Here is a 274,778-nt window from a genome sequence, read left to right as displayed (position 1 = left end):
TAATTTTATTTATCCCTATTAAACACTGAAAGACCTTAATGCTTTAGTGCATTAGAGAACAAAATAAATTATAGAACAAAATTCTAAAAAATGAATATAAAACAGTCATTCTTTTCATGAGCTATTATATAAACTTTTCCAAATATCTATGATTTGAAAAGAAAACGTTCCTTAGGTAAGTTTGAGATTTTGTATGCAGTTCAGGTGACAAAGACTTGGGGGTCATCTGGTAGAAGTGACAGCTGAAGTGACAAGACAATGGAGTATAGGAATAAAAGCAGCAAGCAGAAGACGGAGTCTTATAAAACATCTGTAGCGAGAAGGAAGAGGAGGAGACAGGTGATTGAGAGCTATGGGAAAATTAAGAGGCAAACTTGGATAATACTGTATCCAAAATACAAAATTTAAAGGATATGTACAGAGTAATTAATGATGCCAGATGCTGCAAAGAAAAGCTGCAGAATTTGGCTAGGTTGTTGTTGATCTCTGAGAAGGCAATTTTAATTAAACAGTAAAAACAAACTGGATACATTTAAGAGAATGAGAACATAGTGATCGTAGACAAGGTATTTTTAGAAATTTGATAACGGATCAAGAGAATGGAATGGTAGTTTGTACAAGGTAGTAAAATCCAACAGAACCCTTCTAGGGTTTTTATTTTTTGCATACGTAAGATATACAACTTGATGATTTGACATATGCATACACTGTGAAATAATCACTATAATTAAGCTAATTAACATACCCATCACCTCACAGTTAGCTTGTGTGTGTGTGTGTGGTGAGAACACTTAGGAATTACCCTCTTCACAAATTTCAAGTACGTGGTAAAGTATTGTTACCTATAGTCACCCTACTATACATTAGATCTCCAGAACTTGTTCATCTTGCAGAACTGCAACGTTGTACCTTTTGACCAACAACTTATAACCACCATTCTACGCTCTGCTTCTATGAGTTTGACTATTTTAGATTATGCATATAAGTGAGATCATACAGCACTTGTCTTTCTGTATCTGGCTTATTACACTTAGCATAATGTTCTCTAGGTCCATTCATGTTGTCAGAAATGCCAGATTTCTGTTTTTTTGGGGGGTTTTTTGCTGAGGAAGATGTGCCCTGAGCTAACACCTGCTGCCAATCTTCCTCTATTTTGTATGTGGGTTGCTGCCACAGCATGAGTGCCAAGTGGTGTAGGTCTGCGTCTGGGATCCGAACCCACGAACCTGGGCCAACAAAGTGAACTGCACTGAACTCAATCACTATGCCACAGAGGCCCAGCCCCTCTTTTTTCTTTTTTTAAGGATGAATAATATTCCATTGTATGTATATACCACATTTTCTTTATCCATTAATCCATTGATGGATATTTAGGTTGTTTTCATATCTGGGCTATTGGGAATAATGCTGCTGTGAAAACAGGAGTGCAGGTATCTCTTTGAGATCCTAATTTCAATCCCTTTGGATAAACACTCAGGAGTGGGTTTGCTGGTTCACATGGTAGTTCCATTTTAACTTTCTGAGGACCTTCTATACTGTTTTCCATAGTGGCTGTACCAATTTACATTCCCACCAACAGTGTACCAGGGTTCCCTTTTCTCCACATCCTCAGTTATCTTTTGCTTTTTTAATAATAGCCATCCCAACCGGTGTGAAGTGATATCTTACTGTGGTTTTGGTTTGCATTTCCCTGATGATCAGTGATGTTGAGCATCTTTTCATTTGCCTGTTGGCTCATTTGTATGTCTTCTTTGGAGAAATGTCTACTCAGGTCCTCTGCCCATTTTTTATTTTTTGCTATTGAGTTGTATGAGTGCCTTATATCTTTTGGATATTAACCCCTTACCACATAAGTGGTTTGCAAATATTTTCTCCCATTCTGTAGGGTGCCTTTTCAATTTGTTGATCGTTTCCTTTGCTGTGCAGAAGGTTTTTACTTTGATGTAGTCTCACTTGTTTATTTTTGCTTTTGTTGCCTGTGCTTTTGGTGTCTTATCAAAGAAATTATTGACAAGGCCAGTGTCAAGGAGCTTTTTCCCTATGTTTTCTTCTAGGACTTTTATAGTTTGGGGACTTATACTTGTCTTTAACCCATTTTGAGTTCGTTTTTGTGAGTGGTGTGAGACAGGGGTCCACTTTCATTCTTTTGCATGTGGATGTCCAGTGTTCCCAGCACTGTTTATTAGAGACTGTCCTTTCCCCACTGTGCGCTCTTCGTGCCCTCGTCAAAAGCTAGTTGACTGCATATGTGTGGGTTTACTTCTGGGGTGTCTATTTTGTTCTATTGGTCTATATGCCTATCTTCATGCCAGTAACATACTGCTTTGATTACTGCAGCTTTGTAATAAAATTTGAAATCAGGAAGTGTGAGACCTCTGGCTTTGTTCTTTTTTCTCCAGATTGCTTTAACTATTTGAGGTCTTTTGTGTTTCCATATAAATTTTTAGGGCTTTTTTTCTATTTCTATGAAAAATGCCATTGAAATTTGATAGGGATTGCATTGAATATAGGTATGTTTTAAAGCAAGATAAAAGTGGCAATGGAAATTTAAGATATGAGAAGGGAAAATGATAGTGACAATGAGATCCTAGAGTTAAAAAGTAATCATATTCTATAGAGATAGAAGGTAAAAGAAATAAAAGGGAAAATTTTTCTAAGAATGAAGCAGAGACTACTAAAAAGAGAAGAGGGGTAGTAATATATGAGAATGACAATTAGACTTTATTGCCAATAATCAGAAACTCTACTGTAAAGAAGCAATCTGAATGAGGTAATAAGCAGAAAGCCATTCTTAATTTAGGAACACAAAATGTATTTTGTATACTAATCATCAGGAAAATGTAAATTAAAACCATGATAAGATACCATTTCACACCCACTAAAACAATAAATAAAAAGGATAGACAATAAGTACTGGCAAGAATGTAAAGTAACGGGAAACCTTACTTTGGAAAACAGATGAGCAGTTTCTTAAAAAGTTAAGTATGGAGGCTGGCTCCATGGCCAAGTGGTTAAGTTTGCGTGCTGTGCTTCTGTGGCCCAGGGTTTTGCTGGTTCAGATCCTGGGCGTGGACCTAGCACCACTCATCAAGCCATGCTGAGGGGATGTTCCACATAGCACAACTAGAATATACAACTATGTAGTGGGGGGGTGCCTTTTGGGAGGAGAAGAAAAAAAAAGAAAAGAAGAAGATTGACAACAGATGTTATCGCAGGTGCCAATCTTTAAAAAAAAAAAGTTAAGCAGGATTCTGCCATTTGTGACAACATGGATGGATATTGAGGGCATTATGCTAAGTGAAATAAGTCAGAAAGAGAAAAACAAATACTATTTGATCTCTTTTATATATAGGATCTAAAAATGCCAAACTCATAGAAACAGAGCGGAATGGTGGTTGCCAGGGGCTGGGTGGTGGGGAAAACGGGCGATGAGGGCCTAAGGGTACAAACTTCCAGTGATAAGATGAAGACACTCTGGAGATCTAACGTACAGCAAGGGGACTGTAGTTAACAACACTATATTATATACTTGAAAGTTGCTAAGACAATAGATCTTAAAATGTTCTTACCATACACCAAAAAAAGGTAATTATGTGAGGTGACAAAGATGTTAACTAACCTTATTGTGGTAATTATTGAACAATATATACGTGCATCAAATCATCACGTTGTACATTTTAATCTTATACAATGTTATACGTCAATTATATGTCAATAAAGCTGGGGGAAAAAAGTTAAGCATAAGTTTACCATACGACCCAGCAACCCCACTCCTAGATATTTATCCATGAAAAATGAAAACATATATCCACATAAAGACTTCCACGAGAATGTTCTTAGTGGCATTGTTGACAATATCCAAAAATTGGCAACAACCTAAATGTCCATCAATTCATCAATCAACCGATGAGGAGATAGAAAAAATGTGGTGTATCCATATAATGGAATATTATCCAGCAATAAAAAGGAACCAGTGACTGATATATGCTATGGCACAGATGAACTTCAAAAACATTATGCTAGGGGCCAGCCCTGTGGCTGAGTGGTTAAGTTCGCGCTCTCTCCTTCAGCAGCCCAGGGTTTCGCTGGTTCAGATCCTGGGTGCGGCCATGGGCACCATTCATCAAGCCATGCTGAGGCGGCGTCCCACATGCCACAACTAGAAGGACCACAACTAAAAATACACAACTATGTACCAGGGGGCTTTGGGGAGAAAAGGAAAAATAAAATCTTTAAAAAAAAACAAAAACAAAAAAAACATTATGCCAAATGAAAGAAGCCAAACACAAGAGACTATATATTCTATGATTCCATTTATATGACATGTCCAGAAAAGGCAAATATATAAAGACAAAAAGGAGATTAGTGGTTGCCTGGGGTTGGGGCATGGGGATTAACAGTTAATGAATGTGAGGGATCTTATTAGGGTGATGCAAGTATTTTACAGCTGATTTACAGTGATAGATACACAATCTGGTATATTTATTAAAAATCACTGAATTCTGCCCTTGAAATGAGTGAACTGTATTGTATGTAAAATATGTTACGATCAAAAAGTTGTTAAAATATATTATGTGTAACTTAGTTTGTCCATTAAATAACCAATTTAAATTATCTCAATTAAAAAGAAATTTACAAATTGAATCTAAATGACTTAAATTTTTCTGACAAAGAAAATTAGAAAATCCCTCATGCCTGAAAACACAGACAATAGTAAAACTAAGTAAAATCAAGCAATGTTTTCCGCATTTTAGTGTTCCTGATTCCTTTTAACAAATATAGAAGGCCTGAAGACAACAGAAATTTCCAGTTTCAGGGAGCTTCAGAGTTTGTTTGATTTAAATCCCTCAGTTTACTCCTGAGGTAACTGTGACAGGAAAAAGACTTGACCAAGGTCACCCAGCAAGGCACTAGCAGAACTAGACAAAGAACTCAGCTCTCCTGACTTCCAATCTAACGTTGTGGAACCTCCCATGTTTTCAGAACAGAAACTGAGAAAAATAACCCAAATTGATGGTGCTGTGTATTTTGGTACTGCTATAAATATTCTTGAGCTTCATTCTAGGAGGCAGTTAAGTTACTTGAAACAGCTTGATTCTTTCAAGTCTTGCTTGATTTATTAGTAAGCTCAGCACAGTGCTCAGTTTAGGGCTAATTATTCCCCAACACTGAGACAAGAAGCTACCGAGTAATCTGGAAATTTTGAGGTTTTCCAACTTGGCTGGTGGGAAGAGGCACTATTCCTGGCTCTGTGTGAGCACTGTTCCCTCTAATCTTCTAGTCGTTCTTTCCCCTGCCTCGGGAGTTTCCTCACATGCAGGGAGCCTGTCTGCAGATCTGCAGAGTTCTCTTCATGCAGCTAGCTCCTCTCCAGCACTTGCTGCATTGTCTCTCTGGAGTCAGTTCTGTCTCCTTAATTTAGGGTATCCATCTAGCTCTGCCATGATTCCCCCTTTCCTGTGCCATGACCTGGAAACTCTCTCAACGCAGTAAACTGGGGCAATTGTAGTCATCTCATCTGTCTCTCATTTCTCAGAGATCACTGTCCTTCATTGTCTGATAGCCAATTTCTTGAAAATTGTTGTTTCATAGATATTTCTCTGCGTTTTTGGGTGTTTAGTTGTTTGTTAGGTGGGACAGTAAATCTGGTTCCTGTTACTTATCATGGCTGGAAGCAGAAGTCCTAGTGTTATCACATTTTCTGTTCTGAAATCTTGGGTCTAAGAATTCTCCTACTTTATTGGCTAATAATAAAAATTCCTCTCCTTTCAATAGCCTTTTGTTTTACTTTTATCTGTTCTCATAATTAGAAACACAATTAAACTCATAAATAACTCAGTGAGAAATATTTGGCAAAAATAAATGCTTGATTTAAGTATTGTAACTACTATGTCCATTTTTACATAAAAATCCTTTTATCACACACAGCACACAAAGAAATTGTAGCATTATGAACATCTAAGCTGACAACAGTCTTTCATCTCCTAAAATTAATATTGTATAGAGGTGTGGTGTCAGGAAGTTGGAGGGTGAGGAGGTCCTAATGCTTGTCTCTCCCACAAAAACAACAAAAGCAATAAATAACTCCCAACTGACAAAAATAGCTCTGAGAAAGCTCTGGACTACAACGAAGAAGCAGCAGAAATCCTGTGGATTTCAAAAACTGAAGATGGCCACATAGAAAAGAAAACGAGGATGCTCACATAGAAAGGCGTAGAAAGCATTTTACCTGCGTCACCCCATCCCCCAGTCCAGAGCAGCTTGATGCCAAGGGGGGATCCTGTTGGAGGGATTTCACTCCACAGGGAAAAGGAGAGCAGAAGAACCCCAGCAAACCTTACCACTGTAGACTTTTGCGCACTGTTGGTGGGAATGTAAATTGGTATAGCCATTATGGAAAACAGTATGGCGGTTTCTCAAACAATTAAAAATAGAACTAACATACGATTCAGCAATCCCACCTCTGGAATTTCCAAAGGAAACGAAATCATCATCTTAAAGAGATATCTGCACTCCTATGTTCACTGCAGCATTATTTCCAAGAGCCAAAATATGAAAATAAGCTAAAAGTCATTCAGTGTATGAATATCACAAAGAAAAAGTGGTATACATACACACACACACACACGCATATGTATACACACACAATAGGATATTATTTAGCCATAAAAAAGGAGATCCTGCCATTTGCAACAAAGTGGATGAATCTGGAGGGCATTATGCTAACTGAAATAAGCCAAAGAGAGAAAGACAAATACTTTCTGGTATCAGTTATATGAAGAATCTTAAAAAAAAAAAAAGCTGATTTCAGAGAATAGAATTGTGGTTGCTGAAGGCTGGGGGAGGGGGAAATGGGGAGATGTAGTTCAGAAGTTATAAGAAGACTAAATTCTGAGGATTTAATGTATAGCATGATGACTATAGTTAATAATATGGCATTGTATACTTGAAAATTGCTGAGAGTAGATCTTAAGCAGTCTTACCACACACAAAAAGAGTTAACGATGAGGTAATGGATGTATTAATTATCTTAATCTTGGTAATCATTCCACAACGTACATCAAATCATCACATTGTACACTTCAAATATTCACAATTATACCTGTCAACTATTCCTCAATAAAGTTGGAAAAATATTGTATAAATATTAAATTAAAAATGCTTTTAAGTCTTTTGCCATTAGCTCTAATTTTAGCTTCTGGAGCTACATATATACTTGTATACTTCAAATAGAAATACCAGAAGTGTTTATGTCCCATTTAACCCTTTCTGCATTCTCTTTCTGCATACTTGGAATTCATTTCTATAAAAGCAATAACCAATGAAAATTTTGTTCATTGCATTTTTGAGCCAAGGGGCACCTAAAAAATCTACTTCCAATTGTTCTCTTTGCAAAGGTCAAAAACCAAAGTGCTGAGAGAATGTATCTGCCCCACTGCTCTATGACAGGAGAGAAGAGACTAGGTTATTACCCAACTCGGGTTTTCAGTGATTTAAAATGTGATATATGGAATTGAACTCAATACTTGAAATGTGGCGGAACCACCTACATGTATAGTAAAACTACGATTTTCTGTGACCTCAATTTGAAACTTTGAATGTCAACCTTTAAAAGTACATTAGCTTTTTCATCAGCTGCATCATACTGTATCAAGTAAAATTCCCTGCTTTTCTTCATACGAACTACTAAGACAGGCCTCCATGTCTTACCAGTACAGTTTAAAAAGAAATCAACAATTGTAGGATGATACTTCTATCTCTATAAACTTCATTATATTGGTTTCAGCTCAGCATTTTGTCCTATCAATTTCAATTTGGAAACCTAAGTTTATTATATTGATTCCCAAATGTGGCCTATTGGCAACAGAATCACTTTGTGTGCATAAAAAACTTAAAAATTCCGGGGCCCACTTCAGAGATTCTGATTCACCAGGTGTAAGGTAAGCCAAAGAAGGCTACATTTAACAAGCCTCGAGTAATCCCCAGACAGCATACTTGGGAATCACTGTTCTTTCATGTCCATTAATCGAAAAAACCGAAAACAGGTGTTCAAACAAATACACATAGATGAATGTTCACAGCAGCGCTATTCACAACTGCAAAAAGGTGGAAACAGCCTGAATGTCCACTGACAGACAAATAAGCAAATTGTTGCATATACATACAATGGAACATTACTCAGCCATAAAAAGAAATGAAGTACTGATACATGCTATACATGGATGAACCTTGAAAACATTACGTTAAGTGAAGAAGCCAGGCACAAAATGTCATATATCGTAGGATTCCATTTATATGAATTATCAAGGGTAGGTAAATCCACAGAGACAGAACACAGATTGGTAGCTGCTAGGGTTTGGGGAAAGAGATAATGGGGAGCAGATGCTTAATGGATATGGAGTTTCTTTGGGGGAGATAAAGAGGTTTTTCTCAGTGGATAAAGATGGTAGTTACACAACATTGTGAGTATACTAAATGCCACTCAATTGTTCTATCTATCTATCTATCTATCTATCTATCTATCTATTTTTGCTGAGGAAGATTCACCCTGAGCTAACATCCGTTGCCAACCTTCCTCTTTTTTTTTTTTTAAAGATTTTATTCTTTTCCTTTTTCTCCCCAAAGCTCCCCAGTACATAGTTGTATATTCTTCGTTGTGGGTCCTTCTAGTTGTGGCATATGGGACGCTGCCTCAACGTGGTCTGATGAGCAGTGCCATGTCCGCGCCCAGGATTCGAACCAACGAAACACTGGGCCGCCTGCAGCAGAGTGCGTGAACTTAATCACTCGGCCATGGGGCCAGCCCCAACCTTCCTCTTTTTTTAAATATTAATTAATTTATTTATTTTTGGTGAGGAAGATTGTCCCTGAGCTAACACCCGTGCCAATCTTCCTCTACTTTATATGTAAGGTGCTGCCTTACACACCTTACACATCACACACAGCATGGCGTGATGAGTGGTGTGTAGGTCCACTCCTGGGATGAAAACCCACTAAACCCAGGCTGCCAAAGTGGAGGGTGTGAATTTAACCACTATGCCACCGGACCGACCCCTAAGTGATCTATTTCTGTAAATGAAGTTTTATTGGAATACAGCCTTGCCCATTTGTTTATGTTGTCTATGGCTGCTTTCAGGCTACAATGGCAGATTTGAGAGGTTGTGACAGAGAACATATGGCCTGCAAGCCTAAAATATTTACTATCTGGTCTTTTAAGAAACAGTTTACTGACCCTGTATAGAATACACTATCTTCAGGGCCAAACGAGGTTCACACTGAAGCAAAGACTCAAATGGAAAAGGCAAGAAAAAACAGCAAGCCCATAGTCACAGTGCCCCATGTGAAGAGTTTCTGGAATATTCGAATCTTAAACTGAAGAACTGAGTGGACAATGGTTAGGTGTTTGCAAATTTAGTGAGAAGAACATCAGTGAACACTGAGATCTGTAACAGGGAGGTATTTAGCCGAAATCTGGCTGGCTATAAAAATATTTACTAAAACTTTGGGAGAAAGCTTTTACTTTCTCCAAGTCTAAAATTCTCATTAAACACACTGCTTTGGAAGAGTAGGTAGGATTTTCTGTGCACCAGCTGAACTCTAGGAGAGTTAAAATGTAGAAGTTGAACTAGAAATACCTTCCTTTTATGAGTGATGAATCATAACATCTTTTTAAAAAAGAATTAGCAATTAGCTCAAAGGGCGGCAAGGCAGAAAACTTTCAGACTTCGCTTTCATCTTCACTGCTAAACTTCAAAGAATAGCTTAAAATAATCAGAAATCTACACTTTCCCCTTTAAAAATGTTTTCATAAGAAATTGTATCTTCAGACTAAATTTAAAGTCTTTGAAAGCAAGGATCTAAGTGTGTATGAATTTGGTGTAAGAATTTCAAGAGTTTTTCAAAGTATGATCAGATTAAAGAATTTTCAGGAAAACGGTAAAGAGGGCCACAATTTCTCTCCAATAAAATTCTCTCTACTCCACACTGCCTTTCCCCTTATACAGATATCAACAGTTACAGTGCCAAGTTAAGTAGAGGTATGGAACTAGTAGGAAGGGACTTAGGTCTTTATTTCAATTTTGGAGCTCATAAAGTCTTTCCAAAAGTAACTTTCTCTTAAATTGGTTCAGTCTGGGCATTGCTTTACATCTGTGATGTGGAGGATGCTCCAAGGACAAGAAAATCTCCTATGTTTTTTGCCAATCAATAGTCTCTGGCTAAATTTACATTGTCCTAGGCTCTTAAGAGCCCAGACTCTGGGGAAGTGGGTCACAGTTACGTGGTGATTTGTATAAGACGACAATATGTTGCTCGGTCTCACTATTTGCAGGTATTCTGCAAAGGCCTTTAAAGCATGGAATAGCACAGATAGTGTATTACTGCTTAAATTCTGGAAGGGTTGTCTTATACTCATAGTGATGAGCAAACAGACCCTATAGTTCCCTGTAGGTGTGATCACATTTATCCTCTTTCTACTTATTGCCAGATTTCTCTAACAAGTGGTCTACAACTGCTCATTTTATTACCTCTGCATTTTCTCTCCATTCACTTTTCTTTTATCTATTTAATGAACAACAGCACTAGAGGAGTCTTAAATAGTTTGAATTTACAGCCAAACTAACATAGTTTGGTTACAATACTCATCAGTTCAGGAGGGGAAGCTGTTGAAAACTGTCCAAGTTGGGAATTATCATAATCGCAGAATGGAGAGTCAAGGGAATGACCGAATCTGGGGCCCGGTGAGGACACTGAAGACAGCTGACAACAGGGTCCACAGTGGGCAGGGTCACAAGTGAAATCTAATATCCACATGGCTTGCTCCCTTTCTTCCTTCAGGTTTTTAGCCACATGTCACTTTCTCAGTGAGGCTTTCCCTGATGATCCCTTTAAATCTGAACCTTACCCTACCACCCTGACATTTTCTACTCCCCTTCCTTGATTTACTTTCTTCCATGGCACTTATCACCCTTTCACAAGCTATATGTTTTACTTACTTAAGTTGTTTATTGTTTCTCTCCCACTAAAATGTAAGCTCTGTAAAGGAAGGGGTTTTTAGTCCATTCTGTTCACTGCTATATCAGCAACACCCAGAATGGTGCCTAGAATATACCAGACATTCAATAAACATTTGCTGAATTACTGAATTTCAATTTCAAAGTGAATAAACAAGCAAATTGTAGCTTAGCCAATCTTTTTAAGTTTATGTCCAACTAACTTGTTTGATGCAGTTTTTAAATAAAGTAGGCACAGGCTTTCCTGCCAAAGAAAAATATGCTTTTCTATGATAATATATAATCTTAGTATCATGAAACAGTACAGACCTCAAGAAGCAACTGCATCTTTTATCTATTTACTTTTAAAATAAATGGCTTAATATCCAGTATGCTGCTATTTCTAAAGAGCAACCTCAAAATATTACAATAGATTATCATCAATAGCTCCATCAAGGAAGTCAAATCATTTACTTACTTAGAGGTACATTTTTCAGTTTACTCAGCTTGGCAGTCCAGGAATTAGAGCTAGTCAATTTATATGGACTAGCACATTGGTTCCCAATCTTGGGAAGCTTTTAAAAATCAAATTCCTGGGCCGGCCCTGTGGTGTAGTGATTAAGTTCACACACTCCAATTTGGCGGCTCAGGGTCCACAGGTTCAGATCCCAGGTGTGGACCTACACACTGCTCATCAAGCCATACTGTGGTAGTGTCCTACATACAAAATAGAGGAAGATTGCCACTGATGTTAGCTCAGGGACAATCTTCCTCAAGGAAAAAGAGGAAGATTGGCAACAGATGTTAGCTCAGGGTCAATCTTCCTTATCAAAAAAAAAAAAGGCAGTCATCCCAAATCCTCCTCCTCCCGCCTAAAAAAAAAAATCAAATTCCTGACACCCCTCCTCCCCATACTAAACCTGTTAAATTAGTAGCTCATATGGTGGGGCCCAGGAATCTGTCTATTTAAAACATTCTCCAGCTGATTCTGCTATATTGCCAAGTTCAGAACCTACCATTTAGAAGAGGCATCCCAAGGATCCTCTTATATGGTCAAGGTGACTGAATGATAATACCTGTATACTTAAAGCTTTTCCAGTTCAAAATAATTTCTTTCATGCCCTACAATGCCAAATTTCAGAGATACAAAGTCTGAACTTTTTGACAGACCACAATGGTAGATTTGTAACTATGATTAACATTCTTTCTCTAAAGATAATTTTCTAAACATAAAAATTAGTTATGGCCATAACTCAGTGTCCTAATGATAAAATTAGTTATCTTTTGTTTTTTATACTTAACAATGAAAATTGTGATAAAGTTATAATTCAAGAAATCTGGAAAGGATAAAAGAGAAACTTTTCTGGGGCTGGCCCCGTGGCCGAATGGTTAAGTTCGCGCGCTCCGCTGCAGGCAGCCCACTGTTTCGTTGGTTCAAATCCTGGGTGCGGACATGGTACTGCTCATCAAACCACGCTGAGGCAGCGTCCCACGTGCCACAACTAGAAGGACCCACAACGAAGAATACACAACTATGTACTGGGGGGCTTTGGGGAGAAAAAGGAAAAAAAAAAAATCTTTAAAAAAAAAAAAAGAGAAACTTTTCTAAAGGAATAAGTTTCTTGGATAAGATACTACTCACAAATGAGGTTTACAATTTACCTTCTCATGGGCCGAGTTTTGAGATTCTTCAAGCATGCACATCCATCTATTTGATGATCCTGGGCCTTATCAAAAGCTGAAAATAATCAGTGAAGGAGTAATGTTGATCAAACAAAATTAATGAGATAAATTATGTGAAAAGATCCTTGGATTTCTCTAACCAACTAACAGATTACGTAATAAAATGATGTATTACGGTAGCAGTGATGAGAATCTAAAAATCTAGAGAGAAATATTTAATATAAAAACATTACTACCTTAATTTTTAAGGTTCCTATTTTTTCTTTTCTTTTTTTTTAAGTAAATGGCTATACTAAAAATCCAATTAAAATGTATTAAGTTGAAAAGGTGCTAACAGAAAAGCAAAATAATGTAGAATAAAGAAGAAAAAAAGCATTATTACCTATATTATGATCCGTATTCTTTTATATGGAACTAGACATTTTTATAACACTAGTTTTTGCTTTTAGCTGAACTTTATAAAAATACCTTGAATTGCTATATCTGGATCCCAGCCTTCAACATCAATAAGGTACCTAAATAAAAATACCATTTCAATTTTACAGGATAAATAAGGCCAAATTTTGAAATTTTCTTCTCAAGAATACAAACTTGAAAACATAGCACCTATATCATTCTTACCTACATATAAGACATCCTGTTCTGTTAATTTCATTAGTACAATGAACTCCAATAAGTTTATCTATAAAATGCAAGGAAACATTAAAAAGCATGAAAAGATAATTAAGATAAGAATAGTACAAGAAAAGAACATTTTACACACAATTTATAATATAATAATTTTCAATTAAAATATCTACCACTGGCAGAATTCTTAAATTTCAATCTAATATGTTAAAGGGACACTATCAAAGATTCAGGAAAAAAATCGGCTTTCTGTATTGACCCTATAGTATTAAAGGTGAATTTTTTAAGTTAATCAAATAAAAGACAAAGTTTATATCATATTCATGAATAACATGCTTCAAACATTATTCAGAAAGAAATAATTTTAAGCTTATTTCTTTGATCTTAATTGCCCTTGCATTCAGTGAAATGTACTAACACTTTCTGGTTACTGGAAATGTCTCTGACACCATTTCTCCTCTGAGGCACCTTATCTGATATACAGTTGAAGAACTAAAAGTAAGATGAGTCTACCCACCTGTGTGGATGGGCCAGGAACGTTTTTATTCATGGCCAAGGTGGCCTATCTTAGAGAGTTCCCCTACCCATGAGGTAAAGTTTGAACACTTCCCTAGAGAAGACGGGTTTTGAGAGGCACATTCATCTCCTGGTTATCATTTCTGGGGAAATTTTTCATTAAGATTCATGCTCTAGTTTTTTCTTCACTGGTGTTTACCTTACATTCATCTGTCCTATCCTCCTAGTCCCCAGAGCTCCTCTCAAGAGTTCATTTGCACCTCTCTACAGGACCATGTGTGAAGATTTAGGAAGCATTTGTTTAGTGTCTGCTAGGATACTGTTTTCAAGTGACAAAAAGTTAATACCCACATTTCCAGATCTTTCAATTACTTTCAAATACCATAAATTTCTGTGTGAACATATCTCTTATATTATATGTTTATTAGAGATTTTAGACACCTGTTTTCATTACCTATTTTGTAGCTTGGTTGGGATCTCCCCAGCTTTGCAGTTGCCGAAAGCAGGACAGAATCTTAAGAAACAGTAGTTGTCAAGGATTTGAAGAGAAAAAACAAAGAAATAAAAAAAACAAGACAGCTAGAATGCTGAAAAACATTTAGACAGGTAAAAGAAAAGTGAGGAAAACATTATCATAGAAGCCAAGAGAAAAGCTTTAAAGAAGGAATGAACAACAGAGGTTAAACTTAGAGATTCAAGCAAGATAGAAATGGAAAACTATTCTTTGAATTTCTACAGCCCTCTAATTGAACAACAGTTGGAATAAGAATCTTTTTAGTGAATGAGAATGGAAGAAATAGGAACAAGTGGAGACAACTCTTCTGAAAGTGTAATCAGGAAAGGAAGGAAACAGAGAGAGAAAGAATTAAGGTTGCAAGATGGAGAAGAGCGTATTATTTTAAGAGACAGGAGAGGCCTGTGCCTGTTTATATGTTGATATTATAGAAGTGAGAATACCTGAAAAACTTCTTAGAGAAGACAGGATTGGAGATAATATCCAGCAGAGAGAGAGAATTGGTCTGTATTTCTTAGGAAAGCAGAGGAAAGGAAGAATACGCAAATATGGATACAAATAAGTGAGACACGGACATCATACCTGATGTCCTCTATTTTCACTGAGAAGTGGGAAGCAATGTTACTGCTGACAGTGAGGAAGATGAATGTGGCGTAGGGGCAAGATTTGGAAGCAGAAGAGCGAGCTGACCAGGAACAAGGAGAAGACTGCTAATCAGCATTGAGAACCTAGTTGAAACCCTTACCATCAGTCTGTTGTGGCAGCCATCCATACTGTGGAGGTATTTTTTCTAAAATGCAAGAGAAGAGAAGGAGGACTGTTGGATTAAGCCAGGGTTGAGTATTTGCACTGAAGTTTAGAGAATAATTCTTAAAGATCTATTGGTGACTAACTTTTGGGATGGGATTAAAAAGGGATGTGGATCTTTTCAGCCCAAATATGAATTTTTTCTTTTTACAGATTTTTTTTTTCTCCACTTGGTTTTTCAAATTAAGAAGCTAAGATCACATCAATGTTCTAGTCCCCAGTGCATCACAAGCTTTTTGTATCATAGACTAAAATGTAACTTTATATTGCTCAACAGAAGACAGTAGGAACAATGTTCGGATTCATTAAATCTGTCTTCCTAAGATAAATAGTTGAACTAACAGCAATTAGTACCCCCTCCCCTCTGCCTAATCTTTGGAGGAAATAAGCTTATAAAGCTTTTTTGACTTTCTGGAACAGATACTGTAAAAACTAGAATCCCTGGGTCCAGAATAAGAGTGCTGCCGTTGGCATAATAACCAGCCTGAAACCCTGAAACCAGTTCTACTACTCAGGCTCTTTCTGAACAGCTGGTTAAAGAGGAGTCATTAGCAATAAATCTGAAATAAGCCACTTCCCCAAGAAGTAAGCTTGGTCTCCTGAAATTCTTCTTCCCTAAGGCCAGGAGACTAGGTAGGTGATACCAATTTCATCTTTTTCTTTCTGTTCATTCATCCAAAAAATGGGTTTCTTGTCCTTTTACATTTCTGGGTGTAAAAAAATTGCTTAATTCAGGAGACTCATGCAGGTACATAAGGGAGAATTGGTATCTGTTGTAATTATTGAGCCCATGTAATTCGTTCTGTAGCAAGCAGGTATAGGGAAAGGAGAAGGAGAGAGACGTTAAGACAGCTAAAGGAGTTGGGAAAGAAGAGCTGATTTTATCAGCCAGTGGGCCAGGCAGGGTATAGGACATGAAAGAAACCCAGAGGGACTGACAGACTGGGAGAGAAAGGAAGGGGTCCAAAGAGATTTAGATCTAGCAGGAGTAAGAGAATGAGAAATTATAAGAGTGCAGGTGGCAGTCAGAGAAATCTACACTAGAGATAGTCTGTCCATAAGCAGCATTTGTTAGCCACTGAGATTAATTCTGGGTACACTCTAGTTTACTAGGTTTGAAGTTTAGTAGCTCTAATGACCCAGATAAAAGAGGAAATCAGTAGAGTGAAGACATAGATGTGGCCGGATTACCTCTGAAGTATTCTGATCTATTGTGAAGCCTCTACCAGAGATGAAGGTAAGTCATTGACCATTAAGCAATAAAAACATTTGAATAACACTGTTTTTTTAAAAAAAGCTTTTAAAATTATGACAGTAATACTTATTCATTGAAAAAAACCCTTAAACCATAGAAAGTATAAATAAGAAAACAAAAATCACAGGTAATCAGATACCAATATTAATATTCTGATGTTTATCCTTTCGGATGTGCTTGTACATGTTATTTATAAATAAAATTATGCAATGATATTGTCATTTAAAAATGTCTCACAAGCAGGCTGGCCCCATGGCCCAGTGGTTAAGTTCACACATTCCACTTTGGTGGCCCAGAATTCGCCGGTTTGGATCCTGGGCACGGACATGGCCCCATCAGGCCATCATCATCAGACCATGCTGAGGCGGTGTCCCACACAGCATAACCAGAGACACCCACAACCAGAATAAACAACTATGTACTGGGGGGCTTTGGGGAGAAGAAAAAAAAAAGAAAGAAGAAGATCGGCAACAGATATTAGCTCAGGTACCAATCTTTAAAAAAAAACAAACTACTACCAGATCTTGAAAGCCCAAGCAATGTTTCTTTCGACTCCTTGGTTCGCTGAGCCTGCAGCACACTACATCATGTTTAAGTGGTCTACAATAATTTCTACTGAAATAATCTTTATCACTTAAGCAAAAACATTTTTATTATATTAAAGACTGTTAATTACCATTTTCTGCATTTTCCCAATGGAACTTTCTGACCCACTTTTTGAACTGCAGAATAGTAGCATTATTAGGGACTTCAAGTCCAACAGTGTAAAGTTTTTTTTATAATGAATACTCTTAGGCAAATCCTAGAAACAAAGGAAAATAGAATGTAACAATCATACATTATTGAAAACAAATTCCTCAACCCAATAAAACTCACAATTAGGTGTTTCTTTTGCTGAGGAAGATCTGCCCTGAGCTAACATCTGTGCCAATCTTCCTCTACTTTGTATGTGGGTCACCACAGCATGGCGGCCCATGAGTGGTGTAGGTCTGCACCCAGGAACCAAACCCGGGCCACCAAAGTGGAGGGTGCTGAACTTAACCACTAGGCCATGGGGCCAGCCCCCACAATTCAGTATTTTTTAAATTAGGTACAATGATTATATCAAAGCCACACTTTAGATCAATTTGTGTAGAACTCTTTTGCAGTCTACATGAAAGCAGCTATAAAATAAGCCCAATTCCTAGCAGCCAATGATAGTCATGAGTTAAGGAATCAAGTGATTAAGCAGACACAGGATCAACCTAATATACAAGCTTAAAGTGTTAACTCCACAGTTGGTGTTGAGGATTCTAGGTGTCAATTAGGGCTATGTTTAGTAAGCCTGTTTTAAAGTGGTTACATGTTTCCCTAACGGATTCTAAAATTTGCAAGAGAGTCTAAAGTGGGAGGTTCTAAGAACAAAAGGACTAATCTCATCATTTAAGTAAAACCAATTAATCAATTAACAACATTCAATTAAAGAATGCCAAGGTGGCATTTAAGCCTAAATGCCTAAGAACAGATCCCAGGAGCAGATAATATATTAGGAAAAATAAGGATAATGACCCTTGAACAATTATATGATGAACAAAACGACTGGTTATATATGTGGCAGTTCAGTAGTGGCTGTAAATGCGAGGCCTTGAAGAGGAGATAATTGTTGGACAAGGACGGAGAGAAAAAAATTCCAAGTTTATGGAACAATTTGAGGCACAGAATCAAGAATGAGTATAAAATGTTCCTGAGATATACCTAACTAGAGGAGATGGTATGTTGTAAGGGACTGAGAAGAGCAAGGTGAGAAGGGGGCCAGATTAAACTGGACCTTGAAAGATAGGGAGAGGAGTTTACATGTGATACTTTAACGGCAGACGAAGTGAAGAGACGGCAGAGAGAAGTGAAGAATTTTTTTAGGAAGGAAATGGAATTGGCATGAAAATTATGTTTAAGGACAACTAATCAAACAATAAAAAAAGAGCAGCTGTTGAATAAACAGGTAAAAGACCTGGAGACTTCACGACACATGTCAGAAGAAAAAATCTACAGGTTTTAGCCTTTGACCTGATGTAGGATACCAGGAAGACAGAGAACTCAAGGAATTTGAACGTGATTGACAGGCTAAGTATTGGTGCTTTCAGGAGAAATAGGGAAATTGGAGAGATTGCTAATTTGTATTTCTGGGAAGGCGTGGTATGGAAGCAAAGAAATGATGGTATGTTTAGTTTCGTGTATGTTGAAATATGAAATGGCAGCAAGGTATCCAAGACAAAATGTCTCCTAATTAGGGCAGGAATGACAGATGACATCTTTGATGGCAACAATCCAATTGAAAAGCAAGGTCCAAGAGTTCTTTTCCTCTAGAGCAAGGTTTTAAAACTCTTGCTCTCGGTGCCGGCCCAGTGGCGCAGCGGCTAACTTCACACACTCCGCTTCTCAGCAGCCCGGGGTTCGCCAGTTTGGATCCCGGGTGTGGACATGGCGCCCCTTGGCACTCCATGCTGTGGTAGGCGTCCCACATATAAAGTAGAGGAAGATGGGCACGGATGTTAGCTCAGGGCCAGGCTTCCTCAGCAAAAAGAGGAGGATTGGCAGTAGTTAGCTCAGGGCTAATCTTCCTCAAAAAACAAACAAACAAAAAAACTCTTGCTCTCCAAAGTCCTACTGTCCCTAAGATTGGAGATGGGGAGGGGAGGACTGGTGAATGATGATGAGGCCTAGTGTATCCTTAATCTCCTGCTCCAACCAGCACAACTCCCTGTTTATTTTCTTTACATAACGGGCTTCAGAGCAAGATTTAGTTGAAAGGATTTTGCTGCTAAAGAAAGTTCAAAAAACACTGTTGTAGAGTAATACCTATCTCGCATTTTTCCTTTTCTTTATCCTTTTCTCTTTTGCTCTCTTTTCTATCTATTGCTGTTTTTCCCTCTTTATTTTGTTGCCTTGCTCCCCTTTTTCTTTTCTTTTCTATTTCCATCTACATTTCTTTCTTTTAGTTATTTTGTCCTCTTAAAAGAACAAAATTCTGTTTTTTTCCCTCTCTGTACAATCCATGATTTCAGAAAAACGATACTGTATGATTGTGTGAAGGATTAAGAAGATCTCTAGATCACACATGGGAAATTCTGAAATTTATATTAAAATAACCAAGAGAGTATCTCAATTCACCTTCCAAATGCAGTATTAAAAAATCTTTTCTATTATAAGACCTATCCATGATAACAAAATACATGTGTAACTTTACCTTAACTTCATAATATCTTGTGGTGTATGTTAAATCGGTAATTAATCCAAGCTCCACATTTAGTGCTTTTATTGCACTAATTAAGTCTTTTGGTGTAAACTTCTGGGTTGGACTAAGTCTCTGATTAACTACCTATAATGAAAAATGAACAATAAGGTTACAAAATACAGATAAAATGTAAATTAATAACAGAATAAACAAGGAAGAAAAAAAAATAAGAAGGTAAAAAGAATCAGTGAAAACTTTCATAGCTTTAAAAACATTGGCAAAACTTTTAACTAATTAGAGCTGTGAGATGAGCCTAAACACACTTACATCCTTTGCTTCAGTGATTTCCTGTCTAGGAAATTATCCTAAGGCAATTATAAGAGACATGGGGGGAAAAGAGATTGGGTATAAGGACATTCACTGCGCCAGTATTTATAATGGTAAAAACACTTTGTACAAAGGGGTCCAAAACAAAGGATTACAAGTAAATGCTGCAATTTATGAAGTTTTGAAGAGCTTTAGAAAAATAATCTGCTATTATCTCTCCTCAGAATAATTAAAAGAAATTGTGAATTCCTGGTTATTTCCTTGAAGCATGTTCAGTTTGCAAGATATCTAAGGGCTTTCTGGGTCCCCTAAACTGATGGGTGAAGAACTTGCACTGAAGCCTTACCCTCAGGGGCTGCATGAGATCTCCACAGATACATAAAACACACATACTGTATGTCCATAAAATATCTTATAACTCACAGAGTGGTGCTGTCCAACACAAATATCACACAAGCCACCTATGTAATTTAAAATTTTCTAGTAGCCATATTAAAAAAGTAAAAAAGAAACAGATGAAACTAATTTTAACATTTTAACTCAATATATCTAAAATATTATTTCAACATGAAATTAAAAAATTGTTGAGAATTTTATTTTTTACTAAGCCTTCAATATCTGGTGTATATTTTACACTTAGATCACATCTCAGTTTGGATTAGCCACATTTCAAGTCTCAATAGCCACATGTGGTTAGTGGCTACCATACTGGAAAGCACAGTCTTAGAGTATTCCACATCTCCTCCAAAGAGTCTCAAGGCCTACAGCCACTGGTTCTGGAAGTACAACAAAGAGGAGCTAATTAAAACTTTCTACGTTAGCTGGTTTAGTTTAGAATCTACGGGAGGACTTTCCTAAGAAACCTCTTCAGGCTGTGTTCATCTTCAGAAATTCAGGAAGTGCCTCATTCAACTAATATTAATGGGTTTGATTCTAATAAAATTCTTCCCAATTAGCAAAAATCAAATTTGCTCTAGTTGACATCCCTAACTTTCTATATGAGGATATCATCTCCTTCATAATTAAAATAAAAAGTTTAAATAGGTTTGATGTCTTGTGACAGCCCTCCTTCCCTCTTGTCTCCCTAAATTTCCAGCAGGAGAGGCAGCTGTGGTATCATGAGGTGAACGCTGGAGAGTCATAAGAAGTGAGTACAAGTCTTAGTTCCATTATTACCTTGTTGTGTGACCTCAGAGAAGTCACTAAAGCCCTCTGGGCCCTGGGTTATGTATCTTTAAAATAAGGTGAATTGACTCTATCAGTGATTCCCAACCTAGCTACTCACCATAATCAACAGAAGGAACTTAAAAAAAACCAAAAGAGTGGGGCCATTAACTCAGGGCCAATCTTCCTCAAGCAAAAAGAGGAAGATGGGCAACAGATCTTAGCTCAGGACCAATCTTCCTCACCAAAAAACCCCCAAAAAACAAAAGTTTCTAGACACCACCATGAGCTACTGAAACAGTTCTCTGGGGGGTGGAGTCCAGGAACCATTTTTAAGCTGACCTAGTGATTCAGAGGCAGCCAGAGAAGGTAGTCTCAGACTAGTATTTGGAAACCACTGTACTGATTTACCCTTTTATGCACCTTAGCTCTAAAATTAGCTATGTATAGAAGTATGTATGATAATTTCCTCTTTCAAACATCCTAATCTGAAGTCCGAAGGCTGAATTAGACAAAGAAAATCATATTCACTTTCTATTAGTTTGAGGCATTTAGAATAGACATCTAAAATGAAGCGAGCCTTATTCTTATTCTCTATGTGTTAGCCTCATTCTGCTTCCAAAGATTTGAATGATCTTTAATTCAGTAACTAAATAGAAGATCAGAAGTTAAACTAGTTGCAAATAAATGTAGCTGCAAATAAATACATAAAGCAGATATTTCACTCATGAATTACCAAGACCTGGTTATATACTCCCTGAGAGTGTTCTGCAAGCCCTTCCTTCACCTTTCTTTACACTATCTTCCTCTCGCCTCTACCTTATGAATAAGTTACTTGGGAATACACTTCCCTTATAGTTACCCAAATTAGCTGATTTGCAATTTGAACTTCTTTGCTCCAAAGGAATAGAAAAAACCCTCTATATCTGCTCAAAGCTGATCAACCAAATCATCTGTTCTCTTTCCCCAAAATGTCCAGAACTTAAAAGGACCTGCAGAACATGAGGAAGTACGCTTCTGACGACTATTAATCTGACTTTAGGTGAAGGTAGGTACCATTTATAGAAAGCTTAATGGCCAATCACAAAATAATCCTGTCTAGAGATACAATCAAGGTCATTAGCTATACTAAGAAGGAAGGGGGAAAAACCCTGAGAAACAGGTCAAAGTCTTGGATCCTGTTGCTGTAGCTGACCCTGTCAGTGCCTTGCCCATTCCCCTTAGCATGTTCCAGGCATGTTGCAGCATCCTACACAAAGCACCCGGGACTATCTACCTGAGGGCTTTCTCTGGACTGTGCATGCACAGGGTAGGACAGAGAAGTTTTAATGCCTGCAAGAAAAGCCCTCAGTCAAAGATAGATGACAATATGAGGATAAATACCCTAACTTCCTCATCCCTTGAGTTGGATATCTCTGAAGTGTATTCTAAACTATCTGAGTCCCGTAGAGATATTGAGCTTGTCCAAAGTGATAACCTGAGACAACACATCCTTTACTGGCTTCCTTCACAGTCCTGTTTCACGCATGCCATCATTCCCTCACTGGTGCTTCCTGAGATCACCTCCCTAATAAACCACTTGAATTCAAATGCTTGTCTCAGGGTCTGCTTGGGGGGAACCCAAATTAAGACCACTTATAAAATTAGAATCCAAAATACAGGTTGGTCTACAGTGAGAGTTACAGTTAAAACACATACATTCACACAAGGGAAGTCACAGAATGCATACTATTGGGACAGCAGCAAAGATCCTTGTGATTAAGGTCAGAGGCTTAGAAATCACCAGATCAACATGGGATTGAGTCCCAGTTCTATCACTATTAGCTATATAATTTGGACAAGTTACTTTCCTCTCTAAGCTTCAGTTTCAATATCTTAGACTTCATCATAGAACTGTTGTGAGGATTATTAGCTATATAATTAGCTATAGCTAATAATCCACTATTAGCTATATAATTTGGACAAGTTACTTTCCTCTCTAAGCTTCAGTTTCAACATCTTATACTTACATCATAGAACTGTTGTGAGGATTAAATGGGATAAATGCACAAATGTCTAATACAGGATCCAGTGCCTATTAACCTATACATAAATGGCAGGTAAGTGTTTTCTTACATCGAAGTGGAGAAGTGGAAGTCTGCTTCATTAATGAGCTACACTGACTGAACTATAGGCATCTGGAAAGGACTGCTTAGAGGGCACACATAAGATACAGGCTAAAAAGTGGAGAGATGTAACTCCTTGTCACCAAGGACTTCAAACATTTCAAGAAGGGACTATCCTGCTTTGCTCCACTGGGTTTTTTTTTTTTTTTTTTTTGAGGAAGATTAGCCCTGACCTAACATCTACCACCAATCCTCCTCTTTTTGCTGAGGAAGACTGGCCCTGAGCTAACATCTGTGTCTATCTTCCTCCACTTTATGTGTGGGACACCTGCCACAGCATGGCTTGACAAGCAGTGTGTAGATCTGCACCCGGGATCCAGACTGGCAAACCCTGGGCCGCTAAAGCAGAACGCATGAACTTAACCGCTGCGCCACCAGGCTGGCCCCTCCACTGGAATTTTTGCATCAAATCCAATTTGAAATAAAGTATTAACCATGAATTGAAAATAATTTTGTAGTAGAGTTCTCACTAAAGTAATCTGGCAGGATTTTTTTCAATCAAATAGTAATCAGAATTAATCCAAGATTCTTACAGTATAATTACAACATTAGAGTTAGGAGGGATCTTGGAATTGAGGCTCTCAAAGATTCAATTACTTGTCCAATGTCACAGGCTAAATGGCTGTCAAGATTTTAACCCAGAAATTTTCATCTTTATCCAGCTCATGATACCAGGCTGCCTTGTTTGATTAAATACTCATTTTTCTCCTAGATATGAAGGTTCTAAGTTTCCATGTTTATATTAAACAAAGAAGAATAAAGAATTTTTAAAATGTTATCAAATGTCATACATGGATTACCTGGTGGTAAATATATAATTTTGGTCAGTGTCTATAAACTTAGCAGCATGCTCCTAGACTGTATCTGTTAGTGCTCTCCATGGTGTGTGCTGATGGTACAACGGGTTTGATATTTGTATTACATGGTCAATAAGACAAAACTGCAGTTAGCATAATGTACTACAAAGCCAAATATAAATTTTAAAAATTAATTCAATTTGGCAATAAAAAGAAAGAAACTACTAGTACATGCTGCAACATAGATGAACCTTGAAGACATGCTAAGTGAAAGAAGCTAGTCACAAAAGGCCACATATTGTATGATTGCAATTATATGAAATGTCCAGAATTGGCAAATCTACAAAGACAGAAAGTAGATTAGTGGTTGTAAGGGGTCGGGTGAGGGAAAAATAAAGAGTGACTGCTAATAGGTACAAGGCTTCTTTTTGAGATGATAAAAATAATCTGGAATTAGTAGTGATGATTACATAACTATGAATATACTGAAAACCACTGAATACTGTAAACTGTATACTTTAAAAGGGTGGGTTTTACAGTACAGGAATTCTCTCTCAGCGTGTAACAAACGTAACCTAAAGACCACTGGAAAAAAAAATCCGAGTTAAATCAGGAGGCAAGTATAAAAGATTCTGAACTGTGTGTTCATATTCCTAACGTCTGAGAAAGTAAGAGAAACTAAAGCTGCCATGGTTCTGAGGCCATATAAAACATGGCATGGGTTTCACGTATCTTTTACTTTTTAGGAAATGCTATACAAAGGATTTGACAAATTAATAAAAGAATGCCAATTTTTTTATGTGGGGACGGTACTAAAACCAACTTTATTTTTGGATTATAACTTTTAAATAGGTAGCATACTATAAAAAACAAAAATAACATTAGGATTAATTAACGAGATCTTCTCTCAAAACAGTATTTAATCTTGTTAAATCTGTTTTCAATAAAATAAGTTTAACGGTTAAAAAATTAATTCAACTTGGCAATAAAAAGAAACTAAATATGATACATGCTACAACATGGATGAACCTTGAAAACATTATGCTGAAGAATCCAGTCACAAAAGACACATATTGTGTCATTCCTTTTGTATGAAATGTCCAGAACAGTCAAATCTATGAAGAGAGAAAGCAGATTGGTGGTTGCCTAGGGTGGAGGGTGAGAGTGAGGGAGAAAGAAGAGTGACTGCTACTGGGCATGGGTTTCTATTTCTGGGAAGGGGATGATAAAAATGTTCTAAAATTGTGGTGACAGCTGCACAACTCCACGAATATACTAAAAACCATTGAAATGTATATTTCAAATAGGTGAATTTTATGTTATGTGAATTATATATCAATAAAGCTGTTATTAAAAAATTTTCAAAACCACTGTCTTATACAAGCATGAACAATTAATAACTATATGTGTGAAAAAGTTTACTGTTAATCTCCATAACGTCAAACATTTGCTTGAAACTTACATTCACGTTTTTACACAGAAAAGCATAACACTAAGTAAACGTGGATCACATTAGTCTCAATTCTTCTCATTATGAGACAGATAAGAAAATACTATACATACTCCCTTTAAAGGAACTTTAAAAGCAATAAATTGGGTTCCAGGTAGAGGATGTCCAATGGCGTCACAGTCTTCCACCTGTAACAAAAGTAAACAACTACAATTATAACTAAAATATTTTAATGACTCAAGAAGGTAAACAAAAAAGCCATTTTTAAATAAATAGAGCCTAATTTGTTGGTTTGTTGCTTTCTTAGTGCTATCATACATGAAATTTTAATTTACTGCTTCCTCTCTCTCAAAAAAAAACCCAACAATTTAAGGTTTTACATATACATAGCACTTCTACAGTAAATAAGGGAGCACCCATTCCTAATATAAATTTTCAACACACAAAACAATATTTTCTTGTGCAACAGTAAGAGAAGGAAAATAGTTAATGAATTTTACATCATTGTCACTATTAATATATTAAATAAAGAGTGGTAATAGATATTAAATGTGGGAACAATAAGAGTAAAATATGAAAAACTACAATGTTTTAATAAATGGTTAGGAAACAAAATCATTTACTCAACATGATTATTTTAGAGATGTTTTAATTTCTGACTAATCTTGGTTAAAGAACTATAGTTCATTAACTTTAAACATCTTTGTTTACCTATGATGACTTATCATGAATAACAAAGAGAAATCTGGTATCAAAAATCATTCTTTGTCATATAAAAAATTATTCCCTAAGTTATGTTTGATAAATTCCAATTATAACATAGATTTCTTAAATAAGCACTTTTAATTCCCTACTTCTCCAGCTTCACTTTTGCACCATGCTTCCCTTTTCCAGGCTCTGGCTTCATTCTATTTCTTTTATTCAGCCCTTCCAATGCTTTCTGCTATTCCTTCTACCCACCATCCACCCCATTTCACCCCCTCAATCACCCTCAGAATTTCAGTTTAAATATCAGTTTTCAGGAAAGCCTTTGACATCCATCCACCTACTCCCACTAGACACACCTTTCACCTTCCTTATGGCACTTAACAGTCTGTAATTACACACATAATTATGTGGTTTTTTGACAAACAGTGGTTTCTCTCTCTATCATAAACTCTGTGAGAGTGACTGTCTGTCTTTCCTCACTCAGTACAGTGCCTACGACACAGCAGATGCTCTATAAATATTAAATAAATTTGGCTTTATAAAATTACTATTTAATGTACTGAAGTGCTTACTTCAATCAATATTAAAAAAGTAATTTATGTATTATTTGTATATATTTTATTTATAGGTAAAAAACAATCTCATCATAATCATAAAAACCAACATTTAAGACTCTCAGAGTCAAATGTCACCTAGATACTGTCATTAAGCAAAATCATTGATTCATTGCTTTGTATCCTCCTCTAATTCTTATGAAACTTAGTTCTCTATCATTCATTTAGCAATTTATCACAATACTGTATTGGATTTTTAGCTAAATTTTATCACATCGTTCCTCTGCTTAAAATCTTTCAATGGTTTTCTTCGGTCTATGCAAGACACACAAGACCTCTCTGACAATCTGGCTTTTCTGACCCACCTGAGGTCATTTTCCCATGCTGAGCAACTTGTCCCATTCTAAATATGTCATGTTTTCTCTTGCTTCTGATCCTCTGCATACCCCTTCTTTCAGGATAGAACTTCCCCATTTCCCCCTGGCCTACCTCTTCTCCAAGTTAACTTCATTGGTTTGTGACACTTTCCCTCATGAACTACATGTCATCCCTCCAGAACCATCAACACTTCTAGAACAATCAAAAAGGTAAGGTTGTGGCCTTTTGGGGGTTTTTTTTGTTTTGCATTTTTTAAACAAGCAATTGGCCTGCAATATTATCCTGAGTCCTGATACCCTACACCTCACATACCTATGTCAAAAGTTAGTATAATAAGAAAGATAAAGAAATATCTAACTTCACATTTGGTACTTGGTGGGAAAATTTTTAAAAAGAACATACACTTGATATGTTAAGTTTTAGACTATGATATATTCAAGTTTAAGAAATTCCTCTTTTAAATAGACATTATCCAGTCTGAAGAACAGAAAGCAAAAGAATGAAGAAAAATTAACAGAGATTCAGAAAGCTGTGGGACACCATCAAGTTCACTAACATATATGTAATGTGACTCCCAGAAAGAGAAGAGAGGAATAAAGAGCTGGACAAAAATATTTGAAGAAATAATGGCATAAAACTTATCAAATGTGATGAAAACCTTCAACTAAACACCTGAGAAGCTTACTTAACTACAAATAGGCTCAACTCAAAGAGATATACACCAAGACACATAGTCAGACTGTTGAAAAACAAAGATGAAGGAAAAACCTTGAAAACAACAAGAGAAAACAACACATCACATATAAGGGAATCTCAATAAGATTAACAACTAACTTCCCATCAGGAATAACGAAGGTCAGAAGGCAGCGAATGACATTCAAATGCAGAAAGGAAAACTACCATCAACCAAGAATTCTATATCCAGCAAAACTATCTTTCAGAACGAGTGATTACTATGTTCCAGCAGTCCTTTCCTTTGCAAGAATAGAAATTAGATTTTGATAATTTATAAGAATTGAAAAACACAGTTTCTCAAGTTTTTAAATACAACTGAAATGCCACCAAAATCCAATAACAAAGCAATAATGTTGAAATAGGTTTCTTTCTCTTTAGAAATTAGAAAATGACTTCTATCAAAAGTCATTATAAACAAAAGGCCCATTTTTGCCTTTAAATAACTAATTCTGATAATTTTACTTGTGACATATAAGATAATTTCTTTGATGGTATTCTTCCCTGTGGAATGAGATGCTCTTCAATACTTATGACATTTATCCTTTTCTCAACAGTACATCTAATTCCACTATCATAAATGGCATTCCTTTGTGACTATGATAATTCCACAAACATGTTCATCTTTGGTTTTGACACCCAGCAGAGAGCTATTCCTCAAGCATTAACAATACAAGGAAGTATGGAAGTAATACGGAAGAAATTTTAGACTGTTCTGTCCTAAAAAAGTCCCCTTTGAGTTCTTCCTCTCTGAACAGCCATTTCTATTAACTCAATGAATCATATAATTCCACAAGCTATTATATGTCTTAATCTCTAAATTTTTTTCTGATGTCTTATCCCTACAACAAATACTCTAAGCTCCTTTAAGACAGAAAGAATTTATGCTTCCTTTATATCCCCAAAGAGCACTTGGCATGGCAGTATGCATACAGTATATTCAATAAACTTTTCAGTTTACAGAAGACACATTAAGATGTGGGCATAAAAACACCAACAGAGGGCTGCCTCAGTGGCATAGTGATTAAGTTTACAGGCTCCGCCACCAGTTCGGACCCTGGGCACAGACCCACGCACCACTTATCAAGCCACACTGTGGCAGGTGTCTCACATATAAAATAGAGGAAGATGGGCACAGACATTAGCTCAGGACCAATCTTCCTCAGCAAAAAGAGGATTGGTGGCAGGTGTTAGCTTAGGGCTAATCTTCCTCAAAAAAAAAAACACCAAAAACAAATATTTCCCTGAGCCATAAACCAAACTAAAAACCAAGTAGCAATATCTTACTTGCTTGAAACAGTGTCTATACCACATACCAAACAAATAAGCAATCAAACAAATAAATGCAAAGTATAAATAAGTGAGGTAATTTCACTAATGCTGATTAGCCATCTCCGGAACCAGAGCTCAACCACATTCTGGTGACAATTGAAAAGTAGTTAGAAGTAATAACAATTTACATTCCCAGACTTTCACTTCTCTCAGAAGCTTTCATGGATATCATCTCATTTATTTCTCATATGGCACTATATGAGATAGTGTATTTTTTAGGGAGGTATTATTTATCCCCACTTGAGAGATGGAAAAAATGAGGCCAAGATTGATTGGAATTGCCTAGTATCACACCAAATTAATGGTAAAGTCAAGACTTGAATCTCGGTCCTGTCACTCCTCTTCTAAGGCACATTCTATATCTGGGGCAAAAGAGGTAGAAAAGTGTAGGAAACTCTTTGTTCAGGAAGGAAGGGGGGATTCACCCTTGAACTTTTAGCTTTTTAGAGAGAGCAATATACTCTCCAAGCAATGAGAAGGAACTAAAAAAGATGAAGCATCCACCCCAGGGTGGAAATTTAAGCTTTTTAGAGTTTCTTCCTGATTCCTGAGCTATTTTCTTAGAATACTGTGCCTGATTCTATTTTTTAAAAATCCCCCACATCACAACCTTATCACAGATGCCTATGAAAATAAAATTTGCTTAGCATTTGCATTTGTAAAGGACACATATTTTTAGATAAATTGTTACCTACCCTGCTAGGTCCTCATTACATTCTCATTCTCTGATTAAATGAATACATATTTGTTCCTATTCTATAGAAAAGGAAACTAAAGCAAATTATTATAAAATTATTCACCCAAAGTTATACACCTCAGTAGCTGGAGAGGTAAGACTAGGATAGAATCCAAAGTACTCCCATTTCAATGGTTTCTAACCTTCTAAAGTGTCTTTAATACAAACATTTAAAAATGTCTTAATCCTTCTATACTGTAGGAGCAGCTATACTTTTAAAAGACGATTACAACTACGATTTCTTTTTTCTAAAGTATTTTACCCAAATCACCCATAACTTAGCATATAAATAAATCAATTTTTCATCTAAACAAATATTGGGTCACTGGTAGCAAGGGATGTTTTCTAAGAAGGCAGAGGATTATCAGGAAAATTAAAATCAGCCTTCAAGTCAAGACTTTACCTGCCAAGTTTTGAATCCCTCTTGAAAACCTGTACATTTTTAGTCTGTACCACCTCCTTGGCTAAAATGTTCCATGAATTTTCTACTCACTGGACAAAGGAGTAGGTGGAGAAAGAGAAGGCTGGTTCACAGAAAAGGAAGAGAGGCTGCAATGACAGAGTTACAAAACAACTGACACATTGGAGGAGGATGGGTAGTGAAATTCAGTGATTAGAGCACAGGAAAGTGGTGTGAGATCAAAAGCAAAGGTCTTTTGGGACCCATCCCTTTGCTTAAACCCTGCAATCTCTTAGTTAACCTTAGTAATTGTAACAACTTTCTATCGATCTCCTTTTCGTTCTTACCACTTCACTCTAACCTTATCACTTCACCCCTGGATAAGTACAATGGTCTCTCATGTGTCTCCTCTGCCTTTCAGATCCCACCCTCCCACCCCCACTACAATTTATTCCATCTGCTATCTATCTCACCGTTATAGAAACCTTCTGTAAATACTGTTACTACAGGGTAAATTCAAGTCTGCCGAGACCCCTTCAAAGCCCTATATTATACAGCCTTATCCCACAAATTGAATCTTACCTTTCATCACAGATCCCACCTGTCTCCCAGTCTAGCAGGTCTCCATCGGAACCCACAAATATATGAAGTGTTTTGTGCCTTTCCCTAGGCTCTTGACCATCTAAATTAGGGTTCTGCAACTGGGCACTAATGACATTTTGGGCTGAACAATTCCTTGTTGTGGGGGCTGTCTTGTGCTCCATAGGATATTTAGTAGCATCCATGGCCTCTACCCACTAAATGCTCCAAGTTGTGACAACCAAGTACGTCTCCAGACATTGTGAAACGTCTCCTGTGGAAAACAAGTGCCCCTGGTTGAGAAGCACCAATCTCAATCCAAGTCTTGCTTCAAGCCTTAACTCAAGTCCTATAAGAAACCTCCAATCAACGTAGCCCATAGCCATCTCTCCCTTTTCTAAAGCTATATGAAATGCCTATTGATATGCAAGACAAATTTTTTTCAACGTTTCTTGACTATATGTTCCATCAACACTAGACTTCATGTATATTATATCTTTACAACTGAAATCATTTAGGTATGAAAAAGTATCATATATTAATAATTCCAAATGGTAGATCATGCTCAAATAACCTCAGAATACAACTACGTGAACTTTTAAAGATCCTGAGGAAGTTGAAAATTAACCAATCAGCAAATGTGCTAATTCGCGTAAGTATTCAGGTGAATAATCAGACAGAGGCATCAAGTCTTAACTGCTTTTTTCTTTTATTCGAAGCCATTTCAAACATAGGATTTCATCCTACTTCTTATCCCACTCTATAATCCAGTTATCAAAGGTTTTGGTTAATGCCGCAGTAACTTAAGATTTTACACTGTACTGAAATGCCAGACGTTCAACTTAATTTAGTTTACATTTAACTAATTTCACAAAGAATTTTAAGCCATTAAAATACAAATAAAATATAAGTAGAAAATCAAGAACATGTAAACATCAAAAAATACAGATCATAAAGGCCAGTTTAGATGTTGACTGAATTTCATATTTGCCTCTCAGAAAAGCAAAAAGAGAAAGCATTTATACATTATACAATATTTATAAAATATCAAAAAAGAATCAGGCAATACCAAAAAGCAAACATTTTCTATTACTGAATCCTAAAAGAAATCATTCATATCACTGGGAACAACATTCTTCATGACTGAGTATGACTTGGTGAAAATAATTCTTCAAAGAATTAAGGTAATATAGTCCAAGTACATAAATTGTGATTGGTTCAGCTTGATCCATCAGGAGGAATGAATGGACTGCACACCCTTGAATTGATCTTCTGTAATAACACTTCTTCTGGTCAAGCTTTTGAGAAAAAATGAAGGACAATTCTGGATCCTACTCTCTCACAGGAATCTGGTGTGCTGTTTTATAGTGCTTGTTGACATGGATCCATACAACTTGAAGGCTTTATATCCAGATCACAGATATAAAGTCAAACCCACAGCATCTAGCACACAGTAAGTGGTGACTATTTCTTCTTAAATCCAGACAGACAATGGGATTGGTACCTTACTGAGCAAGTTAAGGAGCTAGAACTCTCGCCTAGATAGAGGACAAAGCCACCTACACAATGAAAATGCTTAAGTAAGTGCTTGACAGAGTTCTATTCCATAAAGGAGTGGCTCTCTACCAGAGGGATACATAAGAATTTCAAAAACTCTTTACAGAAATGTTAGACATCTTGGTCTCAATCTATGCAAGCTACACCAGAACTGCCAAAAGTGGGGCCTACACAAATGTATTCTGGAAATATTTTGATGGGCATTGCTACAGGACACAGTTAAAAGTAGTTTTGGACTGGAAAATGTCATTCTTTACAGTTGTAAAGACTGCAATGGAAGAATCTCAGTGAATTTCGTCACGAAGAACTTAGCTTCAAAACGTACCCCCAGAATGACTAACCAAACTGACCTAGCTGCAAGGAAGTATTTGTTGTGAAGCAAATGAATTTTGAAGAACGTGTGATGTAGTCAGTTAATTTTAAAAGAGTTGACACTAAAATTTTTTCTGATATAGCTACCAAGCCTAATGGCCTCTTGAGGCTACGCCTGTTTTGCAAAAGTAACAGTATGTTATCAGTGTACTGAAGATAATTATGCAAGGGAATATGCAAACACTGCTTTAAAAGTTTTAAATTGTTAGATACATATTAAAAAGAATCCAGAATACAGTCTTATTTTGCACTTTTCAAAATATATATTTGATCTGCCAAGATATTTGATGGCTTCTTCTAGTTCTACTTCCCCCACGCTTTTCCCCTGCAAAACAAGCACACAAAATGAGAGAGAAGAAAAAACGCCCATTCTACAATGAGAAAGGAACTGTGTTTTAGTATGCTGCCAAAATCAATAGTTTGCAATAAATCTTTTGTGATTTTTATCTTTGTTACTTAAAATAAAAGCAAACTGACAAACTTATATAACAAACAGGACAGGTTTTGTAGGAGCATCAATAATATGAGGTGTATGTTAAGTTTACATTCTTTATATCATAACCAATTACTGCCTACTGCTATAAAGGTCAATGTAAGTGGTATACACTAAAACATTAAATTTGACAGATCTTTCCACAAAATTAAATAGGTATAGGAATGATCATCAGTACAGTTATATTTGAACCTGATTTGCTTTTCATTAAAAAAAATGAATTGAGAAGGAAGCTAGCATAGTTTTATTGCGCAACACTAATAAAAATTAGGGTCTAAAATTGAACATAAAAAATTACCCATATTATTACAGCATCTACTTCACAATACAAAAACTCAGATTTATGCAAAGAAAATCAAGTTCCAATTGTACAGCAATTAAAACTCATATGAAAGCTCTATGTGCCACACGCTTTAAAAAAATGTATCAAAAACAGGTATTACAAACAACATACAGTTGCTGAAATTGAGAGGGGTGAATAAATACTTTGTTCAATTCCAAGACATTAACTGCTGACTTTAAATTTTCCTAAGTCACATTCTTCTTGCCAGGCCAGAAATCAGGTAAGTTTATGGCAAACTTGGGTGCTTACTACTGACTTGATCAGGGAGAGTCAGCCAACCTAACATTCAATTCTGTATGGTAATCAGCTGCCTTTGTTGACAGGTTCATCTGCACAGTGCCATTATTTCTCTAAGTTAGGGGAGATCAACTACCCATTAGGGCACTTCCAATCCTATGGAGAAATGTCAGCAATAAGGTGTGCCAAGTTCTCTTTTGGGGCCTCAAATGGGACTCTCCCTCAACCACTAAATGAAAAAGAATGGTAAATGTAAAAGAATCCCTTTGAAAATCATCCACCTCTCCTTCTATCTCTTTCTCACAATCACGATTAACAGTCTCACTGAAAAACTGAATTGAAGAGTAAGAGAGAGGTCTTGCTAAAGAAGGAGCAATAGTAGGGGCCAGCTCTGTGGCCGAGTGGTTAAGTTCGTGCGCTCCGCTGCAGCGGCCCAGGGTTCGGATACTGGGCGCCGACATGGCACCACTCATCAGGCTACGTTGAGGCAGCGTCCCGCATCCCACAAGTAGAAGGACCTGCAACTAAGATATACAACTATGTACAGGGGGGTTTGGGAAGATAAAGCTGGAAAAAAAAAAAAAGAAGATTGGCAACAGTTGTTAGCTCAGGTGCCAATCTTAAAAAAATAAAAAATAAATTAAAAAAAAAGGAGCAACAGTAAATCTAAACTTCAATTAGTTTTTGTCCTGTTTGTTATATAAGTTTGAGTCAGTTTGCTTTTATTTTAAGTAACAAAGATAAAAATCACAAAAGATTTATTGCAAACTATTGATTTTGGCAGTATACTAAAACACAGTTCCTTTCTCATTGTAGAATGGGCGTTTTTTCTTCTCTCTCTCATTTTGTGTGCTTGTTTTGCAGGGGAAGAGCGTGGGGGAAGTAGAAGCTAGTCTCTTGTGTCAATATAGTGAAACTTCAATTAAAATAGATTTTCTGGATTCCTTTCCAGAGATGGATTCAACAACTCTGTGATGAGGTCAGGAATCTGCATTTTAAATAAGTACTCCTGGTAATTCTGACGCTGGTAGTCCAAGGACAACACTGAACAAAGAAGGTCCATGGACAAGTAGTACACTGCCAGGTAGCCCAGTCCATTTTAGGCAGATTGAAGAACAGAAACAAGGTATGAAGACATCAATGTGTATGGTGTGCCTGGGAAACAGGTGCTTAAGTCCCTTAACCTTACTGGTCCTCATTTTCCCCATCTGATAAGTGAAGAGTTGGACCACACTGTCTCTCAGGTCCTTCCCAAAGTTAATATGTGATCATCACCCAAAATATCCAGGAATCACGGTTCACTGTTACCTGAAGATACTGTGCTAATTGCTACTCATTTATTCACTCAACAAACTTTTATAAGTACTAACGAATGAAGAGATTCAAACCTCAAACAGTGTTTAGTCTGGTGGAGAGACAGGCAAGTAATTACCACACAGTGTCACAGGGGAAGGAATTAGGTATGGCATCACAAAGAAAGTAACACTTGATGGGGTCGGCCTGGTGGCAAAGAGATTAAGTTCGCGCGCTCTGCTTTGGCGGCCCTGGAGTTTGCCGATTCAGATCCTGGGTACGCACCTAGGCACTGCTTATCAAGCCACGCTGTGGCAGGCATCCCACACATAAAATAGAGGAAGATAGGCACAGATGTTTGCTCAGGGCCAATCTTCCTAAAAAAAAAAAAGGAAAGTAACACTTCAGCAGAAACTTTATGGGGGAGAAGGGGTGGCATTCCAGCAAGCAATAGCACATGCAAAGGCATTGAGGCATGATGCCACATGCTGTGTCCAGGATACAAAAAGCAGTTTGGGATGGCTGTAATACAATGCGCATGCTCCAGAGTGGTGGAAAATGAAGCTTTGGAAGAAAGGAGACACCTCATAGATGCCAGGCAAAGAGCTCAGATTTTATCATACAGAGGGACTGATAGCAGGGGATCAGGCCTGCATTTTAAGGAGACAGTTCTGGTGATAGGGTAAAGAATGAACCAGAAGGGGGCAACCTGGAGACAAGGAAATCAATTAGGAGGCTACTGTCAAGAGATGACGGCTGATAAAGCACAGCAATGACGATAAAGATAGGCTTCAAAGAATAGCTGTTTAGGATTCAGTTTCAAATAACCTGATGACTGTGTGTGGGATATTTAAAAAAAATGAAATTTCAGAATTGTTCTTAGTTTGAACTTTGGTGACAATAGATACTGGCTTCATTCAAAAAATAGGAAATACAGAGAATAAGTTTTGTGAGGCAAGGTTGGTTTTAAACTCCACACATTTTGGGTGCTTTGGACACTTGGGTAAGGGTGTCACAGACAGTCTGGAGCTTGGGTAAGGAGTCTGGGCTAAGGACAGATTTGAGAATCATTATCCTATAGACTGTAGTTGAAGCTATGAGACGAGCCAAGAGAACACAAAATGAAAGGAGAAAAGGATCAAGGACAAAATCCTAGAGAACAACAGTTAAGGGGTGGACAGAGGAGGAGTTTTGGGTTTTTTGCTTTTTGCTCTTCTTAAGATGAACTTGAGTACTTTATATGCCAAAGAGGAGAACTTAAAAAATCCGAGAAAAAGAGATTAGAGCAAGACCCAGAGGAATTGGGATAGAAAATTAAAAGTGATCTAAGAGGTGGGAGAAGAACAGTAGAAACTGATGTTAGAGAAACCAAGGAAGGAAACTTCAAGACTGGGAAGTTGTCTCTCTACAGAGCTAAGTGCATTTCGGAGGTCTAAGAAGACACACTGGATTTGGCAACTAGAAAGTCCTTGGCGGCACAACAGGTGATGGAAGCCAGAACACTGTGGATGGAGGAGCTAACAGGTAAGGAGGGAGGGGAGAGATTACTCCTTCTACGAGTTTGGCTGTGAAGGAGAGGAAAGAAAGAGAGCAGAAATCAGAAAATAATCCAAGTGGAGGAGTTTTCTTTTTGCGGGAAAGGGGAGGTGAAGCCAGTGCCGGGAGGTGGGAAAAGGTTATATTAAAGATGAAGAAAGGTTAAATGATGTCTCCCAGGGGAGTAAGAATGAATGGAGGGGCTGGCCCTGTGGCCAAGTGGTTAAGTTCGCGTGCTCCACTGCAGGCGGCCCAGTGTTTTGTTGGTTCGATGCTGGGCGCGGACATGGCACTGCTCATCAAACCACGCTGAGGCAGTGTCCCACATGCCACAACTAGAAGGACCCACAACAAAGAATATACAACTATGTACTGGGGGGCTTTGGGGAGAAAAAGGAAAAAGATAAAATCTTAAAAAAAAAAAAGAATGAATGGAATCTAGGACACATATAGGATCAGCTGTGGATAGGAAAAAAGTGTACCTCTGCATCTGAGACAGGAGAGAAGGATATCTGCTGATGAAGCTGGCAGTCAGTGTTGCAGTTCCTGTGTGAGAGTCTATTTCCTCTGAAAAAGCAAAGCCAGCCGCTGAAAGTACAAGGTCAAAAGTGGGGTAGAAGGTTAAGGAATGATAAAAGTTAGAACAGTTGCTGTGGGCGGGAAAGGAAAAGAAAGGCTGAGCTACCTTATGGAGCATGACATACTGTCATAGCAATAACCTAGTTGTGCGATTTTCACTTCTAGAATTTAGTTACTTTTATATATATATAAGTTGAAAAAGCAAATGGCTAAGAGTAGAGAGCATGCTGGAGAAAGTGGAAGAAAGACAACAGCCAAGGGAATTTTAGATACTGGTGTGAGTAAATAATGAACCAAGTGGTGTGGCTAGACAAGAAAGAAAGTTAACCTAGGTAGAGGCTAATGATGATAAAAGCATAGTCAAGGGACAGGGTCTTCATGAGGTCAGAGATTAAGTATAGAAAAATACGGAAGAGGGAGAAAGAGATGAAAGAAAAAGAAGGAGGAGAGAAGAATGCTAGAATTTAGGATTTTTAATATTGAACAGTTTTAGATGTTATGGTCCTGCAGACAGTCAGTCATGGCAGTAAGTTAAGGGATGCTGAAACTGTGATGCTCATGAAATTATTTGGGTGGTTACCAAGTATGATAGAAACAAGAAGCAGGGTGGGATTTACTAATCTCCAAATCTTAAATGAAACTTTCAGAATACTGTTTCAGTGTCAAGCTGCCAGAGACACTGGACTTTATTTGGTTACTAAGGTTAAACATCAGTATTAGTTTTGGTGACTATACCATTAAAAAATAAAAACTCTAAGAAACTCAGGCAATCAATGAATCTCAGAATAAAAAGATTAACCATGTTTATACTCTTCTGTCATTAATATATACATTCAGAAAATAAATTGAATCTTAAAAACTCATGAAAGACTCACACGAGGTAACTGTAAATTTCAAAGGAGAATTAACGATTACTCCCTTGAAGCATGAAAGATATAGTGTGGAACACAGGGCAGTATTTTAATTTCTAGATAATACGTTTATAGAATAAGGCTTAAAAATATAGACCGGTTCTGGGGCCGGCCCAGTGGTGCAGCAGTTAAGCGCGCACATTCCGCTTCAGCAGCCTGGGGTTTGCCGGTTCAGATCCCGGGTACAGACATGGCAACACTTGGCAAGCCATGCTGTGGTAGGCATCCCACATATAAAGTGGAGGAAGATGGGCACGGATGTTAGCTCAGGGCCAGTCTTCCTCAGCAAAAAGAGGAGGATTGGCAGCAGATGTTAGCTCAGGGCTAATCTTCCTCAAAAAAAAAACCCTTTAGAAATCCATGGGAAAATTAATTTTTATTTCAAAAAATAATTGCAGACCATCTGACTCCAAATTCAGATGACTGTAATAATTCAAATCTGATAGTGTTCAAATTAAGTTTGTTAAGCAGCAAGGTTTAGCAAAGGTCATTTCTCATCCTCTCTCTCTCATATCTTTTACTCCCTTCATCCCTACCCTTACCACCCCCTCTAAACAAAACTCATGTCAAAACATTCTATAATTTAAAAGGGCAATTGTACATTTTTTTATTCTTTCCTAAATCTATCCTAACCAGAGTATCTCTTGTCTGTGGACATATGTATTTTCTTTTTTTCGTTTTTGTGAGGAAGATGGTCCCTGAGCTAACATCCATGCCAACCTTCCTCTACTTTGTAAATGGGACACCACCACAGCATGGCTTGGTGAGCAGTGTATAGGTCCACGCCCGGGATCTGAACTTGCAAAGCCCAGGCTGCCGAAGCAGAGCATGCAAACTTAACCACTATGTCACCGGGCTGGCCCCCCCTTTTTTTTTGAACTTTGGGAAGAGAGATCATTGGGAGGTAAAAGTAAATCTAAATCCCCAGATAAGAAAATTGATGCTTTAGAGTTACTGCAACTAATGTGTTTAACGGCTTTACAGTTTACAAAACACTTTCATATTTCACTGTCACATTTCACCATAATCCGAGGTGGGAGGTAGGACAGGGAATACTATGATCACCTAGGTTGTACAGGTGACAAAACTGCAGCTCACTGAGTTAAGGGACTCCAGGGATATTTGAGGTGGATTCATCTTCTAAGGTTGATGTCATGAAGGTAACAGTGTTTAGTTTCTGTTTTTTGGGGGGTTTTTTTTGGTTTTTTGCTGAGGAAGATTGACCCTGAGCTAACACCCATTGCTAATCCTCCCACTTTTTTTGGTATGTGAGCCACTGCCACAGCATGGCCAGACGAGTGGGGTAGGTCCATGCCTGGGAACCGAACCTGGGCTGCCAAAGCAGAGTGCACCAAACTTAACCACTAGGCAACTAGGGCTTGCCCAGTAACCATGTTTTTTGACAAAATAGTCCTTCACAGCACTGTCTGGCTGGACTCAATATGACATTTTATTCTAGGAACAAGTAATACCATAAGTTAAGGTCCTTCCTCACACTTACCCTTTACAGCTGGAGTTGCAAATTCAAATGCCAGGCAGGTTAACACACAAAGTAAAACATGCCCCAAATAAAGAAATGATAAAATGATAAAAGGCAACTGACAGTAAGCCTCAGTGCCGGAGAGGCTTAGAGGAGGATGGTTGAAGAACTACAGAGACTTTTTCTTCCTAAAGACAGCTACAAATCACTTACAATGACCATTGCCTTCTATGACTGCCATGCACAGATCTGATTTTTCTAAATCTGATTTTTCAAGAAGTCTAGATTTTTATGTGAAATCTCCTGACCCATAAATGACAGAAACTGAAGAAAAAAAACAAAAGAAAAAAAGAACTGAATCAAAATAATTTAGCAAGTGAGATGTGGGCCAACAGTATGAGATATCTGCGGGACTGATACTGCTTCCCCCAAAAGACAAAATACTCTTTAAACTTGAAAATACTTAGAGTTGATTTTTTTTTTTTTTTTTACCCCTCTAAACTACAAGCTGTCTGGTGGTAGATCTCAAATTCTGCACAACCTCAATTTAGCCAGTTCATTATTTGGGCTGATACACTTCATAACACTTCGATGTAGTGATCGTAATACATCCCAGTAAATACATGCTTCACGTATTTTGTAAAACACGTACTACTGTACGATGATAATTCCAGAAGTCAGGTGTACTTACAGAACACCACAGATTACATGTTATTTGCACATGCACACATATTCTATTTAGCCCATAATGTTGCTACGTAAAGAAAGTATTTCTTAACTTTTTCCTTCTTTCTCCACTAGATTGTTCCTAAATTCCTACACTGGAAGAACTCTAGAAAATCAAAACGGGAGACCCAACAGGATTTTATTTAAAATGACACTCTGGCCACATGATTTCGAGGCTCGGACACCTTTAGTGCTGTGCAGTTGTTTCAGATTCTAAGGTGAGTAGAACTTCTATTTCTACTTATGCCATAATGGATCAATATCACTTGAAACACTTTTTTTGCAGCAGCAGTTTCTTCACTTCCACATCTCCCCTTTCCCAAATATACAAGGTCGTTAGAAGTTTTAAACACTAAGTTTCTCTAGAATTAAAGCGCCAAGCACAGCGCCTGACACAGAAGGCAGCTAATCGACATTTGTCGAACGTTTGAATGAACGAAAGCCTACCCAACCGCGCTGTGCTGCCTCCTGTGCGAGCAAGTTCGCTAACTTCATCCCCGCCAGAGATTCCCAGGGCAAATTTCAAACCACAGAATCGTTTATTTAACTCGTTATTTTAACATGGGGTGACTCACTGGGATAAGAAAATAAACAAATGTAGGCTGTTTCGCTTATTATGCAAAGATGACATGACACGAGTGAGCATGTCCAGCATGCCTTATTTTGACTTTTAAAAGGATTAAATTGCTTAACTAATAGCAAAAAAAAGAACCGCCGGCACAGGTAGGGCGGTCTTCGGGATGCCACATGCAAAGCGCTTCAAATCAAAGAACCTCTCCCCTCCCGATAAGGCAGAGGCGGCGGGAGAGCGGAGGCGCGCCCCGCATGCCCGTCAGAGGCGCGACGGCTCGTCCACGGCGGGCTCGGGAGCATCCTCCCCCGGGAACGCCCGCTCCTCTGGCGACGCCGCTGGTCGCCGCGGGCCCGCGCCGGCCGGGAAGCCTGCGGCGGATACTCACCCGTCAGGGACACTGTTCGTCTTCACCATGGCTCCCACGACCCAAGCCACCCTGCTCTCAGGTTTCTTCCAGAACTGACGCCGGGGCACCTGTGGTCACTGGGGCACACACCCAGGCGGCGGGTGGCCAACGCCGGCGGCTCCCGCCAGGCGCGCTAGGCAGTGGCAGACTCCGGCACCTCAATTCGACCCACAAGCCCAGGCATCGAGCGAACCGACTAGCGCACATAAGTTTCCCGAAGACGCACACTCGGAACCTGGCCGGCCGAGGGGCCGCATTGCGCATGCTCCTGGACCGCCTTGACGTCAAGCCCCGAGGAGCAAGCGCACCGCTGGAGGCGGGCGGGGGTGTGGGTGCGGACGTCAGGAACGGTGCGGGGCGGTTGGTGACCTCTCGTAGCCGGCGGTAAATGGTGCGTCCTGCCTTGGCTGCCTAGACATAGCAAACGTGCACAGTCCGTCAAGGTGAATGTAGTACTGCCCGTTAAAGCCCCCCGACCCTTACCTGTCAGACACTCCAGTCTTTCTTTGGTTGGAGCCCTACTCTTAAAAAAACCAGTGGAGGGGCCCCGGTAACCAGGGCCACACCCGCACGGGCTGCTGGGACTCGTAGTCCCCAGGACTTGGCCGACCTGTCAGTCATCCTCTTTGGGAGTTGATAACCAACTCCATTTCACAGCATTCGAGAGCAATGCTTGATTTGCATCAAATCCGGGTCCATATTACTTTTCGAGTGCCTACTGTGGGCTGAACACCTTGGTAGGATTGGCGGAGGGTAGATGAGTTCATGCTTCCAGCCCTCGTCCTCACTTGAGGGTAAGTCGAAAGATGAACTTATGAGGTAGAATGTAGTGAACAAAAATTACGTGTAATCAGTGCCACTTGGGCTCATAGAAAGGCCAGAGTCAGAAGAACCTTCCTGGAAGATGTGGGGTTTGAATAAGGCCTTGAAACGTGGAATGCTCTAATAAGGGGGAAGTTGTACAAATCAAAGGACGGAGGTGGCAGGGAGTATAAAGAAGAGTAGGATCTGACTGTAGTCGAAGGTTTATGTTGGAGAGTGGGGAGCAGGGCTTAGGTGGGGAAGTGGACACGAGGGCCTTTTGGTCTCACTTTCAGAAAGGGCTTCCTCTTTGAATTTCTCTGCAATAGAGACTATAAGTATAGGCACAGAGAGACATCTCTCTGGTTTAAATAAGAGACAACATCACAGGACTTGTGTCCAGTTTCTGGACCTCAAGGCCCTTGTTGTTCTATGGATTAATGCATTTTTATAAATCCTGTAATTAACTTGTGAGTAGCAGAATTTTATTACACATATGTGTGTTAGATATAAATTTTCAAAATATGTTACAGTTTTTGAAACCTGTTTTGGCATTTATTTCTTCAATTTTTGCATACCGGAAGTCTCAAGGGAAGTGGACCCAAATCTTTCTTGACCTACGGGAGCAGGTTATGATGATTTGGGGCTTAGTCTTCAGAGCAGTGGATGATTTAGTTTTGACGCCTTTCAAGGACATATATAAATTCACAGATCAGAAAAATCCTTTGTCAGGCTACTTGTTCCTAGTTTTTTATTTTAGAAAATAAGATCAGTTAACTAAAAGATACTCATTTTCAAACTTGTCAGGTAATGGAACACCTGGAAGTCATGATGCTTTTTGTAAGATACTGTGAAATAATGCTATGTCACACTTAACTAATTGTGGAACTTTTTTGTTAAATTTCACCTTTTCCATATCCTAATTCTGGTAGAGGGTTGCTGGTGACATATTTAATAAATTTTGATTTTCACAAAATGCTATTTGCTGCCTTAATTTTATCATAACTTTGAGATTTTAATTTTTTGGCATAGTATTCCAATTCAACTTAAAGAAGTCTGGAAGAGTGTGATTTGAGAAACACTGCTATAAGGGAGCAGGGAAACACTGCTATAGGGAATTCTGTATTCATTCATATAGGATGAATCCCATCAGAAAGGATTCATCATACCATGTGCAATAGATAAACTTAGATGAAGGTAAAAGTGGATTTTGAACTGAATTGAGTTCTGCTAAGGAAGGATAGTGGGTTATACATTTGGAAAGATTTCCAGCAAGAGCTGGGGGAAAACTAAAGGAAAAACAAATTTCTAGTTAGCTCATGACTGGCAAGCCAATGTGTGTCTGCTTACTCTTTCCACTCCAACTGCACATTAGTTTGGTTACTATGTACAGTTGTTATTTAAGGAGTCTTTTGTTGTTCTATTTCTTATTAGATATTTTTAGATATCTAACATTGTTAGATACCAGAATATGCATTTTATGACCGTTTTATACACTAGAGATTTTTCTGTAATTTTATTCTGCTTACACTCCTGAAACCAAATGGCATGTGATGGAAGTAAGCAAGGTGAGTGAATGTTAAATTAACACACAACGTAAAATAGGCTTTAGGAAATTTTGTTTCAGGAATCACCATAGTGCTAAAAGCATTGTGGGATAAATTCGCAGAACCCAGGGATTTCTAAATGCTAAGCAAGGGGCAAATGTTTATGCACGTAAAATTGCCTTCCGTTTGCCGTGGATCAGAAAAGATTGAGTGAACTATTTGACTTTAATTCTCAGGCTTTGACTCTGGACCTCCAGGTCATCTGATACAAAAATAGCTAATTCTCAACTTCCTTATCTTTTAGAAAAAGCTTTAACTGCAACAATTGTAAATTAGCAATATCCTCAAAGAAAAGATTGGGTTTAACTGTTGGAGCCAGTTTTCTAACACAGAAAGTTGAATTGCTGTAAGAAGGTAAGAGTCTGAGTCATAATTTTTTATTCCTTCGACATGAGATTTTCAATAGAGTAAAGGCAATTTTCATACAGATCTTCAAGTTTATCTAATATTTCATCTATAATCATTTATTTGTCTTGTATCATTTATGGAATGAAAAATGAACTAGGGTAGAAATATCTCCAGGTCTGCAAAAAAACACCTGATTAATAATTTCGTCTACAATAAGGTTTTATTTGATAATTTATTATAATTTAACTATCTGTAGGATGTGCCACTGGTAATGTCCCTAGCTTAGCAGACAAAATTTGCAAGTGTAGGCATCAGTATTGATTTGAAGTTTGTTTTAGAAGTTCTTGCAGATGGGAAAGTAAATTCAAAATTCTCTTTTCCCAGCATCCTATTCCTGTTGTGTCTCATCTTGGTATGTTGGTAAGAAGAATCTTAAAGGTGCTGATTCTTTTAAAAAATCCTTAAATCAATCTCTTAAATACCTTTTTTTCCTGATAAAACAAAGAATTTAGCTAACTTAGACCTGATTCCCTTCCATTCCAAGTCCATTCAGTATTTTTAATCATGTTCTGGACCTCTCACCTGAATGTCCTGTAAGCATCAATAAGCAACACCTGGAACTGAACTCATTAATCCCTACGTCAGCTACCTTCCTGCTTTGACAATACTCAGAGTGACCCTACTTCTCAGGTGCTCAGTCCCAAAACCTGGGAGTCTTTGATTCTCCCCTGACTTTGTCTTACACATCCATTTGCTCACCACATCCAGTGAATTCTACCTCTTAAATGAATCTTTCTCCACACTCCATTCCCACTTCCATTTTTTTGATTCACATCTCTAGCATCTTTCATCAAACCTATTATAATGGCCTCTTAACCCACTCCCTGCCTTCCGGGAGTATTTCTATGTTTAATCACATCTTTTTTTTCTCACTAAAGTTTTACAGTTTTGCTGGGGAGGGGGATTCCCCCATATTTTAATTGAAGTTATTCCTAGGTATTTTGGAACTTTTTTGCATTGCTATTATGAAAGTGATCTTTCGCTATTGTGTTAGAATAGAGAGAAACTATTACCTTTGACATATATTCTCTTGTGTTCTGCCACTTAACGACTTTCTAATTATGCCCAAACTTTTTTGATTGAAAGTTTTGAGTTTTCTATGTAGAAAGGCCTATCCTCTACAAAAAATAAAAATGTTGTCTTCTCCTTTAGTTATACTTCTGACTTCTTTTACATGTCTTACTACATTCACCAGAATTTCTGTTAAATACTAAAAGTGATCAACTACTAAATACTAAAGTTGACAATGTATTTCTTTGTTTAGTTTTTAGTTAAATTAAAAAATTTAAATAGCATACTGTTATCTCAATATCACAATAGTTGTTTTCTTTCAGTAATATATCATTCTTAAGAATATTTTTTATTTATTTAGAAAGTGGAAATGAAAGAATCATCATGAAAAAGATCTCAAAGAGAAAAGAAGATATTAAAAAAAAAGTAAAGTACTAATGGAGTTTATAAGGATTTTGATTATACTAAATAGTCTAATATAATGTAGGATAATCCTGAAAAATGCTATAATTTGGTTCTTTATACAAATCATACAGTTCATATGTTGAAAAAATAACAATAAGAGAGCTTAGGGATGAATTATACTCTGGTCTGTCAGTTATATAGTAAAGAGCATTAGAGGTGAGTTATTATGTATTTCCTTATTTATTTATTTGGTTTTGTAAAGTTAATTTTTATTGAGTTAATGATAGGTTACAATCTTGTGAAATTTCAGTTGTACATTATTGTTTGTCCATTGTGTTGTAGGTGCACCCCTTCACCCTTTGTGCCCACCCCCACCCCCCCTTTCCCCTGGTAGCCACTAATCTGTTCTCTTTCTCCACATGTTTAACTTCCACCTATGAGTGGATTCATACAGAGATTGTCCTTCTCTATGTGGCTTATTTCACTTAACATAATTCCCTAAAGGTCCATCCATGTTGTTGTGAATGGGACGATTTTATTCTTTTTTATGGCTGAGTAGTATTCCATTGTATATATATACATTTCTTCTTTATCCAATCATCAGTTGATGGGCACTTAGGTTGCTTCCACATCTTGGCTATTGTAAATAATGCTGCAATGAACATTGGGGTGCATGGGACTTTTGGAATTGCTGACTTCAAGCTCTTTGGATAGATACCCAGTAGTGGGATGGCTGGGTCACATGGTATTCCTATTTTTAATTTTTGAGAAATCTCCATACTGTTTTCCACAGTGGCTGCACCAGTTTGCATTCCCACCAGCAGTGTATGAGGGTTCCTTTTTCTCCACAACCTCTCCAACATTTGTTACTTTTTGTTTTGGTTATTTTTGTCATTCTAACGGGTGTAAGGTGATATCCTAGTGTAGTTTTGATTTGCATTTCCCTGATGATCAGCGATGATGAGCATCTTTTCATGTGCCTATTGGCCATCTGTATATCTTCTTTGGAGAAATGTCTGTTCATGTCCCCTGCCCACTTTTTGATCGGGTTGTTTGATTTTTTGTTGTTGGGTTGTGTGAGTTCTTTATATAGTATGGAGATTAACCCTTTGTCAGATATATGACTTGCAAATATTTTTTCCCAATTGGTGGGTTGTTTTTTGGTTTCAATCCTATTTTCCTTTGCCTTCAAGAAACTCTTTAGCCTGATGAAGTCCCATTTGTTTATTCTTTCTAATATTTCCCTTGTCTGAGAAGACATGGTACCCGAAAAGATCCTTGAAATATTGATGTCAAAGAATGTACTGCCTATATTTTCTTCTAGAAGGCTTATGGTTTCAGGTCTTACCTTTAGGCCTTCGATCCATTTTGAATGGTCAATTTTCATTCTTTTACATGTGGCTTTCCAGTTTTCCCAGCACCATTTGTTGAAAAGACTTTTTTTCTCCATTGTAGGCCCTCAGCTCCTTTGTCTAAGATTAGCTGTCCATAGATGTGTGGTTTTATTTCTGGGCTTTCAATTCTGTTCCATTGATCTGTGCAGCTGTTTTTGTACCAGTACCATGCTGTTTTGATTAGTATAGCTTTGTAGTATGTTTTGAAGTCAGGGATTGTGATGCCTCCAGCTTTGTTCTTTTTTCTCAGGATTGCTTTAGCAATTCGGGGTCTTTTGTTGCCCCATATGAATTTTAGGATTCTTTGTTCTATTTCTGTAAAGAATGTCGTTGGGATTCTGATTGGGATTGCATTGAATCTGTAGATTTCTTTAGGTAGTATGGACATTTTAACATTTAATGTTTATTAATGTTTATTTAATGTTTATTCTTCCAATCTATGTCTTTCCATCTCTTTATGTCATCATCCATTTCTTTCAGAAAAGCCTTGTAGTTTTCATTGTATACGTCTTTCACTTCCTTAGTTAAATTCACCCTGAGGTATTTTATTCTTTTTGTTGCAATTTGAATTGTATTGTGTTCTTGAGTTCTTTTTCTGTTAGTTCGTTATTAGAGTATAGAAATGCTACTGATTTATGTATGTTGATTTTATACCCTGCAACTTTGCTGTAGTTGTTGATTATTTCTAATAGTTTTCCAATGGATTCTTTGGGGTTTTCTATATATAAGATCATGGCATCTGCAAACAGCGAGAGTTTCACTTCTTCCCTCCCTATTTGGATTCCTTTTATTCCTTTTTCTTGCCTAATTGCTCTGGCTAAAACCTCCAGTACTATGTTGAATAAGAGTGGTGATAGAGGGCATGCTTGTTTTGTTCCTGTTTTCAGGGGGATGGCGCTCAGATTTTGCCCATTGAGTATGATGTTGGCTGTGGGTTTGTCGTATATGGCCTTTATTATGTTGAGGTACTTTCCTTCTATCCCCATTTTATAGAGAGTTTTTTTTTTTATCATAAATGGCTGTTGGATCTTGTCAAATGCTTTCGCTGCATCTATTGAGATGATCATGTGGTGTTTTTATTCCTCAGTTTGTTGATGTGGTGTATCACGTTGATTGATTTGTGGATGTTGAACCATCCCTGTGTCCCTAGTATGAATCCCACTTGACCATGATGTATGATCTTTTTAATGAATTCCTGAATTTGGGTTGCCAAAATTTTGTTGAGAATTTTTGCATCTATGTTCATCAGTGATATTGGCCTGTAGTTCTCCTTTTTCATGCTGTCCTTGTCAGACTTTGGTATCAGTGTGATGTTGGCCTCGTAGAATGTGTTAGGAAGTGTTCCATCTTCCCTAATTTTTTGGAATAGCTTGAAAAGGATAGGCATTAAATCCTCTCTGAAAGTTTGGTAGAATTCCCCAGGAAAGCCATCTGGTCCTGGGGTTTTATTCTTTGGGATGCTTTTGATGGTTGTTTCAATCTCTTTCCTTGTGATTGGTCTGTTCAGATTGTCTGCTTCTTCTTGACTTAGCTTTGGGAGATGGTAAGAGTCTAAGAATTTATCCATTTCCTCTAGGTTATCCATTTTGTTGGCATATGGTTTTTCGTAGTATTCTCTTATAATCCGTTGTATTTCTGCAGAGTCTGTTGTTATTTCTCCTCTTTCATTTCTCATTTTGTTTATTTGAGCTTTCTCTCTTTTTTTCTTTGTAAGTCTGGCTAGGGGTTTGTCAATTTTATTTATCTTCTCAACGAAACAGCTGTTTGTTTCATTGATCCTTTCTACTGCCTTTTTTGTTTCAATAGCATTTATTTCTGCTCTGATTTTTATTATTTCTCTCCTGCTGACTTTGGGCTTTGTTTGTTCTTCTTTTTCTAATTCACTTAGGTGTAGTTTGAGATTGCTTATTTGGATTTTTCTTGTTTCTTAAGGTGTGCCTGTATTGGGATGAATTTCCCTCTTAATCCAGCTTTTGCTGTATCCCATGTGAGTTGGTATGGCATGTTATCATTTTAATTTGTCTCCAGATATTTTTTGAGTTCTTCTTTAATTTCTTCAATGATCCATTGCTTGTTCAATAGCATATTGTTTAGTCTCCACATCTTTGTCTCTTTCTCAGCTTTTATTGTAATGAATTTCTAGCTTTATAGCATTATGATCAGAGAGGATGCTTGTTATTATTTCAATTTTTTTAAGTTTATAGAGGCTTGCCTTGTTTCCCAACATATGTTCTATGCTTGAGAATGTTCCATGCGCAGTTGAGAAGAATGTGTATTCTGCTGTTTTGGGATGGAGTGTTCCATATATGTCTATTAAGTCCAACTGTTTTAGCTTTTCATTTAATTCCACTGTTTCCTTGTCAATTTTCTGTCTGGATGATCTGTCCATTGATGTGAGTGGGGCATTGAGGTCCCCTACTATTATTGTGTTATTTTGATATCTTCTTTTAGGTTTGTTGATAGTTGCTTTATGAACTTTGGTGCTTTTGTGTTGGGTGCATAGATATTTATAAGCGTTATTTCTTCTTGATGTAGTGTCCCTTTGATCATTATATATTGACCCTCTATGTCTCTCTTTACCTGCCTCATTTTGAAATCTACTTTGTTGGATATAAGTATTGCAACACCTGCTTTCTTTTGTTTGCTATTAGCTTGGAGTATTGTCTTCCACCCCTTCACTCTGAGCCTGTGTCTATCCTTGGAGCTGAGGTGTGTTTCCTGGAGGCAACAAATTGTTGGATCTTGGTCTTTAATCCATCTTGCCACTCTTTGTCTTTTTATTGGAGAGTTCAATCCGTTTACATTGAGGGTGATTATTGATGCATGAGGGCTTAATGCTGTCATTCTGTCACTCGTTTTTCGGTTTTCCTGCATTTCCTTTGCTTCTCGTCCTGTGTGTTTTGATCTACCTATTGACTTCTGCAGTTTCTTATGCTGGGTTTATTAGCTTTTTCCTTATTTATGTTTTGTGTCTCTGTTCTGTTTTTCAGTTTAGTGGCTACCCTGAAGTTTGTATTCAGAATCTCGTGCATAACATAGTCCATTTTCTGGTGGCCTCTTATTTCCTTAGTCTAAACTGATTCAGTCCCTTTCCTCCTCCCCTCCTAAGTTATTATTTTCATCTCCTATTCCAACTCGTGTTGTGAGTTTGTTGTTAAAGTGATAAGATTGTCTTTGTTTTTGGTGTTTTCCTTACCTTTATCCTAATGGTATAGTTGAATATTTGCTATCCTATTCTGATTATATTTGTCTCTTTACTCTATGTTTTGTGACCCCTTTCTCCCTTTTTTTCTTTTTTCAGGTTTGAGGGCCTTCTTGAGGGTTTCTTGTAGGGCGGATCTCAGGGCTACGAAGTCACTTAGCTTTTGTTTGTCTGGGAAAGATTTAATTTCTCCCTCATATCTGAAGGATATGTTTGCTGGATAGAATATGCTTGGCTGAAGATTTTTATCTTTTAAAGTTTTGAATATGTCGTTCCAATCTCTCCTAGCTTGTAAGATTTCTGAGAGAAATCTGCTGAAAGTGTGATAGGGGTTCCTTTGTAGGTTATTTTGTTCTGCCTTGCTGCCCTGAATATTGTTTCTTTGTCATTCATTTTTGCCAGTTTTACTACTATATGCCTTGCGGTAGGTCTGTTTACATTGACAGATCTAGGAGAGCTGAAAGCTTCCTCCACACACATTTCTCTCTCATTCCCTAGATTGGGAAGATCTCTGCTATTATTTCTTTGAGCACGCTTTCTGCTCCATTCTCCTTTTCTTCGCCTTCAGGTATACCTATAATTCTTATGTTGCATTTCCTCATTGTGTCAGCTGTTTCTCAGAGATTTTCCTCATTTCTTTTTAGTCCTCTCTCTCTTCCTCTGTCTGCTGCCATTCAACCTATCTATCTTCGATTATGCTAATTTGCTTCTCTGTGGTGTCCACACGGGCATTCAGGGAATCCATATTCTGTTTTATCTGATCCATTATATTTTTCATCTCTAGTATTTCTGGTTGATTTTTCTTTATAGTTTCAGTCTCTTTGGTGAAGTAACTCCAGAACTCATTGACTCGTTTCTCTATATTTTCCTTTACCTCATTGAGTTTTTTGATGACAACTATTCTGAATTCATTGTCATTTAGTTTACTTATTTCCAAGTCCTCAGGACATGTTTCTGTGTTTTTATTGTTTTCCTTCTGGTCTGGAGTTTTTATGAATTGTTTGATGCTAGAACAGTTTTTCCACATAGTGATATTATTCGGTTGCAGCTATAGCCTGTCGCCACTAGATGGGGGGCGAGAGACGCATATTCTGAGCCCTCTGCCTTCAGCCAAGATGGCGCGGCACAGCGCGGGTTGGGGGGAGCATATTTTCTTTTGCGCGCAGTCTCCTGTTTCCGATCAGCTCTCCCTATCTGGTCTCCTGGGGTCTTGGCTTGATGAGGTCACCCCATGTGAAAGCTTTCACCCCATTAGAGCGCCTCCCTCTAGGCTGAAAAGGCCCTGGGGAATCCTGGGTGATCCTGCAGATGTGCGACCCCTCCCCCATTCCTTCCCTCATGGAGCCTCCAGGCACAGCAATCCCAGTCTTTAGGGGAGGGGGCGAAGTTCTCTCTTACCCCGTTCCAGCTCCTCTGAGGGGGGCTCCAGCCTCTTTGTCCTCTGTCGTTTGGCTGCTGTGAGTCTCCGAGGATTCCTGTGCTGTTAGAATATTTTTTGTTGGAATAAAGTTGCTCCTTTTTGTTGTATGTTGGAGGGGAGAGAGTCCCAGGTAAGCTCACTCCGCCATGATGCTGACATCACTCTTATTTATTTCTTTACTTAAATATTAATTTATTTATCTGTTCTCTCAGCTAGCCAGCAATTCATTCCCTGCTTTACTCAAAAAAACAGTTTTTCCTTTTTTAGTCAGTGAGTGAAACATATATAGGACCAGTATGTTAGAGTAACTCCAATTAAGATTCATATTATGGGGCTTGCCCAGTGACATAGTGATTGGGTTCACATGCTCTGCTTTGGCAGCCTGGGTTTTGATGGTTTGGATCCTGGGCACGGACCTACACACCACTTATCAAGCCATGCTGTGGCAGTGTCCTGATACAAAATAGAGGAAGATTGGCACAGATATTAGCTCAGAGACAATCTTCCACTAGCAAAAAGAGGAAGATTGCAACAGATGTTAGCTCCGAGACAATCTTCTTCACTAAAAAAATAAAATAAAAAAGATTCATATTTTATCCCCGCCTTCTAGATGGGGATGAGAAGTTATGAAAAAGTATCCAGAATCCTGGGAATGCTGAGTGGGATTATTGCAAATTAAAGGGAGATCTCATAAATCACTTGCCAGTGTTGATGTTCCTCACACCCTTGAGGGTTGCTGTGCCTTGGTCAAAAGTAGAATTCGATATTTTTATGTTGAGGAAAGTACTGAAGGTTTAATAATAACAGAACATCTTAGTTCTTGTTGACCTTATTCAATAGTTCTTAAGTATGGTACAGGGACCACTGGTGGATTTTGAAGTTCTTTTAGAAAGTCTTTAGACTAGGCTCTTATTGTGGTAATGTCTTTACTGTGATTATGTCAATACTCTGCTTTGGCTTTAAACATGAATCCATGTTTTTGCTGTGGTTGGAAAACCGATGTGTCTCTGCTTACTCTTTCCACTCAAACTGCACATTAGTTTGATTACTATGTACAATTGTTATTTAAGGAGTCTTTTGTTCTTCTATTTCTTAAACTTAAAATGAAAAACAAACTCATAATCCATATCTTTCTAAAAGAGGATTTAACATTGCTGGTGTGATTTAATTTTAGAATATTGAAATTTAAAAAACTGTAAAACAAGTAAATGCTCATTTTAACATATCAAGTTTTTGATAATAGTAGGACATTTAATTAGAAATACCAGTAAGCAGCTAGAAATAGGGTATTCAGGAGAGCAGTCAAGGTTGGAGACAGATTTGGAAAGCCATGGGAATAAGTGTACTCTCCTAAGCCTTGAAATGTGGCTACATTTAAGCTATGAGAAGTGTGACTACTAATGGATACAGAGAATAAGTGGTTAGAGAGGTGGAAGGGTGGAGGACAAGGATATAGAAAGTTTTCAGAAAATAAAGGTGCCCAACGTTATCAGATGCTATGGAGTAATCAAGTAATAGCTAACACTGATAGTGTTGAGTTTCAAAATGTTTTCATGTGTTTAATCTCATTTGACCCTCCTAAAAGATAAATAAAGTAGACAATATATGAACATTAAGAACTAACCATGGGATTTTACCATTAAATGTCCTTTTTGATGTTAGAACAATTTCTGAAATTTAAGAAAACAGGCAAAGGATATGAATTGACTTTCAAAGGGCTGATAAACTTGTGAAAAGATGTTCAATGCCAAAACAAAAAAGATGCAAGGTAACCTCCCCCTCTCTTTCACAGATATCAGAAGAGTTAGATAATGTTGCAGTAGAAGAAAATGTAGACAAGCCTGTCCAAAAAGGTTCTCAATAAGTATACTACAACTCTGATACTATTGGTTTCTATTTTTAAAAGATGTAAATGACTAATGCTATCTAGGGTCTTAGCTGGGAACACAAGTTTCTTAAGGGATGAGTTCACATAGAAACTAAACTTTCTGGGTAATACAAGGTGGGCATAAGGAAATACATAGTAAAGTCAGTGCATGTAATAAAACTAAGTTTTGAAGGGCCCACCCCATGGCATAGTCATCAAGTTCAGCGTGCTCCGCTTCTGTGGCTCAGGTTTTCAGATTTGGATGCTGGGCATGGACCTACACCACTCATCAGCCATAATGTAGTGGCAACCCACATACAAAATAGGGGAAGATTGGCACAGATGTTAGCTCCGGGCTAATCTTCCTCGAGCAAAAAACAAGAAAACCACTGAGTTCTCTCTGCAAACATGGAGAATTCACTGGTGCTTGAGACTGTTAAACTGTGTTACACCATAACATACATAGATATAGAACTTGCTTCAGGAAGCTCTAGACTTTGGGGATAAAAATACATAATGGTTGAACTCTGGTTCATTCATCCAGCAAATATTTATTGAGCTCCTACTATGTGCCATCTGCCATTCTAAGTTCTGGGAATAGAGTATAAACAAACCAATGAGTAATTTTTAAATTATACCAAGGCATACTGAGTTAAGAATAAGGAGTCTCATGACCTATTTAGCTTTATACTTACCCTTTATTTCCACCATCCTCTGTGCAACCTTTAAGTATGCAAAGGCAGGGAGACAAAAAAGAAAAATGCACGACAGAATGACCAATAGGTCCTCTATTTTCTGCTGTACCTAGGCCTGCACAACCCCTGTCTTTCTCAGTTCATCTGATGGATCATCTGATGAATGAGCAGAAAATAACACATGACTGAGTGCACATGACAGCTGGAGTCTTCTTTATGTACTACAAGACTAATTTCCTTTGAGAAGTGGCAGAAGTAGGAGTCAGCAGTATTATACTGATTTTACAAAACTGACATAAGTAGTAAAAAGGGTACCTAGCTAAAATGGGTACCACTCTTCCTTTCTGATTCCTTTCTCTCCAGCTTAATCAAATTGAAGTAACCTACCTTTGATATTTGTATATTCTGTAGAGCAGTCTATACAGAATATGACTGTTCTTATGGATTTTTTCTCTGAAATGAAGAAGACAAAGATTTGCTCATCTGAGCTTTTTTTTGTGGCTTGACTATGAAGAAGGACTCTAGCCAATAGCTGAGGATGCAGAGGGTAGGGAAAAAGTCTCAAAAAGAAACAAAATTCAGCCCTGACTGTGCATGAAGTGTTTATTCCAGATGGAAAATGGAGAAGGGACATCTGTTGGTCTTAGATTCTAAGCTCTCATGGAGAATGACCTAGTCTTCATAATTGTCATAATCCTTAGAAATGCATGCAGTTTAGCTTAATAAGTGTTTTTGCTGCTATTGCTGTTTAATTATGTTATAAGAAAGTGTCATGACTCTGTATTATGTTGGCTTCCTGACAGATTTAGATGCAGAAGAAAATCAAAACATAATAGAAACATTGAGAGGCAAAGTAAGAGAAAAGCTAAAAAATGCTAAGGTAATGCTTATTTATTCTTTCCTGTTTTCAAATTTACTGTTTACGTGCAACATGTATCATAATAAACTTTTGTTTGTTAAAAAAGAGCCAAAATCCAGTCTTAATATAACTCCTTAAATCCAAAAAGCTTCAAGTTCTTTCCTATGCTTTTTTTTAAACCTAAAGCCAGGAAAAGTTAAGTGATTTGGTCATGGTAATGCTACATGACATCTCAGGGGAAAACATGTACATACTTGTTAAAAGAAAAACATTGAGCAGCCTTGATAGTTGAACAAAAGACTTAAGAGCACAATTATCTCTTCATCTGTGAAATTATGTTTTCTATACCATTCATTAATGTTGTGTTTCAGATTAATCAAGGTGAAAAGTCTTCAAGTCAGCTGCTCATTGATAATAAGATATATCAACAGTCGAAGGTGAATAACTTTTTTTTACTTTTTGAACAGATCTATTGAGATGTACTTTACATAGCAAAAACTTAACCATTTTAAGTATATGATTCAATGATTTTTAGTAAACTTACAGAATTATGCAATCAACACTATAATCCAATTTTAGAATATTTTTGTCACTCCAAAATTATCCCTTACATAAGCCAATTTGTAGTCACTCCCTGTTCCTATTTGGCGTTATTTTTTATCCTAAAAAAATTATAATAAAATATTATAGGTGATCCCCGACTTACAGATTTTGTTCTAAAATTCAATGTGTCATCACATATTTGAAACTTGAAATGACAGAACAACTCATATTTTGGGGAAACTGTATTATTTAGAGTAAAAGCTAAGCAGTTTTGATAAAAAGATCCAAAGTAAAATGTCTTAAGATAGAAGTTTTATTTCTCTCTAGTGTAACAGTTAGGTAGTCTAGGTGACTAGGAGAGTTCTGCCATCTTCAAAACATGGTTTCCATCTCTGAGTCCAATGGCAAAGCTCCAGTGTCTTCATTTGCTGGCCAAAGGGAAGGGAGAAGGAAAGAACTGGAGGATTGCAGATTGCTCTCTTATAGGACAAGACCTGCAAGTTGTACACGTTATTTCCACTAAAGGAATGTTGGAAAAATGTCCAGGTATCCAGCTAAAAGTAGATTCTTTTATTAGAGATGGAGGAAAAGACAATAATTAACAACTAGTCATTTCTGCCAGAAGCAATGAGAGTATTTAACGCTACAAATTTTTATATGCAAGGATTGTTTTTTGTTTGTTTTGTTTTGAACTCGTCTTTGTCCCCTCCACAGTGCCCCTCTTGAGTACTTAGTAAAAATTATTTTAATTAAATTTAAAAGTAAAAGCAGACTAAAAAAAATATGTCTGTGTACATGTTATTCATTCAACAAATGAATGAAGTGTTCCTAAATTGGATGTAACTTAATATGAATAGTAAAAACTTGGAAGTTTGTCAAGGTCAGTACATTGAGTGTCAAGAAAAGAGGTGAACAGGAAGTGAAATTGAACTTTAAGAATCTCCATACCAAATACGAGATAGGGATATCTGCTCAGGCAGTTGAGGATTTTAGCAAGTGTTGGTTTCAATGAGCAGAGATGAAGGAAAGTAGAAGTGTAAACAGTCATGCAGTGCATAACAACATTTAGGTCAACGACAGACCACGTATACAATAGTGGTCCCATAAGATGAGTACCACATAGCCTCGGTGTCTAGTAGGCTACACCATCTACGTTTAAGTAAGTACTGTAGGGGAGGAAGAAATTTTCCTCTGCCCTTCTAGGTTCTAGCTGGTCTAAGAATTAAATTGACATGAGGCAGATTAACAGGAGAAAAACAAACAAAAGTTTAGGAACATGGAAACATGGGAGAAACCCAGGAAAACCAAGTAACTAGCCAAAATGGCCAAAACCCTCACCTTAAATACCATCCTCAGCTAAAGACAGAAGAAGGTGTTGGGGGCGAAGAGAGTCAGCGACTTCAAAGGGAAGGAAGGCAATTCACAGGTAGGTGAAAAGGAGCAAATGTTTGGAAAACAAGTGTTTGTTTGGCAACACAGAAACAGAAGAAGACAGAAAGGAGCCCAGTAAACTGGCTTTTCTAGGTTCCTCCCTGTCTACCACCTAGTTCATGTTATGTGAAGGTGATAGCTTGCTTCCTGAGACAGGTTTTTTTAACCTGAATTCTTTCAGACAGTTAAGGGGGGGGGGGGTAACAAGAAAAAATTTTTGAGTCTCATTTCTTAAAAATAATCAGCCTAAAATAATTCTCATGTTAAATAGACATATTTTGGGGTGGCAAATTTTTTTCCCCTTCAGTACACTCTGTGATTTTGTATGATGATGAAATTGCCTGTGACACATTTCTCAGAATGTATCGCCATCATTAAGTGACACATGACTGTACTAACAATTTATACATGCAGCATTGTTACAAGGTGAGTAACTTTTAAAGTTAATGTGTCAGCTAAATTGTAGATACAAACAGGATATTAGATAAGCTTTTGTATTTTACATATTTTTTAATTCTTTGACTCCTAGTGACTATAAGTTTTACTTTTTATTATAGAATTAATTGGTCTCCCAAGCCTCCCTAAAAATAGTTCATTTTAATATGTATGTGAGAAAGAAGTGATAAGTGATTTACATTTAAGATTCAGACTTTATAGTATTGAAAAATGAGAGCTTATTTATCAGCAAGTTTGTTGTTAAGAATATGCCACGTCTAATACTTTAAAGGGGGGTCAGCCCTGTGGTGTAGTGGTTAAAAGTTCAGCCATGCTCCGCTTCAATGGCTTGAGTTTGCAGGTTCAGATCCTGTACACGGACCTACACAACTTGTCAACCATGCTGTGGCAGTGACCCATATACAAAATAGAGGAAGATGGGCACAGATGTTAGCTCAGGGCTAATCTTCCTTAAGCAATAAAAGAGGAAGATTGGCAACAGATGTTAGCTCAGGGCAAATCTTCCTCAGTAAAAGAAATACTTTACCTCTGACTCCACAAAAAATTGTAGGTGGGAACACCACCTTGTGTGTGAGCACACACATGCATTAGAGCACCCAAAAACAGGGAGAGGAAAAAAGAATTCGCCCTGAGCCCACATTTCGATCAAACTGTGTATGGTAATGCTCTTAATACTCTGATTAGAGTGAAGAGAGAGTTCCGGAAGATGAAGAATATTTGGAATACTTTATTCTGTTTTTTATTGCAGTTAGTAGAACTTTAAAAACAAAACAAAACACAAAAAATTCATGAACCAAACAGACTCAAAAGTAAATATAACTTGACGTTGTCTCTCCTGCTGTTCCTGTTCGTTAATACCAGTTGCTACTTACCGTATTACACAAAAGTATTTCTTTCCTTCTAAGCAGAACAAGTATTCGTTTCAGCACTGAATACTGGTTGGCTGTTGTTTAACCCACAGACTGCAGTCACGTTGGATGAAGGTCTTTCGTTTTTCATTCTGAGTGGTGAAGAGGGCTCAGCTTTGGGCCAGTCTTCAGAGCAGGTTGGATTTGTTCCCCTTCCTGCCACATCCTCATTCCCGGGAAAGATAACTCTTCATTAAATGCATAGAATAAAATACTTGGATGGGAGATGAAGTTTTGATCACTGAGCCACCTTCTTCTCTTTGGATTGAGAAGCTCTTTTAATAATTCCTAACATTTATTGAGTGCTTACTGGATGCCTAATGACATACTAAATTTTTATGGTGGATTGTATCATTCAATCCTTATACTAACCCTGTGAGACAGGCATTATTGCCTTCTCTGTTTTATAGGTGAGGAAACTGAGGTGCACAGGGTAAGCATTGATAGAGCTGGGAAGTATAAGCTGTCAGCTCCAAAGCCTGTGTTTTCTTTTTCTTTTGTTGTTCCTGTCCTTCTCTCCAAGCACCCAACATTTTTCTCCGTAATCTCTGTTACTCTATTCCCATTCTTCATCCCTCCTAGTCTAGTCCCAGACCCTTCTAATTTCCATCAGTTCTTCCCAGGTCCTCTCAAACTCTTCAGCCCCCTGTTATTCCCTGGTTGTCCTTTGCTCCAGTGCTAGTCAGTCTCACTGGTCTTTCCCCGTCTCCTCCTGATGTGTCAGCCTCATTGCTCTCCCCATCTGCTCCTGTTCCTCTGTACTTTGTCCAGTCCCTCTCTGCTTTCAAATCTCTCCACAGTTTCCTTGAGCCCCCTCTTGCAGGACCACCTATTCCCCAGGGTTCTACCTAATGTCTTCCGACACCTCAGACATTTCCAGATCCCACAAGTCTTCTTTTTGAGGCCCTGTTGGACCCCATTTGCCTTCCTGCTTACTTCCAAGTCTCTTCCATTCTCCTTTCTTTGTATCCTGCTCCAGGCCTTTCATTCCTTTTTTTATTTTTGTTTTTTCCACAATAAAAAAACTTTATCTTTTAAATTTTTAAACAAAGTTTATACATTATAAAAAATTAATGCAGAAAACCATGAGGAAGAAAAGTGAAAGTCACGTGAAATGCCAATGGTTTGAGATAAACCACTATCATCATTTTTTTCATACCTTTCTCTATGCTTATGCCCATACATGCACACACAGACTTTATATAAATGGAATCATAGTAGTAAACGGGAATTCCATTTTTCATTGCTCAGCCAAACCGTGGTGTCATCCTTGGTTCCTCTTTTAGTGACATGCCTCATATCCAGTTCATCACAAATTCTTTTGCTTCTACCTTCAAAGTATTCCGGAATCTGACCCACTTTCACTACCTCCACTGGTACAACCCTAGTGTAAACTACCACAACCTCTCATCTGGATCATTGCTATAGTCTCCCTCTGTTTTCTTGATTGCCCCAACAGTCTATTTTCTATACCTTACGGTAGTCAGAATGATTCTATTAAAATCTAAGACACACCATTCTTTTGCTTATACCTTCTGATGGTTTCCTATCTCACTCAAAATAAAAGCTAAAGTCCTTACAGGAGCCTCCTAAGCCTACATGACCTGGCTCCCTTGGTACCTCTCTGACTTCATTTCTTACTACTTTCCCCTTCTCCCAACCCAACTTTAGCCCCGTTGGCCTCCTTGTTATCCCTCACAGCATGCTCCTGCCTCAGGGACTTTATACCTTTTAACTGTCTAGAAAGCTTTTCTCTCATCCTCATGCTCTCTCCCTCACTACTTTTGGTCTGCTGTTCAAATGACACATAATTAAAGATACTGTTCCTGACAACCCTATCTAAAATAGCACCCCCAACCCACCCAGCCTAGTGTTCTCTATCCCCTTATCTTACTTTATTTTTCTTCATAACACTTTTCACCACCTAGCGTATATTTCTATGTGTGTTTGTTTATTTTCTTCCTGGAACATATTAGTCACTCAATGAATATTTGAATGAATATTGAATAAATGAGTATCAAATATGTGTGTGGTCTTCCCATTCACCCGAACTCTTACAGTCCATGATATGGGTTAAGGAATGAGCTTTTCTGGGAAAAGGGGAGAAGGTCCACCCAGCAGAGTGCACCAGGACCAGGCACTGTGGTTATGGCTGCTTTTTCTTCTCCTAGGCAGACATGAGAGAAATCAGGTTAGTGGGGCAAATAGACTACTTGGGCATGAGGAAGTCTGGGTGTAGATGCGGGTTGTTTAGAGGAGTTGCCTGGAAAAGTCATCCATCCTATAGCTGGTAACTTTGGGGCCCATGGGAAACTACTGTCCTCATCACAGGGAGCAGAGAGCTACTGTTTTGTGGGAGGCTGAGTTTGACTGCGGCCCCTTCCTGCTGGGAGAAAGCGGAGTCCTGGTTCCAAATATGTTGTCTGGGCAGTCCAGAGTCAGGTCCAAGGTTACTTTCAGACAGTTCTGCTTATCACACTACAGTTAACGAGGCGGTTTCTGTGAGATGGGGGCCTATCTCTTTTTTACCACATCATACTCAGGTGTATCCATCTGTACTTATGCATGGAAAGTTAGTTGGATGCCTTCTCACCTAATATTCCCTCTCACACAATAGCTAACAGCACAGACACTGCTCAGCTGTGAGCTGTGTAGTGAAAACCAAGAATGTGATCTGGGGTACAGCTGGCCTTACGTTAAGTGAGGAATATTTGGTCAGATAGGGTTTATACAGGCTGAGATCATAGCTTGTCCCAGGCTAAAAATATAGACAGATTGAGTAGGGTAGGGTTCATAAAAGAAACCTATATCATCATAAAGAACTGGGGTCCAAGATGAGGGCCTGACATTCTCAGCTATCATGGCAGACCCTAGCTCTGAGGGCAGGTTGAAAGCCCTGGCCCACGCCAGGGGTGCTGTAAAGGAAGCTTGGTAATAGGTGCTCCAGCTGGAACAAAGAGCCTCTTTTTGTCTATGATTGGAATCCTCAAAGAGATCTCCTGTGTGAGGATCCCCAAATCTTGCTCCTAGATGTCAGTGTCATACCTTGTTTAAATTCTGACCAAGATACCACAAAGACATCTGTATATGAAATATTTTCTTGATGTCATGACAGGGATAGGAGAGGGGGTATGATAATATGATGAGTTGATATGAACCTAGGTGATGCTTAACTATGTTACTTACTTAATTTTGACAGAGTTGATCAAGGCCATGTAAGTTTCTCTCTTCAAACAAATTCTGTGGTTAATTCTTTTTATTTACCCCTAAATGTTTGTTTTTGAAAATTGAGGGGTTTTTGTCTGTATGACTCACACACTCTGTCCCTTCTCTCTTTTGATATATGTAGATTTTAAGTTAGACAAGTAAAGTCATCTAATTTTGTATGACATTTTTGAGGTGATATAAAAGTATATATTTTTATATTTAGTAAAGTATCCATTTCAATACCTGTATTCAGATTTTATATATACTTATTTCAGAATTTCACTATAATCATTCTGCCATAGGTTCTATGTTGAGTCTTTACTTTTCTTTCTTTTTTTTCTTAAATACCATCCAGAAAACAGCATGACTGCTCCACATCACTTTAAGTAGTATTGCTTTATGAATGGTGGGAAAAAATGGGGCTTAAGACTGCGTGGCTTGATGTCTCTGGACTTTGTCCTATACGGAATTCTCAGTAGTTGAAATATCATAGTCCAGTATCTCAGAACATCTTCCAGAGGAGAGGAGGGCTTGAATTATAGTTCCTTTTCAGTAGTCTTTCATTGAGAATTGCAAAGAAGGCTATAAAAAATCATATTGCATACTATTAAGCCTTAAATGAGTTCCTCTATAGGTTCAATGAAATTTCATTATAACATAGTTTCAGCTTGAACTTGAACTGGGTAGTGTGGATCAGAAAGATAACTCACAGCAAGGTCCCAGTACATTTCATTTATCTGTGTATTAATCATTGGGGACAAGCACATATACCTATTTTTCCTTTTGGTACTCAACAAAGATCAGTAATGATATTTACAGCAAATGTTTTTCACTTGGTGGTAATTTACAGAACTTCTCTGAGGGCCAAGATGAAGATTTTATGGAAGAAGTAATTTTTCCAGATTTACTTGAAATAAAAGCTGCTGAATATGAAGACTATAGAGAACGCATCAAAAAACAACAGGCAAATATTTTTGTGCCAAGTAGTTCTCCAGGTAAAGTTTTTTTACAGTAAAATATTCAAGTCATTAGTGAATCATATTATAAAATAATAGCTTCTTTATATGCTGGATAGATAAAGAGTACTGATATAAAATTATAGAAAGATTTCTACATTTGTTCTTCATGCCTTCTCTAAGTTTAAGGGAATTGGTTAAAAGAACTCATTCATTGCATATATATTTTTTTTTCTTCTAGACTTTAAAATTATTTAGTGATAATTCCCTTTTGCTTCTTGTTTGGTCAATACAGTTTAATATTTTGGACTTTTCTTGGTTTTTTTGCTAAGGAAGATTTGCCCTGAGCTAATATCTGTTGCCAATCCTCCTCTTCCCCCGCCCCCCCGCCCCGACTTGAGGAACATTAGTCCTGAGCTAACATCTGTGCCAGTCTTCTTCTATTTTGCATGTGGGTTGCTGCCACGGCGTGGCTGATGAGTGGTCTGGGTCCATGCCCAGGATCCAAACCTGCCAACCCAGGCAGCCAAAGTGGAGCACACTGAACTTAAACTATGGCACAGGGCTGGCCCAATATTTTGGACTTTAAAGTAATATCTAGTTTTGTTATTAAGTGGTCAACCAGCGTAAACTGCCAAAAGATATGATGCCACGCATTTTGGAAGATGAAGGATTCTATATTCAGAGAAAGCCAGAAATATATAAAAAGACCTGCAACAAAATGGAAAATCGTCTGCTTAAACTAGAAGAGGTAAGTGCACCAAGTTAAACTACTCACTGATAGTATGTGACATTTGTTTTTAGTAAAATATTTAATATATTTCTTAAATATTTTTGATAGGGAAAGTGTTGGTTTGAAGAAAGTGGAGAGATAATGTCATTACCGTCGCCTATTAGACAGTCATGGAATTTTAGAGTCAACTTAAGCAAGGAAACTTTCAATCCAGCACTGAAGACCATATATAAGAAGGTAACCATCAGCAGTTGATTTGTAATTATGGTTAGAATTCTTGTAATATCAATTATAACATGTTTTTGTGGTAATTCACTCTTTAATGATATTAGTAAGTCTAGTAATGGCAAAACTGTGATGAAATGTTAAATAGCGATTAAAATTATGTTTTTGAGGAATATTTAATGATATGAGGAAGTGCTCAAAATAAAATGTGAGGTAAAAAAAGCAGAACTTAAAATTATATATGATGCTAATTTATAAAAATAGATAGTGAATGAATGAATTTATCAATAAATGGATAAGTACATACATATATGTGTGTATAGATAAAAACACTGAAAAATATATCAAAGTTAGTAATTATCTCTGGATAGTAAGACATAGAAGTATTTTTTATTTTATTTATATTCTTGTCTACTTTCTAAATTTCAAAAATGAATGTATATTATACTTATAATCAAAGAAACAAATTTTTCATGTATTCTAAAAGACATTATGAAAATTAGTAGTCCATTAACCTAATGAGACGAAATATTTAGACAGAAATAGTTATATTATAAAATTGTCTTGAAAAACTTTAATCAGAGCTATGTACAAAAACTTAATTGCCCATTCACTTCCCTTAACCATTCTATATATGGGAAATAAGGCTGTAAGTTGATACAAAGTGGAAATAAGTGGACAAAATAAAAAAATAATAATAAAAGAATAAAAGAAGAAGGAGGGAAAATCTCTGGTACTTATCTTCTTGTTCTTTCCTGTTACATGGCATAACTTTTACACTTTATGGTGACAATGGTGGGTTTTTTTTGCTTTTTTGTAAATTTTGCTTAAGACAATAGCACACAGTTTTTTTTTTTTAAGATTTTATTTTTTTCCTTTTTCTCCCCAAAACCCCCTGGGACATAGTTGTATATTCTTCGTTGTGGGTCCTTCTAGTTGTGACATGTGGGACGCTGCCTCAGCGTGGCTTGATGAGCAGTGCCATGTCCATGCCCAGGATTCGAACCAACAAAACACTGGGCCACCTGCAGCGGAGCACGCGAACTTAACCACTCAGCCATGGGGCCAGCCCTGAGCACACAGATATTTTAACATAATTATCTGAGACCATTGCTCTTGGCAAGAGAGGTCCTTGAAACAAGGCAGTTTGTTGAATGAATGAATGAACGAGTGAATGAACAGAAAGTTGATAACAAGTAAATGCAAAATATACAAGTTTTGGAGAAATATTAACCACCATTCCAGGTTAACCTTTATAATCATCCAGAGTCCCGAGTTGGAAACTACTGGGCTAACCAAGTGACTTTTTCCTTCAGTGTGTCTTTTCTAGCTTCATCCAAGCGCAATTTTAGTATTCTATGGACTCTTAGAGTTGGGAATAAATGTAAATGTCACTTCACCAAACATCTAAACTGAGTATTAAAATTCATCCTGTAGAATTCTTAATAGGTAATGTTCTGGAATTTGTGTCAGATAAATGCCTCTGCCTACCGTTCTCTTCTAATCTTCTCCACACTTTTTACTCTGCCCTTGGAGGCAAGGCTCATCTGGGGTTTCTCACCAGAGTAAAAGAAATATAAGGCAACTGAAGCAGAGACAATAGCTGCCTAAGTATCAAAGTCCTGTCTTTGCTTTTGCCCCTGCCAGGTACTGTGATACCCTGTTTTACCTCTGCTACCCCAGGTCTCTTTTGCTTGTTGTTTGCTGACTGGTGTTGCCTGACCATTTGACTATGCCCTTTGCTATACTTCCTCCTCTAGGACTCCTCTTATATATTTACCTAGATTTTATCAGCTTGGATGTTTTTGTGCTTTTTTCTGGGCTTTGATTCATTGTTGCCTGGGTCTTTGTGCTTTTGGTCTAACACACTTATCTAGTTCTAGAAGTTCACTTAATCCCCGCAATCAACTGCTGCTTATAACCTATGTCAAGGAACTTACCACCTCCTGAGAGAATTCATTCAGTGTTAGCCAGTTCTAATTGTTTATTGTTTTCTGTGTTGAATTAAAATCTGCCTCCTAGATGACTAATATTCATTTAAACATTAAAAAACTCATAAAGTACTTCACCTATGTGACAGCTCTTCAAATATTTGAAGCCTGTGGTCACTTCCACTTTTAGCTTTTGCTCTCCGGTCTACACTCACTTCCTTTGACTGTTGTTGGATATTCCACCGCCTCAGTTACCCTCCTCTGGCTCCTGAGCACCACAGTCATCAGGTACTGAATTGGACAGAGCCAAGGGCAGAGGCTCGTGTGGTTCCAATAGAAACCCAAAGCAAGTAACCAACGCAGTTGCTGAATCTGCTTAACAAGACAGGCATCTCTAGCTTAGCAACTTTAATTTCCAAAAGTTCACTTATAATTTGGTTGTTTAAAACTGAAACTGTCTATTTCCTTCCTAGTTTTGCCTGGTTGATCACCAGTTTACTACTGATTAACCAGATATTATAGGTGGAATCAAGGTGGAAGCAGGGTCCTCCTCTTGAGGTGGCCCTCACATAGAAAATAGAGACTTACAAGATAAGGATAAAACAAAAAGAAGCTTCATGGCTGTTCCCTGGCCTCCTCTCAACCCAATGAGGAAAAAGAAGAAGATTCCTAGTTCAGGAAAGGGTAGAGAGGGTGAGATGTAGGCATCATCCTGGTGACCTACAGTCCTTGAGAAGCCTTGGATCTGCCACACCAGGTCAGAGGTAGGACAGCAGTTTTTTCAGTGTAATAGCAATGGCACAGACTGGAGGGCGTGTTCTATTACACTAGAGTGATCCAGAGAGAGGGTTCACGCTGCCCTTTTTAGGAGGATGCAGTCATGGGCTCTTATCAAGAGTGGCTAGGCAATCATGAATTAGGCTGTACATGCTAAGTAATCCACTAACCCTCTCAAATTATATTACTAAAAACCGATCACCTGCGTATTCAAACATATGTGCTTAAATTCAAAGTAGAGTACTAAAACATAGTTGAATCATTTTGTATGTAATCTGAAGTCTACAGATTTCATCTCATCTGGCGTCCAAATGGAGATAGTCTCACCTATAAGGAAAGATGATCTCCTAATAAGTTAGCATTTGCTTAGAGGGTCCAAACCCCTCCAGGGAATTTTCCAGAGGGTTATCAACATATTCTCCTAGGAACAATGTTTTAATAAGGGTTTGCCATTTAACTCTGGCCCCCAGATGACTTAGATCATCTTGTAGTCGAACTATTCACCCAAGAGTTCTAAACACCATTTGTCATAGTATTTTTATAAGAAATTATTTTGAGGTTTATAACTTGAAAATCTAACTTCTACTAGCATGCAATAGTAAAGTGGATGACAATAATTTATAGCAAAATGATTAAAATGCTGTAATATAAATATATTTTATGAAACCAAGGGCCATAATCGATTTCAAGGAAGAAGGGTCAAATTATTGTTTTTTACTTTTCTGTATCTCTTAATTTTCTTGTAATTAACATGTTACTTTTATAAGGAGTTACTTATAATTTCAAAAGAAATAGAATCAAGTTAACATTGTGTACATATTTTTCCTTAAAAGGCAGTGAAATCTGATCTAGAAAGCTCTATTAGGAACAAAATGGAAGGTCAAAGGGAATTCTGTCAATTAGATCTCAACATTGTGGGTTTGCAGTTCAGCCATCATCCTCTCTTCAATCAGGAACAAGTATTATGTGCTAGGCTGCTCCAACTTTATGAGTGCTTCCAGGACAGGCAGCAACAGAATTTACCTCAGCTGCTTTCTGAGAAGGTGAGAATGGCTTTCACTATATTTATGGAGCTGAACCTTTAATATTTAAAGAGAAAACAAACTTCTTAACACAGGGCAAATTATCATGGAACATTTTCCCTTAGCACTTTAAATATTTAGCTAGTTAGAACAATGGTTGCTTTCAGTTTTTCTGAAAAGAAACTGTAGGAGTTCATTGGCCAGGGAGGCAACCTCAAACATCCTGCAGAATATTTCGCTCTTACAAATGGTTTACTAATCAGTGGTATTCAAAGACCTTAATTCACTTGATTGAATTTTCATGTAGCAATTGTGTGGGAGAACTTAATAAATGAAGTCCATGCATTAATAATGTCAGAATATTTCCTAAAACAGATATGGAATATTTGGACTTTTAGTATAATATGGCCATTGTTTCCATGAATAGAGGAACCAAATCGGAAATTAAGGTGTTTAACCACGCCCCATTCATGACACTTCGGTCATTTCCTTTTTTTTTTTTTTTTAACTGAGGAAGGTTAGCCCTGAGCTAACATCTGTGCCAGTCTTCCTCTATTTTGTATGTGGGTCACTGCCACAACATGGCTGCTGACAAGTGGTGTAGGTCTGCACCTGGGAACTAAACCTGGGCCACTGAAGCAGAGCATGCCAAACTTAACCACTAGGCCATGGGGGGGCCCCTCATTTCTACTTTTTTTTGATTGCAAATAATAAAGCAGTGAACATCCTTGTATCTATATATTTGAGCATGCATATGAAAATTTGTGAGGCTAGATTCCTAGAAATGAAATTGCTTGGTCAAGGGTATGGGCTCATGAAGTTTAAATTTTATTAGATAGTGATGAATTGCCTTTCCAAAATAGTTTTTCCAATTTGAATTTCCACTGGCAGTATAGGACAGAGCCCACTTCCCAGAGTCCTTACCAAGTAGTTGATATTATTTGCCCATTTTTCTGTTGCTTTGTATATCTTTAACTAATTACTCTGTAAGTTTAAAATATATATAAATGTATATTCTGGATGTAAGTCTATAAAAGATGTACAGTCATGAGTCGCTTAATGATGGGGATATGTTCTGAGAAATGTGTTGTTATGCGGTTTTGTTGTTGTGTGAACATCATACAGTGAACTTACACAAACCTAGATAGTATAGCCTACTACACACCTAGACTGTATGGTTCTAATCTCATGGGACCACCGTCGTATGTGTGACCCATCATTGACAGAAACGTCATTATGCAGCTTATGGCTGTGTATCTTTTGAATATGTTTTATATATTTTTGTTCTATTCTGTTACTTGCTTTTTCACTTATTTTTCATATCTCTTGGAAAATATTTTATGAGGTCAAATCTGTTACTCTTTTTACCTGTGGATTTTAGGTTTTGTTGTTTGCTTCCGAAGCTTCCTAAGACCTTCTCTACCCCAAGTGTATTAATCAGCATGCCTTTGGTTGCAATTCACAGAAAACTCTCTTTCAATTGCTTTAAACAATGAGGAAAAGATATTACTTGCTATATCAAAAGTTCCAAGTTAGGGCAGCTCTAGAGTTGTTTATTTGATGACTTACTATCATTAACAACACTAGCTTTTTTGTCTCTTTCTAATCTTCGTCTTCAGCAAGTTGACTTGGTTAGCTCCTCTCATGGGAACTTACAGAGTGGCTGCTCCAGTTCAAGGCATGCTGGCCACATACACAATATGCAGCATAGCATCTTAGTTTGAGAGCCCTCTCCAACCTCTCCCCCACACCTCAGCAGATTTCCCCTCATGTCTCATTGACTAGAACTATATCACATGATCATGCCTAAACCAGTCACTGGAAAGAAGAATGAAATTGCTACAAATGTCTAGACTAATCGGGGTTTACCTCTGAAGCACGTGGAAGAAGATTGAGCAATTGAACAAGATTAGGTTCTGTCAACCAAGAGAAATGATCATTTGAGGGCAACCAATAGTGTCTGACAAGTCAAAATTATAAAGATATATTTCTATATATTCTAATAATATATGTGTGTCTATGTGTGTTTGTGTGTGTGTGTAATTTCTAGCCTTTTCTTCTATCTAGAGTTTATATCTGTGTCTTTTAAGCTTAGGCTCCAACTCAGTTTCATTCCTCCCCAAAAGTTAGCTTCATATCCAAACACCATAATTGTTCTACCGATTTAAAATTCTGCCTTTATCTTAAACCAGCTTCACATATTTACATAGATGTGTTTAAGGATTATGTATTCCACTTTATATTGATCTAGTCCTACCCTGTTTTAATTACTATATTTAATTATTAAATTATGATGTAGTAGGACAAGTGCCTCCTCATTGTATTTTTCTAGAATATTTTTGGATACTCTTATAGATTTGATCTTCCATACGAACCTTATAATTAGTTTGTCAACTTCTATTTTAAAAATTCTATTACCATTTTTGTTGTGATTGCATTATATCAATTTTGAAAGAAATTTTATCTTTATAAAAATTGGGTTTCGGGGCCGGCCTGGTGGCGCAGCTGTGAAGTTCGCACGTTCCGATTCTCAGCAGCCTGGGGTTCGCCAGTTCAGATCCTGGGTGCGGACATGGCACCGCTTGGCAAAAGCCATGCTGTGGTAGGTGTCTCACATATAAAAAGTACAGGAAGATGGGCATGGATGTTAGCTCAGGGCCAGTCTTCCTCAGCAAAAAGGAGGATTGGCAGTAGTTAGCTCAGAGCTAATCTTCCTCAAAAAAAAAAAAAAAATTGGGTTTCTTCATCCAGGAATATAGTGTCTTCCCATTTATTGATTCTCTTATGTCTTCCAGTAAAAGTTTACATGAATTGGCTTTAGTCCTGGAGTTGCCACAAACTGACACTAACTGTGACAGATTTCTCCTGCACATGTTTTAGGGTATAGTTTCCTCTAGTTTTATTTCTCTATGGATATTCTCTGTGGATATTTCTCTCTGTTTTATACTTTCCTAGGTATATTTCGTTCTTTTCATTTTATTTTTTCTTGTTTTCCTATGATATTATGCATTTATTCTTTTATAGAGAGATACAGATCTAGATATAGTTATAAATATGTATATATAGATATGGATGTGACAACGGCAATGGATATAGATAAAGACAGACTATCTTTTCTGTAACCATAAGATTTTAGGTAGAAAATAAGGTGGAGTCCTGTGCTCAGTCTGCCATCTTTATTGATTGGCATTTGTTTATATTAATTGATGAATTGATTACCTAGAAGATTCAATGTATAATGTTTATTTCTTAGATGGATATTGAGGTTCTTCTCAATTCTGCCCCAAGGTGCTTATATGAAATATAGTTTGGAAGACAAGACAGTAATACGCAAAATTTATACACTTGTGCTTCTGCTGCACACACCTAGTCTGCAGATGAATCGGACTGATGGTAACAGGTAGATGAAATGTACCAAAAAAGCTCATTTTTTTATTGTAGTAATACTGCTTTATAATATTATATAAATTTCAGGTGTGCATCATTATATATTTCAATTTCTGTGTAGATTACATCATGTTCACCACCCAAAGATTAGTTACCATCCATCACCACACACATGTGCCTAATCACCCCTTTCACTTTCCTCCCTCCCCCTTCCCCTCTGGTAACCACTGGTCCAATCTCTGTTTCTATATGTTTGTTTGTTGTTGTTTTTATCTTGTACTTATGAGTGAGATCATATGGTATTTGACTTTCTCCCTCTGACTTATTTCACTTAACATAATAATGGACCCTCATGGTCCATCCATGTTGTCACAAGTGGCCGGATTTCATCATTTCTTATGGCTGAGTAGTATTCCACTGTGTGTACAAAAACACTCTTTTCTTTGTTGTAGCTTAAAGCACTGACAAATGCTACCAAATTAGCAAATGAAAATTTGGAAATAAGCCAGCTGACCAGAAAGTCTTTACAAGATTATTATTGGCAGATAAGGTAGGTTTGGGGCCATTCATGTATTTGTCAAGCACGTATTAAGTAACTTCTGTAGACAGAGTACTGCACTTGCTATGGAAGATACAAAATAAGAATATGACAGGCTGGCCTTGTGGTGCAGTGGTTAAGTTCGCATGTTCCGCTTTGATGGCCCGGGGTTCGCCAGTTCGGATCCTGGGTGCAGACATGGCACCGCTTGGCAAGCCATGCTGTGGTAGGCATCCCACATATAAAGTAGAGGAAGATGGGCACGGATGTTAGCTCAGGGCCAGTCTTCCTCAGCAAAAAGAGGAGGATTGGCAGTAGTTACCTCAGAGCTAATCTTCCTCAAAAAAAAAAAAAGAAAATGACAATATCCTTACTCTTTAGGCAATTGCAGAAATGGTTCCAGCCTTTCGAAAAGACCTATCATTGTGTAAAAATATTTCACAGAAGTGTAACATGAAAGTAGTTGTAGTTTTAATATCCATTGATTTTTTTTTTTTTTAAAGATTTTATTTTTTCCTTTTTCTCCCCAAAGCCCCCCGGTACATAGTTGTGTATTCTTCGTTGTGGGTCCTTCTAGTTGTGGCATGTGGGACGCTGCCTCAGCGTGGTTTGATGAGCAGTGCCATGTCCGCGCCCAGGATTCGAACTAACGAAACACTGGGCCGCCTGCAGCGGAGCGCACGAACTTAACCACTCGGCCACGGGGCCAGCCCCTAATATCCATTGATTTTTAAAAAACAATTAAAAATGAGTTTAATACTTTTTAATTGACTTGCATTATATTATTGTCAACTGTTTGTATATATTTGAAAGTCTACAAACACATATGTGCAAGATATGTTATTAATTCAGACTACAGACAATACTTGAAGGGCATATAGATTTAAGGACAGCTGTAAAAAAAACATAGTCTAGGACCGGCCCATGGCTGAGTGGTTAACTTTGTGCACTCCGCTTCAGTGGCCCAGGGTTTTGCGGTTCAGATCCTTGGTGCAGACATTGGCACTGCTCATCAAACCATGCTGAGGTGCCATCCCACATACCACAACTAGAAGGATACACAACTAAAATATACAACTCTTTACTGGGGGGCTTTGGGGAGAAGGAAAAATAAAATCTTTAAAAGAACAAAAACATAGTCTACAAGTTGGGAACCATTGGCTTGTAGACTAATTGGGAAGAGAAGTTAGGAAAGTATGAAATAACTGGAAAAATAATTCCAAGATAAAACATATTTATGTGTCAAGGAATCTCCAAACATAGGAAAACTCACTCAGAGGTAATTATTGGGCAGAAAGTTCAGCTATGCACAAAGATATAACAATTGTCTGTAAATGAGAGTGATTTGATAGTTAAAGAATTTCCCTGACTCCCTACCCATTGACTTGACATGGTTCTACAAACTTTTAATCACTAGGGGTATCAGTTGATTTAAATAACTGGTTTCCTAGAATAACCTAGTTAAGGGCAAACAATATTATTTGAGAAAGTTGACGTGTGCCTTGCACAAGGCCTGGTGCATAGTTGAGTACTCAATAAATATTAGTTGAATGAATGAATGAATAGAAGTTATCAGTGTTTACAGAATGATAAATTAGTACTATTTATAAGATTAACTATAACTTAAGGCAAAGAACAGTCATTGGTATAATGAACATCGAGCGAATAAACTTTAATGCAGGAAAAAGAAAAGTGGGCTTTAGATGGGGTCCAATGGTGGTGAATAGAGGCAACTACTATGTGTGTGTGTGTCTGTGTGTATGTGTATGGGAGGATCACTGAGGTGGTTATTGCTTTTATTAAAGCAGAGAAAAGGCAGTGTAATAGATTTCCATTCAGGAAAATTTGGGGAGTGGTGTTGAAATGCTGCACAGGGTAGTTTGTGGACATTTGAAAACCATTTCTACTAGAAAAGATATGCACATGAAATACAATTAACTAAGAATGGCACATATGTATTTAACCTTTAACAACTGTCTAGTAGGTACCGAGTACCCACAATCACCTGATCCAGGAAAGAAATCTACAAGTCATTCGTGACCCCTCTCTTTACCTCTCTTTTCATCCCTCACATCCAACCATAACTGTTCCTACTGAGTCTGTTTTATTTCAGGTCTTTATCCCATAGCCTGACTACTCAAATAATCTCCTAAAATACCTCCCTTTAACCCAAGCTGCATATTGAAACCAGAGTGATTTTTTCTAAATAGGTAAAACCATATTAGTGGCTTCCTATTACCTTCAAGATAACATTCAGTAGCTTTAGCCTGATCTATAAGGCACTGCATAACCTTACTCCTGCTTACCTCTCCAGCCTCATGTTAGGAGCTCTCTGCCTTGGAAATTTATAGTCCAGGGCCTTAAATGGGCTATGCTTTCTGGGTTTTTTTGTTTTTGTTTTTTTGGGTTTTTTTTTAAGAAGATTAGCCCTGAGCTAATATCTGCTGCCAATCCTCCTCTTTTTGCTGAGGAAGACTGGCCCTGAGCTAACATCTGTGCCCATCTTGCTCTACTTTATATGTGGGATGCCTACCACAGCATGGCTTGCCAAGCAGCGCCATGTCTGCACCCGGGATCCGAACCGGCAAACGCCGGGCCGCCGAAGTGGAACGTGCGCACTTAACCACTGCGCCACCGGGTCGGCCCCTGGGCTATGCTTTCTAATATCTGTATATCTTTGTTTTAATGCCTCTTGTTTCTACAACGTTATTTTATTGTTTTCTGCCTAACACCTAGTCAACATACACATTTTATTTAATTCCATGTTACTTTCTCAGGGAGGCTCTTACTTGCCCATTAGGTTAGATTAAATTTTCTTTCTTTGTATACTCACATAGCACTTATGTATTTGCCCTTTCATAATATTCATCACACTTGTAATTACTTGTTCTGTCTTTTTCCCTGCTGGGATGTTAGTTACCAGCACCTAAAATACTTCCTCCAACATAATAGATATCTGTTATGTATTTATTGATTTGAATCGAGTGTCGCATACTCCATGAAGTCTTTCCTTACTATTGTCTGCCATTGTCTTATTTATGCCCACACTCTAGCTTGCGTGTGCTTCTATCATAACACGTATGACATTTTATTGCATTGATTAATTTACGTGTCTGTAAGCTTCTTGAACCCAGAGAGCATGTCTTTTTATCTTTTTATCCCCTCTTAGCCAGCACAGTGCCTGGCAAGTAGTAAGCACCCAATAAATACTTACTAAATAAATGAATGGCAATAGGCTTCTATTTCTAGCAGTATGGTAGACTAGATTTCTTGAATGACCCTTCTAGTGAAAACAACTAAAAATGTCTGGTAAAAGACAAATATTATCTTTAGAGACATATTGCTGAAATGGCAAGAAGGTAAGGAATCTGCAAAAGCCAAAAACAAAGTGAAAGGAGAAATCCTAAAAATTAAAGATTTTACATTGAGGATATTTGTTAAGCACTAGTAATCCGGAGCTAACATTCAAATGACTTCATGGAGTGCCAGAGACAGAAGATAAAGCCAAGTTTAACTTAATTGGAAAGTCTAATAGGAAATCACTATATAATGGGTGTTAAACCTCATGAAAGGAAGAATGTAAAGGGGATAACAAATGAACTTGTCTTTGACCTTTACTCTAGGCAGGAGGGGAAAAATACTCCTTTGAAAAGTCATAATCACAAGCCCACAATCATGCAGATTTATGACCTGAATTTACACTACTTATGTGGTCTAAAATCTCAGATTTAGAATTTAACTTAAAATAGCCCCAGGTTGGTAGTGACACCAGACAATTGGCAAAGCCAATAAGTAGTCTTTCTGGAAGAACACAACTTTAACCCTAGCTCAGAGATATTCCAAAGATGTGAAATTCTAAGGAACATGAGTTTACAAACAGAAATAAGTCAGGAAGGATTGATGAGCAAAGAAAGTAGTAAATATGTGGATAATTCTTAATGAGCAATGATATAATGATGTCTTCTGGGGTATAAAAATATAGAGAGAGTTAAAATATAAAGCTTCTAGAGTGGAGTGAACAATGGAGGAGGTAAATGTAATTAAAGATACCTGCATTGACTGGGAGGAAAGTAAAGGTAGAGCTTAATGTTAGACTTTGATAAATCAAGGACTTAGATTTTACCTTATAACCTCTAAAGGAAAAGAATAAAAAGATATAGTTTCCAAATCAATAGAAGAGGAAAATGGCATAGTAAGAAAATACTCAACCAGTCTAAAAGAAGGCAAGAAAAGAGAGAAAAAGGAACATAGAAACAGATGTGACAGGTAGAAAGCATAAAAGAAAATGGTGGAGTTAAACCTAAATGTATCTAAATGGATTAAGTGCTCCATTTTTATCTAGATTGATAGACTGGATTAAAATTAAAAAAACAAAATCCAATTATATGTTATTTACAAGGGACTTATCTAGAACATAAGGATATAGAAAGATAGAGAATAAAAATAGTGAAAAAAATATGCCACACAAACTCTAACAAAATAAAGCTGGCATAGCTATGTTAATGTAAGATAAAATAAATATTTAAGGCAAAAAGCTTTACTGGAGATGAAGAGGGCCACATCAAAATGATGTGGGTTAATTCACATATATTCGTATATATGTGTGTGTGTGTGTATATATATGTATATATATATAGCTAAGTTGAGATGATTCCAGGAATGCTAGGATGATTTAACATTAGAAAATCAATCAGTGTAATGTATCACACTAATAATTTGTTTGCAACGTCATGAAATACAATAAGCATCTTTTTAAGCAGTACATTACTTCAAAATACAAATAATATGCTCACACTACCCATCAGGCAAAGTACCTCTAAATTTGAAGCAATGGTTCTAATGGTTCTAAGCAATGGTTTCTAATCTGAAAAAAGTATAATAAGTGCACCACAGAATGTCCAGAAAACCTGGAAATATATAGATTTTAGCAGAGCACTTTTGAATAGTGAAAAATCTGTAAGTTATATAAGAGTGAATCTCTAAATGGAATTTCAGTCTCTATATCAAGATGTGGGTAAAATGAAAAAAAATCGTAAGATGGGAAGTCCAGCAGATTTAGTGGAATACATTCTTCCAGGCCATTTTTAATGACTTGTAGTGCTAATCCATCAACATCTTTTTGATCTACCATAATTATTGTAGTAATACAAAACAGCTCTATGACTTAGAAAGGGAAAAGGACTTCTCTCTACTGCACAGTATGTTACGGACTTGGAAACAGATAAAATCCCTTCGACAACGGCAAGGGTTTACAAGCACCCCAATAAAGTTACAGTTTCAGAGGTGAGTGGCTCTCTATTTGTTCTTATAGGTCTGCTGAGGAACTACCCATGAATCACTGGGAATTCACAGTAACTGGGAGAAAATCCAGAAGCTAGACTACTATTTGATGTAGTCAACAAAAGACTTGTATCTTGAATATATAAACAATTCTTACAAATTAATAAGACAACTCGATTAAAAACTAGGCAAAAGATTTGAACAGACACTTCGCCAAAGAAGAATGGCAAATGAACACATGAAAAGATGCTCAACATCATGTCATGTCAATAGATAAATGTAAATTAAAACCACAATGGGATATACTACACACCTATTAGAATGGCTAACATCCAAAACAAAACAAGAAAGAAAACAAAGACAATAACAAATGCTGGCAAGGATGCTGATCAATAAGAACTCTCATTGCTGGTGGGAGTGCAACATGGGAAAGCCACTTTGGAAACAGTTTGGCACTTTCTTATAAAGTTAAACGTAGACCTAGAAATCATACTCCTAGGTAAAACGTGTAAGTCATAAAAACTTGTCTAGTGGAGGAGATAGTTACGATTAAAAACTATGCTTAATCATGTAAGCTGTTTGTGAACTCACAGTGAAATAACTGGTTCCTTCCCCACAACCCATTATCCTGGGTCTTTGTTTTTCAAAACTGTAAAAGATGAGTGTAATTTCAGGCAATTAAGAAAGATATTTAACTTTTGATTTTTTTCCTGCTGCAATGGTTTAGAAAGTCCTTCTGACAGTTTCTAAACCTAACCCAGCGTGGAACTTTGTTTATCTTAGACACCTAAGTTCATGTAAACTTTCTGTCTTGCCTTTAATCCTTTAAACCAGTCAATACACCCATGCGTTAAGAACCTCTCCTCAGAAAAGGAGAGCCACAGATGCCGTAAGCTTCCTCAGAACACCAGCTCTGGGCCAATATTGCCTGCTTGTCACCTACTCTTTTTCTCACTACTATGTACTCTAATCTCGTGTGAGGCCCTTTGCATTTGTTCATCCTTAGATTTAACATTCGACCTTCCCAGTGGACTTTGGCTTGGGTTTGTGTCTCCAGTTTACTTCTGGTAGAGGACTTCTGAACTAAATCCCACAGCGACAGTGACAAGGTTGGCCCCAGCAGGGCTAGCCCCAGCTACCTTAAATTGGGGCATTTAGTTTGAGCAGTTAAAGTATCGTTCTGATCAACTAGAAAAGCTGTATGTTTGAAGATGCTCCTGGGAACTCTGTTTCGTGGTCAAGTTAACCACTAGTGACTTCACCACAAGCCTTCGTCTTGTGAACCCTAACTGAATAAGCCTATAGCCAGACTTACAGGGAAGACAGTACTTATGCCAAGAAAGCCTGGGACCTAGAGCTTACATTACCTTTTCCTCACGTATTTTTGTTTTGTGCATATTGAATTTGACCAGTATTGGGTCTGGGTTTTCAACACAGGTAGTCTGATCTCAAGCCCATAAGGTGTGTAATATCTACACTAGATTCCCTGTATTTTATTTCAGAAGACAAAAAACATATGATATTCTTAAAATAGCTTTAATGAGATAGAATTCACATACCGTACAGTTGACCCATTTAAAGTGTACAGTTCGATGGTTGTTAGTATATTCACAGAGTTGTGTAACCATCACCACAATTTAACATTTTATTACATTCTAGTCGTCACCTCTCACATGTGTGGACGTATGTTTTTATTTCTTTAGGGTGTATACCTAGGAACGGAATTGCTGGGTCATATGGCACATCTAGGCTTAACATTTTGAGGAACTGTTAGGCTGTTTTCCAAAGCAGCTGCACCATTTTATATTCCCAACAGAGCATATGATATTTTATCAAAGAATCTCCTTTTTAAAACATTAAAATTAAAAAACAAATTTTTTTACTGAAAAGAATAAAGCCCTGAGCTATCAGGAAAAGTCGTCCCAGATCAATTATTTTCTGAAGGTGTTCCAGGTAACTGGGATTTTGCTGGACTACTAACAAAAGAGGAATAATAATAATACCTACTTCATAGGGTTGTTGTGAGTATTAAATGAATTAATATGTGTAGAGTATTCAGAACATTGCCTGGCATGTACTTAGTAAGTACTATATAGGAGTTACCTAGTATCTAGCAGTAGTATAGTAATGTCTGAACTGCTTACTGTTTATGCATAAATACCAAGGAGTATAACTGGGATTTACCACTTAATAGCACCGTGGTCACCTGCCCTTATACATGGCATGTTCTCACAGCATAAAAATCATGGGAGGAAGAAAAATGAGAGGAAACATGGTGTGTGTCCTTAATTTTATATCTTCCTTCCCCCTTGGTTACTTATTCTCACCAGAGAAAATGTTACTTGATGGCTTTAAAAAGGGCTATAAACACTAATGGTAAATTTGCTGGGTAGGGAGAAATCTGTGAAAACTGAGAACAAACTTATGAAGTTTTTAAAAATATATATGTAAGTTTATCATATTGATAATTTCCTTGAGATGTAAAATTATTTGTTGTAAGAGATTACATGTTTGTGTGTATGTGTGTGTGTATGTGTGTGTGCGTGTGTGTGTTTTGGCAAGACCTCTAGTAACTCTCAAATACTTCCATTATTTCTGCTTTAAATAACTCTATTTATTATTAATTAGGATAAGAATGAATAAACGTGATGAGGAAGAACTGTCAGGAATGTCTAAGACTGAGAAGAAAATGGAAGGAAAAGTTTTCAAGAATGGGGAAAAGCAGGAGGTATCTATATTGCAAAATAAAATTCAACTTATCTTAACTAGTTATAATATTAAATTGTTTGGTAGAATAGGAAATTTTGGTATTCGTAACAGTTACCCAACAAAATGACAAATGTAAGAAATAGAAGTTTAATTTTAAGGGTAATTATCCTAAGCAATAAACTTACGTTGTAAATTATATACTTATTTTTTTTGTTTCTAGAGCCTCTCATATTTAGCTTCAGAACTTGAAGAAACAGATATTGAAAGAAGAAAGCCAATTACCTTGATGCCACAACTTTCTTTCACTGCAGAATTAACAAACTTTTCCAAGTGTTCGATGTAAGCATTTTTAAAGGATTATTTCTTCATTATATATTGTCTTTTAATTGGATTGTTTTAAGTAATAATGTTAGATTTCTTGAGTGAGTACCATATGCCGGGCACTTTGCTAAGTTTTTTTTATACATGTGCACATTTAGTTGCCACAATAGCTCTATGGTATTATCCTCAGACTTAGAGATGGGAGTTTTAAGCTTATGGAAAGTTAAGTTGCCCAGGGTCACCCTTCTAATTCATGACTGAGGTGGGACATAAACCAGTTTGGTTGATGATTGGTTTTTGTTTTTTTATGGTAGGAATTTTTGTTCAGGTATAACAATAGGTGGGATATAAAGCCATTGTAAAAAATAAGATAATGCAGTTGCTCTTGCTTGTTAAGGGACCCCTTTTCTTTCATAGAAAGTATTCTGTATTGAGAGGGGCCTCTGGGCAATTTTTTACTTCGACACAAACTTCTTTCCTTCCCAGTTGTGACTTCTTTGAGTTGTAATGTTTTCTCCCTGCTCACAGGACATTTGTGCAAAAACAGATATCATACAGATCCCCATTTCTGCCATCTCCAGGCCTGTGGATCTCATCTCCCTTAAAGAAGAAATGGCAACTTAGAGCACTGAACTAGGTCCAACTTTTCAACATCTCTCTCCCATGAGACACTTCATACCAATTCATCTTTGAGTACTGTGAATGTACGTCATTTAGCACAGTGTTAGAAGTGGGTACTTAATAAATATTCATATCCACTAAATGAATGAATGGATGGTTAAATTTTAACATGAACATAAAGAGTAGCAGACACAAAAGCACAATTATCACTACCCTCTCTCTGACGAGAGAAGTGCAGCAATGAAGCTCTGCTTTACCTGTTCTACACGTACTTCCACAAAGGGGCCGACATACTTTATTATGTAAGACACACGTTAAAAAAGGACCATCTAGGGGCCGGCCCGGTGGCGCAGTGGTTAAGTGCACACATTCCGCTTCTTGGTGGCCCGGGGTTCGCTGGGTCGGATACTGGGTGCGGACATGGCACCGCTTGGCAAAAGCCATGCTATGGTAGGCATCCCACATATAAAGTAGAGGAAGATGGGCACGGATGTTAGCTCAGGGCCACTCTTCTTCAGCAAAAAGAGGAGGGTTGGCAGTAGTTAGCTCAGGGCTAATCTTCCTCAAAATAAAAGGACCATCTAAATGAGGACAAGAGAACAGGAGCCATAAAATGGAAGTTGGAAGTAAAGAGGAGAAAGAGAAGGAGGAAAACATTTGTGCTGGAGAGGCTAGACTAAAACTTAGTGGAACTCAAGGCAAACGGAAATATGATGCTTTACATCTTTTCAAAATTGTTGCTATTCTGTGGCATTGCTGTCATTATCCATTTGAAATGTCCCATTGCATAAGAATTGATTCTCTGGAAGAGAATAATATACTGATGTCAAGGATAGAAATCAAGGAGTACAGGGATTAAAGAAGAATTAAAGAGTTTACAGGTGAAGAAAAAGGTAAGATTTCCTGAAGATAAATATAATCCTGAATTAAGGAATTTCCATAATCAGTTCATGAGCTCATTATTAAAACTGCTTTCAGGGGCTGGCCTGGTGGCGCAGCGGTTATGTGCCCATGTTCTGCTTTGGCAGCCTGGTGTCCGCTGGTTTGGATCCCGGGTGTGGACATGGCACTGCTCATCAAGCCATGCTGTGGCAGACGTCCCACCTATAAGGTGGAGGAGGATGGGCGCGGATGTTGGCTCAGGGCTGGTCTTCCTCAGCAAAAAGAGGAGAATTGGCAGATGTTAGCTCAGGGCTGAAGTTCTGCAAAAAAACCAAAACAAAACTACTTTCAAAGGGAAACGTAAAGGACAAATTTTACTAAACTATTTCTCTAACGGTAATTGGGAGAGTGGTCAGAAGAGGCTAACAGGAAGATAGGAAAAGTAAATAATCTTGTGTCCCATAACACTCTGAGAAGTTCACAGAGAAGATGGGCTGATATGGGGGCAGGGTGATCCTGGGCCCATAGGATGATTAGGATGGAGAACAGAGGGAGATTTTATGTTTCAACCTAAGGATTATCTTCCAACCAGTCTTCTCCTTTCTGAAAAAGAGGATCAAGTCTTAAACATGATTAGGTCAGTTGCCTTGCAGTCAGAAGATATTCACTAAATGTTGGTTGAGTGAATGAACGAATGAGTAAATGGATGGAAGACTCTTTTTAGGAGTTTCACATCACTCAAGGGATCCATTTATTCCCCAACAAGTGTTTTCCTAGAAGCCCCAGGGAAATAACCTCTGGCTTGCCTCTCTGATCTTTGGGTTCAGAGAAAGAATGTCCTGGAGAAAAAGGGTGTACAACCTAAAGCCTAAAGGGATTTACAAAGACCTTTAAAGGGACACAGTAATCCTATTGACTTAGAGCGACATCCTTGATGTTATTGAAAACATGGTATGTGTGCATGTGTGTGTCTTTTAAAAGTTAGAGAATATTTTTGAATTCTTGATTCAAGCTCCCCCACTCCCATTCCTAAGTCCCTCAGTTTTCTCCTCTCGTAAGACATCTTATTATGGGTAAGTGCTGTAATCTTTTTAAGTTATAGTTTAGTAAAGTAAATAGCTGAATGATTTATAGTACCTTGATTTTATGTTTCTTTCCATTTTTGAGTGAATATCTTTCTTTAAAAACATTTGACTGCGTAGGAGAGGCTTTTATCCACGTATAGGGACGTGTTATTGGGCTTAAAGATACCATTTGACCTCTAAAAAGAGCATATTTTAAGATGCTAAGGTATGTTTTGAAAAGAACAGTATTTTATATCCGTTTTGCTTTTCAAGGGTCCTTTAAAGGTTTATTTATTTTTAGGCATGAACAAAAGAGGAGAGCCAAAATTCAGAAGCTTAAATATTTTATTAAAATATGGTACAACGATAAACAGGTTTCTCGTACTTCAGTATCTTCCCTACAGTGTGATTTTAAAGTCATGTTTCAGCAAATTTTCAATATTCAGTTAATATGTTGGCCTGAAACAATTTGCTTGGAGGTATGCCATTGTCATTTACTTCTGTACCTTATTTTATGCCATACTTAATTTAAAATTTCTTGTTAGCTACTGTTATATATGATAAGTAATCACTTTTATATTAAGAGATGACTAATCTATATGGGTAGTCAAGATATTTATAAATAATGTATTTATAATCCATCATAGTCTTTTATACTATAAGCACAAATTTATTTGATTTATGGTTTCTCTAAATACTTAGTTTCCTTCCTTCTAAAATTCTACCAACCATGGATGTGCAGTGTTACCGTTCATTTGGTATTGAGGTAGAAGAGAGCTGTTTAAACTATAATGAGTAGTACAGCTATTAGAAGTGTCGAATGATTTCTCCAAATTGCCCCAGCCCTGGTTTGGTGATTTCACTCTCTTGCTGTATTTGTTGTTTGTCTTTTCTTGCATTTTGGATCCCTTTAAGAATGGATGAAAGAACAAACACGCAACAGACCCCTGATCCCTGTCCAGAGACCCACACCATAAGAACCCCTGCACTAAAAGAAGAAGCAAATAGAATGATAGAGAAAAATTAGAGACAGTAAAGAAGTCTAGACAAGAGGTCTTAATAGCTAATATGGGGTTGAACTTGCATCTGCACCTGACAGAAAAGTTATGAGGGAATAAAGATTTGTGTATGTGAGCATGGGGTGGAGTTTGAGGAGCGGGGAGAGGATTATGATTACAAATCTAAATCAAAGTTATTTTTACAATGCTTAAAATAATTTTGTTCTATCCCCAGTCTGAGGCTGTATTCATTTTGTTCATTTGTGCTATCAAGTTTCTATCGTCTTAAAATGTACCTCTGTTGAAATGCCTATTTAAAAAATATACTGACTGTACTTTCGTACTATCGTACCTAAAATAAATTGTGATATAATAATGCAACCACTTTAAAATCTGCCCCCCTCAAAGTAGATAAATGTGTATTTTGAATCCTTCATCTTCCCATCACTGAGCACATGATCCTAACACACTAAGAGGCAAGGAAAGAAAGGAATCTATCCATGGATAAATTGCACCATTAGCAGCTGCAAAAATTGCAAAATAAATCTATACATCCTAGCCTAACAGATTCTAACCTACATTTCTAATTTTATTTGTTTATTAATTATTGAGGTAACATTGGTCTATAATGTTATATAAATTTCAGGTGTACATCATTATATTTTGACTTCTGTACAGACTACATGGTGTTCACCACTAGAAGTCTGCCATCCATCACCGTACAAATGTGGCCCTTTACCCTTTCACCCTCCCCCACTCTCGCCTTCCCCCTCGGGTAATCACCAATCTATTCTCTATATCTATGTGTTTGTTGTTGTTGTTGTTTTATCTTCCACATGTTAGCTTGGAATATCTTTCCATTTCTTTCTATTTGATTTCTTTCAACGTTTTATAGTTTTCAGTGTACAGGTCTTTCACCTCCTTGGTTAAATTTATTCCTAGATATTTTATTCCTTTTGTTGTGATTTCTGGGATTGTAAATGGGATTGTATCCTTGGTTTATCTTTCTGCTGTTTCATTGTTAGTGTATAGAAACACAACTGATTTTTGTATGTTGATTTTCTACCCTGCAACTTTACTGAATTAATTTATTATTTCTAATAGTTTTTTGGTGGATTCTTTAGGGTTTTTGATATATAAAATCATGTCATCTGCAAATAGTGACAGTTTTACTTCTTCCTTTCCAATTTGGATCCCTTTTATTTCTTTTTGTTGCCTAATTGTTCTGGCTAGGACTTCCAATACTATGTTGAATAAGAGTGGCAAAAGTGAGTATCCTTGTCTTGTTCCTGTCCTTATAGGAATAGCTTTCAGTTTTTCACCATTGAATATGATGTTAGGGGCCAGCCTGGTAGCGCAGTGGTTAAGTTCGCATGTTCTGCTTCTTGGCGGCCTGGGGTTCGTGGGTTCGGATCCCGGGTGCGGACATGACCCTGCTTGTCAAAAAGCCATGCTGTGGTAGGCATCCCATACATAAAGTAGAGGAAGATGGGCATGGATGTTAGTTCAGGGCCAGTCTTCCTCAGAAAAAAAAAAAGAGGATTGGCAGCAGTTAGCTCAGGGCTAATCTTCTTCTTCAAAAAAAGTGAATATGATGTTAACTGTGGTTTGTCATGTGTGGCCTTTATTATGTTGAGGGACTTTCCTTCTATACTCATTGTATTGACAGTTTTTATCATAAATGGGTGCTGAATCTTTTTTTTTTTTTTTGAGGAAGATTAGCCCTGAGCTAACATCTGCCACCAATCCTCATCTTTTTTTTTTTTCTGAGGAAGACTGGCCCTGAGCTAACCTCCGTGCCCATCTGCCTCTACTTTATATATGGGAAGCCTGCCACAGCATGGCTTGACAAGCAGCATGTAGGTCCACACCCAGAATCGACTGGTGAACCCCAGGCTGCCAAAGTGGAACATGTGAACTTAACCGCTGCACCAGCGGGCTGGCCCCTGGATGCTGAATCTTGTCAAATGCTTTCTCTGATCTCTTGAGATGATGATGTGATTTTTATTCTTCATTTTGTTAAGGTGGTGTGTCACGTTAATTGATTTGTGGATGTTGAACCATCCTGGCATCCCTGGGATAAATCCCACTTGATTATGATATATGATCCTTTTAATGTATTGTTGTATTCGATTTGCTAACATTTTGTTGAGAGTTTTTGCATTTGTGTTCATCAGTGATATTGCCCTGTAATTTTCTTTTTTTGTGTTGTTCTTGTCTGGTTTGGTATCAGGGTAATGTTGGCCTCTTAAAATGAGTTAGGAAGCATCCCCTCCTCTTCAGTTTTCTCAAAGAGTTTGAGAAGGATAAGTATTAAGTCTTCTTTGACTGTTTGGTGGAATTTAGTGGGAAAGCCACCTGGTCCTGCACTTTTGTTTTTTGGGAGGTTTTTGATTACTGTTTCAATCTCCTTACTAGTGATGAGTGTACTCAGATTATTTTGTATTGATTCAGTTTTGGAATGTTGTATAATTCTAAGAATTTATTCATTTCTTCTAAGTTATCCAAATTTGTTGGTGTATAGCTTTTCATAGTATTCTCTTGTAATTCTTTGTATTTCTGTGGTATCTGTTGTAATTTCTTTTCTTTTTTTTCTAATTTTATTTATTTGAGCCTTCTCTATTTTTTTCTTAGTGAGTCTAGCTAAGGATTTGTCAATTTTGTTTACCTTTTTAGCTCTTAGTTTCGTTCATCTTCTCTATTGTCTTTTTAGTCTCTATTTCATTTATTTCCACTTTGATTTTCATTCTTTCCTTCCTTCTACTGATTTTGCACTTTGTTCTTTTTCTGGTTCCTTTAGGTGTAATGTAAGATTGTTTGAGATTTTTTTTTCTTGTTTTTTGAGGTAGGCCTGTATTGCTATAAACTCCCCTCTTAACCACTTTTCCTGTGTCCCGTAGATTTTCATATATTTTATTTTCATTTGTCTCTAGGTATTTTTTTAATTTCTCCTTTGATTTCTTCATTGACCCAATAGTTGTTTAGTAGTATTTTGTTTGCTCTCCATGTATTTGTGATTTTTCCAGTATTCTTGTAGTTCATTTCTATTTTCATACCATTGTGGTCAGAAAAGATGCTTGCTATTATTTCATTCTTTTTAAATTTATTGAGACTTGTTTTGTGACCTGATACATGATCTGTCCTGGGGAATGTTCCATGCGCATTTGAAAAGAATGTATATTCTGCAGTTTAGGGATGGAATGTTTTGTATATATCTATTAAGTCTGTCTAGTCTCATGTGTCATTTAAGGCCAGTGTTTCCTTAATGATCATCTGTCTGAATGATCTATCCATTGGTGTGAGTGTGGTGTTAAAGTCCCCTAGTATTATTGTGCTACTGTCAGTTTCTCCTTTTATGTCTGTTAATATTTGCTTTCTGTATATAGATGCTCCTGTGTTAACAGGGTACATAGATATTCACAAGTATTATATCCTCTTGTTGAATTGTTCCCTTTATCATTATGCAGTGCCCTTCTTTGTCTCTTGTTACAGATTTTGTTTTAAAGCCTATTTTGTCTGATATAAGTATTGCTACCCCAGCTTTCTTTTCATTTCCAATTGCATGGAATATCTTTTTCCATTCCTTCACTTTCAGTCTACATGTGTCTTTAGATTTCAAGTGTATCTCTTGTATGCAGCATATATATGGGTCTTGTTTTTTAATCTATTCAGCTGCTCTTTGTCTTTTGATTGGAGCATTTAGTCCATTTACATTTAAAGTAATTATTGATAGGTATGTACTTATGGCCATTTTGTTACTTTTTAATGGTTGATTTGTAGTTCTTCTCTGTTCCTTTCTTCTTCTCTTACTCTCTTCCCTTGTGATTTGATTTTCTTTAGTGTTATGTTTGAGTTCCTTTCTCTTTATTTTTTTGTGTATTTATTATAGGTTTCTGTTTTGTGGTTACCATGAGGTTCATATGTAATAACCTAGGTGTATAGCAATCTGTGTTAAGTCGATGGTCTCTTAAGTTTGACTTCATACTAAAAGCCCTACACACTTTTACTCCCACACCATTTTATTTTTTTGACATCATATTTTACCTCTTATAATTTTGTGTATCCCTTACCCTCTTATTGTAGGAATCTAGGTAACTTTAGTGCTTTTGTCCTTTGACCATCGTGCTAACGTTATAGACAGGTGGTCCACTACCTTTACTATATATTTTTCTTTGATATTTTTTCAGCGATATTTTTTTCTTTGATAATTTTTTAATTTCTATTTGTGGCCTTTTCTTTTCCACTTAAAGAAATCCCTTTAACATTTCTTGTAAGGCCGATTTGGGGGGATGAACTCCTTTAGTTTTTGCTTATCTGGAAAACTCTTTATCTCTCCTTCTATTCTGAATGATAACCTTGCCGGGTAGAGTATTCCTGGTTGCAGGTTTTTTCCTTTCAGCACTTTGAATATATCATGCCGCTCCTTCTAGACTGTAAATTTTCTTCTGAAAAATCAGCTGATAGCCTTATGGACTTTCCCTTGTACATAACTTATTGCTTTTCTCTCGCAGCTTTTAAGATTCTCTCTTTATCTTTAATTCTTGAAATTTTAATTATAATGTGTCTTGGAGTAGATCTCTTTGTGTTCCTCTTGTTTGGTCTTCTCTGTGTTTCCTCAATCTAGATGTCTGCTTCCTCCCCCAGGTTAGGGAAGTTTTCAGCTGTTATTTCTTCAAATAAGTTCTCTGTGCCTTTGTCTCTCACTTCTCCTTCTGGGACGCCTATAATGTGAATGTTAGTACACTTGATGTTGTCCCAGAGGTCCCTTAAACTGTCCTTGTTCTTTTTAATTTTTTCTTTCTTCTGTTCAGCTTGGGTGATCTCTTCTACTCTGTCATCCAGATTGCTGATCTGTTCTTTTGTGTCATCTGCTCTGCTCTTGGTTCCCCCTAGTGAAGTTTTCAATTCAGTTATTGTATTCTTCAGCTCATGTTGGTTGTTTTTTTATATTTTCTAATTCTTTGTTGAAGTTCTCGCTGTGTTCATCTATTCTTCTCCCGAGTTCAGTGAGTATCCTTATGACCGTTAGTTTTGTACTCTTTATCAGGTAGATTGTTTATCTCTGTTTTGTTTAGTTCTTTTCCTGAGCATTTGTCCTGTTCTTTTATTTGGAACATATCCCTTTGTCTCCTCATTTTGCCAAATTCTCTGTGCTTCTTTCCGTGTGTTAGGGAGATAAGCTACATTTCCTGATCTCAGAAATGTGGCCTTATTTAGGAGATGTCTTATGTGGCTCAGCAGCATGCTCCCCTCTCATTACTCATGCCAAAAGCTCCAGGGGTGTCCCTGTGTGGGTTACATGTGCCTTTCTGTTGTGGTGGGGCTGCTATTGCTTTGGGCATGTGGATAGGCTGGGCTATCTGGTATTTTTGTGCTGGTTTCCAGGTCTAGTCTGTGCATGGGCTGGTTTGCCTTTCCTTGAAGTTCTGTAGTTTTCCTGGGCTTTTTCTCCATTGGTTTTAAAAGCCAGGCATTTTGGGGTCTCATCTCTCTTATGCTGGATCTAAGGACTGGAATACCTAATGTGGAGCTCAAATCCACCACTCCCTCTGGAAAAAGCTCTGTACTTTTGAGAGAGCTCCCACCTGTGAAGTGCCACAGCTAAAGTGTGTTTTTCCCTTGGCAGGACTGTATCTCTGCATCTTCTATCCCTCTCTGTGTTGTCCCTTATTATGGAGGTTCTTTTCATCCACTTTCCAGAACTCTCTCAGAGGAGATTGTTCCACAGGTAAAGGTAGGCTTGTTGTGTCCATGGGAGGAGGTGAGCTCAGGATCCTCCTATGCCACCATCTTCCAAACTCTATCGCTAATTCACTTCTTACCATTCCTCTTTACTATTCTTTACTTTAGCCAAACTGAACAGCTTGTTTTTTTCCCATATATCCTTGTAGTTTCCTACTTTTGAGCTTTTGAACATTCTACTTCCTCCACCTATAATGCCCATTTTCATTCTTGACACTCCATCTCAATCACACAATAGTGTTGATAGCTGCCAGCAAGGGACAAGTCTGTCTCCTGGGAGACTTTTCCAAGTGGAATTCTCTACCTTTACATTTACTTCTATCCAGGATCTGGCCTCCAGCCCTGCAGTCTCAGAAACTGGATTTGCCAGTCTGCTGAGAATGCATCTACATACCCTAAACAAATTCATAAGGCTGATGTGTAAAATCAGAAAGCCAACTCAACATTTGAATATGTTAATCACTTCATTGTCTCTTTTTAGTTAGCTAATTTACTGATTTACAATAAGAAACTTCTTCAACAGAACTGAGTACTTTACTTTAAGTCTGTGAGCTATAACCCCTACAAAACTTTCTGTATTAGGGATGCCTTTGTCAAAGGGACCAGTGTGTTGGCTTAAATTCACTCTTACAGTGACAGCATTTAGATGACCAGAAGAAGTATTTGCCTCTTTGATTTTCCTTTTTCTCTGCGTTCTTAGTTAATCAATCATCTTTTTGATTGGCACATTCTTTATTATCTTTCAAGTAACATCTCCTCACTCCCCTAGTTTCCTTCTCTTAGAGTACATATCACTGTTTCACCAAACACTGATATACGCAGTATAGGTCAAAATAAGATTTTTCTATTGAAAACAAATTAGGTTTCTAGTTATGGTAGTAATGGAATTGTAATAGAAAGCACAGCATACAGAATCAGAAGGCCTGGGTTTAGGACCCAATAGACATCTATGGAACTGTCTACTCAGCAACTCCCTTACTCCTTCTTCTGGGACTTTTCCTCCTCCCCACCACAACCTCGTAGCTTGTTTAGCCTTTTCTTGGATTCCATGAGCCAATGAGTCTCCTTTTTTCCTAAGCATTCAACCTGGATTTCTATCACTTTTAATAAAAACTAATATACTGTAGTTTCATATAGAAACTCCATTTCTTTATTTATAAAAAGGGAAGAATAGTACCTATTTCCTATAATTTTTATCAGCTTTAAATGAGATAAAGAACTTTGAAAGTGCTACACAAAAGTAAGTTATTCAGGTATTGTGTTATATGTACCTATATTCACAGAACTATATTTGTAATCCTTTTATTCAGTTAATTCTTTGAAACCAGTAAAAGGCAATATACTTTTTTTTTAATTTTGACATTTTATTTTATTTATTTATTTATTTATTTTTGAGGAAGATTAGCCCTGAGCTAACATCTGCTGCCAATCCTCCTCTTTTTGCTGAGGAAGACTGGCCCTGAGCTAACATCTGTGCCCATCTTCCTCTACTTTATATGTGGGACGCCTACCACAGCATGGCTTGCCAAGCGGTGCCATGTCTGCACCCGGGATCTCAACCAGCAAACCCCAGGCCATCGAAGTGGAATGTGCAAACTTAACCGCTGCGCCACCGGGCTGGCTCCCATTATACTTTTAAGGACATGTGATTCTCTGCTTTTTTCATAATCATGTGGATGAAATGCCATAGAGCAATACCCATTTGATATTCTAGTATTTTTTAAAAAAGAGAAAAATGTATTATTGAGGTTCCTTATTTTAGCTTTTCTTTCCATTTTGTACTTTCAGTGAGTTATCAATCTTTTTTTTATATTTAGGTTTATGAAATAAGTAAAAGGACACGCTTACTGGCAAAACTATATATACCTTTACCTAACGACACAGAGCTGAAAAGCAAAACTGTTTTGGAATATGTAGAATTTAGCTCTGATGAGCTGGTCATACCTGCTTATGGAGGAGTAGGAAGCAGTAAGTTTATTAAAAATGTTTCTTCCCCCCTATTTTCTTCATGAATTCCATATCCTGAATCACCCCGGGTTATTTACATGAGTAAAGAATCCTATATTTACAATATTAGGCTAAAAGTGAATTAAATTCTTTTTTCAGATGTTAAACTAAATTTTTTAAAACTTTATCTTGAATCAGATCTTTGGGAAATCTAAAATTTGGAATTAGCACCTGTGCTTTTCCTAGGTCATTTGAGACAAGAGCACTATGCTCTCGGGAACGTGAGCTCTGCTCCTGAGTGGATAGACTGCTCTGCCTCTGCTTCTCCTTTAGTGAAGCCTAAAGATGCTCCAGGATGTGTCGATTCATCTTTGAACTGAATAGGGAAAGGAGGAAGAGCAGGAGAGAGAAAGAAAGAGAGAAAAGGAGAGAGGAAAGAAGAAAGGATATTTCTATCCACTTGTTTTTCAATTGATTTTACTCCTCATGCAATTAAATTTAAGTTAGCACGTCTGTAAGAACACTGCCATTCCTCCCTTTCTCCCCCAGATTCCTTCTCTTTAGCCTTCCTAGGAGTTTTGTAACTGTTTATTTCCATCTGGTGAAAAGGAAGAATGTATGAACGAGTGAGCAAGGAGGAGAGAGAAGAAAAGAAGTGGGCAAAAGAGCCTTCAGAGAGAATGAGGGAGGAATATAGTCTGCTTAGAGTTCAGATGAAGCAGAAAAACGGAGTTGTAGAGACCCAGGATAAAAGATTCAGGGTGAAATATGTAGGGAACACTAAGAACTTCGCAAAAGTTTCAAGGAATGTTGTTAAGCTCTCTGGAGAATGAAAAAGAAAATGAGGAGAAGGAGAAGACTCAGGAATGTAGGAAAAAGGGATAAAGAGTAGCTTTTCTGCCTCTTTTTCTGCTGTCAGTGGTCGTTTCTTGCTGGGAGCTACTCCTAGAAAGAAGGGTTAAAAAACTTCTGGTCATAAGAGGAGGAAAATAGAGATGTTCATCGCATGTATTCAGATCAGTATTTTCCTCTCTCTTTTGTAGTCTGTTTGAAGTAGTCTGCCTTAAGGTATCTTAGATGGGAGATGAGGCAAGGTCTAAGATTAGAGTCTGGGGTCAGCACAGAACTAACTTCCTTTGTGTTCCTGGGGTTCCACAAGTAAAAGTCAGGAAAAAAATCTACGATGTGCTCAAACTGCTTTTAAAAAAATTCATATATTTTTAATGTCGCTATAAACAGATGTGCCCTTTCTTCTTGAGGGAAACGGAACCGAAGAACTTTGTCTTTTGACATCAGGAAAACTAAGCTATTCTCTATCATGGGCCTTAGATGAAAATGGTATTCCTCTGACACCTATGTCACAGTCATTAAGATCTGCTTACTGCAGGTAATAAACTTTCCTAGAGGAAATGGGATTAATTTCTAGGTCACACCCACAAATAGGATTACTAGAAATAAGAAAGGTAAAATTCTATAAAAATGATAATCCTGCCTTGTGTATGGTGCTATGTTTGAGTAAAATCGTAAATATAAAGGGCCAAGTGGATTCCATCATTTAAAAATTACTGAATGATGATAACGAAAAGATGGCCTTTCCCCTCCCCATCTAAACAACATTTTTAAGAAAGATTGCTATTCCAATTATATGACATTATGGAAAAGGCAGAACTATTGAGACAGTAAAAATATCAGTGGTTGCCAGGGATTAGGAGGAGAGAGGGATGAATGGGCAGAGCACACAGGATTTTTAGGGCGGTGAAACTACCCTGTGTGATACTATAATTGTGGATACATGTCATTACATATTCGTCAAAACTCATAGACTGTACAACACCAAGAGTAAGCCCTAATATAAACTGTGGACTTTGAATGATAATGATGCGTCACTGTAGGTTCATAGATCATAACAAATGCAACTGTTTTATTGCAACAAATGTAATAAATTATAACTCTAGTGCAGGATGTTGATAGTTGGGGAGGCTGGGCATATGTGGGGGGTAAGGGGCATATGGAAACTCTGCACTTTCTCATCAGTTTTGCTATAAACCTAAAACAGATCTTAAAAAATAAAGTCTATTTTAAAAATAAAATAATAAAAATTAAAAAAATTTCCACAAATAACTTGCATTAAACAGAAAATCAAAACTGAGATTAGAGACTATTTAAAAAATAACAATGAGAACACTATATATAAAACCAGTGGCATATGACCAAAGTCATAGTACGAGTTCATAAATACTTTTCTTGGTAAATAAGAGTTTTAGAGAAAAAAAACCCTGAACTAAATGTCAGTAGCATTCAACAGTTGACATTGAGGAAACTGAGGTAGTGGATGTAGATTACTTTTCAAGAAGTTTGACAGAAAAAGAGGCTGAAAATAAGAGACACAACATAATCAAGGTATGGCTTTCTTAAAAATTGGGGCAGTCCTTGTCTTCTTACAAGAAGTGATGGGATCCATGGAAAAAGAGTCAGAATATATTAGAAAGAGTATGAGATCCTTCAAAGTCAGGAAGATATTGAGCCAAAACACAAATGAGTAGTTATAGTTCTGGAAGAAATATCTTTTCTTCAAATCAGAGAACGAGACAGAAATCACTAGGAAGATGGAATTATAATTTTAATTTTGATGGATGTCCTTGTTTTGCTAAGTAAAAGAGGTCATCTTCTTAGAGACCTGGAGAAGGGCATTTTAGGACAAAAATGGAAAATTAATAAAGGTAATTCATTTTGGAGCTGGTGAATAAGCTTTTAATACCCAACCATTATTTTCTTGTATTTCTTAGTATTTCCCTAGCATAGTCCCCACTGCAGCTGTTTCCAGTCTTTGTCTCATCATACTAGTCTATGCTTTATTCTTGGAGTCAGATGCTTATTCTCCTCACTCTAAAGCTAACTTTTATACAGGTAATTGGGAACTTTCCTTTGTCTCCTTTAGGATTCTGCTAACATATTTATAGCTTTTTCTTACATTATCTTCAACTTTTCCATCTCCCTAGTATGCTGTTAGTCTTTTATATCAAAGAAACCAAGAAAAATCCGAGCATTTAATTAAACCCTGAAAACCCTTTTTGGCTGTTTTTCCTGCCCAAGTCCTCATTCTTGTGGTCTGCTGGTTTGCATACATTGCCTCCACTTTTTGTTCACACATTCCCTCCCTAATCCAACCCACTTATTCCTGAAGGCTACCAGTGACCTCCTGGCCATATTCATTGGCCTGTCCTCATCCTTTTGCTTCTTGAAGTCTCTTCTCTCATGGCTTCTGTGATGCTGCACTTAGCAGTTCCATTTACTTGGGGACTCAAGTTTACAAAAGATTGAGAGCAGTTCTGTGAAAGATTGGGACAGCTCACAGATTTCAACAGGGATTGAATTGCAGGAGAGGTTTTCAAAGTCCAGAGATCTCTCTTAGAAAGTTGTCTTGAAGTAGAACTTTACAGCTGGGGCCTCTGAGATCAGAGAGGGAGGCTAACAGAACTCTACAGCTGTGGGAGCTGAAGGGCTGGTGCTGAGCAGTGGTTCTAGGAACCTAGGATGGGTGCTCCAAATGGCAAGACTGACTTGTGAGAGTCAAAACATGGAGCTAAAGGAGATCCAAACAAAATATTTGTTTATTCACTGATTTACTTATGCATTCATTCATCAAATACTAGCAGAGCTGCAAATAAAGCAGTGAAGCAAAAGAAGATCTTAGAATGCTAATACCACATTAAGCACACCTCTCCAATCTCAATTATTGTTATTGTTGTCTAGAGTTTTTGTTTAACACATTTTAAAACATAAAACAGCTTTTCTTACATTTATAGTTAATTTTCTGACGTGGTTAATTGGCTGTTATGTTTGCCCCTATCTCTTACCTCCCCCACTTTCATTCTGGATTTACTTTTCTTTCTAAAAGCCTGCTCCTTTAGTGATTCTTTCAGTCAATTTCTGTAGCTAGCAAATTTGTTTAGTCTTTGTATATATGAAAATATCTTTATTTTGTCATCACTCTTGTAATAGTTTAGGTGGGTATAAAATTTGAGGCTGATATTTATTTTCCCTTACCACTTTACCAGCCTTTACCACTTTGAAGCTGTAATCACATTATCTTCTGGGATTTGTCATTGCTTATCAGTCTAAATGTTGGTGTTTTGTAGACAGTCTGTCTTTTCTCCCTGGTAACTTTAAAATTTTTTGCTTAGTTCACAGAGAGAGAAAGCCAGGGGCTGAGGGGACGGAAAAATGGGGAGTTATCATTTAGTGGGTACAGAGTTTCTGTTTGGAATGATGAATAAATTCTGGAAATAGATAGTGATGGTGGTAGTACAACACTGTGAGTATACTTAATGCCACTGAATTATGTTACTTGCTTGGCATTTGGTTGTGCAGGAGGGGGTGCAGATGACAGAGGGGTTTTGCCATAGCCCACAGCTGAACACTTAGAGGGCAGCTGCAGGAATCATTATAGCAAGGGCAAGAGATGTTATGAGGTTTTTATTACTTTCCCTGAGGCAGAAATCCTGGGACTAAATTGAAATCCAATTACAACTTTTTTTTTTTTAGGCTGTAAGGGAATAAGTTTCTCTCTCTAATCTATTCATTAACATTTAAGTTTTGCCTCAGGCTTTGTTTTCTAAAGGACCTGGGCTAAGACTGTTCCCAGGAGAAGGAAAATTTTTTACTAGATGTCAAGAGTGTCAAGCTCTAGAGATCTCTTATTACAAAGGCATCAAAATTGTTCAAATATGAGGGCAGAAATAGAAATTAAAGAAAGGAAGAATACTTAAACTTCACGTATTTGTAGTTTTGCTTACATCCTATCATACTAGGCATTGGCTTTGTTAGCCATAGCTTCCAAAGACTCATCGTAGAAATATGAATAGATATTGTTGGAAAATAGACTGTGTAAAATATGTCTCCATGTTTGGGCTAAGACATAAATGAATCTGAGTCAGAACTGTATTTCTGGAATCTCAGTTTATAGACTGGAATTTTTCTTGAGTACTTTATAGAAAGGATCTTAGAAATTTTCTGGTCCAAATCCCTCTAATTATATGTGATGAGACAAATCATCTATGAGAAGAAAGATTAAATAACTGGAATAATTGATGGCTCTAAAGAAACCCTTACTGTTTAGGGTTGAATTCCTTCTGCACTTAGCCTGTAGCTGAGGTCACTAAGAAAGCATTATGAGTCTAGCCTATCTTTGTAGCTCTCCAGCTTCTGAAGATGGCCTCATATGACCAAAGATACTCTTCTGGCACATCCTTCTCAGTTAATTGTATTACACTATAGAATGTTTCAACTGTAAAGATATAGCCTAAAGATTCTTTTTCTATTGTGGACTTGATTAATTTTGCTTAAGCAAACATCTTGGTTAAATTTCAATATCGTGCATCCTACGGAAAGAAGATATTTAATAAGTTAGTATACTCAGGGTTTACAGAATACATCCAATAAGTTCTATTCACTTCACCATCTACTATGTTTTAGCTACTGCACAGAGTGGAGATGACAAAGATGAATATTTACAGACTTTACCCTTAAGAAGCTTACTGTCTCTTAAGGGATGGAAGTAGACATTTATCAAAGAGCTAGGATACAAGTTAGAAGGTGAGAAGAACCAGGAGAGATATCACATCTAAACCTGTTTTATCTTTAAATGCAGGGGATAGATAGGTTTTACCTTGTATAACAGATGTGTAACCTGCATATTGTATGCAAATTCACAAAATATTTTTCTTTATGTTAGTGTGTTAAGGAATGTAGATGCCAGAAGTGTTCCTGGTATTCCATGTCTTGTTAATGCACAGAAGCTTTTTGAGTGGGCAAATGAAGTCAAAATTGACCCAAATAATCCAGAATATTCTGATTTAATGGAATTTATTATGGTAAGTTATAGCAAATATCAATACTGTAAATATATTCTATTTCCTAAACTCTACCCCCTTATACTCCTCCCTAGTTTGCTTTATATTTTTCTAGGCACTAGGAGACGTGTAAAGGTAAATCTGACAGGTGCAGTTTTCAACCAGTTTATAGTATTGTAAAGGCACTTAGAAACTCAGCAACTGACATAATTACTACTTTAGGCCTGGCAGTTGGTACTCTGCCATTACTTAGCAGCCTGCAGTACATCCTGCAGGCGAACCTTCAGGCTGAGTAGATATGTGTTATACATCTACTGAGTGCCAATCACACTGTGAGATGCTAGGGATACAGAGATGACTTACAGATACACTCCTTCCCTCAAAGACTCCTTATCTATTCCCTTCTCCTACTCTTCCTTAGGGCCGACTGAACTGCTCTGCGTACCCTGAACATGCTTTCTCCATACCTTCATTCATGCCATTCCCTCTGCCTAGAAGAGCACCTACAGTGACTATCTTACCCATGCCGCAAGTCTGATAAATGTTTCCCCGGTAACCTCAATTAGATGTGAGCTCTTCTTGCCTTGCCCTCCTGTTAACTATTTTTTTCTTTTTATAAATTCTTATGGCTCTGATGTCATTCTGCCCTTTACTGTAGTTATTCATTTCTGTGTTTTATCTTGCCTAGTGGAACTACAGCTAATAAATCTTTGTCTCTCTTAGGGCAACTAGCACTCTTCCTTACATGTACCTTGTACTGATATTTGCATTTATTGAATAAAGCACTTCATGAATAGATTATTGTAATTAAGTTTCCCTGGATCAGAGCTTCCCATCTGATGTTCTGAACTGGTTACAGGTGTACAGAAATATTGGTTTTCTCTCAACTCTTAGGGCAAACAGATATGAACTATGAACAGTCTCATCTTTTAACCCAATGTGCAAGCAGATATTTTCATTTTCTTTATAAGTCATGACCAGGAAAAGGTTGGGAAGCCACGTAGGCCAGATTCTGTTTTGGTTTTTTTTTTTCAGCTTCTATCTCTGTACAGATTAAATTGCTCCATTTCTTACTTATATGGAAACTCTCACATCTCATGGTTGAGAGGAAAAAACAGTGTTTTGAAATAATTATTGAATTTTAAAGAATATTTTAAGTAAAGACTTTATATTATTTATGTTTTACAGTATATGAAACATAAAGGGCAGGATATTCCAAAGTATTTTCGTCTGGAACAGTTGCAAGATGAGTTTAACTTGGTTTCTGAAGAGGAGATGAAAAAAAGTAAACGTTTCCAGCTATTGCAACTTAGAAATGCAGGTCAATTAGATGTTTTCCTTCTGCAGCAAATGCCCCTCTATGATAGAGAGATCCCAGATTTAGTCTTCCAGGTATTTGCTTTCTATTTGAATATGGCTTATTGTGTAAGTTAATATTTTGCTGCTTTATATCTATCTTATTTTCTTTTTTCTTTTTTTTTTTTTAGGAAGATTAGCCCTGAGCTAACATCTGCGGCCAATCCTCCTCTTTTTGCTGAGGAAGACTGTCCCTGAGCTAACATTCATGCCCATCTTCCTCTACTTTATATGTGGGACGCCTACCACAGCATGGCTTGCCAAGCGGTGCCATGTCCACACCAAGGATCCAAACCAGTGAACCCCGGGCCACCAAAGCAGAATGTGGGAACTTAACCGCTCCACCCCCGGGCTGGCCCCTCTTTTCTTTTTTTAACTGATACAATCTGTAGATTTTTTTCCCCTTCTCTTCAGGCATTAAAAGTGTACAGATCAGGGGCCAGCCCTGCGGCCGAGTGATTAAGTTCACAGACTCCGCTTCAGCAGCCTGTGGTTTCGCTGGTTCGGATCTTGGGCGCGGACATGGCACCACTCATCAGGCCACGCTGTGGCGGTGTCCCACATGCCACAACTGGAAGGACCCACAACTAAAACATGCAACTATATACTGGGGGGATTTGTGGAGAAAGAGCAGGAAAAAAAAAAAAGATTGGCAACAGTTGTTAGCTCAGGTGCCAATCTTTAAAAAAAAAATGTGCAGATCTCCCAAATTCCAGAAAGTCCTTAGCTTGACTTTGCAACTTAATTGTTGTCCAGACAACCTACTTCACAGCCAAAATCCTTTAAATATATTCTAAATTTATGTAAATACTATATTTTTGTTATTGTAAAAGTCATCACCAGTTTAAAAGCAACTTTGGGGGACAAGGGAGAGAAACACTGCTGAATTAAACTTGCGCATTGATTATAAAGCACATCTCAGTTTCAGAAACTTTAATGTGGGAAAAAAAAGAAAGAAAGAAGTTAGTCTCAGGCTGCATGGTGATGGTGTACAGGAGCCTGCCAGCACCAGCTGGTGAGAGCCTATTGTGTGCATCTCTTCCCAACTCCACCGTCAGTGACTTCATATTGGTTGCTTTAAATTTGTTTCTGGGGGAATATTTACACCATAAATCAGCAAATGCTACAAATGGGGCTTCACCTCCAAATCCCAGAGAACTGGTTTTAAACATTTACCAGCACGTCTCTGGTCTTAAATAGTGGAATTATAAGAGCTAATTTCTGTAGAAATAACCCATTGTAGTAATCCTAGCACTTGAGCTTGCTAAGAGATGGTTTGAGAAGAAAGGAATTAGTGTTCCATCTCTAAAGAAAAGGCCTGTGCAGTAGAATCATCAGTCTGGGGTGATGTTGGCCAACTTAGATAAAGATAGTAGATTCTGAGGAAGGGTATTGAGGTTTATACATCTTATGAGTCAGAAAGAGTGAATGAATGCCTTTAGCTAAAATAGATTATAATAGGTTTATTAATTTAACTTTGGTGAATTATTATCAATTGATAAGAAAAAACTGATAAACTCTTTGCTATTTGTTTTCATTTTATTCTTGACTGAAGGGAAATTGCAGTAAGCCACTTAACATTAAAAACAGTAAAAATTACTTAAAAGAATAATATATATTTGGGGCAGCCCAGTGGCGTAGTGGTTAGAAAAGTTCGCACGCTCTACTTTGGTGGCTTGGGGTTTGCAGGTTTGGATCCCAGACGTGGACTTACGCACCCCTCGTCAAGCCACGCTGTGGTGGCATCCCAGATAAAGTAGAGGAAGATTGGCACAGATGTTAGCTCAGAGCCAATCTTACACACACACACAAAAAAAGATTTTAAAAAGATAGTATATGTTTGTTCTTGTTGCCACTGAGCTATCCTTTAGCTTTTATACCCTAATTTAGAGGAGACACAAACAAAACTATACATGACTCATTACATTTAAAATTCAAGTTGTAATGGGAGGATATTCATAGGCTAAACTAACTGGATTATCTGAGAAAACTTTTTGGTGTGGCTCAGATGTGAAAAGGAAAATGCAAATTAATGAATTTTCAATGACAGTGTCATGGCACCACCAGTTAGCACATAAAGATAGGATTTGCAGATAATTCGTTATTTTCACAAATATGGATACATAGAAATATATGTATTCACAAACAGACCATTTGGTATTTGGCTTCAGAAAGCATTTCTCAACTTTTAATTATGGTTAATCTCCGGTTTTGAGACTTTAAGAATTTCAGTCAGTAAACTGCAGTGGAAAGGCCTTGGCTTAGAAGAGCTGGAAAGTTCTTCAGTTTCCTCATGCTGCTTCTCTCGATGATTGAAGTCAATTCTACAGTTCCATAAACTACTACGGGCAAAACACAATGCTCAGCATAATTGAGGGATATAGCATCAGTATGAGCGTATGAGCCTATCACTTATGAGCATAGGTATAAAATTACTAATAAAATTTTAACAAATTGAAAAGCAATGTGTTGTGTATAAATATATAATTACACACCATAATCTAGTAGGGTTTACTTCCAAATTACAAAGCCAATTTAATTACACAAATTATTGCTGTAATTTACCACATTAACAGAATTAAGGAAGGAAAAAATATTCTTCTCTTAATAAATGCCCAAGAGGCATTTAATAAATTCAGTGCTCATTCATGATGAAAGCTCTTAGCATCCTAGAATCAGAAGAGAACTTCATTAAACCTTCTTTAAACTGGTTAAGAATGTTTCAGGGGCGGGCCTGGTGGTATAGCGGTTAAGTGCACACGTTCCACTTCAGCGGCCCGGGGTTTGCCGGTTCAGATCCCAGGTGCGGACATGGCACTGTTTGTCAAGCCATGCTGTGGTAGGCGTCCCACATGTAAAGTAGAGGAAGATGGGCATGGATGTTAGCTCAGGGCCAGTCTTCCTCAGCAAAAAGAGGATTGGCAGCAGTTAGCTCAGGGCTAATCTTCCTCAAAAAAAAAAAAAAGACTTTAGATTAATTTGTTTATGAGAAATAGAAAAACAAGTTAAATGGCACAACAAGGAAACAGACAAATTTGGAATGTGGAACAACTGGCTAGCAAGTACAACTGTTTTGATCTTTTAAAAAAGTCATCATTTTTTAAAAAGAAGGCAGAGTATTCTAGATTAAGAGACCAAAGAGACTTAACCAAAGGTAACACATGATCCTTAATTAGATCTTGGCTTTAGGGGAAAAAAACAGCAATTGGTAAAATTTGGCTAGGGTTGAATATTAGATAATATAAGGAAGTTGTTAATTTTGTTGTCTGTGATTGTGGCGTTGTGGTTGTGTAGAAGTATGTCCTTAGCTCCTGGAGATTCATGCTGAAGTATTTATTTAGGAATGAAGTGTCATGGTGTCTGTAATTTACTTTGAGATATTTTAGCCAAAACAATTAAAAATAAGTAAAAGGCAGATTAAGCAAATATGGCAAAATATTAATTACTTAATTTAGAAGGTGGGTATATGGATTTGAACATTCTTTCTAATTTTCTATGTTTGAAAAATTTGAGGAAAGGTTCAAGACAAAAAATAAATAGCACTCTACACCCCAGTTAAAAACCCACTAAAAATGTCACTTAACAAAGATACTCCTTGCGATAGCAATAAAAGATACTCCTTGCAACAGCAATAAAAACTTCAAGATACATAGGAATATATTTAACAAAAGATATGCAAGAACTTAATGGATAAAATTATCAAACATTTTTGATGATGTAAAAAAGAATCTGAATAAATGTTCGCTGATAGGAAGACTCATCATTGTAAGATGGAAGTTCTCCCCAATTACTCTGTAATTGTAGTAATGCAATTCCAAACCAGTGAAACAGAACAGATTCAGACCTCACAAAAGAAAGAAAACCATGTGTAATGAAGATTACATGTGAAAAGGAAAACTTTAAATGGCTATCTTAATCTTAGGATATGAAAATATTTCTTAAACAAACCACAGAAAGTATAAATTGTAAAGAAAAAGATTAATAAAGTTGATAATATTAAAATTAAAGCCTCACAGATTAGGAAAAGATATTTGCAACACACATAACAAAATAATATCCAGAGTATTTAAATAACTCATAAATTAACACTTTAAAAAGTAAAGTGATATAAAATATTAAATTTATCATTAAGTGAAAGCTGTTACTTTCCAACAGAATTAATTTCAAGATTTCTTGTGGATAATTAGAAGAACAAATAAATTACTTTCAGATCGTCGTGTTTATTGTAACATGGCTGAAAGTTCTAAAGTATCTCCTTCATTATTTTTGTCTGGTCTTTAAAGATATCTATAATGTAAAATGATTTCCATGTGTATTAGGGGTGTATCCCACAAATGCAGATATAACAGATGCAGATTTATTTTAAATTTTATAGATGAAACATCCTGACAAGCAATCTTATACCAACTGCTGGATGTAAACTTAAAGTTATTGATTATAGTCAGCACATCTTGACTACTTACTGTGTGCCACGCACTTCACAGATATTGTTTCAGTTAAGTCTCACAACAATCCTGCGACACAGGTATTATTATTGTTATTACAGAAGAAGAAACTGAGGTCTGCTGAAGTTAATCAACTTTCTCCCAAACCACACAGTTAGTAAATAAATGGCAGGGTCAACTTGAACCCAGAATTGCTAGCCTCCAGAGCCCACTGTCTTGACCATTGTACTATACTACTTTTCATTTGTTTTGTTTTTAGCAATGGCCAGATAAGTGCATGCATGAAGAATATTTCTCTACCATCTTCACATTTTTCTTATAATTTTCTCAATTGCAAGTTTTTCCTCAATCATTGCTCTATTTTAAAAGGTAAATGGACCTCATCCTAGAAGCAAACAAAATATAGTCATAAAATGTTCTTAGCTAATTCTCAGTAGGAGAAACTGAAATAAATGTTTTCTTCTTTCCATGCCAGAGTATTGCCAGTGTCTCGTGCACATGAACAGAAATGAAGTTAATATTTTGTTGCAGCATGTCATATCTGAGCTCCATTACATTCACGAAGTGAAACTAACTTAATTCTCTGTTTAGGAATATGAAAGTCAGATAGAGAAGGATATGTCCATTTCAGATGTGAATTCTATTACTGCGCAAAGGATTAATTCTGCCAATTTTCTGAAAAAGGTAACAACAACGAAAGAGTAATATCAATATGTTTGCATTTACTTTTGTGAAAACTGATCTGTTGGATGCCTGGTACCAGAGAATTAGATGGACAAGTCTACTTACTCATCACCTCTTTCTGATCACTGAGGGGTTTTCTGTTCTGTTCAGACTTCCTTTTCAGAGAGAGTTACTTACCATCTGTAAATGTACACTGTTGATGTACATTGTTGATGCGGAGGTTACTTCAGTTGAGAGAAAGCTCATTATTAAAGTACATCCCAAATTCTTCTGTTTAAACATGAACATTAAAGACTTCCCATCTCTCAGGGCTGTTCCTGTGGTCAAGTGGTTAAGTTCATGCACTCTGCTTAGGCAGCCCAGAGCTTCACCAGTTCGGATCTTGGGCACAGACATGGCACCACTCATCAGGCCAGGATGAGACGGCATCCCACATAGCACAACTAGAAGGACCTACAACTAGAATATACAACTATGTATTTGGGGGATTTGGGGAGAAGTAGAAGGGAAAAAAAAAGATTGGCAACAGATATTAGCTCAGGTGCCAATCTTAAAAAAAAGAAAAAGAAAAAGGCTTCCCATCTCTCTCTCTTTTTTTTTTGTTGATGAGGAAGATTGCCCTGAGCTAATATCTTTGCCAATCTTCCTCTTTTTGTGTGAGGAAGATTGTCCGTGAGCCAACTTCTGTGCCAGTCTTCCTCTGTTTTGTATGTGGGATGCCGCCGTAGCATGGCTTGATAAGTGATGTGTAGGTCTCTGCCTGGGATCTGAACCTGTGAACTCCGGGATGCTGAAGCAGAGTGCACAAACTTAACCACTATGCCACCAGGCTGGCCCCAACTTCCCATCTCTTTTTGATTCTAAAAGTAGACTTTGAGAAATACACCAGCATTTTGCCAGAATCCCTACTTTTACTAGTATCTCAGTAATGTGGTAGACCACAGCAGTTGAGGGGATGAAGGGATGAAGGAGTTACCAGGAGACAGGAGGAAGTATTAGAGAAAGACATAGACTTCAATACAAAGTCAATATTTACAAACCAACCTAGCAAAGCCTAAACCAGTTTTGAGGTGGAATTCCTCACTGAATTTCATTCCTGGTTTCTTTCCACTGACCCCTTATCAGCCCTGGTCTAAGCTTCTGGCCTGCGGGGACTTTATCTGTAGATCTGCGGTACCCAGCACAGTGCCCTTCACTCAGAAAATGTTGATAAATGTTTGAGAAATTAATAAAGTAAGGGATAAAACCGCAAGGGCTGAGAGGGTTTCTAAAACTTCTGCAAGAGTAGGATCTCACCTAAGTACATAGCCTTTGCTGTAGAGCATCAGAGCAGCCTTCTAGGGTAATTTGAAAAGAAGCAAAGAGCCATGGAAAGTTCTAAGAGATACACACCAGATCCTCATGAGGTCAGGTGAGAAGCAACCTTGTGTAACTAGAAGAGCCCCAGGCAGGTGTATGAAGACCTGTTCTGACTACCCTGGGTGTCTTTGGGCAAGTAACCTATTCACTGAGCCCCCGTTTCTTCTTGTGTCAAAATAGACAGTGATGACGCCCACTTTGCTTTACTTCCTATGTAATGGGCAAATGAGATAAAACCTCGAGTGCTGTCCCAGTTTGTACTCATTTTACTATGAGAGGGTGGTGGAAATGCAGACCACTGTAGCTGTCCTGGGCTTGAAAGAGCTCCTCCCATTTGTCACTGGCAGGAGTTTTTTCCGTTCACCCCTGCCCCTCATACCTCTTCTCTACTACTTCTATATTAAAAAAAAAAAAAAAATTGGGATGTGCTTTAATAATGAGTTTTCTGTCTTAGGAAATAAAGAGGTGTTCTTACTTATGAGAAAAGAGAGCACACATCCTTACCCCTTCTCTTCTTTCTTTATGTATGAGGAAGCCCAAGAGGGAGGGCAGCAGAGGATCAGAATGGGGGTAAGAAAGCAAATGTCTGAGGAGGCTTGAACTTCATATAGGAGTGCTGGGAAGGAGTGTTAAGAAAATTTTGTGATTAGATTTCAGCTCCATGTGAAGACTTCTTTGCTGTCTGAGGATAGTTTTAAAACTACAAGTTCAAGGGATAATTATTTTAATTACAGATACTGGAAAGGTTTGACCCTGGCCGCCTCTTAGGGCCCCAGGTGTTTAAATCCTGATGTGGAAGGAACTCACGGAACTGGGAGTTATGTACATTAAACTTTGTGCTGTGTTACTGGGGTCAGTGGTGTCTGAGGCCAGGATTGCAACGGTAAAGAATGGAGTCCCAGCAGTCTCAAGGGTTATTAGATAAAGTTGTGCTGAAACGTGTGCATCTCCTCATTCTGTCCCTTTCATTAATTTATTCAATAAATATTTATTGAGCATCTGCTATGAATCAGGCATTATACTAGACATTGGAATTACAGCAGTAAACAAAACTGAGTGAAACCGCTGACTGCCTGGAGGAAGTCATTCTAGTGGGGGAAGTCAGATAATGAACAAAACATTAGTAGGTTAGAGAGTGATATGTGCTATGAAAAATAAAGTAGGGAGAGAGGACAAAAGTTCTCTTCGAGGGGGGTGGGGGCTTAGTGTATTTATATGTAGCAGCGTGAGGTGCAATTTTAAGTAAGGTGATCAAGGAAAGCCCATGAGAAAGTAACACTTCAGCAAAAGACTTGAAGGAGAGAGCTAGCCATGGAGTTTTTGTGGAAGAAGAACATTCCAGGCTGATGGAACCACATGTGAAAACTGTGAGGAAAGAGCACGGCTGGCCTTTAGAACGAATAGCAAGGAGCCGAGTCTGTTTGATGTCAAGAGAGCAAGGGAGAGAGAGAGGGAGAGGGAGAGAAATGTGGGGTCAGAGGGGTGTGTTTCACCGTCAGGGGAAACAATTTGTTGCCCATATGAGGGTAATATTTAGGAGTTATATTTTTCCCATTCTTCTCCTACCCACCCCATTTTCCTACCCTAAGCAGATCATTAGGCCCTAGGTAACATTGTCTCTGGGACGATTTGTGGCAGGACAGAAAGCAGAAATTGCCTCCAGACACACCTCTTCCCAGTTTCGTGTTTGAAAGCCTAAACCTGTTGTGAAGGATAGGGTTAGAGGAGAAAGGGAGGGATTTCCTCAGACTAAAAGGAAGAATTTCACAGTCCTTGGAGGAACCAAGGTCTGTGAGTTCTGCAGATAGCAAGGGCTCAGGGGAATGACTCCCTTCAAGCACTGAATATCTTGCCAAACTGACAGAATGAGAGCTTCAAGTCAGAATAGGATTGACTCAAAGGAAATACAGAAATGTGATCACATTTCTTGAGTTTATGGATCAAGATTTATAGTCCATTATAATCGGCTGTTGTAGAAACGTATTCACAGGGTAACCATCTCCTTTGGTGAAGACTAGCTCTGTCCACGTAAACTGTGAGTTAGGTGGAAAAACAGATGAGAGCAGAGTTTAAGATGACATGAAGTGGATATGGCAGGACAAAAAAATGGAACGAAAGAAACTTGCTTTGGTGTGACATTAATGTGAGAGTTAGGAATAATTTTAATAATGGTAACAAACAGAACCATATTTTCACTTCTCTAATCCCCCTTTCCATTCATTGCTTGCAAAAATTAAGAGTGAAAAATAGTGGCACCAGTAGCATTGTAAATACGTAATCTTGAAATATAAGCTATTTGTTTCTCTAAATTCTAAATTTTTTTGTAGATGAGAAGGTTGGTAATGAAAAGAATTGTCAAAGTTAGCAAATTTAACTTATCAGACGTTGTGGCTGATTATGAAGAAATTGTATCTGCAAGGTACATGCTAAAAATTATTATTTAAATATTAAATATAAAGCTTTAAGCTAATACCTTCAAGGTCCTCTAATAAATTCTCTATTTTTATATTAAGTTACATGTCAAAAGATGCCATTACAAAACATAAAGTGAAATATATTGACTGAAAATATATTTAGACTTTTTTTTTTAAATAGAGAGGTTTCTGTTTGTTTGTTTTGCTGGGAAAGATTTGCCCTGAGCTAACATCTGTTGCCAATCTTCCTGGGTTTTTTTTTCCCCTGCCCAGAGCCCCAGTACCTAGTTGTATATTCTAGTTGTAGGTCCTTCTAGTTCTTCTGTGTGAGCTGCCGCCACAGCATGGCCACTAACAGACGAGTGGTGTGGTTCCGCACCTGGGAACTGAACCCAGGCCGCTGAAGTGGAACGTGCCAAATTTTAACCACTAGGCCATCAGGGCTGGCTCTGGACATTTTTAAATTGCATTTTGTGTATATCTATACAATATACATTTTCAATTGTATAATATTTAGTTTTTACTCTCTCCTTGTTGATGGTTTTTGTGGTAAAAAAAGCAAAATAAAAGAAATAATCTTTGTCGCAAAGTAGTTTTGTCCTAAGATTTTCTTGTCCTGAGATTGCTACCGGAAAATTCATTGCTATTAGCTCCACACACTAAGCCTATAATCTCCCGCTTTCAAAACTGAATCCTCAGGGGCCAGCCCGGTGGTATAGTGGTTAAGTTTGCACACTCCACTTTGGTGGCCTGGGGTTCACTGGTTCCATCCAAGGCATGGACCTATGCACTGCTTATCAAGCCATGCTGTGGCAGGCGTCCCATATATAAAGTAGAGGAAGATGGGCACCGATGTTAGCTCAGGGCCAGTCTTCCTTAGCAAAAAGAGGAGGATTGGCGGCAGATGTTAGCTCAGGTCTAATCTTCCTCAAAAAAACCCCCAGAAAACCTGAATCCTCAGCCATAAAAGGGTGCTGTGATCCACAGGCAGCAGTTCGGGGAGCCTTTGGCGGAGGTAACTCAATCCTCATACTGTCCTATCTGTGAAACTTAGTGAGAGGAGCAGGAGTAGGGATGCATGTTTCTGGGACTCCTCCCTGGGGCTACTTGCAGATTCCTAGTATTACCAATAAGGTTTTAATTGGCTCAGGATGCTGAAATCTATTGTGTTTTATTTTCAGTCTTTGGGGGAAAGTGGGCAACCATAATGCCATACTTCCATGGATTTGTGTTGCCAGGGTGGCAGCGTGTGTAACTAATAACTCCTGTTTCAGAGCCATGGAAAAAAGTTGAGTATCTAACCACTTTCAAGAGAATGATTCCTGAAAAATGAATAATTTTCTGAAAGAGCATCATGTTTCATGGAATTACCTCTCCATGCTCTTGTCTGTTCTTGGACCGTGTGCTCAAAGGGCTCAGAGCAATCACATTCTCTCTTAACATGAGAGTAAACATAGCATCTCTCCTATGCTCCAAAAAAGATTCCTTCCTTGGGTTTAAGACAACTCTGTCTCCTCTCCACAATGGAGAGAATATGGTTCAGAATAATGGCCTTATTTACAATAATTAATTTAAAAACTGATATCTTTAGAACTAAGTTATCTGTGTATATGCGGCTGATCACTTTTTACTCTTTAGCCAGTTGACACATGCCATTTGTAAGCTTGTTGAACGACGAAGAAAGTTAAAGCCGTGGAGGAAAGAAAGGAAAAAAGTGGCAGCACAGACTGTCTGTGATGGAGATATTAAGATTCTTGTCAGAATACTGAGGGCTTATAATATTCCTACCAGGAAAACAACAGTTAGTAGGTAAGGAAATACGCACCAATTTTTAGGGTTGCAGAAGATCTATCTTAAATTTAAATTTCTGTACTGTTCTATTTGTAAAACCGTCACTGCCATGTATTAAGTTTTTCAGAAGTTTGAGATACCCAAAGTAACTTTCACACATATATTTTTGGGTACTATCAAATAAATGTCTTTTGTCCCTATTCTGAATATTGAAAACACGTGAAGCTCCTGCTGCCACCTGCGCTATTCTCTGCCCCTGGCCCCTCTCAGGACTGGAAGTAGAAAACTGGAGAGAGTAGGCTCTGTTTTGGACTTGTCATTTTAGGTGACTTCTGCAAAAATCAGATCTTACCCATCTCTCCTGTGGGCACTCAGTGGGCTGTTGTGTGAAATAAGGACATATTAAAATCACCATCATTTTCTATAATCATCAATTTGTAAAAGAAAGAATAATGTTAACACCAAAAATAGGAAGGATATAATATCGAAGTATCACCTGGCTTACTTTTCTCCGTTTGCTGAGGACGAGTGAAAACTTTGTCGTAGACTGGATATAGTGCGTAGTTCAGCATTTAGGAGCCACTCTCCCACAGCAGTGGTTATCAAATATTTAGCTGTAACCACCTGTGATATGAAGATCCAGAGCAAACTCTGTAAGATCCAGGGTAACTGAATTACGTATCTCCTTAAGCATAGGCAGAAAGCTACCCTCTTCCACCAATATTAAAATTAATTAAAGTGTATGTTTCTATATTGTTTTTCCTGAAGAGCCTTGGATATGCCAACTTATTTGATGTCACCAATGTCTCACCTCAGACATAAAGAAACAATCCAATCAGTAGCCTCAGATGAGATCTTAAATGAGGTAAGTATTTAACACTTCTATAAACTTGCATTTTGATTATGTTGGCCCTCAATTGCAAGAGGCTTCTAATTGGTCTCTCCATCTCTAATCTCTTGGGCTTCCAGTGTACTTTCGATAACACGGTTGAAGGTGCTCTTTATAAAATGTAATTATAGCCGTTTCATTCCCTGCTCTGCTGTTCTCAGGCTCTGTAGAATAGGGTACAAATTCCTCCTTAGAATGCCTACAAAAGTCCATAATGATCTGGTCCTTAACTGCCAGTCAGTCACATCTCTCTCCATCCCACAGCAGTCTCATATCATACTACTGCTTGTTCTAGAAGGCTTCTGTGCATGCCCTTTCCTTTGCCTGGAATGGCCTCCTCACAGCTCCATGTTATTGGCCATATGAACTATTAGTTAATGTTTCAAAGCTCAAGCAGGGGCTGGCCCCGTGGCCGAGGGGTTAAGTTCACGCACTCCACTGCGGGCGGCCCAGTGTTTCGTTGGTTCGAATCCTGGGCGCAGACGTGGCACTGCTCATCAAACCACGCTAAGGCAGCGTCCCACATGCCACAACTAGAAGGACCCACAACGAAGAATATACAGCTACGTACTGGGGGGCTTTGGGGAGAAAAAGGAAAAAAATAAAATCTTTAAAAAAATTTAAAAAAAGCCCAAGCAATATTTTCTCCAATCCTTGTCCTCACCTCAGAAAGTTCATCATTTCCTCTCCTGAGTAGCTATTATACCTTGAATATATTTCTTTTATTGCTCACATTTCATCACCAATTATTTGTTTACCTGTTTATTTTCCCGATAGACTATAAAATCCTTAAAGGAAAGTTCCGTTTATCTTTGGATCCTAGAAAAGCACCAGATATTGAATAGGACCAATAAATGTTTATTAAATGAGTGAATGAATCATGGGTGTTTGAAAAACCAGAAAAAGTCAGCCATCCAGTTGTTGGCCAGTAACAAGTAATTTCCTAGTCTTCTACCTGTTATCAACTATATAAAATATTACAAAAATCTAGTCAGTGTTTATTAATGTGTTTCAGGATACTGTACACCCTTTTGTGGAAGTTTCCTTTCAACACACTGTGTACCAAACCAGTACTGCAAGTGGATCTCATCCATGCTGGAACGAAGAAATTAAAGTAGATTTTATGTAAGTTGGAATCTGTTTTTCCTTAGCTCCTAAAAAAAGAGCAATAACAAAATTATTTTCTTAAGCCATTTATGGAAAATAATGATTGAGATAGGTTTTATTTTTTCATCTTTTTAATTATGAAATATTTCTAACATAGATATTAATATATATAATGTATACATAAATGTAGGTTCTGAGGAAAAATAATGAAATGAATTCCTGTGTACCTACCATCCAGCTTAAAAAATAGAATATTACCAATGCATTTGATGGCCCCTCTGTGCCAATACCTAATTGTTTTCCCTTTCCTTCCCCCCCGAGGTAACAACCATGGATTTGTGTTTATCATTCCCTCTCTTCCTTTATGATTTTCATAAAATCATATGTATTATTTACTTGTGGATGTTTTTCCACCTTATATAAATTGAATCATCTTTTGTATTCTTTACTCAATTATTCTGAGCGTCATCCATGTAGGTACTTGTGGCTCTTCTTCCCTCCCTCGCTCCCTCCCTCCTTCCCTTGCTTACTCCCTCCCTCCCTCCCTTTCTTCTCCCTCCCTTCCTTTATTTTCACTTCTCCATAGTATTCCAATGTATTAAAATGCCATAATTTATTTATACTTTGTCCTGTTGATGCACATTTGGCTTGTTTTAATGTTTTGCTACTACAGATAATGTTGCTCTGAACATTCTTGTCTTCTGGAGCACACGTGCAAGAGTTTCTTTTTAAGACTGTATCTTCCAACCTTTTTTGTGCACTAGAATCACCTGTCGGTCTTCTTGGAACAGATTGCTGGGCCCCCCTCCACAGTTTCTAATTCAGTAGGTCTGAGGAAGAGCCTGATAATCCCATTTCTAACAAGTTCCCAGGTGTTGCTGATGTTACTGGTCAGGGAACACTTTGAGAACGTCTGCTCTGGGATATACGTCTGGGACGGGAATTGCTAGGTTGTAGTTGAATTCAGCTTCAGGTTTACTAGATAACACCAAAGTGTTTTCTAAAGTGTTTGAACTGATATACACTCCCAACAGCAGTATATGAAAGTTCCTATTGTGCCATATCTTCAATAATATTTCTTATTTTTAAAATTATTTTTTCTAATATGGTGGATCTAAAATGATATTCTCCTTGTAGTTTAGTTTACATCCTCTGATTTCTAATGTGACTGAGTTTCTTTTTTATTTCCATCCTTTAAAAAGCGACAGACTTTCTTTTAAGAGCAGTTTTAGGGTCGCTGTGAAATTGGGCAGAAAGGGCAGAGAGTTCTCATATACCCTTTCCTCACAACATACACACACAGCCTCCCTCGACATCAGTGTGGTAGACTTGTTACAAGCGATGGACTAATGTTGACAAATTGTCAACCAAAGTCCACAGTTTACATTAGGGTTCGCTCTTTGTGTTGTATATTCTGTGGTTTTTGACATATGTGTAAGGACATGTATACACCACTATAGTATCATACAGCAGTTTCACTGCCCTAAAAATGCCTTGTGCTTCACCTGTTTATCCCTTCATCCTTATTCTGGAACCACTGGCAACCACTGATATTTTTACTGCCTCCATAGTTTTGCCTTCTCCAAGATGTTGTTGCCTTATTCAGGGTTCTCCAGAGAAACAGAACCAAATAGGATGTGTGTGTGTCTGTCTGTCTCCCTCTCTCTCCCTCTCCCCTTACTCTCTCATATATAGTAATAATAAATAGCTAGTAATAATAAATAGTAAATAGTAATTAGCCTTGTGAGTTCTGCTTTGGAGGAGAAATTGTGGTGAAATTTGAGGAAAGTTTGAGTAGAATACAAAATGGAAGGTAATGCAGGACTTCAGTTATTTAAGGGATATACTAAGTTGAAATACTCAAAAATGTCTTGAGGATGACAGTTATCATTTCTCTTGCTATGTATATAGCACCAATTCCTTAAAATAAATCTCTCTCATATGTATATAATGTAAGCCTTAGAGATCTTCTGTACAACATTATAATTGTAGTCAACAATAATATGTATAGTCAACAATGATAACATATTGTACACTTCTTTACTCTTTTTTTTTTTTTTTGAGGAAGATTAGCCCTGAGCTAACATCTGCTGCCAATCCTCCTCTTTTTGTTGAGGAAGACTGTCCCTGAGCTAACATCCATGCCCATCTTCCTCTACTTTATATGTGGGACACCTACCACAGCATGGCTTGCCAAGCAGTGCCATGTTCGCACCCGAGATCCAAACCGGCAAACCCCGGGCTGCCAAAGCGGAACATGCGCACTTAACCGCTGTGCCACTGGGCCAGCCCCACACTTCCTTACTCTTAAATCGATTTTGAGTTGATTTTTGTCTCTGGTGTAAGATAAGGGTTCAATTTGATTCTTTTGGATGTAGATAGTTTTACTGACACCATTTGTTGAAGATTATCCTTCCACATTGTGTATTCTTGGCACCCTTGTCAAAGATTAGTTGACCTGACATAGATGCAGGGATTTATGTCTGGGCCGTTTGTTCTGTTCCATGGGTTTGTATGTCTGTCTTTATGCCAGTACCATGCTGTTTTGGTTACTGTAGCTTTGTAATATATTTTGAAATCAGGAAGTGTGATACCTCCAGCTTTGTTCTTTCTCAGGATTCATATTTGATGCTAAAGCAGTATAAATAGGTTTCTGTTACTGGAAATAAAGTGTACTGATCAAGGCAAATTTGAAATGTAGAACTTAAAATTGTTCTCTAAGTTCAAATAGCAGTTTTCACTTGTCACTTCCTGTACATCTTTGGCTCTCACTGGGGTGAAGGAAATATAAGGAATTGTCAGTCACATCTGTTATCAAAGTCCTTTCTCTTTTCTTGATGCCCTTTCCCCCTTCTCCTGCCAATTCTGTTCAGCTCCTTCGATTTTTGCAGATCACATGGTTCCTGACTTTGCTTGGTTCTTTAATACATCGCTCTGACTTTTTAACTCCTAAATTTCTCCTAGTTCTTGAATACCAACCTTTTAGTCCCTGGACCTTAGGCTTCTTGTGTTGCTTTTCCTTCCAGCATCTGTGTTCTTGACCTTGGCTCTTCGTGAGCGGGTCCTGATTCCCAGGATGAAACAATCTGTCTATTCCCTTCAACCTCCAGCTACTCTCTTCCCTACAAGATTATATAAAAAAAGTACTGGTTATAGGCTCTAACCAGGAAGCTCCATAGTTATTCAGTCACTTTCCAAGCAAACTAACAGCTTTGAGGGCCCAGATGCAAGCTGTGGGAGCACAGAACCTCCAACCACCAGTACCTTCTCCAGTCGTTCCTTGCTTTGACAGAATCCCACCACTCTCACACCTATCCTGCTGAAGGAAATTATCTGTACTACATGAACATTCATGTCCCAGCCACCACTCCTCAACATGAAGGCCTCGAGACCCTAATCAGGATTTGCAAGGAAAGAGAGACCCTGTTTATACCATTATTTTAACTTGGGAGGAAAAAACCAAATAGACCAGTATACCTTGGAATTTTGTTAGCTTAGATGCTATGGATACTTCTACTGTTAGCAGAAATCAGTTCTTTTCTTCCAGATTCAACACAGGCTCAATTGTATTTTCAGAGTTTTGGGCCAGAGATCTTAAACAGATACCCTTGTTATTTGGCCACCTGTCTAGACCTTATACTTGTTGCTTTGCCTTGTTCTCTGACATTTGCTTACCTGACCTTTTTACTCTTTCTGTGTGAAGGGAAATATTGATTGAAAGGAAAATATATTATATTATATTATTTAATGTTAAGTAATTAGTATATAAATTATTAGTATACTAGGTCACTAGACACATTTAGAGTACAAGCAAGGGTTCAGCTAAGGCAAAATCATTCAGCTACCACTTTTTATTGCCTCAGATACAAGAGCTCTATCCCCCAGTCCACGTGACATTCTAGTGAGTAAAAACCACATGCAAATGGGATAGATAGTAATAGTAAATAAATAGTAAATAGTAATTAACCTTGTGAACTCTACTTTGGAGGAGAAATTATGATGAAATTTGAGGAAAGTTTGAGTAGATACACAATACAAGACAATGCAGGACTTGAATGATTTAAAGAATAAACTAAGTTGACATACTGAAAAATGTCTTGAGGATGACAGTTATCATTTCTCCTGCTAGCATAGTGTTGTAAGTATACATTGCCCCCGCTGTCCTGCCTCAGGTCATTGCAAATGAAAGGGAACTCTTGAAGGAGCACGGCAGGGAAGTCACCTTCTCACTTAGAAATATAAGGAAGCTTCAACTTAAAACTGTTCTCTAAACTCAACTAACATTTTTCAGTTGTCACTGTCTGTAGATCTCAGAAAGTTATACAAACTGTTGGAGATCCTTTGAAATAGTATGGTTGCTTGCTTAAGCATCAAACTTCAACAAATAATGTCAGTGGTAATTGGTATAGTGAAAAGAGCTTCACCTTTAGAGTCAGTCAGAACTGGGTTCAGATTAGGGCTCAGGCACTTGGGGTGGCATTACCTTAAGCAGGTTATTTAACTTCTCTGAGCTGTTGGAAGTTTGGTTAAAATCCAGTGCACAAGCTGGAGCTGAGAGTGGAAGTTCGTTGCTTGTAATATACTATACTATCCTTCCAGCTACCTTCAAAAATGTATCCAATCAAGTAAGCCATCAGCAGACAGCTTGCAAAATGAAATGCGCTCCACTATCCCAATTTCTGGTTAGAAAAAATAAATGTGGGAAAGAGGATAAGCTCCATGGTTAAACAGTCATTCTTTTAGCTGAGAGCTAAAAAGCAGTTTAACTGTGTGTGTGAAATACCAGAAACTAGCAGAATTTAAGATAATTGGAAAGTCTTAATGCACTACACTACAGATAATTTATTCGCAATGGATGGCTGTAGTGAAATGTGTAGCTGCTTCACATTTAAACATTTTTATTTTTCTTGCAAATTACCTTAAGAGAGATATAAGATAAACTACAAAGAACATACTGGCTTCAATGAAAGATAGCAGTCGTCTTCAAAGTACATAGCTTTTTCTTAGCTTACACTTTATAAAAAAAAAGGAACACAAGTAATTTTATAGTCCTTTATGAATAATGCTCTAATAAAATAAATTAAGCATTTAAATATGTTTTTCTTATTTACAGCTCGCCAGGACGTGATTATAGCTTCTCAAGCTTATCTAAAATAAAAGATAACATTTATATCAACATTTTTGATGAAATGATTGTTGAAAAACATGAGGTAAAGTAGAATAATTATAATAATCAATGTTGAAATAATTCTAAGGTCAGACTGAAGTCTAGTAACATATTTGTAAATTTGCTTTTAGATGCAATATGTCCATTTTTTAAACAGGATTTGGGGCAACTTGAAGTTAAATCAGACGTATAACAAGTCACTTCAAAACTAACAGAGATAAACCACCTATAGGAAGAGGAGGGGTAAATATACTAAGAATTTGGGAGAAGCAGATTTCTGCAATTGAACATTACATTTAAGTGAGCTTCCCAGCAGCCAAGAAAGAAAGATAAACAAAAATGGATTATATATTTCTCATTGTCTGTACAAAAAAATATACCACTTCTACAAAAGAGATGAAATTATTCCTAGGACAAAACCCAGTTCTGTTCAATAAAATTTTAAAAATTACTGAATGTCTTCCTCATAGATAAATGAAAGTTCCTGACACAATGCCTGGTGCCATAGCAAGCTCTAAGAGAATTGTCAGTTTCTTTTCTACTGAACTTGGCACTAAGTATAAAGGTGCATATCCATTATACCTCCTCTCTCGGGGCTCTCATTAAATGCTTTAATGTAAAGGTTTATCAAATTCTATGGCAATACTATCAAAGCAGCAATTAATTCTACCTGTAGGGACTGGGGATGAGAATCAAAAAAGTCAAACTAGACCTTGAAGCATGATTCAGGAAAGTGCCTTCTATAAGAACTACTGAGAAACGAAAGGCAATGTCTTCCAACCCAGTTTTCCAGGAGATACAGACAGATAGTCTTATCAAAACATTTCCATCAACTCTTGATAAAGGCTGAGGGTACAATATTAAACAGTAATTGGTGATGGCTATTCTCCAAGGAGTTAAACCGAGTAGTTTTCTGATTATCTAAACTGATAGTGGGTAGAGCTTGGAAAACCCAAAAGAACTCCTAACAGACTTTCTCTCTCAAAAGTTAATTATTTCAATGATCAGTTTGGCCAGAATTGAAATAGCAGTCGATTAACAGTTAAATTCTTGCAAGTGCTTTGTGTTGTTTTTCACTGAAATCCATATGCTTTAGGTATCAGACTTACATGTGACAACTTAGGCATGCTGTTTAGAAAAAGAAAGGGCCTGGCTTATATTCTTGCCCTCTTGTCATGGATTTGGTTGCAAGGTAACTGTGGGCCAAAACATTCCATTTTCTCATAAGAGACCAGAGCTAGGCTGAACCCTGAGATGACCACCCAGTTGAAAGAAGGTTTTGGTCTGTCATTGACCTATGATATTCGTTAGAAAACAGTTTCTTCCCATGCCGCAATTTTCCTCTCTTTTCTGTGTGTTTTTTCTTCCTGCTATCAACTATTTCTTACTTCCTGTGTGTCTCCCCTTCATTAGTTTCTTGCTAGCAGGAAGCTGAGGACTTGGAAGTCTTACAGACGTGTGGCCTATATTTAGCACTGGGCATGAAAGAGCTGGACTGAACTGCGTTTGGAGCTCACAAAGCAAGCCCAGGGCACAGCTCCAGATTTGGAGCGTATGTTTACTGAAACTGTAACAAAAATCCTGATGGTCACAAAAAGAACTTAAACTAATCTGATACTTGGTTGTTGGTTTAAATGTGGTTTTTTTCTTTTTTAATTTGAGGAAGGTTAGCCCTGAGCTAACATCCATGCCCGTCTTCCTCTACTTTATATGTGGGACGCCTGCCACAGCATGGCTTGCCAAGCGGTGCCATGTCCGCACCTGGGATCCGAACCAGCGAACCCCGGGCTGCTGAAGCGGAACGAGCAAACTTAACTGCTGTGCCACCAGGCTGGCCCCCTAAATGTTTTATTTAAAAAAGAAAAATTAGTTATTTTCAAGATTTTAAAATTCATTAGCATATAATTGTTCAGCAGTTTGTTATAATTTTTGACCTGCTATTATCTACCCTCTTCTTATTTCTAACTTTATCCAAGTGTGTTTTTCTATTTTTTCTGATTTAATTTGGAAGAGATTTGCCTATTTTTTAAAGAACCAATATAGAAGTTGATCTTAAATTCCACTCTTCTTGTGTTTTCTATTCGTTTATTTCAGCTTGTATTTTTGTTGTTCTTTCTCCTGATTTCCTTGAGACTATAATTTTTGTACTTAGTTTGGCCAAATGAGTTAAATGTCTAGTTTGTTCAGTCTCTCTCTCTCATAAATAATGAAAACATTTTAAGACTATGAATTTATCTCTAAAAACATCTTAGACTGTATCTTTTATAGTATTAGGTTACTTATTATTTTCATTTTTTATTTTCTATATGTTTTTATTATGTTTATATTTTCCTTGACCTCATAGTTATGTAATATTATGCTTTTACTTTTTCAAATGTTTGAGTGACTTTAGTGTAAACTTTGATTTTAAATTCTAGTTTTATTACATTGTAACCAAAGTGGCTTTGTAGTTTTTAATAATTGGTGCTGTGATTTTTGAAAAAAAAAACCCTTGAAAATGTTTTATTTCTGAGGTTTAATTTTAACTGTATGCTTCTTCTAGAGTTTACAAACCACTTCAGGTAAGTTTAGATTATTCAGATGCAAGAAACTCAACCCTAGATTGCTTAATTAAATTTGTATTGACAAACTTATTCTGGTAAACATTTTGCTTTCTATCCAAGGGAAAATAAATAGTAGCAACAACAGGCTAAAATGGAAAGAATGCCAGTGCTTCAGATCAAGAAACTGGATATTGTTAGCATCACCCCAGAAGCCTCTTTTGTGCTCTTTCCAAGTCACTTCCTCCCCAAGAGTAACTAGTATCTTAATTTCTAACAGCATAGATTGGGTATTGCTTATTTTTGAACTTTGTATGATTGAAATCTCATACAGTATGCGTCCGTTTGTGAATGGCTTATTTCTCTCTACATTGTGTTTCTGGGAGTCATCTGGAATGTTGCATTTAGCAATAGTTCATTGATTCTCATTGCTGTATAGTACATTATTGTAGGAATATATAGCAACTTTTTAATGCATCTATTGTTGATAGATAATTTGCTTCTTTCTAGTTATTGGCTCTGACAAATAATACTGATATAAATATACTTGTACATGTCTTCAGGAAATATACCTATGCACTTCCATTGGACTTGTACTTAGGAGTGAAATTACTAGCTCTTAGATTGTGTATATGCTCAGCTTTAGCAGTTTAATGCCAAACAGTCTAAAATGGTTGTGTCAATTTATACTTCCACCAGCAGTTTATGAGGGTTCTAGTTGCTCCACATCCTTGCCGTTACCTGGCATTGTCTGATTTTTTCATTTCAGCCATATTGATGAAAGTGTAGTCATATCACCTTGTGGTTTTAATTTGCATTTTCATGATAACTAATGAAACGGAGCACCGTTTTCTATGTTTATTCGCGATTTTGATATCCTTTTTTCTGAAAGATCTGTTCAAGTATTTTGCTCATTTTTCCACTGATTTATAACAGTTCCTTGTATAGTCCAGATATGAGTATTGTCAGATATGCATAATATTTTTCCCACTCTGGCTTGTCTTTTTTGCTTTCTTCATACATCTTTGGATGAAAAGAAAATCTTGATTTAATATAGTACAGTACAGTGAATGGTGGTGCCTTTTTGGTCCTCTTTAAGAAATATTTGCCCACTTAAAATCATGAAGATATTATCCTGTGGTTGCTTCTAAAAACTGTATCATTTTACCTTTCATGTTTAGATCTAAAACCCAAATGGAATTGATTTTTGTGTGTCTGTGAGGTAGAGGGTCAAGATTTACTTTTCTCCCATAAGGATCTTCAGTTGACCCAGCACCATTTATAGAAAGGATCATCCCTTCCCCCACTTCCCTACAAAGTTACCCTTTGTTATAATTCTGGTAACTGTATAAATGTGTTTTATTTCTGGACTCTCTATTCTGTTCTGTTGGCCTATTCATCTGTCCTTGCATTGATACCACACTGTCTTGATTACTAAAGCTTTGCTATAAATCTTGATATCTAGAAATCTAAATCTTTGAGCTTTGTTTTTCTTCCTTAAGATTGCTTTGGCTGTTCTTAGCCCTTTGCATTTCTATATAAATATTAGAATCAGCTTGTAGTTTTCGAAAACAAGACAAAATCTGCTAGGATTTTTATTAGGATGGATTGAATATATACATCAATTTGATTAGAATTGACATCTTTACAATATTGATCTTTCCAATCCACATACATGGTATATGTCTCCTCTCCTTCTTTAATTATCTCTGTATTAGTCAGGGTTCTCCAGTGAAACAGAACCAATAGGATATATAGAGATATATAAAAGAAAATTTATTATGGGAATTGGCTCACGGGATTATGGAGGCTGAGATATACCGCAATATGCCGTCTGCAAACTGGAGAGCCAGGAAAGCTGGTGGAGTAATTCAGTCCAAGTTCAAAGGCCTGAGAACAAGGAGATTGCTAGTCTAAGTCCCAGAATCTGAAGCCCCCAAGAACCAGGAGCTTCAGTGTCCAAGGGTAGGAGAAGATGCATGTCATAGCTCAAGAAGAGAGAGGATTTGTCCTTCCTCCGCCTTTTTGTTGTATTTTCCTGTCCTCAGAGGATTGGATGATTCCGCCCACGTTGGTGAGGGTGATCTTCTTTAATCAGTCTGTTGATTCAAGTGCTAATGTTTTTGGAAACACCCTCACAGACACACCCAGAAATAATGTTTTGCAAGCTATCTGGGCATCCCTTAGCTCAGTCAAGTTGATGCATAAAATTAACCAACACAATCTTCTTTTCCCAGTTTGCAGCATGATGGGGCTTAAGCATGGTCTATAATCAATTGTAATATTCTAAACAGACCAAAATAATAAATTTCTCTTTCCACACAGATGGTTGGCCTCTTGTTTACTTCTTTAATTACAAGGTCATAGAATTATAAGGCATATTTGGACGAAGGCTAAAGTAGGGATAGGAAAGAAAGGAAATCAAACCAATCTTGCAAATCTGAAATTCCCATAATAAAGGTGACTAGCACCTTGGGAAAAATAAACTAGCATAAAAAAGGTAACTACCAAGCAATCAGAATTGGTCTATCAGTGCAATCATTTCTCAAAAGAGAGATCTTTCTTAGGAACCGATCTGGGCTCAGAAGACTGCTTGTTAGATCAGAGAAACCTGAATTACATGGTTTTAAGGGCTTAAGTTGAGATAGCCTCGTGGCTCACCTTTTTCCAATAGGCATACCATGCGGTTAAATTACTTAGCCATGTCAACAAACCTGCATCTTTTTGATTGTGTTATGTCAACCATAAAACTTCATCTCCTTTTCTGATTGACCTAGCATCCATGATGCTAATCTCCTCTTTGAATGAGTCATCATTATTTCAATGTATTTTCACTACCATTTAACATCTTTAAAATGTTGTTAATGGTGGTGATGTCTTTGGGAGTTGAGTTAAGGTAATTTTCATTCTTTTCTCTGTATTCTTTAGTGTATTTTCAAAGTTTGCTATACTGAGCATATCTGCTATAATAAAAGTATATACATTAAAAATGTTTTACATTGTTTATTAACATAAAGGAAGACATCTTAATTTACATAAGAAGAAGCCTTTCCCTGACAAGGCAGCCTTCTTGGAGCCATGGTTGGGAGTTCTTTATCATTTGGGCCCCTAGTACACAGTTCATTTCACCAAGCCATTAGTCCCAACTCTATGGTTGACAATTAACGTATAAAGCTGTTACTCCTAATAACAAGATAAGGGAGCCTATTGGGCAAAGTGGGTTGCACCCTAAGAAATCACATCCCAGGACAAAAATTAAAGATTTTTTTCAGTAATTCAGATATTTGTTATTTATGTCTTTAAAAAGCAAAAAGTGCACAAATGCTCTTTGGATGGGGATAACATAGAAATGTATTTATACATTTCAATATATAAAAGTAATGAATGCATGAAGATTGGTTCATGTGTTTCTTTGTGAGTTCAGAGCAAACCCCACCCCCCCACCCCCGTCACATCCAGACTCCACCTTGCCCCATGGCCACCACTGCAGTGTTGGTGGAAGTGATACTGGCCCTGATATCATTTCCCCTACATTAAACCCAGCATATATATAAGCACCCTTTCCCTGCTTACTCCCTGGCTCCAGAATCCACTGTCTGCCATGGAGACAAATAGCCAGGGTCACCCACCTGGATTCCTTATCATCTCCTTCTCCCTGCAAACAGCATCCCAAGGCTGAATGCAGGCTGGTGGAAAAGCTGGGACCACCAAGGCCACTGACTCCCCCCACCTCTCTACAAACAGCCGCATTCCTCACACACCTTTAGAACCTCCCATCTTTCAGGGAGACGAGATGAAATGAGACAAATTTGAGGGCTCGCTCTCATCTCCCAGGTGATATCACCTGAAATAAAAACCCTTTCTTTGCCATAAGCCTGGCGTTCCAGTTTTTATTTGGCCCCCCTTGTGTGGCAGGTAAAGAACCTGTTTGTAGGCGGTAACAGAAGCACCACTCTCAGGGGTCTCAATCCACACTGTCTTTGCGTGTTGAAGGGATTATTTTGATTTGCAAGATGATAGAGATATACAACATCTCACAAATATCTCAGATTTATTTAAAAGCCCTAATCATTAGGGGTCAAACCGATCACAGCAGGAGCCCCACTTCAACAATTTAACCATCCGAGTGACTGGCCCTGCTTCAACTTATGCCAATATGTTGCAGATTAAGCATATGTTATAGCTCAAGAATATTAAGTCTTGTTTTTATCATTTGCTATAAACAATTCCTGTATTAATAGATTCCTTAGCTATTGCTGCATATATAATTCACATTGATGGTCTTAAAATTCTTTCACTGCTTCTCAGAAACAATGCATAGAGAACTTATTTTAAAGTGAACCCCAATAGAGGTGTAATCTATATCCTGAGACAAGGTAGATCTAGGAAGCCTGCAGTGTCCCTGGGACCTGGGGTGGAAAGATTAATGCAGTTGAGGTCACATCAGTCAGAAGTCCAAGACCTTAATTGCTACAAAAACTACCCAAGTGTACCTGTTACCTTTTCGATTAGAGCCACACAGTCCACCTTGCTTAGCTCTGTTGTTGCTGGTCAGCCTCTGGATTTAAGACCCTTCTAGTATCCCCTGATAAGCGGAAGGGATAACTTGTCAAGTGCAGAGTTATAAGGAACCCCACATGTCTAAAGGCAATAGTTATGAGCTGAAGTCAGGAATCAGGGCTGTTGGTGGCTTTTATTCAAACTTCAGCCCTTCCCAGCTGCAGGTAAACAGCAGGGAGAGCAGAAGGAGAAAGAGATCAGATAAGATGTGGGAGCATTTACTTTTGCAAGGTCTTTACATTTCTAACCTTGACCATCTACAAGTGGCTTATTAGCTGTATTTCTTTAATTTCTTAATTGTTGCTCTAGATTTTACAATATATTCTTTACCACAATCTATCTTTGTGTATTATACCACTTCACATATAGTGTAAGAACATGATATTAACACTTCCCTATCCCCCTTCTGTGCTTTCTGTTAGTAGCATTATGCATTTTAGTTATACCTATGTATTAACTCCACAAGAGGTCATTATTTTTGCTTTAAATAGTCAATTATCTTTTAAAAAAATTAAAAAGTGAGAAAAAATATCTTTTGCCCTTTGGGTTTTTTTTAGAAAGAGAGAATAATTTTTTATACTTACATGCAAGTTTTTGAAGTTATTCATCACATGATATAAAGTAATTAATAGAAAAATTATTTATTTAAATAGAATGACTGTTTCAAGAGCTGCAGTGGTCATTCATATATAAGAAAGAATTGGCTTGGATCCATTGTCTTCCCTTTCTCTGCTCTTCTGCAACAATCTGAGGTAATAGAAAATGATTCTTTGCTAATTATTCTGTGTTTTTACCTCTGGCTGATAGAAACACTTACCGTTGTCTTTGAATCAGATTCTGTGACTGGCAGGTTGGTAGGTCAGTTAAAATGATCCTGTATATGAGAGCTCCTGGGGTGTTGGAGTGTTTGAAGGTTTTAGCTCTCTATAGAACAGGAGATGCCCACAAATTTATTTCTTATGTCTTCTGAGTATTCATTCGTAAAGAATAGGACAGCTAGGGGCTGGCCCCGTGGCCAAGTGGTTAAGTTCGTGTGCTGCACTTTGGCGGCCCAGGGTTTCGGCGGTTCGGATCCCGGGCACGGACATGGCAACCACTCATCAGGTCACACTGAGGTGGCATCCCACATAGCACAACAAGAAGGACCCACAACTAGAATATACAACTATATCCTGGGGGGGGGGGGGTTGGGGGGAAGACAAAGAAGGGAAAAAAAAGGAAGATTGGCAACAGATGTTAGCTCAGGTGCCAATCTTAAAAAAAATAAGACAGCTAGACTTAGGTTTTAAAGCAACATTTATATTTGTATATAATAGTTTTATAGCACCAGATTCACAAATGTTGTGATTAATGATGTTGCTTTGTAACCATGAGTTCCAGGAGTTTCAGCTCCTCAGCATTGTTATTGATAATGCTGATGTGGATGATTGCACCTGTCTCTGTGATACCCCCAGAAGGCTCTGCTGTTGGGTTGTTTAGCAAGAATATGCCTACATAATCAGCAAAATATTAAAAGCCCAGCCTAGACTCCATTTTGGGCTTTGTTACTTACTTACAGAGCTATCCTAGATACAGAAGATTCAGAAATGGATTTTCTGCCTCAAGGAGTTCACTGTCCGTAGAAGAAAACTAACATTTCAGTACAACATGATAATGCTGTAGTGCTTTGATAGGGGCATGAAATAGGTACTATGAGAACGTGCAGTAGGGAGTACCTTACTCTTCCTGGATTGGAGGGATTTGTGGGGGTTGGTGTTCAGAAGGCTTGGGAGTGGGTAAGAGGAGAATGAAAGGTCAGGGAAGTATTTACAGAGGTGATAACTTTTGAATCAAGTCCCTAAAGATGAGTTGGTCAAGCAAACTCACGCATTTGATTCCGAAGGAATCATGTGTGTCTCAGTTAGCCCTGCATTCGGCCGTATGCAACAGAAAACCTGATTAGCAGTGGGTGAGGTTAAGAGGTCTAGTTATCTCACCTAAAAAGAAGTCTAGATGCCAGTGCAGCAGCTCAAGAATATCATCAAGGATCCAAGCTCCTTTTGTCTTTCTGTTCTGGTGCTTATTATATGGCTTTCGTCCTCATAATTGCAAATTGTTCACTGCACTTCCAACCTCACATTCCTGTTGCAGACAGGAGGAGGTAAAACAGAGACTTCCCCCAGAAAACCCTGTCAGACTTCTTACCTTTTATTTATGTGACTTGGCTGCTACATGGCTGTCATGTTGCCATCTAAAACTGTTGGTAAGAAAGGAGGAGAGAATGGATATTAGGAAGGAGAGTAGAAATGTCTGCAAAATATGCATTCACAGGAAGTCATGAGGGAGCATTTTGCAGATGTAAGTGCTGCAAATAAAGAGCAATAGAGACTTAAGCTGTTGGAAGTACAGGGCTTCCTACATTTGTAAATCCCTGAGGCTGTCTCTCAGTCTCAGGCCAGACTCTAGGAAAGAGAGGTAGTTAAGAATGTGAGCTTCAAAGGTGGGCAAACCTGGGCTGTAATTCTGGCTTCACTACTCATTAGATGTGTGATCTTGTACAAATTACTTAAGTCCTCTGAGCCCTAATTTCCTCATCTATGGAGATAAGAGCAGTATGTACCTTATTAAATGATATGATCTATATGAAGCACTTGGCACAGTGCCTTGCACATAATAAGGGCTCAATAATTATTAGCTATTGTTAATAGTTATTATTATTGTAAATTATCTTGTCCCTCCTAACACATACACACACAAGATCTCTCCTCTTGTGGACCTCTGAGTTGTTACATTTTTTTTTTTCTACACCCAGTGCAAAATGTAACGTGGTCTTTTAGCCTCTTCCCTGAGCTTGAAGTAGATTGTCTAAGAGCTTTTATCACTCTGGTACAGTAACTTGCTTCCTCATTTCATCCCTTTCTTATTCCTGCCCTCTCCACACAGTACGTATTAGACAGGGACCCAGGGTGTCAAAGGGCCTGTGAACAGCTCGCCATGGAGAAGCTGATCATCCTTGTACAAGTGTATATTAGTAGAACCAACTCGTACCTTTGCAAGCCTGTTTCCTCCTATGGAGAAGACTGAGCTGGGCTGTACTATATTTGACTGATGTTTATTTTCATCACGTAGAATCTATTATATTGATATGTTCTTTCAGGTTAGTGGAACATTTCAAGTAAATATTCCACCAGTTTTGCTTGGGTATACTTGGAGTAAGACTTATGTGTCTCCTAAAGAAGATTATAATGGGCAGAATTTAAGAGAATGTGCCTTCTTAAATATTTTTGCTACCATTGAACCTCAAATATCGTATGTCACCTGTAATCCAGAACTAGACAAGGTAAGTTTTACAGTGAGTTATTTTTATATACACTATCAAAGAAGTGAAAACTATTTTAAAAACTAGTAATAATTTCGAAACTGGCAAAAATGAACATTGGTTCTTGATATTTTCCTGTAGGAACAATATGATACGATGTTGAAATATTTTAAACTTGATTCTAGTTTTCAGATCAAATAGATGTTTTGGAGAGAGCACGGATTTTTAAGAGAAATTGTAAGGCACTGTTTCCCAAGCGAAGAATCATAACTACGGTTTTTAATGATGAAGGGATACAGATCTTAGTAACAAGATATATCAAGGCATTAAATCCACCTCAACAACTCCTGGATATATTTCTTCATGATTCGAATGCAACACTTGTAAGTTATATTTATTTCAGTAGCTTTGTGGAGATATAATTGATATACCATGTATTTCACCCATCTAAAGTGTGCAAATCAGTGGTTTTTAGTATATTCACAGAGTTGTGCAACCATCACTACAGTACATTTTAGAACATTTTCATCAGTCTAAATTTACATTTATTTTAACTTGTTTACTTTTTTTATATTAACTTTGAGTATAACTTTCTTACTAAAATTGTTTTACCTTCAAAGACAGTTTCCTGAGAGAGAAACCATCTGTGTTGCAATCTGTCCTCCTGAGCCCCAGATGAAAGAAAACGTTTCTCCCTGATCCCCTTCTTTTCTGCCCAGTTGGACTGGAGGGTCACTGTTGCCACACCAGTCACAAGACTACAATAGCTTTCCAACTTTTCTACCAAACTTTGAAGAACGACAGAAAAATTCCTTTGACTTCTAGGCAAAATAAAAGGTTATGTTCTTAAACGGGTTCTGTCCTTCTAAGGATTGCTTCTTGTTGTATGTGGGAATGAAGAAACTATGTTCTATTTTGCTCTGTAAACCACCAGCATAACACTTCCCACCCCATCTCTCTGTGGCTTTGTGCACATCTATTTACCAGCTGACAAAAGAGACACTCAAAATTTAATTTCATATAAAATGAAACTTTATTCATTATAGACTCAAAAAGAGGACATAGCTCCTTCCATTTTGAGAAAGGAAAATATGAAATCAGAAATATAATGCTCCCCCTGAAAAAGAAAATAAGCTTTGATTAAAGGATGTCTATGAAGAATCACTTATGCCTTTTATTTATTCAGGTTTGATCAAGTCTTTTGGCTTTCCTCAGAACATTTATATTATTTGTCCATTGAAGCTCCGTTAGGTGAATTCTTGAAGCTAAAATCAAAAGCCCTAATTTAGGTTGCCTTTTCCTACACTCTGCTTTTCCGTCATGGGTTTCTTCCTGCCTTTGTTTCCTGCCACCCAAAGTCCAAGGACATAGTAATGCTCTTAGATTTCTTTCAGAGACAATCTTTGTCTTTTTAAAAAAATATAAATCCCAGCTCCTTTGCTTACCAAGGATTGTGAACTATGTTTAGTTAATTGCATGAGTCAGAAACATGACCAGTGTAGGTGGTCATAACAGTATATAAATGGTGGCTATTGTAAATCAGTGAAAATGTTAGTGAACTTTCTGTGTTAATTCATTTTTTATTTGTATCCCTTCCTCCTTTCCTCCTTTAGTCTGAGTCCTTGTCTCCAGACCTGTAGGGGGAACAATCCACAGTATAACTTCTGTTGTTTGAGAAAGCAGACCACCAAAATCTACTTGCTGCTTATATTAACAAAAATAACCCTGATAGGCTTTGAACCTAGAAGCAAATCAAACTTTTGCCATTCTTCATCTTTGTTCAATTTTTTAACAGTTATGTTTTAAAGGATATATGTAATATATCATGTTTAAAATTTTAATAATTTATTACAATGAAATGTAGTGGTTAACAGGCATGCTCTGGAGTCAGGCTAACCTGGGCTTATTCCCAGAGACCCCATATATTGTGTTAGCTGTGTGACCCTGGGCAAGTTGTCTTAGCACTCTAAGCTTGTTTCCTCCTCTGTAAAACAAAAATAATAATAGTATGTACTTCATAGGCTTGTAGGATACACTAAATGTGATGATAACGCATGTGAAGTACTGTGCTTAGTGATGGGCATATAATATGCACTCAATAAATGTCAGTTAATATTATTCTAGGACCTCATTGCTCGCTTTGTATCTTTGATTCCTATTATGCCTGATACACTGGATGAAAATGATGGTTTTGATATATGGATGACATCAGAGGTAACAAATTACATTTTATAATTAAAAAGTATAGTATTTATTGCTTGCTTTAAAAAAAAAAAAGATTGGTACCTGAGCTAATGACTGTTGCCAATCTTCTTTCTTTTTTTTTCTTCCCAAATCCCCCCCCAGTACATAGTTGCATATTTCAGTTGTGGTCCTTCTAGTTGTAGCATGTGGGATACTGCCTCAGCGTGGCCTGATGAGAGGCGCCGTGTCTGCGCCCAGGATCCAAACCGGCGAAACCCTGGGCCGCCAAAGCGGAGCGCACGAACTTAACCACTGGACCATGGAGCCAGCCCCTACTTGCTTTTTTCTAAAAGAAAGCTTTTAAGAAAATATTATGCACTTACGTAGTACATTGCCTTGTGAAATTTGAAAGCATTTGATAATTTAGTACATCATTTTCAGCGCTATAAGAATTCATAGAAATAATTCTTAAAGACCAAAAATCTTACTCAACATTATAATTGATAGCTCATTAATATTTTGAGTCGACAGGAATTCCAGGAGTATAATATGACATTCTTCAGAGAGCAATATGGCTTGTCACTGTCAGACCTGAAGTCTAGGGCAAATACCACCACTTCCCAGCAGCTTTCCCCAGTCTCCCCATGTCTGAATGAAGAGCTTGTATAGCAGTGTTCTTCCTTAGCACTCGGATTAAAATTCTCCTTAGACTGGTTGCCAAATAACAAACAGGCCCCATGCAATATTTGGAACGTATACTAAAAAATTATTTGTTTAGGGGCCAGCCTGGTGGTGCAGCAGTTAAGTGCACATGTTCCGCTTCGGCAGCCCGCAGTTTGCAGGTTCTGATCCCGGGTGCGGACCTATGCACCATTTGTCAAGCCATGCTGTGGCAGGTGTCCCACATAAAATAGAGGAAGATGGGCACGGATGTTAGCTCAGGGCCAGTCTTCCTCAGCAAAAAGAGGAGGATTGGCAGCATATGTTAGCTCAGGGCTAATCTTCCTCAAAAAAAAAAAAAAAACCCCAAAACAAACAAACAAAAAATTATTTGTTTATCTGAAATCCAAATTTAACTGGGCACCTATTTTTCCCCCCAAATCTGGCAACTCTAATTAGAATACTTCTTCCATTCCACCTTAAATTATATTTAGTTGCGTATATATTGACCCCATACCCTTACTCTGTACATATACATCCCAAGTTTAATTTCTTTGACTGAAGAGGCAGACTTGATTATTATTTATGTTTATATTCATCACTTGTACACTGATTTAAATTTAGCAAGCATTCGATAAATATTTTTAATTGGAAAATGCTAGTATGGTGGGAGCCTAAGAGAGGGACACTTTCCATCTGGAATTAATAGTCCTGTTGCTTTTCTAGAATGTTTTAGAGGCTCGATTTGAGCTGAAATGGATTTAGGGGGCACAGGGCTAACTTAATAGGTCAACTGCCCTGCCTTCTGTTAAGTGGGAACAAGGAAGACACAAACATGGGGTCCCAGTGATTCAGTGATTCAAATCTGGTAGGACTCCAAAAGGTGTGATTAACTCTAGACTTTTGAGACTCTCTGAATTAATCAGAATATGTTCAGGGGTATTATGATCCTGCCGAACATTAAAAGACAGCCTCCAAAATAGCTAAAAATAACCATAAAAATAACCATTCAGGCAAATACTAGTACTCCCAAGTCCCCGCCCCCGCCTCCCCCCATCCAAACAGTACCCATAATCAAGAGGTTACAGTAGGCATGGGATTCCTCTTGGCTAATGTCTTCCCATTGACATGAACTCATTGGCCATGGAATGCCTACGAGTGTGTGACTAATTAAATTGTCACAAGACAGGAGTTATTTTCTCCTACCTAACATAGTCTTTGAAATCGAAGAAACCTTGGTTCAATTCCTGCTTCAACCGCTTAATAGCTGGGTGACCTAAGATAAGTTGTTTAGCTTCTGTGGACCTCAGTTTCCTTGTCTGTGTCATACAGGGGTTTTGAAAGGATAACATATACAACGTATCTAGATGAAACTCAGTACATTAGTTACCTACTCTTATTCATTCCCTCTTCCTCTTGTGAAATCCAGTCAGGGGAACCTCCTTGGCTTGACACTGAAGACTGCTCACATTCTCCCCTTCACTCTTTTGTTCACACTTCTCTTTCAGAGGAGTCAAGTTACCATCCACCTTAACCTCCATCCCTCACCATCATGTTCAGCTGGTGTGTACTGATGTGGCCATATCAGTTGTTAAAACATTGAAATACTTCCATATTGATTGGCAAATAGTCACTGCCATGACTGAGGTCCCCCTCCCCAATCTCCCTGGCCCCCACAACCCTTTCTCTGAGACTATAATGAACTGGAAAGCACATGTCCCATCTAAATGGTGCAGCTGCTACCAAGCAACAACAGATTATTGCCATATGAATATCTGGGCCCATATATGTTGTTAGAGCTTTTGATTTTTCAAGAGAAGCCAGAAATCCAGAATTTTATATGAGATCTTCCAATTTTTAAAAACATTCCAGGGGCCAAATAAAACATACCTCTCGTCTAGAACTATAGACCACCAGTCTGCCACCTCTGCTGTGCTTTTCTCCTCCTGTTACAACTGCTTCACCAGTCACCCTATATTTGATTACACCCAGCACAGCTGTTCAGCTCTTTCAGTTGAAGAAGTTTCAATCACTCATCCTGATTGGGCTCCAACTCAGATCTCTTCCTCTCTTTGAGATGAGAGCACTATATTGATATAAGACAGAGTATAGCTCCAGTGACCAAAGGATCCCCTCCTCCAAAATACTGAGATGTCCTATCAGATGAGGTTTTTAAAATGCCAGTCCGTATGTCCCTTTTTGCCTAGGACAGTTTAATATTTGTCCTAAACAAAAATGTCCCATTTTGGATAAATCATTTGGTCACTTACACAGTATCCACACTAATTGTCCTTTGAAAAAGATGACCCCTGTGTTCCAAGTTAATATTCTCTCCTTCTAATGCCCCAGTGTTTTATCCAGCAAAAGGTACCAGAGCTTTCAGCTTTGCAGTCATCTTAGCGACCTGGTAAAAAATATGTGTGCTTGAAACTGGAGGAAGTAGAGGGGCTCTAAATCTGTTGGATGCTTGCATTACTCATCGTTCTTTTCCTTTTTTCTCTGTTCTTTTGCTTTGTTTTGCCTTAGCGCTGCATCAGCTTGGCTATTGGAAACAAGGAGGAGCATGCCATACTTCTCTGTAATTTCTTTCTGTATTTTGGAAAGAAAGCTTTGGTCCTCCTGGGAACCTCAATGTTGGAAGTAAGTGCTGGAGTTAATATTTAAATAGTGTAAACAAGACTAATCAGCTTTCAGCTGCATGATTAAAAGACTTCAACCCCAGGCTTCCATCTTTTCACAAGCTAGGTAGGGAATTTCATGGGCAAAAACTTATTTAGGAGAATAATGTTGGTTCATCAAAATTTCTGCAATGTAAAGAATGACTTCCTTTTGTTTTTCTTCTTTGTAAAATAGTACTAGTGCTACATCGGGGGGTTACTAGAAATATTAAATTACATGATAAATATGTGGCAGTGATAGCAGCACCTGGTTCAAGGCACGTAATAAACGGTGGTGGTGGTGGTGGTGGTGGTGTGGCTCACAGTAGTAGCTGGAGTGGTTGTTAACCATCGTCACCACCGGCATCTTTATATGTTTCTAATACTGTATTTTAAGATCCTGAAGAAATACTTCTCCCTATTCTCCACTGTTCAGTTCTCAGTTGTACAAGAAGTGGGCCAGAAATTAAATTTTGCCTACCTGAAATTTTTACAACTTAATAGTATGTTCCTGAGTTTATACCTCCAGAAAGCTGTCTTCTTTTGGGCTGTTTCTATTTCTACCACAAATATCTTGATAAGTATCAAAATTTCCAGCTTGGTTTATGGTTTTTGTCATGGTCACTTATTTCTCTACATTCCCTTGGCAAAGCTTATTATTTCTGTCATGTTTGTTAACTAAAAGCCTGTGGTTAATTTCCCCCGTATGATTCCCCCACTGTAGTTTTAAGTGCCACTAGATGGCAGTAATCAGTCAACAATAGTTCAACAAACGTTGCATTTGTACCTGTAACTCACACAGTGGGTGGCAGCCCTCAGCTGTGTGGTTGAGGCGAAGCCTCCTCTTTACTGTAGAGAAGATGAACACGGTGACAAAGAGCAAGGCTCTGGAGTTAGGGAGACCAGGCTGCACAGCACAGTTAAGAATATGGGTTTGGGGGTCAGAGAGGGTTTTAAAACCCAGCAATGCCGTTTACTAGATGTATGATTGCAGCCTTGTTTACTTCTCTGAGCCTCAGCTGTCTCCTCCACAAACAGCAATATACCCTTTACTCTTACCCTGGACAAGCCCCATACCCTCTGATTCTTCATCTGAAAGATGGACATAATCATCATCCCTACCTCACAGAATTTGGAGTGAATGAAAGTGAGAAAATTAGTGTGAATGCTGAGAATGCTGAGTACAGTACCTGATGTACATAAATACTCAATAAATGTTAAATAGTCTTTTTATTGTTTCCTGAAATTTTTATTCTTTGCTAAGAAAGGTTTACGCTTCAAAAGATACATGTAGAGCAAAACGATAACATAATGACTATTTTTATTCCTCAGATAGTTTCCTATATACTTTCTCTCTAGCCTTTAATTCCAGATCTTGTTCTCAAAATCAATTTAGTGGCTTTTTAACTTCACTTGATTTTTCAGAGCCCTAGGCAAGTTTCCATTCCCTAACCCTGCTTGGTGTTTCACCCTCAGTCTTCAAGTATATTCTACTCAGGGCTAGTCCATATAGCATCTTTGTGTGAATTAGACAAAGGGCCCCTACCTCAGAACACGTTAGTACCAGCTGTTGGGAAATTGTCATAGTATGCTGCTTTTATTAGAACAACATATTTTATTGCCATGAGGGTACACCCTGCAGGACCATTCATGGCAGCGCTGGCTCAAAATGTCTCTCATTTGAATCCTCATGCTAGCCTGGGCCTGAGGATTTCTGGAGCTTTGGCTTTTTCCCTTTTCAAAAAAATTTTAAAGGTCCTAAAAAAGGCTTTTAGACGTCAAAGATATCACATGCTTACATAAAATTTCCACATACAGAAATGAGTTAAATCAATCACCACCAAAAATGACTAACTCTTTTCCCTCATACAGGGGCATGTGGCTTATGTATTAACTCAAGAAACTGATGAATATTTGCTTTGGAATCCATTGACTGGGCAATGTCATAAGCAGTTTGACTCATTTTGTCCCTTACAAAGTGTAGACTGTTTGTTTGATGATGGAAATGTAAGTATATGGGGGGAAAAAAATCTTATTTTGAGTTATCTCCTCAAGTGTCAAACCAGTGGTCCTCTACCCTGGCTATACGTTAGAATCATGTGGGGAACTCTGAAGAAAATACAGATGTTCAATTAGAATCCCCGAGGTGTGGGGCCAGAGAAATCTTTTATCCCTAAAGCCCCCCCCAGGTGATTCTGTAGTGCCTCCAAGGCTGAGCACCAATGAGCAGTCGAATGTTCACATACCTGTGGAGTCTCTTTACCTCCTACCTCAAAGCCTCCTTTGGCTTCCGCCACTTCATTGCGTAGTAGGACTATACAATTTTGCTCCATCCTAACCAGCTATGGGCTTTGTGCTCCCGTGGGCCTATACTGATTTTATGTAAATATTTTTATAGGTCTGGTTTAATATTCAACGAAATAATACACCAGTGGCTGTACATTTTGACTATTCAAAGGAAAGTTTCTGGAAACAGTTGCTTCCAAAAAGTTTTCAAGGGACAAAAGCACAAAGCATACAGGTAAATAATAATTTTCCAGGTGTGTCTGCATCAAAGTTACTATTGGTGCTTATCTTAACTAGTTGTGACAGCTCTTGTTATGTTTATATAGCTGATTGGTTATTGAATTATTTGGCAATATTAGTGAAATCTAGTTTTCTCTGCCATCCAGCCCAAGTTTGGGCTCTTCTGATCCCTGTCCTCTACTTGCAGAAAAGAGGAATTGAGAAGAAGTTATCATCTTAAGTGTGAATTTAGATTTTGAAATAAAATTTTTTAAGTGTTCATCCGAAAACATAAAATATAATGTCAAGATAGTATAGTAAGTTCTTACTTTGGCCTAGCCCTTTTGCTCCACATCCATGGCAATGATATAATACAAAAATCGAAAAACAAAAGGCTTATCTGGGCTCCAAACCATGATAGTTATCTCATGGTATAGAAACAGGTTAGAAATACTAGCAGTGAGTAGGGCTGAAAGAGGGATGGCAGCAAGGTCTGAAAATGCTTCATGAAATCCAGGGAACCAGAGCCTGTCTCACTTTTTGAAGCCAGGGACCATGATAGGGCTCCCTTACTTCGCTCCTCTTGAAAGAAGATGGGGCAGAAAAACTGCAGACTCACTGCCTGGGGCTCAGGAAGCAGGAGACCAAAGCACAGACCTGAGATCAGGAGCCAACCTAGTCACCAGATGGCTCAGCCAGTGAATCTGTGAGGTACTCAGTATCGGTTTGGGAAGGCATCCCAAATTCCATTTCAACAGCTATTTCTGGATCAAAGGCCATGGTTTAGCAGGGTGCCGGCAATTGCAAAATCCAAAAACTAGGAGCTGTAAGCCCAGAGGAAAAGAGAGAGAGGGGATGAGAAGAGAAAAAGAACAGTAGAAAAACAGGCAGAAGACAATTCATAGAAGCAGAAATTCAAAACGCTCAATATCACTCATAATCAGGGAAATACCATTTAAACAATAGAACACTATTTCACATGCGTAAGATCGGCAAAAATCTTTTTAAAAGTGTGATCATACCAAATACTGGCAAAGAGGCAGAGAAATAGCAGGAGCATAAATTGCTATAAACACTTTGGAAAGCAGCACGGTGATGTCTAGTAAAGCTCAAGATGCTGAACCCTTGATCTACAAATTCAACTTCTAATTATATGCCCTACAGGAACATGCATAGAGAGACAGGTACAGCAATGTTCGTTACAGAATTCCTTGAAATAGCAAAAAAAATTGGAAACAATTCATCAACCAGAAAATGGATACATGAGTTGTGAAGTACTCATACTGTGAAATCTTCTATTCAGCAGTAAAAAAAAGTCTGAACCAACTTACAGTAGTTCTCAACTTGATTGTATGTCCATTACATCAGAATCTCTGAGGGTAGAACCCACCCATCAGTATTATTTAAAGCTCCCCAGGTGATGCCAATTTGCAGCCAAGGTTGAGAAGCATTGACCTAGAGCCATGTATATCAACATGAATGAATATAAAAAATGTAATGTTAGGCAAAATTATGTGTGAAACATATAATACAAAACCATTCATATGGAATTTGAAAACTATATGTTGTTTATGTATATATAGATATATAGTGATAGTATAAAAGCATTCATAGGAATGATAAAAAGCAAATTTAGGTTAAAGTTTACTTTTGGGGAGAGGAAAAAAAGGAACGAGATCAGGGAGCAGTATACAGAGTACTTAAAGTCTATCTGTAGGGTTTTACTGCTTCTTTAAAAATCTAAAACAAACACGAAAGAATGCAAAGATTAGATATAGCTAGGTGGTAGGTATGTCAGGTGGCTGTTCAGTACGTTATTCTCTGTGCTTGTCTGTATTTTTGTGGCAGTTCACAACATCAGAAAGAATGCATGCTGGTTGTAGGGGGAGAAAAATCAAACAGTACCAGAGTGTATAACATGGAGTTTCTTGCTTCTTCAACGTCTTTTTCCCCACTCTCTAAGAAATGACCACTGTCAGTAGTTTCTTGTGCATCCTTCTAAACATTCTCCATGCAGATGCAAGCATATATGTAATATATACATTCATACATATACATACATTTTTATATATTTCTTGTTTGTAAAGTCCTTTTAAAGAAGGGGAATCATGCTTATCTCTCTTGAGCAAACCACATTTACAGCATCCACAGGCCATGCTTTGCTTTTCCCATCCCAAAGTTGTGACTGAAGCACTGCTGCCCCCTAGAAGGAGAATGATATATTTAGAGATGAGGTTTTTTGTTTACTGTTACTCAATCTGTTATTCATTCAGGTAATTTTTTTGAGGGCCTGCTCTGAGCCAGCGCTATGTTGGGTATAGGTACCACAAGGAAAAAGATGTGTCTCAGCATTCTCGGGGCTTGTGTTGTAGACGAGGAAACAGAAGGAAGCAAGCACTGGCAGTACAGAGTGATGAGTGCTGTTACAAAAGAAATGAATTGTGCTTTGGGGAGCAAGCACACAGCAGGAGGACCTGAAGGGAAGGGGAGTTGCAGGGGCTTCCTGGAAAAAAAGGTGATGAGCAGCAGAATGAGGAAGGGTGAGCAGGAGCTGGCCTAGAGGGAATGGTCCCAGCAGAGAGCAAGAACAGCAGGCAGGAAGACCTGCAGTGGCACGGAGATGTCTGTCAAGGAGCTGAAAGGCCAGCGCTGCCAGGGAGTGAGCAGAGATGAGCTCAGGGTGAGCAGAGACCTGTTAAGTATTGTGGCCTTTATCCTCAGGGCAGTCAGAAGCCAACGTCACCAAGGCAAGGGCTGTCACCATCAAAATTGTGTTTTTTTTGTTTTTTTTTTTAATGATTTTTATTTTTTTCCTTTTTCTCCCCAAAGCCCCCTGGTACATAGTTTTATATTCTTCGTTGTGGGTCCTTCTAGTTGTGGCATATGGGACGCTGCCTCAGCGTGGTTTGATGAGCAGTGCCATGTCCGCGCCCAGGATTCGAACCAACGAAACACTGGGCCTCCTGCAGTGGAGCGCGCAAACTTAACCACTCGGCCACAGGGCCAGCCCCCAAAATTGTGTTTTTAAAAGCCATTCTGGCTGAGGGTGGAAGCTAACCCTTTTGCCAAGTTGAGTCTATAAATGTAAAACTCATAGTTGCATTTGACTTGTATCTCTACTGATTTCTTTCCTGTGGGTTAATGGCCTTCGGTCTTCTGCCTTGCCACACACATACCAGAATAAACCACTATCTATAGTAAACACTGTGTTTTTTTTATCACAATTGAGAACACAAATTTGAGTGTGTATGATGAGAACATAGGTATTCAGAGATGGAGTTAACAGGGAAATCCTCTTGAAGTTTTAAAGGATATGAATTCCCTGAAAGAAAGGGGCCTTTGCCAGAAAAGGAAAGTGGACTAACACCCCATTAACTTATCAAGTCATTATAACCCAGGCCTCTTTTTCAGGCCTAAATGTGGCCTAATTAATCTACAGGAGTTGCCAGGATGGGGTGGGGGTAGTCACCTAGGGGAAGGGAAGTATTTTGGAGGGGCAGACAATAGCTGGTGACAGCAGTCAGGGAATTCAGTCTCCCTGTCCTGTCTGGGATAGTTGGTGGCTCCTGCAAGATAACCCTGGAGTTCATATTTCCCTTTCTTCAGTGTCTCTCATCTCCTGCCGTGTTCTATTGTGGGGAAACTCCCTGTGTCTGAGCCTGTTCTCTAATGTAGAGGTTCTCCAACCACGGCAGTCATCAGAACCACCTGGAGGGCTCGTTGAAACACAGATTGCTGGGCCTTACCCCCAGAGTTTATGATTCAGTGGGTCTGAGGTGGGGGCCGAGAATTTGTATCTCTAACAAGTTTCCAGGTCTGAGGTTGCTGGTCTGGGGGCCACCATTTGGGAGCCAGTGGCTTAGAGCATCACCTGACCGACCGAGACTTTTCAAATCACTCCTTTCTCAGCTCAGAAATACCCAGAGTAAAAACTGTCTAAACCGAAACCTAGCCCCTCATTCTGGTCTATGTGAGCCTTGCAGGGAGGGGAGGGCTGGGTTGGGGGTAGTGGTGGACTTGAGAAGTCGTCCCCTCCTCCCAGCAAATCTTGCTCAGGGGGAGAACATGGGGGGACATGGTAGAGAATTGCTGTCTGCTGTTGGTGGGGTGCTGGAGCAAAGGGGCAGACAAGGGAGATTGAAACGGACTCTGTGTGTCTGCATGTTTGTGTGTATGTGTGTGTTTGTGTGTGCGCGTGCACATGCATGCGAACACAAAGACCTGGCTCCTGCCAGCTGAAAGAAATGAATACTCAATCAAAGAAAGAAGATAATAAGTTATGTTACAAGAGTATTAATAACAATCATGTCTGATGTTTATTGAGAAACATGTGCCGGACTTTACATGTATTAGTTTATTTTAAAATCTTCACAAGACCCCAGAGAAGTAGGCACTATTGTTGTCCGTCTTTGAGAGACGTGGTAACTGAGACTCAGAGAGGTTAAGTAACTCGACCAAGGTCACAGTTAATAAGTAGAAGAGGCCAGTGCAGCTGCCAGAGATTATCTGGTAGAATCAATAAGCCTGGCAAATGCTTGTTTGAATAAATGAGTGGGGGCAGCAGATCTGTCTTACCCATGAAAAGTATCTTTTGTAAATCTGTTCCCCCTCCCGTGCTCTGGTGAAGTATTATTAAAATCAAAGAAAACACTGGGATCTGTGTTTGTGCCTCTTGGATTGAATGTTTTTGCCACATGAGACTGATTCGGGTTCCCCCTCATTACAGTTAGCACTCCTGGGGTGACTGTGGTATAAAAATGGTCTCCCGAGGATATTTTCTAACTTTCAGTTTTCTGTATTTCAGCCTGAAGAAATAATTTATTCTGATACTAATAAAAGCATGGTAGAAGATCTGAAGAACAGGTACGATCTTTCTTTACGCATTATGATTACCACGTTTTCTCCCTAACCTCTCTTTCAGCCACTTGCAGTTCTCTAACCCAGTCTCTCGAAATACCTATTAGATCCAGCAACAGAAGCATGAAATGGAGATTATAATCCTTACTTCCAGTGAGTCATCTGTCTCTTGGTACAGGCATGGAAAAACAGCCCCTCTGCCAATCAGGACACTCCTGAAAAGACAGACCAAGTTAAAAATGGTCACTTTTGAACAACATTGTGAGCAACTGTAGGGAAGCCCCCCCCACACACACCTGTTGGGTCTGTAGTAATAATAATGCAGTAGCTAATACTTTTTGAAAGGACATGAAGATAAATGGCCCACAAGTTGGGGTATGGTAAAAACATCCAAGTTGGGAGGTAGAAATGTCAAAACTGGCCCTCCTAGGCTCTCCCCCCTTCCCCAAACACACACGCACATACACAAGTGCCCTACGGAGTTGTTCTGTCAAGCCAAAGGCTTACAACCTTTGCAGCAGGCCTCACTCCTACTCCAGATGTGTCAGAAGCTTCTAGATCTGACTGCCTCCAGTGACTCATGCTGACTCAGCACGCTGGCATGTAAGCCACTACTAGCTAATCAAAACAGAGGAAGACGAAAATCATGTTGCCACTCGCTTCTCTCACTAGCACACAACCCCCACCTCTTAGTCTCCTTCCTCTTCCCCAGTTCTTAACAAAAAAGGAAGAAATGCAGTAGGGAAATGGTTTCCAACTCTGGTTCTCATCAGAATCGCTTCTAGAATTATTTAAAAACACAGGTGCCAGGCTCCCAGACCAGACCTGTTGAATCCATATCTGGAGGTGAAACATTTCGGTAAAGTCCTACAGATGATTCTGATGCATAGCCACTACTGAGACTCTCTGCGAACTCCAAACTACTCAGTTACACTATAGACTCAGCCAAGAGGAGACTCCCAGGGGCTTCTTCTGCAGTACACACTGCTCCTGCACAGAGGAGAGGCTTCCCAGGAGGGCCCCATCAACCAACCCGCACTATGCTCCACTTCTCTCCCCTCCCCAGAACAGTTCATTATCAGGGACTGTTTTAGGGGCTGGTTATACAGGCAAAAATCCCTGCCCTTATGGAGCCTCCATTCTGGTAGGGGAAACTGATCATCGTACTTATCCGTCCAGTGCCTCATTTCCTCCCAACTCTGCTTGCTGAATTAGCTGATCTAATAAACCTATCCCTGCTAACATTATCCTAGACCAGATGTCTGAATTTTTGTAAAGGCAGTTTCTTGGAAACACAGTGTTTTATGTCAGAGGAGAGTCTCGGAGAATAGAAATGTCAGCCCAGTAATCAGACGGTAGGTGTTACCAGTAGGCAGCTGCCTACACACAGGTAACTGGAAAAGAGATGTGCCTTTGAGATCTAATTACTAGCTACTTCGGGCAGCTTCTTGCTTTCCCAAGCTAAGCAACAGCCTGCTTCTCCCAGACTTGACCAATGTGAATGATGGCAGATATCCCTAGCCATAGTGGTCTGGTTTCCTCCTAAGTCAAAAAAATTTCATTCTCATGCTTGAGTACAAGTGACAAAAACTCTTTTCACATTTATTAAATGAGTTATAATTTGTCATGAAATAATCTTTGCATTCTTACCTTAGGATTGAAAGGACTCTGAAATGTAAAATAATGGAATGGCGACCCAAACAGCCAACACGTTGGAATCGGCAATGTACTTTTATTTTACAACAAATCCTTCCTAAGCTAGAACTTGGTGCTGGAAGCTTGGTTTTATCTGAAGAAAAGAGTGAATTTGAAAGACTACTACAATTTTATTGGGTTTGTATATGATTTAATGCGTTAATGACATTGTTTTATAAATGCTGTTAATTGTCAGATAATAGAAATCTTTAGTATCCCTGAAATGCCTTTTATCTTGATCCTAGACAATGGATACTATGGCATTGAAGTGCATTTACTTATGGACCGAGAAATTTCAAATGTAGTGAACAACTATTACCCTGACCACGTTGCATGACATTTTCTTGAAATCAGCCATGTGTTTTATGATGTATGAACCACAAGCTTTGGAAAGAGATGCCCAAAAGGAAACCATCTGCAATTACGAAACTAAAAAAAATAATCTCTAGATGGTAGTAATAGAATGGCTTCCTGATCCTTGGTTCTGGGCAAGAGAACTCCAGGCAAGCTTTAATATCTTCTGTATGCAGATTACTCTCAAATTTGTACAGGCAGCCTGGACTTCTCTCCTGACCTCCTCTCTGATATATTCACCAACACAGTTGATATCGTCCTGGATGGTAAAAAGGCATTTCAAACTCAACAAGTCTATAACCAAACATGGTGGGCATTTGGTGTATTGTTAGTGTCCTTCTTTTCTTTCCCTACCCTACCCCCAGTGCTGGGAATCCTCTCACTAACTTTTCCCTATGAACTGGTCCAGTAGGTTTTTGAAAGCCTCAGCTTCCCAAGAGTGAGATTCCTTCCCCTACCATCCCATAAACTAGAAGATGTCTCCTAAGGAAACCCTCTGAGAGAAGGAAGGAAGGAATCTGTTGGCAGTTGGGGACTTAGGCTGCCAGGGACGGATCTGCAGGCACTGCTCATTCATGAATAGGGAGGAAGCTGTTTTATTTTGCTTTCTTTTAATAGAATTATGGGGTAAACCGACAAGCAAAGCATAAATCTAAGCCAAAGTTTAAAATTTGGAATTCCTTTGTAAAATTGTCGACTATTTAATAACACAATCATAAGCTTGGGCTGCATCCTGCAGCTTGGGTTCAAAACCTGTCTCAACCACTCACCAACTTTAACCAAGTTACCTAACTTCTCTATATTTTCTACCCCATTGGGCAAGATAAACAGGGATAAAAATAGTTATCTGTTTCGTGGTTGTGGTGAGGATCAAGTGAGCTAATACCATAGCATCCAGCACTTAGCAAGCGTTTAATAAATGTTAATTATTTATTTGTGTCGTACAGTGCCAGGCATTGTACTAGGCACTGGGGTTATGACAGTAAACAAGATAGATACAGCCTTGTGCATTCACAGAGACTACGGGCTAGAGAGACAGACCAGAAAACATGTATAAAGTAAGCTCAGGAAGAACAGTGTACTATACAACCATATGGAAGAGCACATGAACAGATCTAAAGATCAGGCTTGAAAGAAGTTGATGATTCCTATCTGTGTATTCTTAAATAGATAATTTTACAGAGGACCTTATTCCATAATCCTTTAATCTTGTCACATAGTTGCCACTTAATAAATATAAACTGCATCAATGTTAAATAAATTCTTCTGAAATGCTCACTTAAATCCCTCATCTGTAGGATCAAGTAATTTCCTTGGCAGTTTGCTATTCTAGAAAGGATGCAAGTATGTGGAATGCTAAGTGTGCAGGCCCTAGCATCAGATACACTGTAAAGTGAGGATTATAATAGAACCTACTTCCTAGGGTCATTTGAGGATTAGATATGAATATAAAGCATTTAGCACTGTACCTAGAATATAGTAAGCACCCATGAAACATCATTATTATTTTATGACTATCATTTCTTGAGGCTTCTGTCATCTTTTTGCATACAGTAATTCCCAGTTACCTACATGATTGTAACATGGGTTTACATGTTGTTCTGTCTCTGGTCTAGGTCGCAGGATTTCCTATCCAGATGCCGTACACTGATGTACAGTCAGTTATTGATGCCGTATATCAAACTGGAATTCACTCCTCTGAATTTCCCCAGACAGAATTTGCTCTAGCTGTATACATTCACCCATATCCAAACAACATATTATCTGTGTGGGTCTATTTGGCTTCCTTAGCTCGACATCAGTGAAAAGGAAGAAGGAAAAAGGAAAAGATAATACTATGAGCCCGCAACCCAGGATCAAAGAAAACTTTCCTGGAACTTTGGGATTTTGCTACTTATCCTCAAGCCTAGCCAAGTGCAAGCTCAGTTTTTGGTTCACTTACAGAGTTGGACACCATGGAGACTTGTTCGCTGAGTCTTTGGGGACAAGTCTAGATGACCTCCTCACTGGAGACCTCTGCATGGAGGACCCTTTGGGAGGTCTAGCAGCCTTGGGTCACTTTCTACAGTAGATCTTATTCTGGGAAAGAAGCAATTCTGGCCTCTCCATTTAAAGACAATATTACTCAGTTGTGGGCCTCACACCTCCTCCATCAAAATCACCTGGTGAGCCTTGTTGAAAATACAGATTCCCACATCCCACCCAAGACCTGCTGAATCAGAACTTCTGGAAGTGGAGCTCCAGAACCTACATTATTTTAATGAGTTCCCCAAGTAATTCTGATGACCTGTTGAGAGTGAGCACCCTGCATTATAGAATGTTGTCATTACTAAAATGAGGCCGGTACATTTGATGTTGGTTCTGGTGCAATTCCAGGGAGAAGTTATTCACGTAGAAACGTAAGGTCATTGCCTCTCAAAAGATTATTTCACTGGTTAAGAATAGGAGGAAGATCTGCCATGTTGGGTTGAGGGCTGAGGTTAGCTTCCGGAGGCTTCTCAAAAGTTTTCACTTGGGATGCTCCTGACCTGAAGTCCTTTCAGCTCCAAGTATTTGGAAGAGACTCCCAGGAAACGATCAACATGCTTTCCTGATTCTGTGAGAAAATGCTCTTACTAAATCTCAGGGCTCCTTTTTTCCTTAGTGAGTGGCACCCCCATTCTGCCTCTGGCACTTTTCTGCTGCTTTCCTTTCCCAAGGGTGGCCCCAAAGAGGCCTGTCTAGATCCTAGGAGCCCCTCAAGAAAGAGTGGACAGGGACCTAAGAAGGAAGCACTGTACTTTTTTGTATTTGATTGTTCATGCTTCATTGAGAAAAGTATTTATATAGTTTACTTAAATGTTACATAACTTTGTTTTTTTTTTTTTTAATCAAAGGATACAGATTTCCAAAGGCTGATGAGAGCAGTTTTATATGAGGTAGTGGTAAGAGAAAGAAAATTCACCTCTCCCATTGCAGGAGCATGGGGTTTCTTGGGTCACTCTCACAAGCAGACAGCAGAGGCCCCAAATTCACCTTTAAGGAACCCTCAGTCTGTAACCTCTCCCCCAGTACACCTTCATAGGCTGGTGCCAAAGAAGACCTCATTTATTCGCAGTGATGTTAATCTTGGACCAAACTTAAGATTACTAGAAGAGTAAAAAACAGTACAGATGTGGGTGAAGAGAAGGTTTTTTCTCCAAGGTTAAAACCTAATAGTCTGTGTCTTCTGGCATGCATAAGAAAATGGATTAGGATTTTTGTTTTTATTTGGATGTTTGTGTCTAAACGCTATATGAAGTTTTGTTGTTAACAAGTCTCCCATATTGATTGGGGTAGCAGAAAATTATATCTATGGAGAGACGAGGTTGCCAAAGAAATGCTGAATTCATGTAGTTCCTTTCTGTGGCACTTTGAATGTTTACATAGCTATTTTGTTAGTTGGTTATGGTTTCAGAATTGATAGGTCCCTTAAGCATAAGGCAGAAAATGTTCATAGGCAAGCACAGAGGACCTTTCTGTATTATATGCATTTTTTTTTGCATGTGTCTATGTTTCTCAACTAAAATTTTTTCTTGAAAATTGTGTATTGTCTGTAATGAACCATTTTTTCATTTGACTGTTTTAAAAATACATGATTTCAAATGTAACATATAATTTTAATGTTCTTTAAATCATTCCACAAATAATTACAGAGCATCCACCATGTACCAGCCACTTCAGCGTGTGCTGGGTACTGCAGTGAAAAGACAAAGGTCCTCCCCCTGCAAAGCTTCCATTCTTACGGGGGGACAGGCCATAAGGAGATGAACACGAGTAAGAGAGATCATTTCAGGGTGGATGAGTGCCATGAAGGAAACAAATAGGACAGCATGATGGAGAAGGACTTTGGTGGAGATGGAGGGCATAAGCAGAATAGTCAGGAAAGGCCTCTCAAAACAGAAAATGTTTGTGCTGAGATTTAAAAGATGATTTATCAATTAGAATTGCATTCAGTTGCATGTAACAGAAACCTAATCACAGTAGCTTAACCAAATAGGGATTACTTTTTTACAGAACTGCCAAGTCCAGAGGAGGCAGTCCAAGCCCGGTACAGAGACTTTATGATGGCAATGGTGCGCTAGTCTTCATCCATCTTCTTGACCATCTCTAAGGAGGCTTCTGTCCTCTAGCTCAGTGGCTCTCAAACTTCAGCATGCATAAGAATCACCTGAAGAGCCTGTTGAAACAGATTGCTCAGCCCTACCCTCAGAGTTTCCGATTCAATGGATCTGGGGTGGGGCCTGATAATAGGCATTTGTAACAAGTCCCCAGGTGATACTGAGACTGCTGATCTGGGAACCACACTTTGAGAACCTTGGCTCTCGCCTCACAAGCATTTTCATGGCAAGAAAATGCAGAAAGAGAGGAGGGGGTAGACTTTGCAGCTGATTTGGCTCTTTTAAAAAGCTTCTGAGGAGGCCATGCCCAGTAACTTCTACTTATATCCCATTGGCCAGAATTGCGTCACTCCTAGTTACAAAAGAGGCTGGGAGAGCAAGTATTTTAAATGGATGTATTGCTCTTCTTGGGTCAGTGTTCTCTTGGTGAAATCAGTGTTCTCTTAGTGAGGAAGGAAGGGAGGATGGCTATTGGGTAGGCATGTGTGGCATTCACTGAGCAGATAGTGTAAGTTCTAGTCCAAAAGCCAGCAGGCTCAAGACCCATGATGCACCAGTGTTTCAGCTTGAGTCTGAAGGCAGAAAAAGACCTATGTCCCAGCTCAAAGCAGTCAAGCGGGAGGAGTTCCCTCTGACTCACAGTCAGCCTTTTTGTTTTATTCAGGCCTTCAACTGATCGAATGAGGGCTACCTACATTATGGAGGTATAATACTGTGATATAATAAATACATATTTAGTCCTTGTTCCCAGTTCCTGACACAAAGCTTCTAAAACCCTTGGAATTTCCTGAGTGATAGGAAAGATAGAGGAGTATCTTTTGATATTCATAATAAGTTATTTTCAAACATGCCTGAGTTTATGCTAATAAGGTGGCTCTTGGTGGGCCCGTAGATAGCTTCAGAGTAGGGGCTGGAACCAGCCATGTGTTTAGAGGGTAAGAACTTTCATCCCTATCCCTTGACCTCTGGGGAGGGGAGAAGAGCTGGAGATTGTTAATTACCAATGGCTGATAATTTAATCAATCATGCCTACATAATGGAACTTCAAAATAAAAGCCCTACATAAAAGCCCTAAACAACGGGGTTCAGAGAGTTTCTGGGTTGGTGAACACACTGAGGTGCTGGGACGGTGACCTGCCCAGAGAAGGCATGGAAGCTCCACAGCCCTTCCACATACCTTGCCCTATGCATCTCTTTCATCTGGCTGTTCCTGAGTTGTATTCTTTATAATAAACCAGTAATAGTAAGTAAAGCGTTTTCCTGAGTCCTGTGAGCTGTTCTAGCAAATTATCAAACCGAAGTAGGGTGTGATGGGAACCCTTGATTTAGAGCTGGTCAGTCAGAAGTATGGGAGGCCCAGGACATGGAATTCATGTCTAGAGTAGGCAGTCTTGTGGAACTGAGTTCTTAATTTGTGGGATCTGACACTCCAGGTAGATAGTGTCAGAACTGAATTGAATTGTAGAACCCTCAATTGGTGTCTAGAGAGTTGGTGAATTGGTTAGTGTGAGGAAAAAACCTACATATTTAGTCTAAAAAGTGTCGTGAATAAAAACAGATCATAGTAGGAGAGCAATATGCTTCGCTTAGTCTATTGATTCAAATGTTAATCTCATCCAAAAACACCCTCACAGATGCACCCAGAATAATGTTTGACCAAATATCTGAGCACCTGGTGTCCTAGTCAAGTTGATGTGTAAAATTAACCATCACAACTATCTTACCCAGAATTGGAACATTATCATATAGTATTTTAAAATTTGGAATGCCTCTTTGTAGATTTCAGATTATAAATTTCTACGTACTCTGGCCCCCATTTTAAAAAATAGCCGTAAAAACCATCCTTAACATTCTGCCTTCTACTAAGGCAGTTTGGGAATGTGATCTAGGAACTCTTCCCTCTGAAGCTCATAACAGGTATGATTTATCTTTATATGACCGCTCTAACTGCTAGGTGGTGAATATTTTGGAGAAGAGCAGGTGTAGTGGTAATAAGACCAGTTAAGAAAGTACTGTACAAGTCCAAGTGAGAGATGATGGTGCCTTGAGCTAGGATGTCCAGAGTGGACACCAATAGTAGTTGTAGTGAGTTGAATAGTGCCCCCAGCAAAATTTGTGTCTATCCAGAACCTTAGAATGTAACCTTATTTAGAAACAGGGTCTGCGCAGATGTAATTAGTTAAGATGAGGTCATACTGGATTAGGGTGGGCCCTAAATCCAATGAGTGGTGTCCTTACAAGCAGAGGACAGGACACAGACACAGAGAGGAAGGCTATGTGAAGAGGGAGGCAGAGATTGGAAGGATGCAGCTACAAGCCAAGGAACACCAAGGATTCCTGGGAGCTGCCACAAACTAGGAAGAGGCAAGGAAGGATTCTTCTCTTGAGCCTTCAGAGGAGCCTGCTGACACCTTGATTTCAGACTTCTAGCCTCCAGAACTGTGAGAGAATAAATTCCTGTTGTTTTGAGCCACTCAGTTTTATAGGAATCTAATACAGTATAAACCAATTCAAGATATATGTTGGAGGTAGAACCAACAGAGCTATACACATGAAAAATACTTCTGAAATATCAAAAAAAAAAAAAAGTAAAGAAGAAATGCCAGATTTTCTTTGGAAATAAGTCAACTTCAGTTGAGTTAGATATCACAGATTGAACACAGATTTTATCTCTGCTCCTTCTCAAGTGGACCACAAGGGTGAATAAAAGCTTGGAAACTGGAAAGTAGATAGATACATGATAACCAATTTGCCAGACCAGAGAAAGCTGAAAATAAAGTGCCTCCAGCCTCTGGGATGTTGGGAGTATTGGAAAGCAACAGGAACCTCAGAAAGACTCAAGCCCTAGGACACTTTAAACATGGAGGTAGGAGTAGAGATGTGAGGCGAGCTGAAAATAGAAGGATTGGTTAAAAGTCTTTAAAAGGAATGACTAAACCATAAAATCTCTCCCTTTCACCCTTTGTAGTCAGGCCACTCCACCTACCAACACTATAAGACTGGAAACTTATTTTCTAAAGTGGTTGGACTGTGGAGAAGGGGGTAGTCTACTGAGAACAGAGAGATTATGTGAAAGTCTCATTACTGTATAGTGACAATAGTCTTCTAAGCTGCTTCTCCATGTAGCCTCCAAATGTTATCAGCCAGTCTTATACCCCCTCCCTATCCCCTGGCAGAAAATTAGAGGATTCTGCTTGGAGGGAATGACCTATCAAGGAGAAAAGATTTGGGGTGGGAGGATTTCTTATCTAGGGATTTCCCAAAATACACTCAGAGATTCTAATAACTTTTTTAAAGCCTCACTTGTAAATTTGAACTGACAGCCAAAGATCACCACACATCTGAGGAAACCCTCTAGTATGTGAATCAAAGATGAAAACAAATAAAAGAAACCATGATGAAACGGAGACAATGAATGTAGAGACAAGAAAAATGTATTTAAAAGATAACTTTAATGTGCTTAGAGTAATAAGAGAAAATATTGTATCTGTAACACGAGAATAGGATACTAAATAAAAAAATAATCTGAGAACATGAAAAATCTATTGGAAAATAGTAGAAAATTTAAAATCCATTAAAAAGTCCACAATAAGAGTTTATGTTTTGAAAGTTGTGGAAATCTCCCCAAAAGGGAACAAAAGGACAAAGGAAGGGATAATAGGCAAGCAAAAATAAGAAATTTAGATCAGCTTAGGAGATCCAAGATCTGAATAATATGAATTTCAGAAAGCAAGAAATGAGAAAATGGAAGAGAACAAATTACTAAAGAAATGATTCCAGGAAATCTCCAGAACTGAAGTTTCTAAGTCTCAGATTAAAGACCCCACTGAGTGCCCAGAATAATGAATGAAAAATGACCCATACCAAAATACATCATTGTAAAACCAGATCACTGAGGACATAGAAAAATCTAGATAGAATAGGTTTCAGGTTTTTTATAACAAGAATCAGAACAGCATCAGATTTCCCAATAAGAACACTGGAAGTTAGCAGACATTAGAGCATGCTTTCAAAATTATGAAGGGAAATGGTTTCTAGTTTAGAATTTCATACCTAGCCAAACAACCAAGTGTGAGGGTAGATTGAAGATATTTTCAGGTTATACAAGGTCTCAAAGATTTGCCTCCCAGGCACTCTTTCTCAGAAAGCTACTAGGGTATATAAACCAAGGAAAAGAAAAACACAGGATCCTGGAAACGGGACCTACCCCAGGATAGGCAGCTGTCTATCAGCTCTAGAGAGAACCCCTCAATATTGGAGCTGGAGGGTCGGGATAGATGAGTCCTGGAGGATAAATCAAGAAGGGAGAGACAGAACTAGTAGATTATCTGATAGGCTTACTGTTTTGAAAGTTGAATTGAGGCATTTTACAGAGCTATCGGAGGATGTAGGAAACTTAGATGTAGACTTGAAGAAAGCCAAACAAAGAAGAAAAGAGAAAAGATTTTAGGAAAACAAAAAGCAAAGTAATAATTATAGGACACCATGTGACTCAACTGTGAACAATGTTTATGTAGTCCTCACAATGCAAACAACTGAAAAGTGATGTAAACAAAAATGTGTCAAAGTCATATTAGGGAGATGGAGGAAGGGGGAAATGTGTCTGTGAAAGGTAATGTAAAGCATCTAAATCTTCATTTTCCAGGACAATATGTTAATATGTTAAAAATGACAAATCAAAATCATAATATAAACATGTTATTTTGAAAGATGATAGCAAACACTGTGAAAAATAGCTAAAAGAGTTCAAAGTTGTTACTACCTTGGAATGGGACTTGGGAGTGGAGGTAGGGAACAAGGAACTCTGGCTCTTCATTATATGCCTTTAGAAATATTTGACTTTTTTTTTTTCCTGAGGAAGATTCGCCCTGAGCTAACATCTGTGCTAATCTTCCTCTGTTTCGTATGTGGGTCAGTGCCACAGCACGACTGCTGATGAGTGGTGTAGGTCTGCGCTGGGGAACAGAACCTGGGCCACCAAAGCTGAGTGCACCAAACTTAACCACTAGGCCATGGGGCTGGTCCCCAGAAATATTTGACTTCTTAATGGGTGTACATGAATTACCCTGATGCACTTTAAATTTAAAATCTTTAAAACTGGATAATGATCAGAGCCTTATGGGGAGTGTTGGGCCTCTTTGCCTACAGAAGTCTGCAACATGTGTGAGGCAAGAGCAAAGAACCTAAAATGTTAGTCAGAAGCAATCTCATTCATCACTCAGTTGACTTTATAGATGATGAACCTGAGTCTCAGAGGAGGGAAATGACCTGCCTAAGATCACTCCACTAGGAAGCAGCAAATCAAGAACCAAGGACCAGAGCCCAGGGCTTCTGGCTTCCAGTCCTTTGTATCCAGTGGAATATTATGTAACCACTGAAAGGAATCCTGGGTGTTCTGTTATGGAATGTTCACCAAAATATATTACGTGACAAAAGCTGAGTACACAACAGAGAGTGTAATGTGCTACCATTTGTGCACAAAATGGGGCAAAGGGGTTATATACATGCATGGTTATAAATACCTAGATATCCCTGGAAGGGCACAAAATAGTAATAATGTTGCTTCCAGGAAGGACTGGGATGAGGGAGGGAGGGAGACTTGCTCGTCTCTGTAGACAGTCTTCTACCGTCTGGACTGTTTTACCTTTTGCATGTATTCATTTGAAAAAATTAAACAATTTAAAATCAGTGGCTTTTCACTGCCTAAGGTTCAGTGAGTTACAAAAAATCTCCAAAGAATCTGGTCCCACTCTCATCTCTTGCCAAACCCGTCTTGTGCCTTATGCTGCAGGCACACTGGCCTCTTTCCTTACTCTGCCTTATGTAGAAGTTCTGCCTTTTTTATTTCCATCCTTTCATACCTTTGTTGATCACTACTTCCTAGACTTGGAATGTCCTTCCTATCTCCTCTTCACTCCAGGCACACACTAGCCTCCTGTTCATTCCAAGCATGCTTTCTCCTTAGGTCTTTGCATTTGCTGTTCCCTCTGCCTGGAACACTTAGCCACCAGATATCTGCATGCTCCCTCACCTCCCTCAGGCTCTGCACACCTCACCTTCATAAAACAATGCTCACCTACTGTCAACTTCTATTCCCTTTTTCCATTTATTTTTCTTCACAGTATTTGTCACTATGTGACTTTGTTGTTGTTGTTAATTTATTTCCCTCTCCCCACTAGAATATAAACTCTATGAGAGCAGACTTTATTTTATATAGGAATTAAGTACATACCTAATTGTGTCCAACTTGCCCTAAAGGAATTAATGAAGAAATTATAATAAACCTGAATTTTGTATTTTAGGGATTTATAATCTAAGACACACTTGGCAAATTATATATATTCACACACACATTAATCTATAAAATGAATGAAATTAAAGTTCTTTCATCATATGAGGCAAATCCAGAAAATAGTGAGAATGATTTCCGAATATCTCCCAGTGAATAACTTTAACATCTTCAAAGTAGAAACCAGGACAGGCAACCTGCTTATTACACTGATGATTATAGTCTGTGACCCATTTTTCTGAAAGGGTTCTTACAGGGGCCCTGGACATTTAAGTTATTGGGAAGCCAAATTACTGTCATAAAGTTGCTTAGTGCACATGAATCGCAACTTGAGGAGGCAGATACTATTTAAAAGTCATTGTAAACGACATGGAGCTTCTAGCCTGAAGTGTCCATCTCCTCTCTAGGGAACCCCTGCAACTGAGATAGGCCAGGGCAGCCTCTCCCTGGACAATGCTGGGCTAGACTGGACTCTGCCTATGTTTCTGGGTTTTCCTTATCTTGCCTTTGTTCCTGTAGCCCTGTTCTCCTGGGCGTAAGGATGGTCTCACCTGGCTCACATACAAATCTGCAGCTCTTCTTCAAGTCTATGAAGATGTCATTGTGATAAATAAAACTCAGATTCACGTAACGTATTCAGCATTTTATAGAAGCTCTTTATCATGCATTTTGTGGGACAAAGGATTCCGAGTAAAAGGAACAGGGGTCCGTGATTTCTTTTTTAATATTAAAAGAGGTTGATCTTCATTCTCAGAAAAGTGAAGATCACTGTCCTGGGCTAGCCATCCACTTCTGTTGTGCTATCCCACCAAACAGGTTAAAATACAATGGATTAGATTTCTGCTAATCACATGTCAGGTCTCACACCACCTTAATCGATGTTGGAGTGTTTCCACAGTTTTGTAGTGTCCTGATTTACGACCTCAGATAGTCAACTACATCGACTACGGATTTGACAAACTAGGTTACTAAAGGTTCATTCAAAGCTCTTGAGAATGTCTAAAGCAAAGGAAATAAGGACGGAAAAGAGATTAATTAGGTTTCTAGAAGGAGGAGTAGGTTTTGAGGTGGAATTTAAGAGAGAGTAGAATTTCAGAGCAGTTTAGGGGCTGCGGAAACAGCCAAAGCACATATGGATGGACCGATAATCCCATTGAGCAGCCCCTAGAATGCATGAGGCTGTTGTAATGTGAGATGAGGCAGATTGAATCCCTGCTGTGAAGGGTTTTCAACGCCAAGCTGAGGCATCACTTTCCTCCGCGGGCTTCGGGGAGCCATCCAAAGTTCTCAGCAGGTGAGTGGCATGACCGGATTGGCCACCGGAATGATGATCCACGTTAGCATTTCTCCGGCGTTCTCTTCTGACCTCCGCCCGCCCCTCAGGCCGGCTTCGCGGTAGGTGGTGGTGGGGCTCTCGGGGAACACGAGACGCGGTAGCGCCGGGGCTGCCAGAGATGCTGCCCCGGCCCGGCTGGAGCCGGCGAGCCGCCGCCGGGCGCTGCACCTGGGCCCGGCCCGCCGCCGATTGGACGGCTGGGGGGAGGGGGAGGGTGACCCGGCTGTATCGCGAGACGAGATTGGCAGCGGCGGGGCCGCATGTGCCCCCGCGCTGGCTTTGTACGCGGAGCCGCCTGCCGGTCCTTTAACAATGGGCGGCGCGAGCGCCCAGGCGCTGGGCCCGAGCTGAGGCCGGCGCTTCGCGGCCGACTCTCCGCAGCATGAGCGGGGCCGGCGTCCCCCGCACAGCAGCGGGGCTGGGGCTGTGAGGGCCGCGGTTCCGGGTAAGGGAGGCCGCCGTGGGGACGGCAGGCCTGGGCTGGGCGCGGGGCACCGGACCCGCCTGGCCCGGCCTTTTGTTCGCCTTTCTGGGGCCGCGCGATCCCGTGCGCTCCTCAGGAAGAGAGGGCGGCGGCCTGGGTGCGCGCCGGGCCCGGCCGGGCCGCGGGGAGGCTCCCGGGGAGGAGGAGCGCCCGGCCGTCTGGCCGCGGGGACCGGAGCCAGGCGGGCATTCGTCTCCGGCTTTCTCCGCGGGGGGTTTTCCCCTCAGGGGGCTGTGACTGGTGTCAGGTCCCGCTGCTCCTCAGGGCCGGTAGGAGAGTTCGGGCCGGGACACGGGGAGCCGAAGCCGGCCCGCCCCCTCCCGCTCTCCCGAGCGCGCCCCCGGTCCGCGCCTTGGGCGCTCCGGCCCGAGTTGGCCGCCTCTTGCCCGGCACCCAGTCGGGCAGTTCCCCAGGTGAGCCAGCTCCCCGGCCTGGGTAGCTCGGGCCTCCCGTGCGGCGTCAGGGAGTTGTTTGGAGCGGTGCTGGTTTTAGGAGAGTCAGGTGAAGATGAACAGCCGCCCAGGGTGGCCTGAGGTCACACCCCTCGGGGACGGGGCGCGAGGGGTCGCGTGGAGGGAGCTGGCCGTGACCGCGTCTGGGTTGTGTCTTCCAGACTGAAGTTGCCGCGTCTGGCCAGGCGCGCCGCCCGGTCCCATGGAGCTGGAGGGGCAGTGGTGGCGGGGACAGCTGGCTGCCGATATTCATCAAGCGCTTCGGTACAAGGTAACCCTGATGTCCTCACTTTTCCGTCCGTGTCTCGTGCCCGTGGGTATGAATCTCGGCCCCCTGGGAAGGCCGTCGCATTCTTTAACTACTATTTTCCTAACCAGAAAAGGCGAGTTTGCTTATTTGCTCGAGGTTAATTAGCTTCTTAGGTTCTTGCCTAGGATGTATCAGAACCTGCAACTAAAGAGGAGGGGGGTGGGGCGTGGTAGTTGGGAGACGGAAGGGACATTCTGATCTTGTTTCCAGGTGGAACATGGATTTGATATTGTATTTCAAAAGAGATGTGCGCTGGCTTTTTATTGGGCAGAGCAACCCTCCTTGTTCTATAGTTGTTGCGCAGCTGTCTGTTATGTCACGTTTGTACACAGATAAATTCCCCAGCCTTCCCACTAACTTGCTGTGAGACTTCGGACAAGTTACTTAATTTTCTATTTCCCAATTTTCTCATCTGTAAAATGAATAATAATAGAACGTGCTTTTTGGAGCAATTGTGAAAATTAAGTAAGTTAAGACTGTACCTATGCTTAGAACAGTGTTTGGCGTAGTAAGCACTAAGAAAGTGATAACTCTCATTATTCTCCACCCTGGAGACTGCAAGATTTAGGGCTGTTTACAAATCCTTAAGGTAGAAGAAGTTAACTGTTTCTTCCAGCTAATATCAAAGGCAGAAAGTAGATCTAGTATAAAAGATTTTGGGGAAAAAACACACTTTTCTGGCACAATGCAAAGTTTGTGTATTGCTGCTCTTAAGTAACAGTTTTACTCTGTACTGTACGTCACATCTCAGCTAAATGGGTCAGCTCTGCCCCTTTGATAACGAGAAGAGACACCAGATCCAAAATATCTCTAACTTGAAGTAGTTTCACCATGGATAGAGAGAGCCCTTCGTTATGTATAGAAAATGAAAGAAGCAGAACAGCTGACTCTTTAATAAAAAGGATACTGATTGTTGGAAATAAGAGATCCTGGGATGATAATGAACTTGTATCTTGATTTTTTTTAACCAGGTTAAGTAGATTAGAAAACCTAATTCGTACATTGTTATAATTGTATCCTTTTCTAAGGTTTGAGATTTCTAAATGCTACGCATTAATTCTGACATTCAGTCTCTTAGACACACTAAATACACATCAGCCCCTAAGAGGTTGTTTGTACCACAGAAAAGTCTCAGCTGTGGAATGGTTCTCTGGAATGTTGAGAGAGTTACACGTTTTCCACTTTGAAAATTGTCCAGATACTTTTGATTTTTTTTTTTCTTTGGCAGATGTCATCTTTCAGTTTTAAATGTTCTCCTTTTGTGTCAGCTTTTTACCCCTCTAGTATGTGCTGAAATTATTTGATGTTAATGATACTTTTTTTTTGACATGAAACTTAAAAGATGTTTCTTGGTGATTTCCGTCATTTTTGATTCTGATATTTTATGTGTAATTTTAATCCTGAGTAATTGCCTGAATTACTTTTGTCAGTTGAGGTTGAAGGTGGATTTTTTCCCCCAGCAGATTTGTTGAATACTTTTGTATATTAGACTCTGGGGAGGATCCAAGGACTAAGACACAACCCTGTATAAAGTTGCTTACGAACTATGAGAGGACGAGACACTGCAGGGTCTAAAGGAATGCCACTGAAAGGTATCTTGGGCCACCTGTGGCTTGCTACCCTGGGGTTGTCTTTATTTTATCTTTAAGCATGTGTAAGCCACATTTCTTGTGATTTGGCACAATGGCCACGCTTATTAAAAATGTATGTTAATTAGCAAAACTTGAATATATGGAACTGGAGAGACTACTGTTTGTAGTACACTGAAGTCAGGGAAAGTTGAAATGAACTTTTCTCAGAGAAGTTTGTTAATTCCAGATTATTAGTTAGGTGTTTTAGTTGGATAATCATATGCTTATTTATTTATTTAACATATTTGAGTGCCTACAGTGTACAAGGTGCTATGCCAGGTGTTAGAGTGGTAACAGTGAATGAGACAGACATGATCGTTGCCTTTATGGAGTCTAATCTCATAATTCAGAGCATCTGAATTTAAGTCTTCCTTTGGGCAGTTGCCATTTGGACACCATGGAAGATGTTCTATGTTTAGACTCAAGGTTTATGGAAGAATAATTGGTATAAGTAGCATTGTATCTACTAGGGAAGAGTAAAAATTACAACAAATAGAAATCTTCTTCAATCCCAATTGCCAACTATACTGTTTTTGTAAAATACAGTTATCCCCCCCAAAAAAGAAAAACTCTACCAGGCAGCTGTTTTCTTATACCCTTGTGTCGTTGTCTTTTTTTTCTCATTGTTTTGCTGTGTATACTAGGTCTCAGGATGTTTGAGGAAGTATTTTCAAGTCTTTATGACAGATGGGAACAATGTTTGTGAGAAACATTAAGAAAGTATACCTCAGAGTTGTACTTAACACTTGTGAATATTCCTTCTCTGCCTTTATTTCCATCTGGCTGGACAGTTAACTCATTCTGGAAAGGGGATGCCATTTGGGGTGGTGAGCTGATGAGGACTTGAGACTGGAGATGGAGATGACATGTTCTCTCTGTGTGCTTTGGTCCTGTGGGACCCTGAGAAGCAGATCAAACAAGAATCTTCAATTCTAGAGGATCGAGAATAAACATTAGAAAAGGCTCATAAGCTGAGAGAAGCATAGGTCATTTTCTCATGCTTGTATAACTGCATTACCTGTGCAAAGAGAACTAAATCTGACATCCATCTGGTAAGCGCTTGTACTTTATCATTTAAAATAATGTAAAGAGAGTGTATTGGACACATTGTTAAAATTCTCCTAGTGATGGCCTTGCCTTTGTTTTGTCTTCATTTAGGAAAGTTGACATAGTTAAAAATAAAATCCATCAGTGTTTTCTAGCTATGTTTCCCAGTGAGTCTTTACGACCTTGTTCAGGCCTCTTTTACAGAAAGCCAACTCTGGCTTTGTTTTTTCCCAACACCCCACCCCCTGAGCTGGGTTAGATCTCCCTTCTCAGTGTTCGTATAATACCCTGTGATTACTATATTATAATAATTTCTGTATTTTGGTTCACCTGCTAGAGAAAAGCTTCAGACCATTTTCCAGCTTTTATCCCTGGGGTTAGCACAGTGTCTGCTGCATGGGAGATGCTCAATAAATGTCATGTGGTGACAGCAAAGAAAGGTGAAGTTCAAAATTATAGCTCATTTATACTGTTGCAGAGATCTCCAGAAGTGGTAAAGAAGAAAAAAATCCTGGGGGCTGCTTGAGAAATCAGCATGTTCCCTTTATTTAGAGAAGTTAATATTTTTTTCTCTTATCTTCAAAGGGCCAAGCAAGCCTAAGCCAATTTTTTTTCCCTCAGTAGCATTTGTTTATGCTTTTCTTACTTATGCAAAAATTTAAAACATAAAATGGTCCATTGGCCTATCTCCCAAGTAACTCCTATTACTATTTTTTTAAAATTTTAAGTGATGCATGTGGTTAAAAAAAATTTTCAGATAGTATAGGAGGGTTTAAAATAAGCTTTCCCCAACAGTCACTATTCCCTGATCCCCTAAGGTTACCACCATCAGTTTTTTTACTGAAAAGATACTCAATAAATTAGTATATCTGCAAATATTATTTTTTTGTTGATATAAGAGGTCATAAATATCTCTTTAGTGTTCCGTACCCTCTTCCCACTCCAGCTTCACTCACTTTATCAAATTTTTCCATATCAACACATAAAGGTCTACTGTTCTTTTGTTTTAATGTCCACATTGAATTGATGTCCCATAGTTTATCAGTTCCCTGTTGATGGACATCAAGCTTTTTTTATTTTTAAACAACTAGATACACATGCAGTTGTAAGAAATGATACAGAGAGATCTCCTATACCCTTTACCCAGTTTCCCCCAGTGGTAATATCTTCCAAAACTATAGTACAATTATTACAACCAGGATATTGACATTGATATAGTCAAGACACAGAACGTTTTCTATCACCACAAGGATCTCTTTTATAGCCACACTCTTTTCATTAAAAACTTGATTATAGGGGCCGACCCCGTGGCTGAGTAGGTAAGTTCACACGCTCTGCTTCTGTGGCCTGGGGTTTCGCCAGTTCAGATCCCAGGCGCGGAATAGCACCGCTTATCAAGCCATGCTGAGGCAGCATCCCACATAGCACAACCAGAGGCATTGACAACTAGAATATACAACTATGTACTGGGGGTCTTTGGAGGAGAAGAAAGAAGGAAAAAACCCCACAAAAACAAAAAAGATTGGCAACATATGTTAGCTCAGGTGCCAATCTTTAAAAAAAACCTTTATTATAAAAGTTATCTTTTTATAGCCACAGCCACTTCCCTCCCACCCTCATTCCCCACTTTAACTCCTGACTACCAGTCATCTGTTCATTTCTGTAATTTTGTTTCAAGAATGCTATATAAATGGAATTATACAGTATGTGAGCTTTTGGGATGGGCTCTATTCACTCAGCGTAACTGTCTGGAGATCCACCCAGGTTCTTGGACATCAAACTTTTTTATTCCACTATTTTGCTATTAAAAATAGTGCTGCAAAGGACCTCCTTATATGTAGGGTAAATTCCTAGGCCTAGTGTTGCTATGTTAAAGGATATCTGCAAGCTGCATTTTAAAATATTTATGTTACCTGATTGCCCTCCAAAAGGTTATATCAGTTGTCAACCTGACCAGTAATATGTGGGAGTTCTATTTCCACTCTTGATAGCGTAAACAATAATTAATAAAATGTAAACTGCTAAGTGAAAAACTATGATTCTTTAATTTGGAATTAGATGAGGCATCTTTTTATGTTTTTGGCCCTATTTTATTTTTCCTGTGAACTGTCTGTTCATAATTGTTGCCTTTTTCTTATTGATTTGTAAGAGTTCTCTAAATAATAAAGAAATAGTACTTTGTCCTATGTGTCAGAAATATTTATTAAATTCACCCGTTCTTCTCTGATTTGAAGTGCCACTGTTATCAAATAGGTTCTCCTATCTAAGAAAAAGGAATGTCTTTCCATATTTACAATTCTTCCTTATTCCTTCAAAATTTTAATGTTATCTTCATATAGGGCTAGCATATATAAATTTATTTCTAGGTGTTTTGATTTTTATAGTTACTGTATATGGAATCTCCTATTTCCTAACCAGTTATTAGTATACAGAAAAGCTATTGATTTTTTAAGTTAATTTTGTAAACAGCCACCTGACTGAATTCTTACTGTTTCTTTTTTTTCCTGTTGATTTTTCTTGTTTTTTTCTGGATATAAATTCTATCATCTGAAAAATAATAATTTTGTTCCTGAAAGTGACTTTCAATTCTTGCTTTCCAATAGTTAAACCTTTTCTTTCCTTTTTCTATTTGGATGGGTTAGTATTCACAGAACAATATTAAATAATACTGCAATAGTAGGCCCTTGAATGCTAATCCTTCTATTATTTCACCTCCAACTGAGATGCTGGCTCTTACATTTGAGATTCCTTTAGCTTGCCTCCCACCTTCCCTCCCTTCTTTCATCAGAGAAATACATGTCTGTTATTTCTCCCAGGGTCACCTTTGTCCAGATGTTGTTTTGACATCTACCAAGATGATTGTGCCTATTTAACCATCTTTGCATTCCTGGGAGGTACTACAATTGATGATGTATTCTTTGGATACATTACTAAATTACGTTGGCTAATACTTGATCTAAAATTTTATATCTTATTAAGTTTGATGTGTAACTTCCATTTTTTTTGTTTATTGTTGTAAAATGTGCACAACATAAAATTTACCATTTAAACCATTTTGAGGGTACAGTTCACCGACATTAGGTGCAGTCACCGTGTGCTATCATCACCACTGTCCATCTTCAGAACTTTTTCATCTTCCCAAACTGAAACTCCATATCCATTAAACAGTAACTCCTCATTTTCCTTGCCCTTCAGCCCCTAGTAACCACAATTCTACTCTTTGTCTCTATGACTTTGACCATTCTAGGTATCACATAGAAGTGGAATCACACAATAGTTGTTTTTTTGTGTCTGGCTTATTTCGCATAGCATACTGTTTTTTAAGGTTCATCCGTGTTGTAGCATATATCAGTTCATTTCTTTTTAAAGCTCAATAATATTCCATTGTAGGTATATACCACATTTAGTTTATCCATTCATTCACTGATGGACACTTAGGTTTTTTGTTTCCACCTTTTGGCTATTACGAGGAATGCTGCTATGAACAGGGATGTACAAGTATCTTAGTCCCTACTTTCAGTTCTTTTGGGTATATACCTACAAGTGGAATTGCTGGATCATATGGTGATTCTATGTTTAATTTTTTCTAGGAATTGGTACTATTATTCATAGTAGCTGCATGATTTTATATTCCCACCAATACACAGGGGTTCCAATTTCTCCACATCCTTGTCAATACTTATTTTCTGTTTTCTGTTTTGAGAATAGCAATCCTAATGGATGTGAAGTGGTATCTCATAATGAGTTTGATTTGCATTTCTCTAATGATTAGTGATGTTGAGCATCTTTATATGTGCTTATTGGCCATTTGTTTATCTTCTTTGGAGAAATGTTTATACAAGTTCTTTGCCCAATTTTCAATTGCCTTGTTTGTTTTTTGTTGTTGAGTTATATATATAAAAGAGTTCTTTATATAATCTGGATATTAACTCCTTATCAAATATGTGATTTGCGAGTCTTTTCTCCCATTCTGTGGGTTGCCTTTTCACTCTGTTGATATTGTCCTTTGATGCACAAAAGTTTTTAATTTTGATGAGGTCTAATTTCTCCATTTTTCTTTCTTTCTTTTTTTTGCCTACGCTTTCAGGGTCATATCCGTGTTACTTCCTTCTATTGTGATACCTGTCGAGTTTAGTATTGGTATTATGCTGACCTCATAAAATGAATTTAGAACTTTTCTGTCTTTCTCTATGCTCTGGAAATACTTTAATAGTATAGAAATTTTTTAATTCTTAGACAATGAGCTCATATAGTTCTGAGATTGAACAGTGACAATGGGAAAAATTTTAGGTGTATGAAAGGATGGTGGCAAAGGAGAGATCATAAAACTGCTGAAAGGGAAACATGATTAGAAGATGCTAGTGGCTGAATACTAGTCTCTACCTTCCACATCCCTGCAAGCCTGATATAGTATGTGACACAGGAGGAACCTATCTACTTATCTGTTGCCTTCTAACCAAAAGCTTTGGTTAGGATGTTTTTCTGAAAACATTACGTAGGAAAAACAGGATTCCCTTATTAAAAATCTTTCTGGAATATATCCAGTAATGCAGGAAACACCTTGGCCATGTCAGAGGTAGTTAAGAATAAGGAGAAAAGTTTGGTTTTAAATTTTAGATACCACTTATTATCCTTCCACTCAGCTTTTTCATTTTTGTGTTTCACTCAATAAAAGTGTGTTTTAGGCACTTTTAACACTAATATATTAGGAAAAAATGTCATCTTAGCATTGTGGGAATACTTCTCTTACAGGCTATTTAGACTAAATGCTGTTCCTCTTGATTTAGGAGCTGAAGTTGCCCTCCTACAAAGGCCAGTCCCCTCAACTAAGTCTCAGAAGGTATTTTGCTGATTTGATTGCCATTGTGAGCAATCGCTTCACACTTTGCCCTTCTGCCCGACATCTTGCTGTCTATTTGCTGGACCTGTTTATGGATCGGTATGACATCTCTATCCAGCAGCTGCATTTAGTTGCACTTTCCTGTCTGCTTCTAGCAAGTAAGTATGAATGATCTACATGACCGGGAATTTCCATTGTTTATAATAAAATAAATTTATGTAGAACTCAGTGAAATATTACCAAATTCCATTCATTCCAGTTTACTAGTATCAGAAAGTTTATGTTGAAAGTGCTTCTTGGCACAATAATTCTTAACCAGACATTAAAAAGTGGCTCTGGAGTCCTTTATAAACATTATGCGCCTAAGCCATACATACTGAAGATTCTGATACAACTCCCTAGGCTACTCCAGATCTACTGATTCAGAATCTACATCATGAAGCCTGGGTATTTTTTAACTTTTCAAAAGTTCCAGGGGGCTGGCCCCGTGGCTGAGTGGTTAAGTTCGCACACTCCGCTGTAGGCAGCCCAGTGTTTCGTTGGTTTGAATCCTGGGTATGGACATGGCACTGCTCATCAGATCACGCTGAGGCAGGATCTCACATGCTACAACTAGAAGGACCCACAACGAAGAATATACAACTACGTACCGGGGGACTTTGGGGAGAAAAAGGAAAAAAATAAAATCTTTAAAAAAAAAAAGTTCCAAAGGTGATTCTGAGGTACCCTTCCAATTGAGAACCACTGCCTGAAAGCAGCAGTTCTCAACCAGGAGCATTTGTGCCACCCAGGGGATACTTGTCAATGTGTGGAGACAGTTTGTGTTGTTGTCACAACCTGAGAGGATGCTATTAGCATCTAGTGACTAGAGGCCTGGCATGCTGCTAAACATCTACAGTACCCAGGACAGCCCCCCGCTCAGCAAAGAATTATCTGGCCCAAAATGTCAATGTAGCTGAGGTTGAGAAACTGTCTAAAAGGTATCGTACTCTTGTATTGTTAGAATACCTTCTACTGACTATGTAATGAGTTGGCTTAATGAACTGAAGGTTCACGTGCAACTGCTACAAATGTGAAAACCTTTGCTTATGCCTTAGGCACAACTATGAAGTAGGCTGCAAGGTAGAATCTGATATAACCATATTTGTTCCCCAATGCAGAATGTTCTGTTCACCCTTTTGGTGCCTCTATCTCTTAACGTCTTCCTCCAACTCATTTCGTCATTTGTTAGTACCCTAACTGAAGAAAAAGAGGGTGAGTAAAGGGATTGAACTTGAGTTTTTCTTTTTTTAGTAATGTGAAAAGGTTGTATTTGGTATTGAATCCATTATGTAGTTTTTATATTATTCATGTCATTACAATAGAAATTTAAGCCCCACTTCCAAGTAGTATGTAGAAATAGCTACTGCTTTCACCTCTAACCCCCACTTGAGGATATGGGATCCAGTGTTGCTGCTGTTAAGGAACATTCTGCCTACATCCTGCCATCAGAGTTCTTTCTAAAACACCTTTGTGCTTTGACTGCAATAAACCTAAAACCAAATGCAGGCTGTGTGAGGTCATTTGTGGTACTAATCTCTTCTCAGATTTTCTTTTCCTACCCTTATTCTTCCTTTGATCTGATGACTTCAACTACATACTTTGTCTCCTTGAAGTCTTTTTGTAAGTTATTTTAAATTCTTTGTAGACCAGGCTGAATATAAATAAACACAGCCCCAGTGATGATTTCCCACTGCTTGTGGGTTAAGGTAGAAACTTGTTAATGTAACATTTAGAACATTTCATCTGGACCCGCCACCTTTCCAGTCTCATCTTCCAACCCTATCCATGTGCACCTTGAGCCAAATTCTTATCAGAATACTATCTATTTCCTGAAAATCTACATTTCTCCTTTAATCTGTTGTCCTCTAAGATCCAGACACATTGCCTGCTCCTCTTCCCCCCAACCTGAAAGCCAGCGAGGTAATGTTTGTACATTTATAATTAACCTTTAATTTAACCTTTAACTAAGGTTTCATTCTCATAAGCAATCATGTATACTATTCTGTATGTGTTTCATCACTGACTGTGAAGCCCTTTGTGGTTTAATAGTTTGCATAGGATTGGAAAAACCCGTACTTGACACATCAGATGTGTGAGAATCTACATGGAATGGCTTCTTGTTATCTTACAGAATGTTAGTTTTTTATAGGATCAGTTTATAGTAGAGAGACACTGGAAATCAGATATGCAAGTTAAGTTATTTTAAAAACTTGGGATCATTAATAAAAAATAATTTTTTGCCTTCTGTGGCTATCACTGTCCTACTACTACCAAGCCCCAGCTGCTCTACGCCTGCAATTCTTAAAGTGTGGTGTGGGCCAAGAGGGAGACTCCTCTTGGTAGACAGTGAAATTATGAGTGATGCATAGTCAGTTCATAGGCTGACTTACATATGTGACTAAAGTTTACTTACTAGTAACAATGAATTAGGGGTTACTTAACTAGATATTCATAAACAACATGTTACTAACAAAGTCCACTGAGGACTCTAGTTGAATAATCTGATAAGAATTCTGACCACCATGCAGTGCTTGGCATTGGTGCCAACTTCCTGTAATTTCCACTGTTTGGGGAAAGGTTACTTTATTTGTGTACCATCTTAGGTTGGTTGGGATGGAGTTTTCAATTGTTCATGTTTTTAAATTATCTATTACTGTTAGTTTAAGGTCTTGATCAGAGTATTTTATTGAAGATTATTTGATTTAATCTATGTGGTAATATGTAATTACTTTTGGCTCATTCTCCAGGAACTAGGCTTTAGGATTTGTATTTACTGTGGTCCAGATATGAATTGTTTATCATGCATTACCGAAAGAGTCAGATACCTCCTCTCTTTGTTCTGTTGACATCCCCTGACCCTTCTTTCCCTGAGAGAAAAGAATTGCTTTTACATTGTTCTTTTCCCACCGGAGAATGGGACAGTGTGAGACAGGTATCTCCCAGGGTCTCAGCCCCACCCAAGTAGGCAGTGGTCAAGAATTCAAGCTATCAGATCTATACTAGGATCAGGAGTCAAAGAGGCTGCCCCTTAGCAGCTGGCTGCAGTCTCTCCTCCCTCCAGTCTGTAACTTTACTACAACAGAAGTGCTTAGGATGCTTATAAACTGGTAGTCTGTTTTCAGTAGCTGATGTCTGTTTTAAATTTGTGGAGTTCATTCTAGTGTTTCTCACATTCTTACACTCTATCTTCTTATGTTTGGATACCAATGGCAGCTCTCCAATTAGTTATTATAAACTTTATTCAAATAATGCTTCTCTCCTCACAGAATGATTGAACTCTGTATGTCCCCCTCCCCCACCTGCTCCCTACTTTGGGATGGGCAGCCTGCTGTATAAAAGTGAAGAACAGCTTACAGCTGATAGGACTGAGTGACAGTTGGATTCCAGATATTAAACAGGTTGGGAGGTTGTTGGTAGTTTGGCCAAAGATGGAGCACAGCTTGTAAGTTCCAGGTACTAATGTGTATCCAGCTGCCTGAGTGTCTACACTATTAGCGGTAGGAAGAAAGGACTTGGAGATTATCTCTGATTGGAGAGTGGTGTGTAGTGTTGTAGAGTGGGGATTGTAGTGATGGATTTCCTAGGTGTGACTCTCTTGTCAGCAATATGAATTTCAACAACCCTTGAGTCTCGGATTACTTCTCTATAAAATAGAGACACTTATCTTACAAAGTTGTTTGGAGGATCATGTAGGGTAGTATGCTTAAAAGCACATAGGAAATTGAAACATAAAAGCATCATAATGATTAATTCCTCCATAAGCTAGTCTGTAATCTTTAGTCTGGCTTTCTACTCCTAAAGGTTCTGCTCATTCCAGAAAAGACTGATTTATCCTGGGAAATTCTAAAATTCACCTCTTTGACGTGTATACCCTGGCTCCCTTGGCTTCTGTGATCAGCAGTGAACTTGGGGAGCATAGAAGAGATGGAAGCAATCTTGGAAATAGGGCTTTTTATAATTTGCTCAAGGTCTTATGTAACTAAGAAATGATTTTAGAGTCAAGATGAAGCCAAAAATGAGATTGTGGGCTTTTAGCAATAAAAATTTGGGATAAGTTCTTGTTTCTCCTTGCTTACCAATACTAGGTTGACAAAGCTTTTTACTTTACTATCTGATAGGTGAAAAATTCTGTCTCACAGTTGATTTTATTTACTTCTCAACTTTTAATGAGAATAGAACCTGTTTTTTCTATGACTTGCCTCTTCCTGTTCCTTACCCATTTTTCTATTACACTGATAGTGTTACAAATTTGTGAGAATTTTAAGGATGACTTTTTTCCTACTTCGTAATAAAAGAATAGAATGTGGGTTGGCAGAGCTCAAACTGACATCTGATCCTTGCCCTACTAGCACATACCTGCCGTTTACTGCTGGCTTTGAAAATGAGCTGGTTTCCACGTCTGATGTGAACATTTCCTATAAAGGAAAGACAACCTGATGTTTTGTTTCTGTGGCTTCTAATACTTTATTTTCTGGGAAGCAGATGTGAATTTTCTGTGCCCTTATTTCCTGTTTGGAGCCTTTATCAATATAATCACATGGCTTCTGGTATTTCCTTTCAATTGAAGAAACTGATTTGTGTGATCTGTATGTGGTATTGTGGATAAGTAGATTTAAAATACCCATGCACATATGTTCAGCACAACAAAAACTATGGATATGAATGCAGCTATTCATTGACACTGTCACACATTTTAAAATCCTTTATGATCCATGCATCCGAGTATTTATATCACTGTATGATGAAAGAGTTCCAAAAAACTTAAACCTGAATTGAAATCCCAAGTATGGTTATTTACGCATATGCAGGTTATTTTTAACTTTGCAGATCAAGATGCAAAGCCTTTCACACTTGTAATAGCCAAATACTTTATAAACATAGAAACCCCATAGATGCTTAACAATATAGAAGTCCTATCTGTTCTGGTAGTTGTTGCCCCCATATAACCCAGTGCAATTCTTTGGTCTAGAAGTGCAGCTTTGGAAATTCAAACAAACTTGTGCCCTCCATTTTTAGTTTGGCTCAACTTATTTGACTTTAAATTAATTGGCCAACCTCACTACCTTGGTTTCTTGAGCTGTGAAATTGTTCATAGAATTTTGTTTTTGATGTTGAAAGTTTCAAGGAGATAATATGAAATGTCCTTGATCCTTGAATTAAACAGTGAATTATGGTGTATTAATTTCTTCAAAGGAATTTCAAGCATGATATAAATAAACTCATTAATTTTTATATGTTCCTTTGAAGTGTACTGTCAGTATTGCTGCTGCTACACAAATGCAGGGCACTTTGAAAGCCTTAATGATTCTTTAAGAGGGACTGAAGTAAATTCCTAGGTCATTTTCCTTCTGAAAAATTCCACTCTTATACTGAGAACAGCGGGCTCCTCTCCTATATTTTTACACAGTGATGATGCTGGATAACTATGTCATAAAGACCACTTTAATGCTTTCATCCGTATCTGCTACTGGCAAAACTTGTGAAATTCATCTTTATGTGATTTGAATTGGGAAGGGCTATCTAGATTCTTGAAAAGTCTGAATTATGTAAGGTTTTTTTGGATCAACTCCTACCTGCAGTAATATTTAGTTAAGACTGGTTTAGATCTAAAGAAGTTCAAAATTTTTGGAGCAAGAGAGAAATTCTGAGCTTCTTAGGGCTTAAACTCTTTTTAAGGTCATGAGCTTAGAGTCTCCTAGCATAGGAGACAAAACCTTCTACCCCAGTTTCCCCTTCCTCAGCAGAGACCAAGGTAGTCACCAGTGCTTTTCCCCAGCCCTAAGGCAGGCCGGCTTGAACAAACTCCACTGGCTCCAGTACACAGACCATCTGGGCTGAGCGACCCTGGCCACTACCATTTGTTCTAGTGACTTCAATGTGGTGTAAACCCATACTTCCGGAAGACATTCATAGAGAAACTTGTCTGCTTTCTACTGATTTGGCAGTCTTTCTGGCTCCTCTCCAACAAAATATTTTTAAATGGATAAAATAAAATTATAAGATTTCCAAGGAAACCAAATATATTAAAACAGTTGTCAAAATAGTAAAACAAATTTTTTTATATAGTAATATGGAACATATTCTAACAACTGTAATTTTGAACAAGTATAAAAGCAATTGTGAGAAATCTATAATTGTAATATGACTGTATTAAATCTCAACATAAAATAGAACATAATAGTAGGAGGCAGAAGGCTTTAGTTATAATTTCCCTTTGTCTGTGGGCTACCACAGAACAAAGACCCAAAGAGACTTGAAGACAACTCTTTGGTTCTGTTACTACAACTGGAAAATCATAATAGTACTTGATAGTTTTAATTTTCTGCAGCCATAAGTTCTAGAAATACCTAAAATGAATGATTTATATATAGTAAGATTCTTGCTTGGAAATGAAAGTGTCAGATGGTACATAATATAGAAAAATGATTCTGGGTTGGAGAGGGAATTTTGTTCCTCAGCTGTACATATGGATGAGTATTTGCTGAAAAGAAGTTAATGCCTTCAAATAATGAAGTTCGGCCATCAGATCGTCTTTACTCCTATTCTGCTTTGAGTTAAGGGGATATAAAAGTGGGTATAAAGTATCCTCTCCCTCCTTTTTTGTAACAGACTTAGTGCGGAAATCAGAAGAAAAGGGATAGGTTCTTTTTAGGGATAGGGAATGAGAGTGCTTGTGTTAGATATTCACCCAGTTTTTTCCTCCTAATCTATCTGTGAATTGAGATTGTGCTGAAAATATGCCATGATGAAAGACGTGAAGCTTAGCTATTTTTGATTTCAGATAACTCTGTGACAGTAAATTCTGTAAACTTTCTTCTATTCTAAAATAAAATAATTTCTTCTACCATACACCCCCAAAAAGAAATTTCCTGAAAAGATTTAGCTGGTGAGATTTGAGAGATATGTTCATTGGCACATAATTTTTGTTACACATTAAGACATAGATAAAAATGTTTACATGTTTCTTTTTTTTTTTTAGGGGGAGGGTAAAGGGTGGGAGGCAGAGGCACTGGGAAAGAAAACATGCAAATACGAGAACCATAAGAGTTCTGGCACAAGTGTAGCTGCCCAAGGTAGGGGAAAGAATGTCTTTGGATCTAAATCTTTGCAATAAGACAACAAATCCCATTTAAGTGACTAGACCTATAATGATCACTTGCCTAATATTTTCCCTCTCTGTTTTTTTTTCCCCCTTTAAAGGTAAATTTGAAGAAAAAGAAGATAGTGTGCCTAAGCTGGAGCAGCTCAACAGCCTGGGTTGTATGACTAATATGAATTTAGTATTAACGAAACAAAATTTGCTACATATGGAACTACTATTATTAGAAACCTTTCAGTGGAACCTCTGCCTTCCAACAGCCGCCCATTTCATCGAGTACTATCTCTCCGAAGCAGTACACGAAACGGATCTTCATGATGGCTGGCCAATGATTTGCTTGGAAAAAACTAAACTCTACATGGCCAAGTATGCAGATTACTTCCTGGAAGTATCTTTACAAGGTGAGTTGTTGTGGATGCTAGTAAGTGATTTTTGAGCTTGTGACTTGTATATTCTGTTGCTTAAGTTCATTTCTGATGTCTCCACAGATTATGCCTTTCTAAATTATGCACCTTCTTTAGTAGCTGCTGCATGTGTGGCTTCTTCAAGGATTATACTTCGTCTTTCTCCAACGTGGCCTACAAGACTGCATCGTCTTACTGCTTACTCCTGGGATTTCTTAGTGCAGTGCATTGAACGGCTATTGATGTAAGCCTCATTGTTCTTGTGTTTGTAATTTCTCATTAATATTTTTCTTCATGTATAAGGTTCCTAAAAACAACTCAAAAGCACAGAGCTTTTAGGATATTTGCTCTGACAGCTGCTAGTTACCATGAGCTCTATGAGTAGTACTTGGCAGAAGGGGACCCCCTTTTGGCTGTTACACAGTTAGAGGTTGTCATTGTTGGTATGATTCTGGGTACATGATAAGGATTCTGGTACATGTGAGCCCATAACTCTGAGATCAGTCCAGGCAAGTCTTGCCCCATTCCCCATTTCCACTTTGAATTGTGGGGCCACCAGGATGTCAGCAAAGTGGCAGCTGCATTTAAGTGCTCATTTTGGATATATACGCCAAGCTGGAAATAGTCCTCACAGTTACCAGCAGCCAGTTCCCAAAGTTTGTACCAAAGGAAGGAGCTTTTAGAAGGATGAATGAAATCTCACCATTGTTGAAATTACGGTCGCAGTGACTGCTACCTAGGCAGTGGGGCAATCCATGGAGTCAGCTGTTAGTTAAGAAGTTGCCGGGGTGGGGCTGGCCCAGTAGCACAGCGGTTAAGTTTGCACGTTCCACTTCAGTGGCCTGGGGTTCGCCGGTTTGGATCCTGGGTGCGGAGATGGCACTGCTTGGCAAGCCATGCTGTGGCAGGTGTCCCACATATAAAGTAGAGGAAGATGGGCACAGATGTTGGCTCAGGGCCAGTCTTCTCAGCAAAAAGAGGAGGATTGGCAGCAGTTAGCTCAGGGCTAATCCTCCTCAAAAAAAAAAAAAATTGGAGGTGGTGTATGACTTTCTTGCAAATTCTTCTTAAGTAATGTTATTGATAGTTTCCTTTCTCTCCATGTTGTAGTGCTCATGATAATGATGTGAAAGAAGCAAACAAACAGAGAGGACAGGCAGGACCTCAGCCAGCACAACTAAGTGTGTTCCAGACAGCCTCCCAGCCCTCACGGCCAGTTCACTTTCAGCAACCTCAGTATCTCCATCAGACGCATCAGACCTCACTGCAGTATCGCCATCCTGTATCGGAACAACCAGGCTGTCAGCAGATTGTATCTACCACACACACCTCATCTTACACACTACAGACGTGTCCTGCTGGCTTCCAAACCAGTGTTCAGGGCCTTGGGCATGTGCAGACTGGTGTTGGGATGTCACTGGCAATACCAGTAGAAGTTAAGCCCTGTCTGAATGTTTCTTATAACCGGAGTTATCAGATAAATGAACATTACCCATGCATTACTCCATGCTTTGAAAGGTGATTTTATGCGAAGTTAATACCTGACCCAGACTGTTTGTGACTTGAAGCTCTGGGGCAAGCTTTTTGTAAACTTCTCTTCGAAAGGAAAGGGATCTAAGTTACATCAGAACTCTTCAGATACCAGCACCAGGAAGATGGAATATCCCTTTCGATGCACCATGAATACCTGGGAGGACTAAGCAAACACTTTCTGTGTGTATGTCAAATCCTGTCAAAACAAATCCCTGTTTGACAAAAATTTTCAAGCCCCAGCTGATGGTCCAAATATTTCAAAAATATTCAATACTACAGAAAATCTGGACAGACTCCAATTCACTATTTTGAGATTTGACCTGTGGTGGGCTCTGCCTAATGTTGGCTTATATGTCAGAGACTAATGTTTATCTGTGGACTTGCCAAACAGTCTTTTTATGAAGGAAAGTTACAGTATTAATTTTTGAAGAGATCTTTTTTTATTCTGCAGTTTTGAGTTATATTTTTGATCTACAAATGAATTTTTGACTAAGTTTAAACTCATGAATTGCTATGCTATACCAATCTGTGCAGTAAAAAAATTTTTTTTAGATGATTCTATATAACTTCCTATCAGACAGTATAGGCATCTGGATTTATGTACTAAAAATTAAGGGTGGATTAGATGTCTTGTCTTAAAGTCGTGGTCATAAATTTTTGTTGTTTTTTTCCCCCTAAGTGATCAACCTCAATTGTTTAGAATTAAAACACATTTAACTCAGGGAATTTGTACTACTTGGAAACACTTAACTGTAACGCAACATGCTTTGGGAATGTTATAGTATGAACTACCTTTATAACATAGGTTAAAATACTCCTGCTAGGATGTATTTTCAAATGAGAACCTAATTGTAGCTTAGAATGAATGAATTGGTGGTTCCTATCATTCATAATACATATATAGGTTTTGCATTTCTCAGTGCAATCAATGATTTATACTCAGATTTGATATTACTCTAAAAACTTTTACCAAGAGCAGGCATAACTAAAATGTCAGTACCAGAATAAAGTCCTGTGAGTTTATTTTGAAGTGGAATGTGGCCAGGGTAGTTCCAGGTTGTGCTAGAGCAGCACTTTGTTACGTGGAAGACAGGTTTTATAAGCAACTTTTGAATCCAGATAGTGGAAGCAGGCAAAAGTGCTGATGACTAAATTTCAGTAGTTACTTTCATGAGATTGGCCCCAGAATGGCCCTGGGACATTTCACTGCACTGGGAATGAGTGAAAACAGCAATAGTAAGTCGCTACAGCAAGGGCAATTTGGGAGATAAAGAGATTGGAGGGAATAAACTTAAAAAGAAAAAAAAATCATTGTAATAACTGAAACTGTATCCATTGTGCTCTTATCTGTGGGAGAAGAGAGATGTGGTGGAGGGAAGCTTTCTGATTGAACAGTTAGTAAGGTGTGTCTTTTTGTTGGTGTTTTTTTAAAGATAGCACTTGAATAGAAGGGAAACTGCATGGCAGGTATGTGCCTGCCACAATATGCATTGAAGACAAACATATTATTATAAAGTTGTTGTGGGTATGCAGCAGGAGTCTCAGTAATCAAGCCAATGGCTTTCGTTAGGAAGGGAAGGGACTCAACACAGTGATGGACCGATCCAGATGACTCCAGTGGATGAATGCGGGTGGGTGCTTCTGCCAGTGAGAATTCTTAGAGAATGTCCTTTCCTTAAAAGAAAGATAACTTTTATAATTAGAATACATAGGGCATGATGTGGATTTATTAGTCTGGTAGATAAAACCACTCAGGTGAGAACACTCACTCATGGCAGTTTTCAGACATGAAAATTGTTTTCTGAAAGTATCACTTTTCCTCTTTACAGAAGGCTGCTAATTGGATTTTGGTAGTTCTTACCTCAAGTGAACTTGAATTATTTGGGGGAAAGTGGGTTCAAAAGAGACTGTGTCTTTCACATTCACATCCAGAACCCAGCAACCTGGAGTCCAATTTTCAGTATTTTAACTACCTCAATAATACTATGAATGTAAGATACTGGGATAGAGATCCCAACTTGAAACAACAGCCGGTGCCTATGGTAATTTAATGTCTTGTCAGATGCTTTTATTGATTGGTTTAAATGTCATTCTTGTTATAGAAGAATATGCCTTTTAAAAAAACCTTGTAATAACACTTTCCCAGTTTATATTTAAAAAAGCTAAAGAACACTGGATTAATTTTGAAGGGGGTAAAATAAAATAAATAATTGGTTACTATTGCTGCATACCCAGGGTGGGGTGGGATGGGGTGGTTGGAGAACCAGAACTATTTTTAAAGCATTAGGTTTCAATATAAATACAACTCACAACTGCTAGCTTTGGGGGATGGGGGTGGGAGGAATTGTGTGGGTTTTGTTTTGTTTAATTTATTGATTAGTCTTTAAAGTAGGTCTTTTTTGGGGGGGTTTTTTTTTTTTGAGATTACCGGACCATCACTAAATGTGTACTGTGAAGAGATTAATGATATGTATAAAGGGCTTTACCAAAGTCCACTAAATAAACACTACTCAAGTACAGACTGCAAACCAAAATGTATCTGTGTTATGACATTAATTGCAAATAGCGAGTATGGTGCTAAAGTCTACACCAATGGAATTAGATGAGTGCTATGCACTTAATTTTAAAATAAAACTAGTTTTCAGTAAAATGGTTTTGGTGTTTTGTTTTAAATATAAATTTGATGTAGATTTGCAGCTTCATTGAACCATATCATAGAAATCAGACTTGGAATCATAATTATACTAAGTATACGCCATCCAGGTGTAGAATATAACTGTAGTGGTGGGAAACATTTATCCATTTATTATGTATTCCATACTGAGCATCAAAGTCCACAAAAGTATATTGGACACAGCTTTTGGCCTTTTGAGCTTAAAGTCAGTTGTTAGTGCATTAACAACTGCAGCTTCTAATTTATTAAACCAGCATGCAATCTTCAGAAAATTTGAAGTCTGATCTTAAAAGTGGGGGCACAAAATGGTCAAGAGTGTGAGAGAACAGCATCAACAGTGAGTGATAATGGTTTGTTTGCCTAAGTATAAATATCATTTGCTACTTAATTCAACTTAAAACTTAGAATTTGTTTTGAAGAGTAAATTTTTAATAGGTTTCTATGTGTGGGTTAGGAATTTTACATCCTTCAAAAGCATTTTAAGATTAATTCTGTGTAGTGTCACTTGCTCTGGCACAGTGCCAGGGTTAGCAACAGCCCTCGAGAGAGTCAGTTACTATACAATGTTCTTTAAGGCTGAATTTAAGAGAAAGAGCAACAAGCATTCCAAACCAAGACGGGTAGCTTTACATTGAGGTGATTCTGAACCCCATGTGACGAGTTTATTTTCATCAACAACTGCTCGACCACACAGTGAAAGACCTGGCTCCCTAGCCTCAAGCAGCTTACATTTAGCTTGATAGAACTAGCACACCTTGAAGCTGTTAGAATGGTATAGTCTGGAACTCAGTTTATCTTCATTTAGGGGTCACTTAACGTCCATTTAAAAATCCTTTAGATTAAAAAAAAAGGAACAAGTACAGTCAGTTCAAAGCATCAAGACTAGGCTCTAGCTTCCTATGGGAAGGGTACCGTACCTATTGTTACCCTGCTTCTACCTGACTACCACTCTTTTTTAAACTTTTCTTTTAGGGCAGTTTTAGGTTCACAGCAAAATTGAGAGGAAGGTACAGAGATTTCCTGTGTACTCTCTGGCCCCACACCTGCACAGCCCCCCCCCCCCCCCCCACTAAAAACATCCCCCACCAGAGTTGTAAATTTGTTACAACTGATGAACATACGTTGACACATCATAATCGTCCAAAGTCCACAGTCTACATTATGGTTCACTCTTTTTTTTTTTTTTTTTTTTGAGGAAGATTAGCGCTGAGCTAACTGCTGCCAATCCTCTTTTTGCTGAGGAAGACTGGCCCAGAGCTAACATCCGTGCCCATCCTCTACTTTATATGTGGGACGCCTACCACAGCATGGCTTGCCAAGTGGTGCCATGTCCACACCCAGGATTGGAGCTGGTGAACCCTGGGCTGCCGAAGCGGAACGTGCAAACTTAACCACTGCACCACCAGGCCGGCCCCTATGGATGGTTCACTCTTGGTGGTGTACATTCTATGAGTTTAGGCAAATTTATAATGGCATGAGTCCATCATTAGGGTATCATACCGAGTATTTTCACTGTTTAAAAATACTGCGTCCTGCCTCTTCATCCCTCTCCATGCCATTTCCCCCCCACCCAACCCCTGGCAACCACTGATCTTTATATTGTCTCCATAGTTTTGCCTTTTCGACAGTGTCATCCAGGTGGGGTCATACAGTATGTAGCCTTTTCAGATTGGCTTCTTTTACTTAGTAATATGTATTTAAAGTCCCTTCATGCCTTTTCTTGGTTTGATAGCTCTTTTTAGCACTGAATAATATTCCATTGTCTGGGTGGACCTCAGTTTATTCATCCACTCACCTACTGAAGGACATCTTGGTAGCTTCCAAGTTTCAGCAATTATGACTAAAGCTGCTATAAACATGATGTGCAGGTTTTACTGTGGACATAAGTCTTGAGTTCCTTTGGATAAATACCAAGGAGCCAAGATTGCTGGATCGTAGGGTAAGAGTATGTTTAGTTTTGTAAGAAACTGCCCAACTGTCTTCCAAAGTGGCAGTATCATTTTGCATTCCCACCAGCAATAAATGGGAGTTCTTTTGTGTTCATTTGTTTATTTTTTTTAATAAACATGCTTTGTATTGAAGTAACACTGGATTATAACATTATATAACTTTTAGGTGTACCTAATAGTATATTTCAAATTCTGTGTAGATTACATCATGTTCACCACCCAAAGATTAATTACAATCCATCTCCACACGTGTACCTAATCACCCCTTTTGCCTTCTTCCCTCCCCCCTTGCCCTCTGGTAACCTCCAATCCAATCTAATTGAGAGTTCTAGATGCTCCACACCCTTGTCAGCATTTGGGGTCAGTTTTCTGGATTTTGGCCATTCTAATAGGTGTGTGGTAGTATCTCATTTTAATTTGCATTTCCCTGATGACAAATGATGTAGAGCAACTTTTCATATGCTTATTTGCCATCTGTATACCTTCTTGGGTGAGGTGTCTGTTTAGGTCTTTAGCTCATTTTTTAATCAAGTTGTTTGTTTTCTTACTGATTTTTAAGAGTTCTGTGCATATTTTCAATAACAGTCCTTTATTAGATGTGTCTTTTGCAACTATTTTCTCCCAGTCTGTGGCTTATCTTCTCATTCTCTTTACATGTTTTGCAGAGCAAAAGTTTTTAATTTTTTTCTTTTTTAAAGATTGGCACCTGAGCTAACATCTGTTGCCAATCTTCTTTTTTTTTTTCCTTTATCTTCTTCTTCTCCCCAAAGGCCCCCAGAACATAGTTGTATATTGTAGTTGTGAGTGCCTCTGGTTGTGCTACGTGGGACACCGCCTCAGCATGGCCTGACGAGCGGTGCCATGTCTGCACACGGGACCCAAACCAGCAAACTCTGGGCTGCCAAAGCAGAGCACAGGAACTTAACCACTCAGGCACGGGGCCGGCCCCATAAGTTTTTAATTTTAATGAAGCCAAGCTTATCAATCTATCATTACTTATAGAAGGGAGTTACAGATACTGAAAGTCTAGCTAAATAAATAGGGAACTGAGGGTATTGTGCAATGAAAGTATTAGAAAGCTAATTATGGGAACAAAAATACAAACCTTCCTAATTATCAAAAGAAATGCTCACAGGAAACAAAGCAAGCAGTCTACGTAGTAAAATATTTTTAAAAGGTATAAATACAGAAAGTATAACAAAATAATTTAACAGAGCCTAGAACAAACATATCAAATCAATAAATGTGAATGGGCTAAACTCAACTATAAAGGGAAAAAGAATTTCAGACTGATTCACAAAGCAAAACTCAAATCTATGCTGTATAAAAGACCTACAACAAAAACGAAATGATTCAGAAGGGCTGAAGATAGAAGGATGAATAAAGAGATACTGGAAAACCTCAAACAAACAAAAAGCAAGACTGAATTCAGGCCAAAATGTATTAAAACAGACCAGAAAAAAAAAAAAAAAAGAGTACTCTCTAATGCTAAAGGTTACAATTCACAATAAAGATGAACAGTTATGAATATCTGTGGATCAAATAATCTTGCAACAATATTAAGCAAAAACTATAGAGGATATAAAGAGGAAAAAGAAAACATAGGTAGTAAGAAATTGTATTCATCTCTCTTGGGCCATAACAGATCAGTAATTTAACAGTAAGTAAAGATATAGAAATCTTAATAACATTATGGTAGATCTAATTGACATATATTGAGAAATTCTGAGAAGGGAAGTGGTACAGACTTGGCATAACTAAGATGGACAAGATAACAAAGGACACAGACAGAGCCTGTCACCCATGCCAACAGCAAAACTCTCTCAGTCTTCTGAGAAAATTAGAAAACTGGAATGTCTTTATTTGTTGACCCATCTGGCATAATAATTTCCTTATGGTATGTTTCCTGGACACATGTATGTATTTACATAGTTCACATATTGAATATGTACTTTTGTATTCCACAGCACATCAGCAACAATTCTCTTCATGAAATTAAAATATGTCCAAATTAAAGCACATCCAAATATATTTTAGAAGAGTTGATGGTATTAAATGATATGAACACAATATATTTTAATCATTTGTCAATATTTTGAAATGATTTAAAAATGCTCTAATGAACATGTATTTTACCACTTTTCCAACAATGGGTATTATTACCAAACATTTTCATCTTTGTAAATATAAAGGGGAAAATGTCTCACTTTTTTATTAGCATTTCTTAAACTGTGAGTATAGTTGAGCATTTTTGGATCTTTATTGGCCACTTATAACTATTCTCTGAAATGCCTGTTGATTGCTTTGCCAATTCCTCTTCGGTTGTTCTAATCTTGTTTTAAAAATCCTTCCATACAGTCAGAAATTAGCCCATTAGCTGTGTTACCTGTTACAAATATTTTCACCTGTTAAATTTTTCTTTTAACCTTGCTTATACTGTTGGGAGTACATCTTCCTATCCAAGAGCAAGATATACCTTTCCATGTGTTGAAATCTTCTTTGATGACCTCAGTACAATTTTAAAGTTTTCCTCATATAGATCCTACACATTTCTTGTTATGTTTACTTCTTTTTTTTTATTACCGCAATTGTGAATGGAATTTGTTTTTCCACTATATTTTTAATCTGGTTAGTATTTGTATACATGAGTGATTTATGTCTAGAACACTATTTTGTTTTCAAGATGTCTTCAATCACACTAAAAATACATGAATACATGCTTGGGTTTTAAAAAAAATTTATATGAATCAAAATTACTTAGAATAAAGAATGAGCTATTCTTTAAAAAACTTTAATTTTATAATCATCCAGAATTTACTGAATTCTGCATGTAATAAAAATAAAAAGTACTTTTTTTTTTACTTTTAATAAAATTCAGTTGCTTTCTCTGGGTTTTTCAGGTATACAATCAGATTGATAGCAAAATAATGATAATTTTACCTCCTCTTTCCAAAATGCATAGCTCTTACTTCATTTTCTCATCTCATTTTATGGGCTATTTCATTCAAAATTAAGTAACATAATGGTGTGCTGGTTGACATATTAATCTTGTGTAGGAGTAACAGTAATGTTACAGAAGGTATTTAAAATATATATTCTGACATATATCAGGCATACTAAAAGTTATAAAAATAATATATTGAATATAAGTACATAGATGCATGCATATGTATATATATGCCTTTAGTGCTTAACTTTAGATTTATTTTGTAGGCAAACAGTGTTGAAGATTTTTTGATTAGAGATTAAGAAAAGATAAGGTGAGACCACATTTTAGGAAGCTCAATCTAATTAGTATCAGGAGGTATATTTACTAATTCACAATGAGAACTTCCTCTTTGCAAGCTATGTGTAAAATGAAAATCCAAGTGAATGTTAGAGGTTTGTTCACTGAGTATGAGGACAAGGGAAGGACTAGAGATGAACCTGCTGAAGCCTGCAGGACTGCGCACCACCCAGCCTTTTTCCTGTTGATGACTTGAGTCTCTTCGGAGAACACTGAGTGGCTGGTCACCACCTGTGGGACAGTGGATGGGGTGGATCTGTGTGTGAGCTGTGGCAGGGAATTTTCAAGGGTGAGGCTGGGCAAGAGCTCCTGCTTTTCAGGATCCAAACGGAGCTCAACTCCCTGGCATCTGGTAGGTGTCTGCGATGACTGTGTTTGGGTGGCGTATCAGAAGACTTGTTCCCATCTGTAGTGCCTATGCTTGTCTTTATCAGAGAAAGGGGGTTTGGTTATAAGGCCCAAAAACATATCTCAGAAACCAAAGATCTGGACTGTTCTTCCAGGAGTGTTTTTTCAGGACATTTTCTCCTGCATGAAATCAACTAAGATATAATGTAATAGCAAGAACCAAATATTTATATGACATTAACACAATTTCTGCAGTACCTCTTTCTCTAAACCCATCCACCAGGGATTCAAGAGGGTGGAAGTTACGACCTGAAAGCAACAGGTGATGTACGACAGCTGCCTTGCTGTCCAGACGTTTTCAAATACAATTAGTGTAAAAGGACATATCTTACATTAATGTACGCATTTAGAATTCACAGAGCTTTCTCATAGTTTTAATTTGAGAAATTTTATGAAATATAAAGGGAAAGTATTAGCTACATGTTATAGATGATGAAAATGAAAGCTCGAAGATTTTGACTGTTCAAAGTCACATAGCTAGTTAGTGGCAGAGACGGGAGTAAAGCCCAGATATGTCACCTGTTGTGCTATGCATTTTGACAACCTTCATGCTGGCTACAATCTGAAGGGAGAGAAGAAAGGATAAAATTGTTTCTTTTCTTTATGGTGTTCAATTTTCCTAGTTGTAGAATCTTAATATTAAAACATTAAAACTCACCTAATCCGATCTTCTAAATCAGCATTAGCAGATCATAAAATCGACGTAGTGGGTTACAGCCAGCAAACTGAATAGAAAAGAATAGACTAGATGAGTACATTGCCCTAGGAGGTATAAGTATTGTTGTATTAAACTTGTTTTTAACTCTAGGTCACAGTCAAAAAAGCTTGAAAACACTGTTTAATCCTGGGTTCTCAAACAAAAGGGTGCATAAGAATTATCTGGACTTCAAGATCAAAAGATTCTGATTCAGTAAATCTCAAACAGGAATCAAGAACCTGCATTTTTAAAAAGCAAAATACAGGTGATTCTGATGCAGACAGTCTTGAGGCTGTACTCTGAAAAAATATGCCTTTTATAATGCAGAAACAAAGCACTTTCACTCTACATGCATGTCTTTTCCAGAAGGTTCCCAAGACATCAGGTGACATCCTTTTGCCACAGGAAGTCATCTCAGTACAGAAGTGCAGGGCTAGGTGGCACGCGCCTGCAGATTGCAGCCATGCCCTTGTATTGGTCTGCAGATTATTCCTGTACCCACCTTCATTCCTACATTTTAGGTTACTGGGCTAGCAACATGTCCGGGAACGGTGACAACAATGGCTAAGGTCTGGATCTTTTACATAGCTAAGTGGCATCAGAAGTGAGCTAGTGTCAACATATGTCCTCAAGTGCTCTTTGATCTTAATTATTCTTAACACAACTGCTAATATTTTTATTAACTACTACTAAATTACTAGGCTTTAGGCATTGTGCTTGGCGTTAGAGGGAATACAAAGATGACTGCCCCAGAAGTCTGCACAGACAGACACCATCTCTACTCTCCATCCCAACACACTAAAGGCAATAAAGTGGCTCAGCAAATATCTTGTGTCTTTGTTTTTGGCAGAGGCGCCTGATGGATTTCAGATACCAGGGAGAAGGCTTGTTACAGTCTGAGATGATGGGATCGTATCCTCCAATTTCATACCTGTCTTCCTTCTTCCATACACCTGAGGGAAACAGTGTTCACGTCTTAAAGGGAATATAGCCTCTACTGGTCCTATTATCAAGCTATCACAAAATTATACGTCATCCTAGAAACTGAGGTCTCCAACAAGTATTAAGAAATACGTACTGAAAGGATCGTTTGGGTACATGCTGCAGCATTCACAATTACTACATTTAGGAAGACACGTTTCACGGATATTCCTCCTGGTGAGGTAGTAAGTGAAAGCAGTCTGGATTGTAGAGAGGCTCGAAGCCCTCCCTTATTCACACATCACTTTAGCTTAGCCCACTGGGTATGTTTAATCAGTTCAAAAACAACTCATTTAACTTGAGCATCTCAAAAGATGTTTGTCAAAGGGTTTAACATAGTTATTGCTGGGTAGTGGGCCTGTGGGTTGTTTTTATTTTTTCCTTTGTAACTTTGTGTTCTAACTTTCTCTACAGTAAATATGGATTACTTTTACAATTTGGAAAAATACGTTCTGTTTATTTATCTTTTCAGAGAGAATAAAAAGCTTCTCAGATCAAGTAGACTGACTCCTTCATTACGCCTCAGGAGGTTCTAGATGAAAGCCTTAGTAAGTATTTCTGTAGGTTTCTTTTTAAAAGGGTCCCATTCTCAGTGCCCAAAGAGTTGTATTACTTAGCAGCAAACAAAAGACCTGAAGGCTTTCAAGAAAGGTCATTTATTCATTCAAAAACTATAATACATCAACTTCACAATGAATCATTTCATTCTATAACTAAAGACACTCTAAGTGACCCAAAACACCTACATTGGAACCCAGAGGTCTCTGGCTAACAATAACATCCTCAAATAAAGCCCTTAAGAAGACAGTGATGTTTTTCCATTTTGGAGAGGACACATTTTCAGCATAAAACAGCTTGGAGGAGGGGAGTCCAACCCTCAGACATGTACTCTTACTATTTCCACAAAAGCAAAATAGTTTTTGCTAACTGTCAGAAACATGATAAAATCATAGTATCCAAATTGTGTAAACAAAACATATCCTATTTGCTCCATAACAGTATAAAATCACATTATTTTCATCCAAATAGAAAGGCTTACTACCCCTCTAAATCCAAATAATTTAAGGCTTCCATTCCCACCCTACTATTTTTAATGTGGCACGCCTAAGCTTTTGGAATGCCCTCTTCTGTGGGCATTTGAAGAACAATGTGCTCTGTGGAAGTGATTCCTGCATGACTGTTTCCATGGCTTTTGAAGAATTTCCCATGTATCTGGAGAAGTACTCTGATAATAGACACTACATCAAAGATTTTCCATAAGATTAGGTCTATCATGAAATTCTCTGGAGATGGTCAACCAAGGCTCCATGTACTCAAATGTCACCACTATCAATTTTTTAAAAACTCAGGTGCTGTGGAGAAAAGACTTTAGGGGAGAAAAAACCTAAAGCAAAATATTTAAAATAATCATACCTATTTATTTTGAATTTTTACTGACTAGCAGGATAGAAAAAGTCCATGCTGATATCCTATTCATCAAACCATTGTCATCATCAGAAGTAGAATTAACCTCAGAATCTGATCCATGACTTTGGAAGAGTACAGAAAACAGAACATCACAAAAGAGATCTGAAATGGCAGCGTTCTAAAGATTTTGGGGATGACACTTTCTGTCCATACTAACAGGAGTTTTCGCTGATTGTACTGAGAGTCCTTGGACGTTAAAATCTAGTTTCTCTCCTCACAACTTAATAAACACCACAGCTCCCTAAGGCACCTCCCAAGCAGGGAGCTGTGACTAAGCTTAGGGGGCATCGACGTTAATTCAAGAGCCTGTTCTAGAGCTCAGAGAGTATCCGGACAGGTGTGTGGACAAGAAGTGTATGGCGCAGACTGTTACCTACCCATGCTCTCCTTCAGTCTCAGTAACAGAACCCACATTTTCAGGGGGGTACGTACGGTCACCTAGCTAAAATGACTTTCCCAACCTCTCTTTCAGTTAGGTATAGCCATGTGACTAAGTTTCAGCCAACAAAATATACATGGAAGCATGGTTTGAGACTTCGAGAAAGTCTCCTTTAAAAGAGAGGGGGAGAAACATGCCCAAGGCCACACAACCAGTAAGCAGCGGAGCTGGGATTCAAACTCGCAACTGTGTGACTCCACCGCACCCTAAGGGTGTAGTGAAATCTTGTGAACCATCTAGAGCAAAGTTGGGCAAGCTTAGATCTGCAAGCTAAAAACAATTTTTACCTTTTTAAATGGCTGGGGGCAAAAATCTAAAGAAGAGTATTTTGTGGCAATTTCAGGGTCCATAACAAAGTTTCGTTGGAACACAGCCAGACTCATTCGTTTACAGATTGTCTATGGCTGCTTTTACAATGACAGAGTTGGATAGCTGTGACAAAGTTTCTACGGCCTGCAAAGCCTAAAATATTTATTATCTGATTCTTTACAAAAAAAGTGACCTTTACGAAAAAGATCCCTGAAAGAGAGAAACAGAAGAGGTACAGTGCAAGTAGGGGTGCTGCCGGGTAGGGATGGTGCAACTCTGGTGGCCATTCTAGAAATCCAAGTGGGCCAGCGGATGAAGTGTCACACTGCTTAGCAAATATCAGTGTTCATAAATATTTGTTCACTTCACAAAAGAAGACTAAGTGTGCCAATAAGCATATACAAAGATCTTCAGCATTATGTCATCAAATGCAAATTAAAACTACAATGAGATACTACTACACACCCACTAGAATGGTTATAAGTAAAATGACTGAGTGTCGGTGAGCATGTGGAGCAGTAAGAACTCTCAGACATTGCTGGTGAGAATATAAAATGGTACAACCACTCTGTGAAAACATTTTGGCAGTTTCTTATTAAGCATCCACTTACCGCATGCCTCAGCCATTTCACTTCTAGGTATCTATCCAAGAGAAACGAAAACATATGTCCAAATAAAAGCTAGCCAAAAACTGAAAACAGGGGCCGGCCCTGTGGCCGAGTAGTTAAGTTTGCGCACTCCGCTTTGGAAGCCCAAGGTTTCGCGGGTTCAGATCCTGGGTGCGGACATGGCACCACTCGTCAGGCCACGTTGAGGAGGCATCCCACATGCCACAACTAGAAGGACCCACAACTAACATATGCAACTATGTACCAGGGGGATTTGGGGAGATAAAGCAGGAAAAATAAAAAAAGATTGGCAACAGTTGTTAGCTCAGGTGCCAATCTTTAAAAAAAACTGAAAACAACTCAAATGTCCATCAATAGGTGAATGGATAGACAAATTGTGGAATAATACTCAGCAATAAAAACGAACAAACTACAGATACATAAACAACATGAATGAACATCAAAAACATGATGCCAAATGAGAGAAGCCAGACCCCAAAGAGAACATACTGTGTAATTCTATCTGTTTGGAACTCTAGGAAAGACAAGTTTATTCCACAGTGATAGATCCTCGTCACACGGATGTTACTCCCAATGGCTGTGTGGGCCAGGGACTTGGGTGTGGGGAGAATTGAGTGGGAAGGGGCACAAGGAAACCTTTTAGGGTAATATGAATGGTCTATATCTTGATTATGGCGGTGGTTACACAGGTGCATATATTTGTCCACACGTATTGAGTGTGTGCATTATATTGTATGTAAATTATACTTTAATAATTTTGATACAAAAAAGGGGCCTACTTCTTCAGGACCCAAAAATGGGGAGGAGCACAAATGTTCAGTATGGCTGTGAATCCATGCAGCATAAAAAATCCACATTGGACAGGAGAACAGAGATGAAAAGGCTAACTGCTAGAGAGAGACTTTTCTCAGTCCACAAGGAAGTGACCTCAGACAAAGTTGTCTTTCTAGGCTTCTTGCCATGGGGCCTGTATATTTGAGCCTGGGAAGGCCCAACTTTTGTCCTATATCAAGGGTTAAAAAGCTCCTGGGAAGCGAAGCCCTTAACATCTAGACCCCTGATTTTCTTTAAACTGAATAAAAAGTACTAATATTCTCTAATTCAGTTCCTCTAAAGGCACCAATCAGCAAGTTGCCCACTTGGATTCTTCATCTGGCATAGATAACACTTCCTTCAAATGTTTCTGTTGAATATAAAATGGCAGATTTACCACACTGAAAATAACATCAGTTGGTTTGATATAAGTCCCTGTGGGAAACTTGGTCCACTAAGGTAACTGGACCCCATCAGTTGGAAGTTTATGATGTAGCTGCTGGCAATTAAGTTGGTTTAGTCTCAGCTAAATCAAGGCAGTCACCTTTCCTCATAAGAAACACACTAGCTGCTCAGAAGTGAAAGAGTAACATGCCAGCCAATCTGAGACTTAGGGATGAAGTTCAATAAAATAGGCATCTGAATTTCCCTTCTGGGTAAAATTTGGATGATGGGGAAAGTTTGTGCCCTGGCCATTGAAGGTATGTTGAGATGGAGGAAGAATGGTCTTCTCTGGGGAGGGCCAGATGGAGCAGATAGTGTCTGAGGAATAACAGAAAAGTTTCTCTGAGGCTCCTCCCAGTGGAAGCCTGGAGCAACACCCAGGAGATGAGGATTATCAAGGCAGCCAAGGAAGGATTTAGATAACAAAGTATTTGGAAGCCTTTCTGGAGCAGAGAGGGGGATGGCTCCTTTATTTTGCCTCTCAATTGGGTTAGTATTAAAAAAAAAATTTTTTAAATACCAGTTTCAAATACAACCAAGATAAATCTCTGAGAGAAATTATAACAGAATACGGCAACTCTAATCCTAAAACAATGAGACAGGCAAGGAAAACACCTTCAAAGAAAGGTAACTGGGATAATGGGAACAACAGAGAAATTTATGTCACATCTGGGTTCTTTGAGCGAACTGTGCAATTCCAGGATAAAGGTTGGGACCCTGATCAGTGATCTGTGGTGGGTGGTAGGAAAGAGGAAAAGGGGCTTAGAGTTAAGACCTCTCAGGAGACTCACGCAACTGCAGAAGAAAATGGAATTTATAAAGCTATAAACTGAATCTATTCAGTCTAGAATTCAACTGAGTGAGGGTTTCAGACCCTAGTACAAGTCCTTAAAAGAAGCCAACAAAGAATGAAGAATTCATTCATAAATAAAAGAGGTTATGAAAACCCCGGGCAATAAGCAACAGACACTGTCAGAGTGGGAACCGCAAAAGTCATGTCAGGGATCTTCTTAAAGGACAAAGGGCAAAGCTTGCAAGAAGCCAAATAAAATTGCAGAATGCTGCAAATTATGGAAGAAGCAGTGGTGTAGCTATTGAAAGCAAAGGCTTTAAAGTGAATTAAAACTGGGTTCTAATCCAAACTCCATTATTTATCAGCTAACTTTGAGCAAGTTACTTAATCTCTTTGAGCTTTGATTTACTTTTCTGTAAAGGGGAAATAATATCTACCTTACAAGGTTGCTATAAGGATTAAGTGTATTGATTCAGATAAAGTACTTAGCGTTGTGCCTGGCACACGTTAAATGCTCAATAAACAGTATCTATTAGTACTGATAACAACTAGTATCTCATACGCTGGGAGGGGTCAAGACCATTCCATTAATACAAAGAAATATTAGTACCATAATGGATGCTATTTCCTTGTTTGAAGAATGATGAAACATCATATTAGAAATTAATGATAAATGGTATTTGGGTTCATTAGTGCCTTCATTCATTCATTTTTCCTTCAACAATTTTTTTTAGTGCCTTTTATGTATCAGGCAATGTGTCAGCCACTGCTTAAATGTAAGTTGTACACATGATTCAGGTTGTAGAAGGTCCATATTTTGTGAACCATTGCTACAGAGACTATTTTATTAACTACTGAAAAAACTCTCAATTTTTTCCCATAGACAACTGGTTTTTAAATACTCTCCTAATCTCTTTTGAGGCTGGAGGTATTCAATAATTTCATTTATAGTGATAGTCTCTCCCTATATTGTTTTTAACACTTGATTTCTCTAGAATTTCACTATTCATTCATCCTATTCTCATTCCCATTTTCTAGTTACCTGGTAGAAGATTAATTTATTTCATCAACTCCCAAACAGCTGAAATTGCTTCTACTAGTAGCTAATTTATCATCCATGTTTCTTTAATCTTCTTTGTTTGAACTGAAGGAATTCAAATATTTTCAAAAGTGCTTTCCAACAAAAGCATGACTTTTTAATGAATCTGTAAGATCAGGAGCTTTTTAAATGTGTTGTCCATTTGTAGAACATGTAGTTTTATTCATAATCTCCTCCTACTTTTGGTGTCCACTACTCTGATCAAAGGATTGTTAGAAGACAACAAAGACACCGTAGTGGGTTCTGTTTTTGCCTATCCCAGCATCCATTTCCCCCTTCCTCCTAACAGAAACTTCATTTGTCACGTGCCCCTCACCCCACAAACCACTGGAAGCTGTCCAGCGATGGGACTTAGACGTCTAGGAGTAATTCACTCTCTTTGCCAGGGCTTGGTTCAGAAATGGGCAAATGACTAGAATCTGGCCAAGAAGACATAAGAGGAAACTCTGCTGGGAGGCTTCCAAGAGAAGTTTTTTAACAAGGTGGAGCAAACGTTGCCAGCTCTGAATGTGATGCCTGGAACTGCAGCAGCCATCTTGCTACAGCTTGATGATGAAGTCATAATTACATACTTTCTCCCACAATTATAACACAAAGGATGGCAGACATAGTTGGAAAGAACCTATGTCCTTGATGACATCACTGTACCAGTGAACGGAGGCAACAAACGCTGAAGCCTGCCCTACAGTTGGAGCTCTTGTTATATGAGTTAATTTTATTGTTTAATCTTCTTTGAGTCTGAATTTCTGTCACTTGGAGCCAAAAGCATTATAACTGATAAAGATTTCTTGGTACTGTTTCCTGTATTCTCCTTCATATGGCCAGATATTTGTACATTTCATTGTGTCTCCCTCAATCTTTTGGACTATCCTACTATCTTTTAGACTTCTGAACAATCTAAGTTAAAAGATTTTTTTACGTACTTGTATAAATAGACACACACACACTCCCTATTAATTTTTCTGAAGGTTAAGACATTTATACTTCCCACTTATTTTGGAGGAGACAGGGCTCCTACTCCTATAGCTGCTAGTGCTGTTAAGGTTATGAATGCTACTGAACCATAATTTTTGAAACAAAAATAAAATTTCAGCTAATTATACCGACCCACCTGGTGCTGTAATCTATGAATGTCCTAAACCAATTAATATGAGGCAACTGTACATCTTGCAAACTCAGTCAAATGTATAGACGTAGTAAGTGTCCCTGTTATTCAAAGCTTGCTGGTGGCACTCAAGCAAGAAGCTCAACAAACCTTCACTATCCCAGAACATGTGCTGGGGAAGACAAACACCCTCTCCCTGCAGTTTTACCACAGGTATTTGTCTTTTAGGAATCACGTCCAGATTTTCATTTGGATTAGAGATGAGTACAGTTACAGAAGGGGTGACGGTAAAGGAACCACTTGGAATTATCACAAAAGAATGTTCCATTAGCTCACCCAAACAAGCTAAATTATCTCAAGCTGGGTTATAAAAATTAGTTTTACTCTTAAAATCACAGAGATATTTTCAATCTGGAGGCTGACTCTTGAAGGTCCAAGACTCAATTATCTCAAACTTGAGGCTTTAGTTGTTCATGTTCAATGTAGGTAACAGGCTTCAAGGAGGGCCTAACCTGTGGCCCAGTGTACAGTAGTCCATAACTTTTTTTTACAGCACATATATATATATTTTTTAACCAGTAATCCTTATTTTACTGCCAAAAGGAATAATCAGAATTCGGTTTTTGCTAAACTATTAGCTAAAATCATATCCTATCTAATCCTGTATATTTCATATTCAAAACCAATTACCAAGTACAATCAACTTCTTCTGGTAAATTCCCATCACCACTACTTTGGTCTGATCTCACATTTGGATGACTGGTCTTCTCATCTCTACTCTGCCCGACTCTAATCCTTTCTTCAGCCTCAGCCCAAGGTGATCCCAAAACTCACATCCAACCTCAAGCCTCATCTCCTCTTCACTCTCTCCCCTGCAGCCACCCAACCTTTCCTCTAGTACCTCTTACTTAATGTTCTCTCCTATCAAGGATCCTTTGCACATTCTAGTCCTTTTATGTGGGGAACACTTTCCTTCCTTCTTAACCTAGATAACATCTAGTCAGTCTTCAGATTACTGCTTGAGCAGCATTTTAAGATGACTTCCCTAACAGTCAAATTCTCTTATTATAGACTGTCATAGAACCTTGTACTTCTTCCTATTATCCACTAAATTTGCACTTTTATATTTGCTTGTGATTATCTGGTACTAGTGATTTATTACACTAAACTATAAGCTTCATGAACAGAGGTCTGTTTTTACTCACCATTACGTGCCCACAGTTGAGCACAACAGTGGATGCTCAACATATATTTGTTAGATAAAATGGTAAACATTTTATCTCATACACAATAGCTGCAAAAGAAACATGAATCTCACCATTTTCTTTTCCCTGGTTGTTTCCAGTCATCAAAGGAAACTCAATATGGAATCTTTGGCTAAAAGATTCTTCTTCTAAAAACATGTCATGAGAACATAGAGCTGGATCTTCCTAGCACCCATCCATTTTGAAGGCTGGTTGTAGAATTGAATGGCATAGAGAGACAGTGCCCAGAGTGCAAATATTTTTACTTGTGACCACAAGATATCAACATCGGGACCATTTCCTTCTGTTGTCACTAGAAATAACTTCAACAAGTGAGGAATCACTCAGCCTCCTGTCTGCTCTCCCTCTCTGAATTTGATATCCTATCATTTGAACACTAGTAGAGGCTAGAATCCTATTCAATCTAATCTCAAAGTCATGATAGCAGCTCTATAATTTCATTTTCTCCTTTTTAAGGATGGATTAAATCTCTTCCCTGAATTTTCTTCTCGTGACACCAATCAAGGCATACGGGAGTGTGGGTTGTGGGGAGGGAAACAGCAGTTTGTCCACCAATGTCAGGGTGGAAGAACTGGTTTATCTTAACAACTTAGAGAAAGTTTCCAATGGTTGCAAAATCTCTCTTGTAGGAAAAATTATCTTCATTTTCTTTTCTGTGGGCCTTTAAGCCTCTTGCGGCAGGTTTTTAAAAAAATGTTTTTGTAAAAGCTTCTACCAAGGTAGACTGAAGGCTCTGAGGCAAGGTCTCTTAATCTAGAGCGATAAACAGGCACTAGCAGTTGTGAAACCCTTGAAAACGTATGTTAAATTTTGACTGTATGTTTGGGAGTGCATGTTTCCGGAGAAAGACTTCAGATATTATGTCAGACTCTCTCTAGTACCTGCACATGCCTGGCATGTGATAGATGCTTAATAAATATATAAGAGAATGAATGAAAGAGAGGCCCTTAGAGACACTGAGAATGGCCAGAGAAATAAGTTATCTGACACCAGGAAACAATGGTGTCAGAGAAGCCAGGAAGAGAAGATTTCAAGAAAGGAGAATGGTTAAACTGTCATGTGTTAAAGACAGGTCACGTCAGATAAGGTCTGAAAAGTGCTCAGTGGATTTAGAAATAAAGTGGTAGCTGGAGACCTTCAAAACTGGTAGTTTCAGTTGAGGTAAAGAAATATTGCAGTTGATTGAAGAACAAATAGGAGTACAAAGTACGGAACAGTGTGGAGAGACAACTATGAACTATGTCTGTGAAGGGGAAGCAAGAAACAGAATAGAGAAGAATGAGTTGCTGTAGGAAGGTTTTATTTTTTTCTTCTAGGATAGAAAAGACCTGAGAATACCTAAATGCCAATGGGAAGGAGCCAAATAGAAGTAAAGAAACAAGGGTCCTAATGAGCAGGACTGGGAAGGGATCCAGAGCCTTGGACCAGAAGAGGGTTACCTTTCCCATTGTGAAAGGAGGGAGAGACAGAAATGGGTACCAATGAAGTAAGTTTGAAGGTTTGGTGGCACTAATTTGAGAAAGACTCCATCTTATGGTTCCTATTTTCGCTGATGAAATGGGAAGTAAAATAATCTGCTGAGAATGAAGGAGTATGGAGGTTGGTGGACATAAGGGGGGAAGGTCTTAGGTGAGAAGAAGTTTAAAATAGCTCCTGTGGAGAATGAGAAACAGGGAAGAATTGCTAGGCAGTCACAAACAGAAATCTGTTGTGCTACAAGTTTTCTCCAGTGTGTGATTTTTCTCTAGGAAGTCTTTTAAGCAGAAAGGAGTTTCTAAGAAAAATCTACTCACCAGAGGCCACCTTCTCTCTTGAAATTGAGTAACTTAAATTCAGGTTCGGAATTGTGGTGGAAATATCATTTAGGTGAGTTTATATACAGAAATTATGGTGGATCTGATATTAAAGGTAAGAAGTTATTAGTGTTATTTTAAATACACAAAAATAAAAGTTTGCCTTTTAAAGTACCTAAGAATGGCAATGGGAAAGGTTTTTTGCACAGGGAAATGAAAACATCATCAAAACAATGCCCTAAAATAACCACTTAGAGGGCCTCACAAGTGGGCCCACAAACTCTAGCAAACAGCTCTCAAAAGCTTTATCACTTCAAGTGATCATGTCAGGGGCAACACATCCATGACAAAAAGAGGGACATTAAGAAAGAAACGCAGAGGAAAAAATTATTAGAGTGACTGTCCTCAAAAGAGATGGAGGACTCTCTCCTGTCTACTCCCTTGCTGATAAAGCCAAGTTCAGTCTTTAAAGTTCAGTAGTTACCTGGTCATCAGGCAGAGGTGATATGTCATGCTCAACCCCCAAACTGATGCATATTCTCTAATTTTTCTTCTCCCTCTGGCTACAGACACACATAAGCAGCTGGTGGCATGAACTGTGGCATTAAATACCTAATCATTGTTATTTCCCTCTATGTTTCCTGGCTTGCCTGGAAACCTACCAAGAGGGTTAGTTCTGAACCAAGGGCTAAGAAGAGAACTTTAAGCATTCTCCATTGAAACCTCCAAATCTACTCTGTCCCTAAAACCATTTTGCATCAAACTATGGAAGCAGAGAAGACAGCTGGTTTGGAAGGTAGTCTAAAGTAATAGTTAAGAACATGGTTTCTAGGGGCAAACTATTTGGGTTCATATTCTAGAGACATTACTTACTAGTAGAAACTGGGTTTTAGTTTCCTCATCTGCAAAGCAGAGATAAAAATAATGCCTATTTCATAGTGCAGTTATGAAGATTAAAGGAGACAATGCAGATAACCTTAGAAGTGTTTGGAATACAGTAAATGTTAGCTATTATCATCATTTCTCATCTAGGGTTGGGTTTTACTGGGTAGGTACAACAGAAAGACAAGAGTGCAGGAGTGTAGTAGTTGACGTGATGGGAAGTGAAAAGTAGAAGAAACTGACATAGGGAGAGTAACACAGTCAAGAGCTTGGAGTTCCTGAAGCTGAACTATAGATGCATTGGAAGTCACTCAGTTAGAAAGCTGGCAAATGGGCAGAAAGTAGAAGAGTTTATTTTCATCTTTTAAGGGTGAAGCTGACATAAATGATGACAAGGTCCAGAGAGTGGGTGGCTTTGCGGAAAGATAAAAACCACTGAATTTAAGGAGGTCAAGCATCTGAAAGGCCAGGATATTGGCTGGGTTATCCACATGGAATTTTAAGTCATCTGGCTTAAAGCTGGGACATGGGGAAGAGAGGGAAACTGTAAGTCAGGTACCAAAGTCGTCAGTGAGTAAAAGGAAATACATGAGAATGACATATATGGACAGGAAGGATCAGAAAGTGATACAGTCAGATTGTGAGAGCATATATACAGATCAGAAGTGGGGAATGAGGAAGCCAACTGCTCCTCCTGATCCCACCTGAAGCTAGCTGGTAGGAGAAGGCCACAGAGACAAGGCTGCTAAATAGCTCACAATGCTTAGGAGAGTCTAGCAGTGACGAACTGTCCTCGCCTATGTTAATTCTGTTGCTGCTGAGAAAGCCACCAAAGTGTGTAGAGCGCTTCCTCAAACGAGCCTGGCCATCCAAGTTCTATGAAGCCCCTCTCCCCATTTTAACATGCTCTCTAAATCTCCGGAAGGATCACTTATGTCTCTCTATACTCTGTACATACTTTCATCACGGTACGATCCATTCTTCATCGCGCTTGTATGTTTAAATGTCACTCTCACATAGGCACTTCCAGGGCAGCGGCAAGGTGTAGTCAGCTTGTCACATCTATCTCTTAACCCTGTGTAGGCACTTCATAAATGATACTTGTTAAACAAGAGACTCCTCACAGTCACCAAATTAGGAGGCAGAGCATAAAAAGAATATTCTGCCTATGAAAATGAGCCATCAAGCCATTAAGCTTTTGACTACAAAAAAGAATGATTTTCTAACAAAGATTAGAAAGGAAATACAATATTTCTTCCACCAAGTTGTAGGATAACATTTCTGAATAACCCATACTAAAAGAAGACACAGCTGAGACCTCAAAAGAAAAAAATCAGGATTTCAAGAATAAAGTTATTAGTGAACTTGGAACATCCTTTACCTTCAATATACCAAGCTAAAAACAACGAATTAGCAACATTCCATTTGCATTCCCTGTTCTCCAAAAACTTTTAATGGACTTACTTGCCCTAGAGTTTAAATGAGATGCTTATAAATTCACTTTTGCTATAGGTAAATAATGTGAGAGGGTTTTCAAATTTTGCTTCTGGTCTCCTTTCAACTGTCCCATGCCTTTCTGATTTTATTATTTTCACTCACTGAGATTGTCTCCAAATGTCAAATTTTCCAAATCATCTATATTTGATATAAATTCTTAAACATGTGGAAGAAGTATACAAAACAAAGTGAATACATCTTAGCATCTCAGCCTAGATGAATGCACAGTTGGCAGGGTGAGGGGGAGAGGTTTACTGTGATTTATTTATAGGGAAAGAGAAAGATGGAGGAAAAAGGTATAGAAATAGTAGAAATTTTAAAGAAAAAACAATTTTTGAGGTAATACAAAGCACCACCATTAGGAACTTAAAAAAATTCTTTGGTTATCGAACTCAAAGAACCTATTTGCTCCAAACTTAACAATAAATATCACTCTTCTTTCAGTTCTGCAAACCTTTAAAGGAATAAGACTTAAGCACAAACTTCTGTGAAAGCTCATAAGATGAACTATTTTATTTGGACTCATAAAATAATTTCCTGTAGGCCCTTATTCTCCTTGGGGTTTGAGGATTCAGGAAAGTATACATTTATGCAGTCTGTGCAAGGAGATAAGTACTCACAGAATTGAATACTATTCCCTCATTATTGCATAGGTAGTAACTTATTATGGAATAAAAATGAAGTTTTCCGTGAAAAAGGGCCCTGAGAAAACCAAACTGATAGTGGAAATTCAGAGAAGCTGGTGGCTTATGTTCACTCAGTAATAATATGCTGTAACATGGCACAGAGTTTTATTTTAATGGCAGAAATTTTAGTAGCTACGCAAATTACTTTACTCCTGTACTTAGTATTTAAAAGCTGGGTATACAGGCAGGTATACAGGCTTTCCAAAATTCTATGGGGAAAATTATAGCTATAAACCTATTTTTAAAATTGAAAGGATTTTGATCATTCTGAATCTATCTATTATGAATATATAATAATTGCTTGTATCTCATGTTTAGATAGACCATTGTGCTGTTTGACGTTGGTATTTTTTGTTGATTTTCTCAAATCCTTTTGCGATGATACCTCACAGGTTGTTGTCTTTTCTGGTCACAATAGAACACTCAGCTGATTTATGTCCAGAGAATAGTCTACAACTCTATAACAATTCCTGTGCCTGCTTCCTGGTTCTAACTGAAAGTAGAGGCCTCATCAGACATACTATAAATGTAGTTGAGATCATTTCTTTAGTTACATTATCTTACACTTGCCCATCCCCAAACTTGAAAACTTTTCTGCCCATTCACACAGTTTTAAAATATCTTTCAATTATAGTTTATTTTCATCATTCATAACTCAGACACATTTAATACTATTTGTACATTTGGAAGGATGATATGCTTAATCACCTCCAAGATACTAATACAAATTTAATGAAGGTATCAAATAACATTTTTCCAACTTTCGTTCAAATGAAAATTTCTATATATGAAACTGTGTTCCTACACTTTAGCCAGTTTAAAAAATAAAATCAGTTCGATTCCCTGTTAAAAAGTCTATATGCCAGCATTTCTAATTTCACCATACTTGTTCAAGGAACAAACCGCACCCCAGACTTGATAACCATCAACAACAGTGAGCAGAAAAGATGTTTGGAAAGAAAGATCACTGTTTTATACCAGCTCACTTCTGAATGCAAAAAATGTTAGCAAAATATTTTTGCACTGTCAAATTCAAGTCAAACACAATTTTTTAAAAAGTTGTATTTGGAATATAAAATGAAAGATTTTCTTAATTCATTCAGCAAATATGTACTGAGCATTTACTCTATGCCAGGCATCGTTCTGGGTATTGAGATTCAGAGGTGAAAAAGACAGACATCGTTCCTAATTTTCTACTACCAAGCAGCTTATGTTTTATCTCAAATCATTTACATTAAAAAACACATAAGCCAGCAATAAAATGTTATAAAATCACAGAAGTCATAGAATCAGTGTTGAAAAGGAGCTCAGAGATCACCTGCTGTATGTCATCAATTCCGAGATGCACATTATTTTACATTTTAACATCTCTGAAATTAGCCACATCTTACAATGTGGTCAGACCAGGCAGCAATAGAGAGGGAGTTGTCACTGCTGCACTTGCGCATCAAAACTTACAGAACAAGTGTCAGGGGCTTGGAAGAAAATCTGGGAGACAATGGTGAAAGGCACCCTTTTAAGGATTCTTGAGAATTTAAGTTCCATTCTCATTCTTCTACCAAAGTCTTCAGTTATATGGAATGAAAGGCTCTAGAACATGGCTGTCACTTTGGGGCCATTAGCAAAGAACTTAATCTCTCTTTGCTTCAGTTTTTCCATCTGTAAAATAGGAAGTTTCATAGACCTAACTCATGATGTTACTCTAAGTATTAAGTGAGATAATGTATGCACAGGACTTAACACAGAGATTGGCATATACAGTAAGCACTCCATAAAAGTTAATTATTTGAGATCATACTTTACATCTGGTAGCAAATAATTTAAAGTGATCATCAATTACCCCACAAATATTGCTCACTATGTGAAATCCACATCTAGTTATTTGACTAAAACAGTGGAAAACTAAATAGACTGGCCAAATGTTTGAAGTGATTAATACAGTAAAAATTTCCACCTTAACAATGTTTTGTCCAGGTCCTTATGGTACTGTGCCAAGAACCCAATAGCCTTACCTGCAAGAAACCATACAAAAAGTAAGAATTTCAGGCCATCTAAGAACATCAAGTTACTAAGTACTCTAATATGTACAAATGCACTTATAAACACAATCTCAAATAATACATAAACAAGGAAAACATGTTTATAATGTATAAACAGATCATTTATTTTTGCTTTCTTTAAAATATTATTACAACTGTATAGATTAATACTAGTACAAGAACCATGAGTTTTGGAGGTTAAAATGTACCACAGGGAGACATGATTTTGCCAGAAAAGTAAGAGCAGTAACTGTTCATGATTTATATCTTACTTTCTCATCCATTACCAGCTCAGTGCTTTGCACATAATATGTAATTGTATAAACAAATTCCAGGTCCTAATGTCATCTATTTTCTCTTCAAACAACAGAATGTTCAGAGAAGAGACAAATGTCTACATTTCTTTTTTTCTTTTTTAAGCCTTTCTAGGTCAGCACTTCTAATTTTGAGAGTTTAAGTGAAAATTCAAATTATAACATGCTATATTATGTAGAGTCAATCTGTTTTAAATATTAGTTTCCATATTCTTGTTTCTATAATAATAGTAACATTCTGTATGTGTACTTTACATTATCAGCTCATTACATATTTCAGTTAAATAAGAATGGTTTCAACTGTGATTTCGAATCCAACAGACACATAGCTAAGCACTTAAAAAGTACTTTTAACTACTAGGAAATTTTAATAAATCAACTCACATTTGTTCCTGTTTCACTGGATGACAAAACCTACAGTACATCCTGCAGAGAAGAGAACTAATTCAAATTAGTATTTCTACACCTAGAATTAATGTATTTTCAGAAGCTTCTGGCAATTAAAGCCTTGTCATGAAGTACAATTCTGGTGTCTTCGTGTTTTTTCCTAAGTGCGCAGTAGCAAAGTACAATTTTCTGAATATTTTAAATATTAGCCTGCTTTCTCATACCAATCATTTTAAAAGAATGTTTTGTTAAAATCTCACAAGCACTAACACATTATCTAAACTTAAACCTTAAAAGAAAACCAACCCACGACTCAACATGTAAACTTTCCCTACTAATTCTGAAACTTAAAACTAACATTATTAGTTTGCTTATGTTTGGGATTTCAAATAAACCATCACAAACTATACTATACATATCCTAGATATTTTCGAGGATCAAAGTCTACTGCTGGGTATGGCTGGGTCGGCAGGGAAGAGGTCTATGGCCAACTCTGAGAGCCCCACGATGATTAGCATCTCTGCGGAAACGACCAAGGGGGCGGCAGCTCGAGGCTGCAATTAATGAGGCGCCCCTGATCCTCAGCCGCCGCGCGGGTAGTTGCCACTGAGCTCCACCTCTCTCCGTGCTAGCCTCTGGCCCGCCCCTTCCTCCCAGGCCAGCCAACGCCTGCCTGCCCAGCTCCAAGACTGCGAGGAGTGACGAGAACAAAAACCCAGCATACAAAGAAGGCCCGGGTAGGAAGCCGGGCCCCACCCTGCCAAGAGGAGTGACTCCTCTAGAAAAACTTGGAGGCAAGTTAACAGGAAGCGCTGAGGCGGCGCAGTTCCTGAGACCGTTTGGGTTGCCCTGCCGCCCAGCAGCCTCATCCTTTGTCCTTTGAAAGGCCTCCCTGAAGCCCCCAAACTCTGAGCGCTTTCCGGGCAACTCTTGACTCGATCTCCATTGCGGTCCCTGACTGGTGGCAGCCATGATATTTACATCCGGGTATTTCGAGGAGCCGCGGCCAGAGTCTCCCGGAAGTGACGCGAGCGCGGAGGGATCCGCGTTCGGCTGGGGGAGACTGAGGTGAAGGGGCTCCCGGAAGCGGGTCCGGTAGGCACAATGGCGGTGGCGGGGCGAGGTCGGGCAGTTTATAATAACCAAGTCCTTATAAGACTTTTAACTGATCAGACATTGTGCTTAACAGCAGCATTGCCATGCCATTTAATCCTTTTTCACAACAGCCCCAGGAGAAATATTATTTCCATTTTGTATACTGGGAAACTAAAGATAAGAGAGGGCCAGTGATTGGTCCAATATAGAGCTAGTATGTGATGGACCTCGTCTAATGCCGTCAATTTGGCTGCAAAACCTGCGCTTTAAGCCTCTTCCATGGTGCTTCCGTTTAGAAAAGTCCAAACCCCTGGTGCTTGGCATCTGATAAGACACTTCTTCAAGGGCTGTTCACTTTCAGCTCAGAATCCTGTTGCCCAGGGAGTGAGGCCAAGCCACAGCCGCTGTGCTTTTTACGGTGGACACAACTGTGCCTGGGTCACCTTCGCTAACCCGATGACCAGAGAATCCACTTGGTTTCCTCCCCCTTACTTCTGCACTACAGAGTTCTTTCTTCTCCCGCAGCGCAGGTTAACTGAGGAAACTGACGCTTGCTACTGTTGGGCGCTGGGAACCACTTTAAAACCGTCAGGCACTTGTAAATTCAGGACTGTTTAGACAACTCGAGGCCTGTCACCATCAGCAATACAGTCTCTGGCCTTATGGAAGGACTGACAATTATTATCCTGGACTTCATCCCAAACCAATTATGTTTCTCTGGTTTCCATTTCTTTAGATTATGACTGAGAACCAAGGCTTTGATTTTACCAGCCATCAAATAACAAACTTGGAATAGCCACTAAGGGCATAGTTTTGTGAAAACAAATTATACATAGAGAAAAGCACTAACAACATCAAAATTGACAACGATAATTGGGGCCGGCCTGGTGGTGCAGCGGTTAAGTTTGCAGGTTATGCTCCAGCGGCCTGGGGTTCACTGGTTCACATCCCAGTGTGGACACGGCACAGCTCATCAAGCCATGTGTCGCAGGTGTCCCACATATAAAGTAAAGGAAGATGGGCATGGATGTTAGCTCAGGGCCATTCTTCTTCAGCAAAAAGAGGAGGATTGGCAGCAGATGTTAGCTAAGGGCTAATCTTCCTCAAAAAAAAAAAACTGATAATGTTTGAAGAGTGGCTATTTAATCCTTTCATTTTTTTTTAAGGTTGACACCTGCGCTAACAACTATTCCCAATCTTCTTTTTTTTTTTTTCTGCTTTTTCTCCCCAAATCCCCCCAGTATATAGTTGCATATTTTAGTTGTGGGTCCTCCTAGTTGTGGCATGTGGGGCACCACCTCAACGTGGCCTGACAAGTGGTGCCATGTCCTTGCCCAGGATCAGAACCTGCAAAACCCCGGGCCACTGAAGCAGAGCACATGAACTTAACCACTTGCCCTGGGGCCAGCCCCATTTCATTTCTTTTATTTTCTTTTTCTTCTGCTTTCTATTTTCCATATCTGCTATAAAAAAATAAACAAACTGACCATGGTACAACATAGCATGTTGTCACCTTTTGACAAACAACAGTCCTTGATACAAATCACTTAGAGGAATCCTATTTGCTTGGAAAAGCATTGGGTTTTTGTCAGGGTGTTATCAAAATACAATTTGGGGTCAGCAATCATCACAGGAAAAATGAAGCATATGAGTGAAAATTGAAGTTTTTCACATACTTTTGTATAATAATATACTACAATCCAAAGTTTTTCTTCTAAAAAAAAACGGGAGGGGGATTTGGGGTAGTTGAAATTCTGGAGAACAAGTAAAGAAAGCTATTTTTATTTCTTTGGGGTATAGCTTTAAGCAATTTATTTCAGACTCTGCAAAATAAAGGCTTCATTCTCTTTTCTACCACTATATTCTTCACATAATTGCTTTTGGGTGATCCCTCAAGCAGTGCCACAACAAGAAATACAGTGGAAAGATAGATGGGGAAAATGAGAAGGGATCAAGGGAAGAAGAAAATGCAGAGGAATAGAGGGAGCTGCTGGTTTTGGGGTTGAGGTTGCTTTGGAATTCTGAGGTAGCATGTAGCAACCTGCTCATCCAAGTCCTGGCACGAGACCAGTTGCCCCCGCAAAGGTAGATTTACACATACAATGTTTCCACTCATATACTCAGCATGCACTATGAGAACTCTTACCAAAATTCACCTTTATATTCATGCAAATTAGACATACATTTTAACAAAACTTTCAGTGACTGAATAGCAAGAAATGTAAAATAGAATCCCATAGTTTTTTCCCTCTCACCATATCATTCATTTATCTCATAACTGGATATTGAACTGGAAGTTTTGCTGGCAGCATTACAATGCAGCAACTATGAAACAAGAAAGTGAGGTCCTGACAAGATGTGTGTTTTCAAAGGAAATATCGTTATGTTAGTCTGGGTCTTCTGAGAAGCAGTTGTTAAAATGAGATTAAATGTGCAAGAGTTTTATTAGAGGAAACACTTGTGAGAGAGAATAGAGAGGGAGCCAGGGGAGGCTGGGAGAGACATCAGACTGTGATGCAAGTCTGAAACTGAGTGGAGGAGGTGGGGGGAGGTGGTGGAAGTGTCCTAAACTGCTGTACAGTCTAAGGAAGATTCAGCAAGGCTGTTGGGAATCCTTAAGCCAAAATTCAGAGGAGTCTTCCTAGGAAAGAGCCTGCCTTATTACCTGTGCTGCATTCAGCTGTTGGCTGGAGCAGCCCATGGGAAACTTGACCTATGGTGCAAATGTGGCAAAGGATTTCAGAGTGCAGCATCTGGGGCCCTTGGTCAGTTTTTCTCCCTGTATTTGGTAACCACAATCCAAGAACTGGTTTTTCAATTATTGGAACTTTTTTAAACCAGTTTCAAGGCTGAAGATGATTTTGAAAGAGGTGATTTCATGAGGAGGAGTTTTGGAGAGAGCCGTCGTTATGCTTCCGCTCTCCAAGTATGGTGAGTGGCGCTTCCATGGCACTACTCAGCGAGCTTAATATGTGTACCCTGGGTTTTGAGAAGTACAGTAGTGTTTGACTCACATCTGGGAAGTCCCAAGGATAGGAGAAATGGCCAGTGAGAAGTTTTGGCAGAAGAGAAAAGGAAAGTGGCTGTATGTATTGGGAATCAGCTGTCACTCCCATAGTTTGTCAGGGACAATGATGTCTGAGTGTATCTCGTGCTCCAGATGTGGGCCACATTAGAGAAGGAGGAAGCTGGCCTGAAGCCTTTTTGACTCTTGTCCAAGAGGACTGCTTGGAAGGGAGATGAGACTTCAACAGAAAGAGTCTGTGTGGTGTGGATTGTTAGAAAAACTAGAGCTATAGTTGGAGTGGTAACTGGGGGAATAGAATGCATTGCCCATCTAGAGTGACCAGCTTGTCCAAGTTTGCCTGGAACTCTCCCTGTTTCAGTACCAAGAGACCTGAGTCCCAGGAACCCCTCCCTCTGTCCCAGGCGATTCAGGATGGTTGATCATTCTACATGTCACAGGAGTTGCAGTCAGAAGACGCTCAAGCAGAGAGCCTCCAAGAACCCAAAAAAATCACCCTTGAGGGTAACAATCAAGTCGAAGTATCAAGCACGTCCAGAATATGTGAAGCCAGCTTTTGATGATGTCAGTGTTAAAGTGGATTTTATCAGAGGATAATTAGAAAATTATGCTGATCTTCTTCTCCACACTTTCCTTTTGGAATGTGTATTGGTCTTGGGCTGCCATAACAAAATGCCACAGAATGGATGGCTTAAACCGCAAAAATTTATTTTCTCACAGTTCTGGAGGCTAGACATTTAAGATCAAGGTTTTGGCCAATTCAGTTTCCGGTAAGAACTCTCTTCCTGGCTTGCAGTTAGCTAGCTTCTTGCTATGTCCTCACATGGCCTTTCCTCTGTGCGTTTGTGAGGAAACGGGGAAAGGGGGGATGGGGGAGGTCTCTGGCATCTATTCTTATAAGAACACTAATCCTATCGGATCAGGGTCCCATCCCTCTGACCATATATAACCTTAATTTCTTCCTCAGAGGCCTTATCTCCAAATATAGCCACACTGGGGATTAGGGCTTCACCGTATGAATTTTAGAGGGACACAAACATTCAGTAATAGGAGAATGTGACTGTGGAACACAGAGATATCTTTTTTAGGAGGGATCATGAGAATATTAGGTCTGTTTCATGCCTCACACTGTTATGGAGGAGATATGCTATGGTGACCTTGCAGCCCTGTATCTTTTTATGAACAAAAGTAAATATTATATTATATGTGGAGATCATTTGTGACACTTTTAGAGCTCTTCATACATTATTTTAATCTTATCAAGGTAAAGTTGGACGTACGCAGAGGACTGTTTTCTTCTGTCCTGCAGAGCAGAGAAATTCACAAGCTAATGCTCATACTACTGTATCCATAGAGAAATGCACAACAGACTGTGTCCCCAGTGATCAGGACTTGGACTAAATAGGGATTTAGTACACAGTGGAGCTGTTCTATATGGTGCTGCTTATATTTATGAAATTTCATATTTAAAAAAAGGTACACAGGATTGATTAGAGAATATATCTTCCTATATCTTTCTTACAGATATGAACTCAAGTAGTTGTAAGACAGTAGATCAAAAGGCCAGTACATTAAGAATGGAATACTGTAATCACTTCTCATCCTTTTGGCTGAGATCAAGTGTAAGAGTGAAATGCTTTCGGAAAAAAAAGGACATAGAATTGGATGTTGGATGTCCATCACATCCTCTTGAGTCTCTCCAGGAGGCATAGCTGTTTTTTAATTCCTTGAGGGCTTTAGTAGTCAGAACTTGGTTCAACTAGGTTCAGCTGTGAGCACAGAGTAACCAAAAGCTCCAAAATTAGTTATGTAACCCTGACATAAGTTTATTTTTTCTTTTGAGAAATCTGGATGAGAGGCTGTTCCAGTGGCATAGTGGTTGAGTTCATATGCTCTGCTTTGGCGGCCCAGGGTTCACAGATTGGGATCCTGTGTGTGGACCTACACACTGCTCATCAATCCACACTGTGGCAGCATCCCACATACAAAATAGAGGAGGATTGGTACAGATGTTAGCTCAGGGACAATCTTCTTCAAGCAAAAAAAAGAGAAAGATTGGCAATGGGTGTTAGCTCAGGGCCAATCTTTCTCACCAAAAAAAAAAAAAAAGAAGAAGAAGACAAGAAGGAGAAAGAAAGAAATCTGGATGAAATCAGTTTGAGGTTAGTATGTTGCTTCATGGAGTGAGGATTCCAGGCTCCTGCTCTCTTGTTGCCCAACTGTGTGTAGCTTCCATTTTCCAAAGTCACTTCATGGTCCAGGATGACTGCTAGAGCTCTGGCCCTTCCAGGAAACAGGAAGGATGAAAGGATTCAAAGAAAAACACACCTCTTCCATTTAAAGACTATTACCAAAAGTTGTACACAAGCTTCTGCAAGAGAGGCGGGGAAAGCTAGTATATTTTTTTGGTAGTAAACCAGTGACCATCTGTAAAATTTGAGATTCTATTACTCTAGAAGAGAGGTCAGCAAACTATGGCCATGGGCCAGCCACCTGTTTTTATAAATCCAATTTTATTGGAATACAGCTCTGCCCATTTTACCTATTGTCTTTGGCTACATGTTTTTTTGAACAGCTTTATTGGCATATAATTCACATCCCATAAAATTCACTCATGTAAAGTATATAATTCAGTGGCTTTTAGTATATTCACAGACTCATGCGTCTAGCACCAGAATCAATTTTGGGCATTTTCATTGCCATGAAATGAAATCCACACCCCTTAGCTGTTATCCCTGAGTCCCCCATCTTCCCCCTCCCCCAAAACTAGGCAACTACTAGTATACTTTCTGTCTCTATAGATTTGCCTATTCTAGACTTTTCATATAAGTGGAATCATACAGTATGTAGTCCTTTGCAACTGGCTTCTTTCACTCAGCATAATGTTTTCAAGGTTCAGCCTAGTTGTGGCATGTATTAGTACTTCATTTCTTTTTATGGCCAAATAATATTCCATTGTATGGATATACCACATATTGTTTATCCATTCATCAGTTGATAGATATTTGGGGTGACTCCACCTTTTGATTATTGTGAATAATCCTTCTAGAAACATTTATCTATAAGTTTTTGTGTTGATCTATGTTTTCATTTCTCTTGGGTTATATACCTAGGAGTAAAATTGCTGGGTCATATGGTAACCCTATGTTTAACCATTTAAGGAACTGCTAGACTATTTTCCAAAGTGGTTGTATCACTTTACATTCCCACCAGCAGTATATAAGTGTTCTGATTTATCCACATCCTTGTCAATACTTGTTATTATCTATCTTTATTATTATAGCCATTCTAGTGGTTGTGAAGTGATATCTCATTGTCGCTTTGATTTGCATTTCCCTAATAACTAAAGACATTAAGCATCTTTTCATGAGCTTGTTGGCCATTTGTATATCTTATTTGGAGAAATGTCTGTACAGATCCTTTGCTCATTTTTCATTTGGGTTATTTGTCTTTTCATTATTGAATTGTTAAAGTTCTTTATATATTATAGATATAAGTCCCTTATCAGAAATATAGTTTGTGAATATTTTCTTCCATTCTGTGGGGTTTTTTTACTTTCTTTTTGGTCAATTTTGAATCACAGAATTTTAAAATTTTGATGATGACCTGTTTATCTATTATTTCTTCTTATGCTTATGCTTTTGGTATTGTCTAGGCTGCTTTTGTGCTACAATAGCAGAGTTGAGTAGTTGTGACAGAGACTCATAGAATCTTCTGACCATATGGCAAGCCTAAAATATTTACTATCTGGTCCTTTAAGAAAAAAAATTGCCAACCCCTGTTCCAGAAGTAGAAGGGAATAGGTATATTGGGGGACTGCTAGCAGGCATATATTTTGACTGTGTGAAGACTTCTAAAGCATTCTAGTACAATAATGTGCTAAATATGTTGTAGGTATGTCTTTTCACCTTCTAATAAAAGGTTCTATTTTTGTCTCATAGCTGTTGAAAGAGCGCCAAACACCACAGAGACTGTAGATCTTCTATAGCTTCCTATTCTGCCAGAACTTTCAATCTTCTTGACTATTGATAAAATCATTGTCTTTGCCATGATAACAGCAGAGAGAGAACTGGGACCCTCTTTAAGGTGATGAACTGATAAGTTAATACTACCAGGGTAGCCCATTATCATTTCTGCTCACCTCAATTCATATGGGCACAAGACAACACTTATAAGTCCAAGCTCAAGGTTAAGAGGATCACATTGAATATTGAGAATGGCCCCTGGGTTTATTTTAGTCCACTCCTCTCCTTTCTAGAACTAGAGCTGATAAGAGAGAGGTTTGGATCTGAGTACATCTCCTAACACAAGGAAATATAGTTTTAAAGAAGGAAGCCAATACACACAAAAAACAGATCAGCAACAAAGAGAGGAAACCCTCTTGTTATTCCAATTGTCCCCAAGGTTGGCTCTGTCCCTCTATATCTGAGATTTACTTATGTGAGCAAAGAAATCCTATTTATTTGAGTTATATCGCATTGGGTCTTTGATATTTGCAACCAAAGGAGCTTCAACTAATTCAGAATGTGAACCTGCTAAAACATATATGCAGTCATGATATTATTCATGCTAACAGGAGGTAGTTATTAGAAATAAGCATCTGAAAAATACAATAAGCTATTTATTATCAACTGTTACAGAAATGAATAGTGACTATCAATATCCATGTTCTCCTGTTCTTCCTGGGCATGCAGCTAGACTAAATTTCCCAGTTCCCCTTGTTTCTAGATGGATGTCATCAGTGGAATATAAGAAGTGATGTGTGTCATATTTCAGATTGAGATGATTAAGAGTAGATGTTGGCTTCTTTATTCTTGCTGCTTTTCTTTTTCTGAAGACCAAATGTGGTGAATTGAGAGAACTCTGAGCCCCTTGGGGGAGGTGGAGCCACTGGATGTAAGATACAAGAAACCTAGGTCCTTGAATGACTATCTGAAGCAAAACCCCTCAGCCTGTCTGTTAACCCGTATTAGACTGGGACATGAGAAAGCAATAATCCTTTATTCTGTTAAGGCACTGAAATAAAACATACCAACCAGCAGGTAGTCTACTCTGACTAATACATCAATGGCTTTAAAACAATCTCTTATGAATTTTGATGAGACTGATTGATTTGGGCAAAAATATTGTGTAAAAATATCAACCACCTAAATAACTGTGATTAAGAGTTATTTTAACTTAATAAACCAAGCTTTATAAGAAATAGTATAATACTACAGCTGTTGGAAGTCCCTATTCAGAGTTACATACCAGTTACCAAATCCAGTTTGTGGAAGGCTTATCAGCAATGCTTAAAGATAAACTGTTACCTACAGATTGTGTGAATGTAAAGACATGGATGATCTAGAAGATGGAGTCAATTAGCCTGATAACAATATAGACGTTTTCACTGTGTATATCCACCACTGGAACCTTGCATCAGTTACATTATTCTAAGTGTATTATTTTGAGGCAAGAGAACTCAGAGTACCAATTTGAATGCCACATGTGTATGTGGTTCTTTACAAACCATCTCTGTTACTGCTTCCTCCTTCACCTGCGACAAGTTACAGGTAAGTGCACAGGCTCTACAGATGGTTCCAAGAAGTCTTCGATGAATCTGAAGGGAGCAGCTTTCTCTACTGTTTACCCTACATATCTAGCTCTAGACTTGGGTAGCAGAAGCATAGCAGTGAGATAGAGTGAAGCTGACATGCAAAGAGAAGCCAAGATGAGAGACTGATGGAAAGAGATCTGAACATTTTTTAATGTCTGTTTCTGGGAGTTTCTGAGACCCAGTGTCATTCCTGCTCTTTCAGTAATTGTGTGTTCCATCCTTTTTTCATTATGAAGAATATCATGCCTTAGTATTTTTCCAATAAATTTATCTCTTCAACATAGTTTATTTATTTGAAACCAAAAGAAAGACTCAATGCATACGTGATTGTTACAAAAAAGAAAACAAAAAATGTTAAGCCAAAGTCTAGGATTTCTCTTTCCACTTTAGTATTCCTGTTGTACTGAGTTAACTAATCTTAACAATTTGCTTAATATCTTTCCATATTTTTTCTAGGAATATTACACATATGAAATAATATCACGTTATAACTTACTTTCACTTAAGATTTCATTGTTTTACTCAGCAAAATGTGGAATTCTTTCTATATTGTGATATATAAAATGTACTTCCTCTTTTAATAGGTGCATAATATTCTATTGCATGGTCGTGCCCAATTTAACTAATTTCCTATTGATGGATATTCAGAAGATGTTTCTAATTTCATGGTATTACAAAACAAAGATATAAAATTCTTTCATTCATTTATTAATTCAGCAAAAATTATTGTACCCCGGCTATGTGCCAGGCACTTTTCTAGGCAAGGTAATTTCTGGAGTTTCTATTTGTGTGTAAGGGAAGAAGTAAACAAGAAAATAAATGTGAACTAAATAATTTTACCTAGTGATAAGTTCTGTGAAGACAGTAAATCATGGATTTGATAAAGAGTGAAAAGGGTGGGTGTAGAACTTCTTTAGATTGGAAGATCTGAGCCGTTTCCACAAGGTGACGTTTGACCTAAATCCTAAATGTTACAAAGGAACCAGCCCTGTGAGATCATGGCAGAGGGAACACTAAGAGCAAAAGTCCTAAGGCAGTAACAGCTTGGCAGCTTAGAGGGGAAAAAGTGAAGCCAGTGTGATCGGTTACAGTTCTCAGTTACAATCAGTAGAAACCAATGTAACAGTTTAAGGAGAAAAAGAATTTACTGAAAAATACTTGGCAGCTCACAGAATCTTTGGGATGGCCAGAGAACCCATCTTGGAGACTGGCTCTCCAAGACAAACTCTCTAAATCCCACTACAGAACTGGTCTAGCGGGGTCATCACTACCGTGACTGCTAGTTATACACACTGTGGCTTGCACCAATGACAATATTGCCACTGCTGGCTCTGAAATTTCAATGTACCTACCACCATCCCTCTGCCCTTATTTGCAACACCAGTTTCTAATTGAAAGCCTGCAGAAGTGACTTACTCCTGTAGATCTTATATGTGTATCTTAGCACATTTGTACTAATATTTCTATAGATTGAATTCATAGAAGAGCTGTTGAGTTTAAAGAGAAGTGCATCTAAATTTTTGACAAGTACTGCTAAATCACCCTCCCTAAAATGTTGTAGTGATTTACACTCCTACAAACGGTATATGAGTATGCCAATTTCCTCAAAGGCTTGTCAATTCTGGATTTGTGTTTTAGAGTAGTTTTGTAAAGCTGGAAACACCTGGACTTGATTTTGGCTCTGTGATTTAGTAATTGTGTGTTACTGAGAAAATTAATCCATTCTCTGGGTTTCACTCACCTTGTAGGTATGATATGGAAATGATAACCATGTTTATGAGACTGCTAGTTGTGCCCTGGTAACCATTCTCCCCTTCTTCTATACTCATAGGACCCCAATTTTTAGTTAGATCCATAGCTGTCCAGAATCAATACTAATTTACTAGTTTCTCTTGGTCATAGCCAGCATCAAAACCTGCAGAATGGGTGTCAGTCATTTGTAAGAAAATCCCAGAGGCAACAGTAAAGCACTTTGGAAAGAAATGCTGCATCACAAACATTCTTCATGGTACAGAGGATGACATTGGATAGAAAAACTCAGATATTTATGCCTCAGAGTTAATGTGATTGAGAACACTTCACATTCAGATTATGAAGGTGAAGGAATTTTCAAAATATCCTAAATGTTTTATTTTGTTTACTCAGTGATATGTCACTGAGTCCATGCCTAAGTAAATTAAAAAGTTCTGTTTCAATAAGTACACAATAAAATTCTAAGAGATAGGAAAGCATTGTCACAATTGGAAGTGTTTTTTAAGTATTCTTAGATTCAATTAAAAAATAAACAGTAATGGTCTCCAATATGCATTCTTGCCTTCTTCTATACTGATAGAACCCTCAAATTTAGTGGGGCATAGGGCTGCCAAAAATAAAGATCCATCCTCCCTTGCAATTAGGTCGTGTGACTTAGTTCTGGCCAATGAAATATGAATAGAAGAGATGTGTGTAAATCCCAAGCCATGTCCTTAAAGGGAAAAGTTGTGCTCTTTCCTTCTCCCTCTCCCTTCCTTGCTGATTGGAAATGAGATATAATGGTGAGTCACCTTGGGCCTTAAACCAAGGGTAGCAAACTAGAAATGGCTGAGCAATGAGATGGAAGGAGTTTGGTTCCCTGACACTGTAAGTCACCATACTAGTGCTTGATTGCTTAAACCTAGATTGTTACATGAGAAAGAAGTGAATTTCTATTAACTATAGGCCACTGTATTTTGGGGTATCAATAACAGTAGCTGAACCTGTACTCTAATGAATATAACCCACTCCATTGAGTTGTGAATATTAAATGAGATAATGTATGTAAAGTACCCAGCAGAGACATGTAATAAATGTGTACTGAAGTAACTTGCCTTAAAGTCTCAAAATAAGCCATGGCAGACTTTAACATTTAATTCGATTTTTTCCCTTTCTTTGTGAATTCAATAAACACTTTTGAGCATCTACTATGTACCAACTGCTGTGCTTGACTGCAGGTATAGAATGGGGAACAGATACAATAATATATAGTAATAAAATACTCATAATGAAAATGCAGGTGCTACAGTGTAGGTGATTGCTCTCTAGGAGCAGGTCTTGAGATGGAGGAATATGTCTGATGTTACTGGGTAGGAGTAAGGAGCAGCCCAAAAGATAAACTCAGGCATTCAGGTTGGCAGCCCATCTGTGCTCCACCACCCTCTGTATAACACAGACCAGAACCTGAGTAATATGCTTTTCTCCCTCCTACCAAGAAGGCTGCACTGAGGACTAGTAGGAAATTACAACTGCAAAGATGAGTTCACAGACAATTGTCACTAGCCATTTAAGGACTATAAACTCTGAAATAGGAAAACTCACACTCAATGAAACAACTAACTAATATGTAAAATTAATATCCTCAATAAGAGAGTATATGATACATAAAGCAAGAGCAAATGATTTTTCAAAAATAATCAATTAAAGATTTTAGAAATGAAAACTAAAGTTGTTGAAAGTAAAACCTCAGTACGTGGGCTGAACAGCAAAGTAAACAGCTGAAGATTGGTGTGGTAAATTGATATGTTGAGCAGCAGAAAGGGACTAAAAAGAAAGATAAGAAGAATAGCTAACCTATATAGTGCTTACTATGTTCAAGGCATTGTTCTAAGTTCTTTACAGATTTAGAACTCATGTGATTCTCACAACAAGCCTGTTGTGAATGTGCTATTATTATTCATATTGTACAGATGAAAAACATAAGGTGTAGAAAGGATTAATAACTTACCCAAGGTCAGATGGGTAGTAAATAGGAGAGCAAGGATTTGTATCCAGGGTCTGGTTCCAGAGCCCATCTTTTAAACACGAGGCTATACTGAAATGATACAATGTTCACATGAAATATTGAGAGACATAAAGGATCAATCCAAAAGTGTTAGCATCCATGATGAAGTCCAGGAGGAGAGAATACGGGGAAGAAAGAATAACTGATAATTTACCAGAACAAATTGAAAGTATCCTTCCTAGTAGGATAAATGAGGCACATTGAAGATATACAGTGAAGCTGGGACATATTGCAATGCAGTTTTAGAAAGGTGAGGCTGAAGAGACAGTCCTAAGAGACTAGATCTTAATTGATCTCACCAAAGGAAACAAAAAAAGGAACTATGTGAGGTGATGGATATGTTAATAAGCTTGATTGTGGTAAACATTTCACAATGTGTACATAGGCCAAAACATTACATTGTACACCTTAAATATATGCAATTTTTATTTGTCAATTATGCTTCAATAAAGCTGGGGAAAAAAGAGGCAATGCAGAAAGTTATCAGTGATAGCCCACAAAAGGAAAAAGAATCACTGAAATCAGATTCTCATCAGCAATAGTGGATGTAAGGGAAAAAATGCAGCAATATCTTCAAAATGTTAAGAAAAAATTTTGAATCCAGAATTATATAGTTAGCCAAAGCATCTTTCAAATTAAATGGTGAAAAAGAATATTTTAAGACATCTCAAAGACTCAAAAATTCATCACCCGCAGCTTGTCTCTGAGCAAACTGTCAAAAGAGTATTTCTGGAAAGAAGCAGCAATGAAATACAAGAAAAAATGGTGGAAATGTAATTAGTAAAATGTATTATTGTTTAAGTAAATATTCTTTATAAAGTGCTTCTTAATAGCAGTCTGGAATATAAATTCTAAATAATATAGATGTCAGATTCTATTTTCCAAAAATGGACATGCTTTTCCACAAACTTGTCACTCCCCATCAAGAGGTAAAGCTATTTCTCTTCCCTTTGAAGCTGGTGAGGCTTATCACTGCTCTGACCCATAGAGTGCACAGAAGAGATGCTATGAGACGTCTGAGGGTAAGTCATAAGGATAGCTTCAGCCTGGCTCTCTCTTGTTGGGAGGTTCACTTTGGCGAAACCAGCCACCATGTCGTGAGGAAGTCCAAACTAGTTTACAAAGAGAGGCCATGTGGAGAGGTTCGTGTGGAAAGGAAATGCACCTCCAAGACAGCATCTGCCACCACACGCCTGAATGAATGAATTGTCAGATGAGTCCAGTGCCCAGCCTTAGAGTCTTCCAGCTGAAGTGCCAGATGTTATAGAGCAGAGACAAGCCATCCCCTCTGTTGCCTGTCTGATTTTCTGACCCACAGAATCCACAGGCATAAAAATTGGTTGTTTTGTAACCTTAAGTTCTGAGGTAATTTTTTTCACAGTCATAGCAACTATAACAGTTACCAAAATGGTAGGTAGTATATACAGGAGAAGATTGAAGGGAAGTAAAAACATGATAAGATTTTTGTCATGTTTGGGGAATGAAATAAATATTAACTCTAGACATGATAGAAAAAGGAGTAAGTTTAAGAAAGTGTATGATAATTAAGAATGATTATTAAGTGAAAAGATACAGATTCAATTTTAAAAATCAACTTTATTTTATTTGTAAGAGGCATAAATAATACCAGAATGAAAGGTAGAAAAGAGAAATAAATATACCAGGAGACTTAGTCTAACAAAGATAATATCAGACGAAATAGACTTTAATGTGAAATTATTTGGAACAAAAGAGACAATTTCATAATGATAAAAGTAATAATCCATTATCAAAATCATGAACTTTGCTCTGTCCAACTTCATGACTCAACAGGCATGTCGAAAAACTGATGTAATTAAAGGGAGAAATAGGCAATTTCAAACCACAGATGAAGATTTAACATACTCTCTTTCAAAACCGAATTCTCAAGCAGAAAAAAGTTATCAAATTGTATATCTATATCTATAAATTTAAATAGATATATGTAATACTTTGCATCCAACATAGAAAATATATTCTTTTAAAGCATACACAAAATATTTTAAAAAATTGATTATATATTGTGATGCAAGATAATCTTTGAGAAACACTTTAAAAGCTGATAATATAGAAACAATGTTCTCTGACCAACATGAAATAAAATTAGAAATCAATGCAAAAAGATAGTTTAAAAATTAGTTTGGAAAACAAAATCCTCTCTTCTGAACAACCCAAGGTCCAGATAAGAAATCAAAATGGAAATTATGAAATTTTTAGCAATGAAAGACAATGAAATTACTACTTGTAAATAATTAGTGAGATGCAGCTAAAAGTGGAGCTTAGAGAGAAATGGATGGTCTTTACATGTTAGAACACAAGAAATATGAAAAGCAAATAAGCTGAGCACTTAATTCACAAAGCTAAAAATAACATAGAGTAAACCTAGAGAATATGGAAGAAAATAAGAAACATGAATGTGGAATTTAATCATTTAACAAAGAAAACAACAAGAAAAAACATAATACCACCAGAAGTTTTTTATTTTAAAAGAATAATAAAGAGATCAATAAGAAAATAGAGAGAAAGAGAAGGCAAACAAAAGATCAAACAGGAAAAATAGCTATAACAGAGCTAAAATCCTAGGAGAATAATTTGAATGGCTATATTCAATAAATTTGTAAAGCCTAGATGAAATAGATTGTTTTCCAGGAAAATATGAACCAAACAAGCGTAGAAAATCTGAGCAAACAAATGATCACTCAAAAATCATAATCAGTATTAAAATTTCTACCCTCCGCAATAAAGACGCCATCCGTAGACAGGTTTCTAGGTAGTTGTAACAAACTTTCAAAGATCAACTAATACCTATCCTATACAAACTGTTGAAAAGACTAAAAAAAGAAAAGAAATTTAGAAAAAAGAGGAAACATGACCCAGTACTCTTATGAGGTCATACAAGTTCAATGAAAAAAGTTACAGTCAAATATGACATTTTTGAGGAAGATTAGCCCTGAGCTAACGTCTGCTGCCAATCCTCCTCTTTTTGCTGAAGAAGACTGTCCCTGAGCTAACATCCATGTTCATCTTCCTCTGCTTTATACGTGGGATGCTTACCACAGCATGCCTTTTGCTAAGCAGTGCCATGTCTGCATCTGGGATCTGAACCAGCAAACCCCGGGGCCACCGAGAAGCAGAACGTGTAAACTTAACCACTGTGCCACCGGGCTGGCCCCTCAAATATCACTTTTGAACATAGATGTAAACACATTAAATCAATGAACTGAATCAAGCAACATACTAAGAAATGCAACATGACCAAGTTTATATCAGAAGTTCAGCGACTGACATTCTATCAATGTAACTCACCACATTAACAAATCAAATAAAAAATATGACCATTTTAGTGGTCAACGAGTAAGGGAAAACTGTTTGACGATATTCAAAATATGTTCATGATAAATATATATATATCCCTTTAGCAAACTAGGATAAGAAAGAAACTCAATGTCATAACTCATATCAATTCAAAATCCACAAAAACAGATTAATGGTTAAATTTGGAAGCATTTTCATCAAAGTTAGGACATGATGTGCATGGATGGATATTTTCTATCACCACTACTACTCAAGATATTACTGGAGACCTTCACCGTGTTCACATTGGCTTCACATGCATTTAAGATTCTTCCAGGTCTTTCTGGCTTGGTAGCTCATTTCTTTTCATCACTGAATAATGATCTATTGCATGAATGTACTAGTTTGTCAGTTTACTCACCTTTTGAAGGGCATCTTGATTACTTCTAGTTTTTAACAATTACAAATAAAGCTTCTATAAACATTCATGTGTAGAGTTTTTGTGGACATAAATTTTCAATTCATTTGAGTAAATACTCAGGAGGGCAATTCTTGGACTATATGGCAGGTCTATGTTTAACTTTGTAAAAAACTGCGAAATGGTCTTCTAAGGTGGCTGTACTATTTGCCTTCCCACCAGGAATAAATGAGACTTACTGTTACTCCATCTCCTCCCCTGTATTTGGTATTGTCAGTTTTTGGATTTGAGCCATTCAAATAGCCATTCTGATTGGTATCTTATTGTTTTAATTTTCATTTCCCTAATGACATACGATGTTGAGAATCTTTACATATGCTGTTTGCCATCTTTATATCTGCTCTGATGAGATATTTGTTCAGATTTTTAGCTCATTTTTTAATTGAGTTGTTTGCTTTTTTATAGTTAAGTTTTACGACTTCTTTCTATATTTGAATAAAAGTCCTTTATCAGATAAGTGTTTTGCAACTATTTTCTCCAAGACGGTGACTCGTTTTTCCATTCTCTTAACAGTGTATTTCACAGAACAGAAGTTTTAAATTTTAATGAAGTCCAACTTATCAATTTTTTATTTCATGTATCATGCTTCTGGTGTCATATCCAAAAAGTCATTGCCAAACCCAATGTCACCTAGATTTTCTCCTGTGTTATCTCCTAGAATTTTTATAGTTTTGCACTTTACATTTAGATCTATGATCCATTTTGAGTTATAAGTTGTGAAAGGTGTAAGATCTATGTCTAGATTCTTTTTTCTTTCTTTCTTTCTTTTTGCACGTGGATGTCCAGTAGTTCCAGCATCATTTGTTGAAAGACTGGCCTTTCTCTATTGAAGTACCTTTGCTCCTCTATTAACAATTAGTTGAATTTATCTATGTGTATCTATTCCTGGGATCTCTATTCTGTTCCATTGATCTACTTGTCTGTTCTTTTACCAGGACTACACTGTCTTGATTACTGTGCCTTTATAGTAAGTCTTGAAGTCAGGTTGTGTCAATCCTCCTACTTTATTTTTCCTCTTCAGTATTTTGTTGAGTATTTTGAGTCTTTTGACTTTCTGTGTAAACTTGAGTTTGTTGATATCCACAAAATAACTTACTGGGATTTTGATTGGAATTGCATTGAATCTCAGACCAGGTTGGGAATGTTTGGCTGGAAAGATGTTAAGATATTTGGTTGGGAAGACCAAACATCTTAACAATATTGATTCTTCTTATCCAAGAAGTGGAATATTTCTCCATTTATTTAGATCTCCTTTGGTTTCTTTCATCAGATTTTGTAGTTTTCCTTATATAAATATTGCATATATTTTGTTAGATTTATTCCTAAGTACTTCATTTTTTGGTGCTAATGCAAATAGTCGTGTTTTTAATTTCAAATTTCAATTGTTCATTGCTAGAATATAGGAAAGGAATTTACTTTTGTATATTAATGTAACTCTGCTATAATCGCTTATTAGTTACAGGAGTTTTTTGGTTAATTTGGGATTTTCTACATAGGTAATCATGTTATCTGCAAGCAAAGAAAGTTTTATTACTTCCTTCTCCATCTGTATACTTTTTATTTCCTTTTCTTGTCTTTTTGCATTAGTTAGGACTTCCAAGGATGAGGGGACATCCTTACTTCATTCCTGAACTTAGCAGAAAGTATCTAGTTTCCCAGCATTAAGTATGATGTTAGCTACAGGTATTTTGCAGATGTTCTTTATCAGGTTTAGGAAGTTCCCCTCTATTCCTAGTTTGCTGAGGGTTTTCACCATGAATGCATATTGTATTTTGTCAAATGATTTTTATGCATCCATTGATATAATCATATGATTTTCATTTTTTTGTTTATGTTGTTTTGTTGATCTTGTTTCTTTTGTTGATGTGATGGATAACATTAATTAATTTTTGAATATTGAACCAGCCTTGCATACTTGTCATAAATCCCACTTGGTCGTGATGTGTAATTCTTTTTATACATTGTTGGATTGAAGTTGCTAATATTCTGTTGAGGATTTTTGCCTACATGTTTATGAAAGATATTGGTCTGTAGTGTTCCAGTCTTGTAATGTCTTTATCTGGTTTTGGTATCCGGGTAATTCTGGCCTTTAGGATGAGTTGGGAAATGTTCCTTCTGCTTCTATTTTCCAAAAGAGATTGTAGAGAGTTGGTATCATTTCTTTCTTAAATGGTTTGTAGAGTTCAACAGTGAAACCATCTTGACTTTCTGTTTATTCATAATTGATTTCATTTCTTTAATATATGTGGGCCTATTCAGATTATCCATTTCTACTTGTGTGAGTTCTGGTAGATTCTATGTTTCAAGGATTGGTCCATTCATCTAATTTATCAAATTTGTGGACATAGAGTTCTTCATAATATTCCTTTATTATCTTTTTAATGTCTATGGAATCGATGGTGATGGCTTCTTTTTGATTTCTAATGTTAGTAGTTTGTTTCTTTTCACTTTTTTTCTTGGTTGGCCTGGCTAGAGGTTTATCCATTTTATTGATCTTTTCAAAGAACCAACTTTTGGTTTTGTTAATTTGCTCTATTGTTTTCAATTTCATTGATTTCTTTTTTTTTTTTTTTTTTTTTTTAAAGATTTTATTTTTTCCTTTTTCTCCCCAAAGCCCCCGGTACATAGTTGTATATTCTTCGTTGTGGGGTTCTTCTAGTTGTGGTATGTGGGACGCTGCCTCAGCATGGCTCGATGAGCAGTGCCATGTCCGCGCCCAGGATTCGAACCAACGAAACACTGGGCCACCTGCAGCGGAGCGCGCGAACTTAACCACTCGGCCACGGGGCCAGCCCCATCAATTTCATTGATTTCTGCTCTAATTTTTCTTTTTTCTTCCACTTAGGTTTATATTGCTCTTCTTTCTCTAGTTTCCTAAGGTGGATTATTGATTTTAGATCTTTCTTCTTTTCTAATATGTACATGGAATGCTAAGAATCTCCTTCTAAGCCCTGCTTTTGCTGCATCCCACAAATTTAAATATTTTCATTTTAATTTAATAAAAAAATATTTTAAAATTTCACTTCTAACTTTTTCTTTGACCTATGTGTTATTTAGAAGTGTACTGTTTCATCTCCAAATATGTTGGGGTTTTCCAGCTATCTTTCTGTTATTGATGTCTAGTTTCTGTTGTGGTTTGAGAGCATACTTTGTATGATTTCTCTTTTTTAAAATTTATTCAGAAGTGTTTTATGGCCCAGAATATTGTTTATCTTGGTAAATGTTTCCTGTGATCTTGAAAAGAAGAATGTATATTCTGCTGTTGTTGGATTACATTTTCTATAAATGTCAATTAACTCCAATTGATTGATGGTGCTGTTCAATTCAATTCTGTTTTTACTAATTTTCTGCCTGCTGGGTCTGTCAATTATTTATAAAGGTGTATTGAAGTTTCCAAGTCTAATAATGGATCACCTATTTCTCTCGTGTATTTTGACATTCTGTTGTTAAGTGCATACACATTAAAGAATGTCATATCTTCTTGGAGAATTATCCTTATGTCATGCCCCACTTTATCACTGATGATTTTCTTTATTTTGAATTCTGATATTAATATAGCTACTCCAATTTTCTTTTGATTTGTGTTAGCATGGTATATCTTTCTCCTTCCCTTTACTTCTGATCTACCTGTGCTCTTATACCTAAAGTGGATTTCTTGTAGACAATATATAGTTGGGTCTTGTTTATTGTTTTATCCATTCTGTCAGTCTCTGTCTCTTAATTGATGTATTTAGAACATTCACGTTTAAAGTGATTATTGATATAGTTGAATTAATATCTACCATATTTGTAATTTTTTTCTATTTTTTGCACTTGTTCTTTGTTTCTCTTTTTTGGTCGTCCTCTCTTTTCTCTTTTTCTGCCTTCTCTGGTTTTAATTGAGCATTTTATGGTTCAATTTTTTCCCACTCTTAGCATATCAATTATACTTCTTTTTAAAACATGGTTAGTGATTGCCCTGGAGTTTTCAATACACATTTATAACTAATCCAAGTCCACTTTCAAATAACTCTATACCACTTCATGATTAGTGCAAGTACCTTATAACAGAGTATTCCCAATACCTCCCTCCTATCCCTGATGATATTACTGATGTTCATTTCACTTTTCCATAAGCTGTAATCACCGAGTACATTGTTGCTATTTTTATTTTGAAGAGTTTCTATTAGATCAGTTAAAAATAAGAAAAATAGAAGGTTTTATTTTACTTCATTTATTCCTTCTTTAACACTCTTCCTTTCTTTATGTAGATCTGAGTTTCTGACCTATATAATTTTCCTTCTCTCTGAAGAATTTCTTCTAACATTTCTTGCAAGGCAAGTCTACTTGCAACAAATTCTCTCAGTTTTTATTTGTCTGAGAAAATCTTTATTTTCCCTTCACTTTTGAAGAATAATTTCCCAGGATACAAAATTCTAGTTTAGTGGGGTTTTTTCTTTCAACACTAAATATTTTGTTTCACTTTTTCTTGCTTCATGATTTCTACAGAACAGTCCCTGGTAATTATTATCCTTATTCTTCTGTAAGTAAAGTGTTTTGTCCTCTAGGTTCTTTCAAGATTTTCTCTTTGTCTTTGGTTTTCTGCAGTTTGAGTATGATACGTGTGGATGTAAATTTTTTGATATTTATCCTGCTTGGTGTTCTCCAGGCTTCCTGTGGCTGTAATTTGGTGTTTATCATGAACGTTGGAAAATTCTCAGCCACTATTATTTTTAAATCTTTCTTCTACTCCCTTCTATATTTCTTCTTGTTTTGATAGTTCCATTATACGTATGCTATACCATTTGTCATTATTCCACAGTCCTTAGGTATTCTGCTAATTTTTTTCATTGTTTTTTCTCTTTGCATTTTAGTTTGGGAAGTTTCTATTGACATATCTTCAGGCTCACTGACTCTTTCCTCAGTCTTATTCAGTCTACTGGTAAGCCTAACAAAAGCATTCATCAGGGGCCTGCCTGGTGGCATAGTGGTTAAGTTCTGGCACTCTCCTGCAGCAACCTGGGGTTTACTGGTTCAGATCCTGGGTGCAGACCTACGCACGTTTGTCAAGTCATCCTGTGGCAGCGTCCCACTAGAAGAACTAGCAGGACTTATGACTAGAATATACAACTGTATACTGGGGCTTTGGGGAGAAAAACAAAAGAGGAAGATTGGCAACAGATGTTAGCTCAAGGGCAATCTTCCTCACCAAAAAAGCCTGAAAAAAAATACCAGGATTAATAATGATTCACATTTCTGTAATGAATGTTAAAAAAAAAGCATTCATCAGTTCTACTACAGTGATTTTTATTTTTGACATTGTCATTTGATTCTTTCTTAGCATTTCAGTCTCTCTGCTTACATTACTCACCTGTTCTTGAATGTTATTAACCTTTTCCATTAAATCCATATTAATCATGATTATTTTAAGTCCCCAGATCTCTGCTATATCTACATCTGAGTCTAGTTTTTGGATTGCTTTGTCTCTTCGGACTGTCTTTCTTTCTTGCCTTTTAACATGCCTCATTATTTTTGGTTGAAAGTTGGGCATGAGTATTATGTAATAGGAATTCTGGTAAGTAGGCTTTTAGTATGAGGGTTTATGTTTACCTGGCCAGAAGTTATGCTGTGTTTACTGTTTACTGTAGCTGTGTATGTCTAAGCCTTCACTTTCCTCTAGTGTGCTTATTTTTAGTTTATCCTGTTGTGTTCAGGTCTCCCCCCTTCCCCTACTAGTTTGGAAATTTTATTTTATTTCTTTTCTTTTAAATTAATTACCCTTTAAATTTTATCAAGCATATTTAAGTCAACAGAATCTAGATGTTATCAATATCATTATGCTATTCGTAAGGAATGAAATGCCTCTAGAACCCTTTAATTCAAACCAGTCCCCTCTGATATATATGCTATTGTCATCCAGGGTCTGGTACTATATTAATTTTTACTCTTAAAAATTAGACATTGTTGTTATTGTTTTATGCAGCCAATGTTTCTTTAGATTTACCCACATATTTACCTTTTTTTTTTTTGCTTGCCATTCCTGCCCACTCTCAGACATTAGTCTTGGGATTATTGTGTTTTTTTCTGAACTATGTTGTAAAAGTTTCTTGAAATAGAGTTGATTGGTTGTAAACTTTTTCAGATTTTGTATTAAAATGTATTTATTTTGCTCCTGATATTGAAAGATATTACAGGATATACAATTATAGGTTATCAGTATATTCTTTCAGTCTTGTATGGGTAATGTGCCCTTGAGACGTTAGCACTCAGGCTAATTATTGCTCTTTTTAATATAATGCATCTTTTTTTCTGGCTGCATTTAGGTTTTCTCTTTCTCTTTCTCCTCCTCCCCCTTCTCCTCCCTTTCCTCTTTCCTCTTCTCCTCCTCACCTCCTCCTCACACTCCTTCTCTGCCTTATCCTCCTTTTTCTTCTTTCTCCTTTTCATGTGTGTGGTTCTGTAGTTTTACCATCTTCTCTCTAGGTATAGATGTTTTTCTATATATCTTATTTTGGATTTGCTAGACTTCCTAAATCTGAAGATTGGTGTCTTTTCATCAATTATAGCCATCTTTAGAGGTTATTTCTTCAAATATTGCTTCTCTAGCATTTTCCCCCATTCTTTTCTTCTGGAACTCTGATTAGACATGTGCTGGGGGGACCGGCTTCGTGGCTGAGTGGTTAAGTTCGCCCGCCCCGCTGCGGCGGCCCGGGGTTCGGATCCTGGGTGCGGACATGGCACCGCTCCTCAGGCCACGTTGAGGTGGTGTCCCACGTCCCACAACTAGAAGGACCTGCAACTAAGATATACAGCTATGTACTGGGGGGGGGGGGGGGGAGGGGGGGGGAGGGGGGAGGCGGGGGAGGGGTTGGGAAATAAAGCAGGAAAAAAAAAAAAAGGTTAGCAACAGTTGTTAACCCAGGTGCCAATCCTTAAAAAAAAAAAAAAAAAAGTAAGTTGAAATAAGTTACATGGCTAACCACAGGAGAGTTGATATATTCATATGATAAATTTAAATCATCATTACAATAGATATTGTGGCAAAAATGTTGATTACATATGTGTTATTCATATATTATTTAATGAAAAAAAAAAGACGTGCTGGAATTCCCACTCTTCCTTCCAAGTTAGTTTTTTCATTGTTATTATCTCTTTGATAAGAACAATGCTGTATTCAGTAAATAACTTCAAATCTATCTTTCACTTCACCACTCACTTCTTCATAAGTTTCTAATATGTAGTTTAATAAAATATTTGAGTTTTAATGTTATGTTACTATATTTTTACTTTTTGGAAATTCTGCCTGGCACCTTGTAAATTTCTCTGATCAATTTTGATAGACTCTTGGCTTTTTTCCTCGAGGGAATGTATTAACTTTTTAGCATAGATGACCATATTTATAAGAGAAAATCAATTCCTCTGGGCTGAGGAGATAAATAGCTGGTACTTGAAGGCTATAATTCCATAGCAGAGAGAATCAAAGGAAAGTGGGTCCAAAATCCTGCACACCATCTTCTCTCAAGACATCTGCCAATTGAAAAGATTTATGTGCACTGGATGAAATTCCAATAAATCCATATTATATGAAGGAGCATATACAGGAGCTTCTTTGAGGCTAAAAAGAGCTGAACAGAGATTCAGCAGCTGCAGGGTGCTAGAGAGACAGAGGATGGATTTAAAGATTAGCAAAGATGGAGCAACTATCTAAATACCATGGACTTTTAGAAGAGATCACAGAAAGGCCATATCCTAGGAGTAAAAACAAAAAAGTAAATCATCTTTAACAAAGCCTAAAACCAAGCCTAGACAGGATTAAGATGATCTGCTTATACCGTTCCCGTCTGCTACAAGAAGACTTAGCTGGCTCAGGAAAGAGGTAGTGTCATTCAAAACCTTTACATTTTTAATACACAATGTCTGGCATCCAGCAAAAATTATGAGTCATGCTATTAAAAAGTCCAAATAGCCAAAAACCAGATGGTAGAAATATCCCACAGGTGATTCATACAGTGGAGTTATCAGAACAGAGAATTTAAAATAACAATATTAATATACTCAGGAAAATATGGAGAATTTCAGCTGACACTTGGAGTCGATTAAAAGATCAAATGGTGATCTAGAGCTGGAAAAACTTATAACTAAAATTAAGAAATAAGTCGATGGGTTTAATAAGAGATTGAATACAAAAAAAACAGAGGATAAGTTAACTACAAGACACATAAGTAAAGAGTATTGAGATTAAAGCACAGAGATAAAAAGATGAAAAATACATGACAAGGACAAGAATATATGGAACATGGTGAAATGTTTTAATGTGTGTGACTCTTAGAAGGTGAGGAAAGAATAGAATAGTAACAGTATTTGAGAACATATTGGCTGAGGTTTTTCCAAAACTGACCTAAGATATTAAATCACAGATTTGAGAAGCTCTGAGAATCCTAGGTAGAATAATTGCAAAAAATGTCACACCTAGGATCATCATAGTCAAAGGCGCCCCCACCCAAAAAAACCCCTAAAAGCCCCTTGTTTATATAGGGCTGATCTTTGTAACCAATAAGAGATTGTGGAAATGATGGAGTGTAACTTCCAAGACAAAGCCATAAAAGACACGGCACCTTCTCTTTTGTTCTCTGAGATCACTTTCTCAGGGAAGCTAACTGCCATGTCTTGAAGACACTCAAGCAGCCTTATGGAGAAATCCCTTTGGCAAGGAACTGAGATCCACTGCCAGCAAGCAGTAGTAACTTGGCAGACATGAGTAAGCTACCTTGGAAGAAGATCTTCCAGGCCTAATTAAACTTTCAGATAACTACATTCCTGGCTAACATCTTGTATTCATCTTCAGGAGAGACTCTGAGTCAGAACCACCAAACTAAGTCACCTCCAGATTTCTTACGCACGTGAACTGTGTGAGGTAATAAATGCTGATTGTCTTATGCCACTAAATTTGGGTTAATTTTCTGTGCAGTGACAAACAACAAACAGATTTTTGAGACCTCGAAGGGGAGTGCTGCTGTAACAAAAACCTAAAATATAGAGTGGCTTTGGAACTATGCAGTCAGTGGTATCTGGGTTAGGGAAAGCCTAAAGAGTCTTTATATATTTGTTAGTAGAAGCCTGGCAGCATTTGAGGAGACTGCAGGTAAGGACTTAAATGAAAGTGAGGGAAAGTCTACTAAAAGTTGGAGAAAAGTGGATCCTAGTTGTATACAAGCAAAGTTTATGAAAACGATTGCACACAGTAACATGGGAATTAGAAAACATACCAGATGAGCTATGTGATCTACCTAAGGAGAATTTTCAGGCAAAATATCGAGAATGCCTTGTTTCTTCTTTTCTCTTTTTCTTTTTTTTTTTTTTAAAGATTTTATTTTTTCCTTTTTCTCCCCAAAGCCCCCTGGTACATAGTTGTGTATTCTTCGTTGTGGGTTCTTCTAGTTGTGGCATGTGGGACGCTGCCTCAGCGTGGTCTGATGAGCAGTGCCATGTCCGCGCCCAGGATTCGAACTGACGAAACACTGAGCCGCCTGCAGCGGAGTGCGCGAACTTAACCACTCGGCCACGGGGCCAGCCCCTCTTCTTTTTTCTTATAGTAAAATGTGAGAGAGGAGACATAAGCTAAAGGTAGAACTGTTTTTAAAAGTTAGGAGAGAGGAGCCAGAAATCATTGGGTTTGAAAATTCCCAGCCTCTCCAAATGACACATGCTGCTAAAATTAAGAAATGACTTCCAGGAAAAGATCAAATTCAAGGCACTTTCAAAAATATGGTCTAGAGGTGAGGCTGAGAACGTGACTGTAAAATCCTTTTTAAAGATCTCAGAAAGATCCAAAGTGATGTCTTAGTGACATTCAGTCAGAGCAGAGAGGTTATTTGAAACACTTAAGTGTTTTTCCCCTCAGCAGGATCAGCTGAAACATAAGGTAGAGAAAAGCTTATCTCAAAAAAGATTTGTGGTGTGGCTTTCGTCTAATGGAGTAAACTCCAATAATATTCACAGGATATCCAAAGAGTTTTAAAGATATTTGTATTGGCATAAACAACACTAGCAGCAAGCTGAGAAAATCATACAAACAAAAACAATGGCTATGTTTTATGCAAAAGGAAGGATAACTCAAAGAGAAGAACCAAGAGCTCAGATGGTAGAGCCAAGAAATATGGAGAATCATTCCTATGCAAACATAGGAATGAGTCCGAATCAAGGAACTTCTAAACTTTGCTCAGTCAAATTTCAGAATTGCCGTGGAACATGTGGTGCCCATTTTCCCCTTTTTGAACAAGAACATCTATAGCAGTTATCCTACGCCTGTACCAGCCATTCTGTGTTTGCAATGGAAGGGGAAGCTAACTTGTTCCTTTAGTTCACATGACTTCAGATTAAGAGGAACAATACTCAAAGAGATTTTAAGAACCCACACTCAAGGAGACACATGCACACCTGGACCAGATCTAGATATAAAACTTTGGACTTTGAACTCATGCTGTAATGAGATGAATCTTTTGAGGGTGGCGTGTTTTGCATGTGAGAGGAGTAGAGGGTGGAATGTGGCAGCCAGCCACCAAGATGGCCTCCAGTGATTCTTGTCTCTTGGTATTAACACATTTGTGTAGTCCCGTTCCACACTGAACACAGTTGGCCTCTGTAACCAATAAGATATTGCAGAAATGAGGGAGTGTGACTTCTGAGACTATGTCATAAAAGAGAATGGGGCTTCCATCTTATGTCCTCTTGGATCAGTTGCTTTGATGGAAGCCAGCTGCCATGCCAGGAGGGCACTCAACCAGTCCTATGGACAGGTCCATGTGACATAGCATTGAGACCACCTGATAACAATCAGTCCTATTTACTCACCAAGTACATGAGTAAGATACCCTGGAAATAGATCTTTAACTTTAGTCAAGCCTTCAAATGACTGTAGTACCGGCAAGCATCTTGACTGCTATCTCATGTGAGACTCTATGCCAGAAACACCTAGGTGAGCTGCTCCTGGACCCCTTACTCACACAAATTGTAGGAGATAATAAGTATTTATTGGTTTTATCTGCTAAGCTTTGGGTAATTTTTTAATGTATCTATAAATAGCTAATACATGAAAAATTTTCAAAACTGAGGGATTTTTCCGTAAAAAGCACTAGCAGAATAAATACAAGAAAATCATACAAAGTCCATAAGAACCAAACTGCTGAAGTCCAAAACAAAGGGAAAATTTTAAAAGCAAGATTATCTCCTTACAAAAATTTTAAAAAGACATATTATCTTCAATGGAACATAAATTGTATAGATAGCTGTGACTTCTCAATAGAAATGATGGAAGCCAGAGACAACATAAAGATATCTTCAACATAGTGTCAGAAAATAACTGCCAATCTAGAATTCCTTACTGAACAAAGTTTCCTGCATTGAAGGTGAAATAAATACATTTTCAGTCAAATAAAAACTGAAAAAATTTTATCACCAGCAAACTCACACTAAAGGACATAATAAAGGGTATTTCTTTTAGGCAGAAGAAAAAGGATCCCCTATGGAAGCATGGAGTTGCAGGACATTATGAAAGCAAGTAAATATGAGTTAATTATGTCTGTATAAAACAACAATAACAATATCTTTTGGGGTTTAAAATAGGTGGAGAATTGAAATACACGAACAACAGTAGCACAGAAGTCAGGAGAGAGGGATTAAAATGAGACAAAGTGTTCTTTTCTCATTGTCCAGGAAAAGGATTAAGTACAAATATATATCAGACTTATTAAGTGCAAATATATATTAGACATTAATAAGTCAAGGGTGAATAAATAGGCTATAGGTAAAACATTTTCAGAGGAGTAAAGAATAAATAACTACTAAGTTGATAAAAGACAGAAAGGAATAATAAAACTCCCAATCAATCCAAAAGAAGAAAGAAAAGGGAGCAAAAGAACTCCAGAAAAGGTAGGACAAACAAAAAACAGTAAGATGGCAGATTTAAGTTCACAGATGGCCAAAAGTATCCACAACAATCGGACAGAATAAAAAGGAAAAGGTGGGAAGAATTTCTCATCATCTATCAAGACTTATATAAAGTTACAATAATTAAGGCAGTGTTCTATTGATGCAAGTATAAAGAAATAGAGCAAGTGGCCAGAAGATAGAGTCTGGAAATAGATCACATTCTTGTGGACACTTGACTTATGAAAAGGATGGTTCTGTAGAACAGTAATGGAAGGACTGTCTTTTCAATAAGTAATGCTGGGCAATTATCATCCAAAGTGGGACACTTTTGACTGAAAGAGTGAGAGCTAGGGAAAGTAGGGAAAAATCAGAGCTTTCCTGGGCAAATTGAGTTGTATGGTCCCTCTAGTCAACATTGATATACCTTGTGTCTGAGGGCAAGGGCAGGTCTTTGTATCCCCTGGCACTTAGTAGGCATTTCAAAATGTTTATTGAACACTGGGGCACTCTTGTAATTTATATTGTGATGGTATCATCTATCTCCTCCATCTGTCTGAGGCATTCTAGCTGTGCTTTTGTGTACCTTTATATTCATCCACTTGCTTTCCTCTGTTTTCAGCCTCCAATTCAGCCATATATATATAAAGTTTTAGAATAGAGCTTTTCCTCCTTCCTTGTATTTAATTCTCTCCTTTTGAACAAATTACACTCTTCCTATTGCTATATTTTACTCTTAAATCCTATTCTATCCTAGCTCTCCAGGTTTGACTTACAGCCTCAAACTTTCCTAATATCAACAAGAACAATCAAATAAAACTAAATGTAATACGTTATTGGTTATTTTACATTTAATAATTGTTTCTCATTTATTCCATTAGGCATTCCAGTATATACTGCAAGGACCTATCTTCTCCTAGCTCCCAATTTCCAACAAACAACAGTAACAAAACAAAATGTGAGCATCAACATTAACACAACTTCAGTACTTCTGAGGCATTACATATAGCAGTATTAAGGCATATGCTTATTTAAAAGAAGAAAACAATCTGGGTTTGGGTTTTTTTTTCTGAAGGGAGGAGTTAGAAAAATTTGCAGGTGGATGTAACTTGAAAATTTTTAGAGTAATGGACCATAACAGTCTACTCTTACAAGTTAAGTGTAATTTTTTGATATTAATATGGTCCAATGTCACTGGTCTCACAAAAATTAGATTTACCCTTTTAAAAAATCTTCCCACAAAAAATCAAATTAATTTAGGAAGTATTTGATCTCCACTAACCAAAAAGAAGGAAAAAGGAAAGAAAAATCCCATACTTTTTATTCTTTTAAAACTTTAAATAATGAAATGTACTGTACATAAAAAAGAGTACAAAGCAGTGTATATAACATATATGTGTACTAGGTTTGTTCTTAAAAGAAGTATAATTAATAAGCATTCAATTTCCTCTTTTTATTTTTCTAAGGACTTGAATTATCTGTGCCATCTGTTCTCTTACCCTGAAATACAGAGATTCTCAGAAAGAATTTGATGTGATTGGTGACAGGGAGAGGTACCCTAAATATTTAGGTAAGGCTAGTATTGTTTATATAGTTTAACATGCTTCACAGTTGAAAATATAGTAGCCACTGAAAGAACTAAGAAAGAGGGACTATATATTTAATAAAAACAATAAAAATAGCAGTGTATCCAAAGTCTTGGTTGTCTAGGAAGTGTGAGTTGAGAGCAAACTGGTAGGGACGCCTCCCTAAAAAAATATTTCTCATCATCTGTTGTAGTGTCTGAAATCCCACCTTTGAAATTACACTGTTGAATGAGGAAATCTTTTAGATATTCAAGAATCTCCCGTTGAACTTGTGACTCCTTCAGGGATCATGTCTTTCTATTACTAGCACAGTTTCTGACACATAATAAGTGTTCCGAGAAAATGCTGAATAATATTAAATAATAAACATTGCAGAGGATATTGGGAAGCATAATACTTGATACTCATGTTCAACTAACACTTGTTTGATAGATTGGAGAGAGTAATCAACCTATTATATTCTCGACCAAGGAGTGTGATCACTTTAAGCTAGATCACCCAGGCTCTTGGTATCTCTATTTTTCTAACTCTGGTAGCAGTTGATTATATTTTTGAAGGTAGGTAGTCTGGACTTGAGAGATCAGCAAAAAGGAGAGAGCCATTTTTAAGACACTCTTGTTCTTCAAATTAACATTTAATTCTTTAATTATGAATGTGACAGTTATCATTTATATAATGCTATAATCTACCAAACTATCTATGGCTAAAACACGCTTACATTTTTGTAAATGCATATATAAGCTTGTAACTTTATTATGGTATAGTGTTATCTATGATTCAGAGGTGTGAATGCCTAGAGTGAAATGTAATTCCCACTTATATACTATTTATAGGAGAAAATTTCACTGACTTGAAGTGATCTGCTTTGTGACACGAGGTCCATGAATTGTGTATTAAAAATCAGAAAGTGTTTGTAATCAAGATGGCAGCTTTGTGACTATCTACCATTTGGATTGTGGGTGCAGTGGAATTGGTAACTTTTCAACCTATCCATTGTTAGTTTTGTACTGCATAATTCTGTGAAGCTCAGAGGTTAAATGCCCCAGCTAGTAAATAGTAGAGTCAGGTTTTTGAAGGAATCCACTATTTAAATCATTAATTTAGATGCTCTATCCCCATTATCCTTCTCAAGTACAAAACATTTCAGAATCCTTTCTTAAGCTATGATTCAACTTTCTCTTCTTTGTCTTCTTTCTTACTTTCTCTTTTAAACATCTTCTTTCCTTCCTTTCTGTTTCACTCCCTTTTTCTGTAGTAACTTCAATGTTCAAAATCTAAAAAGAGGGCAAGAGAGTGGGTGGAGGTTGTGTGATACAGATGGAGAAAGAAAGGGGGGAAGAGATAAGGTTTGGGCTGAACAATACTTCACTTAAAAACACACACACTCCAATTCTTTCATAACATAAAGGCAAGTTTGCAAAGTGCTGTAGGTGAATGTATAAGTAAGAATGAAGTTACAATGTAAATACTGCAGACCAGAGGGGTGCAATTTCTTACTCTGAAAAACAAAAAACAGAAAGTACATCACAACACAAAACAAACAACTCTGTCCACCTTCTCAACGGTCATTTTCTTTTTTTTGCTATTAAAAAAACAATCCTTTCCTTTCTTTCCTCTGTGATGTGTGTGTTTCTAACTTGTGTGGAAGTGAAGACCGGAGAGAGGTGGATGATGTTTAATGCAAAATAAAATCCATTTTGTAAACACGTTCCTCTTTCCACAATGGCATTCCTTTTGGTATTTACGTTAGATTTCTCCTTGTGTATTTTATATAGGCATACGAGTACAAGATATATAAGCAAATCTAACGTAGATTATCACTCATTTGCCTTTTCCAGGAGGAATCCTGCAGATCAGTAAACACAAAGCAAGGATCCTCAGCACGCTTTTTATTAAAGGATGCAGAAAATCTCGTGTATGGCCACAAGATGTCATTTTCAAAAGCATATTCTAAGGCAATGAAAAATGTTTATGATAAACATTTAAAAAATTTTTTCTAATCACGAACGCCATATATACTTGCTAAGAAAATATGGAAAGTATAAAATGGAAGACAAAAATACGATCGTTGTACCACTTTTAATATTTTGATGTATCCCTCCGCCCCAGTGTGGTTTTTTTTTTTTTTTTTTTTTTTTTTTACACAGTTTCCCCTATAACTTTTTTGGGGGCGTGGGGGGGGGGTGTGAAGGTAATTTATGTAAAAAGTGAGATCAATTAACAGGTTTGGATTTCACAAATGCGCTATAGGAGAGAAGAGGAGCCATACTGGCCTTGATCACAATACGATATTAATTGATCTCTTTGTCCAGCTTGTGTGATGTGCAGGAAGGACTCCTTTGTGGGGATGAGAACCTCTTTTGCTGGAAACGATAGTCTGCAGGTCAATTATCAATCATGCACATGTTTGCAGTTCAAGGTCTTCCAGAGCTGCTTATGGCTGCTTCCTTTCTTGACGTAGGGGGCAATGGCTGCTAAACCCTGCGTGTCAAAAGCAAGGGGTGGGGAGACGCTCTTTACAAAGCCGGAAATGATTAAAATCTCAGGGTTGAGACCATTCCCAGTCAGCAAGGGTTTGCCAAGAGCACAGTTCCTGCTTCTGGTGTCTAGTCTGAAGAGCACAGAGTGGAGGTTTGTCTACCATTCCATTGGCAGTAGGACCTCTCCAGCTGCTGGTGAGCAAAGGGGAACAGTGACTCACTGGCGTGGCGGGCAGCGGGTAAACGCGCTAATTTGAGAGGTCAGCGGAGAGCCCAGCTCAATGGCCTAGTCTCGCCGTCTGACGCGCGGACCCTGCCGGCCTCCGTCCTCTTCCGCTTTCCTCAGGTGCAGCCCGGATCCCTCCGCCGCAGCGAGCGCTCCCAGTAGCGCTGCGATCGGCTTTTCGGCAATACCCGGATGGAAGCGTAATGGCCGCCATCAGGGACTCGCAGGCAATGGGGACCACGACAGGTATTCCCTGTGAGCGGGGCCGTCCAGACCTGTTAGGATGCCGGGACTTCTAGACGGCCGACTAGGGAGCAAAGGGCGAGTTTGTGGGGGCGTCAGGGTCCTCCGACCCAGCTCAGGGATCCGCCTCTTGTCATAGGAAACGCCTGTTAAATAGTCCCGGCCATTCACCGCTTCCGCCTAACTTGCCGCAAAGTTTTTCTGGAGAAGTCGGTTCTTTTACTCGTTGCTCTTGCAGGCTGCTAGAGCTAACCTGGCGCCTCTTAGCCCGGACATGCTTTACGTCCGGGCTTTTCGAACTCTCCACTCTCCCACAATCTAGGAGCTGGAGCGGGAGCGCCGTGACAGTGTGCCTCCGCGCGCCCGAGGGGCAGCCGAACCCCGGAGGAAGGGGCGGATCGGGCGCGGTGTTTGGGACCGAGCGGGGCGCGCGGCGCTCGAAGCACCCACTCGGCGCTTTCCGGGGCTGGTGGAGACGCATGGGCACCCCTCAGACCGCATCCCTCAAGCTGTAGGTTCGCAGCCCCACGGCAGCCCGCCTCGACGGCGTCCCCGTTGTGGGTGCAGTCTATGGTCATTGGAGGTCTTCTTTTGCAGATTTGCTCAGCTCCCTGGCGCGCGCCCCCTCCAGAGTTGGCCAAAGGCGCTCCTCCTTGCAGACCCCAACCACACCCAGTGGCAGATGGCTTTCTTTGTAACTGGCTTTCTCACTTGTAGAGTCCATTTTGAGTCTGTTCTTAACTTGGTGTCCTCATTGTCAAGTAGACAGTCTCTTCCTAAATGGCTATGGTAACTGAAAACGTGCAGGGTGAATGTATGTGAGGTAAAGTGTTATAACTCTTGAAGTAGACCAACGAAACAGATGTGGGAGCGTTAAGGTTCAGTTTTCTTTTTAGGTTTAAATTTGGGGGCGTTTAGCGTTTGCGAGCTATTTTAGCGAAAACATTAGTTGGGTATGTTTGGATATGAAAAGTCTAAAAGACCCTAGAAAAATGAAATAAGTCAATGTTTAAGAAATTCATGAGATTGTTGAACTTTGTACTGTTGTCACAATGATGAACGTGAAGACACAAAACTGTACATCAGGGTAGGAATTTCAGTAACTTGAGCGTCTGAGTGTTAGGCCTAGTTTATAGATGTTATTGAATTGTTTTTTTATGCAGCAAGGGATCTGGTTTGAGTGTACTCTGAAGTTACTATCAGGTTGAACAGATAGAAACCATTTAAATTGTTTCGGTGAAATACCCTAATGTTTTTCAGAGTTTAACTGCAAAGCAATAGAAATGGATTCATTATCTTTCAGCAAAACTGTTTTTTTTTTGAAATTCGTAAAAAGACATTACGTTCTATTAACATTTTCAGAGTGTTAGCATTTCATGAGAATGGTAAGCATAGTAGACCATATTGATTTTTGTGAGAATTCTCCTAAATAAGATGAGCCCCAGATCTGGAAAATTGTTACCAAAAGGGGAGGGAAGGATAGAATATAGGTATCTAACAACCTATTTTGCACATCCAAATTTTTCCTCATTGTTGTGGTGAAATTAAGTATAGATATCAATTCACAACGTTTTGTATCTGCTTTTGTGGAAGGATAAAAGGACAGCAACCACAACGGATACCTACTGTGCACATTGATAACATATGACCTTTTAAATTCTAGAGATTTTTATCATTGTCACACTTCAAGTCCTATCCTGTCTTCTCTGGTAATAGTATACTGTGATCCCAAAAGATTTTATATCTTGAAACATTCCAGAGGGAATATGTTTTAGCATAAATTTGTAGGTTGACTTTAAAATAGACTTTAAACATGCCCTTTTAATGTACTTTTATTTTTACTTTTCTGTTTGTAATTGTTCTTATTGAAGCATTGTGTGCTTTAGACCACGTAGTACAACTTTTTTTTTTTTTTAATGACTGAAGACTTGAATCTTGCCTGGCTTCCTTCAGGTACTCTACTAAAGGTTTTTGGGCAAAGCACTATAAACAGAAGAAAAGAGTTGAAATTTTTGTTAAGTATTTGATCCCAGGTGTTTAGGCTGTGACTATTTCAGTTCTATGTAGGATATTGGCTTCACATGGCGAGCAATTTTCTTGGGCTGTTAGATGTCAGAAGTAAGTATTAAGAGTTAACATTGTGCTGGTAGGATGTCTGGGTTGGAATCAGATCCAGATTCTAGTTGTAGCTTTGTGACTTTGGGCAAGACTTAATTTCCCTGTGTTGTCATAAATGAAGATATTGGATTAGATTGCCCTTCTAAGCTTTAAGTTTTGTGACTTTTGTAAATTTATGATGTTATCACTGGGTATCAGGGATAGGTTATTTGCCTAAGTGCAGAGAAATTTTTTCCTTCTAAATTTATACGCATAAGTTGAATATGAAGCGTAATTGAATCAAGAGTGTAAAAACATTTTACTAATGGTTTTTGCAGTCAAAGTTTTAAAATCTTGGTCTTCATTTCCAGATATCATCTCTTTTGATCACTGTTCCTGATTGTGGCTTTGTCCAAGCATTAAATTGTGTGCCTTTTGTTCCTTGAAGAAAGAGGTATGGTAAAGATTAAAGTACTACAGTACATAGTCTATTAAGTAGTAAGTTAATACATTTTAGTATTGGACAAAATAAAATAGTTATGTGTATGTGAGTTTTCATAAGTTATACTTTTATTTTTCGCCTAAATAAAATAAAATACTTACACATGGGTTCATTCTTCATGTAAGCGAAAAAGTAGTTTTTGGTTTCATAATTTTAATTTAACATTTCATTAGAGATCTAAAGATGATTTTAACTGTATCATCTTTCTAAATATAAGGATGGCATTAAGGGCTTCTGAGTAATGAATGATAGAAATAAGTATGGTAGGAAGATGTTTTGAAGCTGTACAAATGGTCAGAAGAGTGTTTGTGTTTTGCTCTAGTAAGTGCAAAGTAATGCACCTAAACAAAAATTGTCTAATATGTATTTATATTATGATTAATGGCATCTATATTGTGAATCAGAAAAGGGACTTGGGAATCACTGTAAAGTTATGACTGGTTTTCTGGAGACAATCATCTGAATATCCTGGTGTGGAAAAAAGACGGAAAAAAATCTGCCAACAAATCATGGTATTATAAGGCAAGGTTTGCAAATTCAGTGGAAAATATTGCGCACTTCTGGAGAAATATGAAACACAAGTGTCTTGAAACACAAGTGTCTCTTGCTGTTTGTGTTGGATAGGTCCTGGGATACCAGAGTATCATATAATTCCCCTCACCAAAGGTAATAAGTATACCCATAAGTATAACCTTAAATTAGGAATAAGGTTATGTATGTAAGTACTGAAATAGCTGTAGTAAACAATACCAACTTTAATTATTACTTTGGTAATCATAACCATAATTCATAACCATAAACATAACCATGTTCTTCTGTGAACTTTACCAGCAGATAGCTTTTTTCCAGGGCCGTTTTTCACAAGGGAATGAATTTTTAATTTTATTAGAAGTTAATGTCTAACAGCTACAATGAGTAGAGAGCAACAAAGCTGAGTTGAAATATCAGGTTATCATTTATGTTCATTTACCTGCGTAATTTCTTCCTGTATAACATTTGTTTGACTTCTTACCGTATGAGATTCACACGGGTACCATGTTGTTCCCAAATAGAGAAAAGAAACGGTGAGTGCTAAGAGTTTTCTTTACTATGTTTGATCTAAACTACTCAGAAAAAGTAATGTGATGAAGAATGAAAGCTTCAAATATAATGAAGTAAACAAGAGGCTGCTATTTGATGACTGACCAGAATCATGTGGATTATTCCATCTTGAAAAGTTGTGAGCAAAGTCCAACTAAAATTTTAAAATCGTGATTGGTATGACTGCGTGAAACAAGTGTCAGAATATTAGAATGAAGATGCATGGCTTGAAGCTTAGGAAAATTAAGTGGGTTTCACATGGGTCTCATTTCAAGAAGTGGTTATCGCTGAAAGCAAATATTGGCTTTATAGAAAGTAAATAATTTCAAAATGTAGTAAAATCATCACCAATTCCTAATTAAGATTGGGTTGTTGGAGGTTGTGGCTGGTATAGGGTGTGTACGAGTGTGTAGCGTTTGCTAACTCAGTATCTCTTTGTTTGGGGAAACATCCCTTCCCTGTTATGAGTGGTTGGTGGGCTATCAGTCAGTCTTATAGTCTTATAACTCAAGTCTAGTCATCCCTATTACAACAGTGATTGCCTGTTACTCAAGCAGAGCCAATCAAAATCCTTTGAAATTGATGTATGCATGCTAGGAGGAAGATACTCTCTTTTATCAAAAGTTGTTAATCTGGGAGGATGCTAGTGACCTATTTTCTTGGATGTGTGAGAATCCCATGTAAAGTAAGAGAAAGTGAAGCCACATAGAGATGGGAGATGGATGAATATGGAGTGTCAGTTTCAGTCCCACGGACCATGGTATGAGGTATCCATGGTTTTCTTTCGATTCTGTCAGCTACCCTTATGTCCTTCCCAGTCCGTTGGCCCAAAATTCTGTATATAAATTAGTTTGAATTAGATTGCAGCAGAAAATGTGCTGGTGAATATATGGCCTTATGAATTTAAGATCTCTAACTTCAAGTTGATCGTTCACATCTGTCTGCAATTTGCCATTTTCCTCCACCTTATAAAAGATGCCCTTTATTTATTCACCATTCATGCATGCATTTAGTTCTTCCTTCATTAAACCTACAAATATTTATTGAGTGTCTACTATGTACAAGTATGTGCAGCTGCCTGGTGAGTCAAGGAGTATACATTCCAGGCTGTGTGGGTGGTGGACTTTCTGTACTATAGCATGTTTTTTATATATTTAGGTTACACAGATCAACAAGCATGTGTTGAGAATAATCAGTACTAAGCTTAGCATTTTAGTAGTATGTAAGAATAAGAGGAACTGTTTACCTTCATAGTACTTATAGTTGAGTTAAGGAATCCAGTTTAATGTACATGAAAGACAACACAAATAGATAAAACAGATAATGACTGCACAATTGTATAGATTTTAAGTCTGGGTTCTGATAGGATGGAAATTAGTAAGGGCGGATTCTGTCCTGGAAGGTTTCTTCATGGAGATACAACTTCAAATGGGTTTTGACTTATGAATCAGATTTGATAGGCACAGAGAATAATTAAAGAATGGATGGAGTTGAAAATGATTAAAGGCTAATCTAAAATGACGGGGAGATTGATTTGACTAACAATTTGTATTTTGGGGGAATAAGAACTAGTGGGAAATAAGGTGGCTATTTTAACTAAATCCATGTATGAGACATTTGGAAAACCAAGCAGAAATTTTGCTTCTTTCTTCTAGGATGGAGGTTTCTTTGACTTGAAATGTTTATATTTCAGTGTGATGCCATTTTTGTGATGCTGAGATCCAAATTAAGTGTAATTAAGTTGTATAAATTTATTTGTTGCAGAAAAGATCTCGTTGCTATATCCATCTTCCTTAGAAATTTTAGAAAAATAGTAATTAACCTGCAATGCTGTTCTATGTTATATATATATAATTAGTTTATTTCTTCCTACCTCCCCCTTTTTGAGAGATCCCTTAGTAACAGTGGCAAAACCATACCTCTTCCCTGGAGATAACAGCCAGCTAAAAACTAATATAGCAGTATTTATAAAAACATTTTAAAAGAGATACGGAATGAAAGTAATGTTTGATTGCTCAGAATATTCATTTTGAGCTCCAGATACTAGGAATGATGTATAGGTTAATGTTGTGTTATTCTTTCATAAAATAGTAGTTGTGTCCTAGGTCTTTGCTTACCTTCTTTCTTCATAACCAGTTATCTGATCCTCAACTCAGAGAGTTAATAGTTGGAGTATTCCAATATACCAAGCTTGGCAAACTTTGGTGTAAATGGCCAGATAGTATATATAGGCTTTGTGGGCCATGTGGTTTCTGCTGCACCTATCAGCTGTTATTTTAACATGAAAGCAGCCCTAGATAATATGTAAATGAATGAATGTGGCTATGTTCCAATGAAACTTAATTTACAAAAAATAGGCAGCAGGCCAGATTTGGTCCACAGGCTGTTGGCTGTAATTTGCCAATGCCTGTCATAGACTTATGAGGCATTTCATTCCACAACCTCTCATGATCATATCTACCTACCTGCTAAGGTCTTCATTCTCCTCTCTAATAACTGTAGATGAATTATCTTTGTTCTTTTCTAAGTTCAACTCTTCCACTTGTTCGCTAGATCCCATCCCTTCTCATCTACTGAAGGACATTGCTGCTGCCTTTTTTTCCCCCTTCTGTCTTCTGTCATCAATTTTTCTTTTTTTTACTGGATCATTTTTGTAAGCATACAATCATACTGTAATTTCTCCCACCTTTAAAAAATAAAACAAAAAGCAACTCCACTTCAACTCTTCTGTCTCTTGGTCCTTTATAATAAAACTCCTTGAAAGAGTTGTCTGTACTACATCTCTACTACTTCTCTTCCCATTTTCTCTTGAATCCATGCTAGTCAGCCTTTCTCCTCTGTAACTCCACTGAAACTGTTCTAATCAGTGTCACTGGCGGTCTTGACATTGTCCAGTGGTCAGTTCTCAGTTCTCACCTTACTTGACAGAGTTGATCAATGCTTGATCCTGGAAACACTTTCTTCACTTTGCTTTCATGATACTCCTCTCCTGATTTACCTTCAGTCTCACTGGTCATTCTTTTCAGTCTCGTAAGCTGATTCTTTCCCATCTTTTACCTCTAAATGTAGTATCTTGAGGCTCAGGCCTTGCACTTGTCTCTTTGTTTACTCACTCCTTGGTGATTTTATTCAGTTCTATATACATACACACATATATATACACAAACAGTGACTCCCAAAATTTTATCTTACACCTAGACCTGTGTATTCTATATTCAGCTATACATTCCACATTTCTGCTTGGATGTTAACTAGGTATATCAAATTCTGCGTGTCTAAAACTGAACTCTTGATGTTCTTCTCAAATTTACTACTCCTATATAGTCTTTTCTATCTTAATAGTAAATGGCAACTCGTTTCTTCCAGTTTCTGAGGTCATAACTTTGAGAGTTATCCTTGACGTTGTCTCTTACTCTCATAGACCAAATTTAGTCTGTCAGCAAATCCCATAGGCTCTATCTTCACAGTATGTCCAGACTTTGACCATACCTCATTGTCTCCACCAGGCTGCCATCATCTCTTACCTGGATAATTGTCGTGTAACCTCCTCTCCTTGCTTCCAGTCTTACCTTGCTCCCAAATACTCTGTTCTTAACATAGCAGCCAAAAGGATCTCTTTAAAAAATAATTCAGTTCATGTTACTTCTCTACCCAGAATGTGCCAGTAGCTTCCCGTCTCGTTCATAGTGAAACCACAGTCCTTAGAGTGTCCGTCAGGCCTTGTTTCAGTCCTATTACTTCTTTGACCTCATTTCCTATTGCTTTCCCTCAGGTGTCTTCTGTTCCAGTCATACTTACCTTCTTGCTGTTCCACAAGTATTTTAGGTGCACTCCACACTCAGGGTGTTAGCACTTAACTATATCTTTTCTTGGAATGCTGCCTCCCTCAACTCCTTAAGATCTTGGCTCAAATAAGACTCTTTTAAGTGAGGTCTGCCTGAGTTCATATTAAAATTGCAACTCTCTGGTTCTGTCTCTCCTTCCCTACTTAATTTTTCTCCACAGTGCTTGTCACCTTTGAGTATATTATAGAATTTACTTCCTTTGTTTATTATCTAAATAACCAGTAGAGTGGTAGCTCCATGAAGGGAGGGATTTTCGTCTCTTTTGTTCACTGCATATTCCTAGTGCTTAGACCAAAGACTGGCACAGATTTGGTGCTAGCTACGAGCCCAGCACTATCCCAGATGCTGGTGATACAGCAAAGAAGGTGACAGATGTGGTCCTTATGCTTATGCAGCTTTTATTCCGGTGATAGAGACAGATATAAATTGGCAAATAAAATTTGCCAGAGAAAAAAGTGTTAGAGAAAAGAAATACAAGGGGCTAAAATAGAAAACATTTTTTTCTGTTTGAGGAGGGAATGGTTTGTCGGTTGGGAAAGGCCTTTCTGAGGTGGTGACATTTGAGCTGAGACCTAAAAGATGAGAAGGATCTAACCATTTGAAGAACGGGAGAAAGAACATTTCAAGCAGAGAACAGCAGGTGCAAAGGCCTGAGATAGAAAAGATAGGAAAGGAGTATTTGAGGAGCCGAGAGACTATCTCTGTTAGCTTGCTGGAGTGTGTTTACAGATGGGGAGAGTAGTGGGAGATGAAGTTGGAGAGAGAGGTCCAGGACCAGACGTCACTCTTCCTTGCAGGCCTTGGCAGAGAGATTAAATTTTATTTTAAGTGCCTTGGGAAGCCACTAAGGAGTTTTAAACAGGGAACACTGTGATCTATTTTATATTAAGAAGATCACTTTTGCTCCTGTGTGGAGAATGGATTCAGAGGAGGGTGGTGGGGAAGAGGGAAGCGTGAATTCAGTTAGGAAGACTATTATTTTAATGCACATTGGAGATGACAGTGGACTAAGATGATGGTGGAGATGGAGAGAAGAATTCAAGATGTATTTTGGAGATAGAATTGATAGGAGTTGCTTATGGATTAATGTGGGGAGTAAGAGAAAAGGAAATCAAGAGTGATTCGTTAATTTCTGGGTTTAGTAACTGGATGGAGTGTGGTGCCATATATATACTAAGATGGGGAAGCCCGGGGAGTGAAATTTGTTTTCTATCCATAGACAGGTACTTTATAGAGCCAGAGAAAAATTGAACAATTTTTATTATTTTTGGAAGCTGAGGGGAAATGGGTTACATGTTGATACATGTTCTCCCAATCAAGTAGCAATAAATCTTTGATTCTCCCCTGCCCCCAGTGTGTTCCAACATCTTAAGTAAAATCTGCCCCTTCTCCTAACTCACTGTCTCAGCAAAGTGACACACAGAAGAAGAAAAGAGTGAGAGGTGAAAACAATCTTTCTCCTTCCCGCACGAAATTCACTGGTCTTTATTTCACTTTGGACAGATTACTTCTGATTTTTCTCCCGATTCCTATATATTAAAAATGTGATTTCTGACTCTGCATGTCTGTGTGTTTTAAATCATATTCCATTGCAGCAAAAAGTTGACGTGATCTGTAGCATTTGTTATAAAGTGATTTAATCTGAAATCATGGGAGGTCAGATATTTGAGTTGAAAATAAAAAAATAAATGAGTTAAGAATGTGTTATGTCCCTGTCTACCCAGTCTTCTTGGTTGTCGTGAGGGGTAAATTAGAAATATGAAATAGAACTTGTCTTTAAGAAGCTTATAAATTATCTTGGGAGGTAAAATTTTAAAAAAGGAAATGATGTAAATATAAAACAGTTTGTAATAAAGTGGTGAGCAATGGCTGTGTTTTAAATGGATATTCAGGGAAGGGAGAGATTACTGTGTATTGCAGAAGGTTTCAGTGTCCCTGTAGTAGGTAAATTAGAAAGGAAATTTGAGCAGCGTTGAATTAAGATGGAGAGAAGGTGATGACAAGCCTGGTGAAAGGAAACAGTATGAACAAAGGTAAATAAAAGTGTCTGTGGTGGGGAGTGGAGAGCATCTTACATATTAGGCATTATATATGTGTAGATATAGTGAGTAGTCATAGTTTGAGAATAATAAGAAATAAGATTCATCTGAACCAGAAACTGCTTCTTTATTTTAAACTCCTTCATAATTCTATACCAGTGTCACCAGCCTTACCTGAATGGTATGTGGCTCATATGTACACTAACATTTTGAACGTTTCTAGATCTGTACTTAATTGCGTTTGCATACTTAACTCTTCAGTTCTCTTTTCTGTGTTAAGTTGTTCATTAGGCCACAATGATTTAAAGGGTGCTGGCTTGTATTATACATATAAATTCTACGAAATGTATTCTTTGCCTTGTTTAAATTATGATAGGCATTGGCCTCTCAGGTAAACTTTTTAAAAACTTAAAACAGCTACAAAAAAAGTAAGCCCAAAACATTTGTTTCAAGTCATGAAAAAGTAATACAATAGTTATTTTGAGGGCACTAAAATAGGTTCTGCTTTGAAAATAAGAGTTTTAGGGTTTTTTTGTGTTCTGGATTCCGTTTAGGCAGAACCTTGTATTTTCAGTAAGCTCTTCCCTGCTGCATGCTGCTTTTGTTCTCTTTCCACTTATATATTCATATGATTATTTTGCATTCAATTATTTCTGCAGAAAAGATTTGATAACTCAAAGAATATAATAGTTATAAATAATAATGACTAATTATACTAGTTTTCCTATCAGCATAATGTGATAAGTTAAGTTACAGAGTTATGTGCTAGATCACAAATAGGCCTAAGCTAAAATCAGAGTTTTTTAGTTCTTTGTTTAATGTTTAAGCAGGTAGAATGTAGTGAGTAGCACATAGATTCCTCCTTTTTATACCATTTCACTGAAGCTAAAGACTGTAAAATGTCTTTGCTTTTTAATTGTAGAAGCAAACAAAACTCTAGGAATGGTACTTTTTGATTCACTGTGTGCAAGTCTTCCTTATCCTTGCCATTTTACTTTAGGAATTGTCTTTTTAAAATTTCTGTGGTACCTACTGCACAATTCCTAACCTGTGCTGACACTACCTATTCTCTGGTTCCTCACTTTTTTTTTTTTTTGCTAAGGGAGATTTGCTCTCAGCTAACATCTGTGCCAGTCTCCTATATTGTATGTGGGTTGCCGCCACCACAGCCTCCCTGATGAGTGGTGTAAATCCACAAACCCAGGCCACTGAAGCGGAGTGCACCAAACCTAACCACCATGCCATGGTGCCTGCCCCTCTCACTTTTTATTTGGATTGTCACTTAATCCTCTAATTTTCTCACTTCTATTTTTGCTCTCTTTCTCCAATATATCTTGTTTCTAGTACCATTCTAATAGTATTTCTAAAACACTGCTTTTATAACTTCTCTCTGCTCGTGAACTATCTATGGTTCCTGGTTACCTTTCATTTCAAGTTCAAATCTGTCCTCTATTGTCTGTTCTCACTTAACCTCCCCATTATATGTTCTCTCCTTGGTCTAGATCCTGCAGTGCCGTGGGAGAGAAATGCTTTTCTTCTGACATTTTTTCATTCTGTTTTTCTGGTCTAGGCGTTTGCACCTTTCTTGCACGTTTAAGTCCCACTACTCTTTAAAGGATCATCTATCTTTCTGTGAAGTAAACACAGTCAACATTGATCTGTCAACTTAATGTCTTAAATAAGAGCCTTTGGTTACAAATAATAGAACTAGCTTAAGTTAGTTTAAGTTAGTGTAAGGTGCAAAGAGGGAATTATTTTAAGGATACAGGATTTCTTAGAATTCAAGGGCAGGAACATTTAGGCAGGCCTCGGTAAAGACTTGTGGCAGTGACATTGCCCCCTTGGTTTCAATCAGGGTACCTAGGAGAGCTGATGGTGGTCTCCCTTTTGTAGTTTTGGTTTGTTTGCTGTTTTTTGCTGTCATTCCTTTCAAAAATTAACCTGTTGTCAGTAGTTTGGAGGGTATCTTTCTATAGATTTGTCAATGTTTTTATGAACATATACTCTTAGGATCTTTCCTCCTGATATAAAAATGAGGATCTTTCCTCATAATTTAAAAATGTACTGCATGGCTTCATCTACAACTTCCTTTTTTAAAAACTAAAAAAAAATTCATGATATCTTTCTAAATCAATTCAATACGTATACCTCTTTCTTTATAATGTTTTCAAGTGGAGGTTCCATAATTTACTTAATTGTTTTCCTATTCGTGGATATTTGAGTGATACTGATATATATATCTATATGTTGTGGTTTTATTTCTGTAGGATAGAGTGTTAAAAGTGAGATTTATGGGATATACTTAGAAAATGGAGGAAATTGGTTATTTTCAAGGAAAATATAAATTGCCAGAAGTGACTCAAGCAGTAGAAAACCTGACAGCCCAGAAACCATAGAAGAACTTGCAGGGGTTGTAAGGCCTAAGTAGCAGGCCTGTATGGTGCTGTTGGTGCAGTCTGTGTAGTTTTAAGGAGCAGGCAATTCTCATGTTTAGTGAACCATTCTGGAGCAGATGAAATGGTGGAAAGTACTTTGATTCATTTTGCAAAGTCTCTGTGGTACCAGTACCAAAACTGTTAAAGATAGCATTGAAAAAGAAAATTCTAAATAAAATTGTCAGATTAAAATTAGCACTTTATTAAAGAATAATATACTTAACTAATGCGAAAATATTTCAATATTATACTTGCTATTCATTTCTTTATATAGTATATAGAAAATAATAGTGAAATTTAGATTGATGCTATAATTTTTACTATTTCTTTTTAACAATATACCAAGATCATGAAGCATATTGTTAGTTGTATAGCATTTATTTTCTATATAAAACACACAAATTGTAACTGCTTTCTGGTGGCGCCAACTCCCTTTACTTACTTTTTTAGGTAACCTCTTGGCTCACAGATGGATTGTTAAGTAAACGAAAAACCACTTCTCCTATAGCATGACTTTATAAAGCATGAGTGACATCTAATAGTGTAATTCTTCATCCTCTGAGTGTTATATTTGCCATTAATTTGTGACTCTTGTTACGGTCTTTTCTGCAGTGGTGTGATTGGGTACCTGTGTGTTGATATGAGGAGTGCAACGGTGAATGACACCTATTTTGTTTTGGTTTCTTCCCCACTTGTAGTGTCAACATTCATCAATTTTGTACTGGCATTAAGTTTACTATTTTAAGTTTGTTCAGGAGAAACTCCATTGGTTTACCACAGAAGTCACTTGCTTTGTTTGAGAATTTCATGATTTTCATGACTTCCTACTATTGTTTCCTTTTTTGAGGAAGATTAGCCCTGAGCTAACATCCGCTGCTAATCCTCTTTATGCTGAGGAAGGTTGGCCCTGAGCTAACATCTGTGCCCATCTTCCCCTATTTTGTATGTGGGACGCCTGCCCAGCATGGCTTGATAAGTGGTGTGTAGGTCCACTCCTGGGATCCAAACCAGTGAACCCCGGGCTGCTGAAGCAGAGTTTGTGAGCTTAACTGCTGTGCCACAGGCTGGCCCCCATACTACTTTTTGATAAAGTTTCGTAAGAGTATGGTCTAGAAGCAAAGAGATTGTCATTCTCATTACGTCCAAAGGTAAGCTATTTGCTTGTGGTGTGATAAGGAAGTATTCCAGTATGGAGGCCATAGTGATCCAAGGACAACATTTTAAGGAACTCTGACCTGATGATAACCAGTAATCAGTATAAACATTTTTATGTGCATAGTCTTGACTTGTTACTGTGAGTTTGTATAGGTCCATGTGTGTGTTTGTTTATCCATCCATCCATTCTCTAGCCATCTATTGATATTTGAACAAATTAAATCCTAATATGTCTACTGCTTATTTTCTGTTTCTTTCACTTAATAAATCTTAGGTGTCTTCCTATTAATAAATGTCTGTTTACAATATTATTTTTAAAATTGAATAATATTCCATTAAGTTAAAAATACTATAATTTGTTTATTGGTGGACAATTAGTTATTTTTAATTGTGATTTTGTAAACAATACGACAGTGAACATCTCTGATTATTACCTTTAAAATATAATTCTAGAAGTGAATCAAAAGTTACGTATTTTCTCCCCAGGCACATGTGTATGTATATATATTTATATTTATGTTATAAATAATATAATAATATAAATTACTATCATATTTATAATAAATATATATTTTTTTCAAACTGTTCTTTATAATGGTTGTGCCAGCTTATATTTCCATCATTAGTATATCATAGTGCCTCTATTATTATAAAATGAAATTTTAAAAATGAAGGCATATAAAACACAAGTCCAAATTTTTATTGTTAGGTTTAACAGACATAAATGTAATTCTGTAAAATTGCTGTAATCATTTCTAAATGCTTACTCCCAGTTTCTGTATATATCTTATCATGGACTGGTGAGAAATGGTTCATGGACCATGAGCAGACCATATTTTTAGTAGTACTGTTTTAACCTAGGAGCTAAGCTAGAAGGGGAAAATAGGGGCATGGGCTAGGGTTTGTATCTCATATGAATATGGTCATTCAATCCTCTTGCTTTTGCTGTGGTACCTGCTCTCTCAGTTGTGTCTGGTATCCCCTGTTTCAGAGATTCTGTTTACTTTCTGCAGAGCATAAACCTCGAGACTTCTGCTGTGATCAGAGAACAGCAGTTACCTACCATGATGGAGTGGAAGGGAATCTTAGCATCTAACCAAAACTCAAGCAGCTTTCTCCAAATTTCTGTTTTAGCTTCTTCTTCCCTTCTTCCCATTTCAGAGTTACTTGGTGCTGCCCGTTCCTAAACCCTTTGAAGATTCAGAGTGTAAAATGGGTTAGTCCTTAGCTTTCTCCACTGTCTGCCTGCGATTGTTTTCTTGAGGCTGCAGGGTCATTTACTACTAATTTATCTGCTTTCCAGCATCTAGAATGTTGTTGCTATAGCACCTCTCCTGTTGCCCATTGTTGATTTTTCTTTAAGGGCTTCTCATATATTTGTCATGTTGCAAATGTTCCCCTTCTCCAGTCCTTTCTGCTTTCTTAGCTCTATTAACAAAAGGTTTACATTTATTTCTATTTTATAGATTTTATTGTTGACAGATATTTCTTCTAGATCCTGTTATTTCCTTTTATGAGTTTTTTCTGCTTGAAATTGGTTTTACTGAAGTATTTACTTTAAACTTCTTTCCAGAAAGAGTACATATGTAGTATGTTTTCTGAATCTTTGCATATCTAAAATTGTGTTTTTCCCTTGTATATGAGAGTTTTCCTGGCTATAGAATTCTTAGGTTAATTCTTTTCCCTCAGAACTCTGTATCTGTTATTCCATTGTCTTCTAGCATGTAGAGTTGTGAGTAAAATGTCTGGTTAATAATGATGTCTGATTAAAGTCGGCATTGCTGGTGAAAAATTGAATACCTTTTTAGGTACTCTTCTTCCCTTTTTTTTGTGTGTGGCATTTCATTTTTATCTTGTAAACTAAAACATTTTACTTGGATAAGTTGTAGATATTGAGTTTTATGTTCTCCTCCCACTAGTAATCTTGCCAGGCGTTTGGGGAGCCTTTGATTTTGAAAATTTGAGTCTTAAAAAAAAAGCCCTCAGTGTAGTCTTTTTCTCTTGTTTTCAAAATCGTTTCTCTCCCATCTACTTTGTTCTCTCTTTCATAGCAGTATGTTCTTGTTTTTTTCAGTGTATTATTTCAGAGATTACCAGTTGTTACTTTTCTTTTTCTTTTTAAGCTTTCTCCTTTTTCTGCACTAACTTTCATTGTAGTTACTGTTTTTCACTGCTGGATGGGAGAACAGGGGAGAGGTTTCTCTGAGCGTTCAGATTATTTTCCCTTTTTTGAGCTATTGCATCCAGTGATGTTTCTGCCCGCTTATCTTTTTTGACGGCATTGGTAGTTGAGATGAATTCTTAGAGAATAAACCAAGATTTTCTCAGTTTTTTTAGTTAGAGGAGGGGAAAGTTAATGTGATTTTTTCTGGTAGCTAAGGATGATAATTTACTTAATATGGTGAAAGGACAGAATTCTTAAGCAGAAGAAGATAGCCATGGATATAGGAAGATGTAGCTTTGTTCAGAAATAATTTCTTTACATCTCTCCTGACAGCTGGTGCTAGCAACCCCCAACTCTGCCTGGCCTCTGGACCTGGCTCAAAGCTCGGGATTCGTTCTTGTCCTCACCATACCTCAGCCGGAGCCTTCTGTCACCCCAAAGGGCGCCACACAATCCTCCTCTCAAGTCTTCACTTTCTCCCCCAAGGTATGTTTAGGGGAGGGAGTGGGTGGAGTTATGTTGCTCACTTGCTTACCTAGGGCGTAGGATAGGTACTCCTTAAATGTTGGTTGAGTGAGTGTCCCCTAGTGGGCCTCCTCTTCAAAAGCGGTGTTGGCAGTCGGTTGGCATCTTTTTCACTCTTCTCTCTCTGGACCCTTTCCTACCAGACACCTTACAGTATGTGTATGGAATGTTTTTCTGGTTTCTAGCCATTTTGTAGGATTTTCTTTATTATGTTTTTTTGGTTTGTTGTTTCAGAGGACAGTTGGGAGAGGGAGGAAATCAAATGGCTTAAGTTGCCACCTTGATGCAAGAAACTGTCTAGGTTACTTTAAAGGGCCAGTCATACTTTATACAGATAGTATTATTTCATCAATTATGTGAAATAATACTTGATGAGATGTTCATCAAGTCTTATGAGGTAATAATACAGATATAGAAAGCAGTAGTTTAAGAAAGAAATTTAAAATCTATAATCCTTGTTGGTGGGCTAGAGATTAGACTATAGTGAAAAGAGCATTAGCTCATAGGCTGTAAGATTAAAATTAAATAAAATCTCTCTTTCCTTTTTAAATTGTATCTGAGATGTTCACACCATGCAGTACATTTTTTTCTCATAGGTGGCAACCCTAGTGTCATTTGCTACCAGGTTTCATCTTTGATTGCTTCCACAGACTACAGGTTGAACATAGTTGAAGACAAAATAGATTCTCCAAACTTAAAATTTGTGGGCAAATAACAAACCCACCTGAAATACACAAACTCCCCTGATGCTGTATTGTATATGCCATACATTGAATATAAAAAACATTGACATTCAGCATTAATTATTTAGCAGGTATCAAACTTAAGTAAAAGCTAAGTGGATTTCTTAATAAGGTGGTCCCTTGTATCATCATTGTTTTGCCTGTGAGGAAAGGACATGCACTTTAATGGCTGAACTTTGTGGCATCTGTTTTGGCTGCCATGCATCCTACTTAATTATTTTCTATTCCTTATGTACTAGAAGGGCAAGGTTGCTGGATGGTCAACTCTGAATAAGCAATGTATTAATGTATATGTCCTGCCGCCCCCTCTAGATTGTAAGCTGCAGTAGGGTAAGGACCATGTTTTTGAATCTCTCCCTAGTGCCCGTCAAAATGCCTCAAATTCGTAGTAGGTATTTATTAGTAAATGTTGATTATTTAAAATCATATTTTTATACTGGCTCTCAGACTTTGGGATATATGTTTTCTTGTAAGAAAAGTTTTCAATTGTGTAGATATTTTGAAATGGAAATGATATTTAGAAATATCAAAATCTTAATTTTTTAGCATTATGTATATTTTTTAGGACTCATGTAACGTTACTGTAAGAAGCAGTTTACCTTTTGTAATGAAACCTATGACACAGTCTTCTCTTAATTATATGTAGTAATAGAAAAGCTTGGGTATGGATAATCCAGAATGACCATAGTATGTTATTCTGGCAAGGAGAGAAGATCCATTACTAGATGTGCTTAAAAAGTTTCACATGTTTGATCCCTCCCCTCAGATTTTGGTGTGGTGAAAGCTCCATAGCTGATCATAATGCTTGTCACTGTCGAGAGTGTGACACTCTGTAGAGAATCTCTTGGTGTGGAGTATCCACCAGGTTCCATTGAACTTTTTTCTAGCCATTTATTATTTTTCTTGCTTTTAAGAAAAAGTTTTTACATTTAGCTTTGAATAATACAGTAAAAAATTTAAAGTAAAAATTTTAATATTTTACTGTATTAGGCATAGTATGTTAAAAAATTCGGTAAACTGGTACCCTTCTAATGAATACATTATCAGTTTAGTATATTTAAATATTCAATATTTGAAGAATATTGAAAAAATGCATTTTTTAGACTTAACCAAAAGTGTTAAGCTTGAGAAATATTAAAAGGACCTCTTAATATGTAAAGTAATTTAATTTTTAATTATTTTCCCTCAGCAAAGGATTTCTAAAACAGTGAAATTTCTAGTTATTACTTAGATTAATTGAAATTGAAAGCTGAGACCTTTGGGTAGACATTATGGATGAAGCTTAATGTGATTTACACTTTAGTATCTTTTGCTTATGTAATTTTATCTGTTGTTCATATACATATTAAAGACCACAGAAGTAAGAAAATGTAATTCTTCTAATACACAGTTTGACATTTTTACTACTGAACCTTCAGTACTCAGATTCCAATCTCAGCAGTAATTATCATATCTTATTACTTTACTGTTTTTATTCCTCTGCAATTTGAATCATAATGTCTCATACATGGTAATCACATGCAGTAATGATGGTAGCTACAATTCATATAGCGCTTTACAGGATACCGTTACATATTTTCTCATTTACTCTTCACAACAACCCTATGGAAGAGGCAGAGGAAGTACTAATTTTTTTCTTTTTCCATTTTATAGATGAAGCAACTAAGACACACAGATTGAGACTTGTCTAGAGTAACATAAACCAGTAAGTGTTTGAATTAATAGAGGCAGATAATAATGGGTACTTTCTAATCTACCAAGGGCTTTCCTTGCTGCTGTTTGCCTGAGTTCTAGGGACAAAAAGCAAAATAGCCAAAATGGTAGGGAACCAGAAAGGTAGTAGGTAGACTTTGGGAGTACCCCAGGGAAATGTACTTTTCCTTTTAATTTCTTCTTTGTGTGTGCGTGTGTGTGTGTGTGTGTGTTTTTTTTTACCAGTTAGTAATGATAACTTGAGAGAGCAGATATTTTTGTTATTGTTAGATGAATGAAATTTTATTTTAAACATAAGTTATTCCTAAGGCACTAAGGAAGTAGAAAATCTGGAGAGAAGTCTATTGAAATTCTCACAAGATAATAGCTGTAAGGTCAGCTAAGCAAGTGAGAAAGTTAATGGTACATGTTTGTAATTGGAACCACATGTATGTAATTGGAACTTAAGTTTTTAGGAGTCTCCTGTTAAGATTTTTAAAATCTTGTTTTAAAACTGTAGTATCGACTTAATATAAAAATCTTAGAGCTTAAGGGTGCTTATCCAATTGTGGTTTTCTTTAGATGAGGAAACTGAGGGGCAGAGAGGTTGAAGCTTGCCCTGTGTCACAGAGCAGAGCTGGAGGTAGAGCTTCTATTTCCTGACTTCCAGATTAGTATTATTTCTACTTTTAGCTAGTACTTCTTGGTAAGCTGTTCTTAAAATACGAAGTAAAAAATCTTTTATTTATGTGTTTGATCAACATTCCTACTTTGTCTCAAAATGAACTGAAAAATGTGGAATTTTCTGATACTTTTGTGATGAAAATTTCAATTCTTTGGTTTTAGGTGAGTTAATGTGGGAAAAATCCTGGTATTTTGAAGATGTCTCGGCACAGTATTGTTTCCTGTTTAAATTACAAGTAACTTCAAGAGTTTTCAGAAAAAAAGAAATTGGGATTTTTTTTTTGTTAAATCATGCCATCTGAACAGAAACAGTTACTTTTTGATGAAAAACAAACTACTTTACAAAAAGATTATAATGTGAAAAATGAAATAATTGATACTATCAGATCAGTACTTAAACCAAAAATTTCAGAAAATAGTTTTCATTATGAGCTAAAAAATGTGAAAATTGTTTTGCCGAAGATAAGTATTCCAGATGAAGTCCTATTGAAACATGAAGTTGACAAATACAGGAAATTATTTCAGTGTAAATCACAGACTGCAAGGAAATCTATCAGTATAAAGACTGTGAGCTGTGTAGAGGAATGTCTATTGCTCCATAAGTCTGAGAGAGTTGAAGAAGAGGGTGTAAAAATGTCTGCAAAAATACTCAATTTCAACTGTTTAAAATGCCGAGATAGCACTCGATATAGCCCAAACGATTTGCAGAAACACTTTCAAATGTGGCACCATGGTGAATTACCTTCATATCCTTGTGAAATGTGCAGTTTTTCAGCAAATGACTTCCAGGTATTTAAACAACACAGACGAACTCATAGAAGCACTTTAGTAAAATGTGACATTTGTAACAATGAGAGTGTATATACTTTATTAGACTTGACAAAACATTTTTCATCCACGCATTGTGTAAATGGTAATTTTCAATGTGAAAAGTGCAAATTCTCCACCCAGGATGTTGGCACATTTGTTCAGCACATTCATAGACATAATGAAATCCATTATAAATGTGGTAAATGCCATCATGTGTGTTTCACCAAAGGAGAGCTTCAGAAGCACCTTCACATTCATTCTGGTACATTTCCTTTCACTTGTCAATATTGTAGCTATGGTGCCACCAGAAGAGAGCACCTTGTAAGACATGTTATAACTTTGCACAAAGAACATTTATATGCGAAAGAAAAACTGGAAAAAGACAAATATGAAAAAAGGATGGCAAAGACTTCAGCAGGACTTAAGTTAATACTGAAAAGGTACAAAATAGGTGCATCAAGGAAGACATTCTGGAAACGTAAGAAAATCAACAATGGAAGTGACAGAAGTATAGAAAAAAACACTCAAGTGCTTAAAAAAGTGAACAAAACACAGGCTAAATCTGAAGACCAGGGCCATCTTGTTCAAGAACATTTAAATGAAGAAAAGGATGAACGACTGCACTGTGAGAATAGTGATAAGCCTGCTGAGTCAGAGTCAGAAAAGCCGGTTCTTCTGTCCACTGGGCAATGTAATAGAGCAGAAGAGGGGTCAAATTCTACTTCAGGTGTCCTGAAGACTGCTGTACAAGGACCTCCATTGTTAATGGTGAAAAATAATAAAATAACAATTCCTGCTAACTACAGTGCTAAGTTTATGGGCTTCAAGATGGTGGATGGAAGACAGCATATTGTAATAAAGTTGTTGCCTATCAATAAACAGAATTTATATTCACCAGGCTCACAGTCAGATGCTGCAAAGGACAGTACTGCTAATTTGCAGCCCCAGACTTTGGACACCACTGGATTTTTAACAGGAATAACAACTGAGTTAAGTGACACAGTTTACATGAAAGCAACTCCTCCATTTTCATGTTCATCTCCTGTACTTTCGGGGAAAGTAACTTCAGAAAGAGAAATGGCTTTGTTCTCTCAAACAAGTAATATGCTTCAAACAATGGATGATGAAAAAAATGTATCGTCTTTGCCAACAACATCAGAATTGGTTACAGCATCAGTGAATTTGGCCACAAAAGTTGAAACAAGAGATAATGTTGACTTGTGGGGAAGTCATATTACTCAGAGTCACCGTGAGGTGTCAGATACTGCCATTAAAAGTCCAGATAAAGTCAACCATACTACCAGACCAAGTGCATACAACAGTGGAGATATGCATAACTATTGCATTAATTATGTCAACTCTGAGTTACCTGTTGAACCTTCCAACCAAGGATCATTGCCTTTTCATAATTACTCAAAAGTGAATAATTCTAATAAACGCCGTAGGCTTTCAGGAACAGCAGTGTTTGAAAACCCTCACAGAGAATCTTCATCAAGCAAGACACTTGTTCAACAACCAATAAGTGAATCAGTTTTATCACTAGTAAGGAAGGAGAGTTCAAATCCAGATAGCCTATTAGCATCTATTAGCCTTTTAAATACTAAAGATGGAACTTTAAAAACACAAGCTGAAATTGAAGAGCAGTGTGTTTTAGAGAAAGGACAAAACATCGATGGGCAGAGCCTATACACTAATGAAAATCAAAATTTTGAGAACATGACTGAAAAATCTAAATGGAATGACTTTTCTAATGATGAGTCACCTATGATGCCTAGAATCACATCTGTTTTCTCTCTCCAGAGCGAACAGGCATCAGAATTTTTGCCTCCTGAAATAAACCAGTTACTTCAAGATGTATTAAAAGCAAAATCTGATGTAAAAGAAGACTCTAGTAACACGCCAAATAAAGGCCTGCCACTTCATTGTGACCAGTCATTTCAGAAACATGAGGGAGAAGACAAAATAGTTGAATCTTCAAAAGACTTTAAAGTACAAGGCATCTTGCCAATTCCACCTGGTAGTGTGGGGATTAATGTGCCTACAAATGATCTGAATTTCAAATGTATTGGAAAAGAAAAACAAATGCTGTCAGTGTCACAAGATGTGAGAGATTCGGAGAAGACACCTAGAATTTCTAGTATTGGCACATTACTTAAGACCCAGTCAGATGCAATAATAACACAGCAGCTTGTAAAAGACAAACTACGAGCCACTACACAAAATTTAGGTTCTTTGTATATGCAAAGTCCACTTGTAAATTCAGAACCGAAAAAAGCTATATTAGTTCAGACTCCAAAAGGCATTTTTGTACCATTGCACATTGCTAACAAGCCTGGATTACACGTTGTTTCAGGAAGACCACTTCCATTAGTTAATACACAAGGCGTGCCTGCTTCTCTTCTCTTAAACAAGAAACCTGGGATGATTTTAACATTTAATAATGGGAAATTTGAAGGTGTTTCCACTGTCAAAACTGAGAGTGCTCAAGCTTGTGGAACTACAGCTAAGGAACCTTGCAGAACACCTTTTTTGAAAGTAGAACCAAACAATAATTGTCTGACACCTGCACTTTGTTCCAGCATTGGCAGTTGTTTGAGTATGAAAAGTACCTCAGAAAATACCTTACCATTAAAAGGCCCTTACATTATTAAAACATCAGCAAGTTCTTCAGTGAAAGCTGTTCCTACTCCTAATATATCTGAGCAGCAGGGCGCTAAGTTGAATATCTTGGATTCAGTAAGACAGCAGAATGAGATTTTTCCAAAACCACCTCTTTATACCCTCTTGCCTGATGGCAAACAACCTGTTTTTTTAAAGTGTGTGATGCCAAATAAGACTGAGCTGCTTAAGTCTAAATTAGTCCAAAATAGTACTTATTATCAAAATATACAGCCAAAGAAACCTGAAGGAACACCACAAAAAATATTGCTGAAAATTTTTAATCCTGTTTTAAATGTGACTGCTGCTAATAATCTGTCAGTAAGCAATTCTGCAGCCTCATTGCAGAAAGACAATGTACCATCTAATCAGACTACAGGAGAGCAGAAAGAGCCAGAATCTTCTAGAGATGCCTTACCCTTCTTACTAGATGATATGATGCCAGCAAATGAAATTGTGATAACTTCTACTGCAACATGCCCAGAATCCTCTGAGGAACCAATATGTATCACCGACCATTCAGAGGCCAGGGTGTTAAGGTGTAAAACAAATTGTACAATTGAGAGAAGCTTCAATAAAAAAAAGACTTCCAAAAAAAATTTTTCAAGAATAAAAACTCGTGTAAGAAGTAAAGATTCTGAAACTGCCTTTGTATCTAGAAACAGAAACTGTAAACGAAAGTGTAGGGGTAGTTACCAAGAACCTCCAAGAAAAAAAGCAACATTACATAGAAAGTGTAAAGAAAAGACTAAACCTGAAGATGTCCACGAGTCGTTTGATTTTAGCAGACCTAGGCTTTCAAAAGATTCAGTGAGAACTTTGCGGCTTTTCCCCTTTAGTTCCAAGCAGCTTGTGAAATGTCCTAGGAGAAACCAACCGGTTGTAGTTTTGAATCATCCTGATGCAGATGCACCAGAAGTTGTAAATGTAATGAAAACTATTGCTAAATTTAATGGACGAGTACTTAAGGTTTCATTGTCAAAAAGGACTATCGATGCTTTACTGAAACCAGTTTGTTGTAACCCTTCCAAAACAACTTACGATGAGTTTTCCAAGAGGCACAAAACTTTCAAACCTGTTAGTTCTGTGAAAGAAAGATTTGTGCTAAAATTAACGCTTAAAAAGACAAGCAAAAACAATTATCAGATTGTGAAAACTACCTCTGAAAATGTTCTGAAGGCTAAATTTAACTGTTGGTTTTGTGGTAGAGTATTTGACAATCAGGATGCTTGGGCTGGTCATGGGCAGAGACATTTAATGGAAGCTACTCGTGATTGGAATACGTTAGAATAATTAAATGTGATTACCAAGGAAAAGAAAAGTGTAATTATCTTAGAAGGAAACAGTGGGTTGAATTACTTTAATGCAGACATTTTCTACTTCAATATAGAACCTGAAATTAAACAGTAAAAGTGGGCTCTTATTTCCACAGGAGAGCAAAAGGTTTATGTGTAGTATTTGAAAATGCTATTACTTCACACATAAGTTTTGAAAGAAACTAATCACAGCACAGATGTACCTTGATTTAATTTTTAAAAATGTGTTCTTGGGAAGTTAGGGCTAAAGAAAATTTTGATAAAACAGTTTTCCCAATTTAGTTCTTTAGTGACTCTTAGAGGGTAACGGCTGACAGCCTCATTCCCTCTCTTCCACCAGCCTTATGAATCTGATAAATACAGCTCCTCTGAAGCTGGAGAGCCCTTTCACCATGGAACTGAAGGAGTTTCTCATCATTGGTGAAGATATGCTAAGAGAGCTTGGGTAAAGAACTTACTCTACAGCTGCAAAATATAGTTCTATTGAAGGGTATTAGGCTCCTCTGAGAGTGCATTTAACTCACTACATTTACACCTCATATGATGCTTGAAAAGAGTTTTTGACAAGAACATCTTTTTTCCTCATAAGCTGTGTCCCTTGTCAGAGATTGAAACACTCTCCAATGCAATTTTCTTTTTCTAAATGGCTATGTCAAGCACTGCAGTAGATGGGCAGCCTTGAGAGAAGAATTAAACTCTCCATCTAGTTTGAAGTTCAACTAAAGAACTTGGAACATTTTTCTGAATTTAATTATAGTCTGTAGTGATCCCCTTGCACAGAACTATGCTTATTTGATTTTAATTGTTTGTCCCCCATAAAGGCAAATTTTTTCTTGGTTGCCATCCCTTTACAAAGAGTGGAACATAGAAGCACTTCCAAGGGAATGAGTTTTCTGAAAATTAAAAATTATTCTGGAGAAACAATATTTTGAAGCAAGATGAGCAAAGCAAATCAAATTTTTGTCTGTGTTTAATTACTATTAGTGTCTGAACATGTCCACATTGGGACAAACTTTTTTTTTTTTTGATGAGGAAAATTCAGCCTGAGCTAACATAACATTGACAGTCTTCCTCTTCTTTGTTTGAGGAAGATTAGCCCTGAGCTGACATCTGCGCCAATCTGCCTCTATTTTGTTTGTGGGATGCCTCCACAGCATGGCTGATGAGTGGAGTAGGTCCACACGTGGGATCTGAACCCATGAACCTGGGCTGCCAAAGTGGAGCATGTGGAACGGTAACCACTCAGCCAGGAGGCCGGCCCCTGGGACAAGCCATTTTTGTTAGCAGATTTTCATTATGACTGACAACCCAAAGCAGATTACTTACTGATTGTTGGCAGTTGAAAATGCAGGAGCATTAATAGTGAACTCAGTGGCAGTGCATAAAACTTCAGGACAAATTCCTAAGGGACATGCCCAACAGGTAGAGTTTTAAAATGGATTATTTTCATGACAACAGAATCATCGATTTAAACTTTTCACCTTGTAAGTTTGGATCAAATTTTGTTGGATCATTGGATAATGGAGTTCTTTTATTACAAAATTACATACTATATAATTTTTGTTACATTGTTACTACAAGTGTTATGACATTTTCATTGATTGAAAACTTCAGGGCTTCTTTTCTGTATATAACAAAGAATTTAAACCTGTACATATTTTTGTACCTTTCAGTTTGTTATGTAAATTTTGCACAGAAAGTTTTTGACATAAAAAGTTTATTTTTTTTTTCACTTTAGTTCTGTGCATGCACTAATAAAACTGATTGTTTAATTTAAAAGGAATATATAAGACTTTACCCATGTTATTTTCTTGGTTTTTATTTCAGATGTAGATTTTTTTTTTTGGGTAAATTCATTTTTCAGGGATTGAACACTATTGTTAGCAAGTGCCTAAAAGATGTGAAACAGTTTACATATGTCAACTGTAACAGTAGGTCCCCAGTGGGCCCATTCCCCCAATAGTTTTATTTTAAAGAAAGCCATACATAGATGCTTCAGGCTATCTTGCTATGCACATTATACATGTACTGTTTTTGTGTAGTTTGTCTACTTTGTTAGTGAAGTATTTTTTGTATAAAACCTGTTACTATTGTGTTTCTTAAATTGAGCCTAAGAATGGAGTTGATTGAAAATATACAGTATATATTAATGATGTATATGGTGTTTAAAGAATGGTAAGCATTGTTAATTTCTGTAATGTATGTTTTCTTCAAATTAAATTTGTCTTAAGTTTGTGTTCACATAATTTTTTTAGTGTGCAAAAAACAAACAGGAATTTTGTTGCAACGGGAAATATTTACATTACAAAGATTTTTCTTATGCTAGTGAACTATGCAAAATAAAGTATGGAATTTCTTTTCCCAAAATCATAGGTGAAATTTTGTTTGAGAAGGGTAGCATTTACTATAATTTTACTGTGGTTGTCCTGGTGAGGAAAGCCATAGAGAGGCTTACACTCTTCAGTACCCTAACAGCAACAAAACTGAAATGCTCTGTTCTGGATAGATCTGTTATGCATCATCTTCTGTGAACAGAGAAGAGAGAGAAGAAACTATCTTGCTAATGTTTGCAGCACTATAAAAATACATTTCAGGGCTGGCCCAGTGGTGCAGTGGTTAAGTTCGCACATTCCGCTTCTTGGTGGCCTGGAGTTTGCTGATTTGGATCCCGGGTGTGGACATGGCACCACTTGGCAAAAAGCCGTGCTATGGTAGGTGTCCCCACGTATAAAATAGAGGAAGATGGGCATGGGTGTTAGCTCAGGGCCAGTCTTCCTCAGCAAAAAGAGGAAGATTGGCAGTAGTTAGCTCAGGGCTAATCTTCCTCAAAAAAAAAAAATTCAGAATAGCCATAATAGTAAAAAAAAAAATCTAATGTTGAGCCAGCCCTGATGGCCTAGTGGTTAAAGTTCGGCACTCTCACCACTTTGGCGGCCTGGGTTTGTTTCCTGGTTGTGGAACCACACCACCTATCTGTCAGTTGCCATTCTGTGGTGGTGGCTCACGTAGAACACCTAGAGGCACTTACAGCTAGGATGTACAACCATACACTGATTGTATGAAAAAAAGAAAAAGAGGAGGATTGGCAACACATGTTAGCTTAGGGTGAATCTTTCCCTACCCCCCCCCCAAAAAAAACCTATATCTAATGTTGATATATACTTTTTGCCTTAAAGTTTTAAAAGCCATTTAAAAGAATTTCATGCCCCATTTCTTATTTTGTTAACTTAGGCTATTCTGAAAGAGACAGACCTGGTTGGAGCTTTTTTATTGCCAAAGCAGCAAATCCGAAAATGAAACCTTCTATCCTTCCTTTCCTCGTGGCTGAAACAGAGCTAAAAATGGCTTTCCAAAATAGGATATTTAGTAGTTTGAGGTTCTTATTACAACTGGAAGAGTTAGTTTCATTTTTGCAATCCAACTTCTGGGTCAGGAATTTGTTTCAGTTTGTCCTGTTTGTCAATCTCCATTGAAATGGGCTTCACTATTTGGCATTCACTTAAAAGAAAAAGTTTAATTTTCAGAGTTCACCTTTCTGTTTGGCTGAGCACTCAGTATCACAGATTGAAATGTAATTGTTTTTTAATAAAAAATTTTGTTTTTGTTAAGAGACCAGTGAGGTTTCTCAGTAAAAGGTCAGATAACTTATGCTTTGTAGGCCATTTAGTGTGTTGTAAATACTTAACTCTGTCGTAATGCAGAAGCAGCTGTAGACAATACAGAAATGAAAGAGTATGCCTGTGTTTTTAATCACACTTAATTAAAAAAATAGGCAGTGAGCCAAATTTGATCCATCAAATAGTTTACCAACTCTTGCTGTCTCTCAAAGATTTGCTCTTAAGGTAAGATTTTTATTAAAACAGAAATTTGATAGTTTTTGGTGAGGTACACCAGCTATATAAGTTACAAAGTATAAAAACTAAAATATATGCATATAAAGTTACCAATGTTGATGTGTTTGTTTAAAAGTGAAGAGAATGTAAATGTAATGAAAATGATTAGTGGATAAAGTAGATAGCTCAGGTATGTGCTAAGGGCACTGCAACTGTGGAGGGATGAAAAATTAGATCAAACAATTGCTGTGAGAATTTATGTCCGGGTTAGATGAGAAATAGATACCAGTTCTTTTAGTGATTTGAAATAGTTGTTAAAAAAAGGTAATAGAAAATCTTGGGATGGGGAGAATGGAGATGAACTGAAAACAGAATATTGTATTAATTCCATATAGCTGGCTCCTGATTTTTTATTGTTTAAGTGATTCCTTTTCACCATTGACATCTGCTTGCTTAAATTGGGCTGTGTCCCATTCAAGGTGGGTTTTGGCTCTGTTTCTTGCCTTAGCGGTCTGTTAGGATCTTTGTTTTCAGCAAAGTGCCTTGACTCCACTGGGGATCTCATCTGGTGAAACTTGCTGGGGGAATTTTCACGGCATTATTTGTTGCTAGTTAGGAGTGTGGCATTAGCAGAAAAATTTCCCTATAATGGAGAGTTGAAATAGGATCAGCTTGGTTGATTTGGGTGTTCATTGATTTAAGTATGCTTTCCTTAACGTACAACTGAGAAGTAGTCAACATCTTGGAAGAGGACTTTGAATTGTTTTTTTGACTAGTTCGCCGTCTAAAGGGCTTCTGTTAACAAATGCCTCAAATTTAAGAATCTTTTTTCTTTAAAAAGTGAACATCATTGACATGACAGTGTAGACTTTTGAGTAAATAGTCTAGGGAGAATGTTAATATAATGTACATCAATTTTGAAAACCATGACTTCAGTCTGTGCCAAGAATGTACTTAGTAAAAAATACTCTTTCCTAGCAAAGACGTTTAATATGTTAAAAGAATTCTTAATAGTTTAGAGGCGTTCATCCAAAGGCGAAGGTTATGTTCAGGTTGCAATTCAAATTGCTTTTCAGTTGAGTGAAACAGATGCCTGCTATCATCAGTTATTTCATGTTATTGCTAATGTAAAAGGATAGAAAAGCAAAATGAAAAACTTGGAAAAAGACCAAAATAACTATATGCAAATGACCTGATTGCAATATTTTGAAAGTCCAAAGGAGTACACTGAAAATTAGCTTTCCTGAACACTTAACAGTAATCATTTGGGAAACAATAAAAGAAGACATGTTTATAATAAGAGCCACAAAACAATCTCAAAAGTTGTGTGAAGCTGCCGAAAGGAAAACCACAAAATCTAACTAGGAGATAGCCCATTTTTCACACCTGTGTCCTACAGAAGGGTAGTGGCATCTGGTTAGTCATGCCCATTGCCCTACTCCTGACTCCTGCAATATAAGGAGAATCAGGGCAAGGCAGCTACTGAATAGTGCAGTCCCCTTTTCCCAGACAGCTGTGTGTTGCAAGAGACCTGCTCTGGTGAGTTTGACAGCCAAGTGGCAGCTTACATCTCTCCCAGCTTTCTGCGGGCAGAAGAGCTATTCTATGGACATACAGCAGCTGATGAACATTGGCAGATCCCATCCTCCCTGGTTCTGGGCTATAGAAGATCCACACTGGGAGGTGGTGTGAGATTTTCCCCCTGTGCTTTCTCCCAACCCCAAATACAGCTGCTCCAGGGTACATCCAATGAAGATACACTTTCCAACGCCCTCAACCCCACAACCTGCTCCATAACACAGAGGCACAGAGATTCCGTTAAGGGAAGAGTTTGAGTGAACTTCAATTGACAATACACGACCCATTACAAGGGGCCTGACTTTATCTGGAATAGGCTGGAGCGATTTATACCCCAGAGTATTGTTGGAAACAATACAGCAGTCAGCTGGCAATTAGTGGTGGCTAACGGTTGCTGGCAATACCAATAGACACCTGCCAGAAGCTTCAAGATAAGATCAGGGAGAGAGAGTGGATAAAACCACAGACATCCCTTGTGATCAGAATGAATGTGTGCATGCTTAAGGCTGCAGCCACATAGGATCAACCAGAGAGGGAACTTCTGAGCTGCAAGTCCCTGGCTGTAGGGCAAAACTTGTAAATTCCCTAAATAGTGAAAGCAGTCGCCAAGCCACGCAGTTCCAATGATAAAGTGGTAAATCTCACTAATTGAGGGGGTTGAAGCACAATCTCTAATCAATCAGTGGCTGATCACTAACTGGTGCTGTCTCAGAAGCAAGCCCTAGGAAATCAGGTTTAAAAGATACAAATGATGGTGGTGGGGTGGGGGGAACAAGTTGAGCAGCAACTTCAGAGCCTGCACCCTGTGAGGAAATAGACTTGGCGAATTAGTCCAGTCAACTCACTAAATAAAAAGTCCAGAGTGGGTGGGGGAGGACTAGTATGCATAGATTCTACAATATGATACCTAAAATGTCCAATTTTCAACACAAAATTATGAGGCATTCGAAGAAACAGGAAAGTGTGACACAAAGGGGAAAAAGGCAATAGAATCTTCCTTTGACAAGTTGTTTCCTACACAGTTGTATCTGTGTATCCTACACAGATGTAGGATAAATGTTAAGCAGCTATTATAAATGTGTTCAAAGACCTAAAGGAAACCAGATTTAAAGAATTACAGGAAGGTATGCTGACAATGTCTCACCAGATAGAAAATATAAATTAAGAGAATTATAAAACAAGAATCAAATGACAACCCTGAAGCTGAAAAGCATAACAACCAAAGTGAAAAACTTACTGGAGAGGCTCAAAGGTAGATTGGAACTGGCAGGAGAATCAGCAAACCCACAGATAGATTGATAGAGCTTATAAAATCTGAAGCACAGACAGAAAAAAAGAATGAAGAAAAACAGTCTTTCTCACTGCATACACAAAAATTAACTCAAAATGGATCATAAACCGAAATGTAAGCAAAAACTGTAAAATTTGTAGAAGAAAATATGGAAGTAAATATTTGTGACCTTTGTTTAGGCAAAGCTTCCTTAGATAGGACACCAAAAGTCACACAAGAAAAAAGTAAACAATTTTTTTAAAAGATATATAGAATTTTTATTAGAAGAGACTGTAGAGCTAATCTATTTTGCCTGGTTTGGATTAATATAAATTTAGTATCAATGATAAAAACTTTGCTCTATATAGCTTCAATCCTCCCCTCATGCTGTCATTGTCGCAAATTATATCTATATAAATTGTGTGCCCATCAATGAAGATTTAAAATTATTGCTTTAGGGGCTGGCCCCATGACATAGTGGTTAAGTTTGGCATGCTCCGCTTCAGTGGCCCAGGTTCATTTCCTGGACGTGGACCTACACCACTCGTAAGCGGCCATGCTGTGGTGCCAACCCACATACAAAATAGAGGAAGACTGGCACAGATGTTAGCTCAGGGTGAATCTTCCTCAGGAGAAAAAAAAATTATTGCTTTATGCATTTGTCTTTTAGGAGGGAAAAACGTTACAAATAAAAAATACATTTACTCTTTCTTTTATATTTACCTATGCTGGTGTTTATATTTACCTTTATCAGTTCTGTATTTCTTTGTGTGAGTTTGAGTTGCTATCTAGTGTCTTTTCAACCTAAAGGAGTTTCTTTAGCATTTTTTTGTAGGACAGGTCTGCTAGCAATGTTTATTTGGGAATGTCTAAATTTTTCCTTCCATTTTTAAGGATAGTTTTGCTGAATATATAGTTCTTGGCAGTTTTTTCCATTCAGCACTTTGACTATGTCTTCTCATTGCCTTCTGGCCTCCATAGTTTCTGATGAGAAATCAGCTGTTAATCTTATTGAGGACCCCTTTGCATGCGATGACGCACTTCTCTGTTGCTGCTTTAAATATTCTCTTTGTCTTTCAGCAGTTTGATTATGATATGGCTGGTGTGCATATCTTTGAGTTTATCTTACTTGAGGTTCCTGTAGCTTTGTGGGTTGGTGGATTAATATTTTTCATCAAGTTTGGGAAGTTTTGGATTATTATTTCATTAAATATTCTTTCTGTTGCTTTCTTTTTCTTCTCTCCTTCTGAGACTCACGTTATGTATATGCTGTTATGCTTGCTGATGTCCCACAGATCTCTGAGGCTCTGTTCATTTCTCTTCTTTTTTTTTTTTTTTTGTTCTTTCTGTTTTTCCAACTGACTGTGTCAGTTGACTTATCTTTAAGCTCATGGATTCTTTCTTCTGCCTGCTCAAATCTGTTGCTGAGCCCCTCTAGTGAATTTATCCTTCTAGTTGTGCTTTTCAACTCTATAATTGTAAGTTCTAGGAATAAAAGTTCTTTTCATAATGTCTATTTATTTGTGTTCTCTGTTTGAGACATCATTCTCTTACTTTCCTTTCATTCTTTAAACATGGTTTCCTTTAGCTCTTTAAACATATTTAAAATAGCTAAGTTGAAGTCTTTGTTTAGAAAATCCAATGCCTTGGCTTTCTTGGGATTTCTTTGTTCCCCCGTGTATGGCCAATACTTGCCTCTTTCTTTGCATTCCTTGTAATTTTTGTTGAAAACAGAACATTTAAAATATTATAATGTGGCAACTCTGAAAATCAGATTCTCCACCTCCCCATCCCCCTACCCCAGGGTTTGTTGTTGTTGCTGCTTATTGTAGTTGTTTGTTTGTCTAGTGACTTTTCTGAACTAATTTTGTAAAGTCTGTATTATTTGTCTTGTCTGGCCACTAAAGTCTCTATTATGTTAGCTTAATGATCAGCTAATGATTGAACAGAGATTTCTTTAAACAGCCAGAATGAAAAAAATCTCCCAGTGTTTGCCAGTGGACTCTGTGTATGTTTTTAGGGTGCACCTTCAACACTCAGTCAGGCAGTTTACAACTTTGCCTTAGCCTTCACTTCCTACTTCAGTGGAGCCTGCAGGTCAGCCAGAGATGACAGCTTAGGGCCTTCTCGGTCTTTACTTAGCATACACACAGCCCTAGGCATGCATGTGGCCTTCTAGATTCCCAGGAACATATTGGAGCTTTACAAAGTCCTTATGGACATCTCATTTCCCAGCCTTTCCTCTATAGCTTTTTGGTTAGTCTGTTGCTTGCCTCATGTTATCTATCACCTCAGGCAGCAGTGACTAAAACATTTGCCTGTTAATGTTCTCAATATTGCCTCTAGGTAGCAGCATTGGCTCTGGGCCAGCTTCAAGTGAGGTAAAAGCCAGTCTTCCAGGAAGTCAGCAGACTGATCAAAACAAAGAATTACAATTCTTTGTGAGTGAGGTCTGTTCTGGTCCTTTTGTTACCAGGAATGGAGGCTTCTATTTTCAGAGCCTCTGCTAACATCAAACTTAAAGGCGAAAGACTGAAAACATTCCCCCTAAGATCAAGAACAGGAAAAGATGTGCACTCTTAGTGTTTCTATTAGAAATTGGTGGTTCTAGTAAGAGAAGTTAAGCAAATAAAAGAAACAGTAGGCATCCAGATGGAAAAAGAAGAAGTAAAAAAAAAATTTTAGATGACATGATCTTGTATATGGAAAATCTTAAGTGATCCACTAAAAAAACTCTTAAGACTAATAAATGAGATCAGCAAGGGTACAGAATAAAAGATCAATAGGAAAATCAATTCCACTTTTATACATTAGCAATAAACAATACTAAAATGAAATTAAGAAAAAAATTCCATTATGATGATATCTAAAGGGATAAAATACTTAGGAATACATTTAACAAAAAAAAAATACAAGACTTTTACACTAAAACTACAAATCATTGTTGAAAGAAATTTAAAAAGACGTAAATAAGTGTAGAGACATCCCATATTCATGGATCAGAAGACTTAATATTGTGAAGATGGCAATGCTCCCCAAATTGATCCACATATTCAGTGTAATCCCTGTCAAAATTCCAGCTGCCTTTTTTCAGAAATTGACAAGCTGATTATAAAATTCATATGGAAATTTAGGAGATCCAAAATAGCCAAAACAATTTTGAAAAGAATAAAGTTGGAAAACTCACATTTTCCAATTTCAAAACTTACTACAAAGCTACTGTAATCAAGACAATGTAGTTCTGACATAAGAATAGACATCTAGATCAATCAAATAGAATTGAGAGTCCGGAAGTATACCCATACATTTATGGCCAATTGACTTTTGACCAGAATGCCAAGATAATTCAATGTGGAAAAAATAATCTTTTAACAAATGCTGCTGGGACACCTGGATATCCACACACAAAAGAATGCATTTGGATACCTACCTCACACCATGCACAAGCAATAAAGAAAAAGTAGATAAAGTGGAATTTGTTAAAATGAAAAGCTTTTGTGTTTCAAAGAACTCAAGAAAGTGAAAAGACAACCCACAGAATGGCAGGAAATATTTTCAAGTCATATAGCTGATATGGGAATTGCATCCAGAATATATAAAAGTGATTAGATATAAATTTTTATTATAAATAATAAAAAGACAATTAAAATGATCAAAGGATTTGAGTAGACTCTTCTCCAAAGAAGATGAACCAATAGCTAATAACTACATGAAAAGATTCTTAACATCTTTAGCCATTAGGGAAATGCAAATAAAAACTCCAAGGAGATAATACTTCACACCTGGTAGGATGGGTATAATAAAAAAGGCAGATAATAACAAGTGCTGATGGATATGTGGAGAAACTGGAACTTTCATACATTGTTGGATGGAATGTGAAATGGTGCAGTCACTTTGGGAAAAGTCACAGTTGGGCATTCCTCAAACTTTAACATCATTACCATATGACACAACAATTCCACTTCTAGATGTATACTCCAAAGAAATGAGAAACATACATCCACTCAAAAACTTGTACACAAGTGTTTATAGCAGTATTATCCATAGTAGCCAAAAAGTAGAAATAACTCAAATGTGTATCAACTGATGAATGGATAAACAAAATGTGGTATATCTGTATAATATATTGTTCAGCAATCAAAAGAAATGGGGTACTGATACAGGGCTTTACCATGGACGAACCTTGAAAACATTATGCTAAGTGAAAGAAGCCAGTGACAAAAGACCACATATTGTATGATTCCATTCATATGAAATGTCAAGAGTATGCAAGTCTATACAGAGACAAAATAGATTAGTGGTTGACTAGGAAGGGGGTTGGTGGAGAATAGAGAGTATCGACTCATCGGTATGGAGTTTCCTTTGAGGTGAGAATATTCTAAACAGATTGTGGTGATGGTTGCACAACTCTGAATATAGTAAAACCCAGTGAATTGTATAGTTTTAAGTGAATGAATTTTATAGAATGTGAGTTATATCTCAATAATGCCATTAAAATTATCAACTAGTAAAAGTTGGTTAACTATTAGAAGGGGAAAATTGGATACTAAGGAATACAGAAATAGCAAATGCAGGAATCAGCTACTATTTCTAGGATTGAGATAATAAAGAAGGAAAAAGTTAGGCACTTAGAATAGGGCTTGCCAACCCCTAGTCTGAGATTCACACCTTATTGAAGAGGTCGTAGCTGCCACAGGTACATTCAGCTTGCTAATAGTGAAGAAATTGGCCAGAGGGTGCAGACCTGAGCTAATCTGTAGGAGTAGTTAATTTAGTGGCTGTGAAACTCATTGGAGGGTGCTGGTCAGCTAGAGGTGATCTGCTTTAAACAGCCTTTTGAGTGTTAAAGAAACTACTGGAAGGTGCTGGCAGCCTTGAGCTGGCCCACAGGAAGTTGCCCCATTGAGTGGCAGAGAAACTTACTAGGGGGTGTGGCCAAGCTGGAGCCTACAGGGTGGCTGAGAAAAATTCACTGACAAGCACTGATAGGCTAGAGCCAGTTAGCAGAAACTGGTCTAGAGTGTGGCAGAAAAGCTCAGTGGAGGATGCCACAGGCCAGAACTGGTCTGCAAAAAGTAACTTGCCAGGTGGCTGAGAAACTCACTGGAGAGTAATTGTCACTGGGCTTCCCCAATCCACTGATAGGAAAAAAGCCACACTGGAAGCAGGAAGGGATATATATATATATTAAGCAGCACCCTTATTGGCTGCCCATATTCTGCCACATTGGAAGCTGTGTTCTGTTAACCTTATCCATAACTCTGTGAGTCAAGCTCTCTTGACTGGCACCCTGATCTTGCCAATTGTTATGATAATCGAGACCACCCCCGGCCCCCCGGGTTCTGATACATAAATCAGTGTGCAAGGGTTTATGAGCATTAGCCCCAGCTACCATTAGCCCTCACCAGCAGAGCGGGACCAACAGTGAACTTAGTGATGCTTGTTCCCCTCTTACCAGTGCATTTCTGATGGCCTTGGTGAACTCTCTTGCCCTCTGGAACATAATTCTCTGGTGAGTCTTCTGCTCTCACGTAGTATATCCACTCCAGCATGCTCAGTTCCCTGAGTCTTTTAATTCCTCCACTTACAGCCATAGCAAGTCAGGCATTTCAGCCTCCATCAGTGAAGGACATCACTTTCTCTAGTCTTCCAGGAGCCACCTAATGAGTGTGCACTATCTCTTAGGATCCTTGCCAGAGTGTTAAATCCTGTATCCTGTGAAGTGCCCTTAAGTTAATAAATTCTTCCTTATCCAGTCTTATATTCTGGTTCTTTTGCTCAAGCATTCTCAAAATCTAGGCCCATAGTACTCCCTCAGATCCTGCTGGTATATGGTGCCTAACTCTTCAATCTCCTTCAGAATTTATTCTTCTCTTCCCTCAGCAGGCCTAGCACATCCATAGCCAGTTCATGCTTCGATTTTTTTTCCTGAGGAAGATTTGTCCTGAGCTAACATCTGTGCCAATCTTCCTCTATTTTGTATGTGGGTCGCCGCCACAACATGGCCGCTGATGAGTGGTGTAGGTCCATGCTCAGGAGCTGAACTCAGGCCACCGAAGTGGAGAGCACCAAACTTCACCACTAGGCCATGGGGCCAACTCCTGAAATTTATCTTTAGTTATTGGCCTAGCAGCCAGGACAGGAGGTGGTGGCATTTCCTGAGAGGGATTTCTGTTGTCTTGCAGGAGAGAGGCCTCTGCAATGTCTTCTTACACAGGCAGAGTGCTAGTTCTTAATGAGAGCAGGCACCTCTCTAGACTCTGAGGGTTCAGAAGAGTCTTAGAAGCCAGATAATTGGTGGCATTCACTACCAATGATAGATTCATCACCATTCATCACAAGATTTACTCATCCTATCTGAATCCCATTCCAGGTTTTTCTGAACTAGGACTCTGACCTTGGCATAACAGACCTGTCTTGGTTTAGCATTAAATTATCTTTGAAGCTCAGCAACTCTATTAAATCCTGAATTTGGTCTTCAGCTTTTTATTCTCTTCTACTGCAGGAGGTTACCAATTGGGTCACCACTTTGTACCAAGAATGGTCCATGCCTCAAATATCCCCAAGATGGGGTCCTTATTGTCAGCTAGGTGATGAGTAATCTGGTCCAAAGACCCCATATTACTGCCTACTTTATTGGACTACTCCTTGTACTAACTCTGTCAGTTGTTTTTTCTGGGGAGAAGATGCTGAAATAGAGTTTAGAGGGCAAAATGTTTATTGAGCAGTAATGCCTGGGGAAGATTACAAAGGAGGCAGCAAGACTGAGTGAGAAAAGCCTTCAGACCACAATATAGATCTGATACTGGTAAAAGAAAAAGGTTGGTGAATGGAAGCAGGATTGTGTATAGAGAGCCTCAGATTACTATGCATCACTGACAAAGTCAGCCAACGCAATAGATGCTTCAGGTCAAAGACTGTCCTTTGGAGGAGTTCCATGTTGGGTAGAAATGGAAAGACTGAAGGCTGCCTAGGAAGAGCATAGAGTTGGCCCACAACCCCAGGTAGATTCTGAAGGCACTAACAGCTAAGGCTGACAGCTAATTGCACTCCTCACAGCTGAATGCCAAGATTTTTCCTGATGGGAGATCCAAACAGTGTACCTCCATGGCTGCCACAACATGAGGCAGTATCAAGTAGTGCAACATTCATGTAACTGGAGTTCCAGAAGGGGAGGAGGAGAAGGATAGAAAAAATATTTGAAAGAATAATGACTGAAATTTTTTTCTAAATTTGATGAAAACTATAAATCTAAATATCCAAGAAGGAACATGAAGCTCAAGCAGGAAAAGCACAAAGAAAACCATACTAAGACACATCATAATCACACTCATAATCACAAGTGATAAAGAGGAAATATTAACAGCAGCCAGAGAAAAGCACTCACTATGTACTGAAAATCAAAGATAAGAATTATTGCAGACTTGTCATCAGAAACTACGCAAGCCAGAAGACAGTGGAATGATATCTTTAAAGTACTGAAGGGAAAAAGAAGTCATTCTTGGGGCTGGCTCAGTGGCATAGTGGTTAATCTCACACACTCCACTTCAATGGCCCAGGGTTCACAGGTTCAGATCCCAGACAGAGACCTACACACCCCTCATCAAGCCATGCTGTGGTGGCATCCCACATACAAAATAGAGGAAGATTGGCATAGATGTTAGCTCAGGGATAATCTTCCTCACCACCCCGCCCTCAAAAAAAGGTCATCCTAGAATTCTTTATCTAATGAAATTATCCTTCAAAAATGAAGATAAAACAAAGACAGTTTTGCATTAGAGCTATCTAAGATAAGTCATCACCAGCAAAATTGCACTATCTGAAACATTAAGAGAAATTCTTCAGGTGGAAGAAAAATGATACCAGATGGATATTTGATCTACTCAAAAGAATTAAGAGCACTGGAAATGGTGAGTAAACAAATAAATATAAAAGACTTCTTCTTTGTTTAATTTCTTTTATGGACAATTAAACATTGAAAGCAAAAATAACATATAGTGTTTATAACATGTATAAGTAAAAATGTTTAACAGTAGCACAAAGGCAGAGAAGGGGGAATGGTGGTACACTGTTGTACCTGAAGACAGACTATGATAAGTAAAAGATGTATATTATAAACCCTAGAGAAACCATTAAAAAATAAGAAAAAAGAAATGTAGCTAATAAGTCAATAGTGAAGATAGAATAGATTTTTTAAAACCTCAACTACAAGAAGGCAGAAAAAACAGGAAAAACAGGTGGGATAATATAGAAAACAAATAGAGACAGTAGATTTAAGCCCAATCATATCAATAATTACATTAAATGTAAATGGTATAAACACTCCAATTATAAGTCAGAAATCACTAGAGAGGATAAAATTATGTAGACTTCAGAACAAAAAATCATACTAGGGATGAAGAGCAATAATTCATAATGATAAAGAGATTTGTTCATTAAGAAGATATAACAATCCTAAAGGTCTATGTACATAATACCAAAGCTTCAAAATATATGAAGCAAAGCTGACAGAATTACAAAGAGAAATCACAAGTCCACAATTATAAATAGACATTTCAACACCCTCTCTCAGTAATTGATAGAACTACTAGACAAAAAAAATCAGTAAGGATATAGCAGACTTGAACAACACTATCAATCAACTTGAACTAAATGACATTTATAGAGTGCTCCACCCTGTACCTTCATTACAAGTACATATCCATTAGATCATTACAATTTTCAATAAATTTAAAGGATTGAATTCACGCAGACAATATTTTCTGTCTACAACAGAATTCAATTAGAAATCAGTCTCAGAAAAAGATTTGGAAAGTCCCCAAATATTCAGAAATTAAACAGCATTCTCCTGATTAAGCAATAGGTTAAAGAAAAAAATCACAGGGGAATTTGAAAATATTTTGAACAGAATGAAAATGAGAAAACTATATTATAATTTGTGGGATGTTCTGAAGCTGTGCTTGGAAGGAACATTTCAGCTTGAAATACTTATATTAGAAAATAATAAATGTTTAAATTAAATTATGTAAGCTCCTGTCTTAAGAAACTATGTAAAGAAGAGAAAATTAAACCCACAGTAAGTAGAAGGAAGGAAATAATAAAGGTATCTCTGGAAATCAATGAATAGAAAACAAACAAACAACAGAGAAAAATGAATGAAACCCAAACCTGATTCTTTGGAAAGATCATAAAATTGATAAACCTTTAGCTAGACTGATCAAGAATAAAAGAGAGAAGATATATATGTTACCCACATCAGAAGTGAAAGAGGGACATTACTACAAATTCCATAGATCTTAAGCAGATTATATGAGAATATTATTATTAACTCTATGCCAGTAAATTTAGTATTCTAGTTGAATTAGATAAATTCCTTTAAAGATGCAAATTAACAAAACACACAGAAAAAACAGAAAGTCTCAATAGCCTATATCTATTACAGAAATTGAATTCATAATTAAAAACCTTCACACAAAGAAAACACCAGCCCACATGGCCTCATTGGTGAATTCTATCAAACATGTTAGGAAGAAATAACATCAATGCTATATGCATTCTTTCAGAAAACAGAGAAGGGAATATTTTCCATGTCGTCATATGAGTCCAACATTACCCTGACACTAAAACCTGTCAAAGACACTTTATGAAAAGAACACTATAAACCAATGTCCTTTATAAATGTATATGCAAAAATCCTTAATACTGTATAGCAAATCAAATCCAGCAGTATATAAAATGGATGATAAATCATGATCAAATAGGATTTACTCCAGGAAAGCAAAATAAAATATTCATGATATACACAGTTGTCAAGGGAATTGTATCCAGAATATATAAAGTATTCTTACAATTTAGTAAAAAGAAGACAACTCAGTTTTTAAAATGGGCAAAAGATTTGAACAGACACTTCAAAAAAGGAGATATATGCACTTAAAAAGATGTTCAGTATCACTAGTCATCAAGAAAACGCAAATTAAAACCACAACAGGATACTACTGTATACCTACTAGAATGACTAAAATTATGAGACTGACCCTATCAAGTGCTGATTAGAGTGTGGACCAACTGAAATCTTATACATTGCTGGTGTCCCTGTAAAAAGGTACGTCCACTTTGGAAACATTCTGGCAGTTTCTTACAAAGTTAAACATATGCTTTCCATGTGACCCAGGCTTACTACTTCTAGGTGTTTACCCAAGAGGAATGAAGACATATGTTCACACAAAGATTTCCACACAAATGTTCATAGCAACTGCAATCATTCAACCCCAAACTAGAAGCAATCAAATTCCTATCAATGAGTGAATGGAAAAACACATCAATGTGTATCTATATAATGGAATACTACTCAGCAATGAAAAAGAACAACTAGTGATACACATAATATGGATAAATCTCAGAAACATTATGTTGACCTTCAAGTCCTGGAATGTCCTTTTATAGATTTTCCTTTCTTTCCCTTCTTGATGCCATCATGCTAGTCTGGAGCCTCAGCACTTTAGGTCTAGGTTAATCCAATGGCCGCTCTATCTGCCTCCAGCCTCTCCATCTTCAACTGCACTCCTTTACTGTCAGAATAATCTTCACAGAACACTACTTCTTTATGTCATAGTGAAAACCAAACAAAAATGTAGAACAATCAGTATCATCTTAACATTTAGTACAGTTCTTGTAATGCCCCAGCCTCCAGAAGGATACCTTCTAAAATTTCTTGCCAGACCAACACAATAACTGTACCTCATATTAGTGACTCTGTGTGTGCATAAAAGTCTTCTGACTTGTTCTGATATCCTACTCAATGAATTGCCCTTGAGACTCTTATCTTAGAACTACATGGTCAAGAATGTAACATAGATCAGCTCTCCCTCCAGACTTTTCTCCCTTGTTCAGATGCACTTCTAGTTATCCAAGCTTGAAACAATGGACTCAGTATGAACTCATATTTCTCCTCTATCCCCCATATGCAGTCAGTTAATTTTCCTGTGTTAATCCTTAGGCATTTCCTTTATAGGGCCCTGGTCACTACCACAAGTTAGGCCTGCATCTTTCCACAACAGATTTACTGCAATAATATTCAAATAGTGTCCTTTGCCTCTAGACTTACAAGTAGGGTATTTGAGCTTCAGCTATGGTGATGCCATTTGTTGAGACCTACTATGATCTAGGTATTTGTATATATTATTCTCATAAAAACTCTGCAAGGTAAATGAAAAAACAAGTTCATTGAGTACTTTGTGCAAGATTGTATAGCGTAAGGGACAGGGCCCAGCAGGAGTAAAACCTAGGCTGAAATGGCCCAATTATAGATGAGAAAAGATAAGAAGTGAGATTTAAAAAGTTCTACATTTCTCTGGGAAGAAAAGGGTGAGAAATGGCACTTGAGATAACAGGTGAGTGCTTTAGATAGGGACTTTCATTCTACTTATATATATTTTTTCTTCCAGGTTATTCTAATTGTATGCCATTATTTTAAGTACAATAATCGTCCTGGATAAAAGTTCTGTTTGATATTTTTTATAAAATAACTCTGATTTTAAAAGATTTTTGAGTGGCTATTAGGATACATTCAAGGACTTGAGATTATTTGTGCATTTCGTCTGCCTGACATACACACTGACAGACATCCAGCAGGCTCAATAAGTGTTGACTGGCTGAATGAAAGAAAAATAATTAACACTTTGAACTTTTACAATATTTAATGCAGTCATTGAACAACCCCATAAAATAGGGTCCATTATCATCTCCGCTTTACAAATGAGGAAACCAAGACGAATAACTTGCCCAAGTTCATACAGTCTGTTATTGGTGGGCCTTGGATTAGAAGCAGAGATTAAAGCAACTCACTCTCAAGCCCTCGCACTAAATCACAGAGGTATCCTGCTTCTCGGCTAATGGGAGTTACTTTTAGGGTCACTCAGGTCTTTAGTAGAATAGTATCCATCTTGATGCCTCAAAATTTAAGATGTAGGGCAAAGGTCCTTACCCTTGGATCTTTGGACCTATGGTCCATCCATAGGCCCTAGGAGCCCATGAATCTCATGAAATTTGATGAGATTTTGTGTGTATGCATAAATGCATTTTTCCTTTGGGGCAAAGGCTCATAGCTCTCATGAGTTTCTCAAAGGATTTTGTGATAACTAAAAGATTAATAGCTCATGGATGTAGAGAAATTTGGGGTTTTCTTGAGACAATTAAAATTATTGAATACTCAAAAATACTTATAGGTGGATTGGTTTGAAGAATTGTCCACAGACTACCTTTTATCTCCGCAAAGGCGATTTTGGTTAAGGGGCTAGGAATTAATGTTTATTAGGCACAACTAAATGCCAGGCACTTAACATTTAACTAGCTTATCTTAACTGTTGTATCATTACCAGGAAGATATTATTTTACAAATGTAGAAACCGAGGCTTAGAGAGGTAAGAAACATGCCTGATAACACACTGATAAGTGGTAGCTCTAGATTCAGACATGACTCTGAAGCCAGTACTGCCTCACCATGTGGTTAGACACAGCCGCTAAGTGCCAAGGGCATTCAGTGCAACTATGCTGGGAGGCAGGTCTTTTAGTGATTTTCATGCAACCCTGCCTAGAAATAGAGGCTGAGTTATATGGCATCTTAAGGCCATTTTGAAGGACAAGCATTCAGTCCTGCTTTAAGATCATGTCTCATGTGCTGCTTCACCTCTTGTCTTTACATCTCTGCATTCTGTTCTCTGGGACTCCCTTTTAGGCAAGCCTGTCACAGCAGCAGTAAGAGTGGTTTAGCTCCTCAAGTGCAGGGTCTCTGAACCATTGCCCTGGCTAACATGTTATAGCACAATTCAGGCTTCTGATGGCCACAGGCCTAGTCTTCCCATCTCCATTGTCCATTTGAACAAACTTGAACAGCCTTCCTCCTACTGCAGCTGCAATCTAGTTTGCAACACCGTTGAAACAGAAAACAGGAACTGGAGTGGTTTGTTTCCTTCTGCAGCTGCACAACGTACTTCTCCTTGACTAGTGACTCCTATTTCACCACCTAGCTTGCCTGAAAATCTCCCTACGCCAAGCCAATTGTTTGTCAAGCATAAATAATCACAGACAGGGCCTTTGAGATCTCTTGAAAGCTTTTCTAGGCTCATAGAGAAGCCTATACCACCTGCAGAGGAGGGTTTTTAGAGAAGGAGGTAGGGCCACTCTCTAATGGACTCTTGTATGAGCTGGGGCAGGGGGGAGGGGCATGTAGCAGAAGGAATTAGTGAGGATTTACTTAAGTAGAAAATAATTCCATATAACACTGAGGAAAACTGATAAACTAGAAAGCTCATACTTCACACTTCAAATGGATACTTTGCTTTACAAAAGATAAAGCCAGTTTTCTTTAAATTGTGAATTATCTCTTCTAGTACATCCTAAATGATTCCGTTGTTTTCCTAAAAGGAAAGAAAGCTTTCTATACAAAATTTCCAAAACCTATTCATATCTGATTTCATTGTCACAAATGTATATGGATTGCACTAGTTTCCAAGGGTTACCATAACAAAGTACTACAAATTGGGTGACTTAAAAAAACCAGGAATTTATTGGTTCACACTTCTGGAGGCTAGAAATCTGAACTCGAGCTTCTGGTAGTTTACTGACAAGCTTCAGCACTCAGGCCTGTAGCTGCTTCACTTCGGTCCTCTGTCTTCACGTGTCCTTCTCCCTGGGTATCTCGTCACATAGTCTTCCCCCTGTGCTTGTCTATGTTTGTGTCCAAATTATCCCCTTTTATTTTGTGTTAGGGCTCACCCTGATAACCTCATCTTAACTTGACTACAACTGTAAAGACCCCAGAAGGTCACATTCTGAGGTACAAAGGGTTAGGAATTCAACATACCTTTTTTGAGGGGAAATAATTCAACCCATAACAT

The 274,778-nt window shown here is 37.9% G+C and overlaps 3 protein-coding genes and 3 long non-coding RNA genes across 31 annotated transcripts; 5 read left to right on the top strand and 1 right to left on the bottom strand.

Moving 5' to 3' along the window:
• Positions 1–20,731: 20,731 nt before the first annotated feature.
• On the top strand, positions 20,732–22,685 carry LOC138915856 (uncharacterized). Its single transcript, XR_011422238.1, has 2 exons — positions 20,732–21,078; positions 22,075–22,685. It is a non-coding gene; the product is annotated as an uncharacterized lncRNA (long non-coding RNA).
• A 19,002-nt stretch (positions 22,686–41,687) lies between these two features.
• CC2D2B (coiled-coil and C2 domain containing 2B) lies at positions 41,688–144,717 on the top strand. 16 transcript variants are annotated; one of them, XM_070223666.1, is made up of 37 exons: positions 41,727–42,227; positions 44,086–44,195; positions 44,574–44,601; positions 45,622–45,686; positions 53,474–53,534; positions 55,047–55,123; positions 55,474–55,539; positions 58,494–58,577; positions 62,498–62,642; positions 63,218–63,354; positions 63,445–63,573; positions 67,103–67,312; positions 71,131–71,228; positions 76,359–76,499; positions 79,125–79,224; positions 79,426–79,544; positions 82,395–82,572; positions 90,651–90,801; positions 92,020–92,167; positions 96,515–96,653; positions 97,821–98,024; positions 103,025–103,117; positions 106,804–106,895; positions 108,529–108,699; positions 109,450–109,546; positions 110,586–110,695; positions 115,791–115,887; positions 123,598–123,696; positions 126,081–126,263; positions 126,428–126,625; positions 128,367–128,456; positions 131,613–131,726; positions 133,616–133,750; positions 134,142–134,264; positions 139,053–139,111; positions 140,761–140,938; positions 142,771–144,717. In XM_070223666.1, the coding sequence occupies exons 4-37, from the start codon at positions 45,645–45,647 to the stop codon at positions 142,957–142,959; spliced, it is 4,257 nt and encodes a 1,418-aa protein (XP_070079767.1). In that variant the 5' UTR covers positions 41,727–42,227; positions 44,086–44,195; positions 44,574–44,601; positions 45,622–45,644; the 3' UTR covers positions 142,960–144,717. The 16 variants fall into 16 exon arrangements, with proteins under 16 accessions (XP_023497581.1, XP_023497610.1, XP_023497605.1 ...); XM_023641813.2 differs by lacking the exon at positions 44,574–44,601 and having other exon boundaries at positions 41,688–42,227; XM_023641820.2 differs by lacking the exon at positions 44,574–44,601 and having other exon boundaries at positions 41,738–41,876.
• Positions 144,718–153,012: 8,295 nt separating this feature from the next.
• On the top strand, positions 153,013–173,410 carry CCNJ (cyclin J). 2 transcript variants are annotated; one of them, XM_023641778.2, is made up of 6 exons: positions 153,013–153,363; positions 154,016–154,125; positions 161,630–161,840; positions 168,925–169,224; positions 169,312–169,471; positions 170,338–173,410. In XM_023641778.2, exons 2-6 carry the CDS (start codon positions 154,057–154,059, stop codon positions 170,747–170,749), a joined length of 1,152 nt encoding a protein of 383 aa, XP_023497546.1. In that variant the 5' UTR covers positions 153,013–153,363; positions 154,016–154,056; the 3' UTR covers positions 170,750–173,410. The 2 variants fall into 2 exon arrangements, with proteins under 2 accessions (XP_023497546.1, XP_023497557.1); XM_023641789.2 differs by having other exon boundaries at positions 153,146–153,363; positions 169,348–169,471.
• LOC102148846 (uncharacterized) lies at positions 156,545–197,701 on the bottom strand. Of its 4 annotated transcripts, none has more exons than XR_288855.4 (4): positions 196,714–197,701; positions 195,931–195,988; positions 179,736–179,802; positions 156,545–156,727 (listed from the first exon to the last, which is right to left on the bottom strand). It is a non-coding gene; the product is annotated as an uncharacterized lncRNA (long non-coding RNA). The 4 variants fall into 4 exon arrangements; XR_288856.4 differs by having other exon boundaries at positions 156,545–156,695; positions 196,714–197,341; XR_011422133.1 differs by lacking the exon at positions 156,545–156,727 and adding an exon at positions 168,612–170,507.
• Positions 181,220–187,547, top strand: LOC138915818 (uncharacterized). The gene is made up of 2 exons (XR_011422135.1): positions 181,220–181,303; positions 187,135–187,547. It is a non-coding gene; the product is annotated as an uncharacterized lncRNA (long non-coding RNA).
• A 32,333-nt stretch (positions 197,702–230,034) lies between the features above and the next one.
• ZNF518A (zinc finger protein 518A) lies at positions 230,035–257,814 on the top strand. Of its 7 annotated transcripts, XM_070269177.1 has the most exons (6): positions 230,071–230,183; positions 230,335–230,460; positions 232,926–233,008; positions 246,108–246,260; positions 248,696–248,747; positions 249,581–257,814. In XM_070269177.1, exon 6 carries the CDS (start codon positions 249,710–249,712, stop codon positions 254,177–254,179), a length of 4,470 nt encoding a protein of 1,489 aa, XP_070125278.1. In that variant the 5' UTR covers positions 230,071–230,183; positions 230,335–230,460; positions 232,926–233,008; positions 246,108–246,260; positions 248,696–248,747; positions 249,581–249,709; the 3' UTR covers positions 254,180–257,814. The 7 variants fall into 7 exon arrangements, with proteins under 7 accessions (XP_005602182.2, XP_005602184.2, XP_070125278.1 ...); XM_005602125.4 differs by having other exon boundaries at positions 230,035–230,460; XM_005602127.4 differs by lacking the exon at positions 230,335–230,460 and having other exon boundaries at positions 230,041–230,183.
• Positions 257,815–274,778: the final 16,964 nt, after the last annotated feature.

The sequence above is a fragment of the Equus caballus genome, chromosome 1, assembly GCF_041296265.1.
Source record: "Equus caballus isolate H_3958 breed thoroughbred chromosome 1, TB-T2T, whole genome shotgun sequence".
NCBI lineage: Eukaryota > Metazoa > Chordata > Mammalia > Perissodactyla > Equidae > Equus > Equus caballus.
The sequence above is the reverse complement of the archived record's forward strand: the minus strand, read 5'-3'. Positions and strand labels throughout refer to the sequence as shown.

Coding starts and splice junctions, on each gene's coding strand:
- CC2D2B (XM_023641813.2), top strand. CDS start 45,645: ATGAAAAAGATCTCAAAGAGAAAAGAAGATATTAAAAAAAAA. Junction 92,168..96,514: donor TTAAGATCTGCTTACTGCAG/GTAATAAACTTT, acceptor TCTTTATGTTAG/TGTGTTAAGGAATGTAGATG. Junction 134,265..139,052: donor CAAAAGCACAAAGCATACAG/GTAAATAATAAT, acceptor TCTGTATTTCAG/CCTGAAGAAATAATTTATTC.
- CCNJ (XM_023641778.2), top strand. CDS start 154,057: ATGGAGCTGGAGGGGCAGTGGTGGCGGGGACAGCTGGCTGCCGATATT. Junction 154,126..161,629: donor ATCAAGCGCTTCGGTACAAG/GTAACCCTGATG, acceptor CTCTTGATTTAG/GAGCTGAAGTTGCCCTCCTA. Junction 169,225..169,311: donor CCTGGAAGTATCTTTACAAG/GTGAGTTGTTGT, acceptor ATGTCTCCACAG/ATTATGCCTTTCTAAATTAT.
- ZNF518A (XM_005602125.4), top strand. CDS start 249,710: ATGCCATCTGAACAGAAACAGTTACTTTTTGATGAAAAACAAACTACT.